At 43.3% G+C, this 288,358-nt stretch overlaps 3 protein-coding genes across 10 annotated transcripts; 1 reads left to right on the forward strand and 2 right to left on the reverse strand.

Moving 5' to 3' along the window:
* The first annotated feature begins 17,765 nt into the window (after positions 1-17,765).
* Positions 17,766-91,891, forward strand: LOC115570074 (cadherin-6-like). 7 transcript variants are annotated; one of them, XM_030398336.1, is made up of 12 exons: positions 17,766-18,079; positions 44,261-44,647; positions 58,740-59,034; positions 62,009-62,128; positions 66,811-66,978; positions 69,394-69,581; positions 74,734-74,987; positions 82,163-82,299; positions 83,534-83,655; positions 85,794-85,911; positions 86,161-86,412; positions 87,433-91,891. In XM_030398336.1, exons 2-12 carry the CDS (start codon positions 44,411-44,413, stop codon positions 87,933-87,935), a joined length of 2,394 nt encoding a protein of 797 aa, XP_030254196.1. In that variant the 5' UTR covers positions 17,766-18,079; positions 44,261-44,410; the 3' UTR covers positions 87,936-91,891. The 7 variants fall into 7 exon arrangements, with proteins under 7 accessions (XP_030254196.1, XP_030254199.1, XP_030254198.1 ...); XM_030398339.1 differs by lacking the exon at positions 17,766-18,079 and adding an exon at positions 18,839-18,895; XM_030398338.1 differs by lacking the exon at positions 17,766-18,079 and adding an exon at positions 18,869-18,945.
* A 1,316-nt stretch (positions 91,892-93,207) lies between these two features.
* Positions 93,208-201,730, reverse strand: drosha (drosha ribonuclease III). 2 transcript variants are annotated; one of them, XM_030398738.1, is made up of 32 exons: positions 201,558-201,730; positions 199,228-200,080; positions 199,075-199,143; positions 198,202-198,508; positions 196,594-196,735; positions 195,723-195,883; positions 192,052-192,132; positions 189,737-189,823; positions 189,471-189,557; positions 185,924-185,995; positions 185,484-185,565; positions 184,371-184,445; positions 183,005-183,174; positions 179,310-179,434; positions 175,357-175,456; positions 168,800-168,907; positions 163,795-163,902; positions 154,377-154,515; positions 154,227-154,287; positions 153,869-153,928; positions 151,191-151,290; positions 148,044-148,146; positions 138,775-138,845; positions 130,183-130,227; positions 125,975-126,132; positions 118,056-118,161; positions 116,659-116,800; positions 113,021-113,103; positions 111,433-111,536; positions 107,477-107,569; positions 106,514-106,560; positions 94,681-94,811 (listed from the first exon to the last, which is right to left on the reverse strand). In XM_030398738.1, the coding sequence occupies exons 2-32, from the start codon at positions 200,076-200,078 to the stop codon at positions 94,681-94,683; spliced, it is 4,068 nt and encodes a 1,355-aa protein (XP_030254598.1). In that variant the 5' UTR covers positions 200,079-200,080; positions 201,558-201,730. The 2 variants fall into 2 exon arrangements, with proteins under 2 accessions (XP_030254597.1, XP_030254598.1); XM_030398737.1 differs by lacking the exon at positions 201,558-201,730 and having other exon boundaries at positions 93,208-94,811; positions 199,228-200,078.
* Positions 201,731-239,496: 37,766 nt separating this feature from the next.
* LOC115569611 (melanocortin receptor 4-like) lies at positions 239,497-242,716 on the reverse strand. The gene has a single exon (XM_030397613.1). The coding sequence runs from the start codon at positions 242,257-242,259 to the stop codon at positions 241,276-241,278; it is 984 nt and encodes a 327-aa protein (XP_030253473.1). The 5' UTR covers positions 242,260-242,716; the 3' UTR covers positions 239,497-241,275.
* Between the last annotated feature and the right edge of the window lie 45,642 nt (positions 242,717-288,358).

Raw genomic sequence — 288,358 nt, forward strand, 5'->3', positions numbered from 1 at the left:
GACTTCATGAATACAGACGGTGCGGCTGCCGGCGTCTGACTGCCAACCGTTTGTCAAATCCAGAAGCCAGGAAGTAAAACAGAAAGAAGAGAAATTAACTGAGGACAAAAGTCATATTTAGTTGCTTCTTCTTGTCTTATTAACACCAGAGAGTGTAAGTCACAGCGAAGCGGTCCATAATGACTAGCGACAGGGACGCTACAGCGAGTCGAACCAGAGCTGTTTTGCAGAACCACCCACCTCTAACCCCCCGCAGGCCCGACACGTCTCTAACCTGGCAGGATGACAAGTTGCCAAAACTTTATCCAATTAACAAGCTACATTTGACACCATGTGACTTTTGTTTACGAGCGCTGGTTGGCTTATAATTGGGCAGCGGCGGCGGCGGCGGCCTAAATGAACCAAATGCAGAAATGCACCAAAGTGAACTTGACTGTGGTCGACAGGAGAAGGAAAACAAACTGCCGGGGCACCGGTACTTAAAGTATCGATGGCGTGTCAGATTGAATACATCACATTATGCTGCCCTGTGCATTTTGCAGCCTTTCATGATACTCTGATCCGCAGCGATGAAGGAGTGAAAAGGAAAGAGTCTGCAGGGAGGTGTTTTCAAAAATACAGCGCTCCGTACAAACGCGTCAAAATTGACCATGATGACGGCACGCGTTTGTGCAGAGAGCTGCGGATGTGAGCGCCTCAGAGCCGAAACGATCGGATCCGAGGCGAAATGAGCAGTTATGCAAGCGCCCACGCATTCTTCATAACGCCGTCCGACAAACTTGTTTTGCCAGCAAATCAGAAACAGAGGTAAGCAGCGTCCGAACCCCCCCCCCCCCCCCCCCCCGACCCCATCCGATGAATAAAACATGTTTCCGAAGACAATCAGACTCTCTTTGACATGTGTAGTCAAATCACACGGCCCGGTTCTCTGATGGCTGTCTGCTGGAAAACGCCGGGCCTGTCTTTTGTTGAGAGTGGAAGTGAGGCAGAGAAGCTCCAAGTCCATTATCTGCTCTCTCCCACTTAAACAACGTGGCCTCCCCTCGTCCTCCCCGCCATCACCTATGGACTTTCTCCCATGGTTCAGCAGCAGGGAAGTCTGATAATTGGTTCGACTGCTGCACAGTCAGAGAAACGCTGTTCTTTTCTTACCTCATTAGAGACACCCATACAGCTGCATTGAAATTTCAATAAGCTTTTTGAATCAAGCCGCTCTGACATTTGCAGATATCCTATTGACTGAATATGTTCTTTTTCACACCGAGGGGACCAAAAACTGTATTTATATTTAATTTGCCGGGCTCACGTGACGGCGAAAGATCGAGCATGTGCCGCTCGCACGTCTACGCGACAGTAATTGCCGCCGCGTTTGATCGGCGCATTATGTACGTTGGAAACATATACGGGTGTTTATCTTGAGCCGATGCTTTGATTGCGTTAACTCTATCGAATACTTTCATCAACCCACGCCTTGTTTTGTTTCCTCCAGCCAGCCTTTAAATGACTCTAAATAAGTCTGTGAGGCATTGAACTAGCCACACTTTCTTCCCCAGTTGTTTGTACATCAACCCGCCGACTGACAATATGGCTGAAACGTTGCGTTTGATTTAAGCCGGAGAGCAAACTGCAAATTAAGGTTGTAAGAAACTACGTATTTTCCCGACATACTGATGGTCCGCTGGGTTATTAAACGATTGTCCAAAGTAAGAAAGAGGGAAGCATCAATCCTTTCATCAAGGGACCACACAGGCAGCTAATTATGGCCCTATTAATTATTATTGTAAGGCAGCGATGTTTAGTAACCGCGGTAATTATGGTGGAAAGAGTACATGATCAGGAGGATGTTGAGGTGGATGGATACACCAAGACTTCCACCTGGGAGGCTCATTTTCATGTCCCAAGTGAAGCTAAAAGCTAATGTTGACATGTTAGCCTACGTCATGTATATTACTACTTATGTGAACCCAAACATGATCTTTTTTGGTGCCTAAACCCGACAAAGCTTCAACACGATGACGAAGGAAACGTCTGGTGCTCCCTTGTGTTCGTATTTGTCGGGATGGGAGTCAAAGAAAAACTTTGGACTGCTTCAAAACCTTAACCACATGTTTATTATTGTAAACAATAGTCAATTTTAATCCTTGCAGTGATATTCCCCTAATCCTAACCAAGGTGTTTTTTCTGCCTAAACCTAACCTGAGATATATTTATGTGTAACAGTGATTTGTAGCGTCATTCGAAGGCACAGACAAATGAAACTCCACTATCACACTATAAAAACACAAGTTAAAGTCCTGCATTCAAAGTTTTACTGAAGTAAAAGTACACATGTGTTAATAAGTTAAACGTGCTGAACCAATCATGTATCAAAAGTATGAATGCTAATGATTATTATTGATTTTATTCACACGTTAACGTGCACGCAACGATTTCATGATCATGTTAACATCAAGATATTTCTATCAACATGTGTGGCTTTTTATGTTCAATGTTAATCTACGAAAAAATCTAATTGTCAGATATTTAACAAAGCCCAACAAAAGTGCAACATTTCCCTGTGTAGTGTAGCGAAGATTAAGTTTGAACAGGTCCAAGGCACGGCCAAAAAACTACACTGTGGCTCAGTGGGGTAGAGCCAGCGTCTTGTTATCAGAAGGTCGCTGGTTGGATTCCCCTGGTTTGCACCTCGCATGGCATCCACCAACACCAGTGTATGAATGTATGCATGAATTACTGTAAGTCAGCTGGTAAACATAAACTGTATGAGCAAAACCGATGCAGAGTTTTATCCACAAGCCTTTAAACGAATCAATCTTAAATATTAGAAAATCGGACGTGCCTGCATGTTCTGATGTCTGAGAACTACACGTGTGACTCACTAAACTCACTTCACATATAAGATATAGTTTAGAAACGTTCCATGGAAGCTCGGCTAGTAGGCGTCCCTTGATGTGCACGTGGAGATTCTTTCTCAGGCGCTGGCTCGAGCTGTTAGCATCCATCCAAGCAGCACCTGTCCATTTTTACACCGAGGACCTGATTCAGCACGGCCTCCCTTCTGTTCTCTGACTGGATCTGCATTATGTTTCTGATGCATCACGCTAATTAAACTTACACTGTTACGCTGTATGTATGCATTGAGGAAAAAAAAAACTGACCTCATGGGGAAACACTGGGCTTCTACTGATGAAGCAAAAAAAAATATCTCACCTTACCTTTTGCACACACACACTCTCTCTCATTATGATCTGGGCTATTAGAGATATTTCGCCTGTGTGCCGGTGATTATATGGGGCCGGACGGGCCCCCTGCATGCCCCTGTTATTTTGTCCCTGCCATTTGCAAGGGGCCTTGTGGGATATGACTAATGGAGTGTTGTGCTTAAAGGATTGTGGTGTCTGGTGCGAGAGTGTTCCCTGGGTCGTGGTGAAGTTAATTACCTGGGATTGAACAGTTACTTTGTCCCTCTCCGGGGATCCGGTCGGCAGACAGGAGAGGATAGCGATGCGTCTTGAACTGGCTGCATATCCAGGTCACCGAGGAGAAAACAACAGCTTTTTTTTTATTTTTTTATTTCCCTCCTGTGTGTCTCTTTGATCTCTACATATGGCTTAAGAGCCAGACTCGTTCCACCGGAGCCATAGGACACCAATATCTCCCCATGTGTAGTGGAAGGTAATGGCTACCGTCTCCGTCTTACCTCTGTTTACTCTGCGAAGGCGAGGAAACGTCGGAGCTACTCCCTAAATTTATTACTTTATGAGGCAATTTACCACATACTGCTTTCAAACATCCGTCTGTAGTGTCCTTGTAAAGGATGACAAAACTTGTGGCAGCTTTTTTTTTTTTCTTTTCTTTAGGCTATATTCAAGATTTTCTTAAATAATGTTGTTGTTTTTTTCGCAGCCACGTCTTTGCCGTCGCCGTGCCTGTCAAAGCTTTTCCATTTTCGAATGACACATTACGATGATAAAGGCAGCGGATGATTTAACACTTGAGATTCTTTTATACAAGGAGACCTTGATTCCAGACAGAGGTGGAAGCTGGCTTTTCATTTTCAAGCTGGCAACCATCAATTTCCCATGTCACTGGCAGATGTTATCAACTGTGGCTAGCTTGCTAATTTAGCTTACGCTTGAAAATGCTCTCTCCTATGCACTTGATGGATATGATATTTTGCTAGCGCTAACAGGTGGCTAGCTAATGGTCCCAGTAGAAGACATGGACAGCATTGTTCTTTGCTACTGTTAGTCCCACGAAGGTAATGCACTGATGGGGATCCTCACAACCTACTTAATATTTAAATAACTATTGGTTTGTTTTCTTTATTGTTATCAAGCTAATAGAGTTGATGAAAACTAGGTTACTGTACGAAACAAAAAACACAGTGGACTCATCTTTTAAAGGCTGATCAAGCTAACATTAGCCGCATGCTGAAAATGTGCTGTCTCATGCTAACTTTTAATATTTCCAAGTTGATATATAGATAGCAACCAGTAGCTAGGTGGGTCCAATGCAGTGGTGTGCACAGACTCTTTGAAGGGCAGGGGCTTCCAAGAGGGCACTTTAGCACACATTTTAGGCTCCCAAGAGGGCACTTTAGCGCACATTTTAGGCTCCCAAGAGGGCACTTTAGCACACATTTTTGCCACCCAAGAGGGCAGTTTATCATGTTTTAACCAGCCAAGGGGGCAGTTTAGTGTGTTTTACCAACCAAGAGGGCACTTGAGCACTCATTTTGGCTCCCAAGAGGGCACTTTAGCGCCCGTTTTGCCTTCCAAGAGGGCACTTTAGCACACGTTTTTGAACTTTCAACTATTGGGTCACGAGCCCCCCCCCCCGCGCTGTGCACACCACTGGTACAATGCCATACTAAAGTTATAACAACATACAATCTTTGAAAAGCTAATCAATGTAGCATTAGCCTCAAGCTTGAAAAGCCTGAATACATAAGCTAGCCATCAAGTGCATATTCAACATGATATTTTGGGCTTCAGCTAGCAGATGAGTCCGGTGTTAGCATGACACTAAATAAGATGATGAAAACAACAACAACAACAACAACAGCAATAAAAAAGCCTAACCCTAAACAATGCACTTATCTTTTACAGTCTAATTGAGCTAACATTAGCTTAGCGATGCTACATTCATGCACAGTTCTCTGATAGCGATCCCCACTTTCAGTATTACCCATAATTACTTACCCAAACTTGCAACATAATGGGGTTTATCATACTTTTGCTTATTTTTTTAAGACTATGTCCTGCTGAATTGTTTGAAAAGAAGAATCTTGATTGACATCCACTTGATATTTTGCAGGCAGGCTGATTTTGAAGCGAGCGAGTCACTAGTTAATGAGCCGTGGAAGTGAACAACGTCTTGTATTACAGTGTCAGGCCACTTGAAATTAAAGTACTGATAGTGATCCTCTCTGTCAGTGTTACCTGCAATTACTAAATTATTTAGACAACTGCCACTTGTTTTTCTCACCCCTGACTCGGTTCATGCAAAGCTGCAAATAATGTCTTGCTGATAAAAACTAGGAATAAAAAATCCAAAGAATTTCAGCACAATGGATTCATCCTGTACAGGTTTTTCATAATTTCTATGAACACCTGAGAGGATTTGAGTCGACTGGGGGAAAGAAAAACTCATTTAAACTTCTTTCGGGAGTCTCCTGGATGAAGTACTGAGTGGCTTCGCTGCTTCCTCAGATTGCAAAGTAGCTTCCGAGAGGTTGACGTGGGAAAAAAAAAAAAAAAAAAAGGACCGTCAGCCTTTCCTGCTTTAGAAAATGTCACGACTTAAACACTCAACCTTTCGCTACCACGAGCCCCGAAAACCGCCCGGTGCGACCCGAACAACCGGTAGCCTACAAAGAAAATAAAAGCCGGTCTGAAAAAAAAAGAAATAATTTAATATCTTGCAGAGTGTGAAGAAGTAAAAATAAAATAAAAAATAAAGATGCAGAAATCCCTATGAGCGTTGGAGCGTTTATCAGGGGATATATATCCCCAACTAGTTGGCAAGTGTGCAATGAAGCCTGCCACAGTGTCACGCCGCACTGTGGCTTTTAATAGGAACACGGCTTAAGAGGCCCTTACATCTTTCGTTTCACTTGAAGTTGTCACTCAGTAATCCCTCGGTAAAGTGTAATGCCGCTGGATTAGCGCCGCAACCCCAGATTTCCAAATTATCATCTGAAAAAACCCACTGAATGATGTCGCTAATAGGAACCAAATTATGCAAAAGAAGTAGAAGGCCGTTTTTTTTTTTTCTTCCTCCCCTCCTTCCGCCCTCTTTCAATTCGTCATGTCACTTTTTCCCTCTCTCTGTAACTTTTATAACGGGCAGATTAGCACGCCGCTGTGTTCGTGTCCACTCGCTTGCTTTGGAAAATCAGAAAAAGAGGAAGAGCGAGAAAGAGAGAGAGAGAGAAAAAATGTCCAGATGAATATACAGCATCACAGGAGGATTTATTAATAGGGGGCAGTCTCAGTCCATCTGTGGTTGAGCTCAGGCCTAATCCTTCCCGCCGACTGAATGAGACTGTACAAATTCCCCGTGATGGCCCACGTCAACAGCTGCTGGAGTGGGTGGGGAGGATGAGAAGCGAAAGGGAAAGGAAGAGGAAAGCAGGGCCTCCTCCTACTGTCCACGCTCCCTCGAGTCATCTTAACCAAAGCCGAAAACCCGGCTGACCATGTTTGTTGTGATCACTAAGCTCGGAGACTTCCACTTTCAGGATAAAGATGATTTCCAGCGGCCCTCCTCCAAAAACCTCCCCAACACACACACACACACACACACACACACCACCGAAGTCTGACTGAGATTCTTTTTTTTGGCAAACCCTCTCCGTCTGCATTTCCTCTCCCCTCCTCGTGCTTCATGTGCTATCTGTTTCTCTCTCTTCGAAGTTAAAAGACTGAAAAGACTCCCCCCCCCCCTCCATCTCAACCGTGCTAAACCGCGAGCGCTCGGGGATCATGTGCTGTTTTTGTTTTTGTCCCAACTCTGCATCCAAAAAACGACCGCAAAAAGGGGCACTGTGTTGTGACCGCGCCGTGACGACGGCCGTCCTCAACCCCCCACCCCTCCCACCGAGAGATCAATGCTGATGGAGAGAAGAGACAGAGGCAGCAGACGTGTTTTTCTGCCGTTCCACTTCTTTTCTTCAGACACAGCCAGGGGACATCGGAGGAGGGATGGCGGTAGCTTCAGCCTGCCCCCTCGCAGCACAATTGGGCTGCCTGCCACGAGCCCCGTGATTTATGATGCCGTCAAATCGTACACTGTTTTTTCTGTTGCTTCAACCAAGGGTCACCGTGTTGTCTTAGATGCCTCTATCTACCCAGTGTGCCGCGCTGCTCTCACATCTAAAAAGAGAAACAACTAATCTCCGGCAGTCGCTGTCCATTTATCTGCCGTGCACCGGCTACGATGTTAAAATGCTAATCCCGCATTTTTTAATATTCCCTCTCATTCCTTGCGATGCTGTGATAGAATCCGTCGCGCCGTCTTTGTTGCAGGAGCGGAGCAGCAGCTCAGATGCCTATATGCCTACATAGTCCTCAGATGTTAGCGCCAATTACCAGAGAAAACCTGCAGAGCTGCATATCTGCATAGACGGGGACTATTAGGCTTTGAATATCACCTTAAATGGCGAACTGCTGAATTTATACCCCTACATATGCATGAAGCTGTGCTATTCAAACCCTCTGCAGAGACGGCGGAAAAGACTCCCACACACCTTGCAAAAAAAAATCTTGAAGAAGTGGAATTATCATCGTTTAACGGGACACTTTGTTTGCGCATTTGCTGCCAAATCTGGGAGAGTAAACGCAACATGACAAACTGTTTAGATGTGTGGATAATTCATTTGCCTCCACCCAGCCCGACCCCTTCCACCGGTACCCCCCTCCTCCTCCTCCACCTCCCCCTCCACATGCTCTTCCGCACCTCCTACCCCCGCCAGAGTCAGAGCACCACCAGTTCATCTGCAGTGGCGCTCCGACAGGGGGAGAGGGATTTCTCTCCCGTCAAAGGACACGGCTCAGCTTGGCTGATTAGCCACGCTCGCTGAGCATGCCCGGGACGCCCGGGTCCTGCCGCTAAAGAGGTGGAATGGATTCGGCTCCGGGAGGGGAGGGGCGGGGTAAGAGGTGGAGGGGGAGAGCAAAAGCTGAGGTTGCATGCTAATAAACACAGGGTGTCACAGTGTCATGCAAATATAAACTCCCCTTGGCAATTTCTCTGCACGTTTGATACAGTTCCCCCCGCGTGCTACTCTACTCCCGCTATTGTTACGCTGGCCTGAAGTGTTGGGTTTTCTGACTCCTGCTTTTTAGTTTTCTGCAGAGCGTGAGGTCCCCAAATTCGGGTCCAAATGCCATTTATAATCCTTTTTCAAATGCTTCACTCTGATTCATTGAAAGGCATATCTGTTCTGGTTTAAAAAAAAAAAGAAAAAGAAAAACTGGGTGCGAGAGAGAGACTGCTGGAAGTTCGAGACTTTTTTATGCTGCGCTGTGAGCTTTTTTTAATAAACACCGCAATCGAGAGCAGATGATTTTTTGCCTCTGACTCCGACTCATCTGAAAAAGAAACTGCAATATTTCTTTGTTAGGAGTACGAGTGTTTGCCAGCAAAGCGTTCATGATCTGGGATAAATTAGTCTGTTGGCCCCCTCGGAGCTGCTGAGAATCCCTTAAAATATTCCCATTGACTAATCTGCTGATCAGCATGAGGTGTGGCTGCCATTCTGTCAGCAGAGAATTATGTTGATTATTGCACAATGTCAGAATATATGCACAGAGTTGGAGAAGACGAGGGGCTTCCAGAAACAGTTATTGCTCAGCTTTCTCTCTGCATAATGACGATCTCCACTCAGCGGAGAGTAATCACAATATTTCAGTGAACGGAGATGGCAAAGGACAGATCATAATCCCTGGTGTGTGTGTTTTTTTTCCTTTTAAATAGGAAATAATTGCAACGCTATTCACCAAGAATTTTCCGCCGAAGCTGAAAAAAAACCTGGGAAAAGGTCATCTCATTATTGGGAATTACCAGAGGAAGTTGTGTTACCGTGTTCGGGATGTACACACCGAGGCCAAACACAAAGTGCAAAGACCTTATCAGTTTTCCAAATTAGTCATGTGTGCATCGAAGAAAAACGACATTAAGTCCATCTCGCGGTTTAATTGGCCCCATGCCAGCGTTCCAATGGAAACATGTTAAACCACTGCATGTATGGAGGCACTGTACCATACTGTAAGTTGGATTAAAAACAACTTCCTGGCCGTTAAAAAGAGTCGATCAGCTGGAGTAGGCGAACAAAAACACACATTTAAACTTTTGCTTTTCTTAGATTATTTTTAATATGTCACTTGCAGAAAATGCAACATAAAATCCCTCATCACTCGTGGTTTGTCATTGGCATGATCGACGCAAGCTAACGGAGTAGCATCGTAAACATTTTTGGCAATTGGCAATTAAAGGATGGTAGTGTCTGTAATGCATTAGAAGGTATAGCTATGTCACATTAGCTTAAATTTGCTAACATAGCTAATGCTCTTACGTTGACTGTATGAAACACAGACGGAAGTTTTCAGTCGGAAAAGTGAAGCCAGTGCAGAAATGCCGCGAAGCTGCGTTCTTTCCAATTCCCAGTGGTTGCAAAAATAATATGATCACAGGTAAGCTTATGAGAAAATTACACTACTTCTCACTAATTCTATTACTCAGGTAACTGTTTCTTTTATGGGTTTTTGGTCTCCATTGCATGATGTGAATTTTGTCGATTTAATTATGGTCATATCTAACGAAAAAGCGAGGAATCTCTGTCTGTTTGTTATTCGCATATCTCGAGAGCTGTTCATCCGGTCTACTTCACAATTGGCAGGTTTGTTGCCGAGGACACGAGGCAGTGCAGCGTCAAATTTGGTGCATGTGACACCAATAGCCTCGAGGGCTACAATGCTTACATCAGCTGCTCTGGAACACCTCTATCATTGGGTGGTGTGGTCGAGCTTGGAAAGTAACAATGTTATTATCCATATTTTAAATTGTAAATATCAAATGTGTTTGATACCATCGGGCCGGTCTTGATGCGTCTGGATCAGCGGTACCTACATGGTCCAGTGCTCAAAGAAGCGCCATGTTTTGTTGTCAGGGTTGTGCTTTCAGCCGTGGCTCCATAAAAAAGAAACAAGATGGCGATGACTATTATGCCAAACGGTCCCAGAAACCAATGGCTGACATCACAGTTGGGTCACACCAGATCAAGTGACACGGCTGCAATTAGACTTGAATTGAAACAGAGATGCTTTTTTTGAATGCTGATGAATTAATATCTGTTTGCAGGACGATGAATGGGCTAATTGTTCTTATTAAAGTTCAGCTATTTTGCTTCTAGCAAAATTCAGCAACTCAAGAGACCTTTACAAAACATCTTCATCACTGGTTTAACCCTAACTTATCTAAATACACCAATGAAACATGTAACAGTGAATGAAGGCTCACCATTACTATGTTCCATATTGTCATCACACTGTTATGCAGAGCTCCTCACAGCAGTTTCCTCATTCTGTCAGACATACTAAAGGTAATGTCACACGTTCCACAGTCGTTAGAGGGGGAGCTGAGACGTCCTCGGTGTGAACAGTTAGCTCTGGCCTTATTTCCAGCTTCTACATTGGCTGAAAAAAAGGTGGGATGAGCGTGTGAATCTTGTTGTTGAGAAAATGAGATTTCACAACTTAATTTTTGATCTGCTTTAGTCTATCTTAGCTTAATCCACCATCTGCTGCAGCTTCCACCTTGTAAAAAAATATAGCATTTCCATCTTTGCCTGATTATTTCGTGGTGTTTTCAAGTACTCAAATTTCTCAGAAAAGGCAGCCGGTTCAGCAGTGGAAGGTGATGCGCATCATATAGGCCATGTCGAACCAATGTCAAGGTCAAACCACCCCCCCCGCCCCGAAGCAACCGGAGGAAACAATCCAGCATGCGGTGGAAAACTTGTGACCATCAGCTGTTTGTAAGCGTGGGTTACTCAAAAACAGTGAGTCCACTGATTTCGAGAGGCGCGTCCAGAGATAATTACACAATGCAGCCGTATACGCGTCGCAAACAAGCTCGAGACAGAATCGTTTCTTTGTGTTAAGTGCTGCTTTATCTTCCGTCTGAGGAGGAAAAAAAATAATAAATGACAGCAGAAACATGGTCGACTTCAGGCACAGTTCCAGTTTTATGCGGCATTATTTGCGACGCGGTGAATATTTATGCCGCGGATCCCTCCGAGTCGAGAGAAACCAAACATTTTCGCTGTGTTTTTTATTTCTCTGGGGAGTTGGGGAAACTATGTTGATAAAAACTTATCTTTGCCTCGCAGAACAACAGTGTATCTGATATTCTTAAAAAAAAGACTATGATATCTGCGATACGGGGTGCTCAGGCGCCTGACTCCTCTGTGCTCCCTTGTTCACTTTCCTGTAGCGTATTGATCTTTTTTCTGGGATTGTTTATGGGACTGTGTGTCTAAAAGGAGACCTATTGATTTCCCTTTTAGGGGCTTCTGCCGCAGCAGAGGTCTAAGTCTCACCATTAACATTAAACACGTAATAAAATAAGTCATCTTAATCATCCGCAATGAGTCTCCATAGTGAAAAATCGGTTTTTAATGATAATCTTTAAATCTTTACATTTCCTTTGGTTTTAGTTGTGTCTCGGCTGAACTTCTGGAAATTACCTGCGCGTGAAGCGACCGAGGTGATGCTTTGTTTTCTTTTGTTTTCTTTCTTGTAGTCTCAAACAATCTTCTTTTGCTGCTGCGGACACATAAATCACTTCCAGCCGCTGTAAAAACAGCGAAAGTTGTAACAGAAAGTGTGAAGGAGATCAGAGCGAGAGCCAAAAAAATGAAATTACAGTATCTGAAGGATCTGTTCGATTATATTTTCTAATTGTCAATAGATACCATGGAAACACCAAAAGCAACAATGAATAGATTCTGTTAACAGGTAAAGAGCTTGTGTAGCCGAAGGTTAGCAGAGTTCCTTACTAAGAACATGGTTACTGTGGTGTTTAGTATCAATGAATAACAAAAAAACACAAGGTAAACGAGCGTATAAAGAAGACATTGAAGAGAGGACACTGAGTTTGTCACACTGATGCTGTAAATACTCACAAATATCAAAATATGTATGAATCCACAACAGAAAATCGACGACCTACTGAATAATACAGTACATTTATTGCATTTATACTCATAGCAACCCACATCTGTACAGGAACTGTGTATCAGTCCCCAGGAGATAGACTACTTACTCATGTTTAGGTGACTTTTGCTAAAAACTACGGTGCCCAGCTGTTAAAGGGAAATTAGTGAGTTGTATATTTGTGACCTAATTTGAAAGATTTAGGCCCGTTGGATCGGTATTAACCAGTTGGGCTCAGAGCTGAGTGCGCCAGACCAGATATTAATTTGTTTACACTCAGAGCAGCACCGTATTGTGTATAAATCCGCGGATGAAAGTAGTTCCCATAAGGGAGGTTCGCTAAAAAAAACAACAATGCCCAGGTTATGAATGAAACGATATGTTTGTGACTTGGTTTTAAAGATTCAAGCTCATTGAACATCTGTACAGGCACTGTGTATGAATCGGCGAATGAAAATAGTCCCTAACAAGTCAAACGTATTAACTCCTGCCCCATTTCCAGGATGAAACGTTCGCAGTTTAGCAGCATCACAGGCTACGTACGATATTAACATTTACCATTCTCGCGTTCATGACCTGATTTTCATAGCAGCATGTATCTGGGATGTTTTCGAGTTAGAAAGCGAGGAGGCTTTACAAGCCAGTGACCCCTGTTCAAGTCTGTGTTGCAGCATTTATAAGCGCGACACCGCTGGATGTTTTTAAAAAGGGGGCGACCCCAGAACAATCTCCCGCTGTGTTTGTAGCGACCAAACCAGATATTTTTAAGCCACGACATGATGCTTTTCCAATCTTAAACCCAACAACCACGTCCGCATCATGATCTGTAATGAGCTTAAACAAGACGGAGATAATAACCGACGCTGGAGGAGGGGTTGAAGTTGGCGGACTGTGCCTTTTAACCAGGCGCTGTGCCCCCCTCCCCCCCTCTGCATTTTTTATTGTCATTTTCACACCAACTCTGGCTGAAAGGTGAGGCGGATTAATGAAATATGGATGCCTATAAACACAGAGAGCTGAAGAGCTTGGATTTTTCCAGATCGGATCCTTTTCCTCTGACAAATCCTGAAGTATCTCAGCTGTCGGGCATAATAGGAGTACAAATTTGTGCAGAGGTTTGCCCTCTGCGTCCCCCCCTGTCTCGCTGCGTGCCCCATAAATGTCATTTTTTTCTGTAGAGCAACACATGGTGCATGAAGGGGAATATCCAGGGTTTCTATTATAATATGAGGAAGTCCTGGACAAGACCACTTTTACAGAGGGAAATAAATCATTATTTTTTTTATTTGTCGGTGATAATTTGCACAGGACACAACGAGCGCTCATTACAGCCATGTTTTATATGTCGTAGATATGTCATATTAGGACAAAATCGGTGTTCATGGACCGCTCTGACTGTTGTGATATGTTTACAGAGGCAGCCTGTTAAATAAACTGCTCAAAATACCAAGGCAATGTAAGCTCATTCAGTAGCAATGATGCAGTCAAGGGCAGCGGTTATTCATCTCGGGCTGATCTCCTGATAGAACATGATGCCAAATGCAGACGTCCCCTTGGCTCGCTGCATTTTGCGCTATAGGCAAAGAGTTTGATGTTTGGTTGAGAGGACAGGGCAGCGAGCAAAGTGGATGCTTGGAGCGCTTCCAGGGATTAAACTCATGAATCTAGCAGCAGCCAGTGGTCATCATGACACAAACACTGCATGGGTGGTAACGCATGCACAGCGTGGGGTCTTTTGGCTCCGGAAAAAAAAAGGAGAGGAAAATAAAATTGAAACCATAAAACCATAAACGCCTGCAGACTTTCCTTCCATCTTCATATTGCACATTTTAGTCGTTTCTACATTTTTATTAGATGCGACATATGTTTTGTGACTCATGGCTCGCTGTTTTGATAAATAACGAGTGTATTCCAACGTTTGAGATGTTTTTTTTTGTTTGTATGTTCGTTTCCTGGCACATTATTATAGCCAAACCTACGCAAGCCTTGTGTATAAAAATAAAAAATGTATTACAATGTTTACAAAGTAGTCTGTGAGGCGGAGAGCAGCTAACTTTTAATTTTATATCACCTCCGTTATCTTTAAAAATCACAGCTTAATTACGCCGTTATCTCAGGAAATCAAGACTTTGTTTACTCGTGATTATAATTTCATTATCTCGCCAATGCGAGATAACACACTGAACTGCCTTCATGACATCACACTTTAATTATGTGACTAATTGCGGTCACAGTGACGCACCTTTCACTACAATCACATCTTGTGTTTGGACGCTGAATGACAGCTGATGTCGCCGCTCGACACTGTTAGTCCCAGGCGGATGTAAAAGGTCAACACCAGCTCTGAGGTTGTGAAACACACATGCGTCATTAATCGTTTGCAATGACAGAATTAATGAGCGATAACATAACACATATCGACATATTTATGCTTATATTCCATGTAATCTACCAGTGTGTTGTAATTATCTTAAATGCATTCGATTTTCTACCTGCAGCACCTTTTTTTAATAAGCCTTGCATTGTTTACAACGGCTCAGTAGCATCTTTGCATTGCTGTTAGCTTCACTGCTACGTCTGGCAAAGAAGTTGTGTCGCGTCATCTTCGTGGAGCGGTTTACCTTCAGAAGATGACCAGCGAGACGTATTTTAGCAACTTAAAAACACATGTATCTGTTTAAGTGCACGCTGTATTTTCAACATTTTTGGAAGGAAGGGAGTAAAGCCGCTGTCTGACTGCAACGTAAAGCAGCTGTCTGATGGCAATGTAAAGCAGCTGTCTGACGGCAATGTAAAGCTGCTTTCCCTGTCAGTGCTCAGCACTGCTTTCCCTCCACGCAGGGTCATCCTCTGCAGGTAACACACTGACGACAGATAATTACCTCACATCAAAAGAACCAGAAGTACCTCTTTAAACCGGGCGGCGATCTTTAGCGCCATGTATAAATGTGTCTGTAGCAGTTGTAGCATCACTAGGCCTAGCATCTGCTGTCTGAGGTGAAGGGTATGTCCAACGTCTCGCTCCGTAAGTTACAAAACAATCCATGTGGCTTGAAATGACAATACAGATTTCTATAATATGTAGTTAGCTAACTAGCATGCCATTATATAAAGTTGTAGCACAGTGGTTTAGCCTACATTTAGGTTAGCTGTCTCATGTGATTGCACAGGAAATTACATCTTTTTGAAAAGATCAAAACTCAAAATATTTTAAAAACTATTCTTTGGCGGTCCCTGTGCAGAAACTGTAAAGGTCAGGAGGGGATATGCGATGAATACCAACAAATAAAAACAAATAAATACAATACAAGATCCAGTTTTTATGGTGAAATTGGTTTCTCAAAGAAGGCAGGAGTAAATGCTTGCTAACCTCAGCTGTGCACAAAGACAGTAAAGTTCGCCCTGGATATAATGAATGTGCGTTTCCTGCTCATCCATGTGCGTGGCTTCATCCTGAAATGGGACATAAGTTCATGACCTGCACGAGGTAACCTCATCAGTTTTGCTCAAGTTAGGATGACAAAACGATTTCCAACCCGTGATAACATCACAGAGTCATCAACACGGACGACACGCTGACTTCCTCCTTCCTCCTCGTCTGTGGAGCTCAGCGACAGCACGGCGACTACGAGAATATATTACATGTAAACGTACTCATACAAATAAAATATAACAGATTACAGTGTGTAATCTGGTCAAAGCAGGGCACTGGATGAAGCATTTATAAGCTGCATTAGTTTGATTACTCTAAAGCCCCCGCAGTTTACAGGCCTGGTCAGTAATCAGATTTCCCTCTAACCTTCTCAAAACAGAGGCCGACATCATTAGCAGCTCGAGAAAAACATCAATGGAGCATGTAGAGCCGATTTCACTGGCAGGGTACAGGACGTCTCACTTGTAAATCACAACCCTGATTGGAACAAAGATTCTTAAAAGAAAGTTTAATCAGTAGCAGGGAGGTTGAAATACGACCTGTGTGCTTTTCCTCTGTAGTAACACTGCAGGTTTTTTCATCAGCTAACGGAGTGTAAATTTAATCCAAATGGTGGTTTAAGCGTGCAATAATTAAACTGCTTATAGTGATTTTATTAGGAAAATGATTCTACGGCTTGTCACGAGCCAGTGGACAGAATATTAAAAACACCTCTCTCAACAAGAAGCAGTTGACGTCTCTACAAACCGCAGATAGGTTCAAATTTATACATGTCACAGGCTACGTATCGACACATCTACAGGATTTTTATGACCTTACTTTCATGTCCAATAGGGGGCAGCGATCCTTTTCCAGTCTGCATTTAAGCATCTGTACGTGTGAAACCACTGGATATTTTTCAAGGAGACATCAGAGCAATTTCCAGCTGTATTTATGGCGACAAAAATCTGATATTTGATGCCAAATCATGATGTTTTCCTAAACATAACCTAGAGGATTGTAGAGCCTAAACATAACCAAGAGCACAAGAACAGCAAGGTAGTGGACTCAGGATGTTTGAGGAGCAGAGAAAAAAATGAAAAGGGCATCAGGACATGTTATCGTGTTTTATCTACCACAGGGGCGTGCAAGAGGGCTTTGCAGAAACATGGTGGGAGGAATCACAGCATTAGCCTGCAGTGCTTTTAAGCTAGGTGGACTTTACAAACTGGCAATTTGATCACTTGGTGCACACACTACTGTGCAAAACTCAAACTCACAACAAGAATATTTGACTTTTTCTAGTCAAAATGTCTCATTACAGTTAAATATGATACAATCAACTAGAACGTAGAATTTCACAGATGTTTCTGGCTCATTTTGTGGCGACCAAAACCATTTTCTTAAGAACATCGAGGGACAATTCGGTCCATTTTTGGGGGGAACAAACGTCTGTTTGTCTCGGGACAGTCGGACCATCACCATCTGCGATCGTGGGGACCAAAACCGCCATTTTTAGGTCAAACCGTGATCTTATCCTAACCCTAACCGAGTGCCTTTTCTCAAAAAAAAAAAAACACACAACCTAAACCAATTTAAAGTTGCAACATGAAGTAACGTGCTCGGTGACATTTAATCTGGGTCATGTCGGCCGGCTGCAGCAGATTATTTATTCAGATCGCAGGCTCGATTGTGATTTCTCCAACTGGAGTTTGTAACTCTCTGCAAAACGTGCTGCTGGTTGCTTCCTGCTGCAGCACTGCATGGTCATACATGATCCGTGCGCGTCTGACTGGAGGCTTTTTTCTTTTCTACAGAAATATCTGTTTATTGATCGAGTCAAACCCACACTCAACCTCTGACTTTGCAACTATTAAATCAGGGATTATGCAAATTGCAACAGAGAGGGAGAGAGAGAGAGAGAGAGAAACACGCACAAAAGCGTTATAATTATTAAACTGTGCGGTTCTGAAACGCAGCGCCGCATGAGCGTTAATCCCTCTCCATCTCCATCTTTTGTTTTTTTTGATCGCTCCTGTCCTCCTTCTCTTTTCTCATTCTCCCCCCTTTCTTCCTCTTTCCTCCCCTTCTCTCTCTCTCCTCTCTCTCTCTCTCTCTCTCTGTGTGTGTGTGTGTGTGTGTGTGTGTTTTCCTCTCCGCCGTGTTCTGCTGGGGACTTGTGAATGGCAGCCAATGGGAGGGTTGCGTCCCCTCAGCCTCCTCTCAGCCTCCCTGACATCCAACACAGCGAGAAGTGATGCAGCGCGACTGAGACGCGCAGCTGAGGTGGAACAACGGGCAACACACACACACACACAAAAAGAAAAAGGCTGCAGTGATCGGATACACCGTGCGCCTTGTTCTCCTTCTCTCCAGCTCCGGGACGCGTTTTTTAAAAAACATCTACCACCTTCCTCCCTTCCTCGATTCTGAACTTCACTATCAGGTGAGCGGGGCTTTTTTTTATTGCGGTGTAACTTCTTCTTTGCGGGGGAATTGTCTCGTTTTTTTTCTTTCGCACTTCTCCTTTACGCAGCGTTGGAAGCAGATTCTGATTCTTGTCCGAGCCGGGTTATTCCGGGCTGCTCTCTTTCTCTCTCTCTCTCTCTCTCTCTCTCTCTCCCTCTCCCTCCCTCCCTCCCTCTCTCTCTCTTTCTCTCTCTCACACACACACACTCTTAATGATAATGATAATAATAATAATAATGATAATAGTGACCTGTGCAGAGATAGTTGCTTATATAAGCGCTTCGTCTTCGTGTTTCAGTGAAAGCGCTCGGAAAAAAAAAGCAAAATCCACATCGCCTAATTACCGGAGGCTTTGAATGTGAAATGAGTTTGAATGAAGTTGTCTGCTGGTGGTTCTTTCAACTTGCACTTCGATCAACTTTTATTTATTTTTTGGTGCGTGTGCGTGTGTGTGTGTGTGTGTGCCCAAACGGCTCCGTGCGTAATTGTCATCCGTGTGTCGGTGGAGGTCCCGCACGACGCGGCGCGTTTTTGCCCTGCGTGCTCCAAAAGATAACCAACCTTTGCCTCTTTCTTTTCTATCTCTTTCATGCTTTTAATTTTTTTTTATTTTTTGGTCACGCGTGACACTTAAGGCCTCTGCAACGCTCGCTTGAATCCGTCGGGGTGGGGGTGGTGGGTGTTGGTGGTGGTGGTGGTGGTGGGAGGGGGGGAGGATTTATTTCCTCCCTCTCCTCCTCCGATGATCTCTGCTGCAGCCGGTGGCAAATCCACGGGATGCGAATCGATGCAGGTGGGACAGCGCGCTCTGATAAAGGCGGGATGACTGTCTGTCTATCTGAGGTTTGCCTGCAGTCTCACTGTGATGCCCTGCTGCCTTTTTTTGTACTGGCTGGAGAGATGAGAGGGCCTGGCTCTCTGGCGATTATATTTTTGGGGTGTGGGGTGGAGGAGGTGGAGGTGGAGGTGGGGGCACCCTCAGTCAAGTTTCCTGTATGTGTGTGTGTGTGTGTGTTGATATCAGTCATGTGGCAGTGGATGTGTTTTAATGTCTGTTGCATGCTGAATAATGCAGACAATGAACTTAACTTACAGAGTGACTTGCCAGCAGAGCGAGGCGGTGCACACTGCTGCTGCTGCTGCTGCTGCTGCTTTGGAAAGTTTTTTTTTTTTTTTCCTCCCTGTTGCAAGCAGATTGCTCCATGTTAGTTATTGCGCTGGCTCAATGTAAGCCTGAGGTAATGTGCCTGAAGGCGGCCAAGAAGTTGTTTTGGGGGAGTTGTCAAAACCACCCCGGGAATATTCCGCAATAATCACTCCTCTGCACACACACACACACACACACACACACACATGCTTTTTAAATTACAAACAAGGACGGGCTCATCAGGGGAGACTGGGCAAAGATGCTTTACTTTCTGTAAAGAGTATGTTCACTTCTTCTTCTCCTTCTTCTTCTTCTTTCATTGGAACAACTTCCTGCTTGATTCCGGGAGGCGAGGAGCAGCTTGTTGAGCGGAGATTGTCTGAACCAGAACAGGTTTCTGTGGTCCAGGTTTTTCCCACACGCCTGGTTTTGAAGTTCAGAGATGAAAGGGACAGAGGAGAATCTGTGGCTGATCAAAGTCGTACAGGAAACACGGCAGGTACTGAATATTTAACGGCTCTGCAAATAGAGCTCCTGCCAGGGCGTGTGTGTGTGTGTGCGTGTGATGCACATACAGCTTGGATGTATACGTGTACGTATGTCCGAGCCGTGCGAGGCGGATTTTTGTATGAAGACATTGAACGTGGCGGTGCAGAGCCGATGTGACAGGCGGGGGGGACGGACACATCAGAGCCACGCGCATGTTTCTTTAAAGCACAACTCAGATCACAATAGACAGTCGCTCACATTTCATCTTCCTCTTCTCACAAATATCTTCCCTCCACCGGGGTCGAGTGCAGGCAGCTCGGGGGATGTTCCGCAAAAAACAGTCTGGATCCGTCAGGGGGCCCCGGCCTCCATCCTGTTCTGTCCCCGCGAGCCGTGACGTCACAGGAATGGCGGGTTTACCCGACGGCCAGACGATGATGGCCGGTGACCCGAGTTGATTACATTATTTGTGCTCCAGATGGGCAGCATCATTTTTGATGTGTCCCGCTCACAATATTGAACGTTTTTCTAGTCCGCTCTTCAGCGAGGCATCTGGAGCTAATAAAACCATATCCCTGCGTTTGTTGCCGAGGGGGGAAACGTTCCCCGGCCTCCTCTCCGCCCTCGCGGTCCTGCGCCCGGGTTACTTGTGGACATTTGTTGAGCCTGCGTGCACAGCGAGTGGCTTCAAAGCGTGTGCGTGCGCTTGGCGTGTTTTGAAGTCGGCGGCACAGAGGCACCCTCGGGGGGCCATCGCAGCTCACTAGATGCACCTTGATTGTTTGAGTGCATTAGTCACGGTCTGTAGGATGCGATAATAAATCATGACGTGGTTTGTGCCGCGAGTGCTCCGGGATTCCTCCGAAGACGCTCTGCTCGTGCCAAATATTTATCTGGAGTTGCTACTTTCAGCGCCAGCCAACTGGGCTTCTCTCTCTCTCTCTCTCTCTCTCTCTCTCTGTCTTTTCTTTTCTTTATCTTTTCTATCTTTCCCCCACAACAATGCCCCCTGCTGTCCAGCATAGACTCACCCTGAGGAAAGTGGCATATCTGACTCTCGGTTCTCCTCCTCCTCCTCCTCCTCCTCCTCCTCCGCTACCATGACATTGTCTTTGATTTCTTGAGGCTTCTTGTGACCATTAGAGCAAATTTCCTGCAGGCACAATGGCAACTTAATAACTGCTCCCTACTAATGAGACAGATTCCCTTCAGAGACGCCTATTTACGGAGCAGTCAGAACCGTAATTGCACAGAAACCAAAATAAAGGGAGACGTTCCTCTCGCCCGGCAACACACACCGGGAGAAGAAACGTGACGTCTGCTCCTATTTTTTCTGTTTTTTGCAAATCTCTTGGCGGTGGCCGGCGTCACCTTGCTCCCCCCCCTCACTCCCCCCCCCTCCTCCCCCCCGTGAAGGTCAACCCTGGGCTCGGATTGAATTTGCTGCGACTTAAAAAAAAAAAAAGACGTACGAATGAGCAGTTCTCGACAGGTTTCGGCGGAAAAAGGGATTTGAGAGAGCTGGACGGCGTCCAGGAGAGTAGAGCGTCACCAATCCCCCCCCCCCCACACACACACACCACCACCACCACCACCACCTCCACCGGGAAAGGGCCTGTTTTCTCTCCGTGTGCTGGGAAGATAAATGCACATGGATCAGACAGTTTACACCTCACTTAACAATGGCTAATTATCTCTCGCCTGCTTTGTGCAGGAGAACACCAATTACACAGGAATATACACATAAATCTATTTTCAAAGTGCTCGGGTGGCATTGTGTTGTGTATCTGTGTGTGTGTGTGTGTGTGTGGTTGTGTGTACAGTGCTGGATGCGGCTGATAGTATACAGTGCGCGGCTTAAGAGCCGGCGATAAGAGAAAGAGTCCAGCTTTATACAGTGCGGCACACTAGGAACCGATGTGACTATGAAATCACTTAGATTCATGTCTTTGGGGCGGGAGACAGACTAAATTGCTGCCAATGTTGAATAATGCAGTCTGCCAACAGCTTCTTCTTCTTCTTCTTCTTCTTCTTCTTCTCTCTTTTTCCTTCCTCCCTCTTCCCCCTCAAACTGTGGCTTGGCTCCACAGCTTTTCTAATTATGAAGTGGCTGAGAGATGGCTTCACAACTGCGATACTGTGGTGGTGGTGGTGGTGAGCAGGAGCTGGCCGAACAGCAATCTAACTGAATTACCAACAAAGCCTGACAGACTTGTGGAGTTTAGCGAAACATATTTGCAAAAGTAACATCCTCCCCTCCGCCCTCCCCCCGCCAACCACCACGACACCTACCTATCCAGTCGGGGAGCGTAGACACACCGGGATGGAGGATGGAGGAGGGAGGAGGGAGGAGGGGGGAACACATTTTGAAGTCGGCGCACATGCAGGCAGGAACGCACAGCAAACAAACACAGTACAAAGAGGGAAGGTGTACAGTTCTCCGCACGCTTCTCAGCACAATTTAACAAGATATATTAGTCACCCAGGAGGCAGCAGAAAGCCAGGCGTCCACAGTGTACCGCAGACGGCAGTCTGACAGTGGGAGATAGTGATTTACAACAAAGCCCCGTAGACCATGGCACAATTTCAGAGTTGCCGAAATGACACTGGTAAAGCAGGGGCATGAAAGTATATCCACCAGCCACGTCGCGTTTCTTACACCGTTTTTGCCCCGGGAAGGTTGTGGGAGAGGATGGAGAAGCGAAGAGGGGGGGAGGCAGATGACAAATCCAGGTATTGTAGCCGCCACACAATGCCGAGTCCGAGCCCGGGAGTGGAATTCTGTCCAGGGTGTCACCAAAAATAGGAGCACACAAAAAAAAACTTGGGGAAGGGGGAAGCCGCCTCCAAGGACACCGAAGCTCCCCTTCTTTCTTAAAATTCGAGGTGAAATCGATTTCCTGACCCCTGCGAGTGCACCGTCAGGGATGTGGATTGGATTTGGAATTAAATCTCTACGTCCGATATATGTGTGTGTGTGGAGGGGCGGGGAGGAGAGAGAAACAATAATCATCTTAATAGTGGAAATCACAGGTCCAGATCGCTATCGAAATCTAATCAGCTGTTTCGCCGGCTCCGGGCTGATCTCTCCACCACATTTCATGGGAATTTGTTCTTTTCCCAGACACCCTGCTGACACACAGATTAACTAACAGGGCTGACAGCACAACTTCCTTCGGCAGAGGTAAAAAAAAAAATCTGCCCTCCCCCTGATTTACATTTTCATTTTAAGATTAGAATAAACTTCATGTAAAAATAGACCTCTTTTGTCAAATTCGCATCTCGGGAGCGGCGTCGCCGTTCTCGCGTTTGGCGTGGAGAGGATTTTAACTCTCTGTTTCACTTGCCTGGGATTTTAACACAGCGCGAGGGTAAAGGACAGGAAATCCTCAGAGATGTATCACACCTCGAGTTGTCATCATCATCGGGTTGGAGCTCCAGGGTACCAACTTTAATAACTTCCCTCACTTCCAGGGATCCTGTATAACATCTAGAACAGCTCAGGTGAACAAATCCTTGCGAAACGAGGTTTGTGTCACCTGATCGATTCACTTATTTTGAAGAACTTCGCTGGCAAATGTCCATTCTTGATTGCAGTTGTCGTCATGTTGAGGTTGTTTTACCACAGATGCAAAAAGAGGCCGACTGGTTCTGGATTTTTGGGGCCTGATACCAACGTTGATCTACCAGCTGATGGTTTTACAGCATGTATGCAGAATATCTTCACAAATACTCATTATTTTTTGCAATGATTCCTCAAATGTGGTGATCAAAACCTCGCGGAAAAGACACGAACTTCGTAGAAGGCAAGATATTAACAGTTCAACAAGAAACTTTACGGACAAAAATGAAAATAAGGAAACTTTACTCAGAATTATAAAATTACAGCTGATCCCGAGCATCTTTTCTACATCAAGAATAAATATATTGACACCTATCAGTCGAGCATATATGCCAATACAGATATATCTGCGGGAGGCTAATATCAGCTGTCAGTATCGTTCAAGCAATATATCGCTCGGGCTTTAATCGTAAACAAAGCTGACTGACTTTCGGTCAGAATTGGGGGTCAAAACTTCAAGGTGAAAGTTTGCAACTATTCAAACTTCAAGAAAAGATACATTTTTCACTCGATTTGAAGTTTTTGAGTCTCATTCCGAGCTTGTCAAGTACTCGGGACGTTTTTTCGGGACATTTGGGACCTACGATCCCAAATTATTTGAAAAAAAAAATCAACTTTCTTCCAACTAAGAGGTTCAGATTTCCTTAATCTGGTCATCTGCTCCTGCACGTTGTCCGACAGCAACATCCTGGAGGTGATGTGCTGTACGATGCGAGCGTTGCAGCCCGCAGGTTAGCTCGTGCAGGAGGAAGAGTGTGAGTGAGTGCAGCAGACAGATCATGTCCGCAGGTCCTGCCTTTCCCCCCTCTAGTTGGATTCCTGTCGGTGCAAAGCCCAGAGGCTTAACTCTGGCTGCAGTAAGTGGACTGAGGAACGCTAAACACTGTCTGGGGGAAGGCTGCTGAACATGACAGCCAGTTAATAAGTGTATGGAAGACGAGCGAGTGCATGAAGGAGTGGTGTGGGGGGGGGGGGGGGGGGGGGGGCAACATTGTCCATCTGACTTTTGAGACTTTTGTGAAAGCGAAAGGCTTGAAGGCGAGGGTCGGATTGGTCGGGACGGAAAGCGGGGGGGATAATATTGACTGTCGGATGACGAGAGGGTAATAGGAGATCAGAGAGTCCAGCCACAGGACAAGGAGCATTAGCAACTGACTGGAGCACAATGAAGACAGAAGGAAGGGGGTGAAGGGAAAAGGGGTCGACTGGTGGATAAAAGAGGGGGAGACTTTGAAGGAGTGCTATGCTATGTACCGAGTACAGAGAGAGAGAGGTATGGCGGGGCGAAGGCGATAATGATGCTTACTTTACTCCTGCGAGGCAGCCGCAGTGAGAGCTGTCAGCTCCAGGCGACGCTGGCTGGTGGGACGATGCTGGGATGCCACTCGGTATGTTAACCCCCCCCAAGGAACCCGGTGACAGTATGTGATAGATTGCGGGCGTGCGATCACGTGTGTGTGCGTCTGTTTGCGAGTGTGAGATGCGACGAGGGGGCGCGGGGGTGTGTTTGTTTGTGGGCCCTCGTGCACATATCGCGGCGTGTCTTTGTGTGACTTTTAGCGTGTCAATTTTTTTCTTGGCAGCGGTGAAAGCAGAGTGATGTGATTTCCCCCCCCCCCTCCTCTAACAGCCTCCAGGAGTAATGATCCAGGTTATTGCAGATGACGTGTAACACCTCAAGCCAGCGGGCACTGGCGCTGCGAAAACCTGTCCTTATAGGTTAGGCTTCAGGGAGGCTGTTGTCTTGGTGCGCACAATCCCTCCGTCTCCCAGACCTGTCACCTTCACACGGCGGCCCCTCCTTCTGTGGATAATGGTCTCCTGTCTACGTCGTGAATGATATCTGGACTCCATTGTGCCGGCCGTTTCCTCCGCTGCGCCATTGTCCTGCAGAATGCCTTTGTGATTTCCCCTTTTTTTTTTTTTTGTCATGCCGAGGTACAATGTGCGAGCGGGATTCCGAGGTGCTGTAAATGAACAGGCAAACACATCAGCTGAAGGTCCTATTTACTTTCAATCCCCAGAGTGAAAAAGAGAGGTTTCTGCCATTGTTCTGCGACTTCTCAAAACATTAGGATGGTTCATTGTGAGCGAGGGGGGAAAATAGAAAAGACCTCCGCGCAAAAAACCTACCTGCCGAAAATCAAAGCGCCCGCGCCGCTCTGGGACCGCGCGTTCCTCAGGGAAGGACACAATACGAGCTTTCTGCAGCGACATGGGACGAGCAGTAATAGCAGCGCGCTACTGTATCGGGCCCGAATAATACCCAGGGCGTCTCTCAGGCAGTCAGGGGAGACCTGTCCCCTTTGAGAAAAGGTCACTCTCTGAGAACCCCAACAGCTGCACACCGAGCTTTGACACGAATAACTGACAAACGGATGTGTACGGGTCTCGCAGGCCTCCAATTACTGTTTGACGTTGCTGTCCATCACAGCGAAGCGGGGCAGGACCTGCCGGAGGACCTTCCAGTTTGCCGGAGCAGGCAGAGCCTCAGAGTCCGGCTGTGAGCTGGAGGAGCTGCGAGCGCTCTGCAATAATTGAGTTTGATCTAATGAAGGTAATGCCAAACTTGGGTTATTGTTTGCCCGAGGACAATGCGAGAGAGTTTGGGTTTCGTTGTTGGGAAAAGACGCCGGGGGAATTTCTTTGAAATGGAAAAATTGCATTAAACATTCCATTTGTATTAATTATATTGCGCCTCTTATTAACACTGGCGCTCTGTACAGCAGCAGCAGCAGCAGTGCTGCCGGTGGTATTGGGCTTAAAGCAGCACTCCAAGCAATAATATTAGAGGCAACCATCCATGCCTGAGGCACGCTTAAACTGCCTGTGATGTCACCGTATGAATGAATACAGCTTTATTCTGAAGCATTGTGTCTAGACCTTTGGTCCTGCGAGACATCAGTCACTCAAGTTAGTCACCACTAGATTCAATTAATCATAGCCTTAATTCAATCCGATGGTCGGGCCTCCCAGCTGTAAGCCTCTAAGTGGGTTTTAAGAGAGCTGCAGTCTGCTGGTGTACAGTCCTCTCCATGCAGGAGCTGAAGGGCTGCTGCCTGTCTAGCGGGGATTTAGTGACACTCCAGAGGTCAGGGGTCGCGCTGGAAGTGGGAGGCGGGGTCGTTAAGCAAACACAACGCCAAAAAAAAGTGCATCTGCGCAGCGGACGACCGACCCATCAGCCCTCCCACGTGAAACACAAGGAAGCATGTGGCTGACATGTGTGTGTGTGTGTGTGTATGTATGCATGGACACACACAGACAAACACACACACACACACAGACTACAATGTCAGGAGTCGACCTACGGTAGCAGGAGCGGGCGCTTGTGAGATGCAGTGTGGATCTCCTCCGTCTCATAAATAATGGACGTCGGTGAAGCATCTGTCAACTTTTCTGTCAACCCTGTTCCAGATGGGAGTCAGACAGGCCAGGCCGGAGCAGCGTGTTACATACACATAACAAACCTCCATCCAGTGTGTCTCACGCACCCTGCGCCCTGTTTACATCAGCACGCTGACACCCGTGCTCACCTACACGCCTCAACCTATCTGCTGATTTATTGGGTCCTGCACCCGGGCTTCCTCGACCGTTTCTTCTTCAGCTCGCTGCAGACACACACACACACGGACGGACCCAGATTCTGATCACTGCAAGAAAGAGTGCAACCTCCCTTTGGTACACTAAATAAAAGTCGAGAAAAAAAAAAAAAATCTGTTCTCTGTCTAAATACACAAACATTTCTCAGAAAAACCTCTCGGAGTAAACGCATCAGTAGCACCTCCTCCCTCCTCGCTCGGCGGCGGGGAGCCGGTAAACACACACCTCCGCTGCCTTTTTTCGTGTTTGTTGACTTAAATATGGCACAGCTCGCTTCACATTAAACACTCGCTGTGAGTTCCTCGCCGACACAGCCGCAGAGCCGCGCGCTCACTAACTCATACTTCCTTGACATCTGGCATCAGAAAGAGAGAGAGGGAGAAAACTCTGGGTGTGTTGTCCGCGGGCACGAGGCCAGGGAGGGGACGATCGAGGGAGCGGAAGGAGCGAGCGCTAGAACAAGTTTTTCGGCGGTAGGATGAGTGGGCCGGGCGCTGCCGGGTGGCGGTTACTGTACGGTTGCTTTATGGACTAAAGCGCCGTCTTCCCGGCCTTGTCGTAATAGAGGATTCAGCTCATAAAGCAGCATCATGATTTGCAATAAGCAGAGTTAGGGGAGAGTAATGAAGGTGTAAATCAACTGAGCCATTCTTTTTTTTTTTTTCTCGTCTCCTTCTTCTTCTTCTTCTTCTACTTCTTCTTTTAATTTGACATTGGCAGTCCCTCTCCCCCTCGCTCTCCTTTCTCTTCAGTCCGCTCCCCTCTCCTCCATCACCACCTCCACCTCCTCCTCCGCTCCTCCTCCCCCCCTTCTCTTTCTCTTTCTCTTTCTCCCTTTGCAGTAATGGAAAGCCTGGCACGCTGTAATAAAGCAGAGTGAGCAGCAGTATTAGTAAACAGTCTTTGCAATCATTCAGCCAAGTCCAACTCCTTTATTTCGTGTGTGTGTGTGTGTGTGTGTGAGGGGTTTGTGGGCGTGGGGGGCTAATGAATGAGGATGGAATGAGGAGTATTTAATTCCAGTCTGGGAGAGAGGGGACTATTTGTTGGGCCTCCTCATAAGAACGCTTTTGTTTTCATTTTTTTCACAGAGGGTTTGAGACAAAAAGCCTCCCTCTTCTTTTTTTTGTGTGTGTGTGTGTGTGTGTTTTTTTGTCAATGGTGGCGTCGAGAATGTCGATGCAAATGTGCTGCACACAAAAAAAAAAGAGTAGCAGGACCACACAGCCGCCAACGCCACCGAGAGAGAGACGTCATCAGAATATTTCTGAAATGGAGCAGTAAGTCGGATTGGAAGCAGTCATCAAAAATAAAAAGAGAGAGCAAGAAAGAGAGAGAGAGAGAAAGAGAGAGAGGGGGGTCCAATACTGCGGGAGTTTAAAATGCCTGGCTGGGAATCATGTTAAAATTTCCATTCCTCGCTCCAAATCGATCGTATGGGTCCCTGCTCTCCAATATCCGTGGTCACCTTTGCTATAAAGTAGGGTATTACTTCTTTAATGCAGTGGGGTTTCGTTCTGTGACCAGCGAGCGGAGGAAGGAAAAGAAATGTATCTGGTGACCTCAAACACAAAGAAATGATGGCCGAGGATAATGAAAGAGAGCAGGCTGAATTTCCAACACATATATATATGTTTATATATGTGTGTGTGTGTGTGTGTGTCGCTTTGCCAGTTCATGAGCAAGATTAGTTGCTTGAAGTCCGCCCATGACATTGGGTTGAATTATTTTCCCCCGTCTGCCTGTTTAACTCCAGGTAGCCTCCGCGGACGCGTTAATGCAGTATTGATTGTTTATCTGTAATAACACCATGCTGTTGCCGCGCTGGTAACAACAGGGGAGAGAGGGAGGGAGGGAGGGAGGGAGACAGGGGACAGGGGTTTTAGGGACGGAGAGGGGGGAGGGTGGTGAGGTGGCGATAGATAACGCACTATACCCTCTTTTGACTGGTGGCTGCCGATTGTGAATCTGGGGGTAAAACGAGGTGGCTGAACATATCCTATCTGGCGATAGTCCAGGTGTGAAATGGGAAATAGAAACTGGGGTGAAAACGTCAGTGCAATGTGGCCGCCGCTCGATAAGGCTGTCTCGTGTCTCGGAATAATTCAATCTCCCGGTAACTTCCCCCCCCCTTAGTGCCAACGCCGGCGTCCACCCACTCTCTGCCCCCGGGCCCGGAGCCCATATGGCCGGCTACAGTGCCTCTCCGTGACCTATGGCCGGGGCCTGTTGTTCAGCCAACCCCCCCGAGGAGCTCGGTAATTACAAATAAGCTGGAAGTCGCACCAGCCACGAGAAAAAGGTGAGTGTGATTAAAGATGTGTGTACAGCAAAGTTCAAGGGGTGCTCCGATGGCGTGCCAGCATATTGAATCGTGTGTCTTGGCAGCGCTCGGGAATCAAAATGCTAACTCGGATCAATCAGGCTTCTTTGTTCATTAGAGTTCGTCCGTCCCCAGGAGTGGCAATGAAAAAAAGGAAAGGGAAAAAAAAAAGAAGGGAAACAAGCCGCGGCGGCGCTCATTTCGGTGATGAGGCCGCCGTCCCTCAGGGATAACTAGCCGCGGTAAATAAACATGAGTCACAGTTAAGGTCAGAGGAGATCATGGCCGTCTGTTGTCCGTCTCTGAGGACGCCGCGGATCCCTTTTGACGTGATTGGATTGAGAAGAAGTGTGTCGGCGGTGCTGCAGGACGGATTCAAACACGCGGCAGAGAGAAATCCTCACATTTCATTCCTCCGCTAACGAAATATGTATTTATACGAGGCGTTTCGATTCCGATGCCATCGCAAGCCGCGCGGCTTATTCCTGAACGCTATTCATACAATTCATATTACTTTCATTTGTTTGGTTGTTGTTGTTGTTGTTGGTTTTTTTCTTGGCGTATCCCAGGGCTGTGCTGATACTCCCTGTCACAAATGGCTTTCTTAACACTCGGATGCCTCGGTGGTTTTAGTCGGGCGCTGTTTCGGGAGAATCTTGGACCGATTTAAGAACAGACGAGAAGCCAAAAGCGTCGGCGCACGTCTGTAGCTCCTCTGAAGCCTCGACTATTAATAATGTAAAAACAGGTGCTCCTAACTGTCGCCGTGTTGTTTTATGGTGGGCTTCTAGGAAAGGTCATTACTCTTAGTCGAGGGGGGAAGACACATTTTCTCAGGCGCTGCCTTTTATTAGGGCCATATTTTAGGGTGTGTGATGTCTTTGTTTTAGCTCCATGTGTTATTTAGTGTTGTGTGTTTGCAGCCCGCCTGGCTGCTGACCCGCTGTTACAGTCGATACGCCGCACAGAATGGAAATGCGCCTCCACGACGCGTTCTCTCGCGTAATTGTCACGACGGGGGAGTCGAGGGGGGGAGGAGGAGGAGGCCGAGACAAAACGTGGGAACACAACTCCTCCGCTGATTTTTCAATTCACCGCGCCGAGGTTGACCTTTTTATGTGGCCTTGAATCAATGCATCTGCTTCCAGAGACCCGCTATTCGTCTTTATAAAAAAAAAGGCGTCGATCTTATACCCTGGCCGGGGTGATATTATTAAGAGATATTGATATAAAGATAACGGCTTTTAATTAGCGGATTAAATGTGAGTGTTACTCCTGCGTTGATGCGGCGCTGGCCTTTTGCTCCAGACTGCGGCGGGGCTAAACGCACAGAGAAAAACAGACTGCTGCGCTTCGCTGCACACACTTGGGAGGCTGATTTGCATGGAGACGGAGGCTCCCATAACCACCAGTGTATCACCACAAAGGCCACACTGGGGGGGGGGGGGGGGGGGAAGCAGGAAGCCGGCAGACTCCCCCCCCCCCCCTCCATTGAGCCTCCTCCGTCCTCCCCTCCTCCGCCATTGTCAGCCCCTCAGAGGAGAGCTGTGTTAGACCACACGGCCCGCTGGTGACCAAACATGTGCGCCGGTGAACAACACAGGGAAGCAAACAACCGAAGGATGCTTACATGTCACCGGCTGAATGCCATCGAGCTATTATTCCCCCCTTTTTTTTTTCTCCGTCTCGTGCCCGTTTGTTCCCCCACGCCGCCGCCGCCGACGTGAGGATGACCACATCTGTTTGCCCACCATGGCACCAGGCGTTATTAATCTCCACGAGAGGACATTTAGCGGAATCAAACCTCCATTTATTAGCCCCTAGCGCGGGATTGGAGAACTGGCGAAAGGGAGATAATGACTTTTAAGCTCCCCATTTAGTCAATTAATTTCTGAGAAGTGGTATCAGAAAAGTGCTCGCTTAAAAAATAAAAAAAAGAAGAAGAAGAAGTGCGAGTCTCTGTTGTTTATGATGACACAGTTCAAAACCGTATTTCTGGGCTGAAAGAGTCATTATTTGGCGACTGGAGCTGGAACAAAACGCTGCTGCCCTAATACACTAAAAGAATCTGGAGTGACTTCAGAGAGTAGATGGGACTCTTTAAAATAATACGCTGGGAGGGTCCTCGGCTAGCCGTCACATGGCCCGACGGTAAACACAGCACACAAACAAGTGCTGCAAGTTCATAGAAGCTCCATCTTTGCTTCTTCTTCTTCTTTTTTTTTTTTTTGTCAAAGTGACAACGGGGAGAGAGAAAAACAGAAAGAGTGCGAGGAGTGAGCTGAAAGACAAGAGCCGAAAAAGAGCGAGCCGGAGAGAGAGAGAGCTGGCAACCCGCAATTTAGTCCAGACTGTGCAGACATGAAATCAAGAGCACTAGAGGAAGGGTTACTTCAGGAAGCCCTCTGCGGGTTTCTAAACTGGGCCACTCCGACGATGACGGCGGCGGCGGCGACGGTTGTGAGAGCTTTTCGGACTGAGTGATGCGGGCTCGGCTGAAGGATGGCACGGCGGAAATACCCAGAAAACAGGGAAAATAAGGGGAAAGGGGGGCTCTCATTGACTTGGCCCAGATTGTATGATTTATATGGGTTATTTGGTATGCATTTGGGCAGCGAGGCAAGGTAATGTGTTTGCAGTGAGCTCTGGAGCGGCTCGCTGGGATGAATGCTGTGGGGGACACTCCCCCTGATTCAGACGGCGAGGGGGGGGGGGGGGGGGCCGGGATCGTATGAGCTAATTTGTTTGGATTACTGTCATTCAGTCAAAGGCAGAGTCTCACATGGCTGTCATGTACGATCAGGACGTTGATCAAACACATCAGTCGACATAAAGGTCTCGCACCGAAAGCCTTCTTTATGTCTCCGCTTCCAGTCGTTTGCAGATCCAATAACTTCCTCCGAGGCGACGAGGAGGCACTAACGCTGCCATGGCGCGTCTTCTCTTGAAACTAGTATAAAGAAAATGGCCCCAAAAGACATTTTTATATAAGTATTTTTAATTCAGATGTCTGTTGACTCTAATACATCAAGAAAATAAAACATTTCTGTCCTTGAAATGTCAGAAAACTGGCATGTTTAACTGGATAACGCCTCGTTTGTTTTTGTAAACATAAAATGTCCATTCATTGGCACTTAATTAAACCATAAACACACATACAGTTTTCTTCTTATCTATATTCTGAAGGTTCCTACAGAGGAGTTTGTCCATGTATCGCTGATAACCCCATTTATATTTCATTTATTCCTGAAAAAAACGGCGCAAATGTACCTTTTCTTTGCCGTTGACGGTGTTTTCTGATTCGTGGGCTGATAAAAAAGACATTTTTTACACATTTCCCTCTGTAAAACCTTCAGACTTTCATATCTAACATGTTGAGAATGTACAATTTTATATCTACTGGCAGTGTTTTCAGATTTAATGTTATATTAAGATATGAAATGAGGAGCCTGCCTTCATCCAATGTTCAGATTTCTGCTTTTTTTAAAACTATATAATGCCTCGTTTGTATATTTAAACATGAAACTGAATAAAACTTTTAATGCAAAAAGTAATTGTCTCACTCTAAGTTAAGAACTTGGTAAGTTTCATCTTGATATCTATGAGTTTAAATTTTTACCCTATTCGCTGTCTCTGTCATAATACGTATCGTTAAAGGACATATTCTCAGACTCTGAGCCACAAATCTTTACTTCAGTAGCAGCAAGAAGCAGCAAACTTCCCAGTTTTATTCCTGTCTATAATCTGAAGGTCTTTCACAGAAGAGTGTGTTCATATATCATTCACAGCCTGATTTATAGAGCATTTTACTCCTAAAAACATGGCGGAAATTCACTTTTTTTATGGCTTTTGACTGTATATCTGACTTACGGAGTGGTGCAAAGTGAAATCTACAGTTTCTCATGTACAAAAAGTTTATTTTGGGCTTAATTTGTGCAATTTTTTAAACAAGATGATGCCTTATTTGCATAAAATATCTGAAAACATGTATAGTCTTAATGTAATTGAGGTTTAACGGCGATACCTATTAGTCAAAATGTTAACCCGGCTCACCTGCAGTGTGTTGTTAAGAGTACAAGTGTTGGGAGCAGAGCTTGGACTGAAACTTAATGTGCTATTTAGAAGCAGAGAGGAGGACTTGGTGCTGTTCCAGTGTTGTAGGTTGAATCCTAATTTTCGACTGGAGCGCTCCGGCGCTGACATTCAGACATCCAGTCAAGAAATTTCCTTTCAGCTTTGCATTCCAATTTGACTGGAGGGATTTTCAGCTGTTTATTTTATGATGATGATTTTTTTTTTTTTTTGCCCTTCCCCTCCTCGCCGCCGTCATCTGTCTGAAATCTCCTTTTAGTGATCAATTTCCTCGCCTTAATCTGTGAGGCGCGCGGCGTCTGTATGTCAGATTGGAGCGGGGGGTGAAGTTATTTTCAAGACAATGCGACGGTGTGTCTAGACGCTGTTTCTCAGCTAAACAAAAGATCAATATATATTGACAGGACTCTGAGGGATTTTTTTTTTCTTTCTGTCTTTTTGTTTGGTCGCATCTGTGTCCATTTTGCTTGCAAGGACACGAGACACACGGTTTGTTTTTTTGGTTCCAATCAGGAGAGCGAAGGTTCATCCAGCCTCCTAGTTGTTGGTTTTTTTTGGTTTATCTGCCAGTGGGAGCTCGGTTGTGAGCCACTAACCCACATGGGCGATAAGACAAATGGACCCGGATTTGGGTCGAACGCATCGGATTCCCAATTCACGCTGTGGATTTCTACAAAAAGAAGTGACGGCCCCTCGACGAGGAAGAGGAGGAGGCCGAAAGAGAGGCAGCGATGGTGGAACAACCTGCAGCTGACACCTCCGCACATTAGCAGCCTTTAAGGGCCTCCTCTGTGGATTGTAACATCGCCGTGTTACCTGTGGCACCGGTGCCCAACCTGCCTCCCTCCTCTACCCCCATCGCCTCACCCTCCCTCCCTCCCTCCCTCGTCTCCCCTCGCTCGTCGCCCTGGCTGACATTCTCCTCTCTCACTTTTAATTGCACCCCCGGGGCTCTTTCCTGGGTTGCTGTGGAAGTCTCCGGCTCAACGGGCGCGATAGGGTGCTTTGCCGTGTCGCTCATATCCCTCGTTAGGTGTGTGTGTGGGGGGGGGGAATCAGTAAGAGAAGGTGGGGAGAGGTAGAAGAAGGTACGACGACGAAGAAGAAGAAGAAGAGGCGTAGGCCCCCGTTGTAGATTAGGCTAAAATGCCATTCAGGCCACGTTGTGTGTATCAGCACACGTGCAGCTGAAAGGCCATTAGCCGAGGCCAGATCCAATATGTATTGACGAATGCATTTGTGCGACTCGCCCGTGTCCCCGTCTCTATCCTCGTGGTCCGTGTGTTCGATAAAACCAATAGATACATTTAATAGCTAATTGTTCCGATTCAAAATGTTATCCCAGGCAATTCTTTGAGCGTAGAAATTCGAAAAAATTGGCAGCAGACGCATTAATCTTGCTTACAGCCGGCCGCACAACCAAACACGACGCGATGCACACAACGAGTCGTTGTTGCCCCGCGTGGACGAACTCCACACAAATCTGTGACAGGCAATTTAAAGCAATTTACTTTTTTTCATTTTTCATCAAGCATTTTTTTTTTTTTTTAATGCAATTAAATGCCACATGATACGAAGCGAAAGACGGTGGCGGGCGCGAGACAGCGAGACAAAGCGAACGAGAGTGAGAAGGAGAGAAAATAAAGGCAGCCTTGTGCTTGCTGTAAACACTGCCTCTTAACTGGGAGAATATAATTATGGTGTCATGTTCTATTACACACCTTCATTATGACGACGCTGCTCCCAGAGAAAGCGAACAGGGAAAGACGAGACCTGTGGCTTCCTTGGTTTTTTTGTTTTTTTCAGCGACTGGTGTTCAAGGAGGACGGCTGCGAACGAGAACACAATCATCGTTTCCCTGTCATGGTTACACAGCTTCTGGTTCTTTAAAAAGGTTTTAAAACAACTTGTGTTTGTAGTTTTTGGCTTTCAGTTCATCGATTTTTTGTCGGTAATGTTGCAAGTTACTTTCTGAGATCTGGGAACAATTGTCACATTGATAAACTGGAGTCGGACAGCGGAGAGAAGCTTGTTCGGCTGCTAGAAACTTGGTGGAAAACAGATGGCAGTTTCAAGAAACGCTTGATTGATGGTGACTGGATTGAACCATCAGCCAATCAGATCGAGTCGGACAGCTAGTTGGTAAACAAAACTCTTACCAAAATCAGGCTAGACAAGAGCAACAACATATTTTCCATCCAAATCGCCGTTCTTTGCTCTTCTTTCAATTAAATAAACTCTCCAGTTCTGATATAACTGATGCTATAGCAGCTACGCTAACCTATTGAGGAGCCCACGGGTTATGGTTAGGGTTAATGTCCATCTAACATCCATCATCAAGTGTCGTTCAAGACAACAAATATCGGTAGTTCCGACAACAACAAAGGCTCTGCTGCCACAGTTCGGCTAAGTTTCCAGGTAAACCTTGTAGGTTAGGGGATCAGGGTTTGGGTGAACTCAAGAAACTTACATTACGTTGCGGTGACAGTGACCGGACGAACCATCAACCAATTAGATCGACAGTCGGAGAGTGCTACCACCAGCACGGCTACTTGGTAAAAAAAAGACCATATTTTCCATCGAGGAAAACCCTTCATCACCGTTCTTTGCTCTTCTTTCAAATAAATAAACTCTCCGGTTCTGATATAACTGATGCTATAGCAGCTACGCTAACCTCTTGAGGAGCCCACAGGTTATGGTTCGGGTTAGGCTCCATCTAACGTCCATCGTCAAGTGTCATTCAAGACAACAAATATCGGTCGTTCCTACAACAACAAAGGCTCTGCTGCCACAGTTTGGCTAAGTTTTCAGGTAAACCTTGTGGTTTAGGGGGTCAGGTTTTGGGTTAACCCAAGAAACTTACATTACGTTGTGGGTGTGACGCAACTTGACTGCGTTAGTGAGTTAAAAGAAGTCGTCGTTGACTCCTTGTTTCACACCGGACACCAACAGCAACCATCCATCCTCCATCTCCTCACGTCCTCCTTTGCAGCTGTAATAACCACTACAGCCACCGATGGTCGCTACAACACAACAACTGTAAATCGCTGTTGCTTTCAAGGTCCAACTCATGATATTTCGGATGCGGAAAGGCTCTTTCGGCCACAAGGGTGTGGGTTGAAGCCTTGCAAGATGGATTTGTGAGCACACATTAATGCATGAGTGCGCTGAAATGTACGTAATGTAAATTTAAAGCAGGCTGTAAACTGTGTTGGAACTGTTTTCTCTTCCACTTCAGTGCAGTTAAAACTGACTGGCTGCTCTTCGCTTCTTGACCTATCAGAATTCCCTCTCAGCGGTGTTGCCACATTATCATCATTAGTAATCTGAGTAATTAACTGGGTGCCAATAGAAGCAAAAGGCCAGAAACAAGATCCAAGTTGTGAGAAAATCAGAAACCGCCCTCGAGCCTTCCTTCTGTTGTCCTTCGTGCTTCACCCTCGTACGGCGCGAATGTAAAGAGGCAGGCATTTTGTCCTCGCCACCGGGCTACATGCGGCACCATAGCATTCTTAACCCGCCGTGACATTTTTTGACATGGCAAAATAAAGCTTTAGCTGACTTACTCCTGGTCGTGGTCCCTTGTCAAGAGAATTATCAGGGCAGGGAGCTGTACAATATGGCTTCCAGGGTATGACAAATGTGGTCAAGGGGGCGAGTGCTCCTTGGGGACGTCGGAGCCCTCCATACAGTGGAAGCATTAGCTTTCCACGGTGACATTATGAAGAAATCTATTGAAAAGGCCGACTTCCCAGTGCTGGGGGACTGGAGGTAGAAAGCTTCATGAGTCCACCCCAGAGACCGACTGGTATTTCCAACTACGCCGAAGCCTACAGCAAATCAATAGCTCAAAGTCCCACATGCTCCTCACCGGCATCAATTAAGTAAATTCATAAAGTCGAGTGCGCTGGGAGTTAGGGGGAGGGAAATAAATAAAAAAAAAGGGAAAATGCTAGAGAGGGAGAGAGGGAAGCAAGGCGAAAACCATCCAGTCATCTCGCAAAATTTGTATAGGAAGCAAGTAGAGAGAGCGGTGGCGGTCTGAGAGGCCGTTTCTCCATGGGCGTTATTAAGAAGGCTGACAGTCCATCTCACTTTCACCTGCCTCCATCAGCACACGCACTGTTGACCCGCGGAGTCTTTTTCTTTTTTTCCCCCCTCGCTCTCTCATGCTGAGCCAGGCAGAGGACACATGCAAAGTGACTGGCTTTCAGCGGAAAAAGCCCAGCGATAATGCATATCAGCTCCGGCCTATGCAAGCAAAGCAGGCAAGTGAGGGAGGGAGAAGGGAGGGAGGGTGGATGCCAGTTAGAGGGTGAGGGTGGGGGTTGGTGCTATAAACTGCAACGCATGAGGGAAAAGAGAAAGAGGGGACCTAACCCCCTCAGCTTCGACGGCTCTCAATTTGCCTCATAAGGGGAAAGCAGGGCATGCCTTGGCTGCCTTTGGAAGACAGGTAGCGTAATGGATGGGCCAGTCTCCCAGCCTGACTGCTGACGCTGCTCTGACAGGACGTTTCTACCTCTCCTTCACCTCCCCTCTCTCCGTCGCTCTCCCCCGTTTGCCCCCTAGTCTTGTCACGGTAACTAAATCAGAGATCAAAAAAACTTTTTCAAAGCAGGTGTCGCTTCTCCACCGACGTCACATCCAGACGGCATCCGAAGTTCTTAAAGACGGTTTGATGGCGTCTGGTTTGGAGGCAGCGACCCGAACAGTTGTCAGTCCTGGTCAATATTTTATTGGCGTTTGATCATATAGGGGCGGGGTTAGTAGGCTCCAAAGTTAATCAATATAATCACGAATGCCCTTGGGTCGATCAGGGCACAGTTGACGTAAAGAAAACAAAAAATCTATCCGATGTTTGTCTCCCTTTGGATTCCTCCCGCTACATTTAACCAACTAGCTGATGTATTTACATCTACTTTGGTGACAGTGAACTGATTTGCAGTTGTTTTGATAATCAATTAGGCTATTTTACAGCTTTCTCTACAGCAACAATTAACAGGTTTTCTCTGTCTTATAATTATAAAGTGAATACAGTCTGTTGGTTGGAGAAAAACAAGCCAAAAAACCCTGCAAAGTCGGCTAATATACACAAAATACAAACCAGGTCGAACAAGCTAACATGCTACTGGAAAAACCTTAGTATTTTCTTTATAATACAATGTTTATTCTGTTTCTTTTGGTCAGAAAATCATAATTTGCAGACCACAAACTAATGTAGGCCAGCACAAAATACAAGTGTGTGCTAGCTAGCTAGTGAACAAGCTAGCATGCTACTACATAACTGTAAACTGGTAAAGTAAGGCTCCATTGTTTTAATGATTATAAACTTTGAGTTCTGGACAAAAAAAAATCACAAGTTCCTTCCTTTAAAATATGTCAGAGAAGTCAGTTTGCTATCTAGGAAGTTAACAAGCTAGTAGCTACAGTTTAGTAAACTGCTATTTAGCTACAACAGTTAGTTTTCTTGCCAGTTAGCTAACAGTTTTTGGCAGTTAGACCATTTTTCACCAGGTATGTGGAGGCAATGTTGTGTGCTGTCATGTGTCCTCTCTCTTTTCTTTGTGTCTTTTATAATTTTATACTGCTGGGTCTGTTTTTTTTTATCCTTTCTCTTTTCTTTCTTTGTTATCATTTTTGGAGCTAAAGCTTTGTAAACTGCTATTTAGCAACAGCAGATAAAGTTAGCTTTCTTGTCAGTTGGCTAACAGTGTTCGGCAGTTAGACTGCTTTTCACCAGGTATGTGGAGGCCATGTTGTGTGCTGTCATGTGTCTTCTCTCTGTTCTTTGTGTCGTTTATAACTTTATACTGATGGGTCTGTTTCTTTTATCCTCTCTTTTCTTCTGTTGTTATCATTTTGGAGCTGCAGTTTTGTAAACTGCTATTTAGCTACTACAGAAAGTTGGCTAACTGTTTGGGTAGTTAGACGGCTTTTCACCAGGAGGCCATGTTGTGTGTCTTCTCTCTTTTCTTTGTGTCTTCATAACGTAAAGCTGTTTCTTTTGTTTCTTTTGTCCTCTCTCTTTTCTTTCTTTGTTAGCATTTTGGAGCTACAGCTTTGTAAACTGCTACATAGCTCCAACAGATAAAGTTAGCTTTCTTGCCAGTTAGCTAACAGTTTTCTGCAGTTGCACTGCTTTTCACCAGGTTTGTGAAGGTCATGTTTTGTGTTGTTACGTCTTCTCGCTTTTCTTTGTGTCTTTTCTAACTTTATACAGTGTTTGGGCTTTTTTGTGATTCTTACTCGGTTTCTTTTCTTTCTTGTTCAAAGTTTTTCGGGGGCTGTTTTGAAAACTGCTTCATAAAAGAGCTGAAGTTTACTTTTCTTGCTAGTTAGCTAACAGTTTTCTGCAGTTGGACTCTGTTTTCACAGGGTATGTGAAGAAACTGTGAAATAAGGCTTTTTTAACAGAATATCTTTAGATTCTGAATGTTGGTCAAGCCAAAAAATCATTTCTTGTAGCCCTCAAAATAACATATGTATACACGCCAGTGTTAACTTGCTAGTGAATGAGCTAGCATGCTACTAGATTCTTTTCTTTTTATCTTTTATGACTTCATACAGTGTTTGGGCTTTTTTTCTGTGATTCTCTCTCTCGCTCTCTTCTTCTTTCTTGTTCAAAGTGTTTCGGGAGCTGTTTTGAAAACTGCTCCATAAAAGAGCTAAAGTTTATTTTTCTTGCTAGTTAGCTAACAGCTTTCTGCCGTCAGACTCAGTTTTTCACCAGGTGCGTGATGTTGTGTGTAAACTAAGCAAAGTAAGACACACACAACATTGTTAATAAGACAAGTTCACAGTCGTCGAGGGTCTTTACGTGGTTTTGGTGTCGGTGCCCTCGGCGCTCTCTGGTTTTGGCCAGTGGGAGTAAAAGTAAACAAGATCGTCAGACTGTCTCCATGAGACGGTTGAACAAAGAGCAAAATAGCTGAAAATGCAAAACTGCATCAAACTCTCCATTATATGTGTTTGAACCAGATCTGTCTTTGCTGTGAACAGCTTGACAGACGGGTACAGAAGTGAAATATGCAGCTACTGTATTTTGTTTATCGAAGCCGACAAAGACACCCAGCCGACATCAAAACCCCCGCGCCAAGTTTGCTATAAAGCCGTCCCCGTCAATGTGGCGAGACATCTGTTTGTGTAAAGCTCAGTGGTTGTTCTCTGACATTGCTTGATGTTTTGTTTTTTCTCTGGTATCAGATTGTTCAGATCCAAAACTCAGACAAATTTTGTGGTATCGTGACAGCAGCGCTGCCTTCGACCCGCCCCACCACCTTATTTTTTTCTTCCGTACTCCTCTTCTCTCGCTCCATTTCCTTCACTCCCCTTCAGTCCGTCTGGCTCCACTCCTGCATGCAGGTCAGGGTACTTAATTCACGTCCAGAGACATCGCTTCCTCATTCCCTAACACACCGTGCGAGAAAGGGAATGGGGAGGGGGGGGAAGCCGACTAGACCTGCCATACATTGGGACTAGACTGCGCCCTCCTTGCGCCGCCCCACCGCTCCCTCCAACCCGCCTTCTGAGAACGAGCGATACGGAGGAACGTTACAGACGCTCCCCCGGCGGACCCGCTGATAACCCTCCTACCAAAACCCCAGCCGACGGAACACTGGCGGCCTGGATATCGCCCAGCCGGGGAGGAATAATGAGAACAAAAGCAGAATACATGGCCTTCTTTCTCTTCCCACCTCCTCCTCCTCCTCCTCCGTCCTGCGCCGTTTCCTCTTGTTCCGTTTCCTTCCCACATTTGCCAGCGCGTTCTGCGTCGGCCTTTCGGGAGGACGGCGGACGGAGAAAGCGAGAGCACAAGGGGGGACGGAGGTGGGAGAGAGATGATTGAGAGACGGGCGAGCGGAGATACGCTGCTGCCCACATCAAGGCCTCTTCTCCGGGCTTTTTTTTTTTTTTTTAGCAAACAGTCATTTTGTTCAGTATCTTTACACTGATCTTAAGGTAATAAACTGGGGTTGACATTGCCCAGGGTCTCCATTGGCATTCTGCTGGGTCCGATAACAAAGTGTGCCGAAGCAGATTGTTTGAAAAGATAGAACCGGGCCCGCTTCACACAGAGCCGCGCTCTCTATTAGATGTTGATTCAGGGGCGGCTTAATGCAGATAAAGTGGCTCCACACTTGCTTGTACAAGATGTAAGCCCATACGTTTGGTGTGTAATATTTTCTAATCTGATATTTATCAGGTTAGGCAGCACTCAGCCCGGCCCATCAATCAGATGACTGACAGCCTGAGCGTGTGCGTGTGTGTGTGTGTGTGTGTGTGTGTACATGAATGTATATCAGGAGGCTCGTGTAGACGTGACGGCAGCAGGGAAGTCAATCAACATGCAGGTTACAGATCTGAAGAACCGCTGTTATCTCGTTCTGAACGTCTCGGGCCTTCACGTGTCACTGGGTGTCGTATAGATCCTCCTTCACACGAGGCTTGAGTTCAGATATATTCATATTATTGATTATTTGGGGTTATTATTTGGTGTAAAATGTCACAAAACAGTTAAAAAAAAAAAAGCTTTACATTCTCTGAAGAACCTTGTTTGAATTAGTGATCGACTCATGTTGTTGGTTTCCAGGGACGATACAGATTATTAGTAACTGATTACTGATATTAAAGTAAACTACAATTCACACAGGTACTTTACATGAGTATTTTTATTTTTAGTTACTAGTTACTTTGCAAAATTCACATTATTCAGTTTATTCAGTACATTTACTCAATTGCTGTACTTGTACTGCGACTTCTTACCGTCACTACACTACATTTTTTGGGGAATATTGTACTTTTTACTCTCTACTCTATTGTAGCTTTAGTTACTAGTTACTTTTGGAGAGAATCAGTGCATTTTTATACTATTTATATTTAGAAAAATGCTAAATATTGGATCAAATATTTGGCCTGTCCCTTAAATACTGTACTAACTTACAAATACATGTATAATTTACTTTAACTTATACTTATACTGCAACATTTACTCCCGGAAAATGACCTTCGATACTTAATTACATTTAATATAAGATACGGGTACTTTCATTTTTTTTTTTTTTTTTTTTTAAACATGTATTTATTGATGTTTTAATACAATATCAACTTCAACATATGGCAGTAATTAAAACAGTAGTAAGATACAATATACATTCCCAACAACACATTAAATATTTAAAAATCTCATTCTCTCATTTCTTCACTCCCTCCTAGAAATTACCAGTCTTCAACAGGTCCAGAAATATCGCCCAAACATTATAAAATTCAGAAGCCCTTCCCTTAACAACATAGGTCAGTTTCTCAAGAGCCAAACTCATTGTCAAGTTATTTAACCAATGGTCAAAAGAGGGACAACCAACAGACTTCCAACATAAAGCAATACATCGTTTTGCCTGTAGTAAACAAAGGTCAACCATTTTTCTTTCCTTACAGGATAATGAACAGTACTTTCATTTTTAGTTACTTTGCAAAATTCACATTATCAATCAGATGAGGTTGTGAGCGCAGTGACAGAATGTACTGTAAAATAAATTTACTTAAGTCCCGTACTTGTACTGCGACTTCTTACCGTCACTACACTACATTTCTGGGAATATTATACTCTTTACTCTCTGCATTTACTTATTAACTTTAGTTACTAGTTACTTTTGGAGATTCCAAGAGCCATATCAGTGCATTTCTATACTATTTCAATTTATTAAAATGCTAAATATTGGATCTAACTTACAAATACATGTATAATTTACTTTAACTTATGCTTATACTGCAACATTTACTCCCGGAAAATGACCTTTGTTACTTAATTACATTTAATATAAGATACTTTAAGACTTTTACTCAACTACTGTTGGTAAGGGTGATGTTTACTTTTACAAAAAAAAAAACCCAGGTATGACTCTTTGGATTTTTAACTTACTTGATCTTCTTGACAATCGAACACAAAAAAACACCAATAATTGGAGATAATGCTGAACATTTGCCTGATAATCAATCGATCCATCCTGACTTCAGATATGTTGTTTTTGTCTGATGAACTCCCAAAACAAAAGAAACTTAATTAAATATATATTCAGCAAGAAAATGCCACATCCAGAAAACCTTGAATGAAATCAGATGATAAAGGACTTATTGATTAGTTGATAATTCAGTTTGTGGCCAAAACATCTGAAATGTAAAAAACAGCACAAGTTGTAAACCAGACAGAGTCTCTCGAAATGAGAAATCACGAGAGCTGCGAGCGAGGATGTTTTTATTAAATCACTCGTGTGTTTGGTTTTGGATTTTGGCAACACTTTCACTCAGGCGCAGGCTTTTTATCGAATGATTGCTAAATGTCAGGGGTGGCCTCAGATCTTCCATCCCGAGCAGGTGGAAAACTTTTAGAAAAAGCAGAAAAACTGCCTGCGGTGGAGAAAAAGCGTCTGAACTGAGACGATGCAGGGAAAGAAAGTGTGAAGATGAGCAACGGATGTGAGAGTGAAAATAACTTTGTGTCACAAAAAGTAGGCCAATTGATTTTATTACAAAACACTCTCTTACTATTTCTAATTTCAGTGTTGTTTTTTTGGTTTACTCATTGTGTTTTTTGGTATGGTTTCAGACTTTTTGCCTGTAATTTCACTTCCTAGATTTTATATCTGTATTGATTTTGTTAAAACATTTTTGGAAAGACACATCGAGGAGTCTCGGGTGTTCTCGCTCCCGGTCTTCACTCGTTCCAGACTCGATTTTACAAAGTACTGCGTCTTCAAACGAGCCGAGAACTCGACTGAGTCGGTCTGGACTGCCGGTTATGAAACGGAGCGAGAGCCTGTGTGGTAACAAATTGCCGCCTCTCCTCCCAGTATTGACGCTCTGTTTCTCTCTGTAAATGTTCCAGGTGCTGCTCGACGCCCTATGTGAGTGTGAGGATCCGTTCCTGCTTCAGTAGATTACAGCATGAGGTCTGATCCGATACTCTGACCAGAACCCACTGGACACAGACCGCTGAGGGGGGGAGACGACAGAAGGCGGAGGTGGTGTGGTGGCCATGGATAGAAGGAAAGCGTACGTGCTGATGGTGCTGTGGGCCGTGGCCCACCTCAGCTCTCCAGGGTCCGGGCTCAGGGCCCTGCGAAGGACTACAGGGGGGCGGAGGGGGTCCACGGGGCTGACGGGACAGGACGCCAATGGAGTTCCGCTGAGGCGCTCCAAACGAGGGTGGATGTGGAACCAGTTCTTTTTGTTGGAGGAGTACACCGGGACGGACATGCAGTACGTCGGAAAGGTAGATCCAGAACTTACTTTCTGTTTTTTTCCTTCAGCAGACACACACAGAACCACAAATCCACAGCAGGGATGAACACACACATTCAAATACATACTGCGACACACACATGTCACACACAGGTGAGGGGAAATATCAATACGATCAATATTTAAAGGGTAAATCCAACAATTTCACACATTAAAGTGGGTTGACTTGGTATAAAGCGTTTTGTGGCTCCAGAGGACGCTGCATGTTGGCTGATAAATTGCCTCCAGTGATGCCACTATGGGGCCAAGTTGCATTGTGGGTAATGGATGCAACCAGATTTTTAAAAATAAGTGGATATTTCTGGTTGGATCATCACAGTTAACTTCTTTCAAACCCTCTGCCTATATTACCCACAATGCAACTTAGGCCCCGAGTGGCATCACTGGAGGCAATTTATGTTTCAAATGTCTTTTTTTTTTTATCTTTAAGGAGAAGTGAACTGCACTAAAATGATTGACACTGCCACAAAATCCTTTATTGATTGGCAGGAGAAGATGGTTGACTCGGGACCGATTTGAGAAACCAGAATGTGCAACAAATTTCTGAATTTCGAATTTCTTTCTTTCTGTTAAATCACTCAAGGGTGGTGTTTTTAGTTGAGCTCTGGAATCCTTATTTCTGGGGAGTTTTATTCAAACTTGCGAACTGCAAAATATACCCCTATCTTTTAAAAGAAGACTTTGAAAACCTAAATAACAGCTGTCAGGGCATGAAACCAGTGATATGTTGATCAAACTGAATCATGTATGTTGAAGACCTCGTTTAACCAAACTCCTGACGATGATAAACATGCAGAAAACAAACCAAACCTTCTGAAAAATGTCTTTTTTACAACAATAAGAACAACACATTGGTAGAACAAAAGAATCCTTCAAATATATCTAATTTAATTAAGCAGAAAGACACGTGTCCCAACGCTACATCGTAATTTAATTCCAGTCAAGAACGGCGAAACATCTGGCTGTGCTGTACACCGAAGCTACGAGACCTTCAACATGTGACAACTTGTTTATAGAAAACACTTGAATTTGTAAAAAGTATTGCTGTTAAAACTTGGTATCCTAATGAGATAAATCAAATACATCACATATATAAATATACACATATATCCTCCGCTTGAGCCAATTAGTTTAATTGACTCCCGATGACGCCCATGTTGTTGATTCTTGTTCGTGGACGTTGGAAATGTTTCTATTTATATCGTACAAACCGAGTGGTGAATTGTCACTTTCATCTCAGCCCTCTCTGAGAGGCGTTCTCAGAATTTAACCTCTCTCGCTCTGACGGCAGTTTGTTCAGAGCGAATTAAAGGCAGCGCTCTGGCAGTTGGCGCGAGCGGCTCCAACCACCCACCACCGTTTAACAAAGAGAAAGAAATCCCCGGGATGCTGGCTACGCTGTTAAGTAGATAAGTGATGTCTGAGGAGTGAAGACACCGCGGCAGTGACCACTTCAGTGACAAAGACGGAGAAAAAACACCTTCCATCTTACAAATTATAACTTTAAGCTAAAAGACAGCTGCCCTCGGCCTCCTCGTATCGACTCCCTCTCGCTCATTTCGAGCCTTTTTCCTCAATCTCTATCGTTTGTTTGTTCCTCTGCACAACACAACAGGAACTTTTTACACACTGACATTTGAAAAAGTTGCTATTTTGGTGCATTTAAGAAAAAAAAAACCTCATTATGTGCTGTCTGGTCGATACATATTTATAAAGAGGGAATTCTGCCGCCTCTCTTTTTTTTTAATCCTCCCCATCCATCAGTCCAAATGAATGCAAACATCACCAGCCGTATTTGCATGTGTAAGAAAAATAGATTTGTGACATTTTTTGGGAAAGTTGAGTCATTATGATGGCACTAAAAGAGGCGGAGAAACCAAAACTACCTGCAATGTTTTCCTCAGTTGCATAACGGCTTTCTTCTAGATAATTATCCTCTGCAGCCACTCTACACTCAAAGGAAGAGATCCGCTCTTAATTAGAGGCTTCAGAATAAATAACATCCTGTGTGTGAGTGCATCGCTCTGTCCCTGGGAATACGAGAATCATCCCCGTCACGGGATAGTAGACGTGACGTGATGCTCCGATCGGCTAATGCTCATGCATCGGCCGTGCGATCCGTCCGTCCGTCCTCGGGCTTTGTTTGCTGTCGACTGTCCGATGTGTTTTGCGCTTACTGTCAGCCACACGGCCGCCTGCGCCACGTCCGTTCCGCTCACGTCAAGCCGTCCTTAAGCGGCCGTCCTGCCCCGCGGTACAATATGACTTCCTCAAGGTATTATTTGTTCGACAAAATGAAAACACAGTGTCGACCCAGATAACATTGGGCGACGTTACGAGAAAGACGAGGCCGAATGATGCTTTGCTTTACATGCAGCGGAGCGGAAGTCAAGATATCACTCTCCTCTCCCAACCTACTGTAATTGAGGAGATTGTGAAGCATCGTCGCAAGGTCAGGACGGCTGAGGAAGGAAGAAAGGCGGTTTTGTGCGAGGAGCTGAATGGAGCCAGTGCTTTGCATTCCTATCGTGTGTCCGCGGAGGATAGAGTCATCCAACCAAATGAGATTCAGCAACATACGTCCTCCCCGAGTGAGGGTTGACTTTCAGCCCCGGTCTAAAAGGATTACAACACTCGCCGCGGCACGAGGCGAGCAAATACGAGGGGAAAAAAGTTGAAAAGGACAAAAAAAAAACACACACAGACACACTCAGAATGAATGAAGATCAAAAGTGAGCACTGAGCATGATCAAACCACTTTGTCTTCAGAGAGCGCTGATTGATGTGCCACTCGTCCTTTCAGCTTGTAAAAGGACTAATAGCAAAAGAAGAATGGATTATCTGAGTGTGGTATACACTTAAAGAGCCAAAGGCTGCGGCCTAAGAGCCCGTCTCCTGAAGACGCCATTAAGGGATCAACCTTTGAGCGCCACACTTAATCATGACTCTGAGCGCTTGTTTTCTTCCCCCTTCCCCCTGAGCACATGCAGCTGGGCGCCGTTTTCCTCATTGTCAGCTCACTAGCCAGTTAGTCGCATAGGATTGCGGCATGTAGATCTTATCTGATTGCAATTACTGTTTGTTAATTGCCAGATAAAGTACAAGGGATGAACGAGCCGCCCTAAAAAGGAATGAATAGCTTTTTTTTTTTTCCTTTTGGAGTCGAGTCGTTGAGTACGACCATCTGCATCCTGTATCCTCAGGTGGAGGCCATAGTCTCGCAGTCACGGCGGTTATGAAGGGAGGAGGGGAAAAAAATAAATACCAGAGACACAAAAGGAAAAGCTTTTTGTCATTGCAAGTGACATCACGGCAAACCGGAGAACACAGCACGGAACAAAACCACTTTTGTTTGCCGTGAAAAAGTGAATTGGAAATAACACAATGGCAGGTTATTATAAACAAGGGAGCTGCTCTTGACACACAGTAAAAGATAGAATGATGAAACCGCGCTTGAATTACAACATCCCGTCTCCAGTTATTTGGTAAACTCGATCCTCCCCTCTCTGTTTTTTTTTTTTCCTGTCTCTCTCTCTCTTCTTTATTTTTTTTAGCGACGGCTGTATCGAGTTGTGAAGTGCGAACAAATGAAACTTTAATCTTTCCTGAACAAGCGTAACAAAAGCAGTTGGAAGAGGAAGGAATTAACAGAAGCGATCGAGATGAGCAGACTCTGGCAGCGTCCTGTCGGGGAGCTGGTTGGCTGCTAATCTTGCTAATCTTGCTGTATTGGCCAATGATTTTTTTTGTTTTTTCTTTCCCTTCCTGCAGGAGGGGAAGAGTACACTGCCTCTCATTAGCAGGCGAGCTGCATACAGGCCTCGGAGGGCCCGGGCTGTCACTGGGGGAAGAGAATGTTTGTTTATTTCATTATTTCTTACTTTACCAAAGGGCACATATCCACTGAAAATGGTTAATGGCCTGTGGTTTAGGAGTGTTTGTGCTGTACTATCATATCTCATAAAGTATTTACAGCCCCTGATAGGCCCCAGTGGTTCTGGGCCTGGTGGGTAGACTCCTCAACATAGTCCCTCGCAAGTAAGCAATGTTCTCTGTATGTGAACAAACACACACACACACACACGCACACACATACTCCTGCAAACGCTGGCCTCCAGTAATGGGCTGAAAATCAGAGGAGAGAAAGAAGGCGAACGAACACAGACATAATATGCTTCCCAGCCCTGTGTGACTCAGCGGCTGAGGCGACCTGGGGGAAGGACTCGAGCGTCTTATGGCAGCCGAGTGGAAAGGTGCAGGGATTTGTGTGTTTGTTTGTGGGGTGGGTGGGGTGGGGGGTGAGTTCTGCTCCCTGTTCATGCTCCCCCATTACCAGCTGCTCACCTTGGCAAAGAGGCAAGGAGTTTGCAATATGGCACAGGCCTGGCTGTACCCGCGCCATGCCAAACCCCCGCGGTCTCCAGCGGGACCTGGAGCACACATTGGCAGTGTTTGTTGATTAGGCGATAAGTTCCCGCTTGTGCGCGGGGAGGGGGGGCGACTTCAATTACGCTCGTCTCCTCCGCAGCGGCGGTAAGGGTGTGATGAGGTCACGCAGCGACGAGGCCTGGCAAACATCTGTCTTGACAACGTGGCGGGGACGAAGCGATGTCGAAGCGAGATACGCCGACGTTACAGCGACACCTCGGTTGTTCTCCATGCTATCGCCTGCCTACTACTGTTTCAGCACCCGCTGGTTTTGTCAGGGTGAGATTAATTGATTCTCTATCATCAAACATTCAGGCCCTTTCTCTGTAATCAAGCAGTTTGTTAGCCAAGTTTTAATAAAATGGGGGGCAAGTAGACGTGACAGCAGAGCAGCGAGGGTTTCACGTACACTGAGGTCATGAGGCCAAAGTTGAAAAACTACTCCATGAAACTCGGACGGAGGATGATGAGGTTGATGATTTTTCAAACGTTTTCTTGAGTTTTTCTTGCAGCTATGAGTGGTTTAAAGTTTAAAGTGACACAGGGCTGTTGAGTGTTAAATTGGATGAGGCTCCATTGAACAGACGTGTGCACTCACGGGATGCCATCCGTGGGCAATTGTTTAATTTAGTTCCATTTATTTTTGCTTGTTTTTTAGAAGAAAATGTGTTTTTTACAGGTTAATTTAGAACAAAATAACTAAAAAGCATAGTTTTCTTTTGATAAGGCTTCACAAAAACCATCATTAATAAATGAAACTGTAGTTAATAGTTATTTTACAGATAGGAAGCAATTATATGCTTTAGAAACCATTAATTGTTATTACATGGCTTCTGAAGCATTTGATTGTTTGATAACAGCAAAATAACTATTAATTCAGTGTCAGAAACTGTAATTTTTACTATTTATTCATCATATATTGACCTTTTAATACCATTTACCCCAAAAGTCTCAACAAACAGTAATTCTTAAACGTGAAGACTAAATATTTCTTCAAAAACCAGCAACATTCTTCCTGTGAACATTTAACATCTCAAGCTAAGTCCCGTAATAATCAACAAGAATTTCTTAAAATGTGTGCCTGAATGTAAAAAAAACCACAGAAGGATAATGCAGGTTTAGAAAATCTGGAAACATGTTCAAATAATCCTTTTAACAGAGCAGTTTTAAAAAAAAAACAGGGCTCAAAAGACAAAAACAACGTAATAAAAAGACATTTAAGTCTAAAATAAACAACAGAATCAGTTTAAAAAACACTGTGTATAGTTTGTGTGTAATTGTACGATAGAAACAGCTATTTATTTTGAGAGAGGACCGTGGTGTCCAGCCCTGCAGCAGAGTGAAAACAAACTGTTGAGAATGATCTGTTGCTAAAGGATAATGTGCTGCAAATGAAATACGGGACATAAAAATTAAAAGATGTCAGATGTCCACAAGAGAGAAATATATGTTAACTGACATTTCACCTTTAAGTCTCTGCAGCTCTGACCACATATCTCAAGTTTACACATCAACAGACATTTGATAGGCTATTTTTGTGCACAGTCTGAGGCTACCATCTGGCTACAGAGAAGGCAGCCAGTTCTCGACAGGCCAGGACACAAGGCCTTAAAGGCTAACTGGCTAATTGCCCTAAGCAGCCCACTTCCCAGTGCCATCTTTTTGGCCTAACTCGAGTGAAGCACAAATGGCGGCCAGATCGAGTCTGCACTAACATTTGCTGCACTTGAAGCTGATTAATTTCACAAACAAAGACGGCTCGCTTGTAAGTTCTCACGCACAGATGTCGGATGAGTACCACTTCACTTCTCAGCCCACTTCAGACGAGAAGATGAAGCATGTAGGAATGGGACTAAATATCTTCTACAGAGGAAAAAATGCCAACCATTGGAAATATTATGATATCACTGAGCCGAGGCGGCTAATTGAGTGGAACATTTTAAAATACACGGCCTTATGTTGATGATATAACAGTTAAAGTAAATGCATTAGTTTGTTTTACAGCCCATTCATTGCAAAGAAATCTTAGGCTCATGTCTGTCTTTAGTCCTTCAAGTATTACTTCTTGTGAATATTTAACCTGTTTTTAATGCAAATCACGTTCTTTCAAGTATTCTTTGAAATCAAGTTTCATTTTCCTTGATTTGAGTGCAGCGACTTTCAGTCAAGATGAAGAGACTCATCTTTAGAAAAGAATGAAAACAAGTTCATTTCTGTGGCAGACAGTTTTAAATCATAGACTGACTGTTTTCACTTCTTTCAAAGGAAGAATTAAGCTTCAAGGTAATTTATTTGTCTTAATGTGACACAGATTTGCAAAACAAAAGGAACGTTTATAAACTCCTCCATGCTACCTAAGCATATGTACAGTTATTTTACACGTCTTTGCATCAATTAAATGTAAGTAGCAGCGACAAGATAGTGATAGTAATGTGATGTTCAGGAGGAGACAGGTCTCTGTAAAGATGTTTCAGGATGTTGTGATGGAGACAGGTCTCTGTAAAGATGTTTCAGGATGTCCAGGAGGAGACAGGTCTCTGTAAAGATGTTTCAGGATGTTCAGGAGGAGACAGGTCTCTGTAAAGATGTTTCAGGATGTTGTGGAGGAGACAGGTCTCTGTAAAGATGTTTCAGGATGTCCAGGAGGAGACAGGTCTCTGTAAAGATGTTTCAGGATGTTCAGGAGGAGACAGGTCTCTGTAAAGATGTTTCAGGATGTTGTGGAGGAGACAGGTCTCTGTAAAGATGTTTCAGGATGTTGTGGAGGAGACAGGTCTCTGTAAAGATGTTTCAGGATGTCCAGGAGGAGACAGGTCTCTGTAAAGATGTTTCAGGATGTTCAGGAGGAGACAGGTCTCTGTAAAGATGTTTCAGGATGTTGTGGAGGAGACAGGTCTCTGTAAAGATGTTTCAGGATGTTGTGGAGGAGACAGGTCTCTGTAAAGATGTTTCAGGATGTTCAGGAGGAGACAGGTCTCTGTAAAGATGTTTCAGGATGTCAGGAGGAGACAGGTCTCTGTAAAGATGTTTCAGGATGTTCAGGAGGAGACAGGTCTCTGTAAAGATGTTTCAGGATGTTCAGGAGGAGACAGGTCTCTGTAAAGATGTTTCAGGATGTTGTGGAGGAGACAGGTCTCTGTAAAGATGTTTCAGGATGTTGTGGAGGAGACAGGTCTCTGTAAAGATGTTTCAGGATGTTCAGGAGGAGACAGGTCTCTGTAAAGATGTTTCAGGATGTTCAGGAGGAGACAGGTCTCTGTAAAGATGTTTCAGGATGTTGTGGAGGAGACAGGTCTCTGTAAAGATGTTTCAGGTTGTTCAGGAGGAGACAGGTCTCTGTAAAGATGTTTCAGGATGTCCAGGAGGAGACAGGTCTCTGTAAAGATGTTTCAGGATGTTGTGGAGGAGACAGGTCTCTGTAAAGATGTTTCAGGATGTCCAGGAGGAGACAGGTCTCTGTAAAGATGTTTCAGGATGTTGTGGAGGAGACAGGTCTCTGTAAAGATGTTTCAGGATGTTGTGGAGGAGACAGGTCTCTGTAAAGATGTTTCAGGATGTTCAGGAGGAGACAGGTCTCTGTAAAGATGTTTCAGGATGTCCAGGAGGAGACAGGTCTCTGTAAAGATGTTTCAGGATGTTGTGGAGGAGACAGGTCTCTGTAAAGATGTTTCAGGATGTTGTGAGGAGACAGGTCTCTGTAAAGATGTTTCAGGATGTTGTGGAGGAGACAGGTCTCTGTAAAGATGTTTCAGGATGTTCAGGAGGAGACAGGTCTCTGTAAAGATGTTTCAGGATGTCCAGGAGGAGACAGGTCTCTGTAAAGATGTTTCAGGATGTTGTGGAGGAGACAGGTCTCTGTAAAGATGTTTCAGGATGTTATGGAGGAGACAGGTCTCTGTAAAGATGTTTCAGGATGTCCAGGAGGAGACAGGTCTCTGTAAAGATGTTTCAGGATGTTGTGGAGGAGACAGGTCTCTGTAAAGATGTTTCAGGATGTTGTGGAGGAGACAGGTCTCTGTAAAGATGTTTCAGGATGTTGTGGAGGAGACAGGTCTCTGTAAAGATGTTTCAGGATGTTCAGGAGGAGACAGGTCTCTGTAAAGATGTTTCAGGATGTTGTGGAGGAGACAGGTCTCTGTAAAGATGTTTCAGGATGTTGTGGAGGAGACAGGTCTCTGTAAAGATGTTTCAGGATGTTCAGGAGGAGACAGGTCTCTGTAAAGATGTTTCAGGATGTTGTGGAGGAGACAGGTCTCTGTAAGATGTTTCAGGATGTTGTGGAGGAGACAGGTCTCTGTAAAGATGTTTCAGGATGTCCAGGAGGAGACAGGTCTCTGTAAAGATGTTTCAGGATGTTGTGGAGGAGACAGGTCTCTGTAAAGATGTTTCAGGATGTCCAGGAGGAGACAGGTCTCTGTAAAGATGTTTCAGGATGTTGTGGAGGAGACAGGTCTCTGTAAAGATGTTTCAGGATGTTGTGGAGGAGACAGCTCTCTGTAAAGATGTTTCAGGATGTTCAGGAGGAGACAGGTCTCTGTAAAGATGTTTCAGGATGTTGTGGAGGAGACAGGTCTCTGTAAAGATGTTTCAGGATGTTGTGGAGGAGACAGGTCTCTGTAAAGATGTTTCAGGATGTCCAGGAGGAGACAGGTCTCTGTAAAGATGTTTCAGGATGTTGTGGAGGAGACAGGTCTCTGTAAAGATGTTTCAGGATGTTGTGGAGGAGACAGGTCTCTGTAAAGATGTTTCAGGATGTCCAGGAGGAGACAGGTCTCTGTAAAGGTGTTTCAGGATGTTGTGGAGGAGACAGGTCTCTGTAAAGATGTTTCAGGATGTTGTGGAGGAGACAGGTCTCTGTAAAGATGTTTCAGGATGTCCAGGAGGAGACAGGTCTCTGTAAAGATGTTTCAGGATGTCCAGGTGGAGACAGGTCTCTGTAAAGATGTTTCAGGATGTTCAGGAGGAGACAGGTCTCTGTAAAGATGTTTCAGGATGTCCAGGAGGAGACAGGTCTATGTAAAGGTGTTTCAGGATGTCCAGGAGGAGACAGGTCTCTGTAAAGATGTTTCAGGATGTTGTGGAGGAGACAGGTCTCTGTAAAGGTGTTTCAGGATGTTGTGGAGGAGACAGGTCTCTGTAAAGATGTTTCAGGATGTTGTGGAGGAGACAGGTCTCTGTAAAGATGTTTCAGGTTGTTCAGGAGGAGACAGGTCTCTGTAAAGATGTTTCAGGAAGTTGTGGAGGAGACAGGTCTCTGTAAAGATGTTTCAGGATGTTGTGAAGGAGACAGGTGTCTGTAAAGATGTTTCAGGATGTCCAGGAGGAGACAGGTCTCTGTAAAGATGTTTCAGGATGTTGTGGAGGAGACAGGTCTCTGTAAAGATGTTTCAGGAAGTTGTGGAGGAGACAGGTCTCTGTAAAGGTGTTTCAGGATGTTCAGGAGGAGACAGGTCTCTGTAAAGATGTTTCAGGATGTCCAGGAGGAGACAGGTCTCTGTAAAGATGTTTCAGGATGTTCAGGAGGAGACAGGTCTCTGTAAAGATGTTTCAGGATGTTATGGAGGAGACAGGTCTCTGTAAAGATGTTTCAGGATGTTGTGGAGGAGACAGGTCTCTGTAAAGATGTTTCAGGATGTTGTGGAGGAGACAGGTGTCTGTAAAGAGTTTCAGGATGTTCAGGAGAGACAGGTCTCTGTAAAGATGTTTCAGGATGTTGTGGAGGAGGACAGGTCTCTGTAAAGATGTTTCAGGATGTCCAGGAGGAGACAGGTCTCTGTAAAGATGTTTCAGGATGTTGTGGAGGAGGACAGGTCTCTGTAAAGATGTTTCAGGATGTCAGGAGGAGACAGGTCTCTGTAAAGATGTTTCAGGATGTTGTGGAGGAGACAGGTCTCTGTAAAGATGTTTCAGGATGTTCGTGAGGAGACAGGTCTCTGTAAAGATGTTTCAGGATGTTATGGAGGAACAGGTCTCTGTAAAGATGTTTCAGGATGTTGTGGAGGAGACAGGTCTCTGTAAAGATGTTTCAGGATGTATGGAGGAGGACAGGTCTCTGTAAAGATGTTCAGAGATGTTCAGGATGTTGTGGAGGAGACAGGTCTCTGTAAAGATGTTTCAGGATGTTAGTGAAGGAGACAGGTGTCTGTAAAGATGTTTCAGGATGTTCAGGAGGAGACAGGTCTCTGTAAAGATGTTTCAGGATGTTGTGGAGGAGACAGGTCTCTGTAAAGATGTTTCAGGATGTTATGGAGGAGACAGGTCTCTGTAAAGATGTTTCAGGATGTTCAGGAGGAGACAGGTCTATGTAAAGATGTTTCAGGATGTTGTGGAGGAGACAGGTCTCTGTAAAGATGTTTCAGGATGTTGTGGAGGAGACAGGTCTCTGTAAAGATGTTTCAGGATGTTGTGAAGGAGACAGGTGTCTGTAAAGATGTTTCAGGATGTTCAGGAGGAGACAGGTCTCTGTAAAGATGTTTCAGGATGTTATGGAGGAGACAGGTCTCTGTAAAGATGTTTCAGGATGTTCAGGAGGAGACAGGTCTCTGTAAAGATGTTTCAGGATGTTTGGAGGAGAATTCGACAGGATGTTGTGAAGGAGACAGGTGTCTGTAAAGATGTTTCAGGATGTTCAGGAGGAGACAGGTCTCTGTAAAGATGTTTCAGGATGTTGTGGAGGAGACAGGTCTCTGTAAAGATGTTTCAGGATGTTATGGAGGAGACAGGTATCTGTAAAGATGTTTCAGGATGTTGTGGAGGAGACAGGTCTCTGTAAAGATGTTTCAGGATGTTGTGGAGGAGACAGGTCTCTGTAAAGATGTTTCAGGATGTTGTGGAGGAGACAGGTCTCTGTAAAGATGTTTCAGGATGTTGTGGAGGAGACAGGTCTCTGTAAAGATGTTTCAGGATGTTGTGGAGGAGACAGGTCTCTGTAAAGATGTTTCAGGTTGTTGTGGAGGAGACAGCTCTCCCTTTACCCTCTCATTTAATGTACATACATCAGTATGGTATTGATCCTCCAGTTGAACTCTTTACAGTAAGGCTCATAAGCACATTTCCCAAAATGTCAAACTATTCCTTCAAGAAAATAACGATTTTAGGCCTCCATTAGAGCCACAATGACCGGATAAAATTGAGATTTTTTGCAGTCTCCCAAAAGCCCCGGTGTTAATGGGTATAGCGTCATGCTCCCTGCCTTGTTTTTTTATGATTTGGTACCGTAGGAGGGTAGAGGAGAAAAGGCTAGCTATTGATGTGCCAGAGCTTCTTGGTGACCATACTGACTGCACATGTGGCTTTCTTTTCTCCCCCTGTGACAGTTTAATTGTATTTTCGATATAAATTGATCAAAGGGCCATTGTGAATGCACGTTGGGCTGCCACATTGATTTCCAGGAGAGGTTGTTTTTTTTCTCGCCCCTCTTAATTTGAGTAGAAGGGCAGCAGTAAATTCTCCTCACCAGCAAGGTGGGCAACTGGGAGGGACGGGGTCACTGCAGCAGGTCCTGGAGTTCGATACTCTGGGCTACCTTGTAATATCCTTCAGGGGGCGAGGAGTAACTCTTCAGAACCGCAAGATCTCTCTGTTTCCATAGAAATGACAGTCGACACAGCATATGTCACACTGTCTATCTCACATCACAGCTGAAAAGAGAGGACTCAACGGTTATTAACTGAATTGTCGTGCCGGCAGAGATAGGCAGCTTGATAGACAATCATAGAAAAGGACATTGCAGCTATAACAGCGGGAGAAAGATAATAATGTTGAAGTGGATTGTTTTCAGCCAACTGAGTCTCTGTTTGGAAGCACATACTGTAAAGCAGAACACAGAAAAACAAATAAAATTTCTGCAGGATGTTCTCCTGGCTTGGTTAGACAGACAGAATAAGGAACAAAAAAAAAAAGAAAACAACAAGGGTTGTTTTGACCAGAATTCAAGCGGGTTAATGAAACAGTGCTCCACTGCAGATCCTAATCCGAAGATGCAAAAATTCTGCAACACACTCCACTGGCTTGGTGAGACAGACAGAGAAAGGAATGAAAACAGTCATTTTCACCAGCATTCAAGCAGGCGAACAAAATAGTGTTAAAGATGCTAATCCACAAAGCTGTTCGTCTCGCAATGTGCCAGCTTCGCCCTGATAAAACAGCATGAATTAGTAAAGCTTCCGAGCACCTGGGATGAAAAGCTTTTTAATATATGATGAGAAGGGAGACTTTGCAATGTGCTCCCACGTGACCTAGCTGCAAACGCACAATATCCCCCCTCAGTCTGTCCACCGGCAGAGCCAAGAGCGCCTGTAGACACAGCAACTCGCGCTCGGAGGGGGAAAATACGCACTCGGAACTGTCGGAATCGAACGCGGCGGCTCACTTGAGTTAACAAGGTGTCAATAACAGAGCTCAGAATTAAGTCCCGGCGTCCACTTAAGGGGGGTAAACATGCAGATGACCTCGGTTTGTACTTCGCAAACACGTTCGCCTCCTTTTTGCCCTTTGCCTCCCCCCGCAATTATGACCATGTCCTCGGTTATTAAAGAGGGGAAAGGGAAGTAGGCAGGGACGCAGTGGGAGGGGAAACGACTGGACAAGCTTTTGATGAGTTCTCTGAGATAAATATGTTGGGGGGGGATTTGGCGGTGGAATTAAAATGTCAGCGCATGCTAAGCTGCTGTTCATGCAGAAAAAAATTAAACGGGAGATAGAGAGAGGCAGAGCAAATAATAATGAGGAGCTCCGCAGACAAGTGGACTCCGGTGGTCCTCTGGCATGTTGGTCATGTTGCTGATCCATCAGGGATTGGCAGGCGGCGGACGTGTGCGCACTCACGCTGGTACCTCGCCGACTTCGACCCGCTGGCATTCTGTTTACAGCACTGTGAAAATGCCACCGTGGCCCGGCGGTACAAAAGCGCGGTGACAACCTGTATGTAACAGTGGCAGCAAATGCAGAATCTAAAACGCTCTGGCTGTGTGTTTTTCTTCTTGGCAGGATGCGAATTTCACAGGGACGAGGTGAAGCCACGGATGTGTACCGTCGTAACGCGATGACAGTTTACTAAAGATGATATGAATCTGTTAAGTAACACCAAAGGCACTTATCAAAGCTGTCAGTGTTTCTTTGCCAAGGCCCAGGATGGTCAAATCACTGATATGTGCTCAGTGCATCAGAAAAACTAAAGTGGAAAACTGTGATTCTGCTTTGAAATTTGATTTCGCTGACATCTCTGGTACAGAGTGCTCGTCGCTGGGAGGTGTTTTTTAGCTCTGCACTTCTTCAGAGATCACCTGTCAATCACACTCTGCAGCCAGCGCTGTGATGTTTCCCTTTTTTCCTAAACTTTATGCAGATGAAGTTTTTTTCTCTCTTCGCCGTGGCTATTTCTGCTCATGCTAATGGGAGATATTTCCCTGGAAAGAGCTAGCTGACACTCGGTGTTCATAAGAGCAAATTAAGTAAATGTGAAAGCTTTCATAAACCCGAGTTTGAATCACTGTTGTGCTATAACAATTAGCAACAGAGAGCCGCAAAGTGGAAATTTATTAAAATGAAAACGCCACAAACTGCTGTTTGAAAGTGTTGTTGTGCCGCTGCGGGGATCAGCGCTATCATGTTTTCTCGTCTTTTTCTCTCCGCAGCTTCACTCGGACGGCGACCGAGGCGACGGGAGCGTGAGGTACGTCCTCACGGGGGAGGGCGCGGGGTCCCTCTTCAAGATAGACGAGAAGTCGGGGGACATCCACGCCACCAAGAGGCTGGACAGGGAGGAGAAGGCCTACTACATCCTCCACGCCAAGGCCATCAACCGCTTCACCAACGAGGCGCTGGAGGGCCAGTCCGAGTTCATCATCAAGATCCACGACATCAACGACAACGAGCCGCGGTTCACCAAAGACGTCTACACGGCCCGAGTGCCCGAAATGTCTGACATCGGTAAGTTCCTGCTGCACGTGTTAGAGTACAACGCTACAGGCCTGTGAGATGTGGAACCATCGAAATGAATAATTCAGAGCAGATTTTATGGTGTTTCTGGGGTTATTTTCTGTGATATCCAACAGGGGACGAATGATTTATTTCATCAAACGTCCGTAAACAGGATTCAGATGGAGCCTGACTCAGTGTCACTGTCAGGGGTTTCAGTCCAGAGATTTCCGTTTTCCATTTCCTTTTATTTTGTAGGTTTAATCCTCGTGTGTAATCGTCTGTTTTACACTTCCTGTCTGTGCGTTTTCCTGCCTCTTCTTCTCGCCATCATGTCACCAGCCCCTGTTAGTCATCCCGGTTTGTACTCAGTTTAGTTTTGATCTCAGATTCGTGCCTTTTTATTTCCCTGCATTCTGTTCCTTGGATTTCTTTTTGCTTTATTTTATTAAAGCTTGCTTTCTTTTGTTTTTCAACCCCGCCCTGAGTTTTTACATTTGGGGTCCTTCTTTTGGTAAACATTCACACTCGAGGGTCTGCTTTCTTGCTTACAGTTCATTAGCAGGAGCTGGTGAGATGTGGTTGAAAGCTCTGGAAAAAGTTCAGATGTCGACCTTGAAAATAGTCTTTGATTTGAATCATTTTCCAAACATTTTCAACGGTTTGTGTTGCCGTTTCTTCTCTCTCTGTCTCCTCATTTGTTCACCAAAATGTTGTTTAGTTTCCCAACATTCTCACTCCTATTTTGTTCACTGTGTACAGAGCGTGATGTCACAAACGGAGCTCACAAATCATTAAGAGTGATTACATTAATCCCTCCATCCTGACGGCCTAGATCCGTGTAACCACGCAACCCTTCCCCCATCCCGCAGATAATAATACACTACATAAACCAAAAACAGGGCGGCAAACACATAATTAATAATGACAGGACAGCAATAAATCAATACATTATAACTTATTCTAGTTTTTTGGCTGTACAGCAGGCGGAGGCGAGCACATGCAGTGTGTAAAAAGCTCATGTATTGATCATGAAACAGACGATAACTGCGTGTTTACACAAATTAAGGTGTGTGTCTGTGTGTGTGAGCAGCTGGATTAAAAGGCTCATGATTCAGATGGGATAAAGACGTTATAAAATGCCAGTCCTGCCGGATCAATGGGACTTTATCAATCATAATAATGATGCAGACTCAACAAAGAGGGCCTCGACTAATTAATTGAGGGACTAGGAGCTGTTTTATGAGCCGAGAATAAACAAGGTAAAGCGTCTCTGCGACGGTTACAGCGCTGGTGCAGATAATCTTTTAAACACAGCATTGTATCTTATTAAAACAGTATTTAATTTAATTACCAGCATTGTCAGCTGTGTCATCACAGTGAATAATTGCGGATTCCACTTCTGCAGTGGCAGTTTCTGAGCGCCATTCACTGGTTTCGCATTATCATCTCTTCTTGTCGTTTCGGCACCAAATTAAACTTTAATTCTTCGTGCACTTTGGCTCCAGCTCTTAGTCTAAAAGTACATGCCGGCCTCATGAATATAGAATTACAATATAAAAAGGCTTCTAATCAATACTGGCATGAAAACATGGAGTGAACGCCCTTTTCTCCTGCTGCTGGCGCTGCCGCGCTGCTTCGGGGACTGAGGGACATCGGTCTTGCAGCCCAGACATGTGACAGAGTTGTCACTTGGTTCAGCAACCCCAAGAGAGAGGCCGGCACTTATCTAAGGGCAGCACGGGTGCCCATGGCAACAACCGAGGTGTGATGTCACCGCTTGGCAGAGCATGTGTTCACGAGTGGCTGCGTCGAGACACTGCCCCTTTAAATGTGACATACACTTTGAGTTTTATTATGGTCTCACGGCTCTGACATTCTGCTCTCGGACTCTCGGTCAGCGACGACGTTGACGCCGCCCGTCTTTGACAACTGAGTGATTACAGTCGGGGTAATTTAGTCCCCCCTGCACTGAAAACTGCGACTATTCCTGACTTGTTTGTCAGAAGATTCTGTTTCTCAAAAGCTTACAGTCAGCGATGAGATGGCTGATGTGGATCAGTGATATTTTTCTAAAAAGCCGCCATGTCAGAAAAGCCTCTTTGAGTCTAATTCCCTAGTTAAAGGTATTAGCGATCAAGGTTCGCTGAACTTGCTCAGGAATCTTCCCCAACTGTCACTTACACCAAATCAGACAGCCGTGGTCTTTCTCTCTCTCTGCTTTCTTGGTTCCCCCCAATTTTTTTTTTTTTCTTTCTCCAACAACATCCATAAGAATCACATCGATTTTTTTTTTTTTTTTTTTTTTAACAGGAGGGGGAACTTTCCCGGCTCCCGTTACAGATCAGAACTGACATCAAATTAGAGAAGTTTCATGGGGTCGTTATCACATTGTATTGCACAATTCTATATTTATACCACTTTGCCATTAAATATTTCTACTCAATTAATTTTCTTCTGCATGTAATGAGGCAACACTTGGCCCCGCAAGGCGCCATTTGGGAGGTAGCACTTGGCTAACTGTTTCCCTTTGTTCTGCTGAAATAGGGCTTCAGCCTCTCTGGAAGAGAAAATGGATCACAGTTGTTCGCCTCCTATCAGATATTTGGCTTTTCTCAGACACTCCAGATCTGTGGATACACTAATAGGCTTCTTGGGGTTTGCAGCAGAGCCGGTATCGGTGCCGCATGTTTGCTTAGAGAGATATACTCAGAAAAAAAAAAAATACATTAGGACTTATCGATCACCTGCAGAAATCAATCACGTGTAAGGGTATAAGTGGCCGAGGGATAAAGATTGGTAGGCGTAATGCAAAAGGACAGAAATGATCGGTCGCATTCTGCACGAGCGTGATTAGAAGAGGATCCGACACCTCATCAGAAGGTGCATCAGCTTAGCCAATTATCCAGCAGGCAATTTTCAGCAGTATTGAAGAGTTGATCTAAATCATTGTCATGAATCTTCTTCCCTCCTCCTCCTCCCACAGGCACCTCGGTAATTCAGGTGACAGCCACGGACGCCGACGACGCCACGTACGGGAACAGCGCCAGGGTGGTGTACAGCATCCTGGAGGGGCAGCCGTACTTCTCCGTGGACCCGGAAACCGGTCAGTCATCAGTTACATGTGAAACCCACGCAGAGATCCTCTATTGTTGACGCACTTTGTATGCCCGCCTCCGAGTATAACTGCAGCAGAAGCTCCCTCTGTCAACGCTGCGAGAACACTTCAACTTGTTCCCTGAAATCAGCCAGTTTCAAGAAGTTTCTCTAACACACTTTTTCAAAAAGCCGGCGCGTGATCGCATTCATGAAAACTGGATCTTTGGGGGCTTTTCACAGACGAGCCCACGGCAAGAAAATCTCCATTTTTAAGTCCGTCAAAACCTGAAGAGTCCTCAAAAACCTCAGTTTCTCAAAAGAAGCAGAAAAAAAGAATCTGCCGCTACAGTAACACAGCGTTTTTGTCAAGGACTTTCTGTATCCGGCAGAAACGAGCTGATCTCATGAAGCGATTAAAACAAATTGATTTTCATTGAGATCAAGTTAAAATAACCGTATTTTCTTTTTTGCGGCGTATCATCTGCATCACCATAATGTCTTTCTTTTAAACTGAATCTCCCGTCCGAAGAACAAAAGGCTACTAATAAATTAATAAGCCAATTAAAGGTGCATTCTGTAGTTTTTGGGGAAGAAATTGTATGTCTTATTTTCTAAACGAACAAAATAAATGACCAAACTCTCTTTGTTTTCAGGACTGAATGAACACACTGGCTTTAAATGACAAACACAGTTTAATACTACTTTGTCTATACAAGGCGGACCCTGCCAACTTTTCCCTCTGAGAACAGCTTGTTTGTTCACTTCTGGTACAAAACTACACTGAGAAACATTTCAACATGTTCTCTGAAGTCCAACGATTTCAATATAACCCTTTGCCACACTTTTTAAAAGCCAGACTCTGGCTCTGCTTTCATGAAGACGAGGAACTTTAGGGGCTTTTCACAGATGAGCACATCGCAAAAGAAAACCTCCACTTTAAGAAAAAGCTTAAAAAACCTTGGTTTCTTAAAAAAAAAGTAGAAAAGTAGCAACCTTTAAAAGAAACCAACGTTTCCCCTGTTCTTCCAGGATCTTGAGGAAACGAGCTCTGCTTGATCTCATTAAGAATAAAAAGGATTTTCATCCGAATCAAGTTAAAATAATCTCGTTTTCTTTTTTGCAGTATATCGTCTGCATCTCCGTCGTGTCTTTCTTTTTTTTTTACTGAATGTACTGTCTGCACAACAGAAGGGAGCTGATAAAGAGACCTTGAGCCTCGAGATCTCTGCGGTGAAATTCGATTGCAGAGATGTATCTTAAACATCAAACGGGAGCATCCACATGTTTGTCCTTCAGAATCACAAGACAAAGCGCTTCTCTTTGGTTTTGTGCTGAAATCTGGAACCCCGTGCGGTAAATAAATGATAACGTCTCCCTGCACGGTTTAGCCTCGGCTGACCAGCATGCTCTGCAGCCATGAAGGACGCTGCTCTCTGACTAACGTGCACGACCCCTCGCTCTCATCCTCTCTCCACCTACGTATGTAACCCTCAGCTGAACGGAGGTGGACGTCGTAGGAGACGTAACAGACAAGGCAAGACGGGTTTCACCGGGAAAGAAAATTAAAAACCATTTGTCAGAGAAAGAACTGGTGGAATGCTTTCAAACCAGAACCAGAAATACCAACATGTCTGCCTCCTCTGCTCCCGCAGGTTGACGGGCGTGGGGAGGATTTACAGCAGACAGAGTGGCAAATCACCAACCGCCCCTAAAAAAAATTAAATAAAAAAATCTACCCGCTTTGCTAGTTTTTAATCATTAATGTGCGCTTTGGAACACATCCCGCTCGTGTCTTTTTTTTTTTTTTAGCTTAAACAAAAGAGAAACGACCAAAAAAAAAAGAAGCCATTTGCAGATTAGCGGAGGGATTAACAGTAATATGGTTTATCCCACATGTGGTATGTAAGCTGACATCCCCTCTTACACAAAGACATGCCTGGACATCACATTATAAGCAGGATTTGTTCCTGCTCTCCTCCTTCCTGTGTGGATGCATTGTAGTCATTTAGCGGGTAACAAAGGTAGACGGAGATACAGAGCGAGGGAGAGGCGGCGGTGGAGCATGTTCGCTGCCTTTTCCCTCCAACGATCGCTGCTCTCTTAGCGCGGTGCTGTCCGTCAGATGTGCTCCATCGCTGTTAGGAAGAAGTCGCATTGTGGCTCTTTATTTTCCGCAGCGTTGTGTACGGGAGGGAGAAGAAAAGAGCGAGTCGGAGGGCCTTTTGAGCGGCGTAGGCCAGAGCGATGCGCCGCGTCAGCCGCTCTCCCTCATCATCATTGTTTGATATGCAATGAATCATCTATTCAGTCTGAGAGTGATGAAGTTTGTCAAAGCAGTGGATTTAGGGTGAAATGTGTTTTATTTCATCTCTCTTCTCCCACTCGGGTGACGTGCCTCAAACTCAAACTGTTTAATAGCAGACGAGGTTTAAGAAGCCGTCTCTGATGGGGAGACGGAGCGCACACCTTTTTTTGATTACGCTGCCAATTACCGCTCTCACTCCCGTCTCTGTCCTGACTCCAAACTGGAGATCTAACGCAGAAGTAAGCAACAGCACGGCACTTGAAAGGGCTGAACATTAACACGGGGTGAATTCCAAAGAGGAGATAAATGACCGTCAGTGCCTCAGAAATTAGAGGAACGTGCTGCGTGGGGTTTTTTTTTTGGCCCTTTGGTGCACTTTAGCCGTTTAAATCGTAAAGAAAACAGACCAAAAAATGTCTCCTGGGTGGTCGAGGAGCTCCGCGCCTCGCTGAGCTCACCGAGCGAGAGCGCTGACCTTTTCTGTAATAAAATGTTCTTAGTGGGTTTAATTCTCCGGCCTGTAGAATCATAAATCTTAAAAAAAAAAAAAAAAAAAAGAGAAAAGAAAAATGAAATATCATTAATTCAATACAGCTGATGCACACGGGGGTTATTTTTAGAGATATCTCAGGTGGGCACAGTGATCGTTAGATATATGCTCTCCCACCTGTGGAAACGCTTCATTATTTTTATGGCAGACGGCAGGTTGATTTTAGGAAGGTCGACCAGACTTTTAATTATTAAAAGCGAAAGACTTATAGACTATTAATTGGCTCTGTTCATGCTAGAGATGGGCGGTACATCCATATACACCGTTATAATGATGTCAGACTGTATCTGGTCGTGGACTTCTGGAATTCTCTCTCGGACGACACAGTTTCACATCTTAGCTTATCTTTGTTTACGTGTGGCGGACCCTGCCACCTGTAAACGGCTTGTTTAGTTTGAATTTCTCAGACTCGTTCTCATACTTTTCTTCACCCACTGAGTCATTTTATCCATATTATTGTTGATTATTTATCAGAAAGCACATTGTTTTAGTATTTTGTCAAAGTACCAACAATCGATGTTGAGTTTAATGTTGGTCCGACCGTTGATGAAGCGCTTTTCAAGACACTTTTGCTTCTCGTGAGTTCGCCACAAAGATTTTAAACGTCTTATTGTGCAACTTTAGTTGGTACTGTACATATGATAGTTGCATGTTGATAGTTACGGTAAATGTTAACTTATTAATAAGATAAAAAAGTATATGTTTGTATATGTTCTCCTGGCCGGCTGTCCACTGAGGAATATTTTCATTTTCACTACATCCTCTGATAATTGTCTCGATGAACTAGTTAATCATTTAGTCGGGAAAAAAAAAGTCGATTTCAGTTCTTCAGAGTCCGAGGTGAGCCGTCAGTGTCTTGTTTTGTCCTCTTGTCAGTCTAAAAATCCAAAGATATGCATTGTTACGCAGAGAAAAACAGCAAATATTCACAACTAAGTCGCCTTAACAAGCCGTGTTGGGTCATCTTTGCTTTTAAAATGACTTCATGAGTCAAGTGTCAAACTAGTTGCCAATTATTCTTCAGCAGATCGATGAATGTTCCCCAAACATTATGTCTGACAGAGAGCTTGACTTTCATAACTAACTATAAAAAGATCTGCTTTATTTCTTTTAACACCTTTTCTGATTTTCTGACCCAAAAGTTGTGTTTGCTGCCTCAGAAGGACTCTGTTGACCGCAGCTCGACGGGTCAACGAGGTCACGAGGTCCTCTTGAGCTGAGCACAGCTCAGAAAAAACGCTTTCAGCTCCACAGAAACTGAAGAGTGAAAAAGGGAACAAATGAGCTCCAGCTGATGCATCAGAGTCGAGCAAATAATAAATACAAGTGGTTCAACTTTTGAGTTTTGTGCCGCACTTCTCGGCGAGGTCGGCTTCCCATCCAGCTCCTCACCAGTGGCATTAAAAACCCTCCATAAATTATTTTTAGGTCTGCCTAAACATTTCTCCAGTTATTAATAAGTCTCCTTTTTTAGCAAAAAATGTTCTTTTTGTCGGACCATCAGCTCACAACACAAAGATGTTCAGTTTTCTGTGTTACGTGACAAAGAAGAGCAGCAAATTAAAACATTTTGAATTTATGGCTGAAACATCGACTATTGAATAACTTAAAACTATAAAATATGTTCAACACGTGACCGTTAAGGGCTTCTGTAGATTTATGATATTGGGCTGTATGAATAAAACTCCCTTGACTCAACTATATAAATCAAAATGTAAGAGAACACAGATATGAGTCAGCAGATTGTGTACAACTGTGTAAAAAAAAAAAAACACTTGATCACACAGACTTTTCCTCTCCACATGAAAAAAAAATCTGCGTGTTTCTCCATCAGGCCTGATCAAGACGGCGCTGCCCGGCATGGACCGGGAAGTCAAAGAGAACTACCAGGTCGTGATCCAGGCTAAAGACATGGCCGGACAGATGGGCGGCCTCTCGGGAACCACGACGGTCAGCATCACCCTCTCTGATGTCAACGACAACCCGCCACGCTTCACCAAGAGTGAGTCACACCCACACACACACACACACACACACAGTGACCAGTCCTCATGGAAAACCACTTGTCAGTGTGAGCCGGTGCCAGGCAGGCAGCCCCCCATCTGGTGTCAGTATCAAAATGAATTTGGATTATTGCAGGGAGCTCTGGGTTTTTGTGCGACTAAGGCGGGCCTCTTAAAGGCAGCGAATAATTAAATATAGAGCCATATGATGGAGCGAAGGGTCCTGCAAAGTGCATCAGATCAGCCCTGTAATCCCTATTAAATGAACAGAGTACATTCGCTGAGCTTTATCTCCCCCACTCTTCCGCTCCCTTTGTCTCTCTCCCGCTATTAAGTCCTTTCTTTTTCCTCCCTTTTACTCCATAAAAACCAATGTTCTCAATTTAGTGCTCCAACTGTCCTTGGTGCACTTTATACTTCTTTTTGTTACCCTCCCGCTCATCAATCATCAATCCTTCCTTTCTTCTCCCTTCCTACTCACTTTCAGTCTCACACGTTGTCTCCCTTTTCTTCTCTCACCCCTCTCCTCCTCCCCTCCTCCCCTCCTCCCCTCCTCCCGCCCCGTCTCACTTCCTCTCATGCATCTGGCAAACGGCGAAGGCAGGCAGATCAGACTGACAGATTACTGGTGTCGTCGTGTTTCCCCCTCACTAACAGCGAGCGCCGACTGTACAGTGGGCGAAACAGTAAGGCACGCGACCGCAGATCTCCCGCCGTCCCCCATTTATCACTCCCTCCTCCCACCGCCGAGCTCAGGGAAGGGAGGGAGGGGGGGGGTGAGACAGACGCTGTCATCCCAGCCTTCCTCCGCCAATGAATGAGCAGCGAGAGGGGGACGGAGGGAGATGGATACGACGGGGATGGAGGAGGTGACAGCAGGGGAAGATAGAGGGAAGAAAGAGGGAGAGTGATGCGGGCGACAGAAAGACAGGCCTGTGATGGAGGGAGGGAGGGGTGAGACAGACAGAGGGGAAGATTGAAAGAGGGGGAGGAAGAGGAAGAGATATTGTAATGGGACACCCAGAGGAGGTGGAGTGTCAGGAAGCGATATCATTGTTGTCTGCCGGAGTGATGCCTCTTCTTTTCCACCCAATGCTAAATACCTGTTAGCCTAGGGAAACCTTCACGTCGCGCGTCCCTTTCCGGTGTGTGTGTGCGCACGTGTGTGTGTTTGCGTGTCAGCGTCACGGAGACCTGCCGACTCAGGCGTTGCCAAAACACTGTCAGCATGTTTTATTAGTGTGTCAGTGCTGTTTGTCTCCGCAGGCTGTGTGTATATCACGCCCGCTCCCCTGCTGCAGTCCGGCTATTTATTTAAGCATACGAGATGCAGCTGGGGCCGCCGCCGCCGCCGACAGGCAGCCATCAATTTGTCCGCCTCGAACCACGAAATCATCTCACAGAATAAAATAAAAAATAAAAAAAAAAGAAGAAGAAGCAGCAATTAATTTATGTTGAGCAAATTGGACCAGAATTTATGTCGCATCCTAAACGCGGCTGTCGATGCGGCTCGCAGCGACTTACGCTAAAACGCCCGAATGTCTGTTTTTGGAAAATATGTTTTACTGCATAAGAAATGTGTGCTGCACACGCTGATCTACAAATGTTGCAGCACTAAATCTCCCACTCGCCGCCTCCCTTTCACACACTCTCCCTCCCCCGGCTCTCTGATTGGCTCTGACTCACTCCTCTCTCTGAGTCCTGTGTTCTCGCCGCCTGACTCACTCGCTCGCTCTCTTTTTCCACTAACAGGGTCATAAAAAAAAAGGCTACTTGGGTTGTGACACTCGATCGGGCGTCAGAAGTGGTGTTGTTTCTTTTTTTCTCCGGTCCGTCTCATGTGCTGTTTGTAGGTTAATCTTTGGGGTGAATTTCAGGGCTTCTTAGATCGAATATGTCTAAAAAACAACTAGAAGGACTTTGTGATAAGAATATGTTGTGGACTTGTGTAGGCTGCTTACATTATCCCCAACGTTTCCAACAATGTTTAAACCGAAGAAATCCAAGATGACGGTGCATTTCATTCAGTCGCCTCACTTGTGTTACTTTAAGAAATCAAAGAGAATGGAAGGAAGTCAGTGAACAAGACTACAAATCAAGGTGAATAAAACTCAAAAACATGACCCCGTCTGTGAACAAACAAGACGTAAAGTAACTTGAATAAAGTTTAAAAACATCTGGTTGTCTATTGGTAGACATCACCAGTAAAACAAAATTCACCTTGTGTTACTTGCGCGAGTTTGGACGCAGGATAGTTTGTGTTTATTCGCCTCAAAAATCCAGATTATCATATCGTATCAACCTCTGACTGAGCTCAGCACTCAGCAGAGTGTTCTGGTTCTGGTTCTGATTCTCTGTCTCCTCCTCTGTAACGTTACGTTCACTCACAACGCTGAATATTCTCTCTTTCGCAGCCCTCTACGAGTTCAGAGTGCCCGAGTCCGTTGAGCTCGGAGGGACGGTGGGAGTGATCCGCGCCATGGACGCCGACATCGGCGAGAACGCGGAGATGGACTACAGGATCATCGGGAGCGACGGCCCCGGCATGTTTGACATCACCACCAACAGGAGCACGCAGGACGGCGTCATCGTGCTGAGGAAGGTCAGTGATGGACGAGGGGTGTGATGAGGTCGTGTGAGCGAGGGTACTTTCTTCCTCTCTTTTCAAAATGCAATTTGTCACCCTCCATTTTGGCAGTTTCAGTTTGTTTACTACTGAATAGAGCCCTCGTGATAAAAAACCTTGATATGCTCATTATTTGCAGCTATTACAGCTGTGAGCTTCATGAGCAACAATGAGCGCTTTGTTCCTTTTTCTCTCCCTGGACCTCGCCTGTCAGGCTGCACTAACCCTCTGATTGGTCGAGCATATTGGGGCCTCACAATAAAGCCTTCAGAGACGTTTCACATGTGATGTTCAGTCATTTGTCTCACGCCTGTCTGAAAGAACAGATACGCTTCTATTTGAATCAATACAGCTGTCTTCACAGGCTGCGTAACAGCCCGCGCTACATGAAGCAAAGACAAGACATTAAAGTAAAGATCTGTAAGATTTTAGTCCTGGGTGATTTGATGTCACCAGTAGTTACTGGTGGTTGCAGCAAGTGCAGTGTAATACTACAGCAAACACTCCGAGTGCAGCTAGTCTGTCAGAAATACAACAGAAAAAGCAAACCAGTGCATCTGTGTGCAGCTCAGCCAGATGAACCCATGCTGTTGTGGAGGAGCCAGTCAATCCTTGCACATTACACATCGTGTCATTAGCAAACACAACCCCGATTTCATGCACGCGTCAACGGAAGAGTTCGACAAAACAGCCAAAAAGCGAGAGTACAGTGGAGTCGGTTACCTCGCTGAAGAGCTGTCGCCTCCAGCTCGTCACCTAACGTCTCACAGTGCCGGCGCCTTCTCTCTCTTGTTATCCTGCGATATCGAGAACTGATCCGCTGTCAAAAAAAATCCAGAAAATTACCATGTTTTTGATGAACGATCAGAGTCGGCGCTAACCGCGGTGACAGATGTGTTTGACTGGTTCACAATAAAAGCCACCCACTGTTTTGCAGCAGCAGCAGCAGCAGCAGCACATTTCCTTGGATCATGTGTGGTTGAAAGCATTTTGAATCCAGCACTGGAATGGCGGACCCCACCACTATAAATGGCTGATATACAGACATCCTTTCCCATGAACCCTCAAACCCTATGGTTATCAGACTATAGAGATACAGATTTGTAATGGTGGCAAGATATTTTACAGTTTAACAGTAGACTATATTGTTTATAATGGCATCAATGCACTGAGACCATAAACTCACTGAAAATCAAATAATCTTAAGATAAACCAAAGTATCTTTGTTTTCTTGTTTTTGAAACCAGGTGGGGAAAGACAGATAAAGATGTTGTTTTTCTACTAAAATAAACTTTTTTTTCCTCCTGAAATAAAAATAACCTTTTCGCTCCCTTTCAGCAGAAGGGAAATATTTACAGACCAGACAAAAACAATTTTCAGGACAAAAGAATGTGTGAAAACAAAAAACGGGAGAGAACTAGAGAACTGAAAAGACTAGTTTGAAGAGATTTTGTTTTGTCTTGAAACAAAAACCTGTATTTATAAATAAAAAAAATGTTTTCTCCCGTTTCATGTTTGTGAAACTGGATGGGGAGTTCTCATGTGGATTCTTTTTTTTCCCGTTTAAAACTGAGCCGAGAATTTTATATTATCTGTGAAAATGGGCAAAATAACAATTCAGGAGATATTTTTTTGTTTTAGGATGTTTATAGTTTTTTGATTTGTGAAACCAAGTAGTTTCGAAATTGGAGGAAAAATATTTTTTTTCTTCAAGGATTTTTTTTTTTTTTTCTAGGAGGAAATACGTTTTTTTTCTTGGAAGAGAAAATTTTCTAAGATCGAAAAGTTTTTTCTTGGAGAATTTTTTTGTAAGGAGAACTGAGTGAAACAATTCAGGGGGAAAAAAAGCTTTTTTTTCTTGGACAAAAACTATTTTTTCAAGGAGGAAAATGTTTTTTTAGGAGGAACAAACAATATTTTGTCCACGAGTGAGTTTCAGATGATTAAAAGATGTTTCGGGTTATTTATTTTTTTTCAGCGAAACTGAGCAATTTTTTTTTTTTTTTTCAGGAGAAAAGGAAAATCTAAATTTTTGGACAAAAAATCTGTAGATCATCCTATCAGATTGTTTCCCCACTCAGTACCAGTTTCACACATGAAAAGGAAATCTATTAATAGATCTAACGTTTAAATTTCATGTGTGAAACTGAGCGTAAACACAATTCAGGAAAAAAGCTATTTTTAGGAGGAAAAAAAATATTTTGTCTGTGAGTGAGTGAGTGAGTGTTTCAGGTGATAAAAAAGAATTTTAGGTGAAATCTGTTTTTCATGTTTGAAATTGGGGAATTTAAAAATAAATAAAAAATCAGTTCCGGCAGAAGAAAGAGGCTTATTTTGTTAAAGTGTCTGTTTCGTGGTTCTCATTTTGACCACAGGAGGCTGAAGTGCACCGCCTCAGGTTCTGAATTGGACGAAAAGCATTCATGTTTTCTTTCAGGGGAGTTTTGATTTCTGTCTGCACACACGAAGAAAAAATACATGCTCTTCTCCTGAGTTTTTCCTTTTCACTTGGTTTCACACATGAAAAAAAATACAGTTCTCTGGAATAAAACATTCAAATGTTTCCATCGATTGAAAAAAAAAGATGATTCTGGCAAAACTTTTGTTTCATAGCTTCAAAAATGGGGTTGTGAAAATCTTAAGGATTATAATTTAAAAGAGCGCATAAGTATTCTTATAACTGATAACAATTTCACCACATTACCCTTATTAATGTGACTAAATGTAAGAAATATCACGCAATTTCAGTTTCATCTTGGTTTTATTAGTGTTTGAGAAGCTCTGACTGTGTGCGAGCACAAAAATAATACACAACACAATGAACTGCACTCAATTACACCAGAGAAACTTTTTTATCTCCATATGCTCCGACAGGCAGGAGATGGACAGTAGAGTTTATTAGTTTCCAACTTACTCCTGCCCACACTCCCAGTACATGTGTTTAGAGCGGGATTCATCCTTCCTCTCAGCTGAGACCAAAGCAGAAATATTGATGCTCAGTATGGATCGCGGCGTTCAGCGGTGTGCTGCGGTGTGTTTCTGATGTATTCAACAGAATCTGGCAGTTGCCTTATCAAGCGGCCCCTCTCTGCAGCCTGCGATCGATCGCTTCCATCATGCCATCATTAAGTGGAGGATGACATAATTGCCTTTTGTAGCCGCTGCGGTGCTGTAGTGGATGTGCTGTGGATGTGGTGAGCGAGGCAGAGAGTGTGTGTGTGTGTGTGTGTGTGTGTGTGGGGAGTGAGCGTGCCCTAATTCTGAACTTACTAATTAAATGGGCTTGTCAAGTAGGAGTGCGTCCCATCTCTGCTTGTACCGGTCCTTCAAAGCAACGCATTCCCTCCATTGACGAGCCGGTTCCCCACCCTGCCTTAACAAGAAGCGGCGCAAATCACTGACTCATATTATGTTATTATTCATGGCTTTAGAAAAACGGCTCGTTCCATGTGGACTTTTCAAGCTTTCATTGGCTGTTTCCAGCGATCACGGACCCCGGCGTCCTTTCATATGTACAGTAGGCAAGCCTTTGCTCGCTCTGATCCAGCTGCTCCTGCTCGGCGGCCGGCCGCACATTCATTAAAATGCACCGCTCCCCAATTATTTCCATCAATAGGGGGATACCTTCAAGTTCAGAAAAAGGGAACATAAAAGCAGAAGCACACCACAGACCTGCGCTTAAATGCACGACGACAGAAAAACACTGGCAATCTTGCAGGAATCGGGTCTACTAATCAGCGAGCCCAGAACCATAAATTACAGGATGTAAGAGCGGTGTACGGTAGATGCAGGATAATAAGGGATCATACATAAAAAAAAAAAACAAAGCTGCTTCCTTTTAAGTTGACAAATGGGTGAAAATGAAAGCCTGCGCATTGACAGAAAAGGTCGAGCATAAATATACATTAAATTACCTGCATTTACATGTATTTCCTGGCAAGGAAAGTAGAGCTAGTTACATCTTCAGGGGGGTCATTATTTCCATTTTTCCCCTTTCAGATTTCACACATTGTGTGCTGTGTACGTAGTTTCTTAACTTTTAAACACATGTGCTGCATCAGCTTGAGGACAAGTGTCTTATTCTGTAGAAAAAAAAAAGTTTTCTTACAGTAATCTGTCCAATGAATTATTCAGTGAACTAAAATACAAACGTAGAAGTGCTCAACAGATGTGTCCTTCAGCAGAATACCAGTCGTCATATTATTATATTTTCCCACGTTGAAGCTCTTTTGAGTCTTTTTTTTACTGATCAGCCTCGTTCGCAGATGCAAATGCAGAAAATGTGTACAACCTTGATGCGCCCTTAGAGTAAAATAGTAAATGTTTCCTCGGCGTTGAGCTCCAAACTGTGTATTTCCTCTGTTGCTTGAGCGCTGATCTGACGCACTGATCTCTTCATTTAACAAAAAAAAACACAAGCGCAAATGAGCAGATGTCACCCAGCGCACTCAGAGAGACGACTTTGATTGATTGTTTCACAGAGAGTGTCGGGGATCAGGAAACCAAGCTGCAAAAAAAAAAAAAACACAAAAAAAAACATCCAAGAAGTTGTCGTGTCTTTGTCTCACAGCCTAAAGAAACACAAACAAGCAAACAGATGTAAAAAATAAGACTCTATACAGTAAAACCAGACTCCCTGAATGAAAAGCCTCTTTTTAACAGCAGCCAGGTTTTTGTCCATTAATCCGACCGTGTTGTTGTCATGTTAGTTTCCACCAAAATGCCACATCAGTCACATTATTCAGGACGTGGAGGGGTCGTTAAGTGGAAGGCTTTTTACATGTCCAAAAGAGCACAGAGGTCTGATCTGTGCAGCAGCCCATGTGTGTCCATCAAAAGTCTTGTTAGTGTCCTTGAACAAGACGCCGAGCCCTCTCCGAACGCGCTCATTAGACGATGCTCTGGAAAAAGATTGTCAGTTTAATGAATAAAATCCCCCAATCTGACCTGAAATTAAACATGGCAGGACGGCCTCTGGATATTAGTTTGCCGCAAAATCAACAGCAGAACGTGAGGCTGCATACAAATGACTGTTTAAAAGTAAACGTGAAGGAAAAAACAGGATCAGGGAGGAAACAAAACAACACAAAGTTACAGGACGTGCATCTTCTGTTTTTGTTTTCCGCAGCCGCTGGACTTCGAGAGGAAGCGTCAGTACAGCCTCCGCGTTCAGGTGGAGAACGCCCACATCAACCCACGCTTCTTCTCCGTGGGGCCCTTCAGGGACGAGGCCACCGTCAAGATCGTCGTGGAGGACGTGGACGAGCCGCCGGTGTTCGAGCGCGCCAGCTACGTCATGGAGGTCAAAGAGGACGCCGCCAGGAACACCATCATCGGCTCCGTCAGCGCGTCCGATCCCGACGACAAGAACAGTCTCGTCAGGTAACAAAGCAACGTCTCTTCATTTAAAGCTTCAGTGTATCGTGTTGCAGGGATATCTAATGATGGTAGCATGCTAACCAGCTAGCTAGTCAGATAACTTTAGAGGCAATTTCTTTGACATACTAAAACATACAGAGGCAAAAATCGACGAGTAATAAACAAAACAAGAATAAAATACAAGAAAATCAAATCAAATATGCCAAGGAGCTCAGTGGAATAAAGGAATCCATAATAAATAGAAGACGTTTAATTATCATTCAATAAAAACAAAAAACAAAAAAATCTACAAAGAATTTAAAATGTTTTTCAGTGTGAGGCTGTGAAACTAGCAGATGAATAAAACAAAATTAATAAACACAAAGGAGGCTCTCGACAAAAGGTTGATAAAAGTGACAGTTTAATCATTTTGATGCTTTAACTAGACATAAATGAAACCTTAATATCCAAAACCAAACTTTGTGTTGACAGAGAAAAAATTGAGGTCCAAATAATCTTTGATTTTAAAAGTTTTGATAACAGAATCTAAAAACGTGATTTCCTAGAAAACATGCAGATACACTCCTAGAGGAAAAGGTTTTTTTCTTGGAGAAATTTTTTTTTTTTCTTGAAGGAAATTATTTTTTTCTTGATTACTTGAGTTGTTTGGTTAATTTTGTCAGTCTGATGTATTGTTTTCTTTGTCTGACTGTGATAAAGAAAACAAAAGAGACAATAAAAAGAGTCAGTTTTCCAATCAAACAAACCAAAGGTGAGATGACACCTGGAGGAGTTTGTACCAGGGCAACATTTGTCTTATCGTAAAATCCTCTACAAGAATTTGATTCACTAACTCGGTTTCTCTGGATCTTCCCTTTCCTATAATAAGGCGATGAAAAGCAACAAAGTAACAATTCAGTGAGGATATTTCCATTTTCTGCTACACCACGTCATTTACTTAATACATTTCATTACTAGTTTCTTTGCAGACGACATGCTGCTTCACAGACAAATCAGTGGAAACCACAGAATCACAAAAACGCTGCAAATCGGATCGGCCAAAAATTCGTAGACGCCTACAGACATGTAAATATTCGTGCAAGTTACTTTTTGAGTACATTAATTGCCAGAAAATGACTTAATTCTTTATTACAATTAATATCAGATACACTTTAACGTTCGACTTTCACTTTTAGCAGTAAAGAAATAATATTTCAACACGATATCTCTGTGTATAATATGAATAACAACACTGGGTTCTGCTGAAAAGCTCAGGAAAAATCTTATAAACCAACGTTTGGCTCAGAATATTTAATCTCAGATATTACATGAGTGATGACCGTTACACACTCACAAACCGGAGTAATTTTTAATCTAATAACGGTGAAATACAACTTTTTTTTCACCCCTTTCATCAATTCAAGTGGTCTCGGACCCCCTTAATGGGAAAAAGTATTCATGCGCAACACTTGTGGAACTCATTAATTTTATATAATCATGCAATTTAAAAGCACCCATTAAGTGAATTATTTAAATATTAACTTTGTCTTCAGCATAAACACAAACACGGCATTTAACACCACGTAATGAGGCCTCGAAACGGAGACGTAACGGACGTGACGAAGGTTCCCGTCTTGCAGTTTAAAAATTATGCAAGTGTTCTACTAAATGGGAGTAATGGCGGCGGGGGTGTGGGGCAGCGCCTTCCACTCCGTCTCAAAGACTTTTTCATTTTTATGATGCACTAAGGGAGTTGGCTCTCAAGGTTGAAGTTCCACCACTTTATTGCAGGTGTCAAATATGATATCATTCTCTTTTATCGCCCATCATCAAGGAGGTAGCTACCCCGTGGCATTTAAAGCTGCACAGTGGAGGAGGAGGAGGAGGAGGAGGAGGAGGAGGAGGAGGGAAGCCTAAGGGCTGCCTGGCATGAAGAAGTCACTCGGATGGTTATCTTTATTAGCTCGCACCGATCGCCACAACAGCACAAAGACACGTTTACACCGAGACATGGACGTATACACACAAATCCCCTCAGACATACATGAAGATGAGCAGAGGATCATGTTGGAAGGTTTCTATTAGATGTCAGTTTGATGACAGTCTATAAAACAATATTCAAATTTTTCCAACCTGCAATAATTTTATTCTTCTCGTCACACATACTGGAGCGTTTTTTTGAACATCATCTGTAAGTCTGAAAGCTTTTTTTTCCCCGACAGGTCATCCCGTCTTAAACAGCTGCCAGCTCTTAAAACAGTTTTATTAGTCCTGGTTTTAATGAAGCGTTTTAGTGCCGCGATAATCTAAATGCTGTTTCCAGTCGTCAGCTTACCAAGGGCAGACTTTGGGAAACGCACTGAAAAACTCTCAGGACTTTGGAGTTTGAATATTAATTCAAAATGTCATCCGTGCTCAGGTTTAAAAAGATGCTAACGCACACCGCGTTGATACACAAAAGCGTCTGGAAAATGTTAAACAGAGCTAAATTTAAAGTTCAGAGCTCATTTTAAACACAAATACCCAAACACATTTTCCTTACTTAAGTTTTATGCATTTCAATACAAAGACGTAAGAAGACGTAAACAGACAGAGAAGGAGGGAGTGTCAGTGTCTCGTATCTGCAGAGATTTTCTTATTTTCTCACGTTGTTGCTGCTCTGGACGCTTCGCCAAACCAAAATGGAGTAGTTGCACGCTTTTAAATAATGCGTGGGAGTGTCCTTACAGAGTCAACTGGCCATCAACCAGTCACACCTGGGCTCACCTCACCCATGAAGGCAGGTCGACCCACAAGCGGTCCTAACGACTCTGAAACCCAGAGCCAACACGTGTCCTTAACGACTCTGTAAGGACACTCCCACACAGAGTTTAAAAGCCTGCAACTCCCGTCCAGTTAGTTAGAACTGAAGAAGCCTTTTGGATGAGAGGTGAAACGTCTTCAAGAGACTGAAACAAGTCCAGTTGCCTACAATACGGAACTTAATATGATGTAAGCTTCAGGTAGCTTTGCATGGAAATGTTTTCCTTTGATACTCTGACTACATTTCAGAGCCTGTCCTTGAATCAGTACCAGAAGATCTGTACTTCTACTGGAGGAAAGAGCATGTGCTCCTCTGTCAACAGGCTCAGTATCATGTACAGAGTAGTGTTGTTCACGAACAAAAGAGTCCCTCGTCTCAGCCACTTATCTTCACGTCAATCTGCAGTTAATTCCTCGGTGATTCAGTGTTTTCTCCCACTTTTATTCTTTGCAAAAGTAGATCGAATCTCAACTTCTCTAAAGTAACATCATCAGATATTAGAGGTTTTCACAATTGAACAGAGGTGGAATCACTCTCAACCCACTTAGCTCTTACAGCCTTTCTCACCAACATTAAGAGAAATTGAACTGACTCTTCAAAGAATCAGGCGTAACGTCGTAATAGGCATAAAAGTGGGATGGGGAGCAGTTGCTGCACCATCTCCGTACTTCTGTCTTTACATATCGCCGTTCAAAATACTTTAATTTCTTTACACTGCCGAAGACAGTATAGTGTGGTACCAGTTATTGTTCGGCACTTGGGAACATTTTGTGGAGCTCCTTCTTGCGTACCTGCTATAAATATATAAACTCTTTATCAAATGTTATATTGCATCTCCATCTGTCTATTGTGGAGGCGTTAGCAGAACTTCTTTCCACGATTCTTCATCTGTTGCCACCTTGAAATGTACAACATGTAAGAATGTGCCACCTCTCAGATCATACTCAGCTGAAGCTACCGTTAGCTGTTTAGCTCGGTTAGAAGTGCAGCTAGTAGTCCAGCCTATGACTATTTAAGATGTTTCTTGTCTACAACAAGATTCAGTGACTTAAAATTCAACTTCAATCAGGTTTTAAGTCGTTCCTCCAAGGGCTTTGGAGAAAAACTTCTCTAGTAAAAACATAGTGGTGAAGATAAAGTCTGAGTTGTTGTGTCACATGATCCAGAAGTCCATAAAATGCTGTAGAAGTCTGAACTTCTGCTGATAAACATCATGTGATACGATCAGAAGCTTCAGAATAGCCACTAAAAGGACCTGAGGGCGAGACTGTCTTGCAGAGATTCTGAGTCATCTGGGTTCTACAATCAACATTTACACAAATAAGCGCTGACAAGACTGAGTTCACATCGAAATCTGGCCAATCAAATGTTGTAACAATGATTCAAATTTAACCTAATCAACGTTTTCAGGTCAAACTCGACGTCTCTTGACCTTCAGATCCCCGATCAGTGCTCATACTCAATGCCAGGCGACTCCCGCTCTAAAGAATGTCTTTTAAAAATACTGTTGCAGGCGTGTCGCCTCTGTAGCGAGGACAGAGGATATATGTCCCTAACTCGCTGATCGCTAACATTTCTGTAACCCTCCATGTCCTTCTGCTTGGCCTCCCATCCAGCCAGCTGCCTGCCTGCTGAGTGCAGCACTTTGGATGCCCGGTCAGGACGAGGCGCGCTGTTATCTCTGTGCCATTAATCAGGGGAAGGGTTAGGCCCAGCCAGCTGAATTATTGGGAATATTAGAAAAGCAATTAGTAAAGCCCACGGCCGACGCAGCTTTAACGAGGTTAGAGTTACTGTCGAGGGCCCCGGCGAGGTGGTGGAGGAGAGGCAGGCGGAGACGAGGAGGGAGTGTTTAGATAAAGACACTAAAATGGTTGATGCAGGAGAAGCAGCAGGGAGAGGGAGGGAGGGAGGAGGGAGGCGAGGGGAGAGAGGAGAGAGAGCGGTGCGGCGGTGCATTGAGAGCCCGGGTTCATAGTCTCCCCTCGGGGGTCTCCTCCTTCTTACGCCGGCCCTCCTGATGCCTGCTACTCCATTAATCACACTGATGTATCACAGTAGTCTGGGAAGCAGAGAAAAACAACACGACTGGGTAACCTGTTGGCTCGTGTGTGTGTGTGTGTGTGTGTGTGTGTGAGAGAGAGAGAGGAGAGACTGCAAACACTTACATAAATCTGTCATCACCACAGGACACAACATTCAGACTCTGTGATAAAGGGTCAGTTCACCCAAATCGCATAAAATAGCCGGGTACACTCACCTCTGGCTGCGTCTAGTCGGGCAGATAATTGTGTTGTTTTTTATCTGCGCAGGTTTCTCTGATGTTTCTGCTGTTTGGTAGTCAGATGTCTGAGAGCACGTCGTGTTATATTGAATAGTCTGTCAGGCTTCTTTTTTTTCTTGGTATCATTTCGTATGGTTTGCCAAAAAAGAAGTAATGTTTTTTTTTTGTACATGGAGAACAAATCGCTGTGCTGCGGATCAACCAGACTGACAGCTGAGAGGGCAGAGAGAGTCAAAGATGTCTCTGAGCAACAGTTAGAGAAGAAGGGAAAGAAATCGACAGTCATTGGCAAAAGAAATTGGACGCTTAGCGTCAGAATCTGTGCAGATTTAAATAGAAATCCTGTTGCAGAGCCGAGTGCACGATAATGTCTATAACAAGTTTGAATTAACAGATGTGTTGCTCTAACAAAGCTGTTCTTAAAACTGCAGAAAAGAAACAGAAGGCTGGTCTGAGGTCAGCGCTGCAGACTCAATCAGCTCGATGCAAACTTTGAGACTTGGGAAATTGGCACACTTGTTTATTTCTTCTCAGGTGTAACTAACATTTTAAACCTGCTGGTATTTAATATACCGTGTTGCTTTGTGGGCGTCTTTGATAAACCAGATCTGCCCAACAGCGACGTCTCACCACCAGTCAGACTAACAGCTCGTTTAGTTCAATCTAACCACGAGTAGACCCAAAGAAAAACAGGTTTCCAAAGATATTCAGATATTTCAGAAACAAATATAAAATCAAAGGTTTGTTCGGGGGGGAAGTGTTCATCTTTTTATCCTTTTTCTGTTGGGGACAAAACTATTTATTGAACTACTAACTAGATTCATTTTTTTGAAAACACTCAGTGATCACGATGCATTACTCTGTTTTTCTATTTAAGATATTGATATTTATGCATTTGGATTCTGTGTAACAGCAACAAAGGATGCGTTAACTGGCAGGAGGACATAAGCTGTTCACTTTGAGTCATTTTTCATTTCGAGTGTTGTGCCAAAGCAATTGAGACAACCTGTAAAAAGACCAGTCAGTCAATCTGAGAGTGACAGCAGCCTCCGGTCCCTCAGTTTGGATGTTGGATATCCAGAGTTGTGAGGCGTTACTACTCCGGTCCAGGGATGTTTTCCAAAGATTAGAGAAACGATTGTATGGTTAGCTCACCTGCGAGTTTTTTAGGTTGTTTGTGGTCTGAACCCTGAAAATAAGCTGGTTTTCCCCAGAAGTTCACAAGTTGTAGTTGTGTGCGTCCCATCTCGTAACACATCAACACAAAAACCAGCGCCTCCGTGACTTTACTCGACTTAGATCTTCACCTGAGGCTCGTTAGGTTGCAGAAACTGCTGCTCTAGCACCTCAAGGACGATGTGTTTGACATTTCAAGACATCACAGTGAAGCCCAGTCGATACAGCTCAACAACACCCAACATTGTTTCTCAATAAAAACAAAGAGTTCAGAGAAGAAAAAGGACAGGAAAAGATGAATTAACGCCCCTGATCGCTCCTAACACGAGGACATGGTTCCTGTAAAAGCATCCTGCTGTTGAGTTTACTTCATTTCTATACACCGGGTGCATCTGTGCGGCGGCAGATGTTTCAGAGGCGGTTATGTCCAAACTTTAGGATGCAAACCTTAAACTATCCTGCAGAGGGTAATTGAGAAAACATGTTTTTTGTGATTCGTGTAAAGCGAGCTTTTAGTGGAAGTGTGAAGGTGTTCAAAAGCAGTTTATTAACTCCTGTAGTTTGGCTCATTTGTGCCGGTGGAAAAACCAATTTTGTTCCCTTCAACAAAGTTGGCCTTTCTTCTGAGGGCAAACCTGCCCGGATTGATGCAAACATTCATATTTTCCTTAATGCGTTCTTGGTATGAATAGCAGAGAAAGGAAATAATGGCAGAGTGCAGACGAGTCCATCATGCTTAGCGTGAGTTGTTTTGAGCACCTCCTGCCTGCTGGAACCCCTCCAACCACCCCTGATGTCAGTTTAACCACCAGCAGACGTGACCGTTCACACCTGAGAAGCTCTCTGAATGTGACGGTAGCCTTCACAACACAACGCATGTCCACGTTTAAGAAGCTGATCCCTTTGTGTGTGTGTGTGTGTGTGCATGTTTTGCAGGTACACTATTGATCGGCGTACAGACATGGACAGAGTGTTCAACATCCATGCAGGCAACGGGTCAGTGTACACCCTCAGGGAGCTGGACAGAGAAGAGAACGCCTGGCACAACATCTCCGTCCTCGCCACAGAGTTCAGTAAGTGCAGCCGGACGGGTAGCAGACTTTTGTTTGTTTTTTCAGTTTCGCCCCTCGTTCTTCTCTTTCTGCCAGCCAAATTTGATTTTTGGAGCTGATAGTATCTGCTGAGTGTTCTGTGTTGAAGTGAAGAGAGAGGTTTTCTGCTGGAAGTACAACAGTCACTGCCAGTTCATCAGTTATTGGCTGCGAGCTGGTGTTTGTTCACCACTCAAGAGTTACTGCACATAAACTGACAAATATGACGCCGTATGCCGTCCACATAGATTTCATATATTGACCTAATATATATTTATTATGTATGTTAATGTTTTAACAGCAATAATGGGTATATTTGTCAATATGTAGAGAATATATAATTATTCAAAAGTACATACTGGACAATACAAGCCATTATATTCTCATTATGCTCCAAGAATATATTATTATTGTACATTTTTTTAATATACGTTCATATTTTTACTGTATGAAAATGGTGATAATTGGTTTAAGTGTCAGTACATATAGAATATAACATTCATATAACATCAGAGCCTGACTTCGCCAATATTTTATGCGATTTGCAGAGATTTCTTATGTTTGTTTAGAGATTATAATGCACAAAAAGATGCTTGTAAGTATTTATTTCAACGACACGACCCTGCGAACTATTCCAGAGCCCATGAGCAGCAGTTGGTGGTTCCAGGTGATATGCTACCCTCTAACATCGGAGCTACCTTCAGCCAATGACACCTTTTTAATACGATGAGCCATTTCCAGTAGCTGAAACATCATAATCTTATTCTCCTTATTGAGTTTTAATGTTGAATGTGTGCAGGAAGTGACAATATTCAGTGACCGTGCTTGAAAGACGACGACAAAATAGAGCCGACAAAAACTTCGAAGATTGAAAAGTTTTATTTCCATGCTTGTCTAAGAATCTCAAGTAAGAATCAGAACAAATAGATAGAAAATAAATACTTTATGTGGAGTGTAAGACGAGACTAATCAAGAAATGTTTCACCTCAGCTCACCTCAATTTCTTTTTGACGTTAATATAAATGTAGTTTCCTCTTTTACATGTCAAATCTAATCTGCGTCCTTGCAGAGAATCAATTAAATATCTCCAACAATGTCTAACAATACAACTTATGCATGGAAACACACACATACACAAACACAACACTGTGGTAAAGTTTTGTCAGGAAATAATCATTAGTGTAAATTCACCGTCCTTACCTTTTGTGTTTCCTAGACAACCCGCGACAGATCAGCCGTGTGCCGGTTTACATCAGAGTCCTGGACGTCAATGACAACGCTCCGACATTTGCCACCAATTACGAGACGTTCGTGTGTGAGAACGCAAAGGCTAATCAGGTTGGTACGACCGAAAAAACACAAAGCGGCAGTCGTGGTTTCATCTCCGCTTCCCCCGTCAGGATTATGTGTCCGCTTCCAGCACAGCATGTAATTAGCAGACCTCAGAGAGAATTTGTAAATCCGTCACGTGCGTGAAGCTTGATGGTTGAGGATAACGAACACATCTGGGGACCCTTTTTTCTCTCAGGTTGATAAAAAAAATAAATAAATAAAAATCAGAACTGTTCCCTCTTCCTCCTAGTAGAGATTAGAGAAGTTAAAAACTCATCTGAAGTCATCAGAAAGAGTGCAACAGCGACACAGATGCATTATGGACCGACTGTTTGTTATATGTGATTCTCAATCATCCCAGTCGTCTTTACAGTCGCACTGCTGCTTCCCCCGAAAACCCCAAAGCGCTCCAACACTTTGACTCCAAGTCTTTCAGTTTCAGCATCACTTGTAAATTCCTACACATACTCTGTGTTCACACTTCGGGTCAGAACCAAATGTTTCTGTCGACAGTTTATCTGAGCTCACAGATGAACCACTATGTGATGTTCAAACATGGAAAAAAGAGCAAAAAAAAAACTATATCAAGAATATTATCTTCGTGATATTAGACTTCCGCTGCAACGGTGGAAGAAGAAGCACTCAGATTATTAAACCAACACCCAAAAATGAAAATTCCATCATTTTTCTACTCACCTCCATGTGGATAGGGAGCTGCACAACACCTACAATCACCTACATGTTTTGGTGTCTAAATGATTCATGCTCACCAGAAGTTTTGGACTCGGTCCAGCAGATTGCCTCAGATGGTTGCAATAGCTCTAAATCCTTCAGGGCATCGCTGACCGTCGAAGTAATGTCCACTTAAAGTGCTTGTTTTGCCACAGACGGGCTGCGGTTGTTATTCCTTCACAGACGGACCTTTTTTGTCAAATAATGAGATCCAGAAACACAAGTATCGTTGAAGGAGAAGCTCTGAAAACAAGCTCATATGCAGGAATGTAAAGTTGAGTAAAATGTCCAAACTCCTGTAAATGTCCTTGACTATTGTACATCCTTGAGTCAGTTCTGTGTCTCTAGGCAACACTGAGAACTGCCAGGTGTAAAGGATGTACATGTGTTCAGTGCTACATGCATTTCCCATCAGTGAGGTTTATGACTCCCCAAAGACTGAATCATCTCTTAAACAGCCGGTGTTGACGTGTAAACAGTTGCCAACAACACGCACGTGCTGTGATATCTTTGTTAATCAGACGGTTTTAGAGATATTGTTGGTCAATGTGACAACAAACTGTGCAGCATGAGACATTTGCTGGCTGTGTTAGGCCACTGTGGGCAGTCTAATACATGAAATAATTGTGGAGAGCAATCATCTCGCCCTGCTACACTGCAAGAACGCTCAGGGATGTCACGACAAACAACTCAAGGCATCGAGCTGGTCTCAAGATCCCCCAGATCCCAATCTGATCAAGCATCCATGGAATGTGTCTGAACGGGTCCGATCCACTTAGCTCTGACCTGACAGGTAAAGGACACAGGACCTCTTAGGGTGTCCAGCATCAGGCAGCGGATCCTTTGAGTACTTTTGGTTGCGAGAGAACTCGTCCATCGATCGCATTTATTTCAGAACGTACCGTGGACACTCGATCAGATTGGGACTCATTTTTGCCATCAGGGACCGGCATGTTAAGTGGCGTCCACATGAACACCAGGACCCGAGGCCTCCCAGCAGGACATGTCCTGTGGGTTGTGAGCGGCGCCCTCCATGGTTTGTACCGTTTCAGTACATCCCACAGATGTTCAGCTGGATTTGGGTCTGGGGGATTGGGATGCCGGGTCAACACCTTGAGCTCTATACTGCCATAATGCCTGTTCTTGGTGTGCAACATCAATGATACTCACTTCACCGGTTCCTCCATATAATGTTGTGACTGATCTGTTTGAATAACATTGCCCACTCCCATAAAGCTGAGTGCTAGAATGATGAGTTCCCAGTTAAACAGAGCGTTAAAGTGTCCATTGAGAACTTCTCAGAAGGTTACAGTTTGTGGTTGGATTGCAGTTTTTCTCAGCTGATGGTCGTTTACGTTCCTTCATTATGGCTGCTGGAAGGTCGAGTCGCTCACTCTGTTTCTTATTTTCAGAGGATACAAACGGTGAGTGCCACAGACCCTGACGAGCCACTCGGAGGACACCGATTCTTCTTCGGTCTCGCACAGGAGGCTGCTGGGAAGGCCAACTTCTCCGTCCGTGATAACAAAGGTAACACACTCTCAGCTCGCGCTCGCGGTCATCGGATTAACTTCAATCTCCTTGTCTACTGCTCCCATAAGGCACTTACACCTGTTGTTCTTAACCACATCTGCACGATGATGCGATTTATAGTTTTTCATCTTGCAGCACTAAAAGCACACTCACAGAACCAAATGAAATTTCAAGCGGAGTTCATTGAAATATTCATTCAGCCGATATCGATTGCTGCGCAGTAACTGGATATCCCGATGTTTTCAGACAACACGGCCTGGATCTTGACCCGGAGGAACAGCTACAACAGTCTGCAGAAGAGCGTCTACCACGTGCCTGTGGTCATTTCGGACGGCGAGTTCCCGATGCAGAGCAGCACCAGCACCCTGACCGTCCGAGTGTGCACCTGCGACCGCGAGGGCAACATGAAGCTGTGCAACGCCGAGGCGCTCACGGCGAGGGCGGGACTCAGCACGGGAGCCTTGGTGGCCATCTTGCTCTGTGTCATCATCCTGCTCAGTGAGTACAGACGGGCTGAGACGGAGAGGCGGCTCACCTGAAGCTCAATCTCGCAAACATTTGTTTTTCCAATTTGATCCTAATTTAAGCCGGGCGGCTCCACTGGAGATTTGATTTGAGCGTCTCCTGAAGCTGCGCTCGAGAGCGTCCCGCGATAGCAAATCGCCCCTCGCAGGTGTTAAAGAGACCGTTTTGTATTTCACTCCTTAATGTGATTCATCGCTTCCTGTGGGCGGATAATTCTGCCAGTGACCGCAGCTGACATGTTAATTTGATTTGAACAGCAAAGCAGCAAAGATCTACAGCGTCTGAGCTGAGGGAAGGGAACATTTTGCATTATTGCCACCCAGATTTGTGCTTTAGGATGAAAAAGAGCGCTGCATTTTTACATAAAACGAGTGGCACAGCTGCAAACAGTGATGTAGCTGTGTGTGGTGTTTCAGTGGTGGTTTTCCAAAATCAGAATTTTTACTTTAATCATATGCGAATCTTGAGAATCTGTGCGCTCCAGGCTTTAACAGCAGTGGCGGCTCTGTAGGACTTTTGTGAGAAAGGCCAGAAAAGTTAAATTTCTGAGTCTCAAAACATAAAAAACAATACAATTGCTCGAGGGACGAGGTTATAAAAGTAGTTTTAGGCTCCAATAACCGTATTTTCAATGACCTGCCCACGAAGCATCCAAGGAGGGCAAACAGAGAAATACTGACATCACTCAGACGTCTTAATGCTATAAGAAGAGTTTCTAGCACACAGTGTACTCTGCTGTTTTCTTAAACTGCATTCCTTTGTGATCTTAAGCAGCCGTGGCCCTGAGGAGGGAAAAATACATAATGCATCCTTGTGGTGGCTGAGCCTGTTTCTACAAAGTCAGACAAAGTCCCTGAACATCAGTGAACACTCATGCAACATCAACAATTCCCCCTGGACAGTCACTGGCCTTCAGAACAAGGAGAGGGAGCAAAGAAACAACAGCAAAAGTCACCTAACTCTGCTACTTCTTTGTTTTTGTTCTCTCCGCAGTGATCGTGGTGCTGTTTGCTGCCCTGAGGAGACAGAGGAAGAAGGAGCCTCTGATCATCTCCAAAGAGGATGTCAGAGACAACGTCGTCAGCTACAACGATGAAGGGGGCGGAGAGGAGGACACTCAGGCCTTTGATATCGGCACGCTGCGCAACCCAGAGGCCATCGAGGAGAGCAAGCAGCGGCGGGACATCGTCCCAGAAACCTTCTACCCTCCAGTTCGACGGCCTGTGCTGCCACCGACTCGGGACAATAACGGGGACGTGAGAGACTTCATCAACCAGAGGCTCGTGGACAACGACAGCGACCCGACGGCGCCGCCTTACGACTCCCTGGCCACCTACGCCTACGAGGGGAACGGCTCCGTAGCGGAGTCCCTCAGCTCGCTGGAGTCGGTGACCACCGAGGGCGACCAGGACTACAACTACCTGAGCGAGTGGGGTCCCCGGTTTAAGAAACTGGCGGACATGTACGGGGGCGACGACAGCGACAGGGATTCTTAACGAGAGCCTGGCACACAGACGAGGAGCGAAGCGAAACACATGTGTAACACTTTTTCCGGTGGACGCGTGGCGAAGAAAAAAAATGGCGAAAGGACCGAGAAACGAGCGCGGCTTTGTCCGAGCGCTCTTTCACCGCCATCGATCACCATTCAGTTGTTCCCTCCGGTGACCAGACGTAGGCTTTGTGTGTCCAGTCAGTGTTAGTTGCGTTTTTTGCAAGGGTTCAGTGAAAAGAAACTTTGTGTCAAGACTTTTTTTTTCTTCTGTGTATACGGGGTACATGAGGCCCTAATATATCTATACCGATATTTTCTTTTTGTTTGTTTTTCCAAAGCTGCGTGTGATGGACACGTTCAACAAGCAGTTTTGTAAACCAACAGATATGCCTATGTATTTTTCAGTGTTTCTGGGACAAAAACATGCTGCATATTGTGAGTTCTATCTTAGCTTGTGTACGTACGGTAATATGATACAATACGCTGTACAGTTGTTTTGTTTTTCTAGGGATTTCTATCGTCCAAAAAAAAGCGATCCCTCCTTTCAGCGACGGCTGCCTCGCATTAGCCACTTATCCACAGTCGTGCTCGAGCCAGAAGTGCCAGGAAAACGTTGGCATCGTCGTCCCCTGATGTGAAAATGAGAAATCTCGATACAGATTGGATTTGAGGAGGGGACACATCATCAAAATTTGAGTCAGCTGTGGCTCGTCGCCGGCTCTGTTGACAAGTGGCTAATGTTCTTTAAAGCTTACACGAAGCTGTGGTAAAGGAAAGTGGATTTTACGGCCACAACAAACACACCAGTTTGCTTCTTTTTTTTTTTTTTTCTGCAGTCTCTGATTTTCATCTCCGCACAGCTTCCGAGCGTTTGCTGTGAGGTGAGCTGAAATACCAAATATTTCTTCATCGAGCTGAATGTCTTCAGAACCGTTTCTCTCTCTCTTACACAGAATAGTGTTGTTTTTTTTTCTATGATGCATTGATAAGAATCACTAATCCAATGTGCACCAGGCTCCGTTAGAGGGAAACACTGGTCCTCCGCTCATCTCAACCACAGATATGTTTAAGTGTTTCACTCTGTACAGCATGGTGTTCAGTCAAACTCCACATTTACTCCCCCGGCGCTGGAAGGATGCCGCCGAGCCTGAAACTACAGCATCAAATTAAACATCTCGTGGACAGTTGCAATTAAAATTCATTGTGCGGTTTTATCTTCTTACCCTAAATGGTTCATTTTATCTGTTCAGGTGATGAAGGAAACCAAGGAAAATGGCGTTTTAATCAGTCCGGGTTGGAATTTAAACTTGGGACTCTGATCGTCTGTGAAGCTTTTTTCTTCTTTCATGTGACTAAAGCATCAAAGTCCATTATGTGAATCAAAAGAGTAGCATTAAACTTAGAGAAACACATCTTCACTAGTAATAGCCTGAAGAGTAGATTTTCTTGATTTCTCAGAATCTTTGTCACGAGGAAAACTAAGAATGGCCCTCGGCAGAGCGCAAGCCTCCAAACCTCGGGTCCAACAGTCCCCTCCAAGTCCATCAAGGCTGATGAGATAGCAAATCAAACAAACTTTAAATCCGCTAGATCGAATTGTGCTCACCAGCCACCTACATATGTATACCTATAAGATAAGACTCATCCTTCCTCCGAGTTTGGTGGAAATCTGTTCTGTAGTTCTTCTGTAATCCTGCCGACAAACCGACCAACGAACCGACCCGGGGCGTCGACATACGCTGCATTCACCTGCTCCTCGGATGGTGTCGTTTCCTGAGCTGGTGAGCTGTTCTTCCGAAGTTGTTTTTTGCATTTTGCGTTTAAACAACACTTTCACAGTCGTCTTCAGTATTTCAGGTGGGCAAGGAAGAGCAAAGGAACTGATACAATGACTACACAACACCATCCCACCAACCCAATGCTTACCGTCATCCGCCATGTCAGCTCGGCGACTTCAAACCAACATTTGCACCAAGTTGTTGTCGTTTCCGACTACAGACGGCGCCAGCTCAGAATTAGAAAAACGTTCTCTGCACAGATAACCTCCTTGTTGGAAGTAAAATGTAAATGTACCACATGACTTACAGCGTATATGTCCAGTTTTTCTTGCTTTGAAAATAAAATAAACGCTGGTTTGGATTAAGACTTGGTGGCCTGAGAGGGATCAGAGAAGAAGAAAACGGCAGGCACTTTAAAAAAAAACAGGTGACCACAACCAATCAGATCAACCAACCACATGACGTACGAGGAGAGCGTCGCCTGCGGAGCCAGCAGGTGGATTCAAACTCTCACGGAGGTCATCGAGAAAAGCCGTCAGTGCCCGACCTTTGCTCGTCTTTCAACGAGAACCAGGCTACGCTACGTAGCTCCTCTCGCTGGTCGTCACGTGTGAACCACACCTGTGGCTGTACTCACATAGCTGGAAGCCTGGCAGCACGGACCCCGGTGTGATCTCTGCACTGCAGAGGAGAATGTATAATAATGTAACATAGCAGCTCAGCCATGAAAATGTGCCAAAAAGCGAAGGACACAAGTATTTTCCATTTACAGAAAAAACAGAATATCCTCCAGTTTCTCTTCTCTGTTCCCTGCCTTTCATTACATGTACTGTACGTAGTGTTAAACATGAAGCCAGTCCAGGTGTTCGGGGCTTTACCCGGCTGATTTCCTGAGGGACGAACAGGCTTTTCCATAAAGGGGCTTATCAAGGGGCACCTGACCTTTGAGCGGCGTGGAATAAGGTTGTTAAACCCAGAGGTGTGTCGTCGGCTCGCAGAGAAAGGTCAAAACATTATCCTGCAGCGAGAACGCACAAACAGCTCGGCCTTTTTTAATTTGATTTAGAAAACCACAAAAAAAAAAAAGCAATATTGTCAAATTACTTTAAAATCTAACTATCCTAAACTGTGAATAAACAGTTTTGGTATAAAGAGAGCTCGTTGAACTGAGAGGGCAGAATGATACCAGGGAAGGGAGGGGAAAAAAAAAACAGCTTAAACAAGCTCTGGCCTCACTTTAGCAAAAGGCCAACCTGTGGAGAGGCTGACATTTATCAGACATTTGAAACAGTAATAACAAAACACAATGGCATAATTGCCACATGGGTACACTTTTTCTCGGCGCTCTGAAGCAGGCTTGACACCGGCGACGGTGCAGCACATTAAACAATTCAATTGATAACAGAGCGGTTGGAACATTTCTTTTTACGCCCGCCTGTTGTTCACACGTGCGCCCTTTTTTTTTTTTCTTCTTTCGCCTCCTTGTTTTGTTTATAAGCTTGTCGCCGGAGCTCCCGTTGCGTAAGTGGCCATTTCAGACGGCGGCGACGTGGCCGTGATAAGCATTTAATGGGTTTAGAAACCCTTCGTCTCTGTGAAAACTGCTTCGCCGCCTCAAGGTGCAATATGAGGTCTCGGATGGAAATCGACGTGACAGCAGCGCTCACCAAAAGCATCTTTTCCTTCAGTCTTCACTGTTTTTTCCGTCTTCACACAGGGTGTCAGCATATCGCCATTACGAAGACGCGCTTGTGTTGTCCTATGGAGAGTGTAACTGCCTCCAAGCACTGGCGCCATGCTCCGCTATGAGAAGAGAAAATGTCGCGCATCGTAACGTGCCGCGTCGCGTCGCCACGTCTCTGGGTTTGTTTGTTTTTTTCTTTGAGTTGAGGCGACTAGATGGTGACGCCGATGTCCTCTTCTTCTCCAGATACAATAGATCTGTGGTTGTTGATGTGTAGACACTGTCGGCCTCGGGGCTCACCTCCGCTACGGTAATATTATGTTGGTGACAATGTGATTGAGCAGTCGAGTTGTTTTGTCAACGTAGAAACAAGTGGAGAGGTTGTGGTAGTGCAAAAAGGGGGCCTGACGTCACTGGCCGTTCATCGATCTGCTTTGTAAAACGTGATATTTTGTACTGAATATTTATATGACACGATTAAATATCTTTAAAACCAGAGCCTCTGTTGACTTTGTGATGGATTCTTTCACACATTAAAGAGATTAATACATAATAAAGGATTTATTTGCATTAATATGGCACTTAAAAAGCTTAGTGGAGACTTTAAAATGAGGTTATATGAAAGTTAAATTCAATAAATGTATTTATAATGTTATAAACAATTTTGAGCTCTCACACGGCTTTTATTAATGCTGTTCATCTGTCTAAGAAGTATTAAGTAGTTATAAACCAACATTAAATGTGTAAATTATGCTTTTATTAACCATTATTAATGTTAATCAGCATCTTATAATATAATGTCTAATAAGTGGCTTATTAAATACTAACTCATTCTTATTACAAGGTCCAGAATAAAAAGGGTTTAAAGACTTTTGTGGCTGCATGTTCTCATAAATTGCCTCCAGTGATGTCACATGGTCGCTAAGTTGCATTGTGGGTAATGTAGGCGGCAGGTTTTGAAAAAAGAAGAAGAATGTGTTGAATAAAACGAGAGTTGTTTTCTGGTTCTGCTGCATCTGTTTTGATCGTTAGTTTGGACTCATTATGTTTGAAAGTGTAAAAACTGATTTTGAAACACGCTGCCTACATTACCCACAATGCAGCTTAGCCACTGAGTGACATCACTGGAGGTAATTTATCAGATCACATGCAGCTTCCTCTGTAGCCAGTAAAAGACTTTATACTACTTTTGTTCATATGCGGCCGCCTCCCTGAGACCTGTAAACACACTTTAATGTGTTTTAATGTGTAAAGTTGGTGGAGTTTCCCTTTAAAGGGGCGGTTAACGATCTGACAGGTTTATTTACGCGTGTCGCAGCTCCAGTGGACTCTCCTCTCTCCTCTCTTTCTTCTGGATACGGAGGATAATTTCACTTTTATCTGCAGCCACGGGGCTCGAATGACGGCATTAACCGTCCTCACAGGTGTACGTACACATTATCTTTAATAAATCTCAATATAAAAGAGATCCAGCTCCACGTGTCAGATAGTAATTCATACGACTGTCGTCGTTAAATAGCTGGATCCTAGAGGCTACTGAGCTGAGGAAATTGTTAATTAGACAATCTATAATTAAGATCTGTGAGACAGCCAATCGGATTTGGAGAGAGAGGTTAAAAAAGAGAGAGTGGGTGGAAAAAAAAAAAGGAAAAACACATTTTGATTATTAGAGGATGAGTGGCAGATGTGAGACAGATGGTGACACTGTAGTCGTTGAATATAATTGACTCAAGCGTTCCTCTGGTTGAGGCCTCTCAGCAGAGGACTGAGTGGGAGAGGATTACAAACAAAACAAAATCATATTCACCAGCGGCTGGAACACAATCTCAAACTTTATTTACAATATTAACTCGTCTGGTCGACTTAACATTTCACTCTGCGTTAAAAAACTTATTTATTCTGGGTTTTCTTGGCAACATGTGACAGTAACGTGATCTCCTGCAGTGATTTCTGGATCATTAACTCAATATTTTTTATTTTTTATTTAAAACAGTGAAACAAACAAACATAAGAGAACATAAGGCCACCAGTGCTACAGAGCTAAACAGCATAAAAACAACACATTCAATCACTTCTCACTCTGTTGGACCAAAAAAAATGAAAATTCAGTCTTTGTTTGCTCACCACAGAAATTAATTTATGGAGCTTCACGACAAAACAGTGTCGCAGCGTTCTCCTGAAGAACCGAACCAGCTGGGGGACCGAAAACAAACAAAATGGCTTCACACAGCTCGGCCGCTCTTCGTAAGACCTCCCGAAAATCCCCGCCGACATTCATGATTTTCGCGAACGCTCCTGTTTGATGATTTCTCCCGACCGAATGCGAGTGTCTCAGTTATCAGCGGGGAAAAGATGCAAAAGACGAGTGAAAATGGACCAAAAAGGTCCCGAGAAGAAGAACTTTGCTCCCAAATTTCGCTCAATACACTTAAACAATGCTAACTCTTTTAGCTTAGCAGCTACGGTGAAGATTTCAGCTTTAATAAACGGAGTGATGAACGTCTTCTTACATCAGTTTGGGATCTCAGGGCTTCTGGAGACTTGGAATACGCAGAACGAGCTGTACGGAGACATTTTATGTTCGTTTCTCTTGTTTTTTAGCTTTTTTAAAAAAGCTACGTCAATTGTTGAGGAGAATGCTGCGACACCGTTTTGCTGCGAAGCTCCAGAAATATTTTGCGGACGCTGAAACTTCACCTGAAGTTGAGTGAAATGACTGAATTTTCATTTTTGGGGTGAACGTTTCCCTTTAAAAAGGTGCAATATGCAAGACTTTGGGTAGCAAATCACCAGTGTAACCGCTAACTGTTGCTCACTGTTAGCTGCTGTTAGCTTAGAATGCTTCGTTAGCAGTGCAGCTAGCAGGCTTAGAGCTGCAGGACCACCAGGTGAGCGCTGGTGTTGCTTTTTTTGGTTAGCATGACGTAGCATTAACACTATTGTTTCTTCACAGTCTCATGATGGTTTTAGTCGAGTTTTGAGTGTCTTAAGCCAAAAAATCTTACATGTTGCACCTTTAACTTTTAAAATCGTGGACAAAAAAACACTAACATCACCCGAAATCTGTGGAATAAAAGTCAAAAACATAAACAACGTATCCCCGCCTGCGTCCCACACGTGTTCATGTGCGACAATCACCACTTTCTAAACTATCACACCTTCGCCATCGACCAGCGGCATCTCTGTTCAACCACGTCTCCAGACGCAGCTCCTCGACGTGGACGCCGGTCCTGATTGGCCTACTTCTCCGTCCCAAAAAATAAAAAATAAAAAAAAAGAAGGTGCTGTCACTTCCTGCATTCCTCCGGCTCGTCGGTCTCCTTCTCCTGCCGCTCTCGCTCTCGTCTCATCTCCTTCAGCTCCTGTCGGTATTTCCGCTCGATGAAGCGCTTCTGATGAGCCATCTGTGGGAAGTTATCTGGTACAGGGAGAGGCAGAGCGGGAAACAGAGAGAAGTCGACCAAGGAGAACAGATAAAGAGAGAAAGACACAAGAGGAAGAGGGTGTGAAGAGACAAGGTCAGTTTCCAACTGGGCGACGACGGCAATTTGAGGGGCTCGAATTGCGGCGACTCTCGCGCTCAGAGCGAGTGTCATGTTGTCACTTCGGGGCGAACGAGCGAGAATGTCGCGGGCAGTATTGCGATTAAATTGCCCTCATGTTGTTATTTCATTAATAATGATGAAGCAACACGAAATTAGACAGGCCTTGTTTGGTTTCAGCACAGTGACTATGAGATCTGATAGCATAATTACAAGCGAACGCTCCTAAATGAGATCGGTAATAAGATGGCGTGCTGTGACAGCGGAAGGGAAAGCAAACAAAAACAGATACAAGCTGATCGGATGTTGAACATATAGGAGAGGAGATAAAACCAGAGAGGAGGAGGAGCGCAGATGAAAAGTCGCACAGAAAACTGAAGCCAGGCGCTGCGAGAAAAAAATAAACTAAAACATGAACGGGAGCTTCAGCCAAATGAATCCGTTAGCTTCCAAAGAAAAAGTTCTGAAGCTCCAATTTGGGTTTTTCTGCTCTGGTGCCGACTCGCCTGAAGCCACACGAGGCAGATTTAGATAAAAAAAACTGAGGGAGGATTCAGAGAGAAGACGAGTGGACGAAACATCAGCGTGGAGACAAAGTAATCAGGTCAAATATTACTTTAGTAAAAGTGAAAGTTGAGTAAAAATCACGTATTCAAGTATCAAAACTACAAGTAAAAGTAAATCACACATATATTAATATATTAATATACGCTCTGCTTTGGCTCTGATGCTGCAGAGTAATCTACAAAGTAACTAAAGTAATCAAACAAATGTAGTGGAGTGGAAGTGTAAAGCAGCAAGAGATGGAAAGTAAAACAACCTAAAACTACAGTACTCGAGTAAATGTACTCTGTTACATTCCATCATTGGAAACATCAACAGGAAACATTTACTCGAGTACTGCACAGGTACAAATTCAAAGTGTTTTAATACATCTTAGAAGTAAATATTGTACTAATATTATAACAGCTTTAGTTACTACTCACTTTCTTAGATTACCTTTCCGCCCAGTGAAAACATACTCGAGTAAAAGCCTCAAAGTAACTGATACATAAACTTACACGTGTTTTTATCTGACAGCCGATAAAATAAGTTAATTTTTATTACTCTGATGCAGCAGAGTAATCTGCAGAGTAACTAGAAACTAAAGTAATCAGACAAATGTAGTGGAGTGGAAGTGTAAAGCAGCAGATGGAAATCAAAACCACCTAAAAATTTAAGTACAGTACTTGAGTAAATGTACTCTGTTACATTCTATCAGTGGAAACATCAAACAGGAAACTTAGTTACTTTCCATGTTAAAAAACACTGATTGTCAGAAATAACTGAGTACATTTACTCGAGTACTGTACAGGTACAAATTTAAAGTGCTTTAATACATCTTCGATAAAAGTAGTGTAGTAAAAGTACAATATTTACTTCTAGCAACTTTAGTTACTACTCACTTTCTTAGATTACCTTTTATACCCAGTGAAAACATACTCGAGTAAAAGCCTCAAAGTAACTGATACATAAACGTACACGTGTTTTAATCTGACAGCTGATAAAATACGTTATTTTTTTTACTCTGATGCAGCAGAGTAATCTGCAAAGTAACTAGAAACTAAAGTAATCAAACAAATGTAGTGGAGTGGAAGTATAAAGCAGCAGGAGATGGAAATCAAAACCACCTAAACATTTCAGTACAGTACTTGAGTAAATGTACTCAGTTACATTCCATCAGTGAAACATCAAACAGGAAACTTAGTTACTTCTGACAATCAGTGTTTTTAACCTGGAAACTAACTAAGTACATTTACTCGAGTACTGTACAGGTACAAATTCAAAGTGTTTTAATACATCTCAGGAGAGAAGATTGTACTTTTTACTCCACTACTTTTATCTGACAGCTTTAGTTACTACTCACTTCCTTAGATTACCTTTCCGCCCAGTGAAAACATACTCGAGTAAAAGCCTCAAAGTAACTGATACATAAACTTACATGTGTTTTTATCTGACAGCTGATAAAATAAGTTAATTTTTATTACTCTGATGCAGCAGAGTAATCTGCAAAGTAATCTGCAAAGTAACTAGAAACTAAAGTAATCAGACAAATGTAGTGGAGTGGAAGTATAAAGCAGCAGGAGATGGAAATCCAAACCACCTAAAAATTTCAGTACAGTACTTGAGTAAATGTACTCAGTTACATTCCATCAGTGGAAACATCAAACAGGAAACTTAGTTACTTCTGACAATCAGTGTTTTTTAACATGGAAAGTAACTGAGTACATTTACTCGAGTACTGTACAGGTACAAATTTAAAGTGCTTTAATACATCTTCGATAAAAGTAGTGTAGTAAAAGTACAATATTTACTTCTAGCAACTTTAGTTACTACTCACTTTCTTAGATTACCTTTTATACCCAGTGAAAACATACTCGAGTAAAAGTCTCAAAGTAACTGATACATAAACGTACACGTGTTTTTATCTGACAGCTGATAAAATACGTTATTTTTTTTACTCTGATGCAGCAGAGTAATCTGCAAAGTAACTAAAAACTAAAGTAATCAAATAAATGTAGTGGATTGGAAGTGTAAAGCAGCTTTACTTTAATTTCCCTTCCACTCTGCTACACGTCAGAGATAATACCGTACTTTTTACCCGTCTGACAGTGTTAGTTACTAGTTACTTAGTTACTTTTCAGATTACCTTGAACACCGAGTAAACTGACGATAATTCTCTGATTCACGCAACATCTTCAGCTCCAGCCGCAGTCACTTTAATCTTAAATTCATGTTTTATTAAAATGTTCTTTTGTGAAACAGTCAAAAAAACAAAGTCATCACATTTCTACAGACAAACAGCAGAGCAGCAAATCTTTCATCACAATTATTCTCTAATTGAAAACATCTGATTACTTTTCTGTCAGTCTGCTAATTACTTCAGCTCCAATTCTTTTAAAAAGAAGCAGATTTTTCTCCTGCGTTCAGTCGTTTTGATGCACCGGCTTGTGTTCTGCGTGATGTTCTTGTTATTCTCACTTTAATTTTAAACCAGCACGCCTGACAGACGCTCGCCGGCTCGTGTCGACTCGTCGAGGCTCAAACTCCTCGGTGCAGTTCGTCTCGGTCGCTGAGCGCGACCGTGCAAACCCCCGCAGATTAAAATCAGTCCTTCAGCACCTTCTTTTCTCCGGGAGGGTTCAGAGGAAGACGAAGGAGAGCTCCGATGTTTTTCAAAGTTAATTGTCTTATTTTTAGCCGGTTTATTATGAATGGAGTGTATTTTTGTAAGTTTGTTTGTTTCTCTGTCGAGTTTGAACAAGGCGTTAAAAGTGAAACATCGACTTTTAGCTGCAACCTTTTTATGTTTATTAGATTTATTAATGTTTGTTTTCACTCTTGAACAACTGAAAAATCACCTTTTTCTTCAACATATACAGAATAACAAGTTAAATTATTTTATTATCAGAAAAACAGACGGATAAAAAATATATTTTGCCCAATAAACAAGATGTTAGAAAAACATTTATCCAGATTTTAAGAATACTTTGTTTATTCTGTGACTTCCAGTGGAAGGAAGTAAAGTCTGTTTATTATTGCCTCTAAATAAAACTTTTCACGTTGATGACATCATCATTTTAAACTACAAGTCCTCTTTAATCAAATATCACATAAAACATATTCACACCTGCTCGATAAGGATACCAACAGTAACCACCTTTTTTTAAATCCACATCTGTTTATCGTTCCCTCAGAAATTACTGGAAATGTCAAAACACGCCTGATCTCTGGAGAAAGTTAAGAAAAGATTCCTGTTTCTGGGCCGACAGCCATCTGCCATCCGAGTTTCTCACAAATTTGTCGAGTATCTTTGTGGTTTGGTGGACAGAAGAAAGAGAAAAACACGTTCATTCGATCCGGATCGAAAGTATTTTTAAACACCGTGTGTTGCTGAAGAATATTTTTGGGTTTTGTTCTGACAGTAAGAGGATTTACCTGCTGCGTTCAGGAGGATTACTTTAAAGATGAGCTCTGATACGGTTAATAACTCGCTGTTAGAAATGTGGTCATAATAATATAGTAATGTAACTTTCCTACACTCAGTTACTTCCTGATGAGCTCAACACAAACACGTGACCAGAGTTTCATTATTTCATCTTAATAACGAGCGTTATTGTCCAACATGAACAGAGTGATTTTTAAATGGTAATCTCGTAATTTCAGTAATTTACTGAATCTATCTGTAATCTAATTACATCTGTACCAAAGTACAGTTACCTCAGTTACTCTCCGACCTGCTGAGCTGTTGTTTTAGAGGTTAATCTTCTCTTCCCTCCGCCATTTTTAATTTAGGACGCCATATCTCAAAAAAGACAGACTTCTAGCTCGTATTTCTTCTTTTAAATCTATTTTTTTCAACGTAATTCAACCAGGAAGTCTCCTGAGCTTTTAAAGACAAAGTCCAGAAACAAAGATTAGTTTTCTTTGGTTGCTTCTTTAGGATTCCTACCGTTGGAAGGACTTTATATTTCTTAAATAAAGGTCAAGTTTGCACGTAAACATCCATTAAACCTCACACGTTGTTTCATTTCAGATCCAGTTCAGAGCCCAAAACAACAGAAATGCGTCTCTGTCTAAACACTGGAGGCTCCCGCTGTATCCTGGCCCAGATACGGTATATTATCCTCCGAATTATGAGAAAATTTAATTATTACTATTGTCCAGTCGCTGGACGCTCGGCTGATAACGCGGCGCCTCCGGGGTTCCAGCCAACTATCCAACTTATCTGCCGTGTGGATATTGTGTTTTTCTGGAGGCGGCTGCAGACCTGCATCTCTGGTCGGAGGAGCAACTCGGCAGGAGCAGAAGTAAAAACAGTTCCCAAGTGTTGGAGCGACACGTTCTCCGTCTGGGTGGTGCTTCGACCTGCAGACCGGGTTATTTAAAGGAAGCCTCGTCTAAGATCCGACAAAGAGCTCAGTCAGAAAGCTGGTGATGTTTTCTGTCAGGTGACTGAACGCTGGAGCGACTTTCTGCGACTTTATTTTAGTTTTCTGGCCGTTTATCCGACAAACGCACCGTTAAAACTCGTCATCTTTGGGTTGAGGAAGCTGTGAGCGGAGGCTGGAAGTAACAAGGTACTTGTTTTTCCTGTGAGCTGGAATGGGCAAGAAACTTGAAACATGCCCAATGGTTGGAAATGATGTGCATCAACTTTTACTAGAATATGAGCCCAGTTAGCCACATGGTGGCGCTGTAACTAAGGCTTGAAAATGCATTTTTGGGAAGGCCACGCCCCTCACACCGTAAGTCTGATTGACTTGAAATTTGACACACAAGTCCAGCTCCATGTGCTCTACAAAAAAGTCTCCTGGACCGTAAAGCTCCGCCTACTTAGATTTTTTGCTAATTAGCATAATGTGAAAAACAGTTAAATGAATAGAACTTTTGAAACATTGACTCTATCAACACCAATTTTGGTGTACGGCTTCGGGGGATGGAAAGACACATTTCTCTTATAAATGAGCCAGATTGGTCAAAAAACATGGCCGCCACGGACCAATGTATTTTCGCAATGGGCACGGCTTAGAAATGCTTGGTCATAACTCCCACACCCTTTGCCCTATCATCACAAAACTTGGTGGGTAGATTCACAACGGGACTGGTAATCTGCCTACCAAAGCATGTTGAGCTCAATCTATAGGGGGCGCTATAAATGCCATTAGTATGTAGCTGAAAACCCAATTTGGAGAAATCTGGGGCTTATCATGGTGATGTGTTGCACAGGGCTTTGAGGAACACGGCGGCCGATGTCATCGACTGCGGGGGATGAGGGTCAGAGTGGCCGGTTCTGGGCGAAAGGGGTTAGAACCCGCAGATTGCCGCTTGTGGCTATATTTTTTAGTTGGCGTCATCGCACGCCGCCTCCATGACATCACTTCACTGATTTCAGACGCAGCGAGACAAAACAAAGACATAAGAAGGCGTAAACAGACAGAGAGGGAGACTGGAATGTGGAGAAAAGGCGTGTTAGTGTCTCGTATCTGCAGAGAGTTTCTGATTTTCTCTCTGTGTTGCTGCTCGGGACGCTTTACCAACCCAACATGTGTCTATTTGACGTCCTGGGAATGAGACTCAACAATCAACTGTCTTTGTGGTGCGTTCAGGAACAGCTGGGACAAATCCTACTGATTCTACCTTTAACTTTAATAGTCTTTGAGTTCTGTTAATATGACGTGAGCTTCAGTTAGCTTTGACCACAAATGTCCTTCAGAGGGAGACTTTTTACTCTGATACTCTGAGTACATGTCAGAGCCTGTAATCTATTACTTTGAGTATTTTTTGCAGTTTTTCTTCACCTGACTGACACGAGGAGTTTGGTTAAATCTCCCCATAAAAAAAAATTAACATCACACGTGTGTTTGACTCGTGAAAAAGGAGGATGAGGACGTATTTCTTCCTCCCGCGAAACTCTTAAGTCGTCATTACGGCAACAGAGAGCAAAAGTGCAAGATAACGGCGGTATCCTGTTAAGAAGGAGACGGATCAAGTAAAAGAAGAATTAAAAAAAAGGAAAACCTGAAGAAAGAAAGCAGTCAGTCTGAGGCCACACACACACACACACACACACACACACTCTATTTCAATATGCTTTTCGGTGAGTAAGGAACGCTTGCCGAGCCTCGGAGAGAAAACTACATATTGCCGTTAAAATATGGAAATCACCAGCATTTTTCCCTGAGTGATGACTTCAGAATAACACACTCGAGAGGAGAAACAAAAATAAAAAAGGAAAGAAAGAAAAAGGTCATTTACATTGTTTAACATGCGGCACAAGAGCGGGCGTCAGAGAAGAGGGTCGCCAAAGAATACACGAGGCTTTTTTTTCATTTCCGTCCGTGTCGGGCATCGCGCGGAGACGTCCGGCGCTCTCTGCATGCCGATCAGCCGCCTTCGAGGCGTTAACACACTCAACTCAACTCAACTCGACTCGGCTCTTTTGTTTATCGGGACAATGCGGTAAGTCCACTCAAGGACGTGGAGGTTTTCCTGGCTGTGGATGCAACAACGCGGCCCGTTGTGCCGACGGCGGCGGCGCTGGAATGCGCGCCCACGCGGCAGCTGGCTGAGGAATCCGTGATGAGGGATCAGCTCCCCCTTTTTTTTTTTTCCTTTTTAAGGACACAAGAACATACAGCGTCCTTTCACGAGTCGGCCCAAGCTCGAGTCTATCACCTCGAGCTCGCGCACCACATCAGTCAACAAGCCGATAGTGTACAGCGGCGCTGATGAAGGGATTTCCACCGCCGTGCCAAAGGGCAAACAAAAGACTCAAGCCAGTGAATAGAGATCCTGCATACTGTACTTTACTTTGCCTCGATCCATCCAGTGCTTTTATCTGGAGATTAAGGGGGTTTAGAGAAAGCTGAGGAAGAAATGTATTCCCCCCCCCCGTCTCCTCCACCACCACCACCTTCCAGCAGCGAGGCCAGATCGAGGCTCCGTCTCTTATTCAACAGATATTGCATTGTTTGAGAAACAAGCAGCTGCGAGGAAGCTCAAAAAAAGGAAAAAGAAGAAAGATGGGCAGGGGAGGCGGTCGAGTCTTAGAGAGAGATTGGAGACTTTAAACAGAGACGGTACTATCTGAGAGGATGAATGATAAATGGTTAAGCCGTTTCCATGTATATTTGATGTCGCCGCAGACCGAGCGGCGCGTGGTGCACGGAGCCTCCGGGCCGGGGAAACTCTGCACCGCCGGCTCCTTCCTTTACTTCCCTTCCTTTCCGTGGACAGCGTTCCCCCTACCTGAGCTGCTCTCGGCTCGATTTGTTTGCACTCATGTTCCTCCCGGCCTGGGCCTTGGTTAACATTTAATTCTGCCTTGACGGATACAGGCAGGAGACTGTCAAAACGCGCGGCCATCAAATAATGAAATGTGAAATCGGCTGAGCCACCAGTGGATCGGCTACAGACAGCACGCGCGGCAAATATACGGGCCCGGCTTCTCTTTAATGAGCTCTGAGCTGTCTGACCGTGTCTCTCACCTCGCCGACACCGCTGGAGCCGGCGATTCTGTCTGCAGCAGAAACAAAAAAAAAAAGTTCAATCCTGCTCAAAGTGCTCCTGATACTCGAGGAGGCCCTTAAATAAAACATGGAAATGAATCCTGACACGTGGCGGGGAAGGTGCGTTTCGATCCGGGGTTGTAACACGAGGTACGAGACGAGTGATGGTGGCGCAGCCGACGCTGCAGCGAGAGGCCAACGAGACAATCAATGACGAATTACATGACACCGCGGCTAATGTCCTTGATTAGTCTTGCAGTGTGAACAAATGAATGCGAGGCCCTCGACAATCACATGAGAGACAATGCGGCAATAGGAGTTGATGCGTCAGGCGGTTTTTTTCTCCTGCAGCAGATGAGCTCCAGTCTCATTATATCAGCTCATGGTCAGGAGACACATCCATCCTTCAAAGGCGCGTTTGAACCCCGCTGACCGACCTCGCGTATTTATCTGGCGAGTAAGACGCTCCAAACACTGGAATAATAGAATATGAAAGATATTTGCGAGGTTTCTGCCGCAGAGGAGAATAATTTAAAGCCGAGTGGTGAATTTGGAAGGAAAATAAAAAACGGTTGGACGACTATATTTGGAAAAAACAACACAACCTGACCTCTAAATAATGAGCGCTTCCTGTGAATGATAGATGGTGGAAGGGATCGGATTCCAGCCACTGTTTTGATGCCTCGACAGAAAATAAACGACTTGAAGCTCGACTCGGACTCGGAGCTCGAAGTTAAAGACACAATCTTGATATACGCCAGGTTGTTTTTTGCTTTAATCGCTGAGAAATGTCACAAAAATGTTGAAAACTAGAAAAAAAGACTCGGGACTTACTGAGACTTTGGTCAAATATCTGCAGAGTACTTCTGGGAACTTTGTGATTATTTGATCAACAATTAATGATATAAAATAGAAGTCCAGCAAATCTATAAACCTGCCAATATTGTCTGATATAAGTTTCTTTTACAGAACATGAAGTAAAAAAGAGGCTTTGTGTAGTTTACTGTCACTGAATTTGAATGTTTTAGTGCTCCGATTCTTTATTTGGGTGATAAAGTGTCTTGTTTAGCTGCGTTTGTTTCTTTTTCAGTGTTTGATAATCAAATTTAAGGTGTTATCTCTAAAATAAAAAGTGTGTTTATGTCTTTATTTTGTTGATTTTAATAACAATAAATGCACATGAATATTTATCTGGCGAGTAAGACGCTCCAAACACTGGAATAATAGAATATGAAAGATTTTTGCGAGGTTTCTGCCGCAGAGGAGAATAATTTAAAGCCGAGTGGTGAATTTGGAAGGAAAATAAAAAACGGTTGGACGACTATATTTGGAAAAAAAACCAACCTGACCTCTAAATAATGAGCGCTTCCTGTGAATGATAGATGGCTGTTTTGATGCCTCGACAGAAAATAAACGACTTGAAGCTCGACTCGGACTCGGAGCTCGAAGTTAAAGACACGATCTTGATATACACTAGGTTGTTTTTTGCTTTAATCGCTGAGAAATGTCACAAGAATGTTGAAAACTAGAAAAAAAGACTCGGGACTTACTTGAGACTTTGGTCAAATATCTGCAGATTACTTCTGGGAACTTTGTGATTATTTGATCAACAATTAATGATATAAAATAGAAGTACAGCAAATCTATAAACCAGCCAATATTGTCTGATATAAGTTTCTTTTACGGAACATGAAGTAAAAAAGAGGCTTTGTGTAGTTTACTGTCACTGAATTTGAATGTTTTAGTGCTCCGATTCTTTATTCTGGGCAATAAAGTGTCTTGTTTAGCTGGTTTGTTTCTTTTTCAGTGTTTGATAATCAAATTTACGGCGTTATCTCTAAAAAAAAAGTGTGTTAATGTCTTTATTTTGTTTATTCTAATAACAATAAATGCACATAAATAACTCATCTTATCTGTAATTGTCTCATTTGCTTAAGTAGGTCAAGATCAGGCATCAGTAATAAATTGAGACTGTATCAAAAGCAGTTAAAAGTTCCCTGCGGTGCTTTTAAACGTAAGATAACTTCCCTCTTTATCGACAAACAACCGATTCCACTTCTTACATCACATTACTGTTAAAATCTAAGACTGAGCAGCACATTCCCTCGCTCTAATAATTAATTAAAATCATATAATTGACAGGCTCACCTCAGGAGCTGCGGGTGAAAGGAAAGAGTAAATTGAGCTGAGGGCAGAGTTGTTAATTTGGCGGGTTTTAAATTAAGTGACAATACAAAGTCAAACAAAGCTCCTCGAAAAGAGACGGGAAGTGTTTTTTTTTTTTTTTTTTTTTTGGGGCGCCGAGGGAAGGAAAGACTCGGAGAGATGATTTTAAATCAACTGACCTTTTTAAAAGGCATTGCTAATCTAGTCACATGAAACAGCAATTTATGAGGGGGGAGAAATGTTCATTTACCAGCAATGAGCATCTATCAATCACAGTGACAGAGGTGTACACCGGGGAGAGGAAATGGGAGGAATTAAAGGGAGGGAGGAAGACACCGGAGAGAGAGGGTGCACTGAACTACGCCCCCTGATAAGGAGGGAGGGAGGAGAGGGAGGAGAGGGAACGGCTTTAAATAATAACACTCGGGCGCTAATGTTTCATAAAAAGCTAAAGCTCGGGCGCACAAACAGTATCAATCACGAGTGGCTGGAGGCCTCGTTTATGAGCCAAATGAAATCAAGGCTTGACCTTCGCGCCCTTTGCGAGTTCTACAGGCCCGTTCCAACAAAGCCATTTGTGTTCACCTCCCGCTAATTAGTCGAGTAAAAAAAAAGAACAAATTGTACTTTTGATTAATGTGGCGGTCGCGCGGATGGCAGCGAGAGTCCGGTACCTAAAAAAAATTACACTTGAACGCTGGAACTCCAGAGCACTCGGCGTAATGTGTGATATTATGCATCCGCATGCATATGCATCGAGCGGCGAGCGGCGATATGATGGAAGCGGTTGGTGGATGTTTTTCTGAGAGCCCTGTGATTGCATTTTTTCTTATTTGGCAGAGAATGAGACACTGAGAATGTGTTAAAAAACCCCACTGTTGTTTCCTTAAGTGGCGGCTGATGACAAGATGAAAAACAGCCAGCGAGTGAAGCAGCACGTGGGGAACGCTTCACATCTGAAGAGCAGCGCTGAGCGCCGGAGAGGAAACGCAACTAAAACTTTGAGCGGCCCTCGACACAAACTTCCCGCTGTCCTCCCCCCTCCCTGGATGATCGACGCGTTGGAGGACGCTCAGCTTCCCCCCCCCCCGCCGCCGCCGTCCTTGTTTTATTGGTTCTCCATCTCTGGCGAGGCCTCATGCCTGCGCTCTGGGCGAGCACTTCAAACAGCCTAACGTCCTATATGTCGCAGCCAACCGGCTGGTCAGGCCACAGCTCTCTGCCAGCCATCTTGCGTACTGTACAGCCAAGGCTAATATTCAACACTGAGGCAAAGCGTGTGAACGGCTTAGAGTGTGAATATGTGTGTGTGTGTGTGTGTGTGTGTGGAGGGGAGGAGTTCATGTTGCCAAACAACTCACATTTTTCAAGCGCATCCATCGCAGCTCCCATTTCCGCCTGTTGGATGCTAGATTAGAAATATTGTAAAAAAAGAGAGGAGACAGAGAGACAGACGGAGAAAGAGGGAGAAAAGGTCTTTAGCATATTCAAAATGTCCTTTAAAAAAATACAAAAAAGCCCAATATTGAGCGGATTATCAAAAGTGCTTTATATTTGTTTTGAAAGGGCCCTTTTTGCCAAACAATCCCAGGTAACACAGCGCACACATTTTCAAAAAGGTAAGCCTATTGGCGGCTCTGCGCCGGGCACTGTTTACGCCTGCGATTCGCCGTCCCCGCGTATATATTATGTGCTGTGTGATCATAGCCCGGCGGCGGAGGTGGCTGGGAGCTTAAGTCATGTAAATACAAAAACAGTAAGCTGTCAAAGATCCTATGGAAGGGACAAACTTATCGCCAGCTTAGAGCAAGAGAGAGCGCTTTCAAGTAGAGGGGGCCGTGGAGGGGATTTCCACATGTGGAGAAGGAGAAGAGGGGGGGTGGTGTTTGATGGATTTAGGTTTCATTTCTCGGAGGCTCAGCTGCAGCTTTATTGTCAACCCCTCCAACCCTGAAAAGGCCTTCTCGCCGAGATTCACTTTCTTTACTTTACAAAAGGCGTGAATGTGTGAGCGCACACGGCAAACGCACACAAAGAAAAAACCTCACACACACACACAGAGAGAGAAAACATCCCAGGTAAGAGCAGCTCTGAGATGTCGACTCTTCTCCGCCGCACAAAGTGATATTTCCATAACGCAATTTACGTCAAATCAATAATGAATCGATTCGTTTTCATTCTGCATAATGTCTCTCCCGACAGAGTGGGCCAACAAGAGCTTAATTGCTATAATAAACACCATCAATAAAGCGCAGCCATTATTCTCGAGCCCCATTAAGGAGAGGAGCGCCTCATCGCGTCGTGTGTGCTGTTGTGTTGCTCACCTTGGGCCTTTGCCACAGCCGATTCGCTCCCCTTTGAAATACACGGCGACGGTGTAGGTGCGGGCGTGCGAGGGCCCGACTGTCTGCAGGGTCCTGCAAAATTCAAACACAGAAAAGAAAACATGGGATGAGAGGCGGGAAGGGAGGGGAGAAATAATCAAAAACACCCAGGAGGAAAGGCACAAGGACACTCAGGGACATTGTCCTTCAGAGAAATAACAAGAAAAAAGGGAGGTAGGGGGAAAAAAAAAAAGTTTTCAATTGGAACAAATATAATTCATCTCAAGCGGCGGGTTGAGAGGAGGGGAATAGCGCTTTGATTCAGTGCTGTGCTTTGAGAGCGCGCCGAAGCCATCTGAGGGACGTACAAACAACTTTTTAAAGCCTCCCCACACCCGTCATCTTCAGATACCCAAAGATCTGTGTTTTGGGAGGAGAGAAGAAAATGACATGTTGGGAGAGGAACTGAAATAAAAGAATGACAACCGTCTTTGAGAAGACCAGCGAGCCGTTTGGTTTGTGCTAGAAGGGTAAACAAATGAAAGAGCTGAAGAGGGGACCCTGATAAAAACGCTTAGAGAGAATATCAGTCGGTTAATTTACAGATGTACCTCATTTGAAAAGAGAGGAAGAAAAGAAAAAAAAGTCAAGCTGTCATCTTCGCTTCGGCTCTGCTGGGACGTGCGAACAAGGCAGCAGACAAAACTTGGGAGATGTTTGAAATGTTAACATTAGCATAAACATCTCCAAACCCAAGCTGTGAGTCACCTAAATTATTCACAGACAATTTACTTATTTCAGGAGAGCGATCCATTTTTAATGCAATGTGGTCACTTATGACACTTTATCAATAATTCAGCCTCTCCCCCTTTTCTCACTTACAAATGAAGAAGCACGCGTGGAGGCAAATACGACTCTCGTGCGCCGTGACGTTTGTCTTTTTTCTTTCTCGCTCTCTCTCAACAGGGAGAGCGAGTGTCACTTGGAATTATCTGGCTGCTGAAATAACACGAGATGAGCGCGAACAAGGAAGGAAATCTTCGCGGGCTGTTGGGAGGGCCTGTCAGCTGGATGGAAAGGGACGGAAAAGCAGCGCCGCGGAGGGTCTAAAAGCAGCTACTTTACCGACTCAGGCCCGTTCTTCTTCTGCACAATGTGGAGGTGTGTACGTGTCTGCTCCCTGGTGTGTGCTGCCCGGACGAGATGTACAGTAAAGTGATGGTGGTGAGGTTGAGGCGCGAATCTGTCATCAGCCAGACATATTCACTAGGGAACCTTTAGCGGGCGGCGGAGGAGGAGGAGGAGGAGGAGGAGGAAGGGGGGGAGTGTGTGCATTAACTCCTTTCCTTCCTCCTCGGTCATTTAGACTCTTTCCGTCTGACTCACACTCCGGGTCTCACCTTCCTTTTCCTCCACTCTTCACCCTTGTAAACAATTTTTCCAGACAACTTCTGTATGATGTGCTGCACTAAAAAAAAAAAAGGCGCATGATCCCGGCGTATCGACCCGCAGAGGTCAAGTCAGCCGAGGAGGTTAAAGGGATATTCCGGTGTAAATTCAATCCATGGTCTAAAACTGTGTTAGACTCCCTCTCGAGAGATCAAGTTAGCAGACCGCTAATTTACAGAGTTTTATCAACCTCAGAAACGACCGCACGACAACAATACACTGCAGTAAATGGATCCAAATATAAACCGCCACCAAAAAGCCACAAATAATGCTCAGAACAGCACCAAACTTCAGCAACAGTACAAATAGGGTCTCAGCACATAGTCCGGGGCATCTAACCTCCGCTAGCTTAGCTGGATTTCTACTGAAAAGCTGACTAAATTTACCACTCTTCTGCAGCAGCTTCCTAGTTGACGGGAAGTCCCGACGAGTCGATTACCGAGTGCAGTAGAGTTCTGCGGCTCATGGATGAAAATGTATGATTATGTCTCCATGGAAAAGCAATAAAAGTTCATATGTGTCTTACCTGCCAGTTTATAACAGTTATTATCGAGAGCGGACAGGGAAAAGAACGGAATTGAGCATTTCTAACTGCACTCGGTAATCGTCGCGTCGGGACTTCCCCGACCCGGAAGCTGATGGAGGAGAGTTGAACTCTGTTTTTAGCTTCACAATAGAAATCCAGCTAAGCTAGCGGAGGTTAGATGCCCCGGACTATGTGCTGAGACCCTATTTGTACTGTTGCTGAAGTTTGGTGCTGTTCTGAGCATTATTTGTGGCTTTTTGGTGGCGGTTTATATTTGGATCCATTTACTGCAGTGTATTGTTGTCGTGCGGTCGTTTCTGAGGTTGATAAAACTCCGTAAATTAGCGGTCTGCTAACTTAATCTCTCAAGAGGGAGTCTAACAGAGTTTCACGGTGATTTAGACCATGGATTAAACTTACACCGGAATATCCCTTTAAGGACGTCGAACAGAAACAAAAAGTGAAGCTGTGATTACACTAGAGGCTGCGACAAAAAAGCCGGAGATTCGCAGGTTTTGCTGGCTTTACATAAGCTCGTGTTGACATTCGAGTCACTCCGGAGCGCCTATTTGTTTCTCGTTCACGTTCTTGTGGGGCGATAGAGTTGGAGGGAAGTGTTGATTGTAGTGTCAGAGTTGCGCTGTGTCAAAAAATCACCATCCGTCGGGCGGATAGACGGAATAATAAACAGAGGAGCGCCGCAGAGACGCTCACACAAACACAAGGGAAAAAAAGACAGAAAAGGGAGGAAGGAGGAACTGATTAAATGCTGAATTGTGGAGTTCATTGTACACCGAGCTGCTCCGTCTTCAATCGCCCTTGCACGTCCAGCCGACCCCTCTTTTTTTTTTTTTTTTTTTAAAAACCATAGAGAAAACACTGTTTGTCAGTTTCCATGGCGACGAACACGCCGCTTCATGGCAGCTCTCAAAAGCATTCTGTCAAATGACAGTTGCTCCTTGACCTTTTGTCAAATAAGAGGTCTCTTTGGGCGTGTTTATTTATCACAACAACACAGACCTTTACACGGCTATTCACAATGTTCAGGGACCAAAGGCAAGGAGGGGGAAAAAGAAAAGTCCGGTAAATTATGTTTGTGCCATTTTGTTCCTCTGAATGTGTATTTGTGGTTCTTTGCGACGCCTGAATGAACTCGTCTCGACCCGGAGACTTCGAGGGCACGCTGAAGAAAAGGGACGCAAACACTGCTTCTACATTTCAATGTGGACAAGGACGAGAGTATGCGCATTTAGTTTATGTCGGGAAAAATCTGCAGATATACACCAAGAAACTGAATTAACAATAGATTATCAAGTATAAGACTGAGTGTTAGTGATTCAGTTTTTCCTGAGGGAGCTGTTCCTGATGATCAGAAGGTCTGAACACCACACGCTGAAAGTAATGATGGCTGTAAAATAAACTAGTGGATACAATTTAAATAGTTAGCTAAGCAGTAATGGATGAATGGTGTAATAGGTGAGTAACTGGAAGATACACAAATTAAACATTTAGCTATTTCAAATGTCCAAATATGTCCAAATATTTTCCTTTTCTCTTAGCTAACCGTTAAAAGTCTTTATTCAACATTTAAGTTTGCTAAAAGTAGACATTAAATAGCTAAAAGTGGAGGATAAACAGTTAAAATTACTATCCAACAGAAGTTGATAAATTGATAAAGGGTTAAATAGATAAATTTGAAAAAAAAACAATGGATAAACTGTTGAAACAGCTTGAGTCAGTGGATATTTAACTGAAATAGCTTAAATTAGCAGGTAAACAGTTGGAACAGTCACATAAAATGATCGATACATAGTTGAAATGATTGATGGATGTTAATGAAGGGCTGAGGGGGGAAATCGAAAACTTTCACATCAATATCGCCGACTTTTAATCACATTTCAGTCCTTCTAGATCCAGTTAACTAACCCTCACTGTCAGACTTTTGCTTGTTTTCCTTCCTAAAGTGTATTTTATTTCTTACTTGTACAGCGGGATATCGGGCTCTTTGCCCTCCGTTCTCAGGGTCAGGCAGCACTGCTGCAGCTGAGACTTCGGGTCATTCCAGTCCTGGTTCAGAATGAACTCCTGAAACACAGAAAAAAAACCAAACACACATGAAATTTCAGCCACAGAACGAAAGCATTAAAATCTGTGGCAGTTGCAGAAACTCTCTCTCTCTCTCCTCAGTGGCTCGGGCTTTTATTTCGTTCTTGCCGTGACCCTCTCCGACATCTCTACCCCCCACTTTCTGCACTCACTTATTTGCTCTCTCGCTGACTGACTCTCCATCTGTTTCTTCGCAGTGAGTACAAATCACAGGCTACTTAAGACAAAAGCCAATCCCCGGCCAGATATAAAGAGCGTCTGGGAGTCTCCCAGGTGTGCAGCCCTGATACATTTCTCTTATCCAAGGGGGACTTCTAAAAGCCCTTCCATTAACAGGGAAGCAGCCTCGTCATAAAAAGGCAGACTTTGAATCCAGAACTGTCTGCTCCTATTAATTTTCTACAAAGAGTGCTTCTGCTTCTGTTGCTCGCGCTCTCCTGCTCTCTCGCTTTACTGCCTCCTCCATCTCTGCTGTTCTTGCTTTTCGCGCCGTACTTCCCCTTCTTCTCCTTCCCACTTCCTCCTCTCTCTGGGGGGAAACACCCCTTTAGCCCAAAGCAGAGAAATTAGGCTGTTCTTTTGAAAAAGAGTGAAGCATATACACGAGCTGCAGTCTTTTTCTTTTCTTAAGGAAAGCAGCGAACATAAGGAAAGGAACGTTTACGTCCCTCGGTTTGCCTCTATTTCCGCCCAAATTGGATGAAGCAGCACAGTGTGCAGCGCTGTGGTTTTCCAGAGGGCTATGTAAGGAGACGTGCTGGCTGTTTCACAACTTTTTCTCTTGGAAGTGGAAATGAGGTGCTCTCTTGCAGCGACCATGACGCAAAGCTCAGCTCCTCCAGAGCTGGGGATTCTCCCTGGAGATGCACACCAAGACAGCAATTAGCATGGCATATCAGACCACTGCAGCATCTTCACAAGGAGAGGTCCACGCTGTGTGGGTACCGGCACATCGAGCACGGGTGTGCTGCACTTGTGTGCATGCCTTCCTTTGTATCTACCATGAGTGTATGTGAGATCGTTTGTGTCTTAGGGGCTCCTCTATCTAAATTTGGACAATCCAGCGGTGCTTGAGAATAAAATGCCCGTCCTTCCCTCACTCGAATCTGACCACGGGAGTCTTGACTGAAACTTGATTTATCCGAGTCCTGGAACACGACAGAAGTGGACGCCATTAACGGCCCGAGCACTTCTTCGGCCGGCAGAAAAAGAAAAAAAAGCGGCTGACGCCGCTGCTGCGATTCCCGTTAAAGATGACAAAAATAGCGATCAAGCCGTCGTTGCAGCGAGGGGCATTCAACAGCCGAGCACCACTTCAGGCCTCCGCGTCAATGCTAGCACCATTAGGGCCCGACCATTAGCTCGCTCCTCATCATCTCGCCTGGTTCTTCCTGTCGGAGGTGCCCGGCTAAGCGGCTCATTGATCAGGTGAGAGTGGCGAACGGCTATGAATAGGCGCTCACCTTCAGTCGGGGGAAGAAGCAGACGTTCATGAAGGTGTGCACGTACTCCAGATCTTTATCAATGTAGAGCGCCGCGATGAAAGCTGCAGGCAGAAAAAAGGGGAAAGAAAAACATTGTACGTATAAAGAATACAAATAAATAAATGAATGAATAAATAAATAAAGCAGTCGATGTTTTCTTCACAACAGTTTGCTCCCTTCGCCGCACTCGAAGTAAATAAAACATTACCAAAGACCTCCGCTGCGGCCCTCCGCTGCAGGTAACGTGACGATAATGTAAAGAACTGGAGGAGATAGTTGTGTAAGTAACCCTGCCTTTTTCCATCAAACGGGAAATGAGTATAGCGAGGGGCCACGCAGAGTTCAAAGAAACATCCACATAATACCGGAGATAGAACTGTACGTCTGGCTGAAGTGAGAGTAACCGGCGGTATGAGATAACTGAAAATGTAAGCAGTAGGTGCCGGGTGTCATCTTCATCTCGTGGGGGCCCTCTCTCTTTTTTTTTTTTTTTGTTTTCCTCTTCTATTAGCTGCCAGAGCATTTACTCATCTCCGTGACTAAGACAGCGGGAGACACGAGAGAGGAGAATAATAGGTAATATTTCAGGAGGCCAGTCGCGGGCCGCCGCCGCCGTAGCCTCGAGGCACGGCTGCTCATATGCCGAAGAGCCGCGCTCATTTCCAGCGCTGACCCTCGTCCCCCTTTCCCGTGTCATCAACTCTGCTCCGGCCTCCGAAACCTCCGAGGATAATTTGAAAGGCAAATGACACGAAGCTCGTGTATTAAAGGGAGGGGGGGGGGGGGACGCCTATTGAATGCTGACCTTGAATGCATCAGTGCTTTTATCTTCCCTTTGTTTTTTCTCCACGGTTTGTTCCACTTTTTCAAGCCAATCAGGAACAAGTGTGTTCCCTGTGAACTACAGTCGCCGTCACTGTCGGCTCCCTTCGTTAGCTCCCTTCGAGATCTGTTGGGACGAGCCCCGACACCTAGAAGCGAGTTAGCATTTTTTGCGCTTTCCGTTTTACTTCTACAAGGTTTTCTCTCTTGACTTCGCCCATAGAGACACTGGGATTGGATCCAGAAACCCTGCGACCCCTTAAAGAAGAGAGAAAATGTGGTAACATCCCTGCGACCCTCATGGATAAGCGGAAGAAAATGAGATGAGATGAGAGGTTTTGCTCTGAAGCTGAATAATAATAATCGGGACGAGTTTGTAGCCTAAATATTTTGCTACACTTTCCTCAGACTGCGTTTTAATTGTGGTTTTGACCATTTAGCTTAAATCTGAGGACTTGGAGACGACGAACAGTTGGCTAATCATTAAAACTCCAAATCTGAATGAGAAGTATCCATCACATTAAATCTTCTAAGGCTAAAACTAAAACATTTAGCTGACTTTTTTTGTCCAAAATTACAATAATTCATAAATTTATGGAGGTGGCTGCCACGTAAGGTGACGACCACATCAGGAGCAGTTTGGGGTTCAGTATCCTGCACCAGGGGAATCGAACCAGCGACCTTCTGATGACAAGATGCTGGGTCCTACTCTTCATGCAGCCGGTCTATATCACTAGATCTGTCTTGATTTTGGTTTGGTGATTGTGACTACGATAAGTGCTGTGTCGCCTTATTTTAACATATTTCGACATTTCTGTGTTCATATTTTATAATATTCTTGTTCTGCACATTTTCTATATCATCAGCTGACAAATGCATCGACACAAACATGTCGAGATTCAGCCAACATCAGCTCCAAAACACGATGTTACTTTGACTTTGTACAGGAAAGAGTAAGACGTTTTGTAGATTTTTAACTGATTTGCTGTGATTTAAAGTTTAGTTTCGCTCCTGTATTTCTTTTTGTACATATGCTACATTTTACCGTTTCACCACGTTCGCTTTCACACGCCTGTTTCAGGTGTCGTGTTCAGTAAGAACTTTAAAAATAACTAAATAACATCAGACCTTTTTCAGCTGCTCCTTCGACCGCTAGTCAACACAAGTGCACCATCTGTTAACCTCTTAATGAACGCCCCCATTTTAAGGTTCTTTTTCCAAAGCGACATACCAAAATTAAAAGCATGACAGCTCCCACATAGTTTGAGACTCAGGGATGTGCTTGGTACCATTGGAAAGGTAACACCCTCAAGTTTTTTCTAGAACTGTCAATGTGATTCTATGACATACTGACACAGAGTTACAGAGGTTGGAACACAGGTCAAAAGTCAAAAGACAAAAAAATTGGGTCATTTTTTTCCAAGAGCGCCTACTGAGATTCAAAGGCTTATAACTTGAGAACCCCTTTACCTAGAAACATAATCTTGGTCTCAAATGAAAGCTAAGACCCTGGAGTTTCTTGCTTGTTTGACACTTGTAGCTAGGTTTGGGTAAAATGACATGGATATTCCCATTCTATGGACTCTTGGCGAACTATGAAAAAAAAATTGTGGCATGACGTTGTAGCTGTGGAAAAAGGGAACACTCCGAAGGTATGTAGGCACTCTTGCTTCTTGCGGTAGAGGGCTCTTTCTAATGTTGTGTCAAGGTGAGTTTAGAAGGTTATTACATGGTCTGGAAATAACTTTTTTCTCTTTGTGTTTGGGCTTTAAAATAATCACGACAGTCTCAGCTTTCCAACAGTGAGTATATACTGTTAAGATCAGATGCTTAAAACTTTTAGCAAAAAGAACTATTTGTTTTTATGAAGGGTGTTTGTTTAGTGAAGGCTGTTCCTCTGTTGGAACGGTGTTCCTTAAGGGGTTAAAGACACACCTGTAATAAAGTGTTTGTCTATACGTTTAATATCTGTCAAACTTCAATATCCTCCCTGCTGGAGCACATTGTTTTTGTTTTATTTGTGTTATTACATTCAAATCACACTATCAGCATGATTTTTCTTCTTCTGTCCAGCTAACACGGCTGCGTGTGAGACGTGTGTTCAGTATAGGCGGTCAAATTATGAGAAACAGGCGTTGGAACACTTGTACTCATTAACGGCATTAAGTTCTGCAGACTCACTCCCCTGGAGCACAAACTCTGAGTCTTATTGTTATTAATTTTCTTTCCTTTTTTCACTTGGTTAACAATTAAACAGAAACCGGCTCTCAGTGTGTAACGAGGACAACGAGACGCTCCACCAGCGTGGATTAAACAAGCACCTGACAATGTGCATAATTCTCTCTTTAGCTGCCAATTGTGACTCCTCCGCCGTCCATTTACTTCAGCACACCGACGTCTTATTCTGCTTTAAAAGAAAAACAAACTATTAAGCTTGTAGGATACCACAAGTACGCATTAATTGGGGGGCGGAGGGGGATATCGTGGCAGCTGTAGCGGCTGGAATTAGAAAAACGAGAAAGGAAAAATCACCACTAAGTCGTGCAGTCATTTCTAAGCACACAGGGAGCCTCTCCCAGTGTCTTCAGCAGAGATGTGACTGTGTTTGACATCTAACACAAAGGGAACAAAGAAATCAATAACGGCACTTCATGCTGCCGTCTTAAACTGAACATTCTGGAGAGACGTACACGGAAGAAAAAAGGTTTAGTGGGGGTCTAAGGAGGTCTATAAAGATTTTTTCTTTCTTTTCCTTTTCATGCTTCTGCAAATGAATCAAAGAACTGCGAACGTACACTCCAGTAAGTCGGCCAGAGTCTTCGTCCTCAGCGCGACGGGTCGTTTGGTTTTGTCGTTGGTGATGGCGAACTCCTGCATTCCCAGCTCCTCCGCCACTTTGGCCTGCGTGCGGTTGTTCACAAGCGAGCTGCGGAGAAGCTGCGGACAAACAAATACAGCGTCAAGTCATCGTGTCGGGACCCGTGAAGACGGGATTGAACTCCACACAGACAAACAGACAGACACTCATGGAAATGTACAAGAAGTGCAAAAAAAAAAACATCAAAATAAACCCAGCATGGAATAATTCATCAAAGACAGGAATGGTTATGCAGAGTAAATGTTTCAGGGAGATTGCACACGTCGCTCTGTTAAATATTACATTGTGCCTCGGAGCTTAGCGGATGACAACATGTTAGACCGGCCGAGGTACATTTACGTCTGTAAAAGGAAAAAAAAAACATGTTAAATATAGCTGCGAGATGCGGAAAAGAGCAAATAGAATGCAATATGACTGTCTGAATCTATCTCGCTGTGATGTGCCCTCCTTAACAGTACACACACACACACACAGGCCGACACACACTGGTTGAATGAGCACTTTTTTTGCCCCGATATGAAATCCATTTCAAATGTACCCCATCTTGACTCTTGGGCATAGACATTGCTGGAGCTTTCAGTCTCTCAACGAAAAGCTGGCTGGAAGCTTTTAAACAAATGACGTCACGGCTTCCATCTATACAGAACATCCACGAATAAATATCAGACTGCGAAAGGTTCCTTCTGCAGTTTTTTTCATACCGAGTTCAATCCCTTCCGGCCGTGAGCAGTCAGTCTTCTTCTGAAGAGGAAGAAGTGCTGACACCTGACTGAAAAGAGAGGGGGAGCAGTAATGCCATCTGATGCTGTCAGAAAATGGACTCACGCGTTTTCAAAAGCGCCGATCATTTGCTTTGTACCCGTGTTACAAGCCGTGCCGGGGTTTTGCGCGCACACACGCAACTTTATTTCTATTTTTTTCCAGGCGCTTGACAGCCCTCGCCAAAAAAAAAATAAAAAAATGTGCCGACAAAGATGTGTTATTGAAAAACCGCTGAACAATTCTGTCTCATGACAATACCCATCACACGGAGTACAGTAAACATGCAGCCGCTGTGTTGGGTGAGCAGAGGAAGAGAGTTATTTTGTGGAAACAAGCAGAGGAGGAAGGAGGAGAGGGAGGTGAGTACCTGGCTGGCACACGGAGGTTCAAAGATTGATGTGAAGGATGGAAAGGAAAGAGGGAGGGAGTAAAAATCACCCACACACACACAAACACAAAAGCACAGCTGTAACTTCATGTTGGGTAAGAAGCAGGAAGCAGCGGAAGAAAGACAAAGCAGAGGTGCAGAGATGATTTACGATTTGATCTTACTGTTAAATGTCCTTCGTGGTGGTCGGGGAAGTGGATGAAGAGGTACTCTGTGGCCACCAGCTGCATGATCGAGTCTCCCAGGAACTCCATCCTCTGGTTGTGGCCGCTGGACGAGAGGGAAGAAGAAAAAAGGGAATGCATAAACAGCGGCAGGGCTGGGGAGAATTGTTCACAACGGTGCAATTTTTACTCTTTTCTTTTAGATCACAAATGTCATTTTAGTTTGTAGGAAGTAAGTCCCAAAATGCAACTGGCATTGCTTCAAAGGAGGAAGCTGTTCAAAGACCTGGAAGCAGCTGGCAAAAGGAACATTATTAACAAGACGTTGAGGGCAGCAACGCGCTGTTGCAGCATCTAGTCTGCTTGATCTAAAGAGGGAACACGGACACTATTGTTACATTATTGTCAATATCAGAACTGCTTGCACACTCTGGGTCGACGGTGTGACTTTTTCAGGTCCAAAACCAATAATCAAAGCAGTGTTGTTTTTGGCAGCGATTTTAGATTTAGTCTTAGTCTTTTGGACTAAAATGCTTTTTAGTTTTAGTCACTTTTTAGTCCAGTTCTAGTCGATGAAAACTCAAACAGGTTTTAGTCTAGTTTTAGTCAGACTACAATCTCACAATGTGTTGCAATGTGTTGAACTTGCAGATCTGCTATTTTCACAACTTATGTGTGACACTCTTGTATGATGAAGTAGGGCATCAATTCATGAAAAAACAGTTGAAATGTGCTGCTATGCGCTGATTGTTATTCTATACCTTGTGGTTTTGTAGACTTAAATTGTTCAATAAAAAAAAAAAGTGACAACAAATTTGTCCTCAAAATAAGAGCTTTACATTGCACCCTATTTGAGTTTAGAACTCAAGGGCTTAGGGCTTTTAATTTGAAAGTAGCGACCGTTAATAGCTTGCTGCTACAACAGCAAGTGAACAACGAAGACAGCGACCGAGGAGACGTTAGCATCTCCCGGTCTCAGCGGCTGTCCAGTTGCTACACGAACATCAAGCAAAAATGTCTGACAGACCACCCACTAACATTTACGTCCATTCTCGTCTCGTCAACGAAAACTCATACACGTCTCGTCATGTTTTAGTCATCAAAGAGCCATGTTTATCTCGTTATCGTCATGAAAAAAAGGGGCGCCAACTAAATAATTTCGTCATCATCATCATCGACGAAAACAACACTGAATCAGAGATCAAGGAGACTGAAAAACGATATCAATGCAGTACAATTTTCTGTTATTAGTTTCCTTGCAGATTTCAACGTGCTAGTAAGGTACAAGATTTCGAAGAAGACGTCGATGTGTCGCTGTTGAAATAGGAGTGTTCACCTGTCTTTGAACGAGTGCAGCGCTGGCTGAAGGCACGCTGACGTTAACTGCTTTAACGTGACTCGGTACTAACGATGCCATTTGGTCGTTCAGCACCCTACACTGATAAAAAGGGAAAGGAAGGAGTGAGCATTTTATAGAGAGCTTACAAAAGGAAATGAGGGAATTTAAATTGTAGGGGTGGGTTGGTGGGAGGGCCGGGGAGAAACGGGGTAAAGAGAAGGGGACAGGTTATTCAGCTACACATCAGCGGCGCATGAAAGGCATCATGCTCTCTCGACAAATCTACCCGGCTTTTAGTCTTTTAACAGAAACGGTGAAGTCTTGCTGATGTACATTTCATGGGTGGCCTCTGGGAACAGCTGTGCTGACAGGCTGTGTGACAACTCGGAGGCTGCCTGAAGTAGCAGCCCTTCTAAAGAAAAATGGCCAGCTTTGATTGCAATTCAAATGGAAAGAAAATGGAAGGAAAATACATGCTTTAAAAAAAAAAATAAAAAAAATAATGCTACACCTGCAGGAGTGCCTGTCAAAACCCTAAAGCCCCACAGAGCAGCAACAACTTTCAAACCCGGCAATGGTTTCTAGGAAAAGAAATCTCACGGCAGCGCTGCGATACTGTACATCAGCTTCCTGCCTTTCTCCCCATCAGTGAAAGGCAGGTCATTAATTAAACAGAATTATAGATTAGCATTGCAGATGTGGGCTGGTGCTGTGCCAAGCAGGCAGGAAGCGGTCGGGTAGGGGGGGAGGCGTTAGTGAGCACCACACGAGGAGGCACATATACATCTACGAGCTCCTCGCAGGAGGGGAAAGTCTGAAGATGAGAGAGAGGAAGATGCAGAGGTAGAAGACGAGGAGAAAGCTGACTTCACCCCGCCCCATGCTGATGGAAAAGTCTGGTAAAGTTTCATAGTCCACAAAACTGAGCTGCAAGTGGATGAGGACGTAAAAACAAACCTGAAATGACTCCAACTCTACAGGAGCTCCGAGACTCCAAACTGATTTGAAAAGACGTTTTTTTTTTACACCCTTTTTTTAAAAAAGTTGAAATCTTCACCGTAGCCGCTACGCTAAAAGCGTTAGCGTGCATCCTGTCAGAAGCGGGTGCGACCAGCTCGACAGCATTCGAGAGCATAAAAACAACATCTTGTCAGATCAATTTGGGCTTCTGGAGACCTGAACGATAAAGGATACGGAGCCATGTTGTGTTTTTTTGAAGTTTTAAGATACATCATCCGCCTTTCAATTCCGCAAAGGGTTACCTAGACAAGGACTGAATTTGTCCTCCTTTAATAAAAGATTTAAAAGGCATGGTAGTTAATGTTTCCAGGAAAACATCAGACAACACGTCTTGCGATTTTTAAAATAATACCTCGTACGTTAATGTTCACCTGCAGCGGACGTTTATACTTCACTTTTACTACAGCGAGCAGCAGAAATTACATCCTGTGCGTTAAACAATTCAACCGATTTTCTAAAGTATCATCAAATACTTTCTTTTGACAAGGAAATCAGTTATCGGCGCTCTGATCTTCAGATTCAATCCTTCATTCAGGGATCTTAACACTCAGGGAGTCTCTGAAGAACACCGAGATTCAAAAGGAGAAATTCCCCCCCCACACTCCACCACCACTTCATCCACCGAGAGGACTCTTGCTTCCATCATCACTTCTCCTCACCCACATTGTTGTATAAGACGGCCGACGAGGAGGAAGAAATGAATAAATTCCAGTCACTCAAACCGCAACAGCAGCACTTTTAAAAGTGAACAAAAACTTTCCGCTGACCGTCGATAACATTTTTCTTACCTTGAGTTCCTTAAGATTTTTTTTTTTGACGTGTTTTTGACGCCAACAGTTTCCTAAGCGCACAGCGACGCCTTCCAATATCATTATTTTGTCACGCCAACAGTCCAAAAACTCGACTAAAACTAAAATAAAAGGAAAGGATTTTGATGTATGAACCCAGAGATGGCAGACCAGTTAATCCAGGGACACGGGCGGAATAAGAAAAACTTGAAAGGCTACTTTTTCATTTGACTCCGTCTTTAAAAGGTCCAGATCTGAGCTTCATTAGGAGGGAAGGGACACTGCCTGACGCGCACTCCCACATTAAAAATAATCACAGAGCTTCTTAATGAAAAGACTCTGCCACAACACATGAGAGCGTGAAGAGCGGAGGTTGGGATGAGAGCGGGAGGAGGCGGCGGAGGAGGGGAGGAGGGTGACAGAGGAGGGAAACGGAGGCCAGTGGGAGGCTGAGAGAGCTGCTTCTTCACCCTGCACTTCACTACTGTACATGTGCAGATGCCAGAGAGAATTTACTGGGCAAGAAGCAGATTGAGACGGTGCAGCGTGAGAGCTTCATTCGGGTCCAATCGGTGGAGGAGCCAGAGAGGGGGAACAGTGGAGTGACAGGGAGAAACAAAAAAAAGACGAGGAGATGAGGAGGAGGAAAAAAAAAGGGACAGATAGAACGGGTCGTTGCTGTGCGAGGCGCTCACAAAGAGCGGTCCCTTATTCACTTCAACAGCAGAGGCACAATGCTCCAGTAAGGTGGGGGAAATTGAAGTAAAGTGTGGAGCCGAGGTCTTTATTCGCCTTTGACTTTGATCTAAAATACCTTTAACAGCCCCTCTGAAGAGGCGGCGACAAGCTGCCCGCTCCAAAAATAAGAAGGGGAGCACTCCATTTTTTTTCCCCCCTCTCTCGGTTCTTAGCGGAGGGAAATAACGCCGTTGTTTCCACATGTGCAACGCTCGCGCAAGAGGTTCAAATGTGTAAATCTGCCTGCTACGTTTCTACAAAGTGTGACTGCGGGGCTTTCGGAATCAAACAGTCAGTGGCAGCGGAAGAACAATCTGTCGGTAACGTACGACGGTAGTGGGGAGAGAGAATGAGTTTCACAACATCAAAAGATCAATATAAATTCAAAACGGTACTTCAGTATAATGGAATCTCAGGGTCTCTCTTAGCAAAACCGCACTAAACAGAAAATGAATTAAGCGTGTTTTTTTTTCCGCCGCAGAGGAGAAACGGTGCCTCGGCTTTAAAGTTACAGTGGAAATCATATCAGATCTTAGGAAACATGGACTAAATAGTCTTCTAATTGCAAGTTACATTACATATTTTCTCATCATACTGCTTAGTTTGAGTGCTAGTTAAGTCTTTTGTCTTTTTTTGTACTGCTGTGTACCTTGAATTCGGTATAACACCGCAGCCCGAGCAGATAGAGGTGGTTTAGAGTGATGCAGGGGATTAAAGGGGACTGTTGGGCCTTGGTGGAGGTATGCACTCTACTGAGGATGGAAAATGTAGGCATCAAGTAGCTGATAGGACACATGCAAAACAGCAAATACACCTAGTTTAACTGTGAGGTGAATGACAGTGCAAGTTTTGCAAAATAAAGTGATTAACAATTAAAAACGGCGCAAGAATAGTTACTACTCTCGGTGTTTAAACACAAAATTGAGGGATAAATATTAACATGAATAAAAGCCGAACATGGTAACTATCCATTTATTCATTCCCTACCTGAAACCGTCCGCTGAACAACGTTGATGATTTCAAAAAAAGAAATCCAGAAATGTTTCCTTTCAACTTTGGCCAACCTGAATCTGTTTAGCAAAGCGATCCTTCCCGTGTATGAATGTTTCAAGTGACTCCCCTCAAAGCAGCACAGCGAGATGTACTTTCATTTAACTCAACTCCAAGAGAGATGGATTTCTTTTTCACCAACACTGAAATTCTTGCAACACCCAGCTCTTCCGCTGTGAGAGGAGATAGGAAGCCCAGCGCCTGGGGGCCACGGCTCTCCATTCCTGCTGTCTGATGGTAGCCTCCGGTCTCGACTGCTTCACAACAGGGTCAACTCCCGTACTTTCTTCTTGCGCTGTCTTCTTCTAGGTCAGACTGTCCTCCATTTCTGCATAAAGTGATGGGCCAAAGGCCGGTCCGGGTCCCGTCTCCTCATCTGCCGTCTACCTTATTGTCTGACCTTCCCTTTGCGTTATCTGACCTCCTTCTTCTCTCCATCACGCCAGCCTGACCTACTTTCTTTTACAACCTTTGGTCCTTGTGGGCAGCCGTTGCTCAGTTCTAGCTTTCAAGTCAGTCGGCTCTATTTGGGTCAAACCTGCCTTTGGCCACTAATGAGCTATGAACATAAATTACCCTGAAAATATATGAATTTCCTTTTTTTTGCTGCAGGAAACATTAAAAAAATACAATTCCGTGAAATAAACAAAGGCACTGGGTTAAACTCCCACATTACATAAAGCGAAAGCGAAGCTACTGGATGTGACGCCAAGTTCCAGAATAACATTGGAATCAACCTTGAGTTGGAAAGTCCTCAAAGTAAAGCTCAACGGGAGACGAACCTCTGGACCTCTAATCGACTTCACTGACCATGAGTGGGGAGAGGTTTGACATTTAAGTGATGGATTAGAAGATACACAGCGGCGTAGTGTATGTGTGAAAGTGTGTACATGATACACACACACACACACATTCACACACAGAGCAGAGCGATGTCCTTGTGGCAAACCCAAGCAAGCAATTACAGAGAGCAGGCTGCCAATGAGATATCAGAGGTGTGCTGCCAAGGCTAATTTGCTTTAGCTGTCAAACTCACTATTGTGTTGCGTTGTAAAGCTTAGAAGTGAGATAAACCTTCGTGGCCCTTCTCATAATCAGAAACACCTCAAATTGGAGTGAACAGTGTCATTAGTACATATTTTTTTCATATGAAAAATGGCAAGACTCGCTTTCCAGCGATGAACAGGCAAGGTTACACCGCAGCTACACAATGACCACATGACCGAGCCGCCCTTCTCCGAGTCCAAACAGATGTTTGGAACTTTTACTGGCTATTGAACAAAGTGTCAAAGTGAAACCTGAAAAAAAAAAAATCCCATTTCAGAGCTGAAATCATAACGACTTTACTGTGAGAGCTGGTAATTAACAAGAGCAAAGCAACCGAAGGAACCAAACACATAATTCTCCAACCGAACACATAGAAGAGGTGCACAATACATGCATACATATCGGCATGATGGAGGAAAATGTATATTATTGGCTGTTCGTCAGCAAGAAGATTCAAACTGGCAGCTGTGTTTATCTTTTGTTTACAGTTTCAGAGGACGACAACATGATTGCAACGTGGAGGAGGGGAGAACAATTATGATTATAGCTGTGGAAAATGAAATCATCCATCTTCTTATCCTCAAGTTTACTTAAACTACAGGTTAAGAATTTAACGTTAAATTACAGGTTATCTCACCAGTGTCATCCATGAGAAGCATGTAATTCAAATTCATATTGTGCAAATATTATAGCCTGGTATACATCAGCGCAGTAAATTTAGTATATCTAGCATCGGCCTTGCCTGATTGATCCTTCTCATCTTTGTTTAGAGTTGCGATCTGAATACGTTTAAGTTTAGTTGGGTCGGGTTAGACGATGAGGGAAAAACTCCAACTAAGTGTTGCAGTTTGACGCAAGTTTGAGAGCAATGCAGATTAAATTAAACATTAAAATTAACTACTTAAGTCTGCTATTTGATAACCTGAAGAATTTGTAGGCAATCGATCGTATCGCCTACTCTTGCATTACGCTAATCAATGCTATAAATACTGATATTTTAGCAAAACATGCAGATGCAAGCTTCCTCCGACAGTTCGACTCAACATGTCACTACTTCATGACTCCTTGTGGTGTAACAGACTGAAAAGGACTGAGCATCCTCTCTTTAATATTCTGTTTTTGCTTTCTAGCAGTTTGATGTTCTTTTTGTCAATTTATGGCTGTTTTACATTGTGAACGACGACACACATCGAACATGGACGAGTTGCAGTCATTGTGTGTGTCAATTTCCTTACACTTTACCTTTAGGAGGTATTGTGACAGGAAGAAGAAAAAGAAAACAACAACAACAAAAAAAAACGGCTGGCTAAATTAAATCTGGATGAAAAACACAAAACATGATTATTTCGGTGTGAATGGAGGAATTCACTTCATGCGAGAGAAATAATCTCTCCGATATGAGATGTGGCTGCAATAAATGAGAAAAGATGTATTTCAAACCTTCAATCTTGGACAACTCAGTGAATCAAAAAGCACATTTCCCATGAGGCACTGGGGGTTACGGCCTCACTGGTACAGGCAGACTACAGATACCCTTGGATTAGGCACTGGGCCAATAAAAACTGTGAAAGAGGCATCTTTCACCGAGATGCTGCGAGTGTGACATCACTCGTTGTAAAGGCAGTCTTAGTGACTGCCGGAGAATGTATGCGCTGCAGGGGGTAAACATAATGATGATGTGGGAGGAGGCGGCTGCCGCATTCACATCAGAAACAACAATTTAAAATGCTCGACGTATGATAAACTCCCAGTATCTCCGATCATATTATATATTATAATGCATCATGCCTCATCACCTCTGAAGGGAACAGCAGACGAAGTCGGAGGCTAGTTCTGCTGCATCCTTGCAAATTACATCGGGCTGACTGGCGCCTCACTTTGCATTTTAATTGGCTGTAACGCCATTAGGAACAAACAAACACTGACCGCATACTCACAGGGTGAGGTGGTTGAAGCCCACGGTCCTCAAGGTGAAGGCTCTGGCCAGAAGACGCACGTGTGTGAACAGAACGCCGATAGAGTCCTCGAAGCTGGTTAGTTTCTGAAGGACTGGAGACGTCTCGATGAGCTGTCGGTCCGTCTGAGGCTCCTGGACCTGACGGGGAGAAGGAAGGTTGATCTTGTAACCCAAAGACAATTAGCTGTCACGGAGGAGTAAAGAAACAGTTGTCTGCCTCTGCCCATCAGTTTATGTTGTTGTTCCTGAGCTATGGCGCTGGGAGTGGCCAGAACATTTTTTTGCAGAACATTATGATGTCACAGTGAACTTGACCTTTGACTTTTGGATATAAAATATTATATATTTGGGTTAAACTTTATCAGAATTATAGTATGAATTGTTGAGTAATGGCCAAATATGTATTTTTACGAGGTCCGATGACCTTTGACCGCTATATTCCAAGTGGACGTTGCCAAATTTGAAGACATTTTCATACGGCTCGTTTTTGAGACGTGGCTTTAGCAAGAATGGGACGCCATGAGGTCACATTGATCTTGACCTCTGACCACCAAGATCTAATAAGTTCATCCTCGAGTCCAAGTGGACATTTGCGCCAAATTTGAAGACATTTCCCTCAAAACTCATGGAATGGGTCGGACAAACCAACAACCCAAAAGAATAGCCATAGTTATCGCTAACGTGGAGGCATACAAAATCCTCAAATAGAAGCAACAACTAATCGATTATTTGATTGATCACTGCCGCTTCACACCCAGCATCTGTGGCATTGATGCAGATGGTTTTGGGAATCGCATACTGGATGCTGTGTCCACATACTTTTGGCCATGTGGTGGGATTTGTTGAATGAGTTGTAAATATCTTCAACATGAACTATTTGTGTGAAACACAAGAACTTAAAAAAATGGATGTCACAACCTTAATTTAAATCTACAACACAGCGCAGCAGCCTCTTCTGTAATGATCATTTGTTTCTGCATAATTTAAAAAATCTTGTCTGCTGTTCGCTGTAATTTACTTCATTAAATGATTTTGGGTTGTTTGGGGTTTTTTTTGGGTCACTTAATTGTGTTGTTTTTCTTTGTGTATATTTTTTTTGGGGCAAATGTGTTAGATGTACTCATCCATGATAGAATAAAACAAACACCAAAAATGAGAAGATGCAACAGCGCTGGACAGAATCTCAATTCTTAAAATAGCAAAAAAAAACAAAAAATAAATGTGCCCAGTAACAACCAGCGTGACCGCTTCAAGGATCCTCAAATCAGACACGCACGCACCCCCCCCCCAAAAAAACACCCTCTACTTGCTCAATGGAATCGTTCCGCATAAGAGTGTCAAATAAATCCCCTAAATGAAATGAACCTCTACAGTATGCACTGCTTGAGGGCCTGTTTAGAGTGTGTGTTTTCCACTCCGCCTCAAAACAAACTCAGATGATCTGCAGCAGATGGAATCTCTTCGTCATTAAGTTTTTAAGTCAAACAGCTCGCTTTTTTCTCCCCCCTCCCTGTCTGGTGTCTGAATCTGGTGATTCAAACGGTCAATTAATATCTTCGCTGAAGCAGTCGTACTGTTCAGTTGCCTTTTTGCTTGTTATAACGCAGGGCTGTATCAGAGGCTCCCCGAGCCTTGCGACTTTGTAGAATAAGTTCGTGGTTGGTAGAAAAGTCGCTGCAGATTGTGCTCTTAACATCAGTTATTTAAAGGGCTCGGTTAGTTGAAAGGTAGACGGGTTCATGAAAACAAGCTGTTCGCTTTTAACTGCAGTAGTTGCTCACGTCTGTGGTCATTTAAAAAAATAATAAATGCTAAGAAAATATGTGCATGCATGTTTGTTGAATCAAGAGTTATCCTTATGGGGGACATTAATTAGGCTGCTAGAAACATCTAATTGGTCTCTGCGTGGTACGACTTTAAGCTTGACCGAGACATCTTTTCCAAAGAAAAAGAAAATATTTAGCCACATAATTTCATGCGGACATTCAAAAAGGGAACTAAAGCACATTCAATTGACCATTTTCGTCGGTATAAAAGCATCTTTTTAAAAAAAAAAAGAACCTGCATTCAAGGCTCTCCAGGGGAAGATAGACACTTCTCTTCATTTTCCAGCATCTATTTTGTGTTTTCATGAAGAAATGACAAGTAAACAGCTTTTCTCAAAGTCTTCCATGTCAAGCCAGCACGTAGAGCTGAGATGTATTTTTAAACTCAGTCTTTTAATTGGAGTGCCGCCAGTAATGTCATGGTTCCATCTTCCAATACGTCCTAAGAAACATTTCATTCCAGCCCCTTTTTCCCTCTGTTAATTAAGAAAAAGGCGTTTAAATGTCATGCATCACAACTAACGGCATCTGACGAGTTCAGCACTCATAGGCGCTAGCTATCCTTCAGGGGGAATGGCCAGCAGCAAGGCTTCAAACGAAGTGAAGAGAGGAGGAAAAAAAAAAATCAACAGCAGTTGTGAAAAAAAAAAAAAAAAAAAACACGTTTGAAATGGCTTCAAAGAATCACTTTCAGCTCAGTCCAGGCAGAAAGCAGAATCAGAGCCGAGGTCTTTTGAGGCCCAAAAAGCCTGACACCCGTGTATCTCCCCAATAAACCAGAGGAAAAATGTTGAAATCCCGACTCGACGTAAATGACGTTCTGGAAAATTATTCTGGAGAGCCGGGGGTGATGATGCGCTGGTGCGAATATAGCGAACACGAAAGACATAAAGATGTGCCTCGAAGCGCTCCACTGTGCTCTGTCGGGCACGTCGGTGGCGAGGCTAATGCATGCATGCGGGTGAACGCATAATTACCCACGCCATGGCGAGCTGCCATTGCCATCCAATCAAATCTCATTAAGGCGAGCTCCTCTTTCACCTCTGTGTTGTCATCCTCGTCTTGGTGGGCAGCGGAGGGGGGGCTGACACCGCGTTACCTCTCCGCAGACATTTTGGGCATCATTTTCCAGCCTAAACGCCAACAATCCTCCATCAATATTTGACTAAAGAATTTAATAAATAATGAAGGGAGTGATTTATATTTTCTCTTGTTGTGTGAACCTTCTTGGATGTCATCATCTCAAGGCAAAAGGTCAGGATGCGATCAAGCTACCAAGAGGTTGGCGCAATTTAACAGGCGTTACCCCACTGGCAGGGGACCACCCAGAGGAAACCTCAGCCACGCGCAGTGAGTGGTAATGAGGCAAACCGCTCTGAAGCGGCTAATGACTACTCATGCAGCACACTGTGGTGGTTCCTCCTCGCAACACAAAGCGGTTGTAGGCCTGACCCCGGGGCTCCACCCTAACTGGGGTGCCTGCCGCTGGGGCCTCCGCTGTGCAACTCAGCGGGAAAAACCAGACTGCTGGATACAATAGAGAGTCGACAAGCTCAAATAAAAACATCCAGCTCTGTGGATCTTCTTTGGGATTAAAAAAAAACAAAAAAAAACAGGGTTCAGAGGTTTAAACACATATATACATATAAAAATGCAATATTATTTAGTTTTGTGTATGTACACACGAAAGGCGCAGAACTCATGCACATTGCCGGGAGATGCAGAGAATAAACTGCTTAAAAGACGAGACTCGGCATACACACAAAGAGACACTTTCTCCACAAAAACACATCAGAGAGAAGGATGCCTGACGGTCCCTGGAGGCCCCATGTGATTCGGGACTGTAATCCTGTTATGGCATCTTTGATCTCTTCTTCCAAATCCTAATTTCAAACAAACACTGTTGACATGTTCAATGTTTCTGGGCAGATCATGCAAAAGCAACGAACGGCACAACAGAAAGAGAGAGAGAGAGCGAAATGATGAAGGAGAAGGGGAGAAAGAGGAGAGAAAAGGAGCAATGGCGAGGAGAAAGAGAGGGTGAGTGAATGAAAAAGCGGATTAGGGTCTCGACCAAAAATGGAGAGCAGCGAGAGACACGAGCGCAGAACAATGCCGACTAGTTGAAGGCTACCGGGGGCCTTGTGACAGCTATAAAGCACTCAGTCAGCCTCAGGCAAAATAACTAACAGCTTGCCCACCTCTGGTTAGCAACACACACACACACAGACGAAAAACATACATTCTGGCTGGAAAACTTCAAAGATGGGAGAACGCCTTTGTGTCTTGGGGGTGAGGTGAGTTTTTAATGAGAGGCACCTAGCCAAAATAAACATCAATAATAAAACATTTTTCAACCCACCTGCAGGGGGTGCGAGGGGAAGTTGAGCCAGACCTCCCGTAGATTCTGAAATAGACAGAAAAGAGGAAGGGGGGAAGAGAGACGAGCAGTCAGACGAAAGAGATTACAGCGCGAGGGTCATCCAAGTTTAAAGAAAATATCATTCTAACAGTACAAATAAACATGATGATAGAACAGACATTTTGGAATGAAGGTAAATAGATTAAGGAAAGGAAGTAACCACCTGTTACTGCTGTACGTTACATAGAGAACAACCCCTCAAAGAAGCTCTATAAATAGGTTGCACACTCGAAATAAAATGGTTTTATGAAGATCTTCAAATATGAGAACAGTTATGAGAATCCAAATTCTTTCAGAGTTTCTGTCGCTCTAATTACTTTTTGAGTAATTATACATGTTGTTGTGCCCTACCTCAATGGGGCACCATTGTGATATGCTCAACATAATGGTGCCCCTTGTAAAAGGCAGTGCACAACAATGTGCTCTTCAAAAGATCACAGGTATATTTTGTCGATAAACATCAGTTAAGACAAAACAAATTTAGGGAATGTTTGGCAGTGTGTCTCAGGTGAAATAACTTCAGTGCGATGTGTGATTTGCAGTCCAACATGAACATTTAACAAGTTGTATAAATGACCAGTGAGTTATTATAGGAGAGCATCTGGAAGTGTTTGCTAAATTTCATCAATTAGCCCGCATAAAAGAGGTCGGCTACAGTTAGAAACCAATATTATAATCACTCCTGCGACATTGTTTTGGTGGAAAATATCCTCGAAAATCCAGCAAATTGATGGTCCTGTAAATTAAGATGAATTTTTTTTAATTTGCAGTGAGTGTTTCTATCGTTCATCAAACCGCTCTGAAAGTGATTCCCGACTACTAAATCCATCGTTGTTGACGTCATCGGCCTTTCATACAAGATATATCCATGTCTTGTGTTTAAGTTATCGTTCTAAAGCGGTGCTTAACCTCCTCACCATTCGTAGGTGGAAATCACAGCCCCAAACTTACACAGACTTCTGGAATGTAGGGCCACAGGTAAGATTATCAATCCTCCACAACTGATTTGTATGGATGTGTAGGATAAATGACTGAGGAATGCATTGTGTATTAGATCCACCAGCTATAAACTGCACTGGACAAAATACTGTCCAAACGATGAGTGTAGTTAACGAGGAGCATGGCTCCCTCGGCCCCCATTAACTATGCACATCCTGGTTAACCATGTTTATTAAAGCTGCAGTCATTGATTTTTTTTGGAGGGGGGCCACTTGGCGTCAGTGGAACAAGCTGTAAACACAATATTGACATATTGGCGTGTTATTGGAAAAACATTTTGTTTATTCATTTACCTTTCTTGGTGCTTATTCATCCGTCATTGCTTAAAAGTGTAATTTATCTGATTTTCTACGTGATTTACATTTTCTGCTTATGCACACCAGTACAACAAATGTGCAAAGTAACACCTCTGTTTTGCTTTCTGATAATTCCTGAAGGATACATCTCTCTCTCTCTCTCTTTTGAAGCAAAACACTCCACTATGTTCACTCACTGGTTGCCATATCGTCTGTCTGCCATAAGGTCCTTAGCAAAAAATGTAAAGTAGCTTTTTTAACAGCTTGTTTTGCTGTCTGGGCCATTTGGTAATGGTTTAAAGAGAGCGATAAGAGTGAATGAAAAGAAAATTGCTATCCTAAAACCAAAACAATAGCTGAAAGATGCTAAAATGTTAAAAGGCAGTGCTTTTTTTGGTGGTAATACACCGACAGAATTGACAATGCACTCCAAAAATCAGAAATAATATTTAATTTAACACTTGATGATTGATTCTGTGGTGGGCGAAAACAATCTGTGATTGTGACAATGCAGCACAGATGTCAGGAACACTCATTTCTTAGGCCAAGTGCTCTCAGGTGCCATCAGCAGCCGTAATAGGGGGCGTTAAAATAGCAGCAAATGAGTCGGCATCTCATTTTCAGACCAAGAGGTCTGTATATCGACCACCCACTGGGGAGCGAGGCGGGAGGTGGCGGTGTGGATTTGAGCGGAAGGCGAGGGGTGTTGTGGTTGGAGGGGTTGGTGGGATTTGGCTTGTGAGAGGTGTGTTGTCTCTGGAGGACACACACATTGACAGGGTTTGGACTCCCTGTGCCTCCCCTGCCCGTGACAAGAAATATGTGCTAGATCAACATGTTTCCTCAACCCTGCTCTGTAGTAACCAGACAAGATCGAATGGTAGAGAGACAGAGGCTCAGAAGTAGATTGCAGAGAGAGAGAGAGAGGGAGTATAAGCTGTGGCTCAAGTTGTTGCCAAGGACAACGGCAGTCAGAAGCAGTGTTGGGCCTGGGGTCTAATGTTAGGTGAGTCATAGCGGTGATAGAGATGTGGCGAGGGCCTCTAAAGTACAGTATCACTCAGGTGTTTAAAAGGTTCAAGGAGATAAACCTTTAAAATGCGTCTCTAGCCTACGGGGGGGTTGTGTGTGTGGTCAGCGGCATCGAATGGGCGCCTCATCTCCTCTACCCACCCAGCTGGCAACCCATCGCCTTGAGCAGCCGATGAAAAATTCATGAAAGTGGTCAATACGTTTGAGCAAATGCTTCCTTTCGGTTGCTTGTCTCTTAGCCTGGGACTGGAGTTGAAAAGCACTAAGTACATAGCAGGTATCAAGTCAACACGGAGCCTGCCTGTGAATACAACATGGGTTCTTGGCTGTGGAGGATGGCATCGCTTGAAGGAAAGTCAATATCGCAGGCTAATGGATCGCTTGCTTTTTTTTTTTTTTTGGACATAGTGATTTTTGCAGCCACACAAATTGCTGTAAAATACACATGAAAGTGATGCATCTCAAACACAGGACAAGCGTGCAGAACACGAGGAAGAAAACAACGAAAAGTATTAATAAAAAAAACAAAAAAAACAAATAGAGAAAGTGAAGTACACACAAGTTGCTTTGGCGTGCGATCGTGGCTTATGATTAAAATCCGTCCACAGGGCGCACACGATCCGCCCACATGCTGTATATAGACCCGAACAGCTAATGTTTCAATTACAGCCATTGCGAAGACAAGGCAGACAATGATTAAGCCAGCATCGAGTGGGGATTTAAGAATAACAACAGGTTTTTTTCTTTTCTCCCTCCCTCCCTCTTTCTCTCTCGTTCTCTCTTTCCCAGCACGAGGAAGGTATAATTACTGGGGGCACAAATCATCATGTGCAGCAGCTGAATCACAGCCATTTGGAGGATGGAGCTCTTGTGTTACAAACAGAAGGGGGGGAAAAAAGAGAGAAAGAAAAAACATATGCAAACATGTTTATTTGAATGTCAACGGCCTACCCGTAATGAGAGCTGAAATTATAAGCAAAAAAAAGCAACTTGGTGAAGCAGCCTATGATCTCCGTTTAAAGGTGGGCTTCAATCAGCGCAGCCACAACCCACGGGAGAGTCGAGACGTAGGCTCGGTCTTGCAAAGACTAAGGGCTCGCAAGCCAACCGTGAATAGGCAACACCGCTATAACCGGCTGCCCACACACGCTCCCCCCAACCCCACACACCCATGGGACCGTTGGCCATCCATGATTGGGACATAATGGTGCTCTTCTCCGACAAGGTCCAATGCTCCTTGACAAATTGGTCTCCAGCTACAGGCTGCCAATCAATCCATCAAACGTAGTAGTGCAGCAGGGAGATCAATAGGAGATAGCGTCGCTGATCAATACCAACATAAAAGCGGCCCTAAGTCCAAAACGGAGGCTTCCTTCAGCGAACGGTCAAGGTGATCTTCCAATATGGGGAATACTGATGCCGACACTTTGGTGAAGTCTATCATGCGATTCACGGTGGAGGTGAACTTTTTTGCAGTTACTGCGAGTGTGGGCAGCGGAGTGTGTGCGAATGGAGAAAAGGCACACAGATTAATTCTCCAAGCTATTACCAAACCAAGGACGCAGGCAGAAAAGACTTGCGCTCTGAACGAATTAGATGCAGTTTTCATTTAACAACGCATAAAAATAGTAAAAGAATATGAACAGAGTGGGGACACTGAGACGCTGAAGGGGTACAGTAGCTCAATGAAAACAGTGGAGTGTATGTTTGTGACATGGAGGCTCAGAGAGACTCATGCCCGGTGGATGCTCCTACTAAAAAAAAAAAAAAGCAAATGATCTGTTTTAATGCAGCTTGAATGCTCCTAAAAGCGACAGGGGTTACTGCTGCTGCAAGCCACTGAAGTGGCCTCAGTGTGGAGGGAGTCGTCAGCCAGCCTTTCACCCGTGCGAGCATGTAAGCCTAGCACACTCTACTGGTGTACCAAGAGACCATAATAATATCAGAGTGGGCAATGATTATCAAATACACTTAAAACCTGATTTATGGAGCCCATTCAATTCAGAATACATACCAGAAGTGTTAACATCAAAATGGGGAGAAAAGGGTTTAAAAAGATTTTGATCGTTTTATGCTATTTCTGCTCGAGGCGAGCTGGAATCCAAAAACCCTTTCTGGCACTGCACCCAGAAGTGAGGGAGGCAGGAGGAAAGCTTGCAACGCCACCCCACCAAAAAGCAACAGTGCCAGGGTGACCATCTCAGTTGTCACAGCAACCTCTGTCACATTTGGTGTCTGAGTGCTTGTGCTTGTGCGGTTGGTGTTAATAAAAGCCAACAGATTAGCCTGTGGGCAACCAGTGAGATCATCATTATGGTGATTGCTCCTCAAAAAGAGGCACTTCCCTCAGGACAGCTCAGTCGCATCAACATCTTTTTTTTCCCCACTGATATTGCACTGCTGTTGAGTCCAGGTTGGGCGCAATCGAGCAGCTCCCCCTGAAGAAGATGCTTCCTGCCTCTCTGCTGATGCTTTAATAACCTCCACAGTAATGTCATTAGCAAATTAGCATCTATTGTTTCCTCCGGGCGTCTGTGTGCAATGAAGCTACATTCCATCCTCCGCGAGAGCCCCGTTGTTTGGGAACCGATGCCAGCAAAGGTGACGTGTTGAGAGAAAAACAAGTGGATGGAAATAACTGTTGCGCTCCAGCCATGAATGCCATACCAATTAGGGAATAACAGAGAGAAAGTGGGGAGAAAAAAAAAAGAATGGGGCCACTGTTTGTCTGGCTGGGTCTTGAGGTGGAAATTACATGCGTGCTTTGTTTTTGGTAGTCAATTCTGAATTCTACCTCCGGAGTTGTGGAGCTTTTGTGTTGAATTGTCATAAGAGGGCTGGAGCGAAACATCTGTGGGGGTAATGACATCCTGGGGTGTTAGAGAGAAGGGGATAAAATGGAAAGGAAAGATGGAGAAACAAGAGGGAGCAGCAGCCGGCATCCCGTTGTTACAGAAGAGAGGAAACGAGGGTATGGGACCGATTGGCCATGTGTGAATGGAATACCGCAACGACAAATAGGGGCAGCGAAACCATGCAGGTTGTGCGAGGGGGAAATGTGGAGTCCTTCAGTTTTGCACGGCGTCTCATTAGTTTGGTAATGTGCAATGTGAGAGACCAATTCTGACGTGTTAGGCTGGAAATACAGACGGATTCAAAGTGATCCCGCAGACCACAGAAATCTCTGCCTCCCTCTGTCTGTCCATCTCTCTGGTCGGCCCCACAGCTCCACACCCCCACAGCCCATCATACCACCCGGCTGGTGTTTGGCTTTCTGGTCTGTGTCCATCTGTCTCCTCGCAGCTTTTGTATGACAGAGCAGCCATCAGGAGGATTCAGCAGGGGAGGGGGTGACATGCCGTACTATTTCAATCCTTAGTCTGCATAGATAAGAAGTTTTCAAACCGAAGTTGAAAAAAATCACTCAAACTTTTGGTTTGGACAACTTCTCCTGGGAATATCCGTCATCTGCCTCCTCTGCCCCAGGCTTTGAAAACATCCTGCTCACGGTGGGTCAAAAGCGCTTGACGTGTAAATACCGACATTCCCCTGGTTGTTTGAGTTCCCAGTCCAGGGCAGAGACAGCTACATGGGCTGCTAGCTGCACAGCTAACTGAGGTAACTAGTGAACAGCAGCTACAGTTATCAGCAGATACCAGTTAGTTTAGGAAAAAAGTAAAGCAGTCCGTCTGAAGCACTGATGCAGAGAAAACCAGATTTGTCTTTTCCATTAAATATGATCCAATTTTACCAAAACCAGTTAATATAGATCTCATTTATTTTGGAAGCGAGTGCCATAGTAAGTTAATAATATATATTAAAAAGAGCATTCTTTTCGCTGATGGTCTCGTTTGCGGTTACAGGTCATTTATTATCATCAGAGGAGTCACAAAAAGTTCTTTGTAGACACTTTAAGTGTTCAAATATCAGTGTGAAGCATGATTTCTTGAGATATACAGGCAGATTTAATTCAAAAGCAACCTGGCTTTGTTGTAAAGACATTTTATTAACCAATATACTGCAAGTTTTAACCATGCTGATCATTACATTTTATATGACTGACAGTTTTCCAACTTCCACTTTCTCCCAACAGATGCTACATGTGGAGTTTCTCATAATTTCTCCCTATGACCACTAACAAACGCATCTCATTATATCTGGAAAACAACAGGTGTTATCTCCTAATAATTACATAGATTAAAAAATACTTGTTATCACAGGAAAACTGAGGAAATAATATGTTTGACCCGTGGTCATGTTGGGCTTTCTAAGCATACGTAGGTACAGTTTAACCCTGTGTGAATGAAATAATTTAGTATTCTGAAAAAATCTACCGGACAGATGACTTAAATTCTAATTGCTCTTGCTCAAAGGTGCACAAAGTTGTTGAAGAAAATGTTTTCAGCTTTATTACTTTTTGGATTGACCAATTTAATTGCTTGTGTTTTTTTCTGTGGTCCAGTGGATTCAAAAATGCTGATGAGACACTTTATAGTAGAACAAAGAGAATAGATCACATATTTGGCCGTCCTTTTTACAACGCTTCCATTAAGACTATAGCATTGATTTTTAAGATCTTGCCAATTACTTAAGTTGGAAGGTCTGATGGGTTATTATTACTAAATCAATCATCAAATATAGATGATTTCATCTGAGACTGACCACCATTTGAACAGTTCTGCAGCTGATGTCACTCTCATTGTCTACTTGGCTTCCTTTTGAAATTCACTTCTGATACACGCCGTCTTTGTCTTTGTCTTTACTCATTGTTCTTGTGTGCTCCATCTGGAAATCCTGTCATAAGCACGCCTAACTTTCCTTCTCATCTGTTGTCTCCCTGCAGAAACAAAACGCCCATGCTCCATATCCCATCATCAACTGGACTATCGCGGAAACAAGCAACAGCAGGGATCGTTTGTAATGAGAAGACATGTTTGTTAGCGCCTGTTTCACTTTGTCTATGCAGTGTGTTGACTGCAGTTTTAAGCAGTGCATTGAATTATTCCACAACTTAAGATTTTGTAGTTTTCTTTTCAAATCTGTGTCTGTTCAACAGCTCCAAAAAGTCAACTTTTTTTTTTTTTTTTTTCTTTCATCATTCAAATAAAGACCTCCAATTTTCTGACAACTCGATAACTGCTGTCAACTTTCACGGCCGGAGGATGACAGTGAAACAGAATCGAGGACGTCTCAGTTCTTCACACACAGAAGCAGATACTGTACCGTCAGCGCTCTCGCACAATGGCTGGTCGGACAGCAGAGGAGAGTCGCAGTAAATTGGGCCAAATGTTTTGTCACTTAAAGCAAAAAAAACAATGCTTGTGAAGAACCAAGTGTATAAACCAGCATTTCAGATCGTATTTGATGTGTTTCAGGAGGGGTTCTCACCAGCAACGCTAATCTTCGGGGGATGTTTTGTGGTGTGGGGGTTTTCGAAGATTTAGTCCTGAAGCTTCTGATCTGGTTTCACAAAGACTACCGGTTGTTGATCTTGCATGTTCAATAGATCTCGCCGTGTGTCCTGGAGTGTGTAGGAGTCACCAACCGAAACCCAGACAAAAACCCTCCACGGCCAATTAGAACCAGGCCTGCTGCTAAATACTAGACGGGCTGCAGGTCTTTTTAATTGATTCATAACATATCTTGCTAGGATAAATGCAAATACTGATTCATTCATCAATTATGCATGCCTGCCGATCACACACACGGACACACAATAGCAGGTGTCCTGCTGGAGACTGGCAAACCGCAATGTTCAACACCTCCAGTTCATTTTTGCAAAACATAGAAGCCAAGCTACGGCTTCATCCAGATTTTTCTTTTGTCTCAGTTATATTGTTTTATCTTTGTGCATATCAGTGCACACACAATAACCGGCTAGTCATAAGTATTGCGAGGGTAGAGCGAGCATTGTGAGATCTCAGGTTCTGAGACTGGCAAGGCCTCAATATCGTGCAATGTGTGGTACTTTGCCAAAACATGCAGTGTGTGGGTTTGAGCGAATAAAAGAGACCAGATTGGCGAAAATGTTACAGTTTGTCTTGCACAGACCGAAAATAGGAAAATCTTGTCTAGTGTGTCCACAGCTCCTCTCTAAGACGAGATGAGTGCATACACATGAAAGAGAGACACATGCACATACACATCGCGTTCGGTGGCAAAGGACAGAATCCAAATTAGACTCGAGTAATAAACTGTCAGTTACCTCGCCGTTGAAGAGCAGTCGACCAAAGAGCTGCCGCGACTCCTCCAAACCGCCTTCTAAATACACCGCGCCTGAAAATAAAACACAAAAACCCCCCAGAAAATTCAGAAAACGAAGAATGAATGAAGACACATTTAATCCAGGAACTGTGTGCAAAACCGAGTATTTGCCAGAACATACTTTAGTGAAAACAGTAAACGAGTCCCTCAAACTCCATCCATAGAAATTTGAAGTAACTGTGAAAAAGCGTGACACTCCACCACCATCAGTGCATTTCTGGTGTAAAAAAAATTTCAAGCAATTCTCAGGCAATTTCAGACTTCTCTCCTAATGGAAAACTTAAAATTAATTGAACTCGGCAATGAGTTATAATTGCTTTATTAAAAGTAGGAGTGCATTTTTATTGCTTTTTGGCGGTGAAATGACCTCGGGGTTCCGGTGCAGATCCACCTCCCCCCCTTGTCACAGCACAGGAGGAGGAGGAGGAGGAGGAGGGAAGAAAGATATGGTTGCACCAACGTGCTGAGATGGAGCCGGTCAAGGTCACATAAACATCAAACTTGAATTTAGAGTGGCGGGCTGAGTCAGTGTCGCATGGCTGTTATTCATATAAGCCTGACAAACATGTAGGAGCGCACATACAGACTCGTGTACTTCACGCTGAAACCTATTCACGGACAGCGTGGACCAAAGTATAATGTCCTCTTTGTCGCTCGCCCCCACACTCTCGGGTGCGACTTATCTGTGCAGATGTCCACAGAACACACAGAATGTGGTGAATCCAACTTGAATTGTGAGGGCGGAAAATAAAAAAAAAGAAAACACATTTCATACAGCATGTGCATACACAAACACACAAACACACAAAAGATAAGGGACAAAGAAAGAAATTCAATAGAGGATTGGTCCCAAATTGCAAGAGAGAAGCTGCTGTCACAGCAAGCAAAGAACAAGTATCCCAAATTTTTCTCTCTACGGGAATGATATGCAGCGTCTCCAGCTCATTCGGCTACAGCAGTCAGCTCCTTCGCCCGAGTCAACTCTCCCTTTGTGTGTCTTGTTGTTTTGCTCGTCTACTGTTTCTACTAAAATCAGTGGAACTATCATGGTGCCTTTAAGCTCCGTACAACTTCCAGCCATCACACTTAGGGTGGCTCATTCAATTTAGAAAGCAATAACCACCTGGCAAATTGGGTATACAATCGTGCAGCGGTTTTTATTATGTGCATAAATGAGCCAGTGGAAATGGGGCGCGGTGCGGTTGCAAGTCTAAATGCGCAAACTGCTTTCATGGACGACATCAAAAACATATGAGGGATTCATCATCTGGGGAGGGAAACTGCTTTCAGATGGCTAACAGGCCATTTACACACACGTACACACACACACAAACAAGTGAAGATGCGGACTACATAACCGAAGCCATAAAGAAAAGAAAAAAATACAAACAAACCACCTCGCACAAAGACAAACACAAATGCACACCCACTCTATCTGCCTCGCATGCCCTTTACTTCTAAACAGAGTGGGAAATTACTAGCAGCCATTGCCCAAATGTTCGTAAAATTTGATTAAGCCTGACAACTTTGTCTCACCCTCGCAGCCACTTTGGCAAGTAACAGGCTCTCATTCATTTGGAGGGCCTTCACTAATATAAAAATGCAGCTGAGTGGTGAAATAATCAAAGTAGCTTGTGAATTTGGACCCGTCATTGTGGGTTGTTCCGGTGATGCTTATGAACCATCGAACATCTGATCACAATACGCCTCTAAACCATTATGTATAAATCTTTAGTCTGCTTGAAGTCGTCCACAAACACAACATCCCACTAAACTCCTTGCAGATGTGTATCAGTAAGCGAGGCCTCTGTAATCTCGGCGTGACATGCTGAACGTCTCACTGAGGCAGACCGCAGGAGGCTCTAGAGAGGCGAGCGGATGTTTTCCACTAAGCATCAGCTCTGAGATTTGTGGTTTTACCATAATGTGGACCTCGGTTCTGGACGCTGCTACACAGCAGATGATTCCTCCGGAGACCAGCTGTGGGAGGATAAGAGCTCCCTCCTAGGACCAAGTTTTGAATGTCTTTCAACCATCACTCATAATGCATTCATGTGTGTGAACACCGAGGCTGGGGGGGTGTGGTTGAGGCCGGGAGGCAGATTTCATCATGTTTTGATGACACGGCAGATTTGCAGAGTTCCTCAAATGGAGGCCTCAAAGACGTCAGAGATCTCAAAGTTTTTGCTTCTTATTAGATTTTTAAAACTTCTTCCAAGAGGCAGGAGAGGGTGGGGGGGGCGAGTGGGGAGGGAGGGGAAAAACCAGGAGAGCCTCAAGAGATTTATAAAAGGTATTAAAAATCTCAAAGCAACACCTTCGGTGTCAATCAAAGGCCCTGTGGATGAAGAAAACCCAGATATGCAGTTAATTCTTACGAGAACACTCTTGACAAGGCAGCTATCCATGCAAAAAAAAAAAAAAAAAGTGTGCCCCAAAGCAATCCAATCAATCGCACAACTTGCCGCAATCATTAAACGGAGATCTGTGCTTCGCAGTGCACCCCATCAGCCTGCAAAGTTGCAGCTGACGCCGTGAATGCACAGAGCCCACAAAGACGCCGCCGCAGACTCAACCGGCAATTACATGCTAGCATCTCTCCACAGCTCATCTCGCAGTAACATCATGCGCTGGCCAAATCACTCAGCAGTCTCAAAGCTCCGGCACATTCAAACCACTGAGTTGTCGACTCAGGCAGAGCGGCCAGTATGAAAATACGTGAAGCCTACGAGGGAGGGAATCCTGCCTAGAATACATGCATTAACACTGGGACTCTGGATTTGACTGGATATGAAGGTGAACTGGACGACTTTACACTCTTATAAAAGATCCAGGAAAATGTGACTGATTCACAAGCTCCTACAAAACCTAATATCGTCATATTTTAAAACTGGATTTCAACAGCAATTTTATTGGATCTGAATTCAGTATATAATGTAGTGAATGCACTGAGTTGAAGCTTGGAGACAACTCCTTATTTCGGAACTTTAACAACACCTTCTACACCAAAGCTTGCATGTATACGAGGCTTTTTCAAATTCAGGTAAACCCTCTGAATTTAGGCAAATGAATCCTTTCTCATTGCTAGGAGACGAGTACATAAATACCCCAATTTCACCAAAAAGTTGTAACAAAGGATGTTTATAGACCCAATTAGTAAGAACGTTTAGTTTTGTGACTCATTCCCAACTTATCAAACACTGACGCTTTGCGATGGAGGCTGATTTGACCAACAAACCCCCAAAGCCTAAATATTTGACCAGTTGGGAATGAGACTCAAAAATCTAATTTCTTACTAACTGGACCCTTGAGCAGAGGAAATTTATGATAATCAATCAAACAACCGCCAGGAGACTGGAGGCCAGTTTGTCTGTTGTTCCTTGTGGGTCACCAAAAAAGCAGCAATCATTTATCGTCAGACTAAATTCAGATGATGTAAAAGAACGTTTTCATCAATATCATTCTGAATTAGACACTTTTAGAAAGATGGAAGTGGCTAAGGAGTGAGACATCTTTCTTCTTTCTCGTCCCTGTTGAGAGCTGCACATGTTCAATCAGGCAGCAGTCAAGGATCAGGTACTGACAAGGAGGCCTTTGAGAACAAAGCGGTGGTTACCTTCTCAATATCCTTTGCTTCTGTCTCTTTTTGACAACACTTGTCATGTCATTGTGCCTGAAAACCGATCAGAACTGAGGCCAATAAACACCCATGACAACTGCCGAATGCACTCATTCACATTGAAGTCAAAAGCCAGATGTGAGTGTGCTTTTGATTCAGTGTGAAAGCAGTAAAAGTTCTGTGCACTACATCTCAACTTGTTTCAAGGTAGATTACCTATTTGTTGCTATTTGAGAAATCATCGTCTTTACACAGTCCTCTGCCTTTTGCTAAGACACTAAGATTAATAAATCTCGGTGCTCCCTCTATCTTAAAAATGGAACCAAATGGAGTCCAACTCCAAAACTGATAAACTACAAGTTTCACCTTTTCCATTTGATATAGGTCAGAGTGAACAGAGTGTGCATACAAAGTTTTCACCCAGTTCAGTGGAAGAGAATATCAGTCACGGCCAGAGACGGCCAGCCACTAATGAATCTCCACATCTGTCACAAGTCTAATTCAGACAGCCATGCCGACTGTACAGTGTTATGTTTAGGAATAGAATTCCAATGTCTGTGGGCTTTCAGTGACCAATAAAAACCCAGAGTCAGGGGCATATGAAACACCAGCGGCTGACAGTCACATTAATAACCTAGAATGAATTATTCAAAAACGCTCAGGCTCTAATCCATCAAATAATATATTAAGCCGCTCCCTCTCAGCTCAATGGGGGCTGAAGCAGCAGACGGACACAGAGAGCAACACATTAAGGGCAAAAAATAAACTAAACCAAAAACAGGAAAATATAATTTTTTTTCACCGTGGCGGAGACAAAGGCAGGCTGAGTGCGTCAGAACATCAAACATCTTACTTTTCAAAAAAAAAAAATGACGTTTAGAGCGAGGGGGGTGAGACGGAGAAACAAAAAAAAGAGGGTGCACAAGAGAAACCAACTCCACCACAGCTACCAGTACAGCAATTAACAAAGGGAGCAGTACTCGCTCAATGAATACACCGGCTGCATTGTGTATGAATCTGATATTCAGCAAGTGAGAGATAATCCTTTCTCTCCGTTCTTTTAATAGGAAGAGCTTAGAGAGGGCCCTCACAAAGGTTCACCATCTGTATCCCCCATGGCTGCTGGCAGCGTATAATCCACAGATCAACTGTACAAGGAAATTAGGGCCATAAAAACAGAGTGGGGCCTCTTTTCTTCTTCTCTCAATTCTTTTCAAACTGTTCGCTAGGAAGGAAGCGACGTGGCTTATCAGTGAAGAGGACCTGAGAGGGAAACGGGAGGGCAACAGGCGGGTGGAGTTTCTATGAATACGCAGAGGGAGAAAGTGTTTTTTTTTTTTTTTTTTCTAAAGACGGAGAGGTAAAGTGGGCAAGAGCGAAAGTACAGGCGGGAGAGGGTGAGAGAGAGAGAGAGAAGGGGGGAGGAGGAGGAGGTGGTACATAATGGGAGGTGCATGGGCCAAAAGAGCCCAAATGAGAATGGCCCACTCCGGCAGAAGTTAATGACAGGGGATCAGAAAAGCAAGATTTCCATTCAACACTTTGAATTATTCAGGGTTGCAGGGCACCCATTTGCATTGCAGATGCCTTTGCTTTCCATTCCTCTACTGCTCTCCCTCCATTCTTCCTCCCTCTCCAGCTCTCTCCCTTTCTTTCTGTCTCCGTCTCGAGCAAGAGAATGGCCCTGCCTCAGGGTTAGGAGATAGACACATTCTCGGCTCCGCGGAGGGAAAGCTTTGCCCATGCAAAGCAGGAGATTATCTGCCATTTCCAACAAAGCCCAGGTTCAACGGTCACCGTGGCAAAGAAACAAATAAAACAAAGGTCAGAAAACATGCATAGTAAGCCGTGAGAGCTATCTGCCAGGGCCTTGGAAATATTATGAGCATGTCATATTCCATCACAGCTTTCAGAAAAGAGAAGCATTTGAATTCCACGCGTGTGCACGCTGGAGGAAGAGGGGAGAAAAAAAGCGTGTTGGAACAGAAAAAGAAAATCAAAAAATGACGGTACCTACAGACAACAAGGCAGCGACACGTCTGCAGAAGTGTACGTCTGTTGATGTGGTGCCTGCTGCTTTTGCGAAAGTGGCGGTTTGACGTCTCTGTCAGGCGGAGAGGCCTGCGCGAGGATGAAATGACAGCGGTTGTATGCCCCCTCGTACCATCCTGCGGCACGTGTGAGAGATCCGAGTTTGTCTTGTAAGGAGAAAAATGCTCAGTGCGGTGAGAGAGTCGGGAGGGCTGGAGGGTGAGGAAAGGGGAGGAGAGGAGGGGGGGGGATGACAGAGTGACAGGATGACTCATCATCTGCGTGGCACATCTTTCACCTAATAACACCCAAACTCTAGATCACAGAGCGGGGAACAGAGAGAGATGGAGGGACATAAAGAGTAAGTCAGAGACAGGGGAGGGTGGAGACAGATAGACTGCTCAACGACAAGGTCTTAAAGGAGGCGTTTGAGCTAAAAAAAAAAAACTGAAATGAAGATGACAAAAGTCTCAGCGAAAGAAGAGAGGCAACATCAGACGGCATCCTCAGTGCAAGTGACTTGAATCTGTGCGTATGTGTGCATGTTTTGCCCCTCAGCATGTGTGTCTGCGGTGATATTTCTGAGTTTGTAATCCAAAGCTCGTCACAACAGGGTGCTCTCTGACAGCAGTTTGCTCACAGGTTCCTTTATAACGGCATCTGTTTATTCATCACTTTTATTAAGTTGAAACTTGAGATAGAAGACAAGAGAGAGAGGGGGGATGGAAAGGGAGGCATCCAGTGTCGCGGCCCCGCTGCCTTGCTCGGATGTGTGCAGCAATGAGGCGTCGACAGCCACGGGACAGAATAGATTATGACTCCGTCTCTGCCGATAATGAACCCGTAACAAGAACGGGGCCCCGGGGCCGACAGGGGGCCGCGGTGCCAGTCAGCACTTTCCCCCCAACGCTCAGTGTGCGCTGTCGCTTCGGTGTGGGAGGGGAAGGGGAGCGAGAAGATTTCTTTAAAGCCACCCACTTTCTGTATCTATCATCAGGGGAGCGCAGAGATGGCTGAACTGGTTCAATCAAGATGGTGATAAGATGAGGAAAGCTGCCGACTCTGCAGCTCTCCACGACTGAGGCTCGGCTTAGCGCTGCCCATGGGGTCGGATGGAGAGAGGGAGACCGCTCATGCCATGAGATTTTATATGTGTGTGTGTGGTTTCCAGTCCGGTGTCCTAATCACTGCACAAACTCTATCAGTGAACTGCTAGCAAGATGAATAGCAAGCTTGTGTATGTGTTTGGTGTGGGTAAAGGAGAGCGGTGCTCTGGGGATTGCCTGTCCAGCCAGAGGTCAAACCACATCTCCTGAGATCAATAAAGCTGTGTAATGTTTCCAGGGCCTAATGGGAGATCCACTGCAGCTATTTACACAGCTTAACACACACAGACACACAAACCTGAACCAGTAAAAGAGTTTTAGTCTAAGCATGTGAAGTTGGCACATAAATTAAGAAACTGTCCGACACTGCCTATATTGGTATAAAAACTACAAAATACACTATCTTCAAAAAACCTACAAAATAATATTTGGTCAAAAAACTACAAAATAAAACTATGTTCAAAAAACTACTAAATACAATGTTCAAAAAACTACAAAATACACTATGTTCAAAAAACTACAAAATACACTATGTTCAAAAAACTACAAAATACACTATGGTCAAAAAACTGCAAAATACACTATGGTCAAAAAACTACAAAGTACACTATGGTCAAAAAACTAGCAAATACAAGGGTCAAAAAACTACCGAATACACTATGTTCAAAAAACTGCAAAATACACTATGTTCAAAAAACTACCAAATACACTACGTTCAAAAAACTGCAAAATACACTATGTTCAAAAAACTACCGAATACACTATGGTCAAAAAACTACTAAATACAATGGTCAAAAAACTACCAAATACACTATGTTAAAAAAACTACCAAATACACTATGGTCAAAAAACTACCAAATACACTATGGTCAAAAAACTACTAAATACAATGGTCAAAAAACTACCAAATACAATGGTCAAAAAACTACTAAATACAATGGTCAAAAAACTACCAAATACACTATGTTAAAAAAACTACCAAATACACTATGGTCAAAAAACTACCAAATACACTATGGTCAAAAAACTACTAAATACACTATGGTCAAAAAACTACCAAATACAATGGTCAAAAAACTACCAAATACACTATGGTCAAAAAACTACTAAATACACTATGGTCAAAAAACTACCAAATACACTATGTTCAAAAAACTACCAAATACACTATGGTCAAAAAACTACTAAATACACTATGGTCAAAAAACTACAAAATACACTATGGTCAAAAAACTACTAAATACACTATGTTAAAAAAAACTACTAAATACACTATGGTAAAAAAACTACCAAATACACTATGGTCAAAAAACTACTAAATACACTATGGTCAAAAAACTACTAAATACACTATGGTCAAAAAACTACCAAATACACTATGGTCAAAAAACTACCAAATACACTATGGTCAAAAAACTACTAAATACACTATGGTCAAAAAACTACTAAATACACTATGGTCAAAAAACTACTAAATACACTATGGTCAAAAAACTACTAAATACACTATGTTAAAAAAACTACTAAATACACTATGTTAAAAAAACTACTAAATACACTATGTTAAAAAAACTACTAAATACAATGGTCAAAAAACTACCGAATACACAATGGTCAAAAAACAAAAAAAAACCAAAAAAAAAAACCCTGCAAAATACACAATGTTCAAAAAATACCAAATACACTACGGTAAAAAAAATAATAATAATGTTCTCCCTCCTTGGCGCGGCCACGTGCTCTCATGATGTCTTGCACTGCATGCACGTGACGTAATGACATCATCACGCATGTAAAACATGATTAAAGGCGAAAAACAAAAGCCTTTTGCTCCCTGCTGCATAAAGAATAAACTGTAGCTATTATATTTTTTGTTTTTAAATCAATTCAAACAGGATCACGCCGACAGCGATCTCCTGCGACCGTTTTCGTGGGAGTCCTCTGGCACCTCTTCTCTTTGTTGCGACTTCTTGCACCTCACGTCTTGTGACATAATGATGTCATCATGCACGTATAATGCGATTAGTCAAAAGACAAAAAAAGCCTTTTCCTTCCTGCTACAAAATAATGAATGCTGTAGTTTTTATTTTAGATAGATTTAAACAGGATCACGTCAACAACAGTCTCCCACGGCCAGTTGAGGGGCCGCCCACGGTAGGTCTGTTTTCACGGGGTTAAAAAACACATTTATGCATAGAAGCGTTACCAAGACTTTCATGCTGCTGCAAAGTCCAGCAAATCAGCCCTCCTCTGAAACAGTATTAAACCCCCTGCTAATTTCTGTGTTGTGTTTGTAAGAGAGGAGAGACAGCATTTGTTTTCAGTATATGTAAATCTATCCTTTTAGGGAATAGATTTACATATTTAGTTCACTCAAAATGCAATTCCTTTTTTTTTTGTGCTCTCCAGTAAAACCGTCATCCCAGCTTTCAATCTTAGTCTCGTGGGAAACCTCACCGATAAGAGCCTCAAAGCAGTTGGCCATGGCGTGTCGCAGGTCCGACTCCCGGCACAGATCTGGTCCGTGAGCGTAAAGCATGAAGCGATCCAACTCCAGTTTCTGTTAAAAAAAAAAAGACAAACATTCATATCAGTGTGCCACCACCGACACCTCAGTAATAGCCTCTTGGAAAAAAAAAAAGTAATAGCATTTTTTGGTGTTGCACATTTTCATAGGCTCTCTACAGAAAAAAAAAGGGGGCCAAAAAAACTCGAGGGAAATGAAAAAGATTGCCTGCCCTTGCTGGAAAAGGTTCTACTTCATGGCACTGACAGATGTGCCCATGTGTTGTCCAGCTGTGGCATGATGCACTAAGCCGGCACAGGAGGAAAAATGTTCACACACGTGCACAAAATTACACTGCGACACAAACACAGACACGGCAGATAATCCCGAGATAAATTGATGGAATAGAAACAGTGGTGACCTTCATTCTGTCTGAAACGCAGGGACTTCTATCACTGGTTTAGATATTAGTGCTGTAAGTGTGAACAACAGAGAGGTGACTTGAAACTGCAGCTGACTTCATCTCAGTGACACTGAGAAGAGCCGATATTGTATTTATTATACTGGAAGTTACAATAAAGCTGTTATTACTCACCTCTGTCGCGCGATACTGTGAAACACCTCTATTCAACATGCATCTACCTGTGTGCCTGTGTGTATTCAATGCCACACAGATCATTTTGACTCTGTGTCAATCCTTACAAGCTGAGTCCAAAACCTTGCTGTACAGTACCGAATAGATTATTATCTACTAGCACTCCCGTCTGGACAATATTACACTTTACATCGTCCATTTTGAGTTCTTTAATACCGTGAGTGCTGTCTTTTCCTGGTTTTAAAGTCTGAATTTGAACTAACCAGACTAGTTCTACTGGTTTTTATACTCGTCTTCATCCACTTAGTCGTTAAATCCATATTATTGATGATTTTTATGAGTATTTATGAAGCGCTTTAGAGGAGATTTGGATGTTAAAGCAGCAGAAAGGACATAAAGAAAAGCACAGATAAATACATAATTACAAATAAATGATTAAAAAGTTTGTGAATTTTGAAAAAGAAAGGAGTAGAGCAGAATAAGAGACAAGAGCAACAGAGCAATTAATCTCATGACTGGGGATGCTGATACAGAAAACACGAGAATTATCTGCTTCTCAAAGCTGATATTTTTATATCTTAGCATTTTAAAAAGATGATCCTAACTTGTAGTTTGTTGCTCCTCAGATGTGCACAAAGTCTAAGATGTATGATTAATATTCTTTATAATAATTACGATTTGTCGGACATGTGTTGCATTTTGCTTCCTCACGTTGTTGACCAATTGTACAGGTACATAACACCACCTACTGCATCAGAGCGTGTACATGCCGTGTTATTAAGTCCATTAAAGCAAATTTTGCTTTGTATTATAATCTATAATTCTAGGTAATAATATCACTGATACCAATAAATAGCTGATTACATACATTTCCCAGTATCTGGTGATAATATCAGCCTGATATAGGTCAAGCATTGATGTTGACTGTTTCAGCGCACTGTGCAGAGTCACAATAAGAACATCTTCACAACCACATTTGAGGGATTATTTGTATATTGGTGCATATATGTGTGTATACTCCCTAATACCTTACATCGTGTATTGATCGGGCTTGACTATACACTTTATTTCATTCTAGCTGTTAATTGTTATTTATACCTTTTTATCAAAAGTTGTTTCTGTCCTCCAGTGTCTTTGTGTCATTTGTTCCATGATTTATGTGACTTTACACCTCTAACAGTGTAATTTCCCAGTGGGATCAATAAGGTGCTCTGCCTTTTCCCAAAAAAAAAAAAAAAAAGTTTCTCCATGTTTTAATATGTTTGGAGGAATTCGGGCAGCTGCAGGAACAATTGCTGATGTGGGCCTGTGAAGCACCGCTGAGACAGTTTATGTCAACTAAACCGCACAAATGGACTTCAGTGGAAAAGACCAAGATGACCTGCTTGAAAAATACGTGATGAGAAAGTCTTCCTCTAATTGACCCGATGGAGCCGGTTGCATTGTTCAACTTCCAGGGTTTGATAAAGCAGTGTGAGGATAAAGCAGGACATCAATGGAATAAATAAAAAGAATAACAACAGAATGCTTAGTTTGCATTTAATGTAAACAAGTGCTGTGATGTGTTGGACTGCAGGTCAGGGAAACTTTCTGCAACTATTTTCCCTGCGCCAACTCAAAAAGCAGCCCGACTTGGCTTTACTGGCAGCGCACCACACACGAAATACCCGGCAAAAAACAGTCAGGGTGCTATTTAATTACGCCTGATAACTGTTGGTGGTATCCCACCCCCCGTGATTGCACACACAAATTAAATCACAATTCATAAATACTCCAACTCAGAGGGAAAGCGTTCTGACTTTTAAGCCTTCCAAGTGAAGTGGCGGATTGTGCCGTTGCTCGCTGAAGATATTTTTTGAAAGATAATTGCGAGTGTTCTTGAGCAGACGGCTTTAGAGGAGCCTGGTAAACAACTTGGCAACGTCGAACACTGTATCACACTCACTTTACCGCGAGCGGCAAATTGAAACAAGCCAAACTGCTACACAGCACTAATGCAGATTCGGGCGGCTGCATCTTTGTATTCAGCGGGGAGCAACATGAAAGATTGAAGTTTTTAATTGCTTTCTCCACATCACGGGACGATTATTGTTGTGTTCTTTACAAACGTGCCAGTGAGCGAGGCTTGGCTGTACAACGCTGCCAGGAGAGTGAGAGAGACGAGGGGAAGCAAAGGGGGCCTAGCGATAACAGGAGCTGGAGAGTGTTTCGGGAAGACCTCTAGGGGCCCACAGGGACCCCTGCCGCACTAGTCTAGTCCTCCAAAACAACAACCTTTTAACTCCAATTACAAACCTGAGGGGGCAAGAAGAAAAAAAAAAAAACGAGTAGGGATGGCAGAAAGACAAAATTAGTGTTTTCCCAAGCGCCCCCTTAGAAAGAGGCAAAGTCATAACAGCAAGACAGAAAACAATAACACCGTCTCACACATGTCCTCCTGTCAGCTCGCAGACCTTCCACTGCTCTGACCTGCGCACTCATTACGAGCTGGAGGTGGGTTTACCTTGGCGAGCATGGCTAAGTGCTGGTTCTGTACGATGGCTGTTCTGTACGTGGCCAGGCCGCCCTCCTCCAGACTGGGGAACAGGTAGTACAAGTGGACGCTGTGGACGGAGAAATTAAGGCAAATTAGATCAGTGGGGTCAGAAGTCGAGATGATCAAAAATAATGTTAACAGTCGCTTGGACACATCTACATGTTCAGTAAATAAAAATACAGGATTACACCTGTTTTTCACTGTAAAACATCAGGTTAATATCATAATAAATGGCTGTAACTGGCTTAGGAGAAGTTAGTACGGAAGTCTAAAACATCCAAAGTACATCTAAAGCTGCGGTTCTTTCTGAGTTCACGGTACAGAAACACCAAACTTTGACTACCAGTTAGACTGAAACTCGAGATCCTCCTGAATCAAATGATATATGGCACTTAATGTTAACTGGCTGTATAAAATAAATAAATACCGGAGAATCAGGCGCCCCAAAAATGGTCTTGAAGGTTATAATATTGCAAAGTTGCAACTTTAATAACGGTCGTCAAATAAGTTTAAAGATGAACTACACTGTATTTATTAACCATTTACAAAGTATAATAAATATCAGTGACAGACTTACAATTGCTTAATAAATGGTTTGTTAACTAATTTAACTATAAACGGAAGTTTAATCAACAATAAATGTAAAATTTCTTAATGAATTGAATAAAAAATTAATAAAAACTGAACTAAAACTCTTCGTCTGGTCAAGAAAATAGTTAAAGCCATTAAGAAAGTTTAAGCCATTTGTTTCATGTTGCCTCATCCCGTGTTTACTACATTTTTCAAGACCATCCAATTAATTTTTCAGACATTTCCAGCACTTTCCAGGTCGGCGCTGGAACCCAGAAATGACGGCGGACGCTTCAGTGGTTCCACAGCTGGGTTCCGGGCGAGCAGGTTCCATTTTCATTACGGTCCAGCGTCTCCCTAACCGCGGCGTATCATTTGATTTCATTTGAATTAAAACAGGCCATTTAATTCAGTCATTTCTAATCAATGCAAAGGGAGGAAAGCAGGTGGCGTTCTGGGTTTTTTTTTTTTTTTTCCAAATCCACGAGAGGTCCATTTGTCAGGGTATTGTGATCTTGGTGTGAAAACAAAGCACTTGGAATTAATAAAAAGCACTTAGCGTAATGAAAAATAATTAGAGCGGAGACACTTGGTTCGCTGGCAGAGGTGTCAGTCAGAGAGGAGCGGCCAACTGGGCGGCCACGGCGGTCTCCAGGTTCGCAGCTCGGTTTATTAATCAGGGGCAGATTGGCTGATTCGCAAGAAAGCAGCCTTCAAAAAGTGAACTATCGACCCCTCGGACCGTGCTCGACATCAAAGTGAACTCTCTGGTTCTGGCTCTACTCTCATCTGTAGTCCATTTTCCTCGTGAGCAGAAAAAAAAAACATACATATTTCTACTAATTCAAACACTTACCTGGACTTTCAGCACCCCCTCTAATGAATTATTTACTTTCACCAGACCCAGGATCAAAAAATATTGCAAGTGGACTTTTTTTTTTTCTTTTTAAATCATCTGCTGACCCTTTAAAAAAAAGAAATCATCCTATGACCCCCCTCTGTTCAACACTGGCTCCCCGTGTTGGGTCTATTCAAATGTGCAAAATATTCTGTTGGCTGGACAGCACAGGCACAGATAGCCTCCAAGGGCAGCGCGCACTGGAGGGCGCACGAGGCAGTTGGCTGGATCTGCTGTACCCATTTAACTGGACAAGAGGCTGATAAATAATTCAGAGGGCCAGCGCGCAGGCCAAGCATGTCTCGTCAGACGCTAACAATCAAAGAAGGAAGGCAGAGGAAGAGGAGGGGGGGGGTGGAGAAAGTGGCGAAACATGCCCAGAGATATCCGGAGAAACAGAGGCTAACCACCTTCTTTGTAACACTGCTCTTGCTGCATAAGGAGCTGGAGCAGTGTCCTGTGTAACCCAGCGTCAGTTCCCATTAAGGTTTAAATCCTGCTCCTGAATGTTCACTGATGTGGAAGTGTTAGCATCGAGGGTTACGAATTAGATTTTGGTAGTGGAAGTTGGGCAAATGGAAGTCAGATTAAAAAAGAAAAAGAATCTATTCTTCCTCTCTGCAACCTATGAGAGTGTAAGAGAGAGAAAGAGAGTGAGGGGGCACACATTCCATCTTTTTCTTCAAGTAATATCCACTCTGAGGAGGAGGTAGAGGTGCAGCAGGTAGGTGGGCACTCTCTCTCAAGATTAATAATAGCGATGTATAATTAGCGACTGTGCTTAGGTAAGTGCCGGGCAGCAACGCCTGCACTCACCTGGGAGTCAATAACACAGAACAGCATTCGAGACAGCAATGCCAGACAGCTAATTGCAAGTTGTCATGGAGAATTTCAGGCCGTTGAAAAAAAATAAAAGGGGGGGGAGGTAGAGAGGGGGATAAAAAAAAAAAAAATTACATCCCAGTTCCAATTACCAGTAAATCACTGACTTGAATGGGTGGAAAGTATGGAGAGGAGTGTGGCTGTGACAGACGTAGACAGACAATGAAAGAGAGGGAGAAATGGAGTGAGAGGGTGAGAAGGGAATGGAGGGAGGTGGGGAGAAAAGGCCGATCGTGTTTTAGTCGGATTCAATTAGCGCTCGCGTCCATCAAAGATGTGCGAGCGGCTTTCTCACCTGGTGAGGAACTCGACGACGGCATCGCCCAGGAACTCCAGTCTCTCGTTGTGATTGATCCTGGACAGGACGAGGGGGAGGAGACAGAGGAGGGGGGAGGGTGGGGAGGGGTGGAGATGTGAGGGCAGTTGGGAGAAAAATGCACTTCAGGCAAACAGCAGCTCACGTTCAATAATAAGTAGTCGTTGCCCTTAAAATTAGCTCATTTCGTTTCCCCCGAGAGATCCCTTCCTTTCACAGTTAAAGTAAATTTTCTTGTCAGCGGGCCTGCCGGGTGTATTAATCACAAGAATCGCCCCTTTGATTGCTCCTGTGGTCAGTGATAGCGTGAACAGATATGTGCCCGCAGGCAGCTTACCTCGATGGGGAGGGGTCATCCTGCCCCAGACGAGACATGATGTTAATCAATGTGTTGATTCCTGAAAAACAAATCCCCCCGGGCGGAGAGGTTAGGGGCCGTGATAGACTCAGCGGTCAAGACATGGCGAGAGAAGCTAAAGTTACCCACCCTTCTTCCTCATGTACATGTGGTGGACCTTCCTGTCTCCGTACTTCGGCTGGCGGATGCCGCAGTTGGAGAGGGAGTTGCGGGCGTGATCGGGATTCATGCCGAAGTTGAGGTGGTGACTGGGGTGAGTCATGGCGAGCTGGAGGAGAGAAGGAGGGAGTAGTTCAACACTTTTCAACCAGTTTTAGGAAGCTTTCTAGACACTCAAGACACTTGATCTCTGTTCAAGCTGGATGAAGCAGAGCCTTGATTTACTGTCCTACTTGAGTTGTATTTCCTGCCCTCAATAAGTCGTTGCTCCTCGGGGGAGTGCTTTCTGACGGCCAGTCAACAGAACCCTCATGTACAGGCCGATAACTTGTGTACAGTATTCATTCACACACAGCTGTAAACAAACACTGTCTGTCAATAGTGTCAATACAAGTTAAAAGCAGTATGGTTGACTTCTCATTCGGTGTTAAACAAACTGAGAGGAGCGACATTCTGCCTATTGCATGTCGTGGTTCCCTGCCTGTTACGAGGCTGTGATGGAAGAAGTAATCACGTGAAACCATTTTGGATTCTGCACCATCAAATGTCGAAATAGTTGGTAAAGACAGGGGTCTTTGCAAATTCTGTAACATGCAAATGTATGACGGTAACGTTAAAGAGAGAACAAATCTGACTTCATCTGTTAAGCGAACAGTTCGGATCTCAGAACTGCTTGTTGGACGGTTGATCGTCTTCAGAAAAGCTCAACAACCAAGTGCAAACTATGAATGCTGTCTGAAAAATGCAATTATACGTGTAATCTGACTGCATCTATGATGGCCGTCTTTTGAGTCCAATTCCATCTTTTACGTACAGTGTAGCTATTTGGAAAAACAATGTTTGGACAACATGTTGTACAGTCTAAAGATGTTCTGTTGCCATTTCCTCTTTCCTGATTCTGATACCTAAACTTGCGTATCGGCCAATACCTAGCTCAGGTCTGATACCAGAGCGTTCAACAAACAACATCAGCAAATGTGGGCTGGCCGAGGCTTCTTGTGCAGTAAAAAAATCTGTTAAGTTGCAATTACGCGTGCCAGAAGAAATGGGATCCTGTTTCTGGGCTAATAAATTACATGGTATTGGATCCGTGCATTGGCTGGTGTACTCGCCAATATCTGATCCAGCATTTTAAGCTACATCTGAGGCATTTACAACCTGAGTACGAACGCATTCTTATCGACCATTACTTTACTCTTAGCCCGTCACCAAAGTGTGGCAGCTGAGGTACCGCAGATGACTGAAACATCAATACTTAAAGATGAGTGTAAAATTAGGATATGAGGGCTGCTTTCATTTGAAATTGATTTTATACGTCCACCAAGCATGTTGCGTTTGTTTGTTGGTTGGTTTGTCATCGAGATTGCACAAAAACTAGGGCCTATTTCAAGACTTCTCAGGGAATAACAAATCGATCTTGATGAAAAAATCAAGTGTATTTAGGTGGCTGGTATGTATGAGTGAGTAAATTGGATGACCTTGATCTGGTGTGCTTCAGTTATGTGATATGGGGCTATCGAGTTTGATACCATACTAGGCTTGACTGAATCAAAGTAGACTGTTAGGCCTTGGCAGAGGTATGCATTATCATTTTCGGTCTTTGTGGTGTTTTCAGTCTCATTCAATCTCTGCACATCTGCTTTTCAACATCCACTCAAGCTTCCAAGTCACAGAGCAGTAAATTATCAAAAAAATGCATTGACACTGAGTTGTTGTATTGTCCTGAGCACCACAGAGGCTTTTATTTCCTGTGTTTAGTTCCGTTCTGGGGCTTCATTCCTGGTCACAGAGGGTCAATAGCGTGCACAGAGAGCAACAAAAGCCAAACTGAGAGTGTTTGGACGGCAACAACACGGCCCAACCCCAGGCCTTGCATCCACAGAGCCTCATCAGTTTCATTTCAGCTTTTGGATAAAGGCTAATTACAAACAGTAACGGTGGTCAAAACAAATCATGTTTTTAATTTTGGATCAGCGGCTGCTCAAAGGAAAAAGACGAGAGGCATCTGTACTTAGGTGAGTCGCCGTGTGTCCCCCCTGCCTCTTTGTCACGGTGAAGTTGTTTGTACGAAATTTAATGACTTAAACTTTCAAACCCGTAAAGAGAGGCAAAAGTGGGAATTTAAGGTAAAATAAGCCTGAAGGAAACGCATTAGTCGACACTCAGCTTTGTTTGAAAAGAGGACGGAAACCGCTGTGCCTGGAAAGACTGCCGCGGCTGAACATCTCAAACTCGCTGAGGGAAGAAAAAGGGAAAAGATAGGACTCAGTAGGATATGTCAAGCCTTTATCAATCTTACATTAGGAGAATGTTAATCTCAGCCCAAAAAAAAAAGGGAAAAGAAAACTCCGACTACTCTCCCCCCCTGGGCTTGCTTTTCAAAATGCTTGTCTCCTTTCAGCCAACTTCAAATCAATTTCAAGCTCCAATGAGATATATATGTAAAACGTTAACAGAGAGGTTTCAATATTTATAGTTGCTCAAGAGGCCCTCAGCTTTGTAGCCTTGAACACAGAGATGACAAATTCAACAGTGATTGTATTTTTTTTTCTTCCTGTGGTTAAGAGGAACAGCGTTTCTTGGTGGGAGAAAAAAAAAGCTAGTTATTTGACACGACACAAGCAGAAATCTAGCAAATCTCAGTGCCGTCTTGACAGTTTGATGGAAAATATAAATAAAAACAACAACAACCACCACTTCTACTTCCAATTTCCACTCCCCCCATTGTGCGATGTCAGACACAAGTCAATGACTGCCTACTACACAGCCTGAACTACAGAGTTAGGTACTCTGAAGGAAATGCATCAAGCAAAAAAACATCAGTTACTCTGTAAACACTGCAGGTCCTTCACAGTTAAGGACAACATCCAACAACAATCTTGGCTTTTAAGCTGAATCTGTGGAGAGGATTGACGTCTGCACCCGTTCCCGTCAACATAATGACTGCGTAAAGTATAGGGGGGATTTGGATTTAGTGATCACTGCCTCAGCTGCTGCTCAACTGCCTTTGGCTAAACGGGTATAAACATCATCGCTCAGTGGAGAGCCGCAGACTTGACTGGAAAGAGTGTTGTTGGACCTGCATGCAGGGAAACTGATGGGCAAGCTGCCTGCTTGGCAAACAGCACTCAATGTCATTACCGTGTGCTGCATTATTAAATACAGTACACAGGTAAATCAGGATTCAGGGGCGAAAAAACACAGCAGGTACAGCCTGCGTTCACTCGCAAAATCTGAATATTCGCTCCTCTGCATTTTAATGTAAACGACATGGAGGTTACTCGTGATAAAATGTGCCATATATAACAATTGCCTTTGCGTTGTCCTTACAGTACATTGCTTTTTGGATCACAGAAGGCTCCACACTGACTGCAGCTAAATCAATCTGTCCCTCCGACCCACTGATCTGAACATTCACACCAGTGACGTCCAGCAAGGAGGGACAGCCAAAATGAGAACAGAGAGCCAAGTATGGGAAAGATTATTTTGGCTATCAAGCTTGGATTTTGTTCAGTTCTTTGAGGAATTTAGCTATTTTTGTCATCATGTTCTTCCCAAACGAGACAAAGTCAGTTTTATCAGTTTCACTGCTGAAGTTTTTGGCCAACTGCCATTAGGGTTGATTTACACCGATCAGCCACAACATTAAAACCACCTGCCTGCAGGTTTCCCTCATGCTGCCAAAACAGGCCTGACCCATCAAGGCCATCGGATTTGTTCTGGCAAGTCCCACTCGATCAGATTGAGATCTGGGAAATCTGGAGGCTAAAGGTCGACACACTGAGCCCTAGTCTTTTGCAGTGCTGCAATCTGCATTTTACTGCTGGGTAGGCCACTGCCATCAGGGATTACTGTTGCAATGAGGGGGTGTAAGAGGTCTGTACTGGCATCCACATGAATGCCAGGATCAAGGTTGCATCGTAATGAGAGGATAAATGTTTGAATGTTTTGTCTCTCTATGTTTGGTGATTAGGCTAAATAGGTTCATGCTTGAAGAGAGACAAAATATTTGGTTTACTATTTACTTAATCCAAACAGACTGGCTGATACAAGGGATTTATGGGTTGTAAAGGCCTTATTTAGACAGAATTGGTCAGACTTGCCACACAAAACTGACATCTAATGGCTCATTTATGCTCTACGTTAGATATGCATAATGATACTGTCTGTACTCTTTGTTAATTTTTTCCAAACCGCACATTTTCTGAAAGCTTACCAACCTGGAGCAGCAGAGCAGTACCTCCGCTGGTCATGGGGGGCAATAGTCCAATAGTTCAAGCAGGACACGACCAAAAAAATGGTGGGACTTTTTGAGGAGAGGTTATTTGAGTTGGTGAGAAGTTTTAAACGTGTGTTTAAAGGTGCATCACTTTTCAAAAGTTTGTAAAAGCCTGCAACAATGCTCTTTATGTTTTGTAATTGTAGAAAGTCCTCTTCAGAGAAAAGTACATGTAGTTCTGTGTATGGCGAACAAAACGCTGTACAATGGTTCAACTAAACTGACAACTGAGCAGGCAGAGAGAGATAAAGGACACCTCTGAGCAACAGTAAAAGAAGAATATAATAAATCACCAGTCAATGGTAAAAGATTGTGGAAGAGCAGCATCAGAATCTGTACAGATTTAAAAAGAGACAGGTGCCTGTTTCAGTGCCAAGTGCACAATAATGTCAAGCTGGAATTAAAAGGTGTGTTGCTTCAGGAAAGATATTCTTAATACTTCCAAATAAAAATAGATGGTTGGTGTAGGGTTAGCACTATTGGAATTGGATCACTTAATATCAGCTGAACATACTGTGGGGACTGAAGAATCACGGTTGAAACGTGGGACGAGCAATTCTGGAGAAAGATCAGTTCATTGTTGGCTCTCCCAGGTCATCAAATACCAGTCAGTACTCAGTTTGTTTATTGTCAAGTCTCATTCACAGGTGGGCATGCACTAACAACCTCAGATTGAGACTCTACACTAAACTATCTTTCTCAATAATTGCTTACCCTCCGTTTGAACTTCTTTAATCTAACCAGTGAATAGTCTGCAGAGGGCCCAAAGAAAAACAGTTTCCTTAAAATATTTAGAGCCTTATTGCAATGTTTTGGTCCAATAATCATTCGTGGACTGGAAAAAAAATTCAAAATCAAAATTATATTTGGACAAAAAAATGGTGATAGCAGTACTCAGACACTGAATAAGTGGGCATTTTAAACATTTTACTCTTATTCATTTGGAGCCAAAACCCTTTCAGATGTAAATAATACAATAATGTCTGAATTATGATGTTTCATCAAAGTTCTAATAGCCATTATTTTGCATCACGGTCGAGTTTAAGACGTAACTTCAGGTTTGGTGAGGGTTCAGTCTTGGTTTCAGACAAAAACTGTTGGGGGCCTCCATTAGAACAACATTCTTGCTTGTGTATGACATTTTCATCTCCGTTCCTCATATAATGACATAATAAACAACATTAATATTCTATATTCGCACAAGGAATATTCAAATATTTACTCGGAGACCCAAGCTAATATTCTAAGGCTGGTAATTGTTGTTCATGGCAGCCCTACTTTAAACAGATGGACACCTCAATCACATGCCTGGGCACACATCGCCATGAATAACAAAACAAATAAAATACAGCGGTACTCTGTACACAGAGTCAAACCCGCATTCGTGAAGGCACACAAACAAAAGCATGCATACATCAGAGCTGGGGCCGAGGACTTGTACAGTTAAATTATTGAGATCCTCTGTGATGCCTCTCATTCTGTCAGCATGGGTCAAAAGTGAGGAACGGGGATGAAGCAACAGGGGGTGGAAAGGATTATGAGGGTCTGGTGGTTGTGTAGATGCGGAAGCATGTGGCGACCATGTCTCTCCAACCCCACCACTCTCCCCCCCCCCAAAGTTTTAAATGTTAAATGTTTAACAGGGAGGCTCTCAGAAGAGGAGCTTCAAAGGACCATGGCTCACTGGAGCCAGGCGGGGGGATGTGCCGAGTGCAGAGGTTCCTGCTCCCAGGCAGGTTTTTGTCAGTTGCCTCATGCCAGGATCACATTGCCATTCTGTACTGCAATAACAGGTATGTTGCTGCACTGAGAATCAAATGATCTCATGGCTTTACTGACAGTATCCTATAGTGATTATACATTTACAACATATGGTCGTCTTGCAATTTTGATTCGCAGACATGCTTTCATTAAAACATTACAGAGAATGAGCAGGAAACAAGCATTGATTCTGCACAGACCCACCCAACTCTGGTTTCCCAGATGATCAGCTGTTTCATCTCTTCTAAGGAAAATATGAAAAAAGGGAAATAAATTCTCATTCCTTTAATGGGAGTGCAGCTCATTACCCTTCATAGCTAGAACAGAAATTCTTATACTGAAGCACCGATTGAACTGTCCCAAACCAAGAATAACGGCCAAAGTCCTGTTCATCTCTAGAAGCACTTATTTGAATTCAAAGCACCCTGGCTTTCACCAGAAATAAGTGTGAGATCAACATGTCAGAATATTTCTAAAATGTTAGACTAGTACATATAAATCGTTTGTAGTGTGTGATTACTAATATAAGAAAAATGTTAAGCAGAGGAAGCTGAAGGACTTTTGTTTTAAGTAAAACCCTGATTCCAAAAGAGTTGGGACTATCATTTGTAAATTTATGCTCATTCGGACTTGATGCCAGCAACAATACATTGGAATAGGAACTGCAAAAGTCTGGGAAAGTCGAGGAAGGTTCCAAAAACACCAGCAAATGGAGGCAAATCAACTCTCACATGCCTGCCTGGTAAGCATCCAACATACGTCCCTGTGCCAGGTTTAAAAGTGTCTTCATCTGCTCACCACATGTCCGTAACTGCGCAGTGTTCGGCCTCAGAAGTTTGAAACAACGTTAGCCAGCTCACTATACTGAGGGAGCTAAGTGAAGAAAATGCAAATAATGGCACAACTGAGAGATCCACACCAACAGCGGTACAACGGTACAAGACTCGTAATATAAGTCAATGACTGAATCATCGGCGATTGATGGTGGCAACAACCATCAGCCAAACTCTGGTAAACGGGTTCACTGGCAGAACGTGATAGTATGATGATTGGGTATGAGTTGGGCATCCTCAAGGCTCAGTTGTTCACAAGCCGGGATAGGGCAAGGTTTACCACTTTGCATAAAGGATATTACTACAAGAGCTTGGAAAGACTAGTCCGTAAACTCATTTTGATTGCAAATGATTACGTTCTGTTTACACAGCAACCCAACTTTTGGGGGATCAGGGTTGTAGTATCCCAGAAGTCTTCTGGTGGGGCAGAAAACAGCACAAGAACTACAGTAAATCAAGACTCAACTCATCCAGCAGGTTAAGGTTACCAGATAGATTCCTGAAAATGGTCCTCTGTTTGCAAATGACTGCCTTTAGTATTCCTAAACTTGGACACTGCAATCATCCTGGTCAAAAGAGAAGACCAGACAATATTCCAGAGGTGGTTTCCAGAGCTGTTCCTGTGCAAAGGATGGGCCCAACTACAGTATATGTCCTTGGTGCCTCTCCCACTCTTACAACAGCTCAGGCTACATCCCCACCAGAGAGGTTTGTGGGCGTTCATGGATAAAAGCGGCATGCTACTTCTTTTCAGCCTGAGCCTGAAACAGGCACCACGTACCACTCAGCGGAGGAAGTGGATTTGGATTTACAGGAGTTACAAAGGATTCCAGTGGGGATCAGGGAGTCGACGTTGTTTATAGAGACCTCTAAAACAAAAACCTTAAAACATGTGGCTTTTATGTCACACTATCACCAGCTCCAAAGTGCTGCTGAAAGAAGCATATTTGGGAAGTTTTTGGCAAAAGTGCCATCGTACAATCCTCAGGATAGACGCACCCGAAAAACAGATGCTCGGTGTTATAAGATCCACACTGGGGTTTGAAAATGTCTTCATGCATCCTTTTATTATACATACAGCTGGAGATACATTAATTCAAAGCACACAAACCTTGTATGGAAGCACAATTAATTTATAATGCAATCAAAGAGTGAAGCACATTCTCTCCTGCTCAAAATGAATCGACTGCTACTGGAAAACATTCAACCCATTAAAGGCGCTCATCCCATCAGAGTGGAGGCAAATGGGAGCTGATGGCGGGCCTGAAATCAGTTCTGACTCGGATAGGGCTGTTTGAACAAGCACCATTGCACTCCTGCAGCTGTTCTGTCCAAACCTATCTGGGCAGAAAGTGTGTGTTGTGGGACATTAGCCACCGATGTGTGTATGCCGTAGATGAGGAAGGTGCTGTAAGCCCAGCGATGATGGCTCCCCTACTTGGGCCATTTCGGTCCCAGTGGTGGGGGAAGTGCTGACAGGTCCGGCTTTGTCCACACACACAAACAAGCGATGTCACGGTATTAACACCTCAGTGGACAGAATTGCCACACAGGCAGACAGGCAACACACACTCCAGAGGCCTGTGTGTGAGCAGTTATGATCAAACTGATTGTTTTTCTTTGCTTTGTCTTTTTGAAAGATGACAGAATTGAATGAAAGAGAGGGAGGGACAGACCCATTAACTTCTCCCCGAGAGACGGAGATGTCAAGCTGAAACCGCCACCTCTACGATGAAGGGGCCGCGGCTTGTCGGCTGCCGGCTGGCCTCGCAGCGGGTCAGTGTTTCCTTTTTAGCACTCGTAATGACAGGTCATCATTATGCAAACGACAAAAAGGCCAATCATTGATCAATATGTGCAAATCCCCTCACGTACACACACCGGCAGCACTGAGCAGCCGTGCACGCAGACACACCAACACGCACAGAGCCTTGAGCGAATCTTAATGCATCCTTCCCCTCTTTAACTATGAATAGGCTACAACACATTGATTTCTAATGTATCAGGTTATGACAGCTCTTCAATATTGCTGGAGGCAGCCGTGGGGCTTGCTCTGAGAGTGCACAGCTTGAGGCTGCAGACCTGACAGGGGAGAGCTGGCATTATGGAGGAGGCTGTTGCTGTCCTGTCTACTGTCACTGCGGCTCACAGCAGACCTGCGCTGCACGCTGCAGAGATATGACTCAGGCCGTGTATGTGTGTGGGTTACCTTAGCTGACTCCCTCAGCCCCTGTTTCCACCTGAAGTATCCCTGCAGAGGTGGAATGTGCACAATAATGAGGCAAACGCTGCCTTTCTGGATCTGTGCGCACAAGAAGCCCCTGAACAAAATGTTTACTTTTTTATCAGGCTATCTCACCGGCTGTGGACGGCACCCTGCCTAAAAGAACCACAGGGATTTGCCTACCCTCATCCATCCTGCTAGTTATCAACTATGGCAGCCTTTAAATAATGCAGCTCGGGGCACAGAGTCACATCGGTTTATAAGTAAGCAGCTGTCATGACTGTGCCTTACCTGAAGGAGGCAGCGCTCCTTGAAGACATAGCCGATGAGCTTATCCAGGTGCATCAGACACTGGTGGTACCGGATGTGATGGGTGAGAACAGGCAGCATCATGGCGTGCTGTGGAGGACAGAGAGAATTGGCAAAAAGGGCAAGAGGGAAGGCAGCACAGGAGGGGATTATTGGAAAGGGGAAAGAAATGGGAAGAGATACAGAATAAGGATCATGTGTGGTATGAAAGAAGAGTAAGGGGAGTGAGTTTTGAGAGAAAGTGTGATGAAGAGATTGCGAGAGGGAGAAAGGGGAAGAGTGATAGAGGGAACAGGGAGGGAGAAATCAATCAGCCAGTCATTATTTATTAAGTGGTGCTCTGCAACAGAGAGATGAAATAATCAAAAACCCAATCGCTGCTCTGTTAGAGGGAATGACAGAGAGGAGGGAAATTCACATTTGGACAGGACGGTCGAATCGAAGCCCATTTCGACATGTTGACACACTCACATTCGGACAAACACTGACAGCCCCCCTCTGACCCTCGCGTGATAAAAGAAAAAGTTGGAGTGCAACAAAGTGCAAGTGAAAAAAAAAAAGAAGGCAGGAGGGAGATGGGTGTGAAGAGAGCATGAATATCAATGAGGGGAATGTGACACGGAAAGTGAGAATGAAAGCGAGGATAGAAAACAGTCAGCGGTCAGCAAATGACAGCCAGAGAGCCAATCTACAGAATCATTAGTGGAGGCCTATCAAGTCGGCCAGTCAGAGTGGCGGAGAAACTGTAGCAAAGGCTGGTGTACACACATTAACCCCGTGCCACCACATGAGAGAGAAGGGAGCCATGCATGTTTTAATTAGTGCTACTGGGGAGGGTGAGCCGGAGGCCCGGCGGCTACAAGCAGCACTGCCACGTAGCCCTGGGGCCATCACAGGGGCCGTTGTGACACACTCCCCAGGCCTTGTTAAGCAGGCCAATTAACAAAGCCGGGCCCTGGTCGTGTCTACAGCTCCTGACCTGTTCTGATGACTGCCGGAGTGACTGAGTGTATGTGTCTGTTGCAGGGTGGCGTGGGGGCTTGTTAGAGTTGATACTCAGGTAATTAAAAGGTGGGAAATTTCTAATTTACTGTCACGGATGACGTTTGGGCATTTGGACGCCGTCCAAGTGGACCGGCAGCCGGAATTTTCTTTTCCCCTGGCTGAAATATTGCAGAGCATGAATTTTAAATTGCTCTTCAACCCAGTATATCACACTTTATTAACTGGAATGTCACGAAATGGTCACACCGACCTGTTTTCAGTGTAAGCAGTAATGGTGTAACGGTACATACGTTCATCCTGAATCATCACAGTAAAGATGGCGTGGATACATGCGACTGTCGCAGTATTCCGAGTAGTGCTGTGCAATATATCACTTCAGCATCAACGTCGCAATGTGTGTAGTTAAGCAAATCAATTCAAATGTGTCATGCTGTAACTTTTCTTGGCTTCTTGATATGAAATAAAACTTATTTCCATGACGAATCTGCAAGAACGACCTGATATTACACATTTTTGTCTGATTTAAGGGTTCATGGATATGGATTAAAGGGAACATTCTGTTTACTGAGGTTTTTCAATCAGTTAACTTGTTTTAATCTCTATTAGCTTGCTTGTGTTTTTATTGTCTTGAAAGGGCCATTTTAAAATGTTTCTAATGTCAAAAGTTTGTTGGTTGGTTTTTTGGTTGGTTTCACTGATTGGTTGGTTGTTGGCTTTTTCATTTGTTCATTTGTTGGTTGGTTGATTGATTGGTTCACTTGTTAGTTGGTTTGTTATTTGGTTTGTTGATTGGTTGGTTGTTTGGTTTGTTGATTGGTTGTTTTTGTGGTTAATTTTTTGGTTGGTTGTATGGTTTGTTGGTTGGTTGTTTGATAAGTTCACTTGTTAGTTTGTCTGTGTGGTTTGTTATTTGGTTCTTTGGTTGTTTTTTCGCATGAATATTAACGAAAATACATCAGGTGTATTTAGGTGGTTGGTACCTGTAAGTAAAGACCTTGGTGGAGGTACATTTTCTACTAAGTGCCATTCTAGTTTTGAATGTGTGAATGCACCTGTAGAGCACTTTGAATTTTGTTTACAGGCTCTACTTACTATCTCAGGTGCAACTGACCTGTCAGGAGAGAAAAAAGAAACCTAGCTCTATGCATTTGTGTTTCATGTTACTTTTTCTACTGAATAATCGCACCTACACAAAGTTGCGTGCCAAACAGAAAGTGACTTCTGTGTTCTGCTGCCCCTCTTTTAATCACATCCCTTTGTTTCTTACAGAGTAAATAATAAACTGAACATTAATGCTAATGTACGCTGCATCTTACGTAATAAAGAGGTCATTCTGAAGCTAAAGGCTTACAGAGCTCTGTTCCAACTTATTTTAAGAGATTTTATGAGGCAACATATATTCAACAATTCCAAGTATTTAAGCTCCAGAGATTTAATCTACTTGCTACTTAACTGCCAGCAGTAACAAACAGAATAGCTGTATTCCTCCGTGCTATGGCATGATTTTGGATATATAAGTTGGTGGATTAATGTATATTGTACGTGACAGATAAATAGATAAATACAACTCATTGTTGCAATGAAAGACCCGCTCACACTTATTATCTTTGTTGTAGACAGGAACACAAGCTGCTTTTTCCTTGAAATGTTTTTGACCAACGGGTGGCCTTCACATCGATGTGATCAGGGATGCAAAAAGGCACGAAGACAGAGCAGAAACAAAAAAAAAACATGCAAACATAAAATACAAAAAAAGTAGATGAATAAATAAATCCCATTCCTGCCTCCAATGTGTAACCCAGTCCTTGACAGAGCCTTTCAAGTGAAACAACCTTGGTGTAGCCAAGCGATGTCAGTAATGAGGGGGTTGATTCTGTTCTGAATAGAGCGCCGGCTTTCGGAATCAAGAAACTATGGGTCAGTTTTGCCGTTATCCCTCGTCTGTGTCACACGCTGTGCAGACTGTACCACCGTGGTTCGAACTGCAATTATTCATGAACCAATTAGTCGTAGCAGTACGGCTTGAAGCAAATATAATTGGGCGGCAATTATGGATCGGATCCTTCTTTGCTAGACCTTGCTGTAAGAGAGGTCTGGTTTGCGAGGCTAGAACTTTCTGTCATTCCTCTCCAAATGTGAGCATGAGTATCAGTTGTAGGCTATCCTCGCGTGAGTTCACAGGAAGAAGATGTGCGACGCTGATGGCAATTATTTCCCCGAGTAACAGGCAAAAAAAAATATTAGAAAAAAGCAATAAATAAAAGAGCTAGAAAATATCCGTACGAGTCAATTTCATTACAGACAAATGCAGCTCTGGGTGTTTTAGTGGGCACTGCGTGGCACTAACACATTCAGAGTCATGGTTCAGATCTCATTAGGGCCGCCCATGCTAAACTGTATTCACACACGGGACCGTAAGCTGCATATGTTGCCCCACTTCCATGAGACCGAGAGAACACACAGACCGTGTGGAGATGTAATCCAATTCGGGTTTACTTTGGTGCCAACGAGTTCATGAAGGGAGATAACGGCACATGCGCTCTTTCGCCATGCTGAGTGCTGGCGAAGTAAATAAAATGTCAAGTGTGAGACATTACCTAATGAAGGCAGCGGTTGCTGAGGCTCAGTAGGAGTCCACTTTCCTTACTCCGATTTTGACACTTGAACGGGAGAAGTGACGCAACGTGTGGAAAGATCAGAAGTTTCTGACTGTGGCTGTGCTGTGAGCAATGGTCTGTGTCGACCTCTTTGCCGTGTATTACAAATTGGGTCTTGTTTCTTTTTTTTTTTCGGGGTTCTGGCCATCATTATTCTATCTGTCTGATATTCTATCAGTTACTGTATCCACCCTGTAAACTGACAGGATGTAAACGAGCCAACAGTTTAGAAAGATCATCTGGAGCTCTTGAGTTGGAGGTGGAAGTGAAAGAGTCAGTAATGATCCCTCGTCCACGGGTCAACATTGAACCAGGAAGTGGATCTGTAAACTGTGATTGGAGGTTTACAGGAGACAGTTAGAGTAATAATTTTAATGCTCATCTCAGCTCTAACTGGCCGAAAAGTTGGACATACTCATTAAATATTTCTGCATTATCCATCAGTCAGTGTTTGACCATATGTTGCCCAACCAGCGAAAGTAATAAAAAGGCTTTGTTTTGTTTCATTTTTTGAGATTATAGTGCAGGAAAGATGGTTAAGGTATATTTCTGTGAGCTGATGACGTTTATTGTCTTTGTCACAAGTGTTGGATAACCAGATTGTGCTTTTATCGGACTGAAATCTGCTTTAGTTTTTTTTACACCCCTATATTTGGATATATATCATTACTTGTATAAAAAAAATCAAATTTTTCTTTTTTTTTTCCATATCATGCATCCATAACTCATTGTTTGAAGACATTTATCAACAAAAAATTGTGAACACAGCGTTGTTTCAGCTTCTTAGATGTGTGGATTTGATCTTTTATTTGTTTCATATGATTGTAAGTTAAATATTTGGGGGGTTTTGAACTGCAGGTGAAACCAAAGAAGGGTTTTGAAGGTGTTAATTTTGGCTGTGGAAACTTGTAAAGGCCATTTTTGACAATTTTACTTGACTGACTTTACAATAATTAAAAAATAACCAAAAATTAATCTAATCGTTACTTGTTGTCCTTCCAAATCTAAATGGGTGTTTTATTGTAGTTTGTACTTCAATTTCTTGTTTCCCACCATTATTGTTTGTATTTTTTCGTCTGTTCCGTCACTGAATTGAATCTGTCTTCCGTGATTTTATGAATATTTGTCAGTTTCTCGCACTGTTAACATGTATGATCAGTTTCATTCATATGTGAATGTCAGACAGCGAATCTGTGTACGTGTTTGTGAGCATAACAACACTACATTCACGTGTTTGATGCATGAGTATGTACTGCAGTATGTATGGACGTGTCAGTGTTTGCAGGTGTACACACACACACACAAACACAGTTAACGGGTGTTACCTGACAGACGTCGGAGCGGATGCCAGTCTTCCAGAAGCCCTGACTGCTGAGCTCCACTGTCACCTCACGGCGCATGGTGTTCTTCTGACGGATCTTCTGAAGGGCTTCCTGCCAAACAACCAGCCAGTCAATTATTGATCCGCTGGAGCACAGCCTTCGGGGGACAGCTCCCATCCTCACAAACCCCACCCCGCCCTCACTCGCCTCCTCCTCCTCCCCCCTTTCTCATAACTCCTGCTTCCTTGGCACATGCAATAAACTGAAACCTCCATGGCATGACACACATACAGTACAGGAGAGGATAGGAGCAACAGGGGAAGTGACAGCTATGCCGCTCCTGACTAATTGAGGCACCGCAATGGGTCAGGATGGCTGTGGGCGGTGGTGGAGGTGGTGCTGGCGTTAGAGAGGCCGATACGGAGGGCTTCAGTTTCAGTCACTGAGAGCCGAGTCACCTGGCTGCCCATTAGGACCACCACACAGGAGCCTAGAGGTCCCTCCATCAGCAGGAGGAATCATTACACACACACAGAATCATGTCAGCCCAACAGCAAATAACTGCAATCTTAGAGTGTGTGTGTGTGTGTGTGGGTGTGTGTGTGTGTGTGTGTGTGTGCGGGCGGGGGGGGGAGGCTGAGACAAGAGGGTCCTACAAATAACAACCAAGATGGAAGATGTATTGACAGACCGCACCTCCTAAATGTGTGTGTGCATGAGTGTGTTTTCATTCAGCTGAGACGCTATCGACTCCGTCTGAGTTCGCCGTGATCTGCCTAAAATGGAACGCCAGGAATTTCTGACTCGCAGAGGAAATAAGAACAACAAAGGCATGAATAAATAATGCCATCCTACTTTGAACTGTGCATCAAAGTGAACACGCTTCCCCGCGCACGCCGCACACGCACGCGCAACCACACACACACACACAGACAGAGAATCCTTCCATGGACAGCCAGCCACTGTATATGGAAAGCAGTAATCACAGCCAAGTGCGAATGATATGTAAATAGTTTATTACGGGGAGGCTTTCTACGGGGTCAGGGAATGGACAAATGAAAGGAAAAGTTAATAATTAGGACGGGGAGGTGGAGAGGAGAACTTTCTGCTGGTCGAACACACAAGTCACGGATCGTTTGACTTTTATCATCACATCCTTCTGCTGAGAGGAGTGTTTGTGTTCTGGATCAGGGCGAGGTCAAACAGCAGAGTAACTGTCTGAGGAGGGAAAGTGCACATCTGTTGCATGTTTTCTCTCCCCCGCGCTTCCTTGTACTTGTGCAGGTTCATTAAGGGCACTTTATCCTAGTCTAAAACACATAAACAGAGTCTGCACAAGGACATCGTGAGCCTAAAACATGTTATGTGGCGGTAGTAAACGTTCATGAGAGCATTATCTGGTGTGCTTGTGTGATTTTTGCCACTCGTTTCTGTCCGGCACCTGGTGTTTAATTGTTTTTTGATGTGTTGCGTGCTGCCACAAACGTTTTTAGGTGACATTAGCTTATTCTCATATTGTCTGAGCAATGGAAAGCGAGACAGTTTAAGTCACAGGTGGCCTAGTAGAAGGTTTTTTCTTGAAATAGATATTCATGGTTGCAGGAGGATGAATCTTACACCATTTTTACACCAAAATTAGCACATAGTGCATATGCAGTTTTTTTTAAACACGGGTAAACCTGCTAAAAATAGGGGATTGACTTCCTTCCCATTGCTAGCAGAGAAGCGTGCCTGTTTGTTTTCTTGTGTTTGACATTTGTCATCACGAACACACTAGAAAAAACAAGTCATTTTCGAGTGTAGCAGAGTAGAAAGCAGCAGATCATATATCAGACTACATCCAGAAGGCATTAAGCTTGTTTTAAAAAGTCTTAATGAATTGTATTCTGTATAAGAAATATCATTTCTAGTGGAGCTGATGATGGAAAGTTGCTACGGAGTGAAACATCTCGCTTTTCTTCTTATCTCTGTTGAGAGTTGCACATGCACAGAACGGATCAGGCCGCTCACAAGGATCAGATACTGACAAGGAAGTCTCTGACAAAGTAACAGTGGTTACTATTTTTAGATGTTTAACTTCAGTCTGTCTTCCAAACTCCAAGAGCCAAGCGAACAATGTCTGACTGCTGCTGGGACGAGAAGAGGAGACGAGGGGGGGAAAAGTATTAACAAGCCTTGCTTTTTGCTGTAGGATCTCTTCTTGATTGTTTGCTAAAAACTTACAGTAAAAGCCAACTGACTACAAAATTCTGGTCAAGAACCAGAAAATGCCAGTTTATGTGACAGTGGGAAGCTGATTCTTACAACAGAAATCCCAGTCAACACTGGAATAGACCGAGAAAAATAGCGTTAAGTTCCTGTGCGGCCCAGCTGAAGCCCAGACTTTAAACCAATGGAAAATCTGTGGAATGAGTATAAGATAGCTTTTCAAAGATGCTCCTCATGCAGCTCTACTCAGCTCGGCCAAATCTGCAAGGAAGAATCAGAGCAAATCCCCAAATCCACATATGCCGAGCTGATAGAGAAGACTCGACGCTGAATTCACTGCCAAAGTACTGACTCTGGGCTGCGTACTTATTCAAATTAGAGATACGAGATAACAAAGTAACATGCTTCTGTATTTTTTTTTACAATACAGTTACAGAAATGTTTTATAACCTGCGCTCTCTTTGGTTATATTGTATCGACTGTTCACTAAAAAAAAACAATCATTTAAACAAGAAACTTGTTCGTCTATTGTCAGAGAATGAGTCAAAGGAGTTGGAGTATTATCTGATGACAATATCAGTCTGTCAAGTCAAGTGTTTTGGCTGATGGACTCGCACAAAATCCGTCTGTGAATTACAACACTGACAGTCTGCACATCCCTCAATGCCACGAGAACTCAAACCCACACACACACACACACACAAAAACCCTCGGTGCTCTCAGCGTGAGATCTGGAGATGGGAGCAGAGGCGTGCGCCCTAGTGTGAAGGCCAGATCGAGTCGAAGCGCACACCTTCGGTCTCCGCGGAGCTCTGAGGACTCCGGAGCTCAGAGGTATCAAAAGAGCCGGCTGGAGAAGCACAACAGTGCTGTGAACACCTCTGACAAGGTGACGCGTAATGGTAGAAAATACCGATGAAAGGAAGACAAGTTTAGTCTTTCAGTGAAAGACCATTTACACAGGAAGCTTCAGCGTTCCCTCGGGCATTAAATACGCAGCGATGCCACACTGCCACTGCAGTGAAGAGACAGTGACGTGGCCAATGCTTGTGGTGGAGCCTGACGGGCCCGGTGTGTGAGTGTGCATGTGTTTGGGTTCACTAATTGCTCCGGTGCAGGTTGACAGTAGGATTGTCAGGGCCTGTTAGCTGGAGAGCTCTGCAGAGCTACCTGGGAAACAAACTAATTGAGCTCCGAGTTCTTGCTCATTATTGGTTCAGAGTGTATCAAACAGACCAAAGGAGGAGACTGGATCAGTAGCACACTCACAGCCGCAAGAGAGAGTGGATAAGCTGTAACTGAGGAATCTCTGTCCGTATGTTATACGCCTATCTCAAGAACCGCTAATCCGATCCACTTCACACTTGGGAGGTTTGGTGCTGATGACCCGAGGTAGTGTAGTGTCGAGTTCGGTGCAATTTGGACACACGGCATGTTCAATTTGAATACAACTGAAGCGAACAGCGCTGCGTGTGCGTGGCTTTATGGCTCTGCAGACTAAAGCTGGGCTCAGACATGATCCCATCACGAGATCTCATGGGGAGGCAGACGTAAACACAATGGAGACAACTTGCTGTGGTAACATTTCTGGATGTTGGGGGGGGGGATGCAGTACGGTCAACATAGGTTTTCTATTCTTCAGAGAGAAATGTAGGTGAGATTTGAAGCATCTGTCAGCTGCAGCATGCTATCTTAAGTTAGCATCAAGGGCCGCGGTGCAACAACTTGCTGTGGTAACGAGTTGCAGTAAGAAAGAAATAAAAGCAGACGGTTAAGCGAGTCTGGATGGATCGGGAGACGTGATCGATTCTTCTACTCTTCAGTGAGAACTGGAGGAGAGATTTTCTGTCAACAGCAGTATGCTAACGTTAGCCTCAAGGGCTAGGATGTTTACCTCTGCTAGGCAGCACCATTAGCTGCTCTAGGATGATTCTCTCAATTATTATTCTGCTCCGGCTCAAAAAGGACCTAAAAAATCCAACACGTTTGATATTATCGGGGCGGACCCCCTTGTGAGTCTGTGTGATGATCCCGAGGCTTCAGACCGGATCTGTAAACCCCGACAACATCACCAGATAATCACTGTGGAACAGCATGTTCAGCACGGCGACTACACCCGTAATTATAAAAACAGATATCGATGCACTGATGCAGAAGGACAAGTTTGGGTGGGCGTCCCGTCTTCTCTCCTCCTTCTCTCTCCGCTCCCTAACCATTCATAAAAATCTAAATTTTCATAATCTGCTGTGCTATGGCCTACATAACACTCATATTGCATCACAGCTCTCTGCTTTTTTTAATACATTTGAAAGAGACATTACAGTGTTTGACACCGATTGCACCCACAGCAGTCGAGCAGCTTCTACGTGGGTACGGCAAAACCACTTTGGACAAACTACAAACAGAGCAGATTTCAGACAGCGGTGCGTGGCTGCCTTTAGATCTTTTATGTCAATATATTAGGTGAAACATTCTGAGTATATTTGAATATCGTAGCGAATGTGCCTTCCAGTATATACAATTATTACAGCGCTGGGGATAAAGTCCTCTATTCTGCTACCTCAACCACACACAGCACACCTGTATCCTGCGATTCCCTGCGGCGACACGGTCATTACTTCCCCAAACCTAAACCTTTTCCATTCTCGGCCCCTGGTGGTGGTCTGACCTTCACGCGCCGTTACAGCCACTTTACTCTGAGCTGTGAATTCATCTAAATTATGCATTATTAAGTGGGATAAAAGACAAAGTATTTACCTGGAGTACAGACAAAAAATCAGAAAAAAAGATTACGGCAAATGATAATTCTGAGCCGGAAATGTGGACGCACGCTGGGAGAAAGGCTCTAATGCGCGGAAAGGAAATGGTTCTCACACAGCGTGCTTCCAAATTCCTGCATTAATACCAATTGCAACATTAAGTTATCTTAAATTCTTTAAGCTGTTCAGCGAAGGTTTGGTGAATAATAATGAGGAGATGGCTGCTTGTGGAGGCGAGACAATTTGAATGTTTAGTCAGAGTAAAGCTGGATCAGTTAAGTATCCATCATGGAGACAGGAAGTATAAATAAAGCAAGAAAGAGGGAGCACAATGTGTTTTACACAAAGACAGAAACATCCTAATGTATTGCAATTAATGCTGAATTTACAACAATTAAATAATAATAACTTATTAAGAATTTGTCATAGACGGCGTTTCACAAAGTTGCTCCAAACTTAACAACTTACTAAATCAAGCGATTTTCAAAGGGAGTCTGGTGACTTTCTTTCTTTAAGAAAACGGAGTATAAATGGTGCAACCAGTTTGTTCAAACAGCTGCTAAATGTTGGCAGGTAAGACGCACTTTATACCCAGAAGCAAACAGGCTGCTGACAGTTTTTACAAGGACAGAAACAACTTAATGTTTTGTTTTTAATGCTGACGACCAAAAAGGTTTATGAACTGTCTCCTAACAGAACACCTCACAAAATTGAGTGATTTCATAAGGGAGTCTGGTGACTTTCTCTCCTTCATCTGCTTGCTGTTTACTGTTGTTGTTGTTTAGTCAGAGTAAAGCTGGATCAGTTAAGTATCTATCATGGAGACAGGAAGTAGGGGCGCTATAGAGAGGAAGTATAAATAAAGCAAGAAAGAGGGAGCACAATGTGTTTTACACAAAGACAGAAACAACTTAATGTATTGCATTTAATGCTGAATTTACAACAATTAAATAATAGTAACTTATTAAGAATTTCTCATAGACGACGTTTCACAAAGTTGCTCCAAACTTAACAACTTACTAAATCAAGCGATTTTCAAAGGGAGTCTGGTGACTAATGTTCAAGTTTTCCGTCTGCTGTGGAGCAAAAACATTCTCAAAATGTCCCTGTTATCTACTCTCAAGTCTGTGGTACAAAAGTGTAAATGTTTCCTGGATGCAATATTAAATATTCCTCTGTTGTGGCAAAACATTAAAAGCCTGAAAGCGAGGCTTTGTTTTTCTGGTTTTGATGCAATTATGTCTTTGGATGTTTTGGTTGTCTCCCTTTTGTTTGGTGAATCAGCATCCGTGTGACTTTCCGGCAATAAACGGACGACCAGCGGTGAGTCGCAGAATGAGCAGCGTTTGAATCCGTGCGCACAGCGGGAATTATAGTAACGCTAATAGTTCTGTTTGGGAAATGAATGGCCTTGAAGCTTTTTTTATTCATGCAGAGTGTGCGGGTGCTCCAGCGTGTCAGCGTAACCTTTTGTTATCTGCAGGAAGAAGCGCTTCCCAAAATATTTAAAATGACAAAAAAAAAACACGTGCTAGTGTGACAAAAGGAGACAGAGAATATCAAAGCGTGTTTGTTTTTCCTCTCTCAACCCACCTCTCTCTGCGTCAGCTTCTGCTTGTCAATCTGCTTGACCTTGGGGCTGTTGGCCAGCAGGTGGCGTAGTTTCACGTAGCTCTTCCACAGCTTCTGGTACCTGCCGACAGTAAATAAGGAGGTGTCAGGCTGACAGGAGTCCATCTCTCCCCCCCCTCCCTTCTCCTTCCTCGTTCCCCCGCTGTGCAACAACACATCAATATTTCATCTGCGGCTCGCCCGATATTAAACATAATTTAACAGTTGCCCGCGGCCGTTATTGCATTAGCCGCTTGTGTGTGAGGGCAGTGGACACAGAAGATTCTCTGTCTTTCAGATGTCCACTGTTTGAACTGAGAGCAGCAGTTCTCCCTCTCTCACACACACATTGACAATTCAAGCTTCACCTTATTTTCCTTTCTGGTAGGAAAAAGCTGTAAGTCGAGAAACATCTGCGCAGCCCTGACACGAGAGCTATCTCCCAACCTCCTCATTCTCATTTTCCATAAAACCTCATTGTCTTTGCTCTCATTTGCATCTGAAAAGAAGGCAGGGAGTTATCGGCAAGGTGACATGTAGCCACCATACTAACCACCTACCCTCTCTCCCCCACCTCCCTTCTCCTCCTCCTCCTCCCCCACCTCTCTCTCTCTCTCTTTTCAATCAGACCTCTTGATTGATGCACTGAGGGCCGAGTGTGACCGTTCTGCTCCCATTCAGGAGACTTTCTCCTCATTTACCCAGAGTTATTCAATTATGATTGGTGGGACGGAGGGGTAAGGTGGCGGGGACTTGGGTGGAGGGGATAGGATGGCGCATTGACGGAGAGAAAGGCAGAGGGGCATAAAGAAAGAGACGGAGAGAGAGAGAGGGGAGGAAGGAGAGGGGGAAAGAGGGGAGGCTGGGGGAGGACAGAGGGGTGTGCTGTGGAATAGAAGAATTATAGAGCTTTAATAGTGGGGACTTCATTAGAGACTGAGACGAGGGAATGAGACGGCTTTACCGCCTCGATTATCAGCTCACCACCACCTCCGCACTGAAGCAGCCCGGGCGGACGAGAGACAGAGAGAGGAAGAGAGAGAGAGAGAGAGAGAGAGAGGGAGTCTATCCAGCCTGGGAGGCCCCCTCGTCCCCAATCCGCTCCAATGACCTTTCCACAGATCTGCTGTGTGCTCTCAGGGTAGCGTTGCCGAGGCCCTCGCCACTCCCTGCACATGCTTTCATTAGCATATGCTGCCTCTTTCTCTCTCTCTCTCTCTCTCTCTCTCTCTCTCTCTTCTCTCTCTCTTGTTTCCTGTGTCGAGCACTCTTCAGGCATGATATCTGCAGCACCGCCGGCTTCGTCTATCGCAGGAAGTAACGGCGTTTTCTGGCACGCGAACATACAGAACGTATTCGCTTGTGTTGACACGAAAATGATCACGCACATGCTGTTTTTTCTCTACGTCAGTAATTCCACTAAAAGCACACAATGCACTTCTTTCCCATTGCCAGTAGACGAGTTTGCCGTTGTGTTTTTTGCTTTTTTTTTCTTCTCTTGTGTGTCACACTCGACCGTCACAAGTGGACCAGATAACAGGGAACAAAAGGAAGCAGCGCGGTGGACGGTTGCTTCTCTATATATATATTTTTTTTCAACTTGAGTCTCTATTTTAAACTCGATCAATTTCATTTTTGAGCTCCATTCAAGAGCTGCTTCAACTGGGACAGATGGCGGAACCATTTATGTGCCAGTGTCTGGAGATTCAACATGCGCCTCAGAATCTCAGCCTCGCTAACGGACAGCAACAGCAGCTAACATGAGTTTAGAAACGGAGTCCGCTAACGTAACCTGACGCCCGTCTTCCACACAGAAGTTGCACGGAGTCTCTTTAACATGCACTCAATGTCATCAATCCTGCCACCTTAAAGCGACATAATGAAGTGCCATCAGATCACAGCTCCCGCATAGATTACTGAACAACGTTTCCGGTCGTATCCGAGATGTGTTAGATGGGAACTGATCGCAGCTATCGGGCGTTTAATCGACTAATCAACGATTTATTCTGTAGTTGATAACTACCTAAATGCAGCAGTGACTTTAATCAAATCCCTGTTAGCTCTCATGCTGAATGTGGAGAGTTTTGCTGGACACGATCACGTAAATATTGTAAAAGCAGAACCCATTTCCAACCACGGGGACATGACAGGATGCAATCAGAGCTGCAAACGTTCTCTGACGCACACGACAGACAACCTGAAGACAGCCTATCATTTTTTATTTTTTGCCGTCCTTGTGAAACGGAGGCACGTAGTTGTTTTCCACTCCCGTCAAGTACGGAAAAAGGAAAATGGAGGACAACAGCTCTTGAAAAATCTCTGCAATAAAACTTTGACAAGCTCTCTGGGCTTGAAAAGGGAAAAAAAAAATCATACATGGAGACGCGGCGCTCGTACTTATATACTTCACCGTGCGCCTGCAGAGTGGCAATGACAGGGAAGGGAGAAAAAAAACAAAAAAAACACCCCAATCAGAGCTGAGTATGTAAATGATGTGCTCAACTTCAGTCTCATGAGAGAGACGGAAATGTGACAGCATTCAGCTGAACTCCAGCAAAGATTTGGGGGGGGGTGTTCGAGGAATGTTACCGGGCCGACTCTGTGAGACTTCCATCGTGACTTTACAGAAGAGAGACGTATTTGATGAGACCACATTCATGTCAGAACGGGGCTCCGGTCTCAAACTTCCTCTGGATTATGTTTTCCGCTCGTATCCTCATCCCTCCCTCAATCCTTCCATCATGTTCCTCTCTCGCGTTTCATCCGCCGTCGGCCCCGCTCTCTTTCCTTTTACCTTCCCTGACCTCTGACACGTCGTCACTCTCGCCTCAGCGGTCTTGATGGAGCTGGAGAAGCTCGAGTGGCGGCCCTGAACACAAACGCATCCAGTGGGCAGTTTGAAAAGGGAAGACGACTAACACAGCGTCTTCAGTCCTCCTGAGTTAATATATGCTGCTGCTGTGTCCGAGGCTCCCTCTCTGTGGCATTGCCGCCGCCGCAATCAACACCGACTCCTGCCCTCGCTACACGCATCATTAGCGGTGGTAGGAAATCCTTTCCGCTGGTCTCTTACTACTCGTTTCTGCATCAGCTAATGATGTCCCAGTCCATCCATAAATTTGTCGTCGTCTGACGCTTTGAGGAGTTTGACATGGCAGCAGGGGTGCACGGGGATGAAAGAGCTCAGCGGACAGGCGGCTAAAATGTAGCGGCGGGGGAGAGGGGACATTAGTCGGAGGAGAGAAGCAAACTAGTTCTGCCTAAATGGATTTCCTAATGATCATCCTCTTGTTTGCATCTTCATCACTGGCATTTTTTCCCCCCTCGACTGTTGTGACTGAGGCCAGATATTGGCGTTGAAAGAGAAATCCACAGGTTTAAATTTAGACCGAGAGCGCGGAAACCGGAGTTGTGCGCCGACTCCTGATTGGTGCTTGGCGTGGCGTCGTCGCATCTCTCCGAACACCTCGGAGACCCGCGGCTCAGATGATCTAATACACTGCTTTTGTTAATTATGCAGCAGCACAGTACAGTATTCCCTGCTGCAGCCCCGTGGCGTCTGCGCGCGTGTGTGTGTGGCATTGCTATTCACGAGACGTAAAAAAAAAAACCCGCAGCAGATCCCACGGCGGAGGCGCACAGCGGAAACCTGGGACCCGTGACGACGCATGCGAAAATGTCACGCCACTCGTTTTCTCCCCCCCTTGTACACTCACAACTCCCCTTCCTCTTTGACACACGTCGTCCTCCTTCGACGTGCGACACGAAATATTCTGCCGTCTCAGTGTCCTGGGAGAGCGCCGGTGAATAAGGATTGAGGGAACGAGGGAGGCGATACACAGCAGGCAGGCGGAGGGAAAAGATCGGCACTGTGATGTGTGATCGACATTTATATGTGCGTGTGTGTGTTTGTGTTTGTGTTTGTGTGTGCTTACTGAGGGTCTCCGGCGTAGCTGAGCTGAGCAGGCCGGATCCCAAAATGAACGATGATGGGGAAGGTGATGACGTCTGGGTTGAACTGCTCCCTGTCCAGTTGGTCGATACGCACCGAGCTGGGTTTCTAGAGGAGAAAGAAGCCAGAAGAGTGAGCACACACAGTCAGGTAGCTATAAGGCAGCCGCCATTCAATCATCCGCTCCCAGTATGTGAAATAACAAATAATCCGCACCTTAAGGGTCGTCTGTCACGGGAGTGTAATGAGATGCTCGTGAACCGCGCACAACAGTGATAAAGCCATGTCCGGGGACGGGTTGAGCAAACTTCTGACGCTCTTATCGGGGAGGAGATTGACAAGCAACATGTCCTCCGCTGACTCCCAAATCACAGTTGGCCTGTCAGGCGTTTTGCGAGATCAGAGGAAGGAGCTGTAGCATAAGGCGTGATGAGCTGCGCGGCAGATGGCTCGAGGCTTCGGGCTCACCTTGACATTAGTCACGGCCCGCATACAAACTTTGATTCGAGAGCGAGAGGTCGCCAGACAACTTTGATTTTGCCTTTAAGGCGACATAATCAAGTTTGATTGGCTTGATGGAAGGCTTGATGACTGCCCCTGTTTACAGTCCCGACACAGTGTAGATGCTAATGTATACGTACACCGCTTTCTTTGGCGTCGTGTTAATGCGCCGTGGCTGTTTGAAGGTTGACGACCGTTTGTGCCCTCATTAGTGCGGAGAATAATCACTCCAGCTCGGCGTGCTTGATTGGCGTCGGACCCCTTCATTTGGAGAAGCATGTGTGACCTTGACATCTCACAGCGAGGAATGATTTCCACAAAAGGAGAACATGTATGGAGTGAGCGAGTTCCACACAGCCCCGAAGGGATGATTTATTGATTACAGCGCGCCGAGCAACTGTGTCTGTTTATGAATTCTTTACCTCCGCGAACATACGTCCTCTGCCAAATGTGAGGGTTTGACATCGCGTCCAATTAGTGCGAAAAATAACCGGCAAATGAGCCAGAAGCTATTTCTTTGAGAATAGGACGATTGTTTGAATCAGTTATCGAGCATCAGAAAGAAAAAGAAGAACTGGTTGCAGCTTTTCACGCCCATTTTATATTTCGCTATACACAAATCACCTCTAATTCTTAAATCATTCCATAAACAAGCTACTGAGCTCGTCTTCAAATTGAAAATACACATTGTGATGTGGAAATCCGAACGTTTTTAGCCGGTTTTACGCTTGTAAATCTCACAAAAAGTCTCAGCTAGCGCTTTAAAATCCAGAGGATATTGGGAAATCGTCATAACTTCCAACTAACTATCCAAAATCTATAATTAATATATAATAAAGACACTAAATAGTCTGTAAGGAGGACTGACTGTGTTGCAGCAACTTTTCCACATATCTTGCACAACTCCATTACTGCTGTTTGTTCTTATAATAATGCTGAGTGGGCTGGAGTGTGGGACATCTCTTCTTTTCATTTTGAAAGACTGCCGTTATCCAGCGAAGGATCCGTTTTGTTGTCAGACTCTGAATGCTGCAGCAGACAAAGAGAGATGAAGTGGATCACACATTCATTATAAAACTGACCTGCAGCTGCTTTTATCTTCTTTCAGATCGACTGAGATGCATCTTCTTCATCGCTGTTTACAGAAATTTTAGAGCTAATGGAAATTTTGGGCTTGGTAAGTGTTAAAACAACATCTTTTTTAATCAGTTTGAGATTTCAGGGCTGCAGGAGGAGGCTTGGGTTACACCTGAAGAGCTGCAAGGAGCCATTTTATGTTTTTGTTGTGGTGACAAGTCTCCGGCTACTTCAGTTAGCAGCTGCAGTGAAGATTTTCAACTTTAAAAAGGGTGTAAATAACATCTTTTCAAATCAATTCCAGCCTCTGGAGACTTGGATTACATCGGGCGAGGCTGCACGGAGCCAATTTATCTCTTCCTCGGGTCGTTTTTGACATTTTAAAACAAGTCTCCAGCTACTTCAGTTGTTTAGGAGAATGCTGTGATGCCGTTTTGCTGTGAAGCTCCAGAAATGTGTTGTGGACGAGAAAACTTCACCCGACTTTACATCAGGTGAGGAGATAATCACAAAATTTCCATCTTTGGGTGAACTTTTCCTTCAAAGGGATATTCCGGTGCAAGTTTAATCCATGGTGTAAATCACCGTGAAACTGTGTTAGACTCCCTCTTGAGAGATCAAGTTAGCAGACTGCTAATTTACGGAGTTTTATCAACCTCAGAAACGACCGCACGACAACAATACACTGCAGTAAATGGATCCAAATATAAACCGCCACCAAAAAGCCACAAATAATGCTCAGAACAGCACCAAACTTCAGCAACAGTACAAATAGGGTCTCAGCACATAGTCCGGGGCATCTAACCTCCGCTAGCTTAGCTGGATTTCTATTGTGAAGCTAAAAACAGATTTCAACTCTCCTCCATCAGCTTCCGTGTCGGGGAAGTCCCGACGCGACGATTACCGAGTGCGGTTAGAAATGCTCAATTCCGTTCTTTTCCCTGTCCGCTCTCGATAATAACTGTTATAAACTGGCAGGTAAGACACATATGAACTTTGATTGCTTTTCCATGGAGTCATAATCATACATTTTCATCCATGAGCCGCGGAACTCTACTGCACTCGGTAATCGACTCGTCGGGACTTCCCGTCAACAGGAAGCTGCTGCAGAAGAGTGGTGAATTTAGTCAGCTTTTCAGTAGAAATCCAGCTAAGCTAGCGGAGGTTAGATGCCCCGGACTATGTGCTGAGACCCTATTTGTACTGTTGCTGAAGTTTGGTGCTGTTCTGAGCATTATTTGTGGCTTTTTGGTGGCGGTTTATATTTGGATCCATTTACTGCAGTGTATTGTTGTCGTGCGGTCGTTTCTGAGGTTGATAAAACTCCGTAAATTAGCGGTCTGCTAACTTGATCTCTTGAGAGGGAGTCTAACACAGTTTCACGGTGCGTTAGACCATGGATTAAACTTACACCGGTATATCCCTTTAAGTAACTGGTTTCAGGTTTCTAAGCCTTCATACGATCATGAAATAACCCCTTAAAGAAAGAACCAACAAACCAAACTCGCTTTAAAAACAACAACCCTGGGTTTGACAAGGAGAGGATAACCATTGTTGACCGTCGCCTCAGATAGCTCCATTTTCCCCCCAACAGGGTTGAATCTCTATTTATGACCTTTTTAATAGACTTTGCTTGACTGGCAGACCAATCTTTAACTTCAGTATAGGGACGGGAGACTATTATACACCCACCTATCTGGAAACCCTGACAGCAACAATTCAGTGCTGCCAGCAAGAGGCCGTTGACTCAATAACTCACCCACGCCAAAAGGTTACACAATCATATTCACTGCTCATATGCAACCTTTTAGCTAGCAATGACATCTTCACCTTTACCCAGACACAATTACTGTACATCCTTTAAAATATGGGCCAGACAAGAAGGTTAACCAACTTCATCGTGACATAAAAAAAAAAAGCGTCGGCCCCCGAATAGTGTCGATGACAGCGAACGCCCTTGGGGATAATAGGTGAGGTTGCTCATGTCACAGGCTAACAGGAACAGCCTTATTCCTGCAGTGTCGGGGTTGGGGGCGACGCCTGCCCTTGAAACGGCAGACAAGGCCGCCTCGTGTCGTAACGGTGCAGCTGAGGCCTCACCATGCCCGGGTTGGTGACGATCATGCCCTTGCACTCCTCCGCGTATTTCTGCCACTCCAGCTCCTCCCACTGCAGCATGTCTGCAATCTCCTCCTCGGGGACCAGCGGCTTGCTGCTGTGCAGCAGGTACAGCAGCACCTGATGCATGGACAGCACCTCCTTCCCGCCATCTAGGACGATTAATCAACATAAAACACATATCAGAAAGAAATGCATATAAGGGGAGAAAAGCGAAAACACCACGAGAGATTTGCAGGGAAATTGAAAAGAAATGCAAAACTCCGACTCTTTCGCAGCAACAGTTGGTGGAATTAAACAAGCTGTGACATTTTACACAAGGGAGAACGTTTCATACAATGTGTTCTCTCACTGTTCAGAAATCCTTGGCCCAAACTCAAGGCTGATGTTGGGAAAGAAAAATCTTTGTTTTTGTGCAAGCGGCTCACCCGGCCTCACCTCTGCCAACTCTGAGTTTTTGAACCGGTATCACATACTGTGAAGGTGTCCCCGTGCATCGCGATCGCATTGTGCAGGCGACGCGCAGGTGAACAGAGGCGCCGATGCAAGGTTGGATGCCTTACAATACGCGGAGGCACATAATGAAGCGCGCGTGGACCGAAATTCAAATCAAGCGCGCACACACGCACACAGAAGTACAGCCAGGCACACGCGGCGCAATCCACCGGGTCAAAGAGAGTCGGTTTAATAGACGCTCATGCAAAATTTATAGACCTCCATTTACAAGAGTTCATGTGGACAGAAGCACCAAAAAAAAAAAAAATCCACTGCCCTCTCAGTCCTGGAAATGCATTAAGACAATAACAAATGCACTCAACTCTCACTGCAACTTTCAAAACGCATCACAACACTCCCACCATAACTCCCCGTCTCCTCTCGCTGCCTTCCTCTTCACAGATCACATCAGAAAACAATGCGTCGGACAGTTTTTTTTTTAGTATGTGTGCTTTGGTAAAAAAGAGGCAGATAAGTGTTTGTAGCGGACTAAATTGGGAGAGCTAGGAGAGAAATTGTTTTATGATGGAAAGAAGGTAGGTGGCACGGCTGTCATAACAAACACTGCCGGCAAAAAACAAAAATCATAGTGCACCAGCACCATCATGTGTACTGAAGATGAACGCCATGCAGCTGCACAGCTGCTCAGGCACTGGAAGTCATTTTGCATTGAACACAAATACGAACGCCAGCGTGTGCAGAGATGTTTGGCAACGGCATTATAGAAGACACGCAGCTTCCTTTTGTCTCTTCTGTGGCACGTTTTAACTTGAAGGCTGAGGCACCGCTGACCACCAGAGGGAGACAAAAGCGCAAAAGGAAAGCAGTCTCAGTAGGTTGTTGGCAGTCTTACCGGGAAGGAATCGTACAAAACGGGGCATGAAATGGAACTGCGGGCATCCAGAGGTCTCACTGTCCCACTCAGGACCTGGAGGAGAGAGCACAGAGGAACCTTTCAAAATAAAATCTGACAAGCTTTTCAAGATGGGGGAGTGAAGAGTCTTTGTGGACATGATGGTCAGAATTACATTCCTCAACAGTTTGTTAATCTTCAATCCTGTCAGTGACTGTGAAGTGATATGAAATGATATCATTATTCAGTGTTCTGCCTGAGGATAAACCTGAGATGCTGTCTGTACACGCTTCAACAGCTCATTATGTATCACACTGGAATATTGAATTAAACATTTGTACATATATATAAACAAAGTTCACTAAAAAAGTAATGTTGCTTCTTTGATTCCTCGACCTATCAGAATATATTTCAACCTACTGTTGAAATGAACTCAACGACCTTTTAGCGCTTTTAGCTGAGCAGCTACAGTGAAGATTTTAACTTTAAAAAGGGTTTAAATAACATCTTTTCAAATCTATTTTGGAGCAGTAACAAGGGATATCTTATCTAAAGGTAAAGGTTTCTCCCGAGACTTGTAACACAAGTTTATTTGGAGGCAGAAGTGCCTTAAAACACACTCTGCTTTATCGTCTACTGTCCTCTAAATGGGACCACTGAGACCGTTAAGTTAAACTATTTACTGAGGGAGTAACTCAAGAGAGAAGTAGGGTTGTTTTCCCATAGGCTACACACAATCAGACTTCTTTTTGAAACCAGTGGAGTCGCCGCCTGCTGGCCAAAGCTTTTATTCTTTTTATGTGTTCTTATCTATATTTATATTGTGTTTTGCCTTCATGTTTTCACGTCTCTTTCGTCTGGCCGTTTTCTTTTTCTGTTTTTCTTGTTTTTTTTTACCTCATCTGTAAAAGCACTTCAATCATCATTTTAAATGTGCTATATAAATAAAGTTATTATTATTCAAGAGGCAAATCAACCAAATGTCCTTGTGCAACATCCAAGCTGTGATTTGAGATGATTTAATTCGGCTCTTCTCCGACACACAGGTAGGACATCGCTGCCGGAGAATGAAACGTTGTGAAACAGACCCTGTTTGTGGTTTGGCAGTCGTACCTTTCAGGTTCCAGTCATACAGCTCGAGAATGTCCTGGAACAAGAAGGCGGCGAACAGCTCCAGGCCTCGGACACAGTAGTTCTGGGCACGGGGGGGGGGGAAGAGACAGACGATGTTGGAGAGCAGTGTTATGTGATCATTCAGTTCAGGCAGAAGCTGTAATACTGTCCATGAAAAAGTACCTTAATGTAGATATGACTGATAAGTAAATCCAGTTCTCTAAACTTTATCACATAAGCCACCCTTATCGGTGTAATCAACCTGCGCAGGTTACAAAGAATCTCTTTTCCCTCCTTCTACAAGGATTAGCACCTCGGCTCGCCCGGGCGCTGAGGTGTGAGGGTTACATGTGGCTCAGCCTCAGCCGTTTGAGATAAAAACAAAAAGGGGTGAGAAAGGGGAGAGAAAGAGCTGAGAGATAAAGTGGGGTTTTACCGACCTCCGGTGTCATCTCCTCTATGAAGTGAATGGTGTAATCTATGTTGAAGCGGATCACACGGCACAATGGAATCTGTGATGATGAAAGGAACAGAGGACGAGAAGAAGAAAGGACGGGCCGACTCATTACCATGGCGTTAGGCAGAGGTTACAGCTTTTCAAGGAAACTCATTAAAAGCCCCCTCGTCTCTGCTCTCTGCTGCGGGAGCTCGCCCAACATGGCCGACGCGACCACATGCACGAGAAGAGAAAAAAAAACTAAAAAGTAGCGGAGGAATCGCACTTTAACTCTGCTGTAAAAAAAGTGTTTAAACATGCACAACCTCGGGACAATTAAATGAGCCCTGTGAGATCGCATGCCTCCACACACACACACACACACACACACTTGAAAATTAAGTAACTCAAATCTCGCTAAATAGATAAGCCTGCTCTTCTGTGTTTAATCTCCCTAGTTACACGGTCTTTGTTGTCAGAGCGTGGGGGTCCATTTTAAGAGATTAACCTGGGAGCCACATTCATTCTTGCCCATCCCGGCAGCTAACTAGCAGGGGGGCTAATATCACTACGCTCCGAGGTTTCTAATCCCCGCACTGCCACGAAGCGTTTACCCCGGGCTTTTAACAAGGCCTGCTTAAATTATCCAGTTCAAATCACGCCTTAATCCTCGGGGCTCTTTTCAAGCTAGACGGATATTGACCAAGTAGTTTATTATTCAAACATGCGGGGAAGAGCGCGAGAGCACGCTGACGGACACGAGGCACATAAATGTTCCCACTTTAAGGAAACGCGGTGCGGTGATCCCCCCCACGGATCTCTCGCTCCCCTTTAAACTTCCTCCTTGGGATGAAAGAGGGAGAGAGAGAGAGAGAGAGAGAGTCACGACCTCTCCGATGTTTGACAGTCGCTGATGGGCCTTCAAAAAGTGAAGGGAGAGGACTCAGCGACAAGGTCAGCGCAGCGAGTGGAGCACTTTGTCCGGGCAACAAAGAGGCCGACCCGAAAAGCCAGAAAGCCGATTTTGAAGTTATTTTCGAGGAGAGTGGAGTAAGAGGAGGAGGGGATTTTTCACTCAAACGCTGGCCTAAAATTATACGTGTTGCTTGAACGGAGACGGTGGGAGGAGGATGGGGGGGATCATACGTGGTCAGCAAAGAGCTGAATGAGCAGCAGCGGTCAAATAGTGTACGGAGGGAGGTTATGAAGCGGTCATTACACAGCGGAGGTTCTCAGAGGCGGGCTCGTACTCGCACAGCAAATGATGGTGGAAAACCAGGACGAGGCTGTGCAGCTGAAACTAAAGCCTCGTCCATGCTAATACAGATATTCTGCAAAACAAACATTTTCCTGTCCCACAAAACGCCTTCTAGAGCGCGTTTCTTTGAGAACTCCAGTTTCTGTTCATCTGTAGGATAGTTAGACGAAGGATTTGGGGAAATTTTGACGTCATCCCTCGCTTTCTGTTCATGGCCACTGTTGCTGTCAGTTGCTCGTCGTCCGTTCACGCAAATTAAACACGTGTTTCTTTTCGGTTTCTCTACAGCACCTCGGGCGTCGTGCCAGAAAGGTGTTAAATCAAAAGGTGAGAAAATACGTTAATAAATTCATAATAAAAGGGGAAAAAGTTTGGTTTTATTCTTGTCATTATTAGAAGTTTGATTGGTGTGTTTGTTAACTGACACAAAAGTGGATTATTGTGATTTTCTTGACTATACTTATTAATTCAGTCTATAATTGAGACAGGAAAGCAAACAGCAAACATTTACTGAGCGTCCACATTAAAGTGTGTTTAGGTTTTGGGGAGTTCTACTGCATGTGTGAAAAAAAGTAGTATAAACAATTTTGTGGCTGCAGAGGAAGCTGCAGGCAGTCGGGTAGTCCAGTGATGTCACCCCAAGATGCATTGTGGGTGATGTAATGTTGTTATTAAAAAGCAGTTGCACCTCTTGTATCGCAGGTTGACTCATTTTGGACGGTTGAAAATAAATCCGCTGTGTCTATGTTGATCATTTGTTTTTAGGGGTCCAGAGCCTACACTACCCACAATGCATCTCAGCCAGTAAAAACAGATAAGAAAGAAAGAAGATTTCACCATAATCCTCGCTTTCATTCAGCAATTTTGTCAAAATCTCCCAGGAATATGATGCAAGGCTGCAGCACCATTTCTGTCTACATTAATAAATAAACTCATGTTTTGGTCTGTGTGACACAATTTCATGCCATAAAACTACAAAAGGAGGCTCCTGTTGATCATTTGCTTTTAAACTGTCTGTTAGGAGTCCAACACCAGACCAGTGGACTGCTTTTTAAAAGCCTGCCGCCTACATTTACCACAATGCAACTTGGCCTCACAGTTTATCAGGTTCCATTCAGCTTCCTTCTTTTTTCACACATGCAGTTGTGCTACTCGACACCTGTAAACACACCTGAATGCTTAAAACTCGCAGGGTTACACATTAGGTAACTCATTGTGTGTGTGTGTGTGTGTTTTGAAAAAGGACACACACTACATGACTGATCAGCAGCAGGGGGGGTTACACTACAACAAGACCTCTCACTGGGAGGAATCCCTTAAAAAGGTCCATCTGGTCCACAAACAACATTTTGTCACGAAAACCACAGAGAAGTGACGCGGTACATAAGCGATCCGAGCCGTTTGTGTTGTGACTCACAGCGACTAAACGAGGTAGAAACAGAAGAATACAGCGGAGAGGTAAACAAGTATATTTCACTGAAAACATATTGTTGTATTGTAGTTCAGCAAGGACGACGGGGTTACAAATGCTGAAGAGCTTGTGTGTATGCCAACGAATTCTGATAGAAAGTGTATCATTGTGCCGCCTCCGAGCAAACTGATGCATGATAACAGCGGGTTCAGAGAGCTGCTGCAGACGGCAGCAGAGGAGCGTCTGCTCTCATTGGCTGCAGCTTGCTGCAGCTCCTCGGCACAAGCGGGATATTTAGCCCGCTTGACATCTCGAGCGTCTGTGAGGCATCGGTGAACTTTCGCATCACGTCTTTGAACGGTTCACACACACAGGGGCGGGCGCAGATTTGCCTCTGATCTCGGGGTTTTGTCGATAATCTCCCAAAAAACTGTCGGCGAGTGGAAAATCAAGGCCACAATCTTACAGCTTGAACTCGGCATTCTGGGTGATTGTTATATTATGAAGCACATGACGATTTACTTTATGAATAACAGGTTCATGAGCTTTTGGTCTTCAGGGGAACATTTGTAGTATCGAGCCTTGTGCGTAACACTGCATAGGTATTCCAGTTTTAGAAGCTTCTACAGAAGTTTTAAGCAGCGCGGTTTAAATTTTCATTTCACCTTCGTGAGGTTTAAGTGGACCGTTTCAAATGAAATAGTCAAGAACAGTCAGTGTGAGCACCTGCCCCTGAAAACACAATACGAGAGGCAAAAAAAAATAAAAATCTAAGATGACATTCAATATAAAAACAGGCAGAACAGGTGCGCTCTCAAACATGCAGCAGTGTAGAATTAATGGATGGTGGCCTGTAAGGTTAACAGTTCAAAGCAGGCTTACGTTGGTGAGAGGTGTGTGGGAGAAGAGAGAGAAGCCTTCAAACAGGTACTCATGGTCATCGTACTCGATCACCGTCGGCCTGTCGGTCTGAAACAGAAAGCAGCGTGCGGCTCTGTCAGCGGACAGAAAACACATCAAACATACTACAGAAGAACTCAAATAAACTCTGCAGACTTTAGACAGTGTTGTATTAAAGTAGCAGAGACATGAAATACTTAAAAGCAGCTCTTCTTATTTTGGGGGTCTGAATAAAAAAAGAGACTTACCAGGAAGTTGGTGGGCGGAGACACAGTGATCCTGTAGTGAAACAGTTTTCCTGCGTTGTTGTTCATCACTCGACACTGTTTCACAGGCTGAGAGAGACACAAACTCAATAATCTACATGTATCTGTATATCTAATCATCTTTAAAACGGCATAATCAGTAAGTAATAATGTATATACACTAACTCAGTATCTCAGTTTTAGGATTGTTTCCGACTACAGCAGTTCCAAATAAAGTTGGGATGCTGCAGGTGAAAAAACCAAAGACTTTTCATTTACATTTCACACAGCGTCCCTGTCATTTTTGGTATCAGGGTCGTACAAGTCGACGCTAAACAGCTGACGTCCCTGCACACATTCCAGCTCAGTCGTCAGCAATCTCTGCACACCACTGACATCTTCACATTTGTACGAACCATATCGACATCACGTGTCATATCGCCTTCACATAATGGGGAGGTGGAATCATCGAAGGCGGAGTAACAGGCAACAATGCCACAGTGTGTGACACAGAGACTGCGTTTCAATAGTCATAAATCCACATTTTCTGACAATTTAACACGGCGTTACAACATTTGTAACAATAACACCACTGGGATATTTTAGTGGAAGAACTTAGGACAATTTCCAGCTGTGTTTGTGGAAACTACAGCAGGTATTTTAAGCCCAAACATGATTTTATTATAGTTTGCACAGAATGATAATGATTTAAAATTGAATCACACATTGCCAACATTTAAAGGGATATTCCGGTGTAAGTTTAATCCATGGTCTAAATCACCGTGAAACTGTGTTAGACTCCCTCTCGAGAGATCAAGTTAGCAGACCACTAATTTACAGAGTTTTATCAACATCAGAAACGACCGCACGACAACAATACACTGCAGTAAATGGATCCAAATATAAACCGGCACCAAAAAGCCACAAATAATGCTCAGAACAGCACCAAACTTCAGCAACAGTACAAATAGGGTCTCAGCACATAGTCCGGGGCATCTAACCTCCGCTAGCTTAGCTGGATTTCTATTGTGAAGCTAAAAACAGATTTCAGCTCTCCTCCATCAGCTTCCGGGTCGGGGAAGTCCCAACGCGACGATTACCGAGTGCAGTTAGAAATGCTCAATTCCGTTCTTTTCCCTGTCCGCTCTTGATAATAACTGTTATAAACTGGCAGGTAAGACACATATGAACTTTGATTGCTTTTCCATGGAGTCATAATCATACATTTTCATCCATGAGCCGCGGAACTCTACTGCACTCGGTAATCGACTCGTCGGGACTTCCCGTCAACAGGAAGCTGCTGCAGAAGAGTGGTAAATTTAGTCAGCTTTTCAGTAGAAATCCAGCTAAGCTAGCGGAGGTTAGATGCCCCGGACTATGTGCTGAGTCCCTATTTGTACTGTTGCTGAAGTTTGGTGCTGTTCTGAGCATTATTTGTGGCTTTTTGGTGGCGGTTTATATTTGGATCCATTTACTGCAGTGTATTGTTGTCGTGCGGTCGTTTCTGAGGATGATAAAACTCCGTAAATTAGCGGTCTGCTAACTTGATCTCTCGAGAGGGAGTCTAATACAGCTTCACGGTGATTGAGACCATGGATTAAAATTACACTGGAATATCCCTTTAATTCTGGCGATCGGTTTGCAGATAGATTTTGTAGAATCTAAACATTAAGACCAAACTACATTTACCATTATACCGCCATACATTTAACATCAACGCCTGATTATAAAAAAAGAAATTGACTGACGTCCTTTTAATGAATACAGTCACACTTCCTGTTTACTGTGTGAAGCCATTAAAAGAAACAACTAATTGACTCATATTTTCCAGGTCAACCAAGACAGTAACGAGCAATTAGTCGACTAATGGACTAACAAGGTGGCGAGTCCTCTTCATTTACACCGACGCAGATTCTCTGAAAAATGACCTTCAAATAACGCTTGAACGCCTGCAAAGGTAAAAAAAAAAAAAAAAAAACATAACCGCACTCAAGTTTAATCAACGACCTTTAAATAACGCTGACTGACTTCACCTCCATCTGAAAAAAGCCTCCTTCTTTTTTTTTAAAAGTAAATACTTCAATAATGATGAAAACAAGAATAGTGAAATATCTATAGTTGAGTCACTGGTACTGATCAACTCTCCTCTCTCATTCTTACAGCTCTAGCATCATCATTTGGTTCTTTTGGATGACACAATCCGTTTGTCCCTCTAACACAAAAGGAAAAAACGGCCACCGCACAGAGAAGAGCAGAGAAACGTCCTTGCCCCTGTGTGCAAGGTTACGAAAGGGTGATTTATTCACGGCGTGTCATACCTCCTCCCCCGGGTAGATGCTGTGGCGGATCCCTGTACGTCTGGCCTTGGCACTGCACTTACACAGGGGGCCATCATTCATCTGGACAGAGAGAAAATACGTAAATCAGACACAACTGCTTCACTTGCCGTGTACGGCGGAGCGGCTGCAGAACATTTCAAACTGCACCGCTGCACACTCCTGACCTTTATTCCTTCACTGGAGTTCTGATTTGTCGCGTTTGATGGCGTCTGAGCTACGTGAGGGGGCAAAAAAAAAAAAGACTTCATCGACGTTTTCTGTGCATTTCCCGATAATTTCAACTTCGTTTTTTAAAAAGAAAAAAAAGGAGAAACAACTCTTTTCCAATCGCAAAGTGAGATGTCAGAGCGCAAACTGCCTCGTCTACTGAAGCAAGCGATTTCCAATATTTACTAAAATGACTGTAAAAACCTCCCAGACAGGCGCCTGAACTCGGCGCTCGCAATCAAATAACGCTGAAACATCTTGCTGCGTTTTCCACATCGTGATGTTTTTCTTCCATTAGCAGCCAATCATAACTTATAATGTGATTAGGAGGGAAAGCAGAAGTTGTGTATGCATCCGTCGTGCCATCGCTCAAACGCTGGAAAGGTTTGTAAAAAAAACAAAAACATAAGCTGCGACAGAACGAGCAGCATATTAAATATCTTTTAATGTGAAATATGCATTAAAGGGATCAGAATTATCCTCATTTCCGTGCGACTTCTGCTCCTCGTCAGCTAATAGTTTTCTCCTCCAGCATCGCTCATGGCCGTCTGATCCTCCTGCACAGCAAAGATCAGCCTCCCATCTGTTACCAGCAGCTGAATTTATTCCATCATACTCAACTGTGCATGAACGTCGGCAGAGGGACACGACTGAACGTTCAATAATTGGTATAAACAGACAAAATTCACATTCTCAAAACACTTAACCTCAGTGTGCCGTTGTTTTCACTGAATATTGAGATGTTTTCACTTTGTTTTTTCGTTTATCTCGACTGAGGGGAAACCTCAACGATGTCTGAGGCTCAAATAAAGGCTTGAATTTAATTATTATGAATTAGAAACTGGTCAGATTTGGCTCAACTGAGCAGCAGATATCTACAAACCGGTTGTCTGACTCTACGTGGCAGAGCTGCATCCTTCTACGTCTCTTTGGGCCTCACAATTAAGATTCTTTAAATCACAGTTTTCAATAAAATTCAGTTAAACTACAAGTTAATCTCATGATTAAACTGCATTTAGTTTGCGATGAAGCCTTCTTATCTGGAATTATGTTGCCATTTTTAAGAAAAATAATGACAGAATGTTAATTTTTGATAAAAGAATGACTTGCTTTTTGTTTTTAAAGGAGCTGTGACCAAGCTGGATGTTTGCAGTGTGAAGAAATAAAGTTGTGAGTGCTCTCTGGTGGACAAACTGTGGAATGAAAACACGGTTTCTTTTCTGCTACCTCAGGCGTTGTTTGTTATTCCTGCAATGCTTTGTTTCAGTTACTTATCAGCTGCATCTACAATAAGGTAATACTGTCTAGCTCTATTGTAGACGGCTGCTCTGTAGTGTTCAGACCTGGTGTCAACATCTGTACTGAGCTCATCGGTTTTCATCTGGAACTAACATACATCTCAACATGTGATCAGACCTCACTTCCTCCGCTCTGTATGCAAATAAACATCACTGTGACAATCTGGGAAGATGTTTTCTAAACAAATAAAGAAATATCTTTAAAGGAACATTTGCCGAATTAACGAGAAAGCCTGAATAAATAAGGATTTATCATAAAACAGCGTTTACGGAGACGACAGAGTATCGCCGGACTCAACAAGTCTCAGAATTGAGCGGTTTGTAAAGGGAGTCTGGGGACTTTCTCCCGAACCCTTCATGTATTTGTTAATTTGACATGTTTACTGTCAATAAAATGTTATCTTCCCTCATAAATTAAGTGTAACTGTGTGTTCAAACAGCTGCTAAACGTTGGCAGGTGAGTCGCAGCAGTTTGTCTGCTTCTGGCTCTAAACTGACACTTTTTTACAAGGAAATAAACAACTTGATGTTTTGGATTTAACGCCGACTTTGCAAGAAGTCACTAATGATTTAGAATTTGCCACTGGAGTTTCACTTTGCTCAACAACTCTCTAACAGACGCCGTTTGATAAAAGGAGTCTGGGGAAATTTTGGTTTTGTTTTAATTAATTTAAGACTAAAATTGACTTGTAATGGAAGAGTGTTTGTTTTTAGGATCGTATCCAACAGCAGATCTTATTTTCTCCTTTAGTAGGTTACTAACAGAGTGAAAGCAGCTAATTATTATTCATTAGGCAAAAAAAAGAAAATGACTCATGTACACATCAGACTTAGATTAAGTTGATTGCCGCTCTCAATAAAACCAGCGGCTTGCTTCAGTGACGGTTGAACTAATGTGCCGTCTTTTGAAAAACAAAATGTTATCCGCACGAAATCTGTTAAAGTGTGGAACTAAATCTGTATTTGAATCCATTTAACCGAAGTGGATTATATCATTTGTTTGTGTTTATTAGATTTCATTTAAACGCTGTGTACTGTTAATTATCCTGGCACAGTTTGGCTGCTTGTCTTCTTCATGTAGCGGCAGTTTAAGATGGTAAAAAAAGGTGATGTTCGTCAGGATGTACAGCTTTGTGTTAACACTATTATATACTGCCATCTGCTGTTAACTGACATCCGGATGAGAAGTGAACATTTCAGCTGCTGTCAGGTGGGAAACCAGATTTGGCCGCTGCCCTGCAGTATGTTACAATCTCAAGGTCGTTACGTTGTTCTGATATCGATATCGATATTAGTTGCGCTGTTATTTCCACTTTAAAGTTACTAAGTTTCGGATCTCAGACTTGTGTAGCATCACAGGAGGAGGTTACAATTGGATATGAACATAACATTTGGATTTATAATAATTAGGGCTGTCAAAGTTAACGCGTTAACTCGTTCACGCAACATCCTCTTAAGGCCGTAAATTTTTTTTAACGCGCGATTAACGCTCGGTATTAAAAAAAAAAAGAAAAACGCGCATTGTTTGATTTACGGCCGTTGGTGGCACCTCTAGTCTTGATCCAGAGGGCGGCAGAAGAATAAGAAAGGGAATCAGAAGAGGAAGAAGCAGGGTTGGCGTTCGGGAAAAACACGGTGGACTGAAAAGTGAAAGTGAAAGTAAATGAAGAAAGGACTTATGAACGGCAAATTCACTTTCTAAACACGGCCAGATGGTTCGGTCGATAAGACAAAAGTTATCTGCACGTACTGTCGACATGAAATGAGTTACCACTGAAGTACGTCGAGTCTCAAATATCATTTACAAGCAACACACGGCAGATGCAGAGAGCCCACCGCCCCCCCTCGCCAAAATCTGACATCACCATGTTTTGATCCCATTTAGGGTGAGGGGATATTTTTTGAGCCTTTTATTTTCCTGCATGATTTGAAGTGTTGAATAAACATTTTCATAAAGCAAGCATATTTGCCCTTTCCTATGTTGGTAAAAGTATTAAGAACATGAACAAAATACATTAAGGTACATTTAGAACAGAAAGAAATGTGCCAAAAAAAATGCGATTCATTTGCTATTAAAAAAATGAATCGTTTGACAGCCCTAATAATAACACATGTTACACGTGAGCGGAGCGGACAAAGACCGACCTGCCCTGGGTCATTGTACCACAGCTCCTCGTGCAGGCGGTCAGGATGAGCTTTCTTCCTCTTGATCTCGGCGATGACATCAAACACCTCTGAGTCAGAGCTGCTGGAGCAGGTGCTCCCTTCAGCGTCTGACTCACAGTCTGACTCACTGCTGCTGTCGTCTGAAACAAAAAGTGCAAAAGAGGTCTTTAATCATCTGAACCTCACAGGGCTGAAGGCCGAGACATCGTTGGCTGAGCCTGGTGAAGCCTCCGCTCGGCTGCGCCCTCACAAAGTATCCTACCGCATCAAATCGTATTGTTTGCCTGCGACACAGAGAAAAGTTTAAGATCTGTTACCTAATTTCTCGAGCCAAACGAATCTGAGATTAAACAAGCAAGCACAGTTGCCAGCGGTGACATCTGGTGCTTTGTCACCAACCAAAAAAGAAGCCTCGCCACCAAAGTGAGGATTTTAATTACCCGCCAGCTGAATAGCTCGCGCTTCTTAGCCGAGCAAAGTCTTCAATTCTTATCGGCGTTTTAACTCCAGTGCTTGATTGTGTGAGTCGGTGCCCGGAGTAACATGTCGAGCAAATTAGATCTCCCTGAGCGAGATTTATATTATTGCGGCGCTGAAAGAGACAATCGAGCCGACAGCGCCGCAGATAACATCATAAACACTGAACTTAATCTCTGCCTCAGCCGAACGCACTGCTGAGAAGACGGCAAGTTTGTGTGCATATCAATTACACGAAGATTGTAAACAGATGTATCAACTGTTCACATATTGTTTTATAGCTGTTGCGCTTATCCACAACAACTTACATCTTTCAATTACAGGCTCATGCTAATGTTTGCATCGAGGTGCTTTAATGATAAATCGACTCGACCTGGATCCTCGTCCAGTTTGGTCTTGGGCGGCTCCCACTGCGGTCGAGCCTCCTTCGCTCGCTCCTGTCTCCTCCCCAGCTCCTCCTCGAAGCGTTCGTACAGATCCCGCAGCTTACTGGTCCCGACCACCGTAGAGTCGCCCTGAACGGAACCAAGCGAAACAGAACACACTCAGATAAAAAGTTCATGATAGTTCCTCAGTGCAGCTGTTTGTCGAAATAAAGTCAAGGCTTATTTCGTAAAAACATGGAAAATAAACTTCTGATTTAAGCCGTTCCTTCGAATCAAATCTAAATTAAATACGTCTAATTCAACTTTTTTATCTTAGGGGGAAAAAATAAGAAAGTAAACAATAAAACGATGCCGCTTCAGGCTGTGCAGAGTCAAAACATCCTGTCCTCATTTGCTTCTCCATCACCAGCTTTACCAAACCAGGCTGAGCCCAGCCAGGCCTCCAAATGAGCTACAGTGACATTTTGCAACAGCAGCCAACTCTCAAACAAGCATGTGTCATAACTGCAAGACTGTCTGTGCAGGGAAACCACAGAGAAAGTCTGAAAGTCTCTCTCTAGTTTAGTTTCTCTCTACATTCAGACATCTGCTTTATTATACTTGTTTATTGTGTTCCTGCTTGTGAAAACCCAACATGTCCTGATTTACAGACTCTTTAAAATAGCTAAATAACTAAAATAATGGGACTTTTATTTTTTAAAGAGTTTACAAAAAATGAAAAGTGTTCAAAACTAAATCAGCAGAGCTCTGGTCGCAGCTATTGTTCTGTAACGCTGTGAGGACGGCCGATACGTTGACCACTATTCAAGAAAAGCACGTCATTAGTCAAAGAAGAGTCAAACCAGGTCGGCACATCTGTATGGAAAGTAGAAGAGTGATGAGTGATGACAGCCATCTGTGTGCTGAATAACTCCAACAGTTAGTGTCTTTACTGTCACTGCAGAAGCGACTGATCAGTCCTGAATCCGTTCATGGAGGAGCAGAGAAATAGAGTGCCTCTCCATCTCGACATTTACCTTCACTTTGGTTTTACTGAAGGACGGGTCAGGTCGGGCTGAATGTGTAATTTGCTGGCTGATGACAGCATAAAGTGAGCATCTAGAGACTACCACTAAAGGTCAGAGTTTTAGAGAAGAGAAAGGAGCTGGCACTATCCAAAAGACCCACATTTAGAAAAAGCATTTGAGAGGGCAGGTGGTGATTTGCAAAGCGAGCGACTTTGAGTGCTCGCTATTAGCTGAAAGGCTTGAAAAACATCCAGCTCAGGAGAGCAGCTAATCCAACACTTTAACAGCAGCACCAGACAAAATTGATAAAATGGCAGACAGAAGATTAGGGAAGTTTCGTTTGCCAGTCAGTCGGATAAAACAAAATCAAGCGAGTGTGTGCTCGGCGTTAATGGGCACCGTGCTCGATGCGTTGAATTAAAACGAGTGATTCTCCTGTTAATCCAACTGCAGGCAACGACAGTTTTATTGTTATGGACTCGCAAACTCCTGCAAAAGGGAACCAGGAGTATAATAACAATTAGATATTACAGCAGCTACCAGCTGAACAAAGGACGGATATAATAAAGACAAAAGTGCAGACGGTACCACTTGGTCCATGGGGTCGTTGGAGTAGTAGTTCTCAGCGTGCGTGCAGCGGATCCAGGCGGGTTTCAGCAGCTCTTCTTCCTCCTTCTCCTCATCCACCTTCTCTTTTTCTTTCTCCTTCTCCTTCTCCCGGTCTCGCTCCCGCTCCCTCTCCCGCTCTCGCTCTCTGTCAGCGAAGGACTCCTCAGAGTCTCTGCTCCTCATGGAGGAGTAGCTGCGCTCCCTGCTCAGGCCGGAGGAGCTCTCCGACCTCCTGTCGCGCTCCTCCTCCCAGCGGCCACGTTTCCTGTCTCTGCTCGAGGACCGGCTGCAAAGCACAGACAAAATGAGACAATTATCGTAATCGGCCAGGATGTGATTATGATGTGACTAAAGGGACCAAGTTAGGGTCGCATGATGACACCTGAGCAAGATCTAATTGCTGAAGTTATTAAAGGGGAGCGCTGCTGTTTTACACCACGAACTCAAATTACAGGTTCGTTTTTATTAGAATTGTGTGTGAGGAAAATTACTCGTGAAAATGAAAGCTCGGCTGGCAGCCTGGCACCATTTCAATCAGCTCTCATGTCTCATCACATCATAGACTGAATGAATGAATAAAGTCACATTACGTCCTGTGTTGATGGTCGATGTTACTCCAAGGAAAAACAGAAACAATCTAGTTGTCTTTGCAACTTCTGTGCCAACGATAACACTACTTGGAAATGCGAGAGGGGTAGAAGATGTTGTTGTTTCCACTGTAATGTACATGAAAAACAGCCCAAAAGTGAACAAAAATAATCATCCAAGAATCCTAAAATGTTGAAGGAGGTTTAGTGGGGATACGTGTTTCACAACAGATCGAATAAGACAAACGATGGACAACATTTGTACCTCCGAGGCCTTTTTCTGTGCCTGTCGGGCGACTGGGACCTCCGACTGTCTCTGTGACGATACCTCTCCCTGTGAACAGACAAACACATGGTAGTAAGAACTAATCTAACTGACTGATCTCATTCAGGAGAGTCACTGCTGCCGTGTCTGTACCTGCTGCGATCTCTGCTCCTGTGTCTGGGTGAAGTCCGGCCTCTGTCGTACTCGGACCTGTACCGTCCTCCCTCCGGCCTGCCGCGCCTGTCCGGACTCCTCCCGCGGTTCTTACTCTCTCCGGAAAAATCCATTTTATGCTTCTCGCCGTGACTGCCGTAGCCATAGCCCTTCTGCCTGTGGTCATCGTGGCGATAGCCCCTTTCTGGAGACCTCCTGCTGTCCATGGGCTTCTCATACTTGTACTGCCCCCCGTGCCTGAAGGTGTGGTCGGGTTTGAATGTGCTCGGGCTCTGAGTGTAGCCGGTGAAGGGCGGGGGAGGGAAGGGAGGGTGAGGAGGATGGGGGTAGTTCATGGAGTACGGAGAGTGGTAGCTCATAGATTGAGAGGCGATGGGCGGAGGCATGGCTGGGTGTGGTAACGCTGGTGGGGGCACGGGAGGCATCATGTAAGGGTGGTAGGCATTCTGAGCCGACAGCTGGGAGCCTTGTGTGGGACTGCCGGTGGAGCCGGGGAGGGGGGGAGGTGGAAAGTTAGGCGGGGGTTCGGGGAAGCCCTGCCGGCTGGGGGGCTTGGGGAACGGTGGGCGCACCGGGCACTGGTTCAGAGGACTGGGTGTCTGGGACGCTGCTGGTGGAGGGTACTGCATGAAGTCAGAGTGCGAAGGCATGTAGCTGCTGTTTCCATGGTAGCTTGAACCGGGAGGAGCCTGAGGATCGTAGTGGTACTGAGGAACAGGAGGCTGCGGAGGTGGCGGCCTCAGGTTGGTGGGCCGGTAGTTTTGAGGTGAGCCATGCTGACCCGGGGGCATTCCTCCTCTGGGACCCCCTCGATCCTGATGGAAGGACATGACTGCAAACAAGACAAAAAAATCAGCTTAGAATTGATATTAACTGGTATCACAACCCAAGGAAAACTTCTGCAAACATATCAGCCACTCATGTTGTTGCACTGACGCGAGCGCACGGTTGAGATTCACGACAGTTTCAACAGATTTGGTGCAGCTGCATACGGACATCTAACAGGCATGGAGAGAAGGATATCAAGAGAAGAAAGATAAAGATATTCACACATTAGATATTAAAACGTATTTGTCCCACTGAACAGCGTCACAGCACTCTAGACTGAGGCATAAAAGAAGCTGGTGTCATAGAACTGTGCGCATGCATTTTAGAAGTACAACCTGAGGGGGGAAAAGTTTTTATTTTATTATAATTGTATTAATTTTTATCCTTATTTTTAAACAAAGTCACAGAACTTTTTAAGCTGTTTTGATCAGAGTTGTGAATCTATACATGCATTTTTTATGTCCTGAATTAACAGCTTCAGGGCATAAACATGTCTAAAGGGAGTTTGAAGAAATATAACTGAAAGGAAATGCACCGAAATCAAAGTCGGAAGTTGACAGGGAAGCCAGATTACACGAAATTTTAGATTTACGAATTTATGAAAGAAATGGAACAGGGCATTTCAGGTTCTTCCTCACAATACGAGAAAGCTATCAAAGCAATGAATGTATGCGTAGTAACATCGTTTGAGTTCTTAAGCGATTCAAACGTAAAAGAAAAAGACGTCAGAAATGTAGATGCAATAAATTCACTTGTCGTATTTCTGTTGGTCACTGCTTTGTGTACTGTTTCATCGATACATTCTTCTGATACTTGTTACCCTGGCTGTTCAGTAAAAACGTGGGGAAAAGATGGATTTTAAATTAGATATTAAATCACCTTCACCCCCTGGGGTTAGGCCTCTCATTACGTGATGGTCATGAGTGGTATACAGGAGAAGTTGTGCTCAGGTTGAGTTGTTTGGGTTAAGTAAGAAAAACACATTCCTCTGAATGGTGTCAAGGCTTTACATGCTAATATCCAGAAGTTATATTTGTGAATGTTGTAGTCTGTCTGTGGTGATTATTTTATGATTTTTTATTATATGACATCTCACAGATACACCTAAATGAATGAATGCACGAAGCAATGTAGCATAACATACTAAATTTACATTATCAATCGTCAGTTAATCTCCTACGTGTTGCAGCAGCATCCCGTCAACACTTACTGCATCCACTGACATGAGCATCATTAGCTGGCTAGCGTTAGCTTCAACAGATGTCATTTCCCTCCAATAAAAACGCATAAAACGCAGGAAAATTACGTAAGCTAGCCGGATAAATGTCACCATTAGAAGATAAAGTAGTCACACTTGGTCAATATTAGCATAGCGTATTTTTTTAAGCTAACAGCAGCAGCTAGGTAGAAGCTTCAAACGGTAACCTGTTAGCAAGCCTGCTGCTAGCACAGAATGACTGGATACGTGAGGAAGAACTTACCTTCAGAAAATAAAAGGAGCACTAGGAACAGAAGCTAATCATTCTATCTTCACCGCGGAGTTTAAAAACATACAGTTACACACGTGTAAATGGTCTAAAACAGGGTTATTAATAGGAAGCTATGAGGTTCAGTCAGTCTTCTGTTGGGTACCACGCTTTCCGACGGACCGTGTTTCCAGTCGGAGGGGTGAGGGTGAGGGACAAGGACGCACCAATCACGTTCAGCGAATCTGCCTTCGACCAATGAAATGATTTGTAAGCGTTTCTCGCCGGACTGAGACACCACTGCAGGAAAAAAACAAAACACTACGTTAACTCATCTTAATATATTTACTTTAATTAAATTTAATGGACTGAGACATTATTTGTATTTCTATTTTATTGACAAGGCAGAAGAAGAAGAAGAAAAGAAAAATGTGCAAGCAAGAAAATAAGACAAACAAACAAACAAATACATTAAGATAATAATAATACTCATAATAAGATTAATGCAAAAGAAAATACATAAGAAAAAAACATGACATGGCTTAACATGGATATAAAGAAGTAACTTTTATACATTCAAATTCAAAACATTCAAATTTAAAATACAGTCTCATAGTTTTAACGGGTGTCTTGGTTTTTTTAAGGTTATTGTCCAAATAAATCAATACTTTTCTTGATTGCATGGAAGTGAGGTTTTACCTTAGAAAAAGTACAATTATGAATATAAAAACATAACATAAATCTATAATTATCTTGCCACACTTAATGAGTATGTGCACATTTCAGGTCACAGAAGTTTAAATTAGCTTAAATTAATACCTTTTTATAACATAACCAGGTGACATCAATGAGTGATTTAAAACGAGACTTCTTTGACCAGAGAGAAAAATGATTTTTGTGGGAGAATCCTGACTTCTTCCGCAGCATAAGCTGTTCAAATCACTGTTCCAAAAAGCTTTAACAAGTTAGGCCGACCTGACATTCTCTGACCTTTAATATGACACCACTCGCGTGACATTTAGCCTTTTACACGTTTCCATTTCTGTGGAGCAGATGGATATCTGTCATCTAAATGGGTGCATTTTTAAAGTGAAACACAATTAATTTTAATACCATTCCTGGTAATGTGGATCAGATCATCTTAAAATGCCCAAACCAGTGCAGCCCAGAATAAAATAAATATCGTCGTTGAATGATTTGAAGTACAGACGGTTTTAGGCTCTTTTGAAAGGTGACAGTCTGAACTTTTCCCAAAGCTGTCATAACTTTTGTAAATGTTCCAATCATTGATTTATTGAAGCCTGAATTGTTTGATGACAAAATAAGCCTGCAGATGACCTGTAACTGCGCCTATTACCTGGAAAACACACAGGTTCTACATCATATTGTCTTAAATGGTCCTAGTTCAAATAAATATGAACTAAATATCCAGAAGTCTGGGGTGAAAAAATGCCCTTTCCTGCCCCCAAAGTATTCGCCTGAGAGTAACGGGAGCATTAAACTCTTTACAAATCTATATTTCCTTATATAATATAGTAAAACAACAAAAGCTTGGATGGGAAAACAGCCTATATACAAAGACAACACTGAACATTAAATGACACATATTCACATATCTGAGATCTCATTGGTTACATGCTGCTGCACAGAGGAATACTTGCAGGATTTCAGCATCTTTTTTGGTAATTTGGATGAAATTAAACCCATTAATACACTTTCAGAAAGGAAATAAAAACCACACACTGTATATTTGTATAGTTTTATTATGTCTTTAAATTACTTTTAGTGCTTTTTGCTGTTTTGCACCTACAGGCCACAGCACATCCCTCGTAAGCAATTCTGGTTCTGTTGTGTGCTTCCACCATGAATCCACCAGAGGCCAGCAGAGGTATTCTTATAAATCACAATGAATGACACTGAATCGATGCAGCGTTACCATGGAAACACCCCACACATCATTCAAAGAATGAATGGATGAGTAACAGCTCTTATAGTACACTTGTGTCTTCAGGCTGAACTCTGTTATTCTTTAAAAACACTCTGGCCTCGTCTATGCAAATCATTCTGTGAGGGGAACCTGTTGGACCTCTGGCCCGCATCGATCTGACCCCGCTCTCAGGAGACGCCGCTGTGGATACATGGCTCACGGCCCAGTCGTTAACCTCTTTGTGCTGCAGCATTGACGTGCACCCTGCTGTGATGTTATGCGCCTCCCGATGAGTCGATGTGGAGGTTAAGGTGGCCGAGCCCACACAGTTTGCTCACACATTCTGCTCCGACCGTTAATCACCCGGCGAGGGAGACCCTGTGTAGAAAACAGAGTGCTAGATGGAGTGTTGTGTGGCCAAAAGTATGTGGACAGACTCGCTCGCATATTCTATCTTTTACTTTTTGTCTGGAGTCAAGAAATCTTAGATCATAGATACATTCTTTATTAAACTTTACTTTGGCTCTGTTTCTATTCCTAATTGTCCATGTAACTCTTTTGAAAGCAAATGTTAAGACACACTTTCTGTACACCTGCAGATTTAGCTAACAAAACAGATTCTGATCCGGATAGTCCAGGAAATAGTGTGCTTGAAAAATGTAGCAACAGTTTAGATCACGGATGATGACGGTGCCCCATAAAGAAATACTTTCCCAGTTCCCTAAACCTCAATTTATCCCAACACCTCTGAGATGTATAATGCATCTTCAAAAATAAGAATAAAATGATAAAAGAATGGATTCAAGTTGATTTCTGATTTCTTGAAGTAAGATGTGTGAAAACAAGTCCCTATATCTCACTAAATGTTACCTGTCAGGTGATTGTGTGTTGCATTAAGTGAAAAGATATTTTTGAGAAAAAAAAGAGACCAACATCCTTGTTTAGTTTTGAGTTTTTACAGTGTTTGGCTGCAATTAACAGTTATATTATCCGTTCCCAATAAATCAACACTCTGTCAGAAAAGGGCAACGTAACAACTTCATCAAGCAACAAAGTGACATCTTCAATTACCTGTTTTTATCGACCACTAGTCCGAAACATCACAAAGATATTACGATCAATATAAATCATATGACAAAAGCAGCAAAACCTCACAACCCTGACATGTAACGGATCTGATCCAAAAGCATTTTTTGACTTGCACGTGTATCTTTTCTTGAAACGCTCGTGCTTCAGAAACAGCAGTCGCTGAAGTGAAAGATAAATAACGTTTCTTACCTGTTGTGACTGAAGGCACAGCGGCGTCCTTCAACCGGCCTGACAAAGAATTCCTTTGAACATGGAAGGTTTTATTTTCTGTACAGATCAGATGTTGAACCATTTAGTCGTGAACATTTCTGAGAAGTGGAAGACAGACGAACTCTTCGGTTCTTTATTGAGCACCTGCATGAGATCATTCTTTAAGACCGTATAGCGATGTAAAGATTGGTAATACCTCTCAGGCCTGTTTCACCTGGGCACATATCCACGGTTGCCAGGGTAACAAGTGCATCTGACCACCTTGTGCATGTTACTTCTCAACCAGACTAAATGTGCTTTTAACAAAGTCGGGAAAAAAACAACATTATTGCAGCTGTGATCTGATGCCAAGCTGCCGGGTCGACGTTTTTCATTTCTCCGTCTTTAAAAAAAAAGAAAACACAGAGAACGACCGTCGGCTCGGACTGTATATGCTTTTAGTGATGGATGCAGTCGGCTTCACAACAAAGAGCGTGCTGCTACAATTCGCCAGTCTACGGTTATTAAAGTGAGGCTCTCACCAGGAGACTTTGCACTTGGTATTTAGGGTTTAGGCAACAAAACTACTTGGTTAGGTTCAGGAGAATATCCTGGTCACGTTTACTTTTGGTTTCGAGAACCCACATCAGGCACACGACACTCCAGTTTTTAGGTTGTCCCTTTATTTGAAAGCAGCATGAATCATTTAATCCTGTGAATCCCCTCACAGGCAGACAATGGCTGTGTCCCAATTCAGGAGCTGCATCCTTCGAAGGACCCAGCAAGTCCTTCGGAGAGACCTTCGACGGCTGCGCCCGCCGTTGTTAAATGTGATGGTCTAGCCTTTGGAGCATTTCCTGGTTGCGTCACCAGATGTTTTACCCTTACGTCACGATTTCTACTGCCCAGGCCCACGAAAATGACAATCTACGCCACGTGATGTCGCCATTTCCTCTCTTACTTTCTTCTTTTTTCGGTGCGCAAAGAACCTTGGGATATGTGAGGCCACGAAGGATCGTAGCGGTGCATCCTCCAAAAACAGGGAGAAGAAGGAGCATTTGTGGGCTGCATTCGAGTTGGAAAAGCCTTTGCGCGGCGTTGTGACGTATGCCGTGTCTCAATTCAGGGTTTGCATCCTCTGAAGGACTCGGCCTTTGCGGTCTTTGTAGGCGAGTCCTTCAGAGAGACCTTGTTAACCGCATCAGCTGTTGTTAAATGTTACGGTCTAGCCTTTGGAGCATTTCCTGGTTGCGTCACCAGATGTTTTACCCTTACGTGATGATTTCTACCCCCCAGGCGCGCGAGAGTGACGATCTACGCCACGCGATGTCGCCATTTTCTCTCTTACTTTCTTCTTTTTTCGGTGCGCAAAGAATCTTTGGAAATGTGAGGCCGTGAAGGATCGTAGCGGTGCATCCTCCAAAAACAGGGAAAAGAAGGACGTATTTGTGGGCTGCATTTGAAGGAGCCTTTGAATTAGGACAGCCTTCACGTGGCGTTGTGATGTAATTGGCCTCGTTATAATTATTAGCCGACTTTAAGCCCACGGTTTTGGGATTATTTATATAGCAGTCAGATGTTACAGTTACCAATTTAGCAAACTACTTTACCTAAAATGTGACTAAACTGTGATGAACACTGTATGTTTGGGTTGTTTCTCCCTGAAATGTCCACTGACAAGCAGAAGAACAGCCCACCTGACTCACAACCGCCAGTTTGTTTTCCATCTTCTTTCAATCATCACCAAACACTCAACACAAATATGTGTCCTGACATCGATTCCGCATTACATTCCTGTCGTTCGTTCGGCAGAGAACGTGACGGAGTTGAGAAAAGAGGCAGAATTCATCCCTGACATTTCTGACGGTCAGCAGAACTCCATTATGATGCACTCCAGGTTCCCTCGAGCTGCATTAATATTCTCTGTCTTTGTCCCGGTCACACCCTCTCTCTCCTCTCTCTGCTCAGAAAATAAATAAATAAAAAAGAAAGATTTTCTCTCCTCCTCAAGAGAAATGCAACACATGGCTTCCCGTGAACCGGCCACGTGTTTTTAAAGATTCATTTCACATACTGGAAACGCAGAAATGGACTGACTACATTTCCAGCATGTTAATAGTCACGTTTTAATTTTTTTTACATTGATCAACCTTCAGCAACAACCCTGAAGTGTTGACCTCGTGTCATTACGGGACATTAAAAGACGACACCTGGGGAGAGCGAGGGCACAGGCGACAACAATTTTCCTCTTCAGCCGAAAAAAAAAGGATGAAAGACACAACGAGACGGTGGAGAGCGCGTAACGCGTTTCTCCAAATGAGACGGGCTCATTAATCCGATCTGATCTAACACAACTCATCTGACAGTAACTGAGCAAAATGACCTCACGTCACATTATATACATATATATATATATATTCTTTTCTATTCATTTCTCCATTTCTATGTGAGTCTCTAGCTGATTATTCCGTCTCCTTTAGCTGAGGGGTGCTTTCATCTTCTCCAGAAAGCTTTATTCAAAGGCTAATAACATACATGAGAGGCGTATATGCTCATCTGCGGCTCACCATGGCCTCTGCGGATGCTATGAGGCACCTTTTTATGAAAGTTGTATCAAAAAGAGCTGGTGTGAATACAGAGAGCCACCTGAGCCGGTGTCTAGGTTATCAGATCAATAATCTTACTTAAAAGGTTTTTGTATCGACGCTTCGATTTAAAGCAGAGGTAGAAGAAGAGGCAGCGACCTCTGTGATGACACGCTTCTGTTGCATGCTGGAATGCGCTAATTGAGCTACTTTCCAAGGCGAACTCATTTATTCACGGGTCCCACATGAAAATAAGGAGCGCTTATGCAAAGTGTTTGGTCATCTGCTTTATTAATACACTCAGCATTGAAGCGAATGAGCACAAGGCTGGAGGCTCGCCGGGGAAAACATTACGACGCGGCTGCGGTCGTGGCATTTACTGTCCCCCCGCACGCGGTGCATCTCTGCGATGATGTCGGTGATAACTCGTCACATGCCCTTGGCGTTAATGTACAGAGAGGTACTTTTTATTCCTCCCTCGAGCACTCGCGCTGAAACAAATGAGTATTCACACGTGTTGGGATGATGTGTCTCCCATGGCTTTCAACAAAATGATCCACACTCCTACAATACAGTCATTTTAAATGACACGTGGGGGGAGAAAGTTATTCGTGAACAGCCATGTTAGCTTAGCTTAGCTTAGCTTAGCTTAAACGCTGGAAACAGGAGGAAAGGTAACAAAATCCACCAACTAGCACTTCTAGATATCAATAATTCAACTACTGTAACTTGCTTGTTTAAAGGACTCCAGGAACAGATTAGGATTACAGCCCCACTGCAAAAAAAAAAAAATTATTATAGAGACTTTTTTACCCTCAAAATCTGAGATAAATGCCAAAATTGTCAGAAAAAGATACGTTAGATCTCTCCACAGCCCTTCTCCTCCTCCAGCTCGGATCAATAAGTCATTTTCCTTTAAAACGTTCAAATAAATAGTTCTGTCGTTCAGAGACATCAATGTGTTGTGTTACAGAGGTAGCATGCTAACCAGCTAGCCCTATCCTGTCCCGTGTTGTGACAGGTGATAGAGTTACTGCAGCGTCCAGTTTAAAAGAAGAGCCAACTTAAAAACATTTGAATAGAAAAAGTCTGTGATCAGACGGGGAAACATATCAGCCAGAAACAAAACGACGATTCCTCTGATTTTGTGCACAAGTTGACTGCGAAAGTCTGTGTTTACATCCCGTGTACCAAGACCAAATGTCTGATTCTGCCTGCTGTGAGGAGAGCAGTTCATTAGCTCAACAGGTTAAAGACTCAGAAACAAGCTCGAGAATTGACATTTTTATTTAAAGCGGAGTGACAGTGATGTGCTGTTAATTAAAACAGACTAATCAGAGACATCCTCCGCTCCTGGCTTTATAAATGGATGTGATGTTACAGCAGAAACTTGATAATCAGTTGATATTTCGCCGTGACACAAAGCTGTGGTCAAACCAACAAGGCCACCAGCAACGTGACTCAGATTCTCTCATTCAACTTTCTCTCGGAGAGTCGGATCCGAGCAGAACCTGCGTCACTCGTGTATTCATCCGAGGCCTGCGGGGTTGACAAAATGAAAAGTGAGGGTAAAAGAGGTTTGAGCAGCGTGGTGGAAAGCAGCGAATTATCTGGGGCTGAAAAATTCAGATGAGTGCAGGCGAGTGGAAGTGGAGGCGGCTGGCGATGACCGCGGGTCCAACAGTGCGGGGCGGAAACACAAACAGCTTCACGCGTTGCAGCATTTGATGTGGACGGTTGATGACGGACCCGGTTTTCTGCTTGCGGCGCTTTTGTTATCATGCGTTTCTGATGCATTGCAGTGAGAAAAAAAAAAGCATTAATTAACTCTCTCAGGTCACCTTTTCCTATTCTGCCCTTCACGCTTCAGTCCCACAAACTGTCCTCGACCGTCACAGCGCCTTCATACCGCGCTCTGAGCCTACGCCTGAGAGGTTTTGTGTCTAATTGAAATAGCGGAGAAAAAAAATTCAAGGATGTTTGAAGAGTTACATCACCGATGAGCACGATTACTCATTCCATAGCTGCTTAGAAAAATTTTCTAAAGACGTTCTTCGTTTAAGTACGCAGGCATGAACTGTTCTCACCGCTTGTTATTACAAATTCACCTGTTCGCTGAATCAAAGACCCCATGATGAAGAGTAACCTCTGGAGAAAACCCGGCTAGGATATTTAATCTCGTCAAAGAGTCACAGAACATTAAGAAGTGGTTCATCATTTAGGCCGCTGTCGATCTGCAGGTGCGCGAACGCTTCGCTGAAAGATGTTACTGAAGACATTTTCATTTTGACTCGACTACGGTTAGATTTTAGGAGGCTTTTCCACCAAAATCAGCAGGTGCAACTGCTTAAAATCACCCATCGATCCCCACTTCCACGTCCTGCAGGCAGGACGGCCGGCAATCTTAATCTCAAGCGTCACGTTGCACGTCACAAACACACCAGAAACGGTTGGAACAGAAGAGAAAACGACCACAGATTCCCAAATTCCTTTTTTTATTTACACGCCACGTTCGTATGTTGATGACGTTTCATCGCTTCACATGTCAGAATTCAGCGTGTTCACCCTCGTCTACTGCAGAGTCTTATTCTGTCCCTTATTCTGAGCTAAAATTAAATCAAATTAAAATAATAAGGCCATTTTTTTTGTTTGTGGACTAAACCAGACTTGTGTAACTAATCTCTTTCTCTTGCTCATGTTTACCTGCAGGACACTCGGCTCATGTAATGTGTTTTCTTTTTACCGTCTTACAATCAAAGAGGATCTCACAGGCCGACACGCTGCTATTACTTGCACATTACAATTCATTAAAAACGGTTACCTAACCATAATGACTGGACGTCTTTTGAAAATCACTGCAGTTTTGAGTCATGGGAGGATTAATTTAACTCTGTTGTTCAAGGTGTCACATGGCTTGTTTTGATTTGAAAAAAATGAAATATATAAATCTTTAAAAAAAGCCCACGTAGAAGATGTAATTATTCTAATTTGGGCTGCGGGCAGAAAAGTTGCTCCCTTGACGGATGCAGATAATGTCTTTTTCTTGAGGAGCATGCTCCGTATTATTTGGCATTTATCATCTTATTCACCGTGCATGCGCATACATGGACACACATAATTACCGCGGGTAACATGCAGAAATTGAAGGGAACATTTTTCATTTGGAGACAGATGATGCATTTCACTGGAGTGCCGAGAAGAGCAAATGAATTTCAGAGAAAAATACGGGTCACGAAGTTTCCTTTAATGTACCTGGCGTCGGTCCTGAGCACTGTGATTATCTGTCATTTACCTGTTTCCAGAAGAGAGTGTGGACCGAGCTCAGTGGGTTTAATTGTAGAGTTTGTTCCGTGATGTTTCTGTCCTTTTTTTCAGGCAAGCGGATGAAATGTGGAGGATTCAGGTTTGCTCAGTGTCTTTGTGTCAACAAAGGACAAGTTTTCCCAATCAAGCTGAGGGCAGTTTACAAGAGTACGTTAAAAAACAAACAGCTGTGTTATTTATCATCAATAAAATCAGACAAGGTAATAAAACACAGACATAGATACACAATTAATACCTTAAATAAGTGAATAAATTAAGCACTTTTATGGATCTAAATGAGGAGCCTCCAGAGTCGCAGGAGAATATGTTAGTTTCTTGTTTTTCGACATCAGCTGTTACTCAGAGGCCGATACAAAGAAGAGCTGAGGTTATTCATCTACATTATTATAGCCGCCCTGTCGTCTCCACCTGAGCACAAACAACACAACTTTAGACTTTTCAAACTGCGTGCAGTGCAAATGCCAAAGTACAAACGTGTGTGTGTGGGCGAGTAGCACATTTGCAGCAAGGTTAAGGCTGCAGTGTGCCACCTTGTCTTTCTAAAACGGAGGTGTAATATTCCCTCTTTTCCAAAAAGCCGCCACTGATGTAGGCGTAAACATGTGACGTGACGTGAAGCACGATATTGGGCGTGAACAGTGAAGCTGGTCGAATTTGTCTTCAAAATAAGAGCTTTACATTGCACCCTATTGGAGTTTAGAACTGGGTTCTTAGCGGGGGGCTTTTAATTTGAAAGTAGCAACCGTTAGTAGCTTGCTGCTACAACAACAAGCGGACAACGAAGACAGCTACAGAGACCGAGGAGACGCTAGCATCTCCTGGATCTCAGCAGCTGTCCAGTTGCTCATCTTGATGTCCGCGGATGAAGTGATGGACTGACTGCTGTGATCAGCTGTTTCCTGGTTTTAAAACTCCCCGGCTATGGGTCGGCATCGACAACTCCGCCCATCTCACGCAATTGCCGGCACATCAACAGCTCGGATTTACAGCAATGGAGGTTGAAAAAAGTGTACCCTCCGAGGCGGCAAATCAGTGGACCAAAACAGACCCCCAATTTACCGCCTTCTGTCTAAATCCACGGACCTAGCCGCAAAAAGGACGGCCTAATTGGCGGCTCACTGCCCAGTATAAAAAGAGCTAATCTGTCGCCTGGAAGACAAAAGTCAACAATGACTTTTTCAAACATGTGTCAACAGATTTATGGAAAGTGTTTTCTTAAAATCTAACCAAGTATCTGACTGCTGTTAACATTTTGGACCTATGGATCTGCTCTCTACAGGAGTTGATGAGAAGGATGGGTCTATCATCTGCGAGCAAACCTGAAAAACAACACATGTACGAGCAGGGTTTGGTCAAAACACCTAAAACTGCATGAGAAAGACGTCGACGCCGAGGAGAGAACTCACAAACAGGAGACGGGATGAAAGATGTTCGGATGAAATGTCAACTCTGTTTACAGTTATGTGAAAAAAGGTCTTTGTTAACTTTGCAGACAGACGCTGGTCATTCATTCCTTGGGTCACACTGATGTCACAGTGATGTCACAGTGATGTACTCATTGTCTGCTGTTGGTTTTTCAGCCACGTGCTTAAATATGTCCATAAACTCAGCGACTGCAACTCTGAGTGTTCATAATGCAGAAGTGACTCACCAATGCAACATTTAACCTTCTTTTATGTTGGAAAGAACACGTTTCTTTTCATGAATACAGACTAATATTCACATAATTTCACACTTATTTATGATGATGATGGAAAATCCTAACCTTTCCACCTACAGCAATCAGTTATTCCTTTCACACATTAAGAAAAAGTGCAGTTTGTCATCCTTTCTCCTGTGTGAGGCTGCTGTACCTCCTAAAGAATACAGATAAATGTATGCATTTGTGATTTTGGAGGTAGTCCTGATGTTTTACAGCAGAGGGTTTCTACAACCTAAACAAAAGTAATGTGTAATATCGGACTTCTGAAAGAGAGCGTGGATCCCTGAACTGCAGCCGCTGGGAAGAAAAGATTCAGTCACGTCATAGATATAAAATATATGTATAAATATTCTATCTACATGCGTAAAACAATGTCAATCTGACAAGAGTTTTTGAGTTGCTAAAGGGGGTCTGTGGTTTGGATTTCCTTCAAACAATGCAGGACGTTTAAGTAGTCCCATTGTTGCATATGTCAGTCAGGTACTGAAGAAATGAAAAGTTATTTTGTAAAGTTTGCAGCTTGCTTAAACAAAGAGGACACAGCTGCTGCCAGATTGAAATCAAAGCATGAATCACAACAGTGAGCCGGTTTCATAGTGAACACAAAGAATCAAAATGGCCAAGGAAACCTGTCCATGCACTCCTGCAGCTGCTCCTTCATCCGTTTATGTTCTGCCAAGAAAGGTTTGAAAAGTCCTGCATCACAAGTTTTGCTGCTGTGGTTCAGGAGGTTGTGTCCATTGCGTTGAGTGTTTTCAGAAGAGTATCCTAATGAACTGGCTGCAATTTTCACATTTGAAAACGGACCTAACAACACCTCAACTCACAGGTGTCGCTCAGTGGTTCTCCAATGCCAACAAACCTAAGAAATCAAAAATGAACCGAGAGGTTTCCATACTGATACTTATTTGCGTAGAGTAATGTGATGCCAGGCTGCCTTTTTTTTTAGGTCCGTCTGGAGCTCTGGAATTCATTTGTCCAGGAAAATCTTTCACCAGTCTGCAGTTTCGATGCAGTCCTCTTTGCTCAGCAAACTTTTGTGCTAGAACCACACTGAACCTGTTAAGAGCTTGCGGAGGAGGCTTTTGGACAAACTGTGATCCATCCTGGAAAACATCTTGCAACGCCTCAGGAACCAATTTGCAGCCAGAGACACAGTGACAATTAAAACACTACGGGAGGTCACTGCTGACAGCCGCCGTCAGTTTGTGTAACAGCTTCCTCTAGTTAGGATAGACTGTCTCACTTTTGTCTTACACACATTAAAGATTTAAACTTCTATTATTTATTTATGTTCAACTGTCTGCTGCACTGTCAGACTGCCGATCATCTGTTCCTTACTGTGTATCTTATATTACCTGTATTTTGCAAGACACCGTCATTGACTGGTTTTATTTTTTCAAATCTTAGTGATCAGTTTTACACATCTAAAACCCTTTTTACACGATTTAATATAATGGAAAGCAATAAAAAAGGAGGATGCCGTTAAAGCAGAGTGGCCGCACCTTATCTGTACTAAAACTTAACTTTTTCCACTGATTTAGGTGAGACTGAACCTTGTCTTGTAGAGAAAATATACCCTTGTTTTCCATTTCATGTCCTCCAGCTGCTCGTGCTCAACTCTGGACAGATGGCAGTCAATTTAGCAACAAGTAAAGCTAACTACTGCTAACCAAATACCTCCAGATACACGTAGGCTGTAGAAGTCTGGTAGAACAATGGAGGCCAGTTATAGCACCAAGGTGATTTATAGCCATCAGCTAGTTAGCTTGTTTAGCGGCCCTATTTTGTGACTCAGCACCCAGGCGCCAGGAGCCAAACCAAGCAGGAAAACCCCATGGTGCTGTATTCCCTGTTGTTAAACAACCAGTCTGAGAATTTCAGGGGCCAGCGCTGCCAATCTGGGGATTTTAGGAGCCAGCGCTGCCAGTCCAGGGATTGTAGGAGCCAGAATTGCCAGTCCAGGGATTGTAGGAGCCAGAATTGCCAGTCTGGGGATTTTAGGAGCCAGCGCTGCCAGTCTGGGGAGTTTAGGAGCCAGCGCTGCCAGTCTGGGGAGTTTAGGAGCCAGCGCTGCCAGTCTGGGGAGTTTAGGAGCCAGCGCTGCCAGTCTGGGGAGTTTAGGAGCCAGCGCTGCCAGTCTAGGGAGATTAGGAGCCAGCGGTGCCAGTCTAGGGAGATTAGGAGCCAGCGTTGCCAGTCTCGGGATTTTAGGAGCCAGTGCTGCCAATTTGGGGAGTTTAGGAGCCAGCACTGCCAGTCTAGGGAGATTAGGAGCCAGCGTTGCCAGTCTGGGAAGTTTAGGAGCCAGTGGTGCCAGTCTGGGTACTTTAGGAGCCAGCGCTGCCAGTCTGGGGATTTTAGGAGCCAGCGTTGCCAGTCTGGGAAGTTTAGGAGCCAGTGGTGCCAGTCTGGGTACTTTAGGAGCCAGCACTGCCAGTCTGGGGATTTTAGGAGCCAGCGTTGCCAGTCTGGGAAGTTTAGGAGCCAGTGGTGCCAGTCTGGGTACTTTAGGAGCCAGCGCTGCCAGTCTAGGGAGATGAGGAGCCAGCGCTGCCAGTCTAGGGAGATGAGGAGCAAGCGTTGCCAGTCTGGGGAGTTTAGGAGCCAGCGCTGCCAGTTTGGAGAGTTTAGGAGCCAGCGCTGCCAGTTTGGGGAGTTTAGGAGCCAGCGCTGCCAGTTTGGAGAGTTTAGGAGCCAGCGCTGCCAGTTTGGGGAGTTTAGGAGCCAGCGCTGCCAGTTTGGGGAGTTTAGGAGCCAGCGCTGCCAGTCTAGGGAGATGAGGAGCCAGCGTTGCCAGTCCGGGGAGTTTAGGAGCCAGCGCTGCCAGTTTGGGGAGTTTAGGAGCCAGCGCTGCCAGTCTAGGGAGATGAGGAGCCAGCGTTGCCAGTCTGGGAAGTTTAGGAGCCAGCGCTGTCAGTTTGGGGAGTTTAGGAGCCAGCGCTGCCAGTTTGGGTACTTTAGGAGCCAGCGCTGCCAGTCTAGGGAGATGAGGAGCCAGCGTTGCCAGTCTGGGGAGTTTAGGAGCCGGCGCTGCCAGTCTGGGAAGTTTAGGAGCCAGCGTTGCCAGTCTGGGGAGTTTAGGAGCCAGTGGTGCCAGTCTGGGTACTTTAGGAGCCAGCGCTGCCAGTCTGGGGAGTTTAGGAGCCAGCGTTACCAGTCTGGGGAGTTTAGGAGCCAGCGTTGCCAGTCTGGGTACTTTAGGAGCCAGCGTTGCCAGTCTGGGGAGCCACACCTCTTTAGCCTGGGAATGTATTGTACATTCAGCATTATTGGCTACAGCGGATGCAAATCAATATCAATATTAGCAAGCCCTTCATAGCTGCCTGTTTTAAGAGAGAACACCTAACTGTATCGATAGCACTCTCCGAGCTGTTTCATTAAACCAACTTGAATGTTTGTTTTTGTGACCTGTGTGTGTGTTGTGATTTTATCTGCCAGCATCCTTCAGTCCAGGAAACTCCACCAACAACATTATTTTTTTGTCATGTTGCGAAAAGCTGGAATGTTGCTATACGCAGGTCTGTTGTGCATCCAGTCAGGTGGGTCAGACTGGGAGAGAGCTTGTCTGAATAGAGACAAAATCCAATTTGGTAAAGTTTTAGCTTGGTGAAGGCTGTGGTCACCATGTTTGTACAGATAATGCCAAAAATACAGGACTAATGAAGGATGACAGAAGGTGCTTTGTTGATTGCTGTACACAAAGTCTCTTTTTTGATGCCCTCATCTCAGCTACTGAATAACATCCTGCTGAAGGACATCGTGACAGAGCAGAAATGTACGTGTCTGCACTGAAGGAATACAAAAAAAAATTCAACAAAGCACCCGGTACAAAAAGTACTTCTTTTTTTTTCTTTTTTTGGCTCAGACTGCCAATCTGATGTAACCAGCATGCAATGAAAATAATACATGAGAGCTTACAGCGATTATCCTTTAGACAGTTTTCTTTCTCATGCTGTTAGTCATGATGGTGGTCCTGGATCAACATGATGGTGGTTCTGGATCAACATGATGGTCCTGGATCAACATTGTGATGCCCTACAGACTGCGCCTATCTCTTTGCTGATTTTTCTTTACTTTTAAGTGAAACTGCACTAAATTTACACATAAAGTTTAGCTTACTTAACAGAATAAGTTAGTTGTTCGTCGTCTTATGCTCTGGAGAGGCTTTGTTAAGTTTAGAAAATAGCTCAGCATGGGCTTGACTACAGATTTGTCATGTAGTTTACCGTTAGGCAAGTCGGTGTTAAGCAGATACAGGGGGTTTATTATAGGATCCGGTCATTTTAGAGCGTGACTCATACAAGAGGCTAAAAGCCGGGAAAACTCTACTTCTGCACTTTGATTTTTACTGTTATTTTTGAGGACTCTCTTGCGAGTCCATACAGATAAATGACATTGCTATAGGCTGCTACATTACTGGAGGAAATGAATGCCACAGATGCCACTCGCATTTATACGGATTGTATCTCTTCACTGAGAAAGTCTATTGGCCCTTCACATCATTGCCTCTGGGCTTTTATCTGCTCATACAGGCAGATATATATGTGCCTCCTTCATCACTTTTATCATTTCAACATCTGTTTCCAAGTGATAGCAGGAATATTATTAGTGTAGAGCTAAACACCTGGGCTCATACGATTTGCGTCACTCCCTGCAAATTAAGCCTTTTTTTTTTTCTCACCTCTGCAACACCTCAGGAATAAATCATTACATAATAATCTGCAAATGAAATTATGAAACATTTATCAACCTAAAAGGAGGAAGCATGGATAACTGAAGTGTACCACATCTGTTTCTGCAGAAAAAAAAAAGAGAAAAAAGGATTTCAATTAGCTCTAATCGCACTCCCACTCGTGGCGAGCAGTCATGCCTGCTGCACGTGCTCTCACATATTAGCATTCAGGTCGCAATTACTGACGCGTGTGTGTCTGGACTTACTAAGGAAATGATTTCCATCGGGCTGAGCAGTGATGTTCCTGGAGCTGGAGGCTTATGGCTTACCAGAGCTGAGCCATTAGAGGCCTGATAACACTACCATCGGTCAGCCTGGTAAGCAAATCAAAGTTTGCCTCGGTAATTCTAAAAGAAATGAAGAGCGGGAAAGGTCATCCAGTAGATTAATCATACCCAGCGAGAGATTCATCCCCCAATCGGCTGAAAACATTTACGTTACATTACTTTATGTAACGTAATGCACACTTGCAAATGTTTAAACACAGTCTTGAACAGTAGTCACTGGCATCAGGATGCACCTCCACCGCCATCCTCCCCACCTCCAACATGAAAGGACGTATACATGTCTATGAGATCGACACGTGAAATGACATTGAGGTGTACAGACTTGAACATATCTCTGGTTTGCAGAAAATGTTTACTACCAGCACTGTATTCCTGCGACTGGACATCTTCCTACAGACCAAATGCAAAACTTCAGTTTCTTTCTGACGTCTTGTCTGAGGCACTTTGCCTATTGCATGCTGGGAGCAGCTGTTTTATCTCGACCCTGAAAAGGAATAATGGAAATAAAGATGGACAGACAAATGATTCGTCGCTCAGCCTCCGTCCCTGCGAGTGAGTCAGACAGCTTCCAGTTTACTCATGGCGATTATGTAATTATGTAATTTAGCGCGAAAAACGTGACTTCATCATTTTCCAGGATATTTGGTGGGTCAGGATCTCAATCACTACATATATAACAGCATCCATATGATTATAACCTCTCTGTGGGTTTGGATTGACAGGGAGACACAGGGGAAACACCTTGAAAAACAAACTGATGTCATCATCATGAGGTGTACAGAAATTGGCTTTTCTGTCACTTTGTTAGAGAATCATTTAAATATAAAAGCCGCCCAACGACCTCCTTTTTGGTCTTTCTTGCAAGAAGCAATGTGTAAAATGTCTTTATGTTGTCGTAACATAAGAGATAGACAATGCCGTCTGTCTGAACTAAAAAAAATTTATATCAGAGTTTATTTCTGCCTCCCACATCAGAAGGGGAACATGAACACGATTTTCCAAGAGCAAACTTACTTTGAACAGGAACTGGGCACATGTTTAAGGTCACACTGAAACGCCTGCCTCTAAGCTAATAACAGCCAGTCTGATCAAAACACTACATGTGCTAACAGAACCAGAATATTTCATAATCGAAAAGAAAAACACATATTCAAGCCGACAATCCGGAATCCAACTCTGGCCTTTAAAACGTAAATCCGAGAACAAACATTTAAACAATTAGTCGTTCCATTCCGAGGGTCTGCAGCGGTTAACGACATTTCCAAAGGCCCTTACAAGTCTTTGGAGAGGCATCCAATGGCAAGCCTTGACCTGGAGGGCACAACAGATTAGAGATGCATACCAGCAAAGAGAATGCAGTGTTGTAATTCCTCGAATAAGTTAATGGCCTGTGTTTGCTTGGACTCGAGTTTGAAGTGGGTACAAAGCAGAAAACGCTTGAAAAAACAGCAGCCTGGAGCACCGTGTAGCCACACATGAACAAGCCTCAGCTACTGAACGTACTGATGTATGTGGAATATGTTTAAAATCACAAGTATAACACGTTGCATGGGTTGCATTTTATTTATTCTATACGTCGCTGTTCCACCCACACACAGGGTCATCTGATTATCCTGCTCCGTTTAAGGGGCTAATTTGTCTCTTTCATTTATTTCCAGTTCACTGCAGATTAGACTTTTTTTGTTTTTTATTTTTTACCCCCATAGTGCGAATTTTTTTATCGGCAGTACTGCTGACAAACACAATCCATCCCGCTCACCCACAGGCACGGGAGAGAATCAGTAATCAGCCTCCTGTTTGTGTTTATATTCATGAATATTAATATCATCGTGCCCGGTCGGGACAGGCTGATTACTCGGCCTCTGGTGTTCCTGCAGCAGCTCATCCAAAATTCCTTCACACTCGACACTGACTGCTTCAGGTTAGCAGAATGTTAAAGGTGCCCCATGGAACGATTGTGTGTATTAGAAGCGTATTTATTGTCGATATATTATATAACATGACATCTCTCTGCAACTCGAGTGCCTCGTCTCAGTGCATCTGCTAAGAGAGCGCAACAGTAGCTAACATCAGTTTCAATATGGAGTCCGCTAACACGCTAAAAACAGCTGTTATCCCTTTTAAATTTGATGTTGTGTTACCTTACCATCCACCTTGAGCTCCCCTCTGTGCTTCTGTCGTTATCACTTTATCTGTCTGAAGGCTTTGAGCTTTTATTTTGGGACTCCTGCTGGGTGACGCTCTCATCATCTGTTTCTCTTATTCAATCAGAAGTTAATATTTTGACACCTTCACCTTTCTTTCACAAGTCTTATAGAACCTCATCTGAGCTAGATTTGTATGACGCAGAAAAATAAAGTATTAATAAGCAAGGACGACGCGTTGCCATGATCTCTGAACAAGCAAATTTGCATGCAGGCATCTGATTGCACGATCAGTGACTGTCCGCCTTTTACCCACGAGCAGGTACGTGGCCGTGACAGCGGCGCTGTCGCACAAAGGGTGCTGCTCCATTCGTCTCCACGTTCACTTGTTATTGATGAATGGTGAAGGTTGACTTAAATGCGTTGGTTATTCAGCACCTGGGTTTTATTCATTCATGTTGGCCCACTTTACTTTGCTTCACTTCAATCGGCAGCTCCTCAATCATGCGAATCAGTTCAGAACAAGCTAACGGCACCTCAACGGACCGACATGAATGACAAGCAGAGGAGGAAAATCACTGACAAGTGAGGGAACCATCGATGTTTTTATTTGTTCCTGGATTTTTTACTTATGATCAAATTCGGAGGACATACACAACATGTGACGAAGGATTGCAAGCTTTAAATAGCCATAAACTTTTACAGGTACTACTGAAAATCTTGTCTTTTAATGGCGCATCTATCTCCTGCTGCATGTTTGATTCAAGTCTTTCTTAAACAAGCAGTAAAACTAAATTCTAAATCTCACCTGCAGCCAGTGAACAGCAGTCAGGATCGCTTCTCTAAATCCAGGCAGCGTCGTTTTGTATCAGCAGCAGTCTTGTTGTTTTCATCATGTTGCACCTGCTGGTAAGTGTGAAGCAAAAGATAGATAGAAAAACACAAATAGATAAAGCAGACTGGGGTTGGAGGGTGTTACTGCGAACACAGAAGAGTTATAATTACATCAACATTCATAAATCTCACCTAGCGTGTGAATGCCCCCCCACCGCCCGGCCCCAGTTCAGCTGCAGAAAATGGATTGATGGAGTCTGACAAATTGATTTCAGCTCAAGATCCACTTATCACGTTTCCCCCGGAAAAGACAGTAAACACCTTTTCTTCCTGAGGAGGAAATTTAGTTTGCAACAGCAGGCGACACAAACAGGACACAGCTTCCTAACAGGATACGCAACACAGTGACAGAACATATAACATACAGGAGGTTTTTATGCAAATAAAGTTTTGTGGACTACGAAACTTAAGTCAGGTATATAATAGCCCTTTTTACACAGCGACGCCACATTATCTCCGCAGCGTTGGTTTGCCAATTCTCCGCCGATGGTGGTTCACACAGAAAGCCGGCGCTGCCGCTCCTAAAGAGACGTGACAGTACACCTCATGATGATGAAGTTGGTTTGTTTTCAAGGTGTTTCCCCGGTGTCCCCCCGTCAATCTAAACCCACAGACAGTTTATAATCATATGGATGCTGTTTTAATGTGTAGTGATTGAGATCCTGACCCACCAAACATCCTGGAAAATGACACGCTAAATTACATAATTACCATCAGTAAACTGGACGCTGTCTGACTCACGTGCAGGGACGGAGGCTGTTTTCAGGGGGAAAGTTCACTGAAGTCACGATGATTTATTTTCACCACAAAGTTTTTTGCGGGTGACAGACGCTGTTCTTCGGGCAGAAATGTGATGAAGAGTTGGTGGGACGGGCGGGAGGACAGACAGGAGGACAGACAGGATGACACTGACACTTTTTCCCTCATTCAAGTTGCCGAAGAAAGTTACAGTTGCTACATAACTGTTGTTTGGTCATGTTGCTTTGTGGGAAATTTCTCTGTAATTAGTTGAGTGAAGGACCTGTGCAGTTATCCGACTGTCAGATCAACACGCCCTCGATACGCGAAGCCGGCTGATCCATTCACACTGGTTCGGTTCGCCAATAATACAGCCCTGATACTACCTCAAGTGGTGTATCAGCGCCGGAGAGAAATTTCACCCTTTGCCGCCTCGGAAACGTTCACTTTCAGAGGAGGAGACGGAGAATCGGCGCAGGATCCCTGCATGCAAACGGTGGTGTGAATGGAGCTACTGACTGGATTAAGTGAAAGAACTTTTTGACCTACATGCAAAATAAACTTCTTAGTTTAAATCCACATCCCTGACTCTCCCTCTCCAGTTAATTATCACTTTGGCACCTTGACTTTATTATTTAAATATGTAAATCAGTGTTATCACCCACATGTCACAGGGTTGCCGGTCCAAGTAGTACTTCAGATGTATTAAAGCTTCTGCACCTCGATAACACGATGGAGAGCTCAGCAGCAACATCGACATAAACACCACGTTTGTTTGAGCGTCACCTCTTTTTTCGGGCTAATTGTCCAAAACGCTTTTACATGTGTGGCCCGCTAGCAGTTAGCGCGCCTCTCATTTTGGCACTCATGCAAACACTTTATGAAATCAGAATAATGAGCTCCCAGCATAATGGATCAGAAGGAGGGCAGAAAGGTCTGGAAGAGGACCAGCACCCCTAATATTACAAAAAAATATTTAAAAAAATCACAACCCTTTGAACTGTATTAGCAAAGCACTTTGTCAAAAACAGTAGTTTTGGTCCACGGTCGAGCAAAAATGGCTCATTAGAGCTACTTAAAGGCCGCGCTGCATTAACCGCCACGCAGTCTGCTCGTAAAAAGAGCCGGGTCTCATTTTATTGGCTTTATCTGTAAAGTGAAAAGAGAAAGTTAGAAATCAAACCGAACTAAAGTTTCTTTCTGAGGGAGTTTTTGTCCTTCACCTCGACGCTGTTTGCTACAGGGGCAGTTATATGAAGGGGCTAATGCAGTTAGGGAGAATTGGCCACCTACAATGGGAGTCACTTATCACCAGAGTAACCGCTAACTGTTGCAGCTGTTAGCTCAGCAGCTAGCGGTCTGGACTGGGAGCTCAGCGTGGTAATATGAGAAAGGACGAGCCAGGGCTAGCTGGTTAGCATGCTAACTTTACACACACAATTCTTCCAACATCTTTGATTACATCCTGTTCCTACTGTTCCGTCCCTTCTGCCTCTAATTTCTTCTTGTTCAAAAAGCAAAGGTTCTCAATCTAAAGTGAAGCACACCATGAACCTCATCGTTTTGTTTTCCCCGGTAAATTACCGATGGTGAAGTCAAGTCACTCCAGACGGTCAGAGAAGGTGGAGGAATTTCCTCAGCGCTCCAGTTTGCAATCAACAACAGAGAGGACTCCTCACTGATGTCAGTGTTTTCCTACTGCTTCTCCCCGAGAGAGAGAACCCAAAATGACCTTTACTATCGACAAGCAGCAGTGATTCAGAGAACAACGTGGACACCCGGCACAGCAGGGGGTTTGTGAAGCCTCTCGCATCAACGCTTCAGAGGGAGGGCAGGTCGGCAGGTCGAGATGTGTGGATGCACTCTTCACTCAACAGAACTTGAGAGACAGAAAGAAAACCTGTAAACCTATTACATCATATTCCCTTTACGTATACTGCCCATGTAGGTTTTCTATTATATAAAAAGCAAGATATAACAGTGTATTCACTGCAAATACAAGCAGCAAACACCTTTCTTTGCAGGCGGAGAAGGATCCATCAAAATCCCTCCTGTGAGCATTTATTTCCTTCCTATCAACGCATCAATCAAAGCAAGCTGGGAGGACCATTTCCCGCTGGACCGTGAAGACTGGTTTGCAGTCTATCGTTGCCGTCGCCACGAATAATCCAGGTAACCCTGCCTGCACAATCAATCAATACACAAATGCTCTGTTTGAGTGTGTGAGTGTGTTTTTCACAGCGGCGCAGTTACACATTTTGAAAATGAGTCACAGCAGCATTACGGGTTTACTTGCACAGTTCTTTTGGCTCGAAGGAAAGTTAGTGCGACCTCGACACCCACTGTTAGCTTTGTTAAACTTTTCTAATAATGTGTTTGCTGTCTTTGGCAATCTTGATCACAAGAGTTTCCTGATGATTTGAGCGTCAAAGCATTAAAATATCACCAGAGGAAAGGTCTGGATTTGCTGGAATTGGCTCGAGGTAGATACAGTAATGTTTGTGTTTTAATCCAACAGTAGTTAATGTTTCTGTATGAGTGTATGATAATGCGAAAGGTCTCCTGTCAGTCCATGTTTGGTTCATTGGTTCACTGCCTTTAAAGTCTTCCTCTAAGTAAAAACTGGGGATTTTATCTTCTGTGTAGCTTCTTGCATGCAAATTATACTCGGTGAGCCAGGTTGTTCCATTGCTGGGGGAAAAAAAAGAGCTTCAACTTTACCCAACACAGGAGGGAATAGATAAATAGCAAATGTGGGAATCCTCCTACCTGGATTTTTTTTTGCCTCAATTGATTATGCAGTCGGATCCAGAGGCTTCGTAATGCTTCAGCTTCCCCCATTACACCGAGCCTCAGATATCATCCAGGTGAAGAGGAGCTTACAGTTTTGTGGAAGTGAAAAGAGATTTCTCACAGTCAGAAATACATTTGCCTTGATGTCAACAAGGGACAAATGATTTGAGGCACTATACATGTATTATATAACTGTTCCACTGCACAAGGTCTTTTAGGTAAGCTCTCACCTCAGAGGTTTATAAAAATCTCTTATGTTGAGTGCTACTCGTGCTGAAATGGTTATACACCTCTTAAACAAACCGACAAACGTTCAAGCGTGAACCAAATGCATTAAACTTTTAACTATAACCTCCATTTTCCAGGATAAGAAGTTTTTTCATAATGTCCGTAAATGCAGAAAGATCTTTAAGGTTTTTATAAATATTAAACAGTCCAGCAGATTGCTCAACATAAGGCTCTCAGTCGGGCTGGGCCTGATCAGAACTGAGCAACAGTGAGTTTGATTTCTGCCTGGCGGAGTTTTGCAGATGCACCAACTCTTCGTCCCCCGATACAGAAGATATCTGATGATATTGATTGTTAACATTGTGTTACCGGCCAGTTAAAGTCAACGAAAGCTCATGTTCAGCATATTTGTTTATAACGCTTAATCCATCAGAGCTTTTCTACAGACACAGGGCCTAATGAACCCTCCTCGTACACCGGCTGTTAAGGTTAAGGCAATCAAACTACTTGGTTAAGTTCAGGGAAACATTGTAGTTTGGGTTGAATAACTACATGGGTAACTTAAAGTAACTTACCGTGTACTTTCCTTTCAGGTAAGGATGACCTGGCAATCCAGGTCGACCACCTATCTATTTGGTTTTTATCGATCTTTATACTTCTTCCCCCAACTTCCTCCTAATAATCACTATGGCCACTGCCTAACAGGAAACTATTTCTACCACGTACTACAACTACTAGTTATCACAAGCATTTAGTGTGTTTCCTGCTCAAAGGAGTCATGGAAAGAGGTAAAACTGTTATAATATCATCTCCAAAATGTTCTGCATCTGGTAGGAATCTGACAGTTTGTAGGCTCGACTTACCATCTGTATTGCAAATTAGTTGTTTTGTACTTCGAAATTGATCAATTATGCCCGCCCGCTATTCATGCTATGCAAGCTGCCGTCTTACAGTCCTGACAGCTTTTTAATTCTAATTTCAGCTCTGTTGTTGTGGAGACCAGCGGCTGAGTTGACTAATGAGACACTGGGTGTGATGTTAATCCTCACTCCGTTTGAAACATCGTTAAGAGGTTGGTGTCGCTTCCTCAGACTCAGGCGGTTGATTCTCCAAACAAGTGACTGAAAAGAGAGAAACGGCTTCATGTTGTTCCGAACGTATTTGATTAGTTTCTTCATCGAGTTGCTGTTTGCCTCCTTCATTGACGAAAAATTGTCTGTTGTCAAGGAGATATCCGGAGAAGTGTTTGGGCCCCTGCAAAGAGACAATAACTCCTTTTAGCCACGACCAAAAGGTTATTGGTGTCAGGCGTCAGGTGTAAGGTTGGGTGCTCACAAGATACACATTCATGGTTGGTAAGAAGACAAAGATAATGTGTAAAAGTGCTTTTAGTGTGAAAATCTGCATAGTTTTATTTTCAAAACCAGAGAAGACAACACCATTCTTGGAAGGAGGGTGTTAAATTTGGGGAAATGGGCAGCCTTTTATTAACCGTATCTCTAAGCCAGTGTGTGAGTCTCTTAATTATCTCTTGCCTCTTGCTTGTTCACTGACTCTTTTTCTATAAGCTTCTCTACAGCCTAGCAACCTAATTGCTAAAAAAAAAAAAGTTAATCCTAACCTGGCCGCTAATCATACAAACGGTAATGAGCAAGAAGTTGTTGCTCTTTTCGTTTTGCCTCCTGACACGCACATGCAAGTTCACCGTTGCTCGATCCATCACTTTAATTAGTTTAAAGAAATGCAAACAGGCCTGATGGGTATTTCCCACTATAGCAGAATGATAATAGGTTCAACCGGTGTGCTGTGGAGATCTGGCTACGGGAGAATAATTGTGGACCTAAATCAGGGTTTCGCTTCAATTCTGCTTAATGGTTGGTTGGGCAATGCTATGCACTTCTTATTCCAGTGCAACTGTTGACCCACCTTAACGATGCAATCATTAATTTTACATGTTATATATGCAGACGCGTAAGAGGTGGGCGAGAAGCAGTTCAACCTTAGGCATCGTTTGAATCTGCTGTCATTCATCACAACATCTGATAAATGTGGTCGATTGTCTAAAAGTGTCATTGATGTCTGAAGAATGTCGAGGATGTGCTTCATTAGAGGAGAACAAAACAACACTGTCAGATATGCTTTATTCTTTGTTTTATAAGATACAAAATAATGTCCTTCATTCTCTGGACCTGAACTCTCTAGATGGAAGCCATTCCAGGCGCGGCAAATGTTTTTATAATTCATTTCCTATGCTAATCAAACCTCCAGCGTTTCAGTGGCTTCCCATCCTACTTTACGAAAAGGTTAGTTTATAACTGGTAACTAAAAGTTTGGGCTGTAGAGCACGAACGCTGAATGAGGACGAGGTAAACAGACACAGAGACAGAGGAGTCGATCGGTATGCTGATAGCATGCGCAGGCTAGCAGAGGATGTCAAAGATGACCATGTCAGCGGCTCTCAAGAAGAAGAAAGTTCACCCACCTGTTGACCTCCACACGGGTGGTGTTTCTCCCATGGGCTGCTCTGCATTGTGAGTGTAGCAGCCCTGCAGCCATTCTGAGGCTCAGCACAAAACAATCAGGTGAATAAACACATTGTGAAACACAGTGGATACTGATGAAACCTTCCAGGCTTTACGTAGGCGTTATTATATTTTCTCGAGACGAGGATTCTCATGCTCCCTTCAGACGAGTTTACCTTTCTGTTTTATTAGCATGGACTCCCTTCAGGACTGACCTTAAAGGTCTAAATGTGAATATTATCTCCTCCGCCTCCATTTAATTCAGTGCCACAGACGTGAAATGTCAGGAGAAAGTTCAGGAAAGATTTTCTTGTTTTTTTTACCGAACACAGCTGCGCTAAAAGTGATTACACCCAGTTCAGACCAGGTTTCATACCTGCCAATATTCTCCAGTACGGGTGTCTGCTCAAGCCCCAATGACCCCACACTCAAATAACCCCACACCAGATTAATAGATGGAATCCAAAACAAGTAAAATGACATTCCTGTCAGTCTTCTCCCTGAGACCCGTTTCATCTGGTTTGCTTGTGAGATGGTATGATTAGCTCAGTGCTACATGCTGGGAGCGATATTTAATTGGCGAACACACCTTGGTACTCAATGACACTGGACTGATCTTAAGTACCCCTGCCGACCCTGATTCCTATAAATATGGTAATATATGCAAGTACTTTGTTTTACCAGTTATGTTCAGCAGGGAAACGTGAATCGCTGCCCTGGCAACATTTCTTTTCCGTCATGAGAAGTGAGGAAATGTTGTGGTCTCTGTTGAATGCTAATAAAGCAAACCTGTTGCTTTATCCACAGTGAGAGCGGCGAGCCAGCATACCAAGCATTGGGCTACCCATCAGGTGCAATTAAAGGTTCAATGCCTTGCTAGTGGACACTTCGACACATTGACAAACCAACTCTTTACCGCTCAGGCAGCAGCAGAGACAGTGGCCGTTAGCCTTAACCACCGTTTGCAGCTTGATTGGCAGTTCATGCCCACGAATCTCTTGAGACACTCTGCAAATAAACAGGGGCCGACTCTCTAAACCGTCTCATTAATAACACTGATTTCCCTCTTGCTTTCATTTAGCAGCCGCTTTGTCACTTTTGGAGGAGTCTGAGCTGCAAAGTAGTACAAATGATCCATTGTGAATGCAACATGAACATTTATTAACCTTCGTTTATTCGCTGTCAGTGTGACTAAGCAGTGCAGCTTTTTCTTTTTTTTACCAGCATCATCCTGATCTGATATTTACCGCTGAGAGATGTCCACAACAACACGTCTGACGCTGCTGACCACTGTGCGACCATTAGTCAATACTCTGCATGAGGTTTTTACGTTCCAGGTCAAAGTCTTGCTGTTTTATACCCACAACTACAAAGGTTTCTTCTATAGAGTTTCTAGAGGTTTCTTCAACAGTCTCTGAAGCACAAAGTCCTTAAACATGACTGGAGATCGAGCCTTTGATACGTGCTAGAAGATCTCTCTAATACATTTACAGTCAGAGGAAGTTCTGTTTTCTAAGAAACAAAACCACTTCTCATTGTCAGTTTCTTCCTGTTGTGAAGATAGAGCTGTTTGTTCGGAGTAGTGATGCTTCTCAGTGAACTGCAGCAACGGCATACAATTCCACCGGGATCTCAAAGGTTACGCTATGAATATGTTTCCCCATTTTCTTTTTCCTTGTACCCAATTTGTGTGACGACATTTTACATTCCAAACACACGCATGCTGAACCTTGTTACATATTGTATACATTCCCTTCTTTTTGTATTCCTTCGGGCTGCTTGAAGGTTTTATAATCTGTGTCCGTCTGTTCCAGCTTTTCAGTGAAGGTCATCGAATTTGTTGAAATATTCAAAACCTAAACCAAGTTTATCTGGCTGTACTATTTCTCCGTATTGAAAGGATTGAAATACTCATGGATGTCATATTGGACACAGTTTTAGGAACTGTGATATCTCCACTAGAATTTGTAATAAAGTCATTATAGTTTGAACAATGTTTGGGTGCAATACATGAATTTACGTGATGCAGCTCATTAGCAGTGACTGACTGGGAATCTACTACTCTACTCTATTTCAGGCTCATCAGCATTTAATAAACAAAACATGCAATTATTGAGTTGTGTTTGATTCTCACAGCTCAGTTGCAGTTTTATGTTGAGCAACATATTATTTTTCCAAAAGTAGGAGTTTGGTTTGGCTTTGAAAACTAGACACAACAACTCCTGGTGAGGTAATCACAGACTCAGGCGAAGTATCTACTTTCACATCAACCTCCTGCAGATATATTTTGGCTATTTCAAGTCCATGCACGGAGCCTAATGTGTACAATGTATCTGCATTGATTTAAACAGCTTGAAGTAGCCTCATGCTCAAAGAAACTTTTCACCAAGTTTTTTACTCATAGCTATTGATGAACCTGGATTGATTCATGGCCGACAAAATGTAGTAAAGATAAAGTAATTTGTGTGTGAGGAAACTTTATTTTTTCAGACTCGGACTTGTTCAGAACTGAGTTGATACAGAAGGACGCAGTATTTTAATGTAAAGATACTTTATACTAACAAATTCTGCTTTGAAATGTCTAAAAAAAATAGATATTTGTTGTACATTTTGTTGCGTTGTGTACTCACATTATCCAACACGTTTCCAACAAATGTTTCATTTGGTTGACAGGGAAGACGGTGAACAAGACTAAACTAAATAAAACTTTAAAACATTAACTTGTCAGTATTTGTGGTTGTTCGAATGTGTGTGCGAAGTACTGTACATTAGCCGTAAGCTATCCAGCAATGGCACATACCAAGGGTGTGTGTGTGTGTGTTTGAATTCAGGTCACTGCTGCAGTCTGGTTTATAAACAGGAGTGAAGATAAATCACTTTTGAATCCCACAAGTTTAAAAGTAATCTCCTGTTGATAAACGGCTCCGGATGAGAGCAGAATCTGATGCAAATTCTGGGTGTTTATTCCTCCAGAAGTTCTGGCTTTTAAACCAACAATCTCCTCCACAACTGTCTATGTGCTGTAAAGTTAAAAAGTAATATTCAAGCTCTCCTCCCATCAGTAAACGCCTCTGGATCAGATATGACTCTAGAGTAGAAACAGATTTGACTCTAGGTGTTTATTCCTCCAGAAGGTCTGTTTCTGCACCCCACTCTCTCCTAAAGTCTAAGTTTTATATCCGATTTTTTGGGATAAAAACATACAAAACAATACTGCACTGAAACAATAACGCAACCTAAGATATGAAAGTACAAAAAAGCAAATTCACGTTTATCATCAGTTGTCGGTTTAAATGTTCGTTTTCTTGACAATGATTCAATATATTCCCTAATAAAACCTTCCTGACATTACACACAATCAAACTTCATCTTAAATTGCAAAAGTCAGTAAAAGCTAAATATTTCTGCTCTGACATTAAGTCATGTTCTCTCTCAACCCTTTATTAAAGTGTAGGTAAAAAGGTATTTGAAGAAGGACCAATGGCACAAGATAATGACTGTTGTACTGTCCACTGCTCCTGACTAGAAGGAAAAAAAATCGTGGGTGCAATGACGAAAGAGTGTAGCCTTGGTGTAAAGGTTTCTATGGTGCTGCGAGAATCCAGCCCCACACCTAATCATCTCTCCAGGTTCTGTAGCTGGTGCTCTGAGTCAACATTGTATTGTTAGCTGTGATATAACAGGAGATGAAACAATGACAGCATGAGGTTCAGGCCCATGGGTTTTAATTCCTCGATCAATACATCTCTTTCTCTTGAGAGAATAACTGTGTAGGATGGAGCTGAGGGGAAACATGAGACAGTGTTGTGAATACGTACCTTTTCTTCATCGGCATGTGGAGATATACTGAAAATATATATTATCAGCAACATGTCAGAATATGATGACAACCACCATCATTTGAGGGAAAGTGGGAGAGGTTGCAGGGTCACCAAATCAATGCTGCCTCTATCATAAATGCGCATATATTTTCTTGTCAATCCAGTAATTGGTTTCCCAGATATGTTGGCGACAACAGAGGTCATTGCAGGCTACAATTTGAGCTCCACTGACATCGGTAGTTCTTATAAAAAAGTGTGTCTGGGTGAACGTGAAGATGGCATCTTACTGCAGAGTTATTAGCTGTAGCTGTTCGTGCACAATTAACGGTACATTTATAGTTCATTTAAAGACAGATTGTGTGTGAATGTCAGCCATTGGAAGGTTTAGGGGGAGGGGTGAATGTCCATTGGTCAATCGATGGTTCGTCAAACATACCTGGGAGCTCCTCCTCCAAGTAAAGTCTATGTGTGGGAAACACTGGAACCATTTGTATGTAATCTCATTACTTTATAGTCGCTTTAATCTCGATTACCTGTCAAGAGGCTCTACAGGTTGAAAGGGACTATAGACCAGGTTGCCATGAGTTTAAGCTGTTCGAAGGCAAACATCTCCATGTGTGGATGATGCTATATCGTCGCGGTGTAGCAGAGTTTCTCAAACTTCTTCAGAACAACGACAACTGCCAAACTGAGACATCCTAACCGCCCAGTTAATAGTTCAATAGGTCCTCTGTAACACCACGAAGTGCCATTTTTAACAAACAAGACAATGTGTTAAGTGGTGTTTTCGAGGTGTTGGAGTTGTTTCCCTCTGATTACAGTCTGTGTCTGTAGGGTCCAATTTATATATATTTAGATTTTTCTCAGTTTCTTCTCAACTTTCCTAGCCTAGGAGGCAAATTGCCTGAAAGAAAACACTGGTTAAATCATGAAGAAAAGTTGAAAAACTGATTATTTCTGTTCCTTTATGATTCATCCTGGCAGTCTTGAGAGTGATCTGCTGCTAACTAGCTGTGTAGTTTGAATTTAAAGGGTCAGTTTGGCTAACAAGCTAACCGAGATGACAAACAGGCGCCAACCCCACAAATAACATAAAACCTTTAAAGTTTCATTAAAACAAAAGTGATGTTGGACCGGAGCTCTGATCATTCTTTGGTTGGGTCTTGTGAGGACTGTTTCTGCGGCATTCTGCACCAATTTAATCTTGATCAGGTTGTATTATGACTCACGCAGGTATAAGGTGAGTCACAGACTAATAAAGGCATGGAGAAGATAGAGAGCTGCTCTTTGAATCTATAAGAGCTTTTACATTTCTAAAGAAGAAGCCAAGCTGCAGGTTCTTCAGATATGAGACAGCTTCGCTTTGCTGTCTCTCGGAACAATACGATTGGACTCCTTCTGTATAAATGGCTCCAGGTGCTCTCGTCTTCTCACAGGCTCAGGTAGAATAGAGTTATTCATCTCATGTCTTATGGTGGCTGTTTTCTCCTCTGCAGGGGTTTGAGAGTGTAGGTGTGCTGGTGTGAAGCTTGTTATTTATTTGACATTCTGAGGAGAACTGAGGTTTCTTATGTCATCTTATACAGGAAACCCGTTGTTATGGTGACTATAGCACCCATTGTCCTTACTCTCCTGGTCTGTCTCACATGCAGACGATAAGAAACACACTAACACCAAGTGGTAGAAAAACAAATGCAGTTACATAACGTGCAAACACGCAAATTAGATTTTTAAAATAACAGGTCAGGAAGGGGCTGAACAAACCAATCACAAGTAACAAAAGTTGGTATTTAAGTTCCATTGTGACAGCGCCGGATATTTTCCTAACACCCTCAGTTGGGGTACGGAAAATATCATGTTTTGCCGGCACAAAGACGCTCGTCGAATGTCCCAATATCTTCTAAAAAAAAAATGTCCAGACATATTGTTAGAAATATCCTTTCATTTTCGGCTACGAAGGCAGCTGGAGAATGTTCTGATGCGTTGTTAAAAATACTCAGTGGTGTTGCCTCATTGAAAATATCTGGTTTTGTTGCTAAGAAGGCAATTTAAGAATCTACATACTTCTGTAGCCACATGTTGTTAATAACACTCAGGGATGTTGATGCAAAGACAGCTTGAACATCTCCCAATGTCTGGTTTTAACCACCTAGAAAATGTCTCTACGTATTGTTAGAAATGTTTTTTTTTTGGCCACAAAGACAGCTTGACATTGTACTGAGATCTAGTTAAATAAAACCTGGTTTGTTCACACAGAGACAGCTGCAATATAACTGAGGTTTAAAAGTACCTTGTTTTATTGCCAAAAAGAACCTAGAAATGTCCTGACGTCACATTGAAGATATCTAACTTGATAATCTCATGCTTCAGGTCTTAAAAATACCCAATTGGTTGCCACAAAGATGGCTAGAAAATGCCCTTATGCCTTGTTTAAAAAAAAAACAGTTTTGACGTCAAAAAATGTTCTGATATCCCGTAAAAACTACCTGGTTTGTTCATCCAAAGACAGCTGTTGCTTACCTGACAAATTGTTTGAAGATATCTGGTTTTGTTGCTACAAAGACGGCTTGATAATCTGATAACGTCTTGTTAAAAGTACCCGGTTTCATAATCACAAAGAAAGCTGGGAAAATATGAGATGTATCGTTTAAAAATACCCAGTTTTGTACCCACAAAGACGGTTTGAAATGTTCCCGTGCCTCCTTGAAAAATATCTGATTATGAAACCACGAAGAAAGCTGTAAAATGTTGTGATGTCTCATTAGGATTGTTCTGTTTTGTTGCCAGAAAGACGAAGGGAAAACAAGAACAGCTGTGGAATGGGTCAACGGTTGTATTGGTTGAAGCAGGAAGTGGTCTCAGAGCGGTCTTGAACTGGAGTTCTCGAACAGGAAGTCTTGAACAGGAGGTCTTGAACAGCAGGTCTTGAACAGCAGGTCTTGAACAGGAAGTCTTGAACAGGAGTTCTCGAACAGGAAGTCTTGAACAGGAGGTCTTGAACAGGAGTTCTCGAACAGGAAGTCTTGAACAGGAGGTCTTGAACAGGAGTTCTCGAACAGGAAGTCTTGAACAGGAGGTCTTGAACAGGAGGTCTCGAACAGGAAGTCTTGAACAGCAGGTCTTGAACAGGAGGTCTTGAACAGGAGTTCTCGAACAGGAAGTCTCGAACAGGGGGTCTTGAACAGGAGTTCTCGAACAGGAAGTCTTGAACAGCAGGTCTTGAACAGGTCTTGAACAGGAGGTCTTGAACAGGAGTTCTCGAACAGGAAGTCTTGAACAGGAGGTCTCGAACAGGAGGTCTTGAACAGCAGGTCTTGAACAGGTCTTGAACAGGAGGTCTTGAACAGGAGTTCTCGAACAGGAAGTCTTGAACAGGAGGTCTCGAACAGGAGGTCTTGAACAGCAGGTCTTGAACAGGAGGTCTTGAACAGGAGGTCTTGAACAGCAGGTCTTGAACAGCAGGTCTTGAACTCTGCAGCCGTCTCACCCACGTGTGATGTCACAAAAATTAAAGCAGCGTATTTCCTACTCGAGTTGGGACAAATTTCTGTCATAGAATTGCTATTTCAGTGCCGGGGACACTAAGCATGCATTTTCAACAATCCAATTTAGCCCATTAATTGAAGCTAACAGAGCCGACCTGACTTGGTCATCAATTCCTCCATTATTTACCGTCACTGGTGGACGGCGAGAGTTGAGTCAACACGGTCTAATTTGAAGCAGGCAGCTCTGTGCACAAATCCCCAGGAGGCTGGCGTGATAAGGACGGATGGAGCCGATGAGAGTCGGAAGGCAAAGCGGCGCAAAAGGCCACATGGAAAGAGAAACGGTTGTAATCCAGGAGATAAAAGGCTGCAGCACCTTTTCCCCCACTTATAAATTAAGTGTGAAGAATGACTCCGGACTGAAAAGACAGATTTCATTGATGATTTCGGGGAGTATCTGCCTAGCTCGTTGGCTGGGTGGAGTAATGAGTGTGCGGGTGATACATGGGAGGCAGTCAGACGAGGCCGCCTCACTCCGGCTCATTAGGATGCAGCTGAAACCTGGAGTTAAAGATAGCATACCACAGTCTGAGGAGCAGGGAGACGAAGCGTAACACCACACGCCGGAGATAAAAAGAGGCTTTTTGGAAAGTAAAGTGTGGAATTCAGACGCCGATGCTGTTCTGTTTTAGCTCAGTGATTATAAATCTTGTGTGTCTAACGGCTTCATGTGTGGAGGAAGTCAACCTGTGAGTGCAGCTGAAGGATTTTAGCTCATTCCTCGGGGAGTTGACGCCAGCACAAAAATCTAAAATAATAGACAAATACAAGCACTTCTTCTAATCCTTTGGTTGGGAACGCGTGGTTCTGTAATTATCGTGGGACCTCCTCGGTTTCGCAGCTCCAGCTGTTTGGCAGCGCTGCACTCAAAGCGGAGCTGGTGGGGGTTGACGGATGACCGAGCACGGAGCAAAACCACCGCAGAGCCGCTCCGCAACGTACGTACAACCACTGGAATTCCAGTGTTTGTGACGCTACTGAATAACTTCTGCAAACGGTCCAGTGTGTTGTTCGACTGTCGCGCTACACTGTTGGAATTATCGACGCTTAAAGTGTCATAAATCTCTGTTATGAATGAGTTTTTGATTTACTATATCAGTACTTTTTACGCATTCATTTTCCAATACAGAGGCAAACTCTATACCGTAAAGGAGTCCTTTAAAACCAACAAGCGCCTAACTTGTGTGTTTTTAAATGTGTATAGTGCTGTTAAATAGTTTTCCTCAAAGAGTCTATTTTGCAAGAATATGAATACAGGTGTACCTTGAAAACTTGTCTCAGTTACTTGTTTAACTTGCGTGGTTTTGTTGGCACAAAGATGACGAGGAAATGTTCAGACGTATTGTTAGAAATATCCTTTCTTTTTTGGCCATGAAGACAGCACAAACAAAACGAACAAATGTTCAGACCTCTAGTTAAAATACCTGTTTTGTTCACGCAAGGACAGCCGCATTTACCTGAAAAAAAACTTGGTTTTATTGCAACAAAGCACCTGGGAATGTCTCGACGTCACATTGAAGATATCTGCTATAAAGACAGCTTGATAATCTCATGTCTTGGTAAAATTAGCCCGGCTTCGGAGCCAACAACATCTGAAAAATGTTCTGATATTCCGGTAAAACTACCTGGTGTCGTAGCCACATAAAGGCTCGAAAATTTTCAGACATATGGTTAAAATATACCTGGTTATTTCAATCACATGCAGCTTTTTATCTTTTACTTGTTACTTTTTGTACAATTGATTATTTTTGAGTGTCATTCCCACCTCTCAAACATTTGGTTTGTCTGGGTTTTTCCAGAAGAGAGCAGTTGTGTGTTTAGCTGTCAGGCCAGAAAGTTTTTGTATCCATCCTGCATTTTAGCTTCCTGTTTTTATTTTTTGTCGATGAGCGTTTACAGCCTCACAGGGTCCTCAGCATGGCAGCAAACCATCAGTCTTGTTATGCAGAAAGGAAACATCAAATTCACACAGCTGAATTTGCATATTTATACAATTAAATGACGGGAGAAAAAAAGACAAATACGAAGCTTTACTGGCTCATGTAGAATTAGCACGTGTGTTAGCAGGATGTTGTGGAGTGCGCCTGTCCACTCGACCACTAAGCCAATTTTTTCATTTTTCCATTTTGTTTGCAAGTGGATCCTTAGAGGAACAAGTAGAGCAGATGAATAGACGAAGCAGGGACAGTCTGTCGGTTACATCCTTGAGCTTGAGTCTGAATAGTTCTCCCTGCCGCATTTCACATATAGCCTTACATTTGTCAAGTTCCCTAGTTACCTCCCAGCTACTTCAAGTAAATATATAACCTTAATTACTTCGAAGGGCCCGCTGGTTTGTCAGAGATCGATGAAGGGCAGTGGGAAGAGCTGAACACTGAGCTGTAATCTATTCTTCTGCTTTATGTTCGAGGCTGTTGAGAAGTGTGAGTCAGCTGTGCTGCACTGTGTTCGGGGAAAATAAGAAACAAGAGCGATGAAGAACAGTTCTGAATTCATCATCATCATCATCATCATCATCTCTGTCACAGCCTGAATGTCAGAGCTGTCTTTACACCTCAATGTTACTTTAAAATGTCATGCTTCTTCTGCGAAAAACCATTTACTGTTTCTGTTATTATAATAATGACAACCGCTGCAGAAACTCTGCACGCAATGAAAAAGGTTTCAGAGGGTTGCAGGGAAAAGTTGAAGCGCTGTGAATGGTGCGACTCAGCGCGTCAAGTCACCGAAAGCTGGTAAGTAATTCCCCCAATCAGGAATGCTTGCTGAGCTAACCAGCTAACGGCAGCTAACGTTATATTTAGCAGCATTTAGCGCTTACTTCAGCGACAAAGCTACTGGCGTCTTTCTGAGCTCCGGAGGGGAAACCGAAAAATCACTGAATTGAGTTACAAAGTTGTGTTTTTGTACGGTAACCTGTGAGGTCCATTTCTGAGCAACACATTCCTCAGGTGTCATTCTTCTCTTTATAAATCCACGGCAGCGTCATGAGATAAAGAAAGTATTTATAGGAGAATGCAGGATGAGTCTTAGCATTTAAAACACCTTTAAAAATACCTACAAAATGGATTTTTTTGCCATCGTTGGGCCTGATACTGATGTATAGTTGGCACACGGAGCAAGACGTGAATCAAATCACTTTAACTGCATCAATTTTGACTTCACAGAAACTTTAAGATGCTACAAATTACTGGCGGTTAACACAGAACTACAGAGAGTCGCAGCAACTAAGCATTGGTGCATTGCATCGGTGTGAACTGGCAGGTTTTCAGGACGTTGCCAAGAGGTGCGTTCGGTTGATTAGGTCTGAGGATGCTGGGGGTGAATCAATAGCAGAACCTGGAGAACAGAAGTAGAAGCTGCTGATTTTCATTCACATCACGACATGTCAGTCACTTCCTTTCTCCATTTCGACCCCCAGTGGGAACACAGATCTGAGCGGGTGCCCGTTTTTTGTTCTGGCTGCTTTTTCTTCCACACTTCAAGATTTTAAAGACGTCAAAGGAGTCAGCAAACAACCGGGACGGCATAAAATGCACCTGCCTGTGGGGCTGAGATTTTGTTCCGGTGTGCTGAAGTCCGAGCAAAGTGAAAATGAAAACAGAAATGAAAAGGAGAGCAAGTGATCTGAAGTGACAGGGGGCCAAACTGAGGCTGTCAATCTGAGATGACAAACAGACAAGGATGCTGAGTCACTGCTTCTTTATATTTATAGTAGATTTTATATTTTATTCTGCCTTCTGCAGACACTGTACACTGTTTATCGGCACATTTCTTAGTGATTGGATGCATAACATGATTGAATTTGTCAGCTTGAATGTGTTTTTTAATTCATTTCTGTGCCGTTTTCATAACTTCTTTACATTGAATTAATGTTTCCTCATCAGGCCGCTTTTATCAAACCATCACTGATATTATTCTGCAGATTCAGTGCTTCGACTGACATCTGTGAATTCATTAAGACCTAATTACATTCTCATATTTCCATTTTTCATACCGATGCTCCCGAAGCAAATGTCGAACGCGACCGCAGATTGTTTCCCAGAGTTATAAATGTTTTGTTTACTTCGGTTTGAATTATTCATCGTAATTGGGAAACGCTGCGGGGGACATCTTTCTGGCAAACAAAACTCTGGTTTCTCACCTCTGGGAGGAAAAACAGCATTTCCACTTATTATATTTAGGTCAGGTTGATGTGCAGACAAAAGATATTCAGTCCCATAAACACGGGACATCTTGGGGACGTAGACGCAGGTCACGTTTGGTATCGACCTGCATCCTGAGTGACTGCTTGTGATTGGATCTCACTTCGCTGTTCTATGTACCATAAACACGTATATCACTGGGACATTAGCCGAATTAGTCAGAAGGCCCAGATAATTCAGGATTTGTCAGAGGATGCATTTCACAGAGTTTATAAAGCGTCTCCTAACTCAACAACTCTCAAAATTAAGCACATTTTAAAGGGAGTCTGGGGATTTTTCCACCAGCATCAAAGAAGTAGCCTATATATTGTTTACTGTTAACTGTATTTGTCAAATCTGACATGTAACCTTCAGCAAAATGTTGTGTTCTGTAATAAACTTCTGTGTTTTGTATTTAATGCCACTTACACGCCAGTCTCCAGGTGATTCATGCATCATGTAGCCAGTGAGAATTCATTTAAACTTGGAAGTTTAGTCATTTTATGCAATCTTATCTTATCTCTATGTCTAGGCTGTTTTTTTCGCCATGAGCTCTTGTTTTTGACCCTTTTATACCCCCAAAAATGAGTGTTCATAAGGAAATAAAGAACTATAATGAGTTTAATGCTCTTGTTACTCTCAAGCAGGATGTTTTGAGGTCACAAAATGCCATTTTTTATCACCTAGCCGCCTGGATATTTGGCAGAAAAACATGTGTAAAGTGTCTATTTTCAGTGATATTGTTATCTAATCTGAACTTGGACCATGTAAGACAATATGACGTGGATGTATTGTGTTTTCCAGCTAAAAGGGGCAGTAACAGGTCATCTGCAGACAGGTGAGAAAGACATATGAATAATTAAGTGAGTTCGAACTCTTATAGATTAATGCCAGACGCACTAACAGAGCTTCTGACTGTTTTGGGGGTGAAAAGATTTAGACTGCAACCCAAAATCATGCTGTACTGTACTGGAATAGGATGTTAAGGCTTCATTTGACATAATAAGTTAATCTGTGCATTATAGACGCACTATTTGCTTATCAACAAGAGGTTTTACTGGTGATTAATTCATAATTTGAGCTTTAATTTTCCCTCCTTCCTGCAGGTGTTTGTCGATCATGTTGGCTGTTTTCACATCTGGATCTGTGTTCTGTTCTGCTACAACAGAAGTCAACAACCTTGTGTTTGTGCAAAGGTTGAAGTCTGGCATCCCACGAGGAACGCTGACAAACAGAGAGGCCGGTGCTGAGGTGGCAGTTTTAATTTATTGAAGCTGCTTTTTGCTGCGGTGATTCACAACGGGATGCAGTGGCTCAAGCAAACACCTTCATATCAGCACACATGAATCAAATTCATTGAAAGCGTCGAACGGACATCCCGCTCTCGTAAGTTCCTCTTGCAGCGTAGAAATGCACTTTGAGTTTTAAAAAGGCATGAATAAATAAGGCAATATTGAAAATAGCATTTACAGGTAAAGACTGATTACGCTGTCACAGAGAGGGACGGTTGCTCTTTACATCACAGTGCGACATATTTAAGGCAAGGAATCCAAAAGCAAACACGACAACACGTTATGTACATAAAAATACATTCAGTAGATCTGTCTTGGTACATAAACATGATGAAAAATATAGATTTTTTAAATTTATGTTCACATGCTGAGAGTGAGGACGACTCACGTGTGCAAAAATTCACAGAAATATTTACGCGAAACACGAAATCACGAGAGCTTTGATTGGAAATCGACAGATGTATCATGAGTGATTGAAATCAGCAGGCTTTCTGTTCATGTCAGGGATAAAAAAAACAAATTAATCTATCTAGAAGCAGCATCCCTGGTCAGACTGGGGTGTAGATTTGCAGTCAGTGAGCCAAAAAATGGGAAAACACCCCAGAGGAAAAAGAGCCAAACCACTTTTTATCAGTAGGTACAAATAAAATGCCTCCTTAAGTGCCTGAGTAAACTGACATTCTCCTGATTTTGTCATTTTAAAGTCACACTTTAAACCTCTTCTGTTCCATCTGGAGATATCTAATCTTTCAAGAAATATTGTGCGTCGGCATGAAAAAAAAATAAGAAGTCTGTGGTTGTGACTGAAGCAGCTCAATTGTTGCATTTTGTCTTTGTGCTCTTTGTTTTGTTATTTCAAGAACAATCAAGCTCGAGCTCGGTGCCTTCGTCCTTTTCAGGACGGCTCAGATAATCACGTCTCTTTTCTGCAAAGTAGCCGTCGTCTTCCTCAGTCTTGCATTTCTTTGCTGATAGTTTTACCTCCATCACGGTAAAATAGCTGCAAAGCAGGGTGTTCCTTTTCATTGTCCTCCTTTGTGACTGGCAACGGTGATGTAAGAGGGGAAAAAATCGATGGGATCTCATTAAAGGTAAATGTCACACATCTTTACATTCATTGTTATGCAGATCAGAAGCAGTATACGCCACCAGGGACATGCGTGTCTTTGCTTTAAATGTGCAAATTGCTCCTTCTGTTATGAAACATAGAGGTAGTCTTTCATACAATATATTAATCTCTCTGTTGGGTATCCAGTGTTTCACATCGAGGACACGCACTGTGGCATTTAGGCTTCTACATCGCAGCAGCTGTGATATTTAAAATGCCATAAAACCTTGATGATATGATGAGATGATGTACTCGATTTTCTTTGACAGTGAAGAGCAGGGTATGCGTGATGAATGGATCACAGTTTTGAGCATGTGCGTAAATGCTGGTAATACTTTGAATTGCACTTCAGAGCGGCGCTTACTATGAAAACAAAAGAGCGTTTCACTACAGAGCGGTACTCTATTTTACAACCTACCTCTCAGGCAACCTGACTCACGTAAGCGCAGGCGAGCGCCCCGACTCATCAATCATTTACAGCCGCCTGCCAAAGCACAGAGCACAACAGAGTCACATCAGTCCACATGGATTACAGCTCAAAACACCTCAAAGTCCTTGTCGGACTGGTTTTCATTCTCGCATTGAGGCTGTCGGGGTCGAAGCTCGGCTGACACTCGACAGGCAGCTCACACACACAGGAAAGCGTGCGAGCAGCAGAAAATCTCTTTGAAGGTCTTCCGCATCTCCTGGCTGCGGAACGCGTAGATGATGGGGTCGATGACGGAGTTGCACATGATGAGGATGAGGTACATGTTGAAGTGGGACATGAAGCAGGTGCAGTAGGGGTTCCTGGGGCAGGTGATCATGAGGATGAGGTGGAGGAAGAAGGGCGCCCAGCACACCACGAACACCCCGAGGAGGATGGTGAGGGTGATGGCGCCCTTCATGTTGGCCCGCTGGTGGATGGGCGCGTTGCCCGGCAGCGCCGCGATCCGCTTCATGTGCAAGCGGGCCAGAAGGAACATGTGCACGTAGAGCGACGCCATGAGGACGAGCATGGTGAAGAACAAGGTGATGAGGCAGATGAGCACTGTGGTGCTCTCTGAGTAGATGATGAAGAGGATGCCGGAGACAGTGCAGCACGTCCAGATGCTGCTGATGACCAACATCGCTCGCCGCAGGGTCACGATGTTGTGGTACCGCAGCGCGTAGAAGATGGTGATGTAGCGATCAATGGCGATGGCGAGCAAGCTGCAGATGGACGCTAGCAGAGAGCTGCAGATCATAGAGTCAAACACATTGTCCATACTCTTAATCAGCGTGGCGGGGATGGTCAGGTTGCCGCCGTCGATGAGCGCTATGACGATGGTCTCGGAGGCGTTGGAGACGCTCACAAGCATGTCAGCAACAGCGAGGCTACAGATGAAGAAGTACATGGGCGAGTGGAGGTTCTTGTTCTTGACGATTGCAGCAACAACCAGGATGTTCTCCAGCAGGCTGATGATGCCCAGAGTGAGGAACACCTCCGTAGAGATCAGCAGCTGCTCGTAGCATCCTGCCGATGAGTCCTTCTCGTCGGCAGGTAAGTCTTTGTTCAGAGGCAAAATGCCTGATGTTTGGCTCCGGTTGTGGTAGCCTTGGATCAATCCATGAAGATCTGTGCTGTTCATAATGTCTCCTTAAATCCTCCTCGTCTTCTTCTTTTCCTTTTATACGTCCATCTGGCTCAGCAGCTTTAAAACCTCAGCGTTCGTACTTCTCAGCCATCCTCGTCTGGAGGACAAGCTCAGCACCCTTGAGGTGGAATGAAAGAATCGTTGCCGTTGTTCCCTTTTCCCTCCTTCTCCCTTCAGGCTTTCCAAGAAAAGCAATTTTCCTCAGACATCTGCTGCTGTTGTTTCTCTCAGCCCAAAACAATCACACAGCCCTCCTCTCATCTCTCCACTCAGGAGGAATTTAGACTTTAGTTAGAAGTTGGATAAAAAGGCTGAATGAAAGGTGAGAACAGGAAAGCAGCATGTGTGAGAAAGATTAACAGTGAACAAGAACGCAAGATGCTGAGAGATCAGAGCGAAGCAACGTGCTGCGTGAGTGCGGGCGGATCATCACTTTATACGCTGCTGTGGTCGTCCCTCTCTCCCTCTCTCTCTCTCTCTCTCTCTCTCTCTCTAGTATTATATCACACAAACACACACAAACACACACACACACACACACAGCCTGAACCCTCCTGCTGGTTTTCTGTCCTATCCGCTCACTGACGGGAGGAGGAGGAGCCGAGCTTGACTCACATGAATGAGCAAATTAAACTGAATGGATGTGAGAAGCCGTTACACTTTCAACATATTTGAACCTTTAAGCTGAAGTTATAATGTTTAAATAAAAAAACATATGAAATAAAATCTAGTATCTTAAGGAGTTAACCCTAACAGTTAAAACAGTCAAGACACTGAATGATAACATGCAGATAGAGTGATATACAGTGTGTTATCACTCCCAAATGAATGGTTATAATAAGTATGAAATGTCCTGGTAGACTTTGAAAATTAAGTTTGATGAAAAACAGTTCACGTATTATGACTTTTGGACAAACAAAGTCAAACGATAGGGGTTTGGTTAGGTTTAGTCACCAGAACTTCTTGGTTGGGTTTAGGCAACACAACTACTTGGTTAGGTTTAGTTATCAAAACTACTTGATTAGGTTTAGGCACCAAAACTATTTGGTTAGGTTTTGGCACCAAAACTACTTGGGTAGGTTTAGTAAGGGATAATGCCCGACGAGGTGTCCATAAACAGGAGTTAATGGACAACGTGGAGGCCTAAGAACTGTCCGACGCGCAGCGGAGGACGGTTGCCTCCGCGAAGTCCATTAACTCCTGTTTATGGAAACCTCGTCGGGCATTATCCCGCTTATACCATGGTCACCTGCCAAAGAAAATAAATTCGGACCATTAATTTACATTTTCATGCGTTTTACAATCAAAATATGAAGTTTTTCACAAGCCATAACTTGGTTTCCCTGGTAACGCCTGAGGGTTTGACTAATACCTGGAACAGTCATTACTCTCCCGTAAGATTCTTATGCAACGGAAGCGTTGTTCACTCCTCCAGTAAATAGGACGGATCATAGATACGACTTGACAACGGGAGATATTCTAGTCCGCTCAGCGATGAGCCAGAAAGCTAACGCTATGCTAGCAAGATTCAAAGTCAATAACATTGCGCACGGTTGACAAACAGTAAAATATAATTTGACAGTATACTAGCTAACACGATTAGCTCGCTAACCAGTCATGTCATTGTCCCCAAATCAATAGCAAAATTTTCACGAACAAATGACCGGCCGTGTGTAACGCTACTGTGGCCGCAGCCTGAAGCAGAGAGCTGAACAGCGTGAGACAACTCGCGTATCAGTAAATTTAGAGGGGAAGTGAACTTTCTGCAGCTTGTGTGTTACAGTCGCCACCCTGTGGTGTTCAGAGGATAAGACATTGAAGGACTAACGGACTGAACTCAGTGCTGGAAATATAATATTAAGGTTTGATACGCCAGCTAGCGCATTTATTTACAGCAGTGAACAGTCAATTCGACTGGAACTACTTAGTAGGTGTCCATATATCAGGGGTTAATGGACACCCTGCAGCCAATCAGAATTGAGTATTCCCCCAGACCATGGTATAACTACTTGGTTTGGTTATCAAAACTTTATGTAAGGTTTAGTCATGAGCAGTACTTGTTATGTTTAGGCACTGAAACTACTTGGTTAGGTTTAGTAACCAAAACTTCTAAGGGGTTTGGTTTAGTTATCAAAACTACTTGGTTAGGTTTAGGCAACAAAAGTACTTGGTTGGGTTAAGGCAACACAACTACTTTATTAGGTTTATTAACCAAATCTACTTGGTTAGGTTTAGGCACCAAATCTACTTGGTTAGGTTTTGGCACCAAATCTACTTGGTCAGGTTTAGGCACCAAATGTACTTGATTAGCTTTAGGCAACAAAACTACATGGTTAAGTTTAGTAATCTAAACTTTAGGTTAGGTGTAATCACCAACAGTACTTGTTAAGTTTAGGCACCAAAACTTCTTGTTTAAGATTAGGCAACAAACCCACTTGGTTAGGTTTAGGAAAGGATAGTAATTTTGGTTAAAATAACCATGTTGAGTTAGGTAACTTAAGTAAAAAATTGATGCGGTATATTGTTTTACATACCATTACTTAAAAAAACAAATACAACTTGACTCTTGGTCAGACTTGACATGTGAACCCTGGCGTCCAGCTGGAAATTCCATCCATTTGTCTCACTCTCATTTTCTACAATTTTGGCGACAACACGTGCTTGGATAGCATAATAGGGTTCTGACCATCAATCTACGGCATAACTCAGGAACAGCAACTTGACTGGTGCACGGAGGCATAGGTCAGCAATCAGTAATTCAAGATTTACCCCTGCAGAAGCTTCAGACCCATATCCCTTAACGACTGAATAGCGTCTTTGCAACTCTTTGCAGTATCAATCAGGCAAAAAAACCCCTACTCTGTTTAAGATAACATTATAGTCTGAAATACAATATCCCTGTGACTTATGTAACCTCAGTTACGTAACGTACATGATGTTAATTAACTGCGCTGAAATAACTCACTATTGACTTTTGATTTCACACTGGACATGAACAGAAATCTCCTGGGTGAAAGTCAATTGCTTGTTTCACCCCAAAATCCTCATGATACTACTTCACTTGACTTCCTCCTTTGCTGCTGTAATAATAATAATAATAATAATAATAATTACTACAGCCACTCGAGGTTGCAGTCTAATAAGAAACGTGAACAAGCTGCGTTTACAGTCGACCTACATGGGTGTTTTACTGATGAGGACCCCTGGCACTACAGGGACGTTTCTAGAGTGAGTGGAAACAGGCTGTATGTTAGCGCCCTTTCACATGTGAACTTCTGATCCACACGACAATAACCATCGCAGTTGAAAAGGTGTCAAGATATGGAGTGTGAAGAAGCAATTGTCACACGGTCGGGCCAGAAGTTATAGTAATCACAACACTGAGATGTTTGCCAACTATAAAACTACAACAGTGCAGCTCCTCTCACTTCAGACTGAAACAAATTAGTTACCGCTGTCATTCACACTCCTCACTGCTGCCAGTAACCAGAGGGAATGATGAGAGGTGCTGTGGTGAGCGCACAAACCATAATAAGCTTCTGAGATTTAATCAGAGTACAGACTTTAATGAGGTTTTGTAGCGGCGGTCTGAAGAAGAGGAGAGTAAATGACGAGACAGACCTCAATCAGTGAGGTCTTCGGCTCCGGCAGGCATTGTCACGATACAGAGAGAGAGGAAGAGTATCTATTGCCGACATTTATCACTGTCACTGACCGTAGGAAAGTGACTCACATCGCTTTGAACTGTTTGTGTTGATGTTCAAATAACAAGAGTTCCTCAAGAATTCTCACAACTACATAATGTGGTTTTATTAAGCTCTTGTTCAAATGTTGACAATACAAAGGAAAGGAAGGAAAGGAAAGAAATGGACAGGAACATAAAACAATTCAAGGAAAGGAAAGGAACGAAACGAAACGAAAAGGAACCTAAAGCAATTAAAAGAAAGGAAAGGAAAGGAAAGGAAAGGAAAGGAAAGAAATGGACAGGAACATAAAACAATTCAAGGAAAGGAAAGGAACGAAACGAAACGAAAAGGAACCTAAAGCAATTAAAAGAAAGGAAAGGAAAGGAAAGGAAAGGAAAGAATGAAACGAAAAGGAACCTAAAGCAATAAAAGGAAAGGAAAGGAAAGAATGAAACGAAAAGGAACCTAAAGCAATAAAAGGAAAGGAAAGGAAAGGAACATTAAGCGATGAAAAGAAAGGAAAGGAAACGTAAGGGAAGAAAAGGAAAGGAGTGAAATGGATAGGAACATAAAGCAAAGGAAAGAAAGGAAAGGAAAGAAATGGACAGGAACATAAAACAATTCAAGGAAAGGAAAGGAACGAAACGAAACGAAAAGGAACCTAAAGCAATTAAAAGAAAGGAAAGGAAAGGAAAGGAAAGGAAAGAATGAAACGAAAAGGAACCTAAAGCAATAAAAGGAAAGGAAAGGAAAGAATGAAACGAAAAGGAACCTAAAGCAATAAAAGGAAAGGAAAGGAAAGGAACATTAAGCGATGAAAAGAAAGGAAAGGAAACGTAAGGGAAGAAAAGGAAAGGAGTGAAATGGATAGGAACATAAAGCAAAGGAAAGAAAGGAAAGGAAAGAAATGGACAGGAACATAAAACAATTCAAGGAAAGGAAAGGAACGAAACGAAACGAAAAGGAACCTAAAGCAATTAAAAGAAAGGAAAGGAAAGGAAAGGAAAGGAAAGGAAAGAATGAAACGAAAAGGAACCTAAAGCAATAAAAGGAAAGGAAAGGAAAGAATGAAACGAAAAGGAACCTAAAGCAATAAAAGGAAAGGAAAGGAAAGGAACATAAAGCAAAGGAAAGAAAGGAAAGGAAAGAAATGGAAAGGAAAGGATAGGAAAGGAAAGGAACATTAAGCAATGAAAAGAAATGAAAGGAAAGAAAAGCAAAGGGACATTAAGCAATGAAAGGGAAGGGAAGGAAAGGAAAGAATGAAATGGACAGGAACATAAAGCAATGAAAAGAAAGGAAAGGAAAGGAAAGGAAAGGAACATTAAGCAATGAAAAGAAAGGAAAGGAAAGGTAGGGGAAGGAAAAGAAAGGAATAAATTGGACAGGAACATAAAGCAATGAAAAGACAGGAAAGCAAAGGAAAGGAACATTAAGCAATGAAAAGAAAGGAAAGAAAAGAAAAGGAAAAAAGGAAAGGAAAGGAAAGGAACATTAGGCAATGAAAAGAAAGGAAAGCAAAGGAAGTAAAGGAATTAAATGGATAGTAACATAAAGCAATTAAAGGAAAAGAAAAGAAAGTAAAGGAACAAAAAGGACAGGAACATAAAGCAAGGAAAGGAAAGAAAAGGAAAAGAAAAGAGAGGAAAGGAAAGGAAAGGAAAGGAACAGGAAAGAAAAGGAAAGGATATCAGTGGTGCTGCACATCTCTCTAACACCCTGTATGCGGCCAGATCAGGCTTTTAGCGTGAGGGGTTGGGCAGGGAATCATGCAGGCAGAACAATGGCTGGAAAGCTAGGTTGAACACAAACTGGACAATTTGGCCAAGGCAGTGGAAGTTGGCTACCATATACTGTATTCTGCAAGACAAATGAGGTCAATGGGTAATGGGTGAGCACGTGGGCAGAGATGGTTAGGTGATTGGAATAGTGGGGAAGGGCTTAGTGCAGGGCAGGAGGGAGCTACTGGATCTGAAACGACAGGGAGAGGTGTATGTGATTAAGCAATCAGCAAGCAGCAGAGTGAATACTGGCAGCTGGATGACGTTGTGTTCGTGATGTGCATTTCAGTTCAGTTTCCTGGCGAAAGAGACATTTGAATAACAGTGCTTTCACACAGTCATGAGTCTAAAGCCAAGATGTAGAGGTGGCAAGAGTCCACACATTCTTTACTCCAGTAAAAGTACAGATATTCTGGTACTGATTCAAGTACAGGCTCTGAAATTTACTCAGAGTAAAAAGTCTCCCTCTGAAGGATGTTTGTGGTCAAAGCTAACTGAAGCTCACAGTCATATTAATAGAATTTCCAAGACTATTAAAGTTAAAGGTAGAATGAGTAGGATTTGTCCTAGCTGTTCCTGAACGCACCACAAAGACGGTTGATTGTTGAGTCTCATTCCCAGGACGTCAAATAGACACATGTTGGGTTGGTAAAGCGTCCTGAGCAAAATAAGATTAAAAATAATCCTTAATTCCCCTCAAATGCATCAAACTAAAGTACAGCAGCTGTTCGTAGCTGTTTTGAAAATGTGAGGAGGAGAAAGTTCAGATATTTGTGTTCAGATTTAAAATACAGATAACCATAAAAAAGTATTTTTACTCTGTTTACATACCAGTATGTGGAGTGAAAGAAAAACAAAAACAAAGAAACAAAGCAATATGAGGAGCTTACCTGACAGCACAGGCTGCTTTCTTTATGAATCTGGCAGGAGGGGACTGAAAGAGAATGCCAGGCAATTTTAATGAAAGCTGCTAAACCAAGATATCAGTGAGTGAAGTTTATAGTGTCCAGAAATACTGTGTTGTGTACAGCATAACTTGACAGTTGAATACTTTTGGAGATAAACATTTTTATTGACAGATGAAGTGACTCAGATGCAGTTTAAATCCCTGCAGGTATTCATCTGTCAACAAACAGTTTGAGACACCTGCGTTTAGTTTTGTTCGGATCGTGAAAGGAACACAGATGCTGCAAACCCATGAAATAAAAAAATAAATAATATTAAAATTGTTTTTCTAATTCATCAATACATTCATGAGGTGCAGTGAATTGAACAGTATGTAGTCGACACCTGTGTGATAATGGCAAACACATGTGTGCCGACAGAGTAATCAGCAAGGAGCCTTCATATTTTGACAAAAACATAACATTTATTTTCCTTTTCAAACTAGCCAGAAAGTGCAGGTGTGATCTTTCCTCTGAGCTTTGAGCTGAACGATAACATTACCGCGCTAAAAGGCTCATAATGCCCATAACGATGCTGCCATGCAGGTGTAGAATTTACCACGTTCACCATCTTAGTTTAATGTGTTAGCATGCAAATGTGCTTATTAAATACTTTCATGCTAATGAGCTCACAATAAAGAGTTATTATCAATCCTATTGCTTTCTTGCCAAGAAACGCCCTACTCTGAATCTGATTGGCTTGCCGCGACCATTATTGTATGAAGAAAGCTTCAGTTACTTCATGAATGTTTTTCAAAAAACAGAATAAATCTGAGAGAGATTTTCATGGACCTGGCAGTCCACTGGACAACAAGAGTGAGGGAGCTTGATGGGACCTCAAGTGTCTGTTCTCGGCTGTAAGGAGCCCAAAGACACTCTGAAAGCAAAGAGCTGCTCTGGAGGACGAGTGACCCAGAGAACAGCAGCAGATGACCTTGAAGGAGGTCGAAGAGGTTGGTGTGTTTACTGGGGAAACAATGGCGAATAACCGCCATATCAGAAATGCAAGAACCACTCAAATGGGAACCTTGTGGGAATCACCAGAGTAAGAAGTTATTGTGTGGGGCTCATAAATGTTTGTTGCAATCTTGCAACATTGAGATATTTCTTTAAAAAAGTACCATAAAAATGACCTCATGGTTCCACAAGAGAAAAAGTCAGAGGATCACTAAAGTCTGTTGGCTTAATTCTCTGGAAAATCGAAATATCTGACCAAAATGTCATAACGGTCCAATCATATAAGTCCTTTCCTCCTTAGTACATCCTGTTCTTGCTGACTTTTCACATCACTGTTCCTGGTAGTGTTCAATACATCATGTTGAGAACACTGCCATAACAAATTATTATTATGGATTTGGCGATGAAATGTATCTCCAGTTCTCCGCAAACCCTCTCAGTTAATCAGCAACATGTTTAGCTTGCTTACAAGATGTCTCCCGTCGTATTCATTAATAACTATCAAGCTGAAAAGCTTCCATCAAAAACAGCCTGCGACTCCGTTGCTGATGACAAAGCAATGTTATCGCACGCTGGCACACAAGACGCTGTCTCGGGAGGAAAGATTTCAGAATGGATGTCAGGGGATGATGCAGATGGATAACCTGCAGTGAAAAGACGGTGTCTCTCTCATGGGGATAATGCATTCAGGCATTGATTCATTTGTGGGAGGGAGAGTAGCAGTCAGTGTCACAGTGCAGTAATTATGTTTTTTTAAATGATTATAATCATAAAAGACAGCAGTTATTATTCAAAGTATACTAGTGGTAATTTTCAGCTCTCAATTTGACAATTAATGTTTCTAATAGGTTATTTAATTAGTATCATTTAGGTATTATAAACCACTTTAGTGCGATCACAAGCCGAACAATATGAACTCTCAGGGTGATAAAATCATAGATTGTAGTCCGCAGTCCTTCTGGTCCAAAAGTCTGGGACCATTAGTTAGAGTACTTCTTTTTGAATTTGTTTAAGATATAAAAACTTTATTTTCAGTCCAAATGATGGTCAGTATCTTCGGATTTGGTGTTTTACTTTAATGACAGCATGCACTCGGGCTGGCATGGACTCCACAAGTTTGTACAGAACCAGATGACTCATGTTACACCAGCATTATCTGACAGTGATTCAAAGAGCATTATCATTCTTGAGTTTCAGAATATCTTCATATTTGGTCCGGGAAAGGGGAATGAAAACATTTTGGAGAGAGGGACAAAGGGAAGAAACACATGAATCACCTCCAGGCTTCGTACAATGATTGCACTTCGCAATGACCGATTGTACAACGAGCAGCTTTCCAGTTGGTCAATAAGAACGCAGTTACACAGATAACACCATTTAAACAGAAGCTATAATGGTGGAGAGGAATGTAAAGAAGTAGCCGACAGGACAACAGAACAAGGACAAGATGAATAGGTGATTTAACCAGAAATGACACTGTCAGACACAATTGTCATTTTGTGTTGTGCTGTGACGTTTGCTGAAGGTTGGTTATACAAAGCTTTCAGTTTCACTGTGTTGACTTTTCTTTGAGATCAGCAGACAAAGAACTCTGTGCAGTTACTGAATGTGTGTCACCATATGCACTCGGAGTATCTGATAACATAACTACTTCAACTTCTTAACATCAATTATGATAATGGTGCTGAGATATGCTTTAATAGCAGCTTATGAATTAACAAATCACGTACAACATTCATTCATTGCACCTTCCGCAAAAGCAGAGCTCTCTAAACTACAAGATATCCATTCACCTATTCCGCTCTGTCATTACTGCCAACACTTTCCACTCCTGCTGTACAAAAGCCACCTCCATCCAAACACTTGTAGGCTCTGCACACGTCTCAAGGTGAAGTCTGACAAATAACTCTTGTTTGCCTCCCACGCGGCCTCAGAAGGTGTGAATCATCTTTAACAACAAGAGAACAAAAACACATTTGTCTACTTCGTGCTTGTCTTGATTTGATTTCTTTTATTTTGTGGGTTGTTCACTCTGCTTGTTTTAACGGTGACGTATCGAACCCTCGTTAAGTGTAGTGTCCCAGCTTCATCGCTTTGTTTTTCCTTTTCAATTGCACCAATCTACAACGAAGTACAGCAGTGGGCTTTGTTATTAACTGAAAAGAAAAATCTAAACTAAATAAATATTTATTCTCCCATGAATCCACAACGTCTCATAAAAAAGTTTTCACTTGCTCCCTGGTGATTGCACATCTCATCACAGTGTCGACAGTTTTTGAAGAGATGGATAAAACCCTCGACCACTCTTTCATGTACAATGTGCCTGTTTGCTCTCCATTTATTATCATCACTCCCCAATCTCTGCTGTGCTGTGTGTAGTGTATTGCTATGGAGAGTGACAAGACCAGAATTATATATTAATGAATTCAACCCCAACTACATATTGAATGTGCTTAATTAAAAAGTCCCTGAAAGGCAACATTTATGATTGACACTCCCCAATCTGCGCTGTGTCAGGTTTGGGGAGTGGAACGTTTTATGATTAATCACCACCCAACTACATGTAAAATGTGCACACTTGCTTGCTCTTAGGTCCAAAGGCAAAGGTTTGTGATTGTCACTCCCCAACTTCTGCTGTGCTAGGCTTGGTGTATGGTTTTTGGGACTTATGGAGAATTATATATCAATAATACCCATCCAGCTACATATGACAACTGCAGACTTGCTTTCTCCAATGTCCGCCAGATATAAAGTTTACAATTGTCACTCCCCACTCTGTGCTGTGCTGAGCTTGGTGTACGGTTATTGGGAGTGACTTATGGAGAATAATATATCAATAATCACAATACAGCTACATATAAAATATGATGACTTGCTTGCTCTGAGGTCCACCAGACGCAAAGTTTATGATTGTCACTCCCCAATCTGCGCTGTGCTGAACTTGGTGTATGGTTATGGGGAGTGACTTATGGAGAATTATATGTCAATAATCACCATCCAGCTACATATAAAATATGATGACTTGCTTGCTCTAAGGTCCACCAGATGCAAAGTTTATGATTGTCACTCCCCAATCTGTGCTGTGCTGAGCTTGGTGTATGGTTATTGGGAGTGACTTATGGAGAAATATGTAAGTAATCATTACCCATCTATATGTAAAATGTGCTTACTTGCTTACTCTAAGGTCCCGTGTTGGCAAAGTTTATGATTGTCACTCCCCAATTTCTGCTATGCTAGGCTTGGTGTATGGTTATTGGGAGTGACTTATGGAGAATTACATATCTATAATCACCATCCAGCTACATATTATATGCAGACTTGCTTTCTCTAATGTCTGCCAGACATCAAGTTTATGATTGTCACTCCCCAATCTGCGCTGTGCTGAACTTGGTGTATGGTTGTGGGGAATGACTTCTGGAGAATTATATGTCAATAATCACCATTAAGCCACATGTAAAATATGATGACTTGCTTGCTCTAAGGTCCACCAGATGCAAAGTTTATGATTGTCACTCCCCAATCTGTGCTGTGCTTACTTGCTTACTTTAAGGTCCCATGTTGGCAAAGTTTATGACTTTCATTCCCCAATTTCTGCTGTGCTAGGCTTGGTGTATGGTTATTGGGAGTGACTTATGGAGAATTACATATCTATAATCACCATCCAGCTACATATTATATGCAGACTTGCTTTCTCTAATGTCTGCCAGACATCAAGTTTATGATTGTCACTCCCCAATCTGCGCTGTGCTGAGCTTGGTGTATGGTTATGGGGAGTGACTTATGGAGAATTATATGTCAATAATCACCATCCAGCTACATATAAAATATGGTGACTTGCCTGCTCTAAGGTCCACCAGATGCAAAGTTTATGATTGTCACTCCCCAATCTGTGCTGTGCTGAGCTTGGTGTATGGTTGTGGGGAGTGACAACTGGAGAAATATGTAAGTAATCATTACCCATCTATATGTAAAATGTGCTTACTTGCTTTCTCTAAGGTCCCGTGTTGGCAAAGTGTATGACTGTCACTCCCCAATTTCTGCTATGCTAGGCTTGGTGTATGGTTATTGGGAGTGACTTATGGATAATTACATATCAATAATAACCATCCAGCTACATATGAAACAAGCAGACTTGCATTCTCCAATGTCTGCCAGACATAAAGTTTATGATTGTCACTCCCCAATCTGCGCTGTGCTGAGCTTGATGTACGGTTGTACATAGTGATGAGTGGAGATTCATATATTGTGACCAGGTTGGAGCTGTAAAGTTGTAAAACATTCTTCATCACCCCTTAACACACTTTTAAAAGTAAAAGCCGAGAGTAACAACCCACGACTTTGTATTCAGTCCATTTAAAGCTGATTTAATACGCTAGAACAAAAGAAGTAAACAGCCATTAGTCATAAATACAACTGTCTTGAAGCAGTGCTGGAGGTGCCAATCATTTATTTACAGTTAATACGAAAAGTGCTGCTGAGTAGGAGTTCTGGCCAAGACCGAATATTGTTAAATTAAAATATAGAAAAACTCCATTACCGACCTTTTTGTGAAGAATGAACCCTCCTTGTTCCATCAGGAGAATCTAATCAGCATAATGCATCAGGAAGAGATTTTATGATTAGAAAAACACTAAAGGAAGCCACAGTCAAGGTTTTCACCTCCTTGTGAAATGCCTTTTAAAAGATGTTACCATGGTGAAGGTGGAGAGCAAGTGAGTGGATGGAAAAACTATCCTGAACTTCGCATCTGATATGGAGATGTTGCCCAAAATCTACCTTTACACCACTTTTAGACAGTACTTTGTGTTTACTTGTGATACACATGAAGATACACCTGAATTAATTCTCGCTGTTCATTTACAGGGAATGTTGATGAGAAATGGATGTGATAAACACCAGAGGACAGAGACAGCGACGACCTCTCAGAAAGCACAAATTCTCTGAATTTGACTGTTTAAGCACCATGGGGAGAGACACAAGGCCTTTAATAATACCGAGCAGGCCAAGTTCAGACTTGAGAGTTTAAACTTGGTTCGTTCAGCTCAGCAGCCCAAAGAAAACTCAGAACCGACGATTTGAAATTGTGACAGCAGTGTTCTTGGTAATCCGCTCTGCTGACACCTGTTGTCCCATCTGTTTATGGTTATCAGAACCAAAAAACACATTTGCTCTGCTTCTTTTAATTTTCATATATACACTCAACCCAGTTGTCACTGAAAAGTGTGCAAACCAAGTATGTGTTGAAACTTTACATGTTTCTTTTGGTTCAATTATTAATTGTATGTGACAACACTGTGGTTATGTCCTGGTTTGGTTTAGGCACACATACCACTCAGTGAGGGTTAGGAAAAGATTATGTTTTGGCTTAAAATACTTGCTTTGGTTGTCACAAAAACAAATGGAGAGAACTCACCTTAAAACAACCATATTGACTGACTGTGAAAGAAGCTTTTTAAGACTCGTATTCACATTTATGACTTCTTGCAGCTCTAAACAAGGAAGGAGCAGTAGAATAAGGAGCGAAAAGAGGGTATGAGAACGAGATTTGGGACAGATGCCCGAGCACAGGACTTTAATTCAGGAGAACGCTGTTCATGTCCAGTGTGCAACCTCAAGTCAACGGTGAGTTCTTTGAACTTATTAACATTAACGTAAGTCATGAATGCTACGTAGGTACACTAAGTAAGTGCCTAAACCGAACCAAAGTGCGACTGCACTACGAAGGGCCGGTACACCTGTTGCTGGTCATGTCGTTTTGTGGACGGTGATATATTTTGGAAGTCGCTGACAATCGACCTATTCAGTCATTGTTACATGGCGATGTGTCGTCTTAAAAAACATCCAGTTTGTTGTTATAAACACGGTCCTAAAATTATTTCCAGTAGTCACACTTACAAATGTTGAAACGCAGTCTCAACCAGCTGTCATCGGCCCGGCAGCCTTTTTGTTTTAATCCACCACCATCCCCTCCAACTCCAAACATGAAAGTTATGAGACATATCGTTGAAATGTCACGTACAATTGTGAATGCATGATTGGTTTATTTAATTAAAACAGCAAAGATTTCATCCCGAAGTCTAACATTTTCCTTCCACAGGGAATTATTAATCAAAACGTTAGAGACATCAGAGTCAGCAGTAAATTACCAACAGGCCGGCAGGGATAAGACTGTTTTCTCCCAGAGATGACAACAGACACTGGCTGGCAAGTCATCTTAAGAGCTGCCAAGACGACCAGCTGGAGTCCTCCCTGCAGCTGTAGAGGGGACAGCACATGGGACGATGATGAGATGAGTCTTGAGGCACCTTGCCACTCTCCATCTTGAGCAGGGATTCAACCATCACCATGGCTACTGATGGATACCTTGCTTATTCGGCTGTGTGGGTTTAAAGATTCGCAGGCGGTCAGCAAATGGAACAAGCTCTTCAATTATTCTCTTTGAGGACATTGTGATTGAAATATACCGATTATGAGTTATTGATGCCAAAACTGTGGAAGGATTGGATGGAAGAACAGTGGGGAATGTTTAATGGGCAAGTTTCAAGCAGAGAGACAAGATCTCATCGAGATCAGTGCTTATGATGAGATACTGACCCTGTGCTCTGTTCAAATAACGTGTTCCACTGCTGTATTACTGGGGCATTTTCCTCCGTTCTGCAGGTCAATGGGTAATTAGCAAGCAACTTTGTGTAACGCAACGTGCTCTGAAAACAAATCAGAGTTCCTTTAAAATGTTTTTTGCATGTTGAGCAGCGAAAACAATCCTGAAACTTCTCAGGGGAGGCTTCAAAGCTGCAGGCTGCCCAGAGAGATAATAGCACAGACTATTTCTTTGAACAGCACCCAGGAATCTTTACCAAGAAAGCAAGAGTAGCTAAGAGTGTCAATCTAGAGCTTTTACTTGCTTCTCAGATAACTAATTTACTTTCCATTTGGGCCAGGGCTCTTTCGCAGATAGGCTATACTTTCGCAGTGTAGGAGCTTCTAGTTTCAGACAGTGTCTATGGTGTCTTTTACACCTTGTGGAAGAGAACTTGGGTCCAGGAACTGTTTTTCCAAATATCTGGACAGTACACATCAAAGCATTATTAATATTAAATCAAATGCTGTGCTACAACAGGCAACCACAGACTGCCATCTGAAATAATCATTTATAAACGTAAAGCATGACTATAAAAGACACAATTTCTATTTGATTACAATTCTGCATTGTTGTTTCTCCGAGTGGTGTTGACGTAACTTGTGGTCGATATAGAAAAAAGTTTTAATAACCCATTTTACTCTAAAATGTTCCTGTGATTCTTCATCACAGTTTTAACCATTGAACACCCTGATAGCATATTAGCCTGCTGCTTGACTGCAAATAGCAAAAAATCAGAAAAATAGTTCTTCGCCTTGACATATTTACTTTCCAACAGAAGGTCACATCTGAACATAGTGTTGTTTTTTTTCTCTCTAAAGTTTCTGGCTCTGCTGGAGTGTATTAGTCCTGTATTTTTCTTTGTTACGCTCAGCTACATACAGCTTTGACTCATCAGCAGGAAGTTGGGCTTCATTAGGGAGAAAACACAGCGGAAAAATAAAACAACCAAAGAACAACTCAACCTCTCAAGCACATGGACATACCCCGCATACGCACTTTAATGTTTATGTGGAGCAACGGGTCACATCGACCTCAGATTTATTGTCATATGAGATCATGTTGTGGCATCAGGACACAGAGCCGCTCTGCATCACATTCACTTACATAACGTAAATGTAATTTATGGCCCTGCCATCACTCATCTCCGTATACCACTTAGACAAATTGAATCATGTCATCTTGCCCCCAAGTCCTTATTGGGGTCCGAGCACCAAACAGTCCTTCTGAAAGTCTCCTGTATGTCTCCTATAATCTCCTATATGTATGAATGTTGGTACACATGTGTATCACCCTGGACCTACGAAAAAGGCCCCTGGTGACACTACCTAAACCCAACCGAAGGTCAGCCATGTTTAATTTAGTGCTGGCGTCACGTGTTGCACATAAACAAACTCATCCTACAGTTTTAACCCGATGGGCTGCTAATCCTGTCAGGGCAACTCTGTGATTAAAAATGTATTAGAAGCTTGAGTTTTCGTGTGAGGTCAGTACCGTTGAGGCGAATAGCTATGTTTTGCTGTGAAACAGGAAGTTGCTATAACTTTACTGCACACGGTGAACACTGAGTCATGGTCTGAATACTTTTACATACAGTTGCAAACAGTTACTCGCCATGGAACAGGAAGTTGTTCTTCTATAACTTCGAAATTGGGCCAATCTTTCTTTCCGGTTGATCTTGATCAGAGTCCTGCCGAAACATGCGAATTAGGAGGTACAGTCATTGCACCTGCTGGCAACAGGATGTTATGACAGTCATTCTTTGATTTGTAGGAAATATTTATGGTGTGTTCTAGTCTTGATTTAATTCATCCTAAAGTATAATTAGTAAGTGTTCTCTGGTCACAGGAAGTCACATTGACTCTGACCAAAAGACTTCAACTGGTAAATCCTGATGGCGTGGTGTGACGGCCCAATGTCACTGCTTGCAGCTTTAATCTACTTGTAGTTTATGAAATATGGGCTATCCCTTATTACAATATGAAAATGGTGCTTTTTCCAATCCCATTTAAAGTCTTGTATTACTCAATGGGACCTATGACAGCAAAAAATATTCATAATTTAATATGAAAGTGATTAATTAAGACTCATTATCAGGTTAATTCCTGCTAACAGACAGTGCTACTTCATTGAGAGGAGGGGAACCCATTACCGTGAACAAATGGCTGACTGACTCCGCCAGGCTCCGCAGCAGAATTACTTAGCCAGTTATCTCATTTTGCACCGTGAGTTCAGATGAGGGAGCTGTCAGAATGCGAGCCGAAATTCAGAGGAAAAATGAGGCTTTGGGATTTTATCTCGACCACCGTGTGCCGCGGCGTGGAGTTAATCCATTATGTATTCCAGAGGTTTTGTTCTTCCTTTATAAGGCATCAGTCTCCTCGGTGCTGTGGATTCTTTTCAACACGTACGAGCAGAAATATGTTTGAATTCTATTGGTAATGAATTCTTTCAGAATACATGGTGCAAAATTTTAGAACGTCTGTGTGTTTCACAGATGAAAAAATGGATGTAAACATCAACAGGAATTTTAATTAAGTTCTGTATCAATAGAAGCTGTCAGAAATCCTCGTTCTCTCTTGTAAGTTATCATCTTTAATTTCCTACCACATGTCACATTTATTGTTCCAATGAAACAGAGTGAGTAAAAGCACCATAAAGAAAAGTTAAATGAAAAGAAAAGAATATTGTTGAAAGCAACAATATGGATAGAATTTTAGTTAAAAACATTAACAAGAGTGTGAATAAACAACAGTGTTGACGTCAAAGACAAATATGTACTGTGTTGCAGAGATGTCTACTGAAGTTAGCATGCTAATTAGCCAGCCTCGGACTGTCCTGTCTCCTAATACCACTTTGTACCACAAGAAGCGATGGTCCAATTTCCCCTGTACTTGCTGCTTTATGCCTGTCCTGTCTCCGCCTGGAGTGTCTTCTCGTCCCTGGAGTCATAGTCCTGGTCAGAGCTGCTGTAAATCGCCTCCATACCCGCCGTCTTTAAAATGACCTCTTTTGGTCTTGGAGGCTTTTTTTATTCTCAGTTTGTTGTTTAGTAAACCCCCTATGAAAAACCTCTAGGACCACTGGCTTCACATATAACTGAAGCATGAGCTAATTAGCTAATGGTAGCTAGCTACAGCCACAGATAGCTAGGCAAGCGCAGTTGGTTACTCTGGTGATATTCTGCCCTTCATGTTTTTTGGAGCTACCTTTAAATTCTGGTCATGTTTTTACAAATCACACCTTTAAATCTTGCTCCAGTTAAACAAGCATGTTTTGAAATCTGCTTTTAAGTCTCACACATAGACAAATTCTAAAGAATATCTCAATGTGAAAAAGAAATAATGCGTTACCAATGAAAACATATCGCTACCAAATCTTTTAAAAAAGGGAGTAATTTCAGGGAGGAAAATATGTGTTTACAACATTTGCAGAAAGAGGTGGACCTGCAGTGTTTTTCTCTCCATGTCCACTCTAAGATGTACCTTGCAGACTGTACATGTTGTTTATCTCTACTGTGTTGTTGTCAATGGTTTCTTGCAAAAGATTATTTTTACAAACTACTCAATAAATCTTGTGTTATATGGCCTAAGTTCGTGCAGCATGTCTTACACTGAGTGGTGTAAATCGATGATTAAACTATGAAGATGATGTTGCTCCCATCATCTTTCTCTTCCTTTCACTGCCGCTGTAAAGGTTTGTATAATTCAGAGAACTCAGATAACAGTAAATTCAGCTCCAGCATTATTTTCCTCTCGGTAGTTTCTGTGGTTGCCATGGTCGCACAGCAAGCCCAGGTGGCAAGCTGAAACAGTGCAACATTAGCCAACTCCTGCAGCATTTACAGATCAGCACAATCATCTGGAGTCATGTTTGTGAACATGAAGTCCTGGTTAAGTCAGATTTTCACTATTTTTTAGGGTCGTTAAACATGTAAAATCTTCTCTAACGTTTCATAGTCAAATGTAAATGTGTAAAAATCACATTTTAAGTGCAGAAGATAATAGATAATATTTATCAAGAGTTAAAGGTTTTCTTGCATGCTTTTTCTTTTCCCCATCCCTCCAGGGCTTTATTTCTTGTTCACTTCAATTCACTTACAGAAGCTCCTCTCTCGCACAGATTTAAGTATGTAAACCTAATTTATATTAACCCAAAAATCCTCCTTTAAATGCATTAAAACTCTCTTTTGGTTTCTCCTTTGCAGTTGTCTGGTCATAACTACACATCTTCCTCTCAGATACCATTACATCTTCCTTTTAACTCCTTCCATTAATGCTACTTTTGCTGTCTTTTCTCTTTCTGATTGTCATTCAGTTGAATCAATATAAATATTTGTTACAAACAAATGTGGCTACAACCGCATTTCACTGTGCAATCCCATCTTGTATAATGAAAAAAAAAGCTAATCCTTCAACCTTGAAATGTCAAAAACACAAAGCTCACAGCAGTCTGTTCATTTTGGATCCAATTAGTCAGAAAGAGCTGATTGAGAATGTTTGCTTTCAGGGCTTTTAAGAAGCCAAGAACAATAAGTATTCTTTCTAGCATTCATGGTGTACATGTGACTTATTTTCCAAGACAAAAGAATGTTTTGCAGTAACATTAATATGCACTGTAAACAAGGGCGTAACCATGGTATAGATATTGGGGGGGTCCAAATGAGAGCCCTTCCCCTGATTTTTTTTTTTTTTTTTTTAAAGTACGTTTCCCACAATCCTATGATATTTTATATATGAAAATTCGCCCATTTAGAAGTTTTGAGGACAATATTGACCATTTAAATTCACATGTAAAGGAATATTCTGTGAAATTCTCTGAGATAGTGGATGCCCCTCCACTTCGTTTTGTATTGGTCAGTTGCTTACTGTATGTTGATTTTAAACACACCTACCTATTAGAATTATGACTTTTCCAGTAGTTGTGAAATGGATAGCTTCCAATGGGGAAAAATTACATACCCAAAGCGTGTTTATGTAAATCCTGGGATTAGAACGACAACTCATGCTGTACTTGAACAAATGACAGATTTTAAGTAAATTCAAGTTAGTTTGTATTTTGTTGATTTGTCTCAAAATAAAAGTCTGTGCATTTACACTGAAAAGTGTAATGTCAATGAAATCATAGACTTGTACTGTACAAATAATTAAACATACAAATCTTGAATCTAATAACAACTACAGAAGTAAAAACAAAGTTTGTCCATTTACATTGAAAAATCTTGTTGTGAATTAAATCATTGACTTGAACAAAGAGAATTAAACAAACATGAGGTCCATCTGTTATCAACTCAATAGACACAAAACACAAGTATATACTATTTTTGCCAAGCTAAATGGCAACAATGTGTGCCTTGTGAAGAAATGCATATGTGTGCAAACTTCCATGAAATAATTCCAATAAATAACAACATTATATAATCAAAACAACAACAATAGGGCTGCTTGCCCCCCTAATAATAGGAATCTCTATGAACACAATAGGGTGCCTTTGCACATTTGTACTTGGCCCCCTAATAAATAACTATAAACACAATAGGGTGCCTTCGCAGCTTTGGTACTTGGCCCCCTAATTATTTATACAGGTATGGGGTGTGAGCATCAGTGTCAGTAGTGTGTGCAGTGTTGGATGTATCGATCTCTGGGTGTAAAAATGGGTTGAGTATGTGTAAAGGTACTGCAGCTACAGACAAGGCAGCAGGGGGCGGAGATGGAAAGGTATCATCTAAATAAATGACCCAAAAACCTGGAGGCGTTCATCATTTAACTCAACTAGGCTCTGACAGATTTGTTTCCTGTTCAACGCATCCAGTTTCTCTTGATGCACATGGCAAATGGCAATGTTGTTTAGCCGGGTCTGCGTCATTGTTGTTCTCAGCCATGTCTTCAGACGTCTCAAGGCGCTGAAACTTTGCTCTGCCTCTGCTGAGGAGGCAGGAACAACCATCAGCAGTCTCAAGAGGACCTCAACTTGCTTGAAAAGATGTCGCACCTCAGGCACCATTTCCCGGAAAATGTCTGCTACCTCTGAGGAAGTTGTACATGTGTAGTTGGCCTGGAACATTTTCAGCTGCACTTCTAAAGTCATGGCATTCAGCTCCGGGTATTCATCTAGGACTGCATCAATCTTCCCAGAGATGAGTACGTCCTCTAATTTTTTCAGCCTTTGAAGCCCATCCTGGCTGAAACGCTCAGTGCACTGCACCACAGCAGTGTCCAAGGTACTGAAGTACTGCATTCTGTAGTACGCTTGGGCAGTAGAATGAAGATGTGGTGTGGCTGGACCAGTGAAGCGCTTCGGAGGCATCCGTACATGAGGCATCTTGATGGGCTGCAGGTTTAGAGATGTTACAATCTGAGATGCTTTTGAGTACAGCCGGTTAAAGTGCTCTTCAGACCTTTTAGCCTGGATGCCACTTGTCACATGCTCTACAGCTGCCAGCATCCCTGGTGTCGTTTGGCTTCTCTGCTGCAGAGAAATGTTCAGCTCCTCCAAAACAGCCATGACATCTTCAGCCAGAATGATGCCGAGAATGGTATTGCCCCTCAAAAAGCTGTCATGAAGGCCACTTGCTTTTGCAGACATTTCCATTGTGGTGGATTGAGACATTTCTTCTGTGGCTGTGAGAACAGATGTGTATTGGTTGAGGACAGAGCGCATGGCTGGCGTTCGGACTGTCCACCTGGTGGGGCAGAGAGGCTTCAGAGATGTGTGCGGAGATGTGTGATTTGACTTCGCTATAGCGGTGAAGATAGCCTTGAACTTCCCGGACTGATTGCATAAAACGCCCAACTCATGCACTAACTGCATTGCATCTCTTATAATGGGGGAGGAAACACAGACGGCTTGGGTGATCAGATTAACACAATGTGGCCCACAATGAACATACACTGCAAGAGGTTGGTCTTTCTTGAGGTGAGCTTGCACACCTTGCATCTTGCCAGACATATTGGCTGCCCCATCGTAAGTTTGACCCCGCAGTTGTGACAGTGGGAGATTTAGGCGAATTAGAACATCTTTGGCTGCACTAGCTATGTTTTCTCCAGTAGTGGATGTGACCTGATATAGGCCGATGAATTCCTCTCTGGGTTGCAAGTTTTTGTCGACGAAGCGCAGACAGAAGGACTCTTGCTCAACTCCTGCTGCGTCTTGTGTCCCATCAATTATAAGGGAATACTGAACTACTGGCAATGATTGGATCTCCTTTGTAATTTCATGTACAATTGTGTTACTGACGACTTTAAGGACCTCATTTTGAAATTTGGGGCTGGTGAAATTATTGTGCCGCCTAAGCCAGCTTGTAAGTTCTTCATCACCCTCTGCCTTGTACTTAATCAACTGGTGGAAGTTGCCCTCTTTGTTGTCATGCCCCCTTAAAGCATTGCCCTGTCTTGCCAAGCACATCACCCCCCCCAACAATCTTTAACAGATTATTTCTGGCCACCTGCTGCTGCTTTTGTAACTGAGAGGAAAGTTGAGTACTGACAGGCTGTTTGCAGTGCAAATGTGTTGTCATTGCTGCTGAATGACAATCGCTATCTTCATGTTGAGAGAACCTTTGGAGTGCTTTTTTCCAGTTGCTAAATCCCGTTCTGATAAAAGCTCCATCAGCCTTACTGGCTAAAGAGGATTTCTGAACTCCAAAATATTTGGCACAGTAAAAACACAGCACGCCCTTCAACAAGGGGCTGTAATGAAGCCATTTGTACGGCCTAAACCAACTGTCCTGAAATTTGAGTGTCTTTTTTGTCAGGGACTGGGTCTCAATGAAGCGGGTATTGGGCTGGTGTGGGCAGGCACCAAGCTCCTCCATGCGCTGATCTAAATCACTGCTCTCTCTGCCTGGTTCTTTCTCTATATCCCTGTCAGTCTTCTGAAATAAACATAACATGTAGTGTTGAAATAACTGCATCTTTTTCAGCAATGATTTTATACACAAGATGCAGTTACCTTCCTGTAGTGCCGTACTAAGCTACCTATTTAGCTAGATACTGACACTTACTGTCTATGTGCTCTACTAATTGCATTATAGTTCTCATTCAAATTTCTCACCTGATCATCTGGGTCCGCACAGCATGTCCCTGCCTGGCCACTGCTTTCACCTTGCCTGTCCCTGTGTCTCTGTGCTGCCTACATTGTGACCAGATACCATTATTTCACCAGAAGAACAATGACTGACCTTGATGATTTGACTAATTTGATACATTGCTTTTTCTGCTTGTGTTACTAGTTTATTTGCTTTAGCTATATAGTAAGTGCATAAATAACAGTGTACAATGTACAGTAGTGTAGCCCCTTTCACACATGCACTGCTATTCTGAACTTATCTGGACATTACCTGGAGGAGCTGCATGTTTAACAAATGTCCTAATTAGTTGGACCGGACATTAACCGGACTTTGTTGAGGGGGTCAAATTTGTCCTATTTAGTTTACTTACGTTCAGGGTGGGAATTTCGCCATTTCATGAGAAAGGCTATTTGGCCTTCACTTTTTTTATTATTATACATTTTTTTTAGGGGCACCAAGGCCACATAACAGGGCACAAAGGCCATTGAGTAAAATTCAATGATTTACCTTTCCGATTAATACCATAACATCCTAATTTATAATAAGACATGGATTATGTATTACAATGTTTTTTAGTACCAATATCAAGTTAATGTTTCATTAGAAAACAGTTTTTAGTAGGGTGCTTAGGTGACTTTGGTGACACCACAGTGAATATATATATTTTTTCCAAACAAAAATTGTAGAATAACCTGCAGGAGACCACTGATGTGTGGAGCGATTTTGGTGACACTACACTGAATAATGGTGAAGTTATTGAATATTTTTTGTAGTATCTATTTTCGGTTTTTAGAGGGTCCCTAGCTGCGCCCTCGTCTCACAGACAGCTGACCATGTTAATGTTCAGCCCGGAGGAACACTCGTTCTGATGAAAATACGGTTGTAGCTCGTTGTCTACCTTACTACTATGGTAGTTAAGAGTCGTGTTTTAACAATGTTTCGCTTATGAGTTGTTGATCCGGGAGGTTTGAATCTGTGAATATATTTCCAACTTTACCGCACTAAATCATGCCACATAAGTCAGTCACGTATCATGTCAAAACCGGCTGCGCTCGCTGTGCTGTAAGTTTCGTTCTTCTGTTTTGAGACGCTGCTGCTGTTTGAGAGGCTTTCAAGTGAGATCATCGTGATGATGAGACTCCACCTGCGCGAACCGCGAACTCACTGAAGTAACTGTGAGTGACTACTAGTGATGGCTCGGTCGCGAACGAATCAGTTCGAACGAACGAGTCTTTAACGCGAACGAACTGACCTGATTCCCCGTTTCACTTCTCTCTCGTTCGTTCGTTCATTCTCACAGACCAGTCACTGTGTTGTTCACTGTTCAGTTATCAGAGTGGTGAGGAGGACTGAGAGCCAGCCAATCGTATGCTGGGTCTAGGACACTGTCGTCGAATTTTAGCCAATGAGAACCGTTTACATAAAAAAAAAACCCCATTTAATTTCGTTCGTAGCTCTCGTTCTCGTTCGGTTATGATTCCTCTCCTGTCATTCTCGTTCAGTTAGTCACTCGTTCTTGGCTAGCTGGCTTTAGCTGTTAGCTGCTAACTGTCGTGTTGTCCAAAAGTACACATAATCATGTAGTTGCAGCTATGTATTTGCCATTAACAGCTTGTTATGTTGACCGTTAGCATGATCGTTTGAGAACGAGGAGCTGAGAACTGTGCATTACAATCACCGCCGTTGTACCGGAAGTGCGACTGAACGAATGAACGAACGAACTACATGAACGAGTCATCCTGCCGAACTGACCGACGGGAACTGAATCTCGACATCGAACGATGAAATCCACCTCTAGTGACTACTGTGCACTCAGGTGACTGTAATTCAGGGCAAGCTCACTACGCTGACCGGGCCAGGGGCACAGAGGCCACTGTGGCTGTACCGTGATTTTTTTTTCACGGGGCAACAACACCAAAGTGCGGGGCAATGGCGGCCATGGCAACGGCGTCCCTCCGTTGCCATTGCCGCCGTTGCCACCGTGAAATTCCCACCCTGCTTACGTTTTCTAGTTACTTACTGTCTGAAAAAACCCTCTTATGTCCGGCTGTCGGTCTTGCTTTCTCCGCTTACTTGGAACTTCCATTTTATTCCACCTTCTCTCTTCCACAACAAAAACAACCGCTAAATCGCAATAGAGATGGGCGCAACCAAGTTTACAATTGGGAGGGGGGTGTTCACACACTTATGTTTTCCTTAAAAACGGAAATAAATTGAAAATAAATAAGAAGTAACGTGACAGATCTGTTGATAGGGTTTATAAAAAAGTGCATATTTAACATATTTTTAACTGTATATTGGGGGGGACAGATTGCTATTTTCTCAATATTGGGGGGGACACGACCCCCCCAAAGAATGCGTGGTTACGCCCATGACTGTAAAATCCCCAAACAGTCAAACTCCATAACATGCAAAATAAATAATCTCTGATTTCAGGCCACAGTGATTACTGTTACATTGAAACATCTACAAAACATATATTAAACTGCCAGAAAACAGCTGAGTAACGCAACAGTATCGACAGGACACAGATTACAGAAAGATTACAACACAAACAGCTCAATTTAAACTCCTTATTTGCTAGAAACATTTATTTTCAGGTCTCACTCCCAACATCTTCAAACCCTTGTCAAAAACTGATGCCGCATGTGTGTCCGTTGTAGACAAGAAATGAGACTCAAAAATCAACTTTTCTTACAAATAGGAACTTTTAAAGCAAACAATAAAATAGCGCAGCAAGGGCGAACGTGAGGCGCTACAGAAACCCTGCAGGTTGCAAAGGAAGCATCAATATGAAAATAACTATAATTAATTAGGAAAAAATTTGCAAATACTCCACTGAATAATAAACTGGATTGGATTAACTATGTTACATAAGCAGATGCTGCCAGTCTCAGCACATGTCGGACTGAACAGTTAGTATTTTTTTTTTATATAGCTCCCGGGAAGAGTGGGTGTTCCCAACGAAACTCTAATAAATAAAATAAATGATCAGACATGAGGGCGAAGTGCTGCTCGGCTCACATTCCTCCTGAGTTGTGCTTCAGCCTCGGGGGGAGTTTTGATTTTAACTCCTCATGATTATGCAGTTAAGCTCTTGTTGCTCTCAGCAGAGGCAATCAGTGATTTTCACTTGCACAACCTGTTTTTCTCCTACTCAGAACTGAACATTCAAGCCTCCGCACCCCTGCTGCACAACCTCCTCCTGCCCGACTTCCTGCACCTGGGTCCAGTACTGTTCATTAATCAGAGTGTGATGTACCTGGAGTTAATGCACTGTCTCTAAAACTCTTTGTCTCTTCTGCAGGAAAAATATAAACAAACCTACAAAATGTCAAACCGTGCATCTGTCAGCTCGATGCATCGATAAGGCATGATGGGTATTTCAAGTTTTCTACAATCACAGAAATTGGGTAAATTATTGAAGCCATTACACTTCAGCACAAAGCGGTAAGAGCGAAGTGCTGCAACGGGAGAAAATGGCCCAAATGGAAGCGTGACATGTGCTGACTGAACTGTGCTGCACATAATTACCGGAGGCTTTCTCTTGGAATTGATCCCTGCAGAGAGGACTAATTCACTGAATTTTCAGGCCAAATGACGCAGCCACCTGTCAGCTGGGTTCAAGTCCCAAAGACAACTGCGAAATTTCACCTACCTCTCCGAAATCACAAAACATATTTATCCATCAAGACTGTTTCAGAGTTTTGTTGTGAAGCTATCAGCTGTAGAGATGTTTGCCTTTCCCCAGAAATAAAATGGAACTGCAGGGACCTCGTTTGGTGTTGCTCAATAAAAAACAAAATTTTATACGTTTGAAAAACTCAACAGCAGTGTGTCTTTCCAGAATTCATGACTCAGCCACTCAAGATCATCGACAGGACCACCGTGACGTCACCAGTGGGTTTCTTAAGAGCCAGAACGAAGCTCAGGCTGGGTGGTCCCAGCTAATCAGAGATGGGTAAAGAGGTGAAGCGTGGTAAAAAGCTATCAAGGCTCACAAGTTCAGGTTAATTCATGCAAGTTTGATCGCAGGTTTTCCTCTGACTGAATTCAGCACTCACCAGGGAATCCTGAAGTTTCTGTCATCCTGCAGAATCTTTTCTTTTCCCCCCCATCTCCTCTCTGTTAGTTCCTGAACGTAAGTCCATTTCCCTCCATCCAACAGTTAGATAAGAGAGGTACAGTAAATTACAGTGGACATTTTTTGTAGCTGCAGACAAGTTGAGAAGCGAGAGTGAAGATAAACTCACCTTCAGTCCCAAATGTTTAGAAATAAACTCTGTGTGCCTTCTTGACTCCAGCTGTTAACTCCTCCAGGAGCTCACGTTAAGTTTTTATCTAAGAATCATGTATTTGTTCAAGTTACTCGAGGGAGTTTTTCACCCAAAACATCCAGAATACTTTAATCTAATTAAGCCTCAAATAACAGCAGGCACCAGAAGGTGTGTGTCCGTGTTCTTGTTCAGGTTCGTCTCTCCAAACTCACCAAAGAGTCCTGATGTTTCTTTTCTCCTCGGGGTCTTTTTCTCTTTTAAAAAAAGAATTACAGTAGAGAGTGAAGAGAGATCCAATTTTAATCCCAAAAGTTTTAAAAAACAATCTCATGTGCTCTCCTGGACTCCGGGTGTTTATTCCTCTGGGGTGTTTACGCCCACAGCTGTTTCCTCCAGAGCTCGCCGGCTTCAGCAGCTGTCTGCTGGTTAACTCCTTACAGATTCGTTAGCATCTGTCGCTCCCCTCCAGTCTGTTTGTCCAATTATCCCCTCACAGAGATCTATTATAGTCCAATATTTGCATGAACAATTCTGCAAAAGGCACCAACAACACATACAAGAGCAGATCAGTGTCTTCTCAACCCCCTGTATTGTCGTAATGAACCGATAACTTACGTATGAAGACCAAAACTATTTTAAAACAGGCTGTTATTGGGATCGACTCGCTTTTGGCGAGTGGCCATTGGAGGAACTACAGGTTTTGGTACTTCCATGTTGGCTTCAATTGTCAGCCCTGATGGTTGACACGTTATCACGACGCAGAAGGCAACGAACAGCTTCCTATAGACGAAAGGCTTGGGGACAATACAGGATGTTAACATTAATGGCGTCCTCCTCGGCCAAGCTGTAACTTTTGCTTGCAAGTTAGCTGAGTTAGTTAGCCTCTTATATAGTTGCTAAATTAAACTGCTCAGACCTACACCACAAATCAAGCATCATCTACTTTTATTACACCCAAGAGAAAACTGACATATTTACGGTTATTATCTCTAAAACTCTGTAACTCACACCAAAGAAAAAAAGGTGCTACAGCTAAGAAGAAAAACATGTTATCTTGATTCTGGGTTGAACTGTTGGAAGAAGTGTTGCATTGGATAAAAACAGGGTTGTTGGATGTTGACACATTCAGAGATTAAGGGACATTTCCTGCAATCAGAACAAAATCTAACCAGGTATTACAGTTCATGTCTCCAAAAAACAAACTGATGACCCGACAGCCAAACATGTGCAAAAAGGTCAACAAACCAAAAAGGTCTATTTGTCAGATTACAGCGGCGGCGTGTTCGGCTTCAGTTTTATATTGTTTGTGCATAGACGTTGGTTCCAGAGCACATTTCCTGCTTATATTGCAGTCACAGAAAAAGTTAATGGCATCTGATAAGGCTGTTTCATAAAAGCGGCAAATGGCACAGACGGTCCACCGCTGCTGCAGCTCTATAATCAGGCTTGATTGAGGCCCCACACCCTCTCTGAACTCTTTCATTTTCGCAAGGGTTACGCTGTGCCATCATTCCCTCACTGCCCCCATCATCCGCTAAAACTATCTGTGGAAAGAAATCACATAAACCACCAGCTGAGCCTACAAAACAACAACTGAACTTGGATCTCAGCAGGTGTTAATTTGACTCAAGTACTGTTGGCAGTTTTTAATTTTGCTTTCCAGCACCTTTCAGGAGTGTTTAATGCAGCAGTATGTTTCAGCATTAACACATCCAGCGTGCTCTGCTTTTGCCTTATTTGCAATCACCTGCTTATATCCATTAGCCTTACGGGACAATTTCACCTCAGTGTCTGGCGTTTTTTACGCCTTCGCCTCTTTCAACATGCTCGATCAACACCCACACATACACCAACGCAAACTGTGGAACCTCTAAAAGCAAAACACCAGGCAGGTTATAAAGTGTATGAATAAATGTGCTTATCTACTTAATTAGAGCGACAAATTCTCGTCCCCGGTTACACAATAGCTAATGCAAACTGTAGTCTCAAGTGTAAAAGTCACATTGTGCATAATAAATACCCATAAGAACCGTCTTTTTTTTTATCTGCGTCCAAATAACACTCTCAAAATCAATAATGGTTTAAGCTAACAGTCTGCTAACGGAGAGCAACAGTGGCTAACGTTAGCGGTTAGTTGTTATATATTAATGTTATCCTAACTATGTTAAAAATAAATTATAATCTGGGCGAAATTTTGCTGTCAAATGAGTTGTTATAGTTGTTTTATTTGTATATTTGAATAAGATATATAAGGCCTTTGGATACACGGACAAAACTTAACACTGGGATAAATTAGTAGCCTTTATCTTTTGTTGACACCAAGAAAAATGGAGATCATTAGCAGCCTTTATCCTTTAAGTCCAGGCAGTCAGAAGTAGCTTTAGCTCAGAGAAGGATCAGCCTTGTGGTTTAAAGAAACACCATCATATGAAGAAGCTAGTGCTCACCGACATGATGCCTGAGAACACAAAATGAAGAAGATTTCCTCCTCCTCAGTTGTTGTTAATGTCACAGTTCCTTCTCTGAGCTGTTTAGAAATTCATTAGAGAGTCTTTCAAGGACAACAAGACAAAAAAGTCAGAAACATAAAAAATTTCGAGCTGAGGACAGACTTAATCAGGGTTGTATCCTTTTGGAGGCTGTAAATTGGGAATCATTCTTGCGAATGCACGCTTGGATAACAGCACTCCGAGGAGGAAATTGGTTCGTTGAATCCCTTCGTGATCAATCTTCATCTTACAATCACGGCTTCTTTTTAAACAGTGGGACAGCAGAAGAGGAAGTGAACGCACTGACAGCTGGACAGACGAGTAATGAGGTGGCGGGGTGGTCCACCTTGTGTTAATGAAATAATGAGATGTGACAGAGGCGCTCCGAATATTGTCCACTAAGTGGCATTTAAAAACTTGCCTGCCAAATGAGATTGTGTGAGTAAGAATTAAACACGGGAGGAAAAATGGCTGCTTCACCCGATGTCCTCAGTTAATCTCATTTTTTTGAGCATTGGCTCTGTGTGTTTGCTAAACGAGGTCGGGTGTAATTCAGTAATATAACTCCCAACCGCAGTGGCCAGTATGGGAATATTACCATGGCGGGCACGCCTCGCTCATCCAACAAATTACAGCGATGCATACAAGAGTCTGTGCTAACGAGAGGGCAGCATGGGCGCTAAAGACACATCCAGCTCACAGCTGCTTTATTCAAATTTTAATTGTCCATCAGATGATAAATCTCGTCCAACTCTCCTGTGTTTCCTTTTTATTATCTCACATCTTTCTTCAAAATGAAATGTTGGCTTTCAAAAACACCAGATAATCTACCTGTTATGCAACAAGCACTTCCCAGATCGATATGCAAATATACACATGTAGTGTTTTTTTCTCACAGACAGAAATATTTTCACATATAAACTGTGCCGAATTAACAAGAAGGCCCAAATAGTTAAGGGTGTGTTGTAGAAAGTATTTCACAAAGTTTATAAAAGGACTCTTAGTGCAACAACTCTCAAAATTTTGCGTTTTTTAAAGGGAGTCTGGGGACTTTCTCCACGGACGACAAAGAAGTAGCCTAAATTGCTTTCTGTTTATTGTATTTTTAAAATGTAATGTTCATCATCAAAAAAAATGTGTGTCAATAGTGAAATCAGTGTGAACAGTGTGTTCGAACAACTGCTAAGTTTTGGCAGGTAGGACTTTAGCATTTTAGACACAGAAGCAGACAGGCCGGTTACAAACTGTCACTTTTTACAAGGAAACAAACAACTTCATGTTTTGCATTTGATGCCAAATTAAAAATGAAAGATTAAATGAATGAAGAATTTGTTGTTACTGAGTTTTGTAACTTTTTGTAAAGGGACAGTGTGTAATATATCAAGTATTTAGCGCCATCTAGCTGTGAGGTTCTACATTGCAACACTCCTTTGCTCACCCCTCCCGTTCTGAAGACGTTGGAGATGTTCTGGAAGCTACGGTGGCCCTGACGGACAAGAAACTCATTTTCAAAATATGGACTCTTTCCCAACAGCATCCAGTATTTCTACTGATTCAAGTAATGAGGTAAAGATGTAGTTAGTTATTGGTATTGTTGGTGACAAGCGCTTTCGCTGAGCTCCCTCTCAGTTCCGCAGTCAAGCTAGCTCTGAGTGAAAAAGCGTTTAGCCTTACTACATAGTACCACGTGGTGCTTTGTGTCCCTCTCAGCAGTCGGTAGTTTTTTTAAAACCGGAAAGACATGGCGGCCTCCATAGAGCTTGCCCGTGCTATGTATATTCAGATAGGTAATTCTTCGCTCAGGAGGATAAGTCAGAGGTAATTGTACACCAATGAGGACTTACTTATGAACAAAGACGTTGATTTGAGTTAATAAATTACTTAAATCGTTACACACTGTCCCTTGAAGCATCTTCTCAGTGAAAACTCTTTTAATCCGACGATTTGTGAAGGGAATCTAGAGATACTGAGCCACATTAACCCTGTGCGCAACGCAGACCATCTTAAGCTATTTTTGTAGGCTAAATATAAACCAGAACACAGTACAAAAACATGTTTGCTGCTGCATGAGGGTTTTACTATGAAGTACACCGTGTCTGATGAGTTGGAACATTGTGCACAGTATCCACAGCAGGGAAAAACACCCAGAGGTTCATTAGACAGACAGGAAACAGCGTTATCCGGTGTTCAGGTGTCAGAATAAACCAGTCTGTCACTCTCTTTACTTACAGGGGTGTAGAAGCGTCTGATAGGCAGAGGAGATATATGCTAGTGTCACCATCAGTTCAAAAATATGACAAGAAATCTAAGTTATACCACCATTAATTACCACTTGGCTGTCAGAGTGCTGCTGCCTGATAATAAAACTGTCCATTTCTGACATGTAGGAGTTTGAAAGTGCTGAATTCGTTATAACTTTAACCAAAAAACAAGAGTAAAAGTAGCTTAAAGCTTGAACCCACTAATAGCACCTCAATGCTAATGTTCGTCTTGATAAGGTTTTATATTTATTTACATTAAACTTAAATGTCAGACGCTCCAGCTTGGAGTTAAGTCATCCCTCTAGATAATAGCAGCAAGACAGGGTTTTCTTTTTTTACAACAAAGTATTAGAGATAATTTAATTTCTAGAAAGGTTGAGTGCTTAAAAGCAGTCAGAATATCATTGAATGTCATCTGAATGAAGAGCACAATATCAGTAAAAAGGGCTTCTTTATTCACTTGGCATTCAGATTGTGATTGAGTAACAATATTGGAGGGGAGCTTTTATTCAGAGCACTTTAAGTATCATCAAAGTGTAAATATTAAGACTTGTTCTATTCCAACAAACCACCGGGCTTTTGTTCAGATAATGTGGTGTCACAATTCATCAAGAAAAGAACCCTGACAGAGACTCAGAGGCGGGTTGAACAACAGAAGTTGAACTTTAATGACGAGCTGATAATCCAAAAAGTGCAAACAACAAAAAGCAAAAACTGAAGAGAAATACGAAACTGAAGACAAACAGAAGCCGCGGAGAACAACATGGGAACACAAGAGACACAGGGGATGAAGAGAAGAGTAAAGGAAACACAAAGACTTTAAAGACGTTAAAAGGGAGGGAAAGCCAACAAAGACAGGAAGTGAAACACAAGAGATGAAAAACACAGAGGAAAACAAGAACACAAGAGACACAGAAAGAAAAACGGACAAACCAGCGGAGAGTAAAGGATAAAACACAGACTTAAATACACAAGGGCGAATGGGATAATGAACAAATGAAACACAGGAAGTGAAACACAAAAGAACACAAGAGTGTGGAAAAGCCACGGGAGCGAATGAACACAAGTAACTCAGGAGACAGAGGATGAAAAACAGAGGAACCAACGAACAGTAAGACGAGACAAACAAACAAAAACAGAAAGTGGAACACAAGTGACACAGTAACCCCCAATTTCCACTGGATACGTCTCCGCTGCGTTGCGTCTCCGCCACGCCAGCGGAGAAAATACGTTTCACTTTAGTCAATGTGTCAATCTCCACCAGGTCCGCTGCGCTGCGTATCTGCTCCGTCCCAGCTCCGGCAGTCCGGCGCCCTCCGGCACAGATACGCAGGACTTCTATATCTGGCGGATGCCGGAGCACGACGCAGCAATTCAGCTGAATTTAGCACCGAGCAGACAGGAAGTCAAGCGCTAAAATAACAAACAGCATCCGGTTACCTTTCAAAATGAAACACTCGGTGTTGACACCAGCACATAAATCTCAAAAAAAGAGACAAACACAAGCTTTTCTGCTTATCCCTCGGTCGGGAACACTTCGTGTTCTTGATTTTAATAACACAGACCTATAACTGCGGTCGTGAGTGATCATGTGATTATCGCGGGAACTCCTCTGCCTCGTGAGCCAGCTGTCTACCGTACTGCGCCGCAGCGGACTCAAACCGCAACCGGTGGAGATTGCCGGACGGCGGAGCGAAACCGGATCGGAGCTGCAACGCAGCGGACACGTATCCAGTGGAAATTGGGGGTAACAGGTTTACAGACAAAGGGTTGGAAAACAGACAAAGACAGGAGGTGAAACACAAGAGCGTGGAAAAGCCACAGGAGAGAACGAACACAAGTAACTCAGGAGACAGAGGATGAAAAACAGACGAACCAACGAACAGTAAGACAAGACAAACAAACAAAGACAGGAAGTGGAACACAAGTGACACCAGGGACACAGGTGTACATGGAAAAAGGGATAATTTTTTGAGCGTTGGCTCTGTGTGTTTGCTAAACGAGGTCGGGTGTAATTCAGTAATATTTGGTAATAACTCCCAACCGCAGATAATTTAGAAAAAAAACTTGATGAAAACTGAATCAAGCTCGATCTGTTGGACTCTGAACTACGATGCATCTCTTCTTTCTACCCCCACAGAGCAGCCCTGATGTAAAACTGGATGGTACTCCAGCTCGCTGTTCCAACAAAGGTCAGCAGTGTCGAGATGTTTTACAATCAACTAATGGCTCAAATTTGCATAAAAAAAAGTTTAAACTTCCAAAAGGTCTAAAAATTATTGATTTTAGCCTGAATTTGGGGGATTTATTAATGCTGGTGTGACTCTGAGATCAATTCTTCCTGTTAATATATGCACAATGTGGCCTTGTACCGGTCCCAGCAGACTAGTTTAAATTAGGTGCACCAGGAGGCTCTGAGTAATTCATTTAGCCTGTAAATTACGTATTCTTACAGAAATATTAGCTCCATTATCTGTACATTTATAATAATGAAGCCATTAACTGCCTCAAATGAGTAAGTCCTTTGCATTCCAGTCATTAATAAGAGACTCGGGTGTTGAGAAGTCGGATAACTGTCTTCAAGTGGTGTCACTTAAATCAACAAACACTTTTTTTTTGTTTTAATGAGGGTCAGTGTTTCAATATAATTATTAAATTTGCACAGGGAACCGGAGCTTTGGGTGCAAACATTTGTAATTCTGCAATTGAGTATTTTAAGTCTACTATAAACAGTAAATTAAAGAGTCAAAACGAGTCAAACCTTCGTATAAAAGAATTATTACAACGAAAGAGGCACTTTCAAGATTTACCGTATTTTCGTTTTTGGGTCAAACTCATTTTCAATGGGAGTGCTACAGACCCTTCTATGCATCAAAATCTCTATTTTTAAAACACTAAGAAGTCTCGACACAACATGAAACTTTGCTGGTAGTATCACCAGGGTCTCTACACATGAACACGAGCATTGAGAACATTGTTTGTGTACACAGAGTTTACTAAAAAGAAGGATTTTTGAACAACTCACGTTAGCAGTAGCTTGTTCCGCTCGCCGCCGTCCTGCCAGTGGAGAAGTGTCGATCTCAGAATGTGACGTAACCTGGAGGACAGTTAAGGTGGAACTACTGTCTTCCAGCAACAACTATCCACGCGAGATCTCACGTGACTTTTCCGGCTTTTGATTTTAGTATTGTTTCTTATATAAGGGTTCCTTTTTCAACTTCAAGGTCAATATTGTTTTTCGTTAACAACAAAACAACAAATTATCCTGCATTTATATGGAACTAAGCTTTAGGAGCATTCCACCTTAACTGTCCTCCAGGTTACGTCACATTCTGAGATCGACACTTCTCCACTGGCAGGACGGCGGCGAGCGGAACAAGCTACTGCTAACGTGAGCTGCTCAAAAACCTTCTTTTTAGTAAACTCTGTGCACACAAACAATGTTCTCAATGCTCGTGTTCATGTGTAGAGACCCTGGTGATACTACCAGCAAAGTTTCATGTTGTGTCGAGACTTCTTACTGTTTTAAAAATAGAGATTTTGATGCTATCGTAAAAGTGCCCGTAGCACTCCCATTGAAAATGAGTTTGACCTGAAAACAAAAATACGGTATATCTTAAAAGTGCCTCTTTCATCGTAATTATGCTTTTACATGAAGGTTTGACTCTACATTTACAAAAAAAGCAGAGGGTGCATTTTGGCGAGAGTTTCGCAGTAAATTCACAAAGAAACAAATGTCATGTTTTCCATTTTAAAATTACATAATGACATTTTTACACTCAGTGTTTCTATTAGATTGAATTTTACACAGTGTCTAATTTTCTATTTGTCCTTTTCCAGTCTCTTGGAATTAGCGATTGAGACCAAAAACCCATTAGAAAACTGTTTACAGAGGGAATAAAACCAAGTGAGAAGACAGGTCATTTTCTCATACGCTTACATACAATCGGACTTCTGTCTGAAACCAGTGGAGTCCCCTCCCCCCCTGCTGCCCATTAGAGGAGGTATTAAAAGGCACTTATGTTTTAAGCTCCATCCTTTGTCTGTTTCACGGATGGCACCACAAACTAAACGGCGAACCAGACAGAAACAAAAATGGTAGAGTGAATTTAAAAACAAGCTGTTGACTCTCGAAATTACCTCCGAGATATTTGCATACTGATTGCGACTGATTCATCTGGGCAACTCGTGTGTTCAGCCTGGAAAACCACTCTGCTGTGGATAATCAGAAATGTCCTGATTTTTTAACTTTTCACACCAGCCTTTAAAAACTTTTTCTTTTTCTTTTTTTTTACCCACAATGCATTCTGTTTTTTAAGCTCAAGTGATGTGGATGGAAATAAAAGCCAAAAAACACTTATTCATAAAAGTGGCCCCTTTTTTTTTTTGAACTTTCACAGTTTCCTGGTAGTTTTAGCACTCATCTGAATAAAACCAGCTCCTTTCTGGTGGATGCAGCTGTGTATAACCAAGTGGTGAGAGGAAAGTGTGATAACAAAAAAAAGGTGTATTGTGCATTTTGAAAGAAAAAAAACAAAGGAAAAAAAGAGAGACAACCACGATAAATCAAGGCCATATTCAGTCTGAATCATAAACTTAAAGATTCGTCTTGTGTGGGTTCAGACAGACAATCGGCGAGGAGTGACATCATCTACCGCCCCACCATTCTCCATCTAACCCTTCAAGGTGAGTTGTCATGGAAACCTGATATGTAGAAGTCGGTCAAGGTAACCGAATGATGGCAGCGTGTATGCTGTACTCTCTCCCTCCCGCAGATGGCAGGTACTTCGACAAGCTTCTTATAATGATTTTGAGCGTCTTCCCACAGGTTTGAAGAGGAAGAACGCCGCGGCGAGATCGTTGTCTCATTTCTGTGAGGTAAACATTTCAATCTGGAGTTGGATTGAAGTGAAATTGCATATTTCAAATCACAAATAGAGAGGGGAAAAAGATGTCTTGTTTTCAGTTTTCATTTTCATCCCTATTTTTAACTGTTAACTAACTCAGCAGGTGGAGGATGTATGACATAAAAATAAGGTATTTTATTGAACATGGTGAGAAGCTGGACGTCGGGGAGGGCTGAGGAGCAGACTGGAAACTTAGCCGGGGGAGGAGAGTGACTCACAGGTTAGAGGCTCAGGTGAAGAAGGCTGGTTCGTGGTGAGGACAGGGAGTGTTCAGGTGAAGACAAAGAACAAACATTTAGTTCAGTGGAAGCAAAAAAAGCACTTGGAGACCATGAACCACATCTGGTTGATGAAGTGATCTGACAGTCAGAGTAGAGGAGCGCAGGGCTCCTGGCGCCAGCGGTGTGCACAAGGGGGGGGGAAGGGGGGCAGTACTCGTGGCCCACTTGTTGAAAAACGTTTGCTAAAGTGCCCTCTTGAGAGCCAAAAAGGCCTGCTAAAGTGCCCTCTTGGGGAGCCAAAACGCATACTAAAGTGCCCTCTTGGGAGTCAAAACGTGCAATAAAGTGCTCTCTTGAGAGCCAAAACATGCGCTAAAGTGCCCTCTTGAGAGCCAAAACACGTGCTAAAGTGCCCTCTTGAGAGCCAAAAAGGCCTGCAAAAGTGCCCGTCTTGAGTGCCAAAACATGTGTTAAAGTGCCTCTTGGGAGCCCAAAACGCGTACTAAAGTGCCCTCTTGGGAGCCAAAACATGCACTGAAGTGCCCTCTTGAGAGCCAAAACATGCACTAAAGTGCCCTCTTGAGAGCCAAAACGCATGCTAGAGGCCCTCTTGGTTGGCAAAACACACTAAACTGCCCCCTTGGCTGGTTAAAACATGATAAACTGCCCTCGAGAGAGTCGAAATGCGCGCTAAAGTGCCCTCTTGAGAGCCAAAACGCATGCTAAAGTGCCTTCTTGGGAGCCAAACACGCGCTAAAGTGCCCTCTTGAGAGCCAAAACACACCAAACTGCCCCCTTGGCTGGTTAAAACACGCGCTAAAGTGCCCTCTTATGAGCCAAAACAAGTGCTAAAGTGCCCTCTTGGGAACCAAAACACGTGCTTAGGAGCCAAAACAAGTGCTAAAGTACCCTCTTGGGAGCCAAAACACGTGCTAAAGTGTCCTCTAGGGATCCAAAACAAGTGCTAACGCCCTCTTGGGAGCCAAAACGCAAGCTAAAGTGCCCTCTTGGGAGCCAAAATGCACCCTTCTTTTCGCCCCTGCCCTTCAAAAAGTCTGTGCACACCACTGTCTGGCACTGATGGCCTCAAGCCACTGCAGGTGTGACTGAGACCAGAACAAAGTCCAAACGTTACAGATATTGAAATGCGCAGAGAGACTAGTTCATCATCTGCATGTGGGGACAACGTCAAGCCTTTCATTGATAATCCGGAGTGCCGTTGATAATCATTCGCTGTGAGCTTTCGTCATCTTGTTTTCGATGTTGACACAAACCCATGTTTATCTAGAAACATGCCGTTGCGTCATCCTACTGATCACAGATGTACAGAGTCAATACATGACGCTCTTCTGGCATTATTGATCTCCGGGTGCACAGGAAGCCAATCCCAATAGCGATATTGGTTTTAGTTGAGAACAAGAGCTGTTCACCGTTTTTGTACCAAATTATTTTTGCTGGGGACGATTTATTGGTGGGTACCGCACCAAGTCCTTTATTTTTATGTTCATTTTATGTCTTTTTTGTTCTCATTTCTTTGCTGTTAAACAACAATCCAGGCACTCCAATAAAGAAAATATCAGGAGACGAGGGAATAAATACTAAAATGCCTTTATTGAAGTGGCTTAATCATCAAAATGGCAGTAATTGGAAAGCTTTTTTGGGGGGCTTCTTTTTAATAAATGCCCTTCAGGATTTTTCAGATTTCATTCCATGTCTCTATCTTGACTGGATTGCTTTTTTAAATCTTCTTTTCCAAAAGCACCCAACAAAACTTTTTGCCTACAGCGAATTCCAGCTGAAAGTTTCTGTTGTTAATTTATCGTCTCGTTTATAGACTCACACACGTCCTTTGAGAAACATTGTGTGGCCCTGTGAAATTCACTGAAGAAATTTTACATTTACATGAACCCGGCTACGTTTTAGCTAAATGTTTTTCTTTTCTCTACACCTCTCACTCACTTTACAAGCAAACACTCAATGCACTGGAGCAGTTACCACCGCTGTGGCGGCTCAGTGTTCCAGCCTCCTATAACCTCTGACAGGTCTTGCTCACTTATTCAATGACCTCCATCATTAAAAAGGAGCATTGTGTAGTTTTCTGGGAAGAAATATTCACCAGGAGAGTGAGAGAACGACCTTCACTGGCTTCCTAAACTCACCAAATGATCAAACTCTGCTTCGTTTATGTCTGAATAAACTGAATAAACACACTGACCTTAAAAAGGACGACACCTTTTCTTACTGCTTTACTTTATTCAGAAAAGGTAGCGGACCCTGCCACCTTTCTTACCTTATTTCCCCCCCGAGAACGGCTAGTTTATTTGGAAGAAATTTCAAATTCTGAGTTTGAATTTCTTCTTCCAGAACGCTCCTATGAACGAGTGCAGATAACGCAGAGACATCAAGAACGACCAACAGAGGTGACTGAATATGAAATCAGGGCTAAAAATCAACCCGTCACACATGAACACAAACACTTAATCTCAAGTAATCTGGCTGTTTTTGTAAGACAGTTTTAATGTTTTTGAATATTATGTTTCCTGTTGTTGTTTAATGAATATATATCATTTTGTAATTGTCTTTTTTGTTAATACTGTAGTGTTAATTTTCACAACTGCCCAGGAACTACTGATGTAAAATGATCTTATAACTTAACTCTTGACCATTTCCAGACAAAAATAAGTAAACATCATTTAGTGAAGCTCATGTTTGTGTTTTTTCTTAATTTGATAATCAGCTGTTGGACAGATTTAAGCAAACAGACTGTTTTTGATGAGTGTGTCAGTCAATGTTTGGCAGCTGTGAGCGCTGTGAAGCTCATATCCTGTCGAAGAGCGACATCTGCTGGCCTCCCTGAGAGCTGCGCTGAGTGTATCCTCATTACAAAGCCATGCTCTCGTATCTACAACATGTCACGTATATACACCACAACCCCAGTGTGTCTACATTGTGTCTGCCATGCTCAACCTTTTAATGTGACGGATAATGAAAGTGTGATCTCTGTTTTTAACCTTGACGCGATGAAATCCTCTAAAATCTGTCCACGAGGGGATTCTGATTACAGGGAATTATAAAAACTGGAAAATATGGACTTTGACTGTGGATAAAAGCTTAATGAACTGGAACCAACCAGCAGTCTTTGTTTGCCTGTTTTGAGCAGTGTGTGCATCCAATATGTCCCCGTGTTAACAGATGTTTCAACACTGATTAGCAGCGCTGTGTAATCAGGCAGCCGCTCAGAACAGCCCTCCACTCCACGCTGCAGATACTCAGAGTTCAGAACTGGTCGATTTAAAACAGAGGATGGAGGATTTTTTGTCCTCTTTCTCTCTCTCTGTGGAGTCAAGAACAAATATGTTAAAGTAAAACATAGAGAAAAGCAGATTTTTGGGGGTAAATATCTGCAAATATCCGCCGTCGGTTAGCGCTCTGAACACAGCTGGGGTACAAACATCAGCAGAGGTTATTATTAGGTTTATATATAATATTGAACAAATGCAGAGTGCGCATAAACTTTATCTATTTGGCACTTTTCTGAACAAAGTTACAAGAAGTGCGTCCCAGAAAAGGACAAGACTGCAGATAAAAACACAAATGAAGTACAGCAGATGAAATAGATAAAATAAATAACACAAAAAACACTCAAATCTAAACCTGCTGACATAAAAAGGAGGAAGGATCATCACGTCGTACGACTTCTAATGACGAAATGCTTCCAGAATTGAAAGAATGCGCGACAGAGAGCCACACAACGTTGGTCATTAACGGACTTTGTTTGGGAAAGTCTCCCGTTCATGATGTAATCGCAGTCTCGGCAGCTGAAATCAGGCGGACCTGCCTCGTTTGATCACAACATTATCAGTCCTGTCGATCATTTGGGGGGGAAGTCATTGTTAACCTTCTTTCTGAAGTGTGTCCTTTCATTTTGTCTTCTTCAGAAGTCCTCCGACGCAGACATGCCGGGTTTCAGACCAGCTGGAACGAGTCAGAGACGTGATGAGCCTTCATTCTCTTTTTTAAAAGTTTCATTGGACATCTCCAGGAAACTAAAGAGGAAAATGATTCAGCATCAAAATGCGTTCAAGCTCTCTTGTTAACTGGCTCGTCAGAGAAAGTGTTTGTAGAAATATCTCTGCTGAATGTCAGTATGTATTTAAAACATTATTGTGCAGGATGAGGGGAAAAATGTGATGCTAATTTCTCCTGTTTTCCTACCAAAGCATGAAAACTCTTCATGCAACAGTGGAGTCAGTTTGTCCTATTTCTGGAGTGTGAACGTGTCGGTGTAGATAACGGAACAATGTACTGTTGAAGCGAAAGGTCTCGTGTGAAGAGTTGGTGTTGATGAGAGTGCACCGTCTCTCAGTCGGTAAATGTTGTGACATAACACCTGTTGGTCTAAGAACTTAGATGCAAAGACTGGAGACGCTGTGAAACACACGAGGAGTTGAACAGAAAAGAAAGCAGGAAGGACTGTCAGAGGTAGATGTAACGTGAAAACATGGAGGAACTGACAATGAACTCCTTCGGATAGGACTTATTCTCCCAAAACACAATGTGAATATAAACTATAAAGTGTTTGTTATGTCCTCGAGAAAGTCCAGGGAACGATGGGAGCAACGTTAAATGAACCCATGGGGCCAAAAAGGGAAGCGAGGAACCCAAAAGTACAACTCAAAAATAACACACTCCCCTGAAAACATCCCACCGGCACCAGCTGCAGCTCTCTCCAGGTTTTTTAAGCTTGCGGCCTTGACGGCAAAAGGGAGGCAGCTGTGTGAGGGCGGCAACCTGGAGAGAGACAGGAAACCGAAAATAAACACCACACAACACAACTGCAGATCACCGTGTGGATAAATAGAAAATAATTCACTTAATAGTTGATTTTGGACACTTTGGCATGATAGCTGACCCGTCCAACAATCCCAAAGCATCAGTTTTTCACCTTTGAATAGAAGGAAGATCATTTGTTTCATTCAGACCTCCTGAGGTTTTTAATTGTGATGTTTTTCTAATAATTAGTGTGAATGCTGAAAGCATTCCAGTCTTTTCAAATATTCATCTGTCTGCCTGTTCAGCTCCTTCAAACATTCAGCTTTATATTCAGCTAGAGAAACTATTCAGCTATCAAACCATTCACCTTTTTAAGCTCTTTCAGCCCTCCTACTTTCCAGTTTTAAGCCTTTTCAGCTTATTCAATATTCCGCTTTCAGGCCTTTTCAACCCTTTCAAATATTCAGATTTATGTTCAAATCTAGAAATGTTAAACTTTTAGAGCCTATTCAGCCAATTACTTTTCAGCCTTTCTGCCTTTTCAGCTTTTTCAAATATTCAGCTTTATATTCAGCTAGATAAACTGTTCAGCTATCAAAATGTTGACCTTTGTTAGCCTACCCATTACTTTTAAGCCTTTCTGCCTTGTTCAGCTTTTGAAAATTCAGCTTTTTCTGCAAATTCCCAGCCATTCAACTTGTAGTTTTATGCATTTTCGGCAGGACATTCAGCAGATTTCCGAAATCACTTCAGCTTTTAGCATTCACACTGTATTTTCGTAGGAAATGCAAATGTTTCTAGATCATTAACAGGTCATAGACTAATGCTGTGATCCACTGAACTCCACCACATCCATGTCTGAAACTCACAACTTCCAACATTATTTCCTTTATTTTGTTCAACTTTATGAAGTCTTTGTGTTGTTGAGCCCGCTGTCACAACTTCATAGTTGCCTATTTTCGTTTCCATTCAGTGGATTTATACTCACAAGTCTATTTTCAGAGCCCTTATCTGTTAAATCAGCTGCTGTGAAGTTCGTGAAGTTGACAGACTTGCCGTACAAACATCCATCAGTGTCCATGAGAGTTAAAGAAGACTTACTCCCATCGTGTCGGCGGAGAAAGGTTCCCATCACGACATATTACACTCTACAGCGGCGTCTTGTCTTATCCCGGTTCGCTCCTCTCTGATCATTAAACTACCGTCCTTGTTACGAACAGAGGCAATCACCATCTGGAGTTGTCTGGGTGGCTGGTTACCATGGGAATCTTCCATCCATCGCTCCTATCAATCGCACGCGACACGAGCGCGGCAGTAATTTTCATACGGAATGACTCGTTTCTGCAGCAGAGGCGGGAAAGTGGAGGGAAAATGTGTCTATTTAGCTTCAATAACAGACCGCGGGTGACTTGAGGACTTTGTTTGTTTGCTTTCAGACATTATTTAGCACCACATCCCACATATTAGAGCTTTCATATTGTGCCGTAATGACCACTTGAAGGGCTGATGCGAGCCGTTTCAACGTGTCAGAGAAGTGGTAATAATAGTAACACGTGATGTGAGATGGAAATGATAGCTCTCTGACAACATGTTCTGAAGGAGGGCCCGCCAATCCTCCAGCCAGGCTTTGGAAATGTGCTTTTTTTTTTTTCCTCTCATCTGTTCTCCGGCTCGTGTGAGGACAGCCAGCGACGACGGAGCATGTGGCGGTTTTGAAAGATGGCCGACTTCGGGGAGAGCGCTCCAAGAGGTCCTCGGTGGCTCCGGCGGCATCCAAGTCAGGCTCAGCTAACTCCCAGTAATGCTTGAGAGGAACGGCGTTTGAGTCCAGGGCTGCAGAGAGAGAAATCTGAGTATAAAGGCAATAAATCTGTCTGTCTGTCTGCGTATGTACTTCAGATTTGGAGGGTGTACCGCTGGGATCCAAGGACGTGAAATTGTCTGGTTGAGAAATGTTAAAGATATCTTCGAAAGAGAAGATTTGGCAGGTCTTTACCTCTCAAATAAGGCGACAACCCTTCGTCCGAATGACTTCACACTGGGCGGGCGTGCTGCTGAGAACCCGAGAAAGAACAATACTCAGCGTGAAGTTGTTTTGAACTTGCTAAACTTTAACGAAACTTTGGATGAACACGGGAACAGCGAGTGAGTTGGCAGTTCCTCGAGAAACATTAAACAAAAGTCTCAACCTGATCGAAGTCATGGCTAAAATGACGGGTTCATCGATATCCTGATTTCAGCCTTCAGAGTCACTGTCATGGCCATCTAGGAAGATTCATGAGTTGGAGACGGATTAAAAGACGAAGGCTGAACCAAAGATCGTCTCAAATAAAGGAAGACGTTGTAAACATTGTATGTTTCGGTTTGACCTTGACTGAAGAACGGTCTGATAACAATGGGGGGGACTCCTTCTTGATTTGATTTTTAAATCAGTTGCTACAGTTTTCAAGGCGCGATGCAAATTTTAAGTATCCGTACGATCCAGGAACATCACTATAAAAGACCCACATGAAAGTTGTACTTACGTTTTAGATTGTGAATGTGTGTATTTTACCCAAACCAGGTTTTCAGCAACCCAACCAAGTATGTTAGCCTGCAGATCTCAAATCTGCATAGCAACAAGAGCTTGATCCAGATGTGGTCTTTGGTTGATCCTTCATAGGTTGAATTGATGGTCCCGGAGCAACATTAATTCAGACGTTCCAGGCTGATTTTCCCTATTTTCTAGGGAAAACTCAAAGTTTCTTTTTTAAGAATTAACAAAATAACTAATTAGTGATCTCGAAAAAAAATGATACTCAAAAATAAATCCAAACTGTTCATGCTTCGGTACTGGCGAACACAGTCATGACCTTTAGAATAAACATATCTGACATATTTAAAAATGGATGTAAAGAGTTATTATCTAGCCTAGATATATATTTTTAACAACCCAGGTCCCACTTCAGTGACCACAAGATCTAATTAAAGTTTTCAACTTTCTTTTTTTATTGTTTCTTTTATTGGTGCAAAGTGACGAAACATGGAGCTGGACTGGTACATAAAAAAAAAAACAGTGTTACTGTATGTTTTTATTTATCCTGTATGATACTGAATATTTTATATAATGGACATGAGCACATGTTATTCTTTTATAGTTGTATTTTTTGTTTTGTGCCTCGTGATTTATTGTAAAACTGTTATCAGAGATAACTCGGCTGTCCATCATTTGTCTACGGTCCAATAAAAACCTTGAAGTTGACCCACCAAAAACTTGGTTGACGGCTTCATCCTTCATCCTCCTCTCTGAGTTTTCATTCATTATGTACCAGAACTTCCACGAGAATGCACTTAAGAATTTTTTGTGTGTTACAGTTTGAGCTCCTGGATGTCCTCTGGATGACTGTCCCGTCTCTACAGCGTCTACGTAAAGCAGACGAACGCCCCCGCCGACATCAAGAGACGCATCTGTGATCTTCTGCTATATCACAAGCTCGCAGATGCGAGAGGATTCCTCCGGCTCGCCGAGATCAGATCTGCCTTTATTTATTTTTTAGAATCGACCGCGTTAAAAAGCTTTTGAAGTGCGTGCGTCACATTTCCAACGCAGCTCGGCTTCGTTGCCTAAAGTCGGCTATGCACCCTTTTTTTTTTTCCAGGAGAAGCGACCTCATGTAGGATTTATGCCTCGTGTAGACATGAGAAGTGGATTGCTTTCTCTTGTCCTCTGTCTTGTCAACACCAGCACATGTATATTTTAACGCCGATGCCGATGACAATATGCACAAACATCAATCAAGCAAAGGAATTATGGACGAGACGAGCCTGCACACGACATTAGACGTCTCCACAAGAAAAACAACAGATGTCAGAGTTAAATATGAGAAGGATTTAGCGGCGTATGAACACCAGAGGGCAGAGCAGCATGCCGTTTTCCTGCCACCTCACTTGCTTGAGCTGATGCACAGCAGTGAGAGCTGGTGAGATAATGTATGCTTAAGAGGGAAATTGGCAACTAATAAAGAGCTAAACAAGCTTTGCAGAAGTCAGAACCTTCTCAACCCAGCGGAAATTAAAAACGAAAATTGCCTCCGGAAAGAAATAATCACGCAGCACAAATCGAATACGTTTAAGCATCTTTTTTTTTTTCCTTTTTCTACCATCTTTAAATGGACATTGTTGATGACTGCAGGCTCACAAAGACGAGAATATTTAGTTTTGATTCAGTACGTTTCTGTGTTTGGGGGGATGGTAGTCAACTCCTCTGGGTCATACAGTATTCATTACCCTCAATGCACCGTTGCACGGATGTTCTTTGTGTCTGCCTGGTGAACCTTCGGGTTCATGTGTGTAATCTGTCTTACATTTGCTCGCTCTTCATGCCGGCGTAGCAAAAAGACTCATAGCTCACCAGATCACGCCGGAGCTGCACGAGGTGAATAAATGACTAACTGAAAAATGTTTCAGATTCTCAGTTCTGACAATCCTTTGCGCAATCTCATGTGGTCCGTGGTGAAAGAAGAGTGATGACTGATGGGCAATCGGAAGATTTATTGTAGGTTGGATTAGATTTAATAGGCCAGGAGAAAGTTTGGTTGCGAGACGCTGTTAAGAGGACATTTCTGAGTCCAGACCAGTGTCTGTTTTACCTCATGAACATGATACCGCCATTAAAATGTCTTATCAGAAAACTCAAACGCAGAGATGCTGCAGCGACTTTACTCCAGTCGGTTCAGACTCACTGATGAGATGTTTTTGAGGAATCTGTTTTGATACGTCCAACATCTTAGCAAGTTACAGCTGACAGCACATAAATCTAACCCAGCTTAGACTTCTAGATTCACAAGATTTATGCGGTTAAATGATCTTCAAACTAACAAGTTGCATGCAGCCGCCATGTTAGACTGGTAACCAGGAGGTTGGTTCTGTATGTTGGGGAGTCCACGGATCGGACTTGTTCTAGCACGTCCAACAGATGCTTGATCGGACTTGGACTTGGAGGCCAGATCAACATTTCTTTGGACCACGGCTGAGCAGCTTCTGTGGTGGCGGGGAACACTTTTCTTGCTAGGGGGCGCCACTCAAGGACATCTTTAGTTATACCTGGACA

The sequence above is a fragment of the Sparus aurata genome, chromosome 19, assembly GCF_900880675.1.
Source record: "Sparus aurata chromosome 19, fSpaAur1.1, whole genome shotgun sequence".
Lineage (NCBI taxonomy): Eukaryota > Metazoa > Chordata > Actinopteri > Spariformes > Sparidae > Sparus > Sparus aurata.

What these genes read in the sequence shown, in the direction of transcription:
- LOC115570074 (XM_030398336.1), top strand. Translation starts at nt 44,411, where the DNA reads ATGGATAGAAGGAAAGCGTACGTGCTGATGGTGCTGTGGGCCGTGGCC. An exon ending in ACATGCAGTACGTCGGAAAG is followed by an intron (nt 44,648 to 58,739) that starts GTAGATCCAGAA and finishes TTCTCTCCGCAG; the next exon opens with CTTCACTCGGACGGCGACCG. An exon ending in CTCCGTCCGTGATAACAAAG is followed by an intron (nt 85,912 to 86,160) that starts GTAACACACTCT and finishes CGATGTTTTCAG; the next exon opens with ACAACACGGCCTGGATCTTG.
- drosha (XM_030398737.1), bottom strand. Translation starts at nt 200,078, where the DNA reads ATGTCCTTCCATCAGGATCGAGGGGGTCCCAGAGGAGGAATGCCCCCG. An exon ending in TCGTCACCAACCCGGGCATG is followed by an intron (nt 179,435 to 183,004) that starts GTGAGGCCTCAG and finishes TTTCTCCTCTAG; the next exon opens with AAACCCAGCTCGGTGCGTAT. An exon ending in AGGAGCGCTGCCTCCTTCAG is followed by an intron (nt 154,516 to 163,794) that starts GTAAGGCACAGT and finishes TCTCTCCTCCAG; the next exon opens with CTCGCCATGACTCACCCCAG.
- LOC115569611 (XM_030397613.1), bottom strand. Translation starts at nt 242,259, where the DNA reads ATGAACAGCACAGATCTTCATGGATTGATCCAAGGCTACCACAACCGG.